At 39.8% G+C, this 288358-nt stretch overlaps 1 protein-coding gene across 4 annotated transcripts; it reads right to left on the bottom strand.

The window, feature by feature from the left end:
* Positions 1 to 50983: 50983 nt before the first annotated feature.
* On the bottom strand, positions 50984 to 56124 carry LOC111882894 (TGACG-sequence-specific DNA-binding protein TGA-1A). 4 transcript variants are annotated; one of them, XM_023879267.3, is made up of 10 exons: positions 55946 to 56124; positions 55620 to 55822; positions 55104 to 55344; positions 54940 to 55014; positions 54765 to 54824; positions 54506 to 54583; positions 54335 to 54398; positions 53100 to 53371; positions 51644 to 51865; positions 50984 to 51450 (listed from the first exon to the last, which is right to left on the bottom strand). In XM_023879267.3, exons 3-10 carry the CDS (start codon positions 55257 to 55259, stop codon positions 51298 to 51300), a joined length of 1080 nt encoding a protein of 359 aa, XP_023735035.1. In that variant the 5' UTR covers positions 55260 to 55344; positions 55620 to 55822; positions 55946 to 56124; the 3' UTR covers positions 50984 to 51297. The 4 variants fall into 4 exon arrangements, with proteins under 4 accessions (XP_023735035.1, XP_023735038.1, XP_023735036.1 ...); XM_023879270.2 differs by having other exon boundaries at positions 55104 to 55238; XM_023879268.3 differs by lacking the exon at positions 55620 to 55822.
* Between the last annotated feature and the right edge of the window lie 232234 nt (positions 56125 to 288358).

Genomic DNA, 288358 nt, shown 5'->3' with positions numbered 1-288358 from the left:
GCCGAGTTCAGTTGAGGAGGTTTCGGTGGTGCGTGAGTTCTCGGATGTGTTTCCCGAGGAGTTGTCGGGTGTGCCTCCTGTGAGGCAAGTGGAGTTCAGCATCGATTTGGTTCCGGGGGCCGCGCCTATCGCCAAGGTGCCTTATCGCCTTGCATCTCCAGAGATGCAAGAGTTATCCTCGCAGCTTCAGGAGCTGCTGGGGAAGGGGTTTATTCGGCCGAGCAGCTCGCCGTGGGGAGCACCTATCCTATTCGTCAAAAAGAAGGATGGTTCACACCGGATGTGTATTGATTTACGGGAGTTGAACAAGCTGATGGTCAAGAACCGTTACCCGTTGCCGAGGATCGACGATCTGTTCGATCAGTTGCAAGGAGCATCCTGGTTCTCCAAGATCGATTTGAGGTCTGGATATCATCAGGTGAGGGTGCGGGATGAGGACGTCCAGAAGACAACGTTCAGGACGCGTTATGGGCATTACGAGTTTGTGGTGATGCCTTTCGGGCTCACCAATGCCCCGGCAGTGTTCATGGATCTCATGAACCGAGTATGTAGGCCAATGCTGGATCGGTCGGTGATTGTATTTATCGACGATATTCTGGTATATTCAAGATCTAGAGAGCAGCATGAGGAGCATTTGTGAGAGGTTCTCGGAGTTCTGAGATCGGAGAGGCTTTATGCCAAATTCTCCAAGTGTGATTTCTGGTTGCGGGAGGTCCAGTTCTTAGGACATCTCGTTAATCAGAAAGGGATATTAGTCGATCCGGCCAAGGTTGAGGCAGTGATGAGTTGGGAGGTGCCGAAGTCACCCTCCGAGATCAGGAGTTTTCTAGGGTTGGCAGGGTATTATCGGAGGTTTATTAGGGATTTCTCTAAGATCGCAGTGCCACTCACCAGATTGACCCGGAAGGGTGTTGCTTTTTCATGGGGCCCCGAGCAGCAGGCCTCCTTTGAGACACTTCGCCAGAGGTTGTGCGAAGCCTCGGTGTTAGCTCTCCCGGAAGGGATGGAGGACTTTGTGGTATACTGTGATGCATCGATTTTGGGATTGGGAACGGTGCTGATGCAGAGGGGGCATGTGATAGCGTATGCATCGAGGCAGCTGAAGCCTCATGAGACGAGATATCCCACCCATGATCTAAAGTTGGGGGGCAGTGGTGTTCGCCCTCAAGATTTGGCGTCACTACTTCTATGGGGTTCGGTGTACGATATACACGGACCATAAGAGTTTGAAGTATTTGATGGATCAGCCCAACCTAAATATGCGACAGAGGAGGTGGTTGGATGTGGTCAAGGATTATGATTGTGAGATCCTATACCACCCAGGCAAGGCTAATGTGGTATCCGATGCGTTGAGCCGCAGGGCGGAGAGCACTCCACTGCGGGATGTATGTTTGAGATTGACCGTGATAGCTCCGGTATTGGACGCCATTCGCGGGGCACAGGCCGAGGCTGTGCAACCTGAGATGCAGAAGAGGGAACGGGTTGTTGGTTTGGTTTCAGAGTTCGTTACCGATGGTCGGGGGCTTATGACTTTTCAGGGGCATATCTGGGTGCCGTTTGTGGGAGGAACGCGTACCATTTTGATGGAGGAGGCTCATCGGTCGAAATTTTCGATCCATCCGGGGGCCACGAAGATGTATTTAGATTTGAGAAAGGAGTATTGGTGGCCCTGTATGAAGAGGGATGTTGCATGGTTTGTTGAGAGGTGCTTGGCCTGTCGTAGGGTTAAGGCCGAGCACCAGAGGCCGCATGGCAAGTTGCAGCCATTGGAGGTTCCCGAGTGGAAGTGGGAACAGATCACTATGGATTTCATCACCAAATTGTCGAGGACTGCCAGAGGAATTGACGCAATTTGGGTGATTGTGGACAGGTTGACAAAGAGCGCTCACTTCCTTGCCATCAGTGAGAGTTCTTCAGCAGAGAAATTGGCAGAGGTGTATGTGAGGGAAGTGGTATCTCGGCATGGGGTGCCGATCTCGATTGTTTCAGACCGTGATGTGCGCTTCACTTCCAGATTCTGGAAGAAATTTCATGAGGAGTTGGGTACTAGACTGCATTTTAGTACCGCATATCATCCCCAGACAGACGGTCAGAGTGAGCGTACGATTCAGACGCTTGAGGTCTTGCTCCGGGCATGTGTGTTGGATTTCGGGGGTAGCTGGGATGCGTATTTACCCTTGGCATAGTTTTCCTACCACAACAGCCATCATTCGAGCATTGGTATGCCACCCTTTGAGCTGTTGTATGGGAGGAGGCGTCGGACCCCTATTTGTTAGGGAAAGGTCGGTCAGCGGGTGATGGGCAGTACAAAGATCGTGCTTCAGACGACAGAGCAGATTCAGCAGGTCAGACAGAGGTTGTTGACCGCTCAGAGCCGACATAAGAGTTATGCAGATAGGCGCCGGTCCGAGCTTGAGTTTCAGGTCGGCGACTTTGTTCTCCTGAAAGTCTCTCCTTGGAAAGGAGTGATTCGATTCTGGAAGAGGGGTAAGTTGGGCCCCGGTATATTGGTCCATTCTGTGTGATCGCGAGGGTAGGCCGGGTAGCCTATCGTTTGGATTTGCCAGCAGAGTTGGGACAGATTCACGACACTTTTCATGTGTCGCAGCTGAGGAAGTGTATAGTCGATGAGTCGGCAGTGGTTCCATTAGAGGATATTCAGGTGGATGCGAGCCTGAATTATGCCGAGAGACCAGTGGCCATCAGAGATCGGAAAATCAAGGTTTTGAGGAACAAGGAAGTACCCCTGGTGTTGGTTCAGTGGCAGCATCGGAGGGGATCGGAGATGACCTGGGAGCCGGAGCGTGAGATGCGTGAGCAGCATCCGGACCTATTTGCAGAGTGAGACTTCGAGGGCGATGTCTAGTTCTAGTGGGGGAGAATTGTAACAGCCCGGATTTCCAGTTATCTTTTATGCTTATATTTTTGGAGTTTTGTGAGGGGACTCGGCGAGTTGGAGCTCAAACTCGCCGAGTAGGATCGCGGATCAGGACGCGGGTTCGCGCCCGGACTCGACGACTCCAAGGAATGGACTCGGCGAGTCCTCACTGTTTACTGAAACCCTAATTTCCCGGCCCTAAGCCCTATTTAAAGGACCTTATGGCCCTTCATTGCGGCTACCTGGATCTTGAGAGCACCAAAGCAGCTGAGGGATTCGTGTGAGTGAGATAAGAGGCTATTGTTCACCAAATTTGTGTGTTTTTGCAAGAAAGGAAGAGGAAAGTCAAGCTAGAGGAGTTGGGGAGCTTGGATCTTCTTTCATTTCATCATAGGAGGCTTCTTGAGGTATCATTCAGAGCTTATTTCCGTATTTTTCTTGATTTGGTCAAATCTAGGGTTTCTTCATGCCTTATTTGCTTTGTATTGGAAGTGTGAGAGGTCCCATGGAGATATGGTGCTTAGATCTGGACCTTAGTAGGTCAAGAGAGTCCCTTATGTCATGCTTTATGCCCTCCCTTTTGGGTTGGAGGCTAGGGTTGCCATTTTAGAGGTCATTTCTCCAAAAAGAGCCTTGTAGGTGTTGTATGGTAACCAAGATATGAACTTTACGTGATGAATAAGCTTAAGAGGGCCAGATCTATGAGTGAATGGTGCGGATCTGACCTCAGAAGCTAGTTTAAGTTGATGCATGGCATGGACTCGCCGAGTCTGAAGAACAGACTCGGCGAGTAGCATGAAGATTGTCCTTGACCACTCAGTGAGTGGTCCAGCCGAGTTATGAGTTGACTCAGTGAGTCAGGGAGAGTTAGCAAGGGTTAACAGGTGGACTGAGTCGAGCTGGGACTCGCCGAGTTGTTCTTGAGACTCGGTGACTTGAGTCATGGTGGCCCCGCGATTCATGCCAGGTGGAACCCATCGAGTCAGGGGAGTACTCGACGTATCAAAAGGGAATCCTAGAGAGTTGGTGAATACATATAGACTCGCCGAGTCGCCCTAGTGCACTCGCCGAGTCCGATCAAAGTTGACCGTTGACCGTTGACCGTTGACCAGAGTTGACCAGTGTTGACTTGATAGGGGTAGTCAACCTTAGTGGTAAAAGTGTTAATGAGAGACATCTGATGTTATAGGAGGATTGTAGCTCGGAGGATCGAGCACGAGTGATTTCGAGGATTCGCGAGTTATCGAGATACACGAGGTGAGTCTTCTCACTATACTTTACCTTGAGTAGGTAATCAGAGTTATGTGTCAGAGAATGTGTATGTTATGTGTATGCTATGTGTTGTACTGCATGATGTCTATGTGATTTATGTTGTGCATGTTTATAGTGTTAGAACCGGAAGGTTCCCAGAGTTAGAACCTGAGGGTTCACAGAGCATGGGTGCACGGACCCATAGAGTTATATCCTCGAGTGGCTAATATATGTTTATGTGGTATTTTGGGGAACTCACTAAGCTTTGTGCTTACAGTGTTAGTATTGTTGTTTTAGGTACTAGCGATGACCGTGGGAAGGCGCCGGCTTGATCTGTACACACGCATGGGATTTTTGATATATATGATCTTGGGATTTTGTATGATGTGAATTGGGATTTAAACTTAATGTTTTTATGAAAATTAAATGAGAAATGTTTTTATAATTTGTGAAAAATTATTTTGAAATTCACGGTGTTACAACTACGGCTCTAAAAGTAGTATTCTTCGGTAGATCTGGGAGATCTTCACACACCGTGCTTCTCTTAGGCAGAACTTCGGCTTGGAAACTATTTTCTTCTCGGATCTTTGGGCTTCGGGCGCTTTGGGTCTTGGGATGATACCGGGGCTTCGTGGGGTTAAAATAGGACTTAGAGAGGGTATTCACCTCGTGAGTTTCTAATGCTCACGTCGTGAGCTAGGATCACCTCGTCAGCTCGATACGTCATTGTGTTTGTCATGTCCACTTGCCCTGGAAGACGTCCATCATCTGTTCACCTCGTGAGCCACATATGCTCACCTCGTGAGCTACATATGCTCACCTCGTGATCTGTGACACAGCATTGGGGTTCATGCCCGAAACTTCAGAAATTCATAACTTTCTCATACAAGCTCCGTTTTCGACATTCTTTATATCTACACATAGGTAAAAACAAGATCTACAACTTTCGTTTAGACTCTGTCGGCTAATTTTGAATTTATTTCTATTATATATTTATTATATTATGTTTAGTAGGCCGAAACAGGAAAACTCCGTTAGAAAATCATAACTCCTTCGTCTGACGTCCGTTTTCGTCTGTCTTTCCGTCGTTGCACTACTATTGATGAGATCCTCAATTCTCATTTAGAAAGTTTAGGCTAAATATCGCTCGATCTCATATTCGAACTTCGTGTTGTCTACTGCGAAGCTGAAACTTCGAAAAATCATAACTTCCTCATACGAAGTCAGATTTGGGCGTTCTTTTTATGCACGCTCTCAGCTTAAGGAACTCTATGACTTTTGTTTAGATTACTATGGCTAGATATCATTCTATCTTAAATTCGTCATTCGGTGTCGTGCCGGTTATGTCGCGAAACTTCGACAGGTCATAACTTCTTCGTTATAACTCAGAATTCGGCATTCTTTATATATTCGGAAACCTCGTCACGACCACTATGTCTTCATGTATCGGTATCAGGTTTATCTAACATTTCATTTTGATGCTTATTTTTATTCTTAATTCATTTAAGTCACACAATTATGCACAAAACACATAATACTCAAATAATACATCTTTATTATTTCAAGATGGGTTACAATGGTTAACCTAGACTATTACATCGCTATTAATGACAATCCCAGAAACACGGTCGTTACAATTCTCTCCACCTTAGAATGATTCTGTCACAGTAATCACACATCAACAAACAAATGTGGATAATGACTCATCATGTCACTCTCCGTTTCCCAAGTGAGATTTGGCGCATTCGTATGTTTCCATTGGACAAGCACTAATTCGACCGTCTTGCGACGCAACTTCTTAGTCTTTTGGTCAACGACTACCTATGGTTCTTCAATTAATCTCTTGTTTTCATCAATTCTTAACTCAGAAATTGGAATTATGTCAGCAACTTCTCCCGTCAACTTCCTCAAATAACACACATGAAAAGTGTTATGAATACCATTAAGTTCTTCGGGTAATTCGAGTTTCTAAGCTTGGTTCCCAATCATCTGAAGAACTTTAAACGGTCCAATAAACCTTGGACTTAACTTTCCCCTTTTTCTAAATCTTATAAGTCCCTTCCACGGCGAGACTTTAAGCAAATCCGAATCTCCAACTTCAAAAGTCATCGGTCTTCGCTTGTTCAACATGGCTCTTTTGACGATCCTGAGCCGCTAACATTCACTTCCTAATTATTTTCAGCTTCTCAGCAGTCTGTTGGACCATCTCAGACCCCATAAATTGCTTTTCCCCAGCCTCAAGCCAACAACACGGCATATGACACTTTTGTCCGTACATAGCTTGATAAGGTGCCATCTTAATGCTCGAGTGGAAACTATTATTGTAGGAAAATTCTATAAAAGGCAAATGTTCATTCCAGTTGCCTTGGAATTCCAGGGTACATGCTCTCAGCATATCTTCAAGCATTTGTATTGTTCGTTCGCTCTGATCATCATTCTATGGATGGTAAGTTGTACTCAAACACAACTTGGTACCCAATTCCTCTTGTAGACTTCTCCAAAACCGCGAGGTGAAACGGCTGTCACGATCTGACACAATCGTTAACGGAACACCGTGAAGGCTCACAATTTCCTTCACATAAGAATTCGCAAGCTTATCCATAGACCATTTCTCATTGGTTGCTATGAAATGCGTACTCTTAGTGAAGCGATCAACGACTACCCAAATCATGTCATGACCATTCTTTGTTCTAGGCAGTTTAGTGACAAAATCCATAGCAATGTCATCCCATTTATCCATAGGCACAGGTAAAGGTTCTAAACTCCCGTATGGTTTCTGATGCTGTGCCTTGACCCGCGCACATGTCACAGACTCCGCAACGTACTTTGCAATATCAAGCTTCATCGTCGGCCACCAGTAATAGGGTTTCAGGTCCCTATACATTTTAGTGCTGCCAGGATGAACCAAGTACATGGTTTTGTGAGCTTCTTCCATAAGAAGATCTCTTATTCCTCCTAACTTAGGTACCCAAATACGATCTTGGAATACCTTCAGTCCATGACCATTTGTACCAAACACCAACGTTTTGCCTAAACGTTCCTCCTTTCGGTCATTCTTCTCAGAAGTTTCTTCTTAAGCTTTCTTTATACTCTCCACAATTGTCGAGACAACTTCTATTCTCAACGCTCTTGGCCTTTTTCTTTGAAGATTGACTTTCCGACTGATATCATCAGCGACAACATTTGCTTTACCAGGGTGATAAAGTACCTCATAGTCGTAGTCCTTAAGTAACTATAGCCAGTTTCGTTGCCTCATATTCAATTCTTTCTGATTAAAGAGATATTGAAGACTCTTATGATCAGTGAAGTTTGCACTTCGAGCCATAGAGGTAATGCCTCCATATCTTTAGAGCAAAAACCACTGTTGCCAACTCCAAATCATGAGTGGGGTAGTTCTTCTCGTGCTCTTTCAGCTGTCGAGACGCATATGCTATCACCTTTTCTCTTTGTTTCAAAACACAACCCAACCAAACACCAGACGCATCCTATAAACAACGAAGTCTTCAACTCCATCGGGTAGAGAAAGAATCGGTGCCTCACATAGCTTCTTCTTTAACAACTTGAACGCTTCTCTATGCTTATCACTCCAAGTGTAAGCAGCTCCTTTGTGGGTAAAAGTTGTTAATGGAGTAGCGATCGAAGAAAAGCCTTGCATAAACCTTTGGTAATATCCGGCTAATCCCAAAAAGCTTCGGATCTCCGTGGGACTTTTCGGTTGTTCCCACTTCATCACAGCTTCGATCTTCACTGGATCAACCATTATCCCTTCTTGGTTGACCACGTGACCTAAAAATTGGACTTCTTGAATCCAAAAATCACATTTGGAGAACTTAGCATGCAGCTTCTCCTTCTTCAATACTTCTAACACTTCTCGCAAGTGTCTGCCATGCTCCTCTTGGCTTTTTGTGTAAATCAGAATGTCATCTCTGAACACCATCATAGATTTATCTAAGAACGCATTACAAACCTGATTCATTAAATCCATGAATGTTGCTGGAGCATTGGTTAGTCCAAACGACATAACCAAAAACTCGTAGTGTACATATCGCGTTCTGAATGTTGTCTTCCCTATATCCTGCTCTTTCACCTTCAGCTGATGATATCCTGACCTTAGGTCGATCTTTGAAAAATAACATGAGCCTTGTAGTTGATCGAACAGGTCATCAATCCTTGGCAACGGATATCTATTCTTTTATGTTGCCTTGTTCGGCTCTCTGTAATCTATGCACATTCTCATACTTCCATCTTTCTTCTTCACGAATAACACCAGAGCTCCCCAGGGTGATGAACTAGGTCTAGTGAAACCTTTGTCCAATAACTCCTGAAGTTGCATCATCAGCTCCTTCATCTCCGTCGGTGCTAATCGGTAAGGTGCTTTTGCTATTGGTGTCGTCCCTGGTAACAAGTCTATTCTAAACTCCACTTGTCTATCAGGTGGTAATCCTAGAAGATCTTCGGGAAATACTTCCAGAAAATCACATACGATAGGAATGCTCCGCATCTCCTTTTTCTCCTTCTTAGCATCGATCACGAATGCTAGATACGATGTACATCCTTTGGCCAAACACTTTCTGGCTTTCATCAATGAAATGATTCCAGAATTTACTCTGCGTTTATCTCTATATACCATAAACGACTCTTTCCCAGGCGGTTTACTTTAACTATCTTCTTCTTGCATAATATCTTGGCGTCATTGGCGCTAAGCTAATCCATTCCCAGCACGATGTTGAAACCGTTTAGTTCGATAGGCAATAATTCCTCGTGGAACTTATTCCCATTCAAGTCAATTAAGATGTTTTTCATACGATGGCTAACAGGTACAAACTTGCCACTAGCAACTTCGACTAATAAAGCATTATCTAGTCTATCAACAGGCAAAACTAGTTTTCTACCAAATTCATGCGAAATAAAGGAGTAGTTGGCTCCAGAATCAAATAAAATTTGAGTAGGCAATTTGTTTACGAGAAAGGTACCTTAAGTGACATCAGCTTCATCTTTAGCAGCTTCCAGTGTCATCAGGAATGCTCTTGCCTTCGGTTTGGCGGAATGTTGGGTCTTGTTGCCTCCTTCTTTTTCGGACAATCCCTCGAGATGTGACCCTCCTCACCGCAACCATAACAAACTTTCTTGGTGAGGGTGCATTCGTTGGCATAGTGCCCTGGCTTTCCACATTTAAAACATGTGGCCACTACCTCACATTTTCCATGATGCTTCTTCTTACATTTGTCGCACCATTTCGCTTCGCCTCCTCCTCCTCTCGAACTAGACTTTGAGAACTTGTTTTTCTTGTTAGACCCCAAAGGTCCATCGAAATGCCTCTTTTCACTAACCTCTATCCTTTCCAAACCCTTTTTCTTCTGTTGGTCCTCCACACTCTTAGCTGCTCGAACAATTGTTTTCAGAGTGGTTGCCATCTTGACTGTTGGGCCATAGTCGGCAGGCAGTCCATTAGCGAACCTCTCAATCTTGGAGAGTTCAGTTCGCACTAGGTACGGAAATAACTTCATTTTCTCAGTGAATGCAGTAGCATAGTCATCTATGCTCATTCTCCCCTTCTTTAAGTTTTGGAACTCATTGTTCAGATCAATCAGATCTATCTCTGAAGAATACTGCACCGTTAGTTGTTCCAAGAACTCCTCCCATGACATTTTCAGGGCTTCTCCTCGTGGCATAGTATCTGCCAACAACTTCCACCAGCTCAAGACTCATGTCTTTAGTTGTCTAACTGCAAAGACAGTCTTCTGTTTGTTGCTCCAGTCGCAACTTTCAAACACCATCTCCATTTCGAAGATTCAATCCATAATCTCAACAAGCTTTGGGCTTCCAGAAAGACTTGGCGGCTTGGCGCCCAAGAAATTCTTGTACATTCGTCCATCCTTGTTGTTTCCCCTTTCCGGGTCATCCCTTCGTTCTTCTTGAGTCCCAACTTGACTCACAGCGCGAATGTTGTTTCCTTCCTCCGATTGCTTGAGAATCGACTCAATGGGTATGATAGGTTCGTTCCTATTTTCATGCAACATCTATCGCATTTCTCCCCTTTGTTCGGCTAACATAGCCTGAATCATGGCTTGCACTCCAACCATAGTGATCTGCTCTGGTGTTCACATTTATCGCATTTCTCCCCTTTGACACAACCTTGGGGTTCACGCCCCAAAATTTAGAAATTCATAACTTTCGCATACGAGCTCCGTTTTCGACGTTCTTTATATCCACGCGTAGGTAAAAACAAGATCTACAACTTTTGCTTAGACTCCGTCGGCTAATTTTGAATTTATTTTTATTATATTATTTTTAGTAGGCCGGAACAGGAAAACTCCGTTAGAAAATCGAAACTCCTTCGTCTGATGTCCGTTTTCATCTGTCTTTCCTTCGTTGCTTTACTATTGATGAGATATTCAGTTCTCATTTAGAAAGCTTTAGCTAAATATCGCTCGATCTCATATTCGAACTTCGGGCTATCTACTGCTAAGCTGAAACTTCGAAAAATCATAACTTCCTCATACGAAGTCAGATTTGGGCGTTCTTTTTATGCACGTTCTCGGATTAATGAAATCTACAACTTTTGTTTAGATTACTAAGGCTATATATCACTCTATCTTAAATTTGTATTTTAGGTCATTCGTTGTCGTGTCGGTTCTGTCGCGAAACTAAAACAGGTCATAACTTCTTCGTTATAACTCAGATTTCGACATTCTTTATATATTCGGAAACCTCGTCACAACCACTACGTCTTTATGTATCGATATCGAGCTTATCTAACATTTCATTTTGACGCTTATTTTTATCCTTAATTCATTTAAGTCACACAATTAAGCACAAAACACGTAATACTCAAATAATACATCCATATTATTTCAAGATGGGTTACATACGTTAACCTAGACTATTACATCGCTATTAATGACAAGCCCAGAAACACGGGCGTTACACCGACCTACTATCTTTGACTATCTTTTAGTGAAAAGATGTCATAGGGACTATATAATCATCTATGATAGATTGAGGACTCTTGATCTAGGATTTCTTGCATGTTCCTTGTTTTTTTGTGGCTCTAGAGTAGGATCACTTGTCTAGGTGTCTATCTCACCTCTGACTATATACGGTTATGCAGTCCTTGGATTGTTGGTATTTAATATGTTATTGTGATGTAGTGATCTGTTAGATTTGTATCCTGGTATATAGGATGTTGACATGTTGTAGTGATTTGTTAGATATGTATCCTGGTATATAGATTGTTGTTATGCGGTAATGATTTGTAGATATGTACATCTACATGTACTTGTTGGTCATCATCTAGTCGAGTGCCCTAGGGGCTCTATGTAGTCATGTAGGATAGCTTGAGAAATCTTGATCTAGGCTTTCTTGCATGTTCCTTGGTAGTAGGATAGTGTGCTCTAAGAGGACTAGTAGGCCTTAGTGAGTTGTATGATTGATGTTTGTCTGTATTATCTGCCTACTTGATCTTTGATTTTTTATATGTTAAGATATGGTGGTAGTGGGTTGAGGTGGTCTTCCTTTGTACTGTAGACCAAGATACCCGGTGCAGGCTGGCAATAAGCCGTAGGCACGGAGGCTCAAGGTGATTGGTTGGGTTGAGACGAAAGTCCAACAAACCCTAGGTATTCCAATTCGATGACTGATTCGACATGTTGCATGTTGGCATTCCATTCTGATGACTGATAGGGCCTTGGTATTCCAATCTGATGATTGTGGGTCGTTATGCATTTGTATAAGTATATCGTATAGGGTATTTTAGGGGAAACTCACTAAGTTTTTTTCTTACCAAGTTGTATATTGTTTCAAGGATCTTTGGTTATCATGGGTAGGCGAAGGTGTGCCCGTAGACACTCATCAACAACAATGAAGATTCCTCGCTTTTAATATGACTCAGATTTCTAATAAATGTATTGTAGAATAAACGGTTATCTTAATAACGGATTTATAATTGGGAAGTTTCACTTTAATAGAATGAAAACTTTGGATGTGAAAATGGGACATTACAAGTTGGTATTAGAGCACTGGTGTGAGCAAATTGGAGGAACATTTGTGTGAATCCAGGCTCAAACTAGGATCCGAGAATTTTCAGAAAATGTTCTTGAAAAAGAATTTATAATAAAAGGGTTAGGTTAGGGACATGGGCTCGGTCTTTTTTCATTTTCTTATTTGACTGTTGGCTTGGGATCAAGAATGTGAACCTTGACTTAACTTTTGTTCTACATGAAGATGCGGTATGTACAGTCAGCGAAAGCCCGAACAGGAATGTGGTCCCTAAAATATCCATACTTGTTATATATGCTAATCTTTTGACTTTTCTGATATGTAAACTATTAGAAAATCATGATGGTGGGTGAGTTAAGGCTCTTTTAGGAAATGTTGGATAGAAGTTCCTGATTCGGTAATGCTTTATGCTATAAGGAATTGCTTGCTATATGTTACTTGATTTTGTGATTGATACAAGTATGTTGATTAGCTATATATAGTCGGGATTAAGTAGTCTTAGAATGATCGACTTAGCCTTACTTCTTATTCCTTGTTTGGTTTTGAACTTAAGCCAAATTCAATTATTCGACAATCTATCTGATCCTGTATTGTGTGACAATAAGCATGCACAATAGCAACCAGTAGTAAGGGGCGAGGATAGTCCTAGAAGGAGTAACTAGGAAGTTAGTTGTAGATTGTAGGAGGAGTAGGTGTTAGCATACCTAGGAGTGCTCTAGTAGAATGGCTTAAAATCTTGGGATGAATTTCAAATCAACTATATATAGGTGTGGAATGTAGTATGGGCCCTTACTACTAAAAGCAGTGTATCCGTATGAGATTTGGGAGGAATCTTGAGGTTACTAAGGAACTTATAGGAAGGTAGCACAGTGTGTTGATCACTATGCTTTGATGTCTGATCTTTCCATCGTGTATTTTTAGTATCGAGGCTATTGAAGGTTTAGGATTAGGAGCTAGTGGCACTGGAAGAGCAAGTCAGGGTAAAGAGGAGATCCGTGAGATTATTGCTGCTAGAGAGGCCGAGGCGTACAGGGAGGTAATTCTGGAATTATTTGTGTCAATCAAGACTACGTTCATGAGGAGTTTGAATAGCGCTATGTTGTTGTCATGCAGATATCTACTGTCTCAACCACAACACCCGTCGCCATTGCAAGATCTCAGGGAGGCAGGGTAATGTAGTACTAAGAGTTTAGTTATATGAAGCCAACCGAGTTTAGAGGTGACAAGGACCCGATGATCGCTTCAAGATAGATTTATAACGTGGAGGGTTGTTTCTTCACATGTTCATGTCCCGAGCGTCAGAAAGTGAAATTTTCGTTGAATCTTCTTCACTGGGATGTGAATGATTGGTCGGATTTTATGACACAGAGCTTTTCGCAAGTCAAGCGAGCCACAATGAATTCAGAGCAGTTTCTGGATATGTTCCGAGTGGAGTATGTTCCTCTTGTGGAATGGGAGTGACTGGCACAGGAGTACCTATCTCTCAAGCAGACGATTGATTCGATGACGAAGATCACCAAGATGTTTACAAAGAGAGATCTATTTATGCCCTGAGTATTACGCTTCAGAGTAGGTGCATATGTCACGATACATGAGTATGCTCAAGACAAAGATTTGAGAGTTTGTATCTACTCATCAGTACCAAACCTTGACCGAGATGCAGTCAAGTGCTAAGAGAAGGAAGATTGAGTTCAAGATTCTGCAAATGAAGGAGGGAACAGGTTCGGGACAGTATCAGCTGGCAACCAAGCAGATTAAGTCCGCTGACTCGGGTTTAGTATCAGCTAAGGGGAGGAGTTTCGAGTGTGGATGGTGCAAGAAGTTTATTGATGGAAGGTTTCAAACTGATGTTTTTCACATATATGGAGGTGAGGGTCATTTGGGTAGGGATTACAGGCGGAGTTTGCAGGTTTGTTTCCATTGCAGCCAGGAAGGCCACATGAGAGCTCATTATCCATTTCTTGTTTTTAGTGAGGTATTAAACCCTACACCCCTAGCTTGGCAATTACCTGACGATCGTCATGGTACAACATGAGTTTCGGGGGTTGATGTTTGAGTTATCGGTTCTTCTATTTAGTCGGTTGTTTTAGTGTTGGTATTCATTTGTATTTTCTGTTTATGTTTTGAAGTTGAGTTATAATCTCGGATGATTAGTTGTATGGAATTATCTTACTTAGCTCTTTTTGTTAAATTGATTTCATATTATGAACGGATTAATCATCATTGTCCTCGGAATGCATGTGTGTTGGAATATTTTAATGTTGTGTGGATTCAAATTTTTCGGTGTATCTAGATATCAGTTGTTGGGATCAGGAGTAGAGTACAAGTTGTTATGGGTATCAAAGGATTGTGAACTTGTTAGATTCTCACATATTTCAAGTGAGGGAGAGTGGAACCTCGCAGTACGAAGACCCTATGCCAAGGCTTAGTTTCTAGTTAGATTTCTCTAAGTCAATACTTTCGTAGAACTGCTAAATCTTCTAATTTCATATCAAGATCTCTGTCGATTGTTGGATTTCCCTACGAATCGTATTAGTTTTAGTTGTGATAGCATCTGTAGGCTGGTCTTCTGCTTTACTCTCTAGGGTATTAGAAGCCCAGGTTGAGGGATATGATGAAGGCTTCCTTGTCTGTTCTTGTTTGATTGAGGCTTGGAGGTCTGAGTCCCGACCCAAATACCTGGTAGGGATAGTTAAGTCTTGTTGAGGCCCGAATGCTTTTATTGGTTAGAGGATCGGGGGTAAGCCCGAGTGCTATTGTTGGTTATTGGATCAGGGGTAAACCTGAGTGTTGTTGCCAGTTGGTGGATTAAGGGTAAGCTCGGGTGCTGTTAGTGAATAGCGGTGTAGGTATCTTAGAGCCAAGTAGGATCCTAGTCTAAATTAGTATGTGATCAATGGGTTTCCTTGTGTTTATGCATTTATATGTAGGGTTAGCTTAGTGGCACTCGGTAAGAGACACGGGATTCACTATTCATAGGGGTGGAATATGGTTGAGGATATCTAGGACCAATCAAATCCGCATAATTCAGTCAGCATAGCGGATAGGAAGGATGGTTTACCCTGGTTTACTGGGTTTTGAAAGGATTTCTCATTGATTCAATAGTATGCAAGGTTGGAAGCTATGGCATAGGATTTAGTTCCTAATTTTGATGTGTCAATGACCGACATAAGGCCTGGAGTCAATTGGGGTGGCTTTGTCTACCTGGCGGTTGGATATGATTTTGGGGCCAGCAAGTCAAGGACTAAGGTGCAAATTTTTCCTCTTGCAGATTAAGGAATTTGTGAGGTACAACATTTTTTTCAGGACGCTTGACACATGTTTAGTCCATAGAGGTGTCTGGAGGTGGCCTAGTGATAAAGGGGTTACTCCAAGAGGGGAAGCAAGAACCGATTTCAAGGACGAGATCTAATTTAAGTGGGGGAGAATTGTAACACCCAGTTTCCAGATCAGATCGATTTTGGGCTTCAAGGAGTCAAAGGCATGGTTTTGGGTAAAACATAGGCTCACGATGTAACCGTAGAGGGATCACGATGTGAAGAGTGATTAAATGAAGTTGTTGAATAATGCTTAGATCACGATGTGAGATGTGTTGCAGCCCAAGCGCATGATCTTTAATGATTTCCTTCGTATTTAAAGCCCATAAACTTCATTTTAGGATTCCAAAACAGCCTCATTCCTCCCTGAGCACATAAAAACCCTAATATGAGCCTCTACTTTTGATTCATGAGATTTTGGTCGATTTTTGGTGGTTTGAAGAAAAGATCACCATTGAAGCATAGATTTATCTTGGAAGTTCTATTTGCAACCTCTAGCAACACCTCTAGACCATTGTGAGTAACCAAGATTCAATATTTTTAATTCCATGTTGCAAGATCTAAGATTTTATGCATGTTTATCCATGGCTACAAGAGTTAGAGTGTTAGGGCTCCATAAGGTTAGCAACTTTATGGGTCCTTAGGGTCCCTTGGTGGTTATATGTTATGGATCTGAAGTTTAGATGATGTTTGAGTTCATGCTTGAGATTTGATCTCCTTTTTCTTCATGAATTCCCTAGTTTGAATTCAAGTTTTGTATTGAACATACAAGACCTTAAAGCATTGATTTTTATGATCATTGGGGTGTTAGGAAGCCTCCTAGAATAGATGAATTAGTGGTTTAATGGATTAAGAAGTTTATGGATCGAAATGGCATTCAAACTGATCTCATGACGTGAGGCTATACCTGTCACGTCGTGAGGATTATGAGACACAATTATTTTGTCTTATAGTGGCTTATGACGTGATCCATAGATGGTTACGTCGTGAGGGTTATTGATTGTTCACCTTCGTTGACTGTTGACTTTTTGACCAGTTTGACAATAGGTCAAACTTGAAGGTTTAGAGTTGTTGATTAAGATTCTTCCATCTTTTGGTGTTAGAGGGCTCATAGGAGTAAGCCATGCAGAAAAAGAGCGTGTCTTAGTGTTTTCGAGTCCTTCAATTATAATGAGTTTTGCCTCATTGTACCCGTGGCTCTAAGGCACCAATGCTGGCCCACTAGTTTTGGTAATCTGTTAGTGGAGTGATGTCATAGCGTCTAAATATAGTCATGTAGGATAGACTGGGGACTCTTGATCTAGACTTTCTTGCCTGTTCCTTATTTGGTTGTGGCTCTAGAGTTGGATCACATGTCTGGGTGTCTATCTCACCCTTGAATATATACGGTTATGTATTCTTTGTATTGTATGTATTTAGTATGTTATTGTGCTCTAATGATCTGTTAAATTTGTATCCTGGTATATAGGATGTTGCTATGATGTAGTGATATGTTAGATCTGTATCCTAGTATATATGATGTTTCTATGTGGTAGTGATCTACATATATGTATGTCTACCTATACTGGTTGGTTATCATCTAGTGGAGTACCCTAGGGGTTGTATATAGTCATGTAAGATAGCCTGTGAACTCTTGATCTAAGTTTTCTTGCTTGTTCCTTGTTTGGTTGTTGCTCTAGAGTAGGATCAGGTTTTGGGTGGCTATCTTACTTCTAGTTACTTATAGTTATGCATCTCATGGAGGATAGATGGTATCGGGATAGTGTATTGTGAGAGGACTAGTAGGTAGTAGTAGGTTGTATGATTCTTGTTTGCCTACTTGATCTTTAATTGTTTATATGTCGACATATGGTGGTAGTGGGCTGAGGCAGTCCTGCTTTGTGTTGTAGGCCAAGATACCCAGTGTGGGCCAGCTGTAGGTCGTAGGCACAAAGGCTCAGGGTTAACGGTTGTGTTGAGGTGGCAAGCCAACAAACCCTGTCCATTCTGATGATCTAATGCCCGAGTCGCCAGGTATAAAGTTTATCTAATACTACTAATCAATGAGTACATTGGGTGTACACTAGGTACACACAGCATACTCCTTTGCATGCGCGCATCAGGGTAATCCCTACGTACCTATGCATACCCATGCGTACGTAGGGTGTACTCAAGCCAGGGAAAACCCTGATTTTTAGGGTTTGCACCGTAGTTTTACTCATTAAGTGTCTCAATACTACCACCTTATCTTCCTCACTTGCCTCTTAAGTCATATCTCAAAACCCTAATCCATTTTCCCTATTATTTGAGCTTGTTTGTGTGTTTTTGGTGTGTGTGGTGCTTAGAGAAGAAGAAGAAGAAGAAGAAGAAGAAGAAGAAGAAGAAGAAGAAGAGTTGTAAAGAAGCATTGGATCAAAAAGAGCTTGTAGATACAAAGTTTTCTCGTCATTTCTAGCTTATTGAAGGTAAAAAGCGTCTACCTTGATGACTCCATGTGATAGCTTGTAGTTTAGGGTTTATTTCTTCATAAAATGGTCCTTTAAGGTGTTCTTGAGAGTATGAACTACTCCAGAAGGTTATAATGTTATATCCTAATGTTTATAACATCCCTTGTGCATAAAAATGGAGTCTTGATGGATTAAGCTCAATCATGCAAGGATTGAAGGTGGTTTCATTAAGATTATGTGGTTTAATCCAATATTTGCGCCACTAAGACAGGCAAAAGCATAATGTTGACAACTTAATGGCTTAATGCACTTTAATAAGCCTAGATCTACGATTATATGTGTGGTCTTAACTGATTAAGACCTTGGATTGAAGTTTTGGCCAGCTGCATCATAAGTTGGACGTACCTTGGGGTACGTTGTGCCTACGCGTTTGGGGTCCTGATGATGCGAGGGTTGCGAGTATGTCAGACATATTAATTGGTACGCTGAGCGTACTCATCAGAGTGGGTATTAGGCTTGTCTTGGGCCATGTGTGGGACTTAAGTACTTTGGTCCCTTGTTAGGCGGTAAGCTTTTGCTATATTAGGCCTTTAGGACTTAGGCCCATTTCATAAATAGATTATCGTTTGGGTTTCGTGGCTAGTAGCATTTAGGCCTTGATGGGATAGGCCCAATAAGGGAAGGAATAGGTAACTTTTTCCCTTAAGGCCAGAATTTAGGGTTTCGAATCTCAGGCTAGATTATTGAACTAATTTCTAATTAGGGTTTCTTTACTTGCAATTTATTGGGGATTTCCGATTCAGTAGCCCGATCATTTGTTTGACTGTCTGCAGAATGAGGTGAGTTTGCTCACTATACTGTAGGACAGTAGGATATGTTATGTGCATGTACTATTTATGACTCATGTTGTATGTGATACATGCATGTGTGCTTGTTTGCTATATGTATGTAGGGTGAAGTAGACCCGGTATGGCCTTGTGCCGGCACATTAGTTGAAATAGACTCGGGGGAAAATAGATCCAATACAACTTGGGCCAACGCATGAGTTGGAATAGACTCAGGGGTAAAATAGACCCGACACAGCCTTGAGCTAGTAGATATGTTTGGTATGTGGTATTTTGGGGAACTCACTAAGCTTCATGCTTACAGTTTTCAATTTATGTTTCAGGTACTTCTGGATCAAAGGGAAAGAGCTCGGGATGATTGTTCTGCATTTTATTTGACCCTAATGTATCTAGATGATTTTGATATACTCTGATTTTGTTATGGTTTTATGAAAACATTTGTGATGATGGTTTTATAATTTTAAAAATTGAAATTTTTAGTCTTGAATTTTGGGATGTTACAAGTTGGTATTAGAGCCTTGGTTTGAGGGATTCAGGCATAATCTCAGGTGTGACCAAACTCAAACTGAGAATTTGGCAGATTTTTTTTCAAAAAGGACGTGTTTTATCAAAATTGTTTTCTAATAAAAGAAAGGGGTGTGGTGCATGCAATCGACCGAGCTCAAGTAAGTTTTCCAAAAATACTTATAAATATTTTATTATTTTATGATATGCCTTGATTTGTGAATCAGTGAATCACATGCCAGATTAGGGATAAGGATTTGCTTAGGATTTACATGATAGAATGCTAGGAGAGATGATGATGTATGTCTAGTGTATGAGCTTGTAGAGTTGCATGCTAGTACTGATCGGTTAGTGATAGGATGACCTGATTAGGCTATGCTTGTTTCCGATTACTCGATGCTCGAATCCTACTTTCTTTGTTCTTTTAGGGGTTCTCAATAACTTCATCTAACTAGTAAGAGAATATGCTAAGTTACATATTAATGAGACTAGATAATTTTAGAAGGTTAGGTTTTAACTCTATTGCACAACTCTAATTTGAGTCCAACCGTCATGGTGTTAGACCTTTCATTCGAAGAATTATATGACGTCTGCATATGTAAATGTATTCATAAGCTAATTAGAGGGTGTAAGAGGGAGTTCCTTCTACATCTAATGGCGGGGAGTAGTGTGGGGTTTACCCTAGGAGGTGATTCAGTACTGAGAGCCTTGTTATATTGAGAATTGTTTGGTTGATAAGGAAGTAACCTAGAGGACTCGGGGAGATCCTTGAGGAAAGTATGGATAGATGTGGAGGGAAGTATGGTCCCCTACTATTGCAAGCAGAGGATCCATACTCGAGTCAAGGAAAATTGTGATGATAACAAGAAGCATGTAGAGTATGGGATTCCTTTATGTATATGTATTTATGTGTTCCTAATGGTTTGAATGGGCAATTTTCCGTAAGGTGGTTATTTGAGGAGGATCTGGTAGTGGTTCTGGTGCTGATGAGGGTTCAGGCTCTAGGGTCGGACATATGGATGATCAAATGTTGGAGTTCATTTCATTAGACATTACCCATAGCATTCTTAAGCAGACTCATGTGATCTTCGGTACGGTCAAGGAGGGTATTCTATAAATTTTGGATGAGCGCTTGGGCGCATTTCATATTGAGATGATGGTGATGGCAGGATCACGCTCTTTGACTTTTTGTGAATTTCAGTCATGTGGGGCTCCGAAGTTCTTTAGGAATAAGGACCCAATTGCGAGTAGGTGTTGGTTGGCAGACGTCAACAATGCCTTCCCATCTAGTCTTTATCCTGAGGAGGCAAAGGTCAGACTTACATCCTATCTTCTGAAAGACATAGCTCGAGGCTGGTAGGAGGAGGTTGGGCGTACCTTAGGAGGCAAGGCCATTGAGTCCATGACTTGGGAGGACTTTGTGATGAGGTTTCGACCTGAGTTTGCACATGTAGTTGAGGTCTAGAAGCTAGCGAGGGAGTTTCAGGACCTTTGTAAGACTACTAAGATGGTAACGGAGATTATTGCTATGTTTCGTGAGAGTACGTTACTGGTTCCACAGTGTGTGGCGGATGAGGAGAGGAAGAAAGTGAGGTACCATGAGATGTTGTGGAGCGATATCCAGCAGTTTGTGAGTCAGTCCAATTGCAAGACACTGGACAATATGATAACACACACCAGGGAGAGGGAGATTGACTTGGAGATGGAAAGGAAGAGGAAGGCAGATTAGGTTCAGGGTTCAGAGGGTTCGGGAAAGAGGCCTAAGCTATTTGATTCGATATCGAGAGGCCAACATGGCTGTATCCACTATGGCAAGTGCGGCAAGACGCATGATGGAGCTTGCAGGGTTGGTGGTGGTTCAGGCTGTTATAAGTGAAGCAAAACTGAACATCTAGTCAAGATTTCATGGCCACTACCAAGGGATTGAGCCTGATTTTCTTCCATTGCAATCAGAGGGGCCATAAAATGGTCAATTGTCTGAGTCTAGCAACGGCAGGACAGGTTGCAGCTCCCAATCCGACGACTTTGAGGATCATAGATGGCCGCTAGGGCATGGTGGATGCGCTTTTTGTGAGGAGCAGCACTTTTCAGTTAACAGTCGAAGAGGCTCGTGCAACACTAGATGTGGTGACGGGTATGTATCTTCTCCATGTCTCTTTATTTATGTTGATTTTTTGCTTATATTTGTGTGTTTTGTTTCCTTGTGAACGATATTTATGCCTTGGTATTGTTGGATTCGGGGGCTACCCAATCTTTTGTATCTCTTACACTCAGCAAGAGGTTTGATGATGCTATGAGGGAGCTGGATTTCCCATTAGAGTTTTAGATTATGGATGATCGACATGTACGAGTATCTAGGGTTCATCGGGGATGTGTGTTGGAGTTGTTTGGTGAGCATTATTTAATTGGTTTGGTTCCTATTCCCCTGCATGAGAGCAAGGTCATTATGGGGATGGATTGGCTGAGCCCAATGGGGTAATGATTGATTGTGAGCAACAGCTGGTGCACATCTGAACCCTAAGTGGGAGAGAGTTGGTGATTCAAGTAGAGGGTGTTCAGCACGGGCCGATTTTATGTTCAGCAGCTAGGGTCATGCGCTATAAGCAACAGGGTTGTTTTTGGATTTGTCACCTATACTATGGATACCTTGTAGAAGGGTAAGGAAATTATGGATGATGTGTCGATTGTTTGAAAATATTCGGATGTGTTCTCGGATGATTTTCCTGGAGTGCCTCCGGAGAGGCAAGTGGAATTTCAGATTGACCTAGTTCTTGGTGTGGCTCTGATAGCCAGGGTCAGTCTTGCTTTATTCGAAATTAAACCCTTGCTTAGGGCCCCCACTTCTAAGGCGTCCCACTTAATCCAAACCTCACTTTAGTGAATTGTGAATTCTCAATTAAGATTCTCCATTCACGCACATTAGTAGCAGAAACCATTCGGCAAAAATGAGAAACATTGTCCATTAAATACCACTCAACGATTTTTATTCATCTCTTCTTCTTTCTCTGTCCTCTGAATCTGATTAACTAGTGTCATTCTTCAATCTTCATGCTCCTCAAAACTACAGAAAGTCAGAAACCATTACCAGTGATTCTCTGATTCTCGATTCTTCTTCCTTGCTCTGAATTCCGATCGATTCTATTGCTTGATTTTTCAAAAATCAAAAAAGAGGTTGGCTCCATTGTTTATTCTTCTTTTGAAAGGTTGTCAAGTGTCAAGAACTCCCTGAATCCTGAAAGGATGAATTCTGAAAAGTATGTTCTTCTTGAATTTGTGATAATCTGATAATCTATTATCTTTGATAAATTTTGTCATTTTGATTAAGTTAAATCTATTATGATGTAGAAAAATAGAAATCTATTTTGTATTTTCTTCACAAAAGAAGGAATAAATATGCTTTTTAAAGGGCCCCAAATTTTTGGATAAGGGTTTTTAACAATAAGTATAGTAAGCAAAGGGCCCTAAAGTTTTGGTTTTCTTAGATCCCCCAAACTAGTTGAGCCGCCCCTGTCGATAGCCAAAGCACCATATCGGTTAGCACCTCCAGAGATGTATGTCTACATAGCTATAGGAGCTGTTAGACAGATGATTCATTCGGCCAAGTAGTTCGCCATGGGGAGCGCCGATCTTTTTTGTGAAGAAGAAGGATGGGTCACACCGGATGTATATCGACTACCGGGAGCTGAATAAGCTAACTGTAAAGAATTTTTATCCCCTCCTGAGTATTAATGATTTGTTTGACCAGCTTCACGTGTATCTTGGTTTTCCAAGATCGATCTATGTTCGGGCTATCATTTGATGAGATTCAGATAGGAGGATGTACAAAAGACATATTTAGAATCAATATGGCCATTATGAGTTCATGGTGATGATCTTCAGGCTCACCAATGCTCTAGCCATATTCATGGATCTCATGAATATTCGTGTATGAAGACCCATGTTGGATCAGTCTGTAATTATGTTTATTGATGATATCCTAGTCTATTCCAATACCGAGGAGCGACATGAGTGGCATCTGAGGGAGGTATTGGAGGCTATGAGGAAAGAGAGGTTGTACGCAAAGTTCTTAAAGTGTGAGCTTTGGTTGCAAGAGGTGCAGTTTCTGGGACACCTTGTAAACCATAAATGGTATTCTGGTCAGTAGCATAGCCAGGATTTTGTTTTAGGGTATACCAAATATTAAATATGAACGAGTGGCAAAACTCTTCAAATGATAATAAGATGTAACTATATATGCATTATGAACTAAATTGTTTATTTAAGTTACACACGATGTTGTCTTATATCATTAAAATAATCTAAAATGGAGAATAATCGACATAGATAACAATGTATTCTTTTCTACTACTTTCAAGTTTTCGAATGGAATATGCCATATCACAACTCTAATTCCTTTTATTTAACAAAACTATATATTATACATACCGTATATATGTAATTTTAATTTCGTGTGGGTGGGCTAAGGTCCACTCTTGCCTTATATTGGCTATGCCCCTGATCTGGTCGATCCGGCCAAGGTTGACACAGTAATGAGGTGGGAAGTTTCGAGATCTCCATATTAGATTTGTAGTTTCCTTGGTTTTGCATGTTACTATAGGATATTCATTTAGGATTATCCAAGATAGCGGTTCCTCTAACTCGGCTAATGAAGAATAGTGTCACTTTTCGTTGGGGGCCTGAGCAGCAGGCAACTTTTTAGAGCCTAAGGTAGAGATTGTGTAAGACGCCGGTTTTAACCCTGCCTAAGGGTGTCGAGGATTTTGTGGTTTATTATAATGCGTTGATCACGGGTTTGGGTGCAATTCTGATGCAGAAGGGACGCATTATTGCTTACGCTTCGAGGCAGATGAAGCCTCATGAGGCAAACTATCCTACGCATGATTTGGAGCTGGGGAGGTAGTGTTTTCCCTAAAGATTTGACGGCATTAAATCTATGGGGTATGTTGTACTATTTACACAAACTACAAGAGCCTGAGGTATTTGATGGATCAGCCGAACCTGAACATACGGAAGCGTAGGTGGTTAGATGTGGTGAAGGATTATGATTATGATATCATTAACCATCTGGGGAATGCCAATGTGGTGACTGATGCTCTCAGTTGCAAGGCATTTACGGCTCCGATCAGGGATATTTGTTTTAGGATGATAGTCATTACTCTACTCTTAGAGCTGATCAGAGAGGCTCGGGTTGAGGCTAAGAAGGAAGAGCATGGTAAAAGTGAATGCATTGTGGGTAAGGGTGGCTTCATTTGGTTATGATAGCCGAGGGTCATTGACTCTCCATCGGAGGGAGTGGGTTCCTTACTGGGGTGGTGCATGACAGGTTTTGATGGAAAAGGCGCCTAAGTCAAGATTTTCTATTCATCCCAGAGCGACAAGGATGTATAGAGATCTCCAACTCGATTATTTGTAGCCATGTATAAAGCGGGATGTCTTGGTATGCGGAGAGTTGTCTGACTTGCAGGAAAGTCAAGGCCGAGCATCAATCACCTCACGACAAGATGGAGCCGTCGGATATTCCCTTCTGGAAATGGGAAGAAATTATGATGGATTTAATCACCAAATTGCCTCGAACGACGCGTGCGGTGGATTCGATGTGGGCCATCGTTTATCAAACAAACAATAGTGTGCATTTCATTCTGATTTAGGAGAGTGTCTCTGAGAAGAATTTCACCAACATCTACATCAGGGAGGTTGTGACATGGTATAGGGTGCCGCTTTCAGTGGTTTCAGACAAGGATGTCCGGTTTACTTCCAGCGGTTTCAGTAGGTACTCGTCTGCACTTCAACACGACCTTTTACAAACTGATGGATGGTCAGAGTAAGCACAACCATCCAGACATTATAGGATATGTTACGGACATGTGTTAGGGATTTCGGCAGCAGTTGGGATAAGTATCTTCCGTTAGCGGAATATTCATTAAACAACAGTTATCATGTTAGCATTGATCGACCTCTTTTTGAGATGCTCTATGGGAGGAAGTGCAGGACCTCAATATATTGGGGTAAGGTCAGTTAGCGGGTCATGGGGAGTACCGAGATGGTACTCAAGATAACCGAGATGATTCCGCAGGATCATTGTAGACTTTAAACAGCTCAGAGTCGAAAGAAGACCTATGCCGACAAGCACCGATCAAGCTTGGAGTTCCAGGGCAGGGATATGGTTCTCCTGAAGATGTCACCTTCGAAATGTGTCATCCAATTCAGGAAGCGGAGCAAGTTGGTCCCCAGGTATATTGGTCCTTTCAAGGTTGTAGCCCGAGTGAGCAGAATAGCATATCATTTGGATCTCTCGAAGGAACTCAGTCAGATTCGCAGTACTTTTCATGTCTCTTAGCCGCTGAATTATTTGGTTGATGATTCCACGGTGATGCCATTGGAGGATATACATGTGGATGACCACCTGAACTATATAAAGAGAACGGTAGCGATCCTCGACAAGAAGACGAACTCCTTAAGGAATAAGGTTGTTGAGTTGGTAATGGTGCAGTGGCAACACTGGAAAGATTCGGAGTGAACTTGGGAGCCTGAGGAAGAGATGAGGGAGCATTACCTAGAGTTATGTCTGACAACGAACTTCGAGGATGAATTCTGATTCAAGTGGGGGAGAATTGTAATGCCCAATCGTCAGGTATAAAGTTTAACCATTACTTCAATTAAAATTAAAGACTACTCCATAAGTACCATGGACATACACTAGGTATGCTCGACATACTCCTTTGCTTACGTGTATCGGGGTGATCCCTACATGCGTTGGGCGTACCTATGTGTACGCAAGGCATACTCAAGCAAGGGGCAAACCCTAATTTTTAAAGTTTTCACCCTATTTAAACTCATTAAGTGCCTCAACACCATCACCTTGTCAGCCTCCTTTTCCTCTTAAGTCATATCTCAAAACCCTAATCCATTTTCCCTAAAGTTTCAGCTTGTGTGTGTGTTTCTGGTGTGTGTGGTGCTTAGAGAAGAAGAAGAAAAAGAAGAAGAGTTGTGAATAAGCATTGGATCAAAAAGAGCTTGTAGATCGATAGGCTTCTCATCATTTCTAGCTAATTGAAGGTAAAAAGATTCTACCTTGATGAATCCATGTGATAGTTTGTAGTTTCGGCCTTACATCTTCATAATGTAACACCCCAATTTCCTGAATGTGGAACTTGAGAATTTTTTGCACATCATAGGGCCTACTCGACGAGTCGGTTGGTCCGAACTCTTCATGTAGGAGTCGGTCAGGATGCATGCGTTATGAAGTCTACCTGTCAAGTTGGAGGGCTGGACTCGACAAGTTGAGGTTGTTTAGTGAGAACCCTAATTTCCAGGTCTTTGCACCCTAGTTAAAGAACTTTTCCTCCATTGTAGCCTCTCTCATCATCATTTCATCCAGAGAAAAAACTAGAACGAGCTTGGTACCCTCTTGTATGTGTTTGGGAGCTTAAAAAGGTGACTTTTGGGGAGTTTTGGAAGGAGACTTGAAGATTTAGAAGCTTGGATCACGAAGGAGGTTGTCGATCCATCGTCTTCTATGTATTGGCGGCAGGTATAAAGGTTATACCTTGACCTCTTTTTAATTAGATCTTCTTTTGGGAGCTTTAATGGCCATTTTGGGGCATAATGGAGTCACTTTCAGGTTTGAGCTTGTCACGAGGACATGGTTTCAAATCTAGAATCCTCTAGGCTCCTAGAGTCATAAAGTCATTAACTTTATCAACATGGGACCTTCTTCGTTCCTTAAATCCCTTCTTGAGCATAGTTTTAGGTGTTCTAGCCTTGTGAGGCCTTACATGCACGTAAAGTGAGCAACTTTATGTGGTAACTTCATCTAGGAGGTTAGATCTAGAGTTTGGAGCACTAGAATCGACTGAAATGAGAAATGGATGATGGACTCGACAAGTTGGAGGACTCAACTCGACGAGTTGAGTTAGTTGTACTCGTCCTAGATTTAGAGTGAATTCGACGTGTTGAGGGGATAACTTGATGAGTAGTTGGGGCCTTCTTTGATGTTCTGGATTCTGCATGGACTCGACGAGTTGATAAGACAACTCAGCGAGTTGACCTAAGATTCCTTGATTTCTAAGAGCATAGGGAAATCGACAAGTCACATAGATGCACTCAACGAGTTGAGTCAATATTAGGTTGTTGACTTGAGTACTGACTTCCGTTGACTTTTAGCGTTTGGTCAACTATGGACCTTGGAGACCATGGAAGGGTAAAATGGTACTTTTACCCTTTCTGAGATTTAGTAGAGGAGTTTGCTCAACATTTATATAATTTTTAAGTAGAGATAATTGTGATATGTGTAGGCAGAGTTTAGACCAGGAGCTTAAGTCTGGGTTACTTTGCTTTATTTTGCGAGGTAAGTTTTCTCACTATACTTACCTGAGTGGTAATACTGTACGACAGGAGGGTCTTATCTAAGTTATAGACCGGAGGGTCTTGTATTCTTATACTGAGTTATGTGATAACATGCATTATATCTTTGTGATTTATGTTGTATATTATTTTGTGCCTCATTGAGTTAGGACCGGAGGGTCCAACCCAAGTATTGAGACCGGAGGGTCCAACCCGAGTATTGAGACCTGAGGGACTTCACTGAGACACATTGATCGGAGGACTTTATCAAGATATAGCCATGAGAGGCTAATGATATGTGTGCGGTATTTTGGAGAACTCACTAAGCTGTGTGCTTACCATGTTGTGTGATATGTTTTTCAGGTACTTCTCAGGATTGTGGGAAGGCACCGGCTTGATTGTACACACCTGTTCGAGATTATGAATGAGGATCTGGGATATTATCAATTATTTTATTGAGTTGTGTTTTGACAATTAATACATTATGGTTTTTGAGAAAATATGATATTGAGTTTTAGGTGATTTAAAAATGAAAATTTTGTTTAAAATTTTACAGTGTTACAAGTTGGTATCAGAGCCTTGGTTTGAGGGATTCAAATGTACTCTCGGGTATATCTGGACTCAAAGTGATGGTTTGAGAAAATTTTTCTAAAAATAAATTATTTTTCTAAAACAAGTAAGATTTTTAAAGAGAGAATGAGACATAGTAGTGCGTACAATCAGTAAGAGCCCGAACGGTGATTTCCCAAATTACCATTACTTGTTTATATTATGAGATACTTATGGGATATTAGAGCTGCATGCTAGAGGATAGGCTAGGTACTTCAGAAATTAGGGCTAGAGTTGCCTGATTCAGGATCCCTTAGCCTAGGGTGTGCTATTGCTCGATATTATCTGTTATTTGCTCTATGTGTAACATCCTGTTTCTGATCGTACGTGATTAGGGTTCGGGGGCTTCAATTTGGGCATAAGAGAGTCTCTGAGATACGAAGAGTTGCTAGGAGCTTAGGGCATCTCGTCACCTATCCGAGGGTATGAAGTTCGTGGGAATTGTGGTTAGGTCGAGGAAGCGATGACAGTTTGATGATTTGGCAAGATAAGTCCTTTAGTTGAAATTGATGGCAGCGGAGTATACTGGGCGTACGTGTGTGTACGCTTAGCGTACTCATGCGCGTGTCATTTAAGATGTTAGTCCCAAAACTATAGATCCAAATCAGTAATCAGTGAAGCAATAACAATCAAAATAGAGTGTAGAAGGAGTAGAAGAAAAATAACATCAAACATGCACACATCTATATCATATAAATGTCAGGTACACCTTGAAAGTACACACACATACGTCATTGTTCCTTCTTGTGCGTACCACCGACACACTGACACAAGCTATTTATAGCACACCCAACAGCACACGAGTGTGCAGCCGCACACACGTGTATGGCCGCACATAGAGTGTGCAGCCGCACACACGTGTATGGCCGCACGCAGAGTGTGCAGCCGCACACACGTGTATGGCCGCACACAGAGTGTGCAGCCGCACATGCGTGTATGGCCGCACACACTCGTTAACATACTACAACCAACATATCAAACTCCAAGACCCTACCAAGACCTATACAAGATGAATGCCTAACTCAAACCACAAAATTGTGACCTAACAATCTCCCTCTTGGTTTGAGCTAGCATGGACTCAGATCTTCTTCGATCAGAAGCACGTCAGACTTATACAGATAGATGCCTAGCCCAAACCAACAAATTTTGACCTAACAGTCTCCCCCTTGGTTTGTGGCTAGCATATACTCAGTCTTTCTAATCAGCATCACCAAGGTGTGTATGTATCGCTTCCTAAACTGCATAAGATCTCTAGCATCAACAGGACGAATAGCGCAATTGATATCTCGAAACTTGATCACTGTAGTAGCACGAGGATCTTCGACTGTGGTCTTGAACTTGTCACCAAATTCTGCAATAAGCTTGTTCTTTAAGTCAAGGTAGCCTGCTGATAGGGCACCAAGATTAAGCTGAAGATCGGAGATCTGTTTAGCCTTCTGAAAAGTTTTCTTTTTCAAGCTCGAAAACTCGAGTATTGAGGTTTTAGATCAGAACGTCTTTCTCGATGATTTTCTGTTAAGAGTAGTGATCTCCTCCTTGAGCTCTGAGATAGATGGCTCTGCTCCCCCTGAACTTCCTTCACCTATTGATATTCATTTTGCATCAGGTAAATGATCTGAATCTTGTTGAGCAAGAAACCTAGAAAGCCTCACAAAGGCAACATCATGAACAGGTTGTGGAGGAGAAAAACCAGAGGAGCAGAAGAACTCCCGCTTACTTGGTCCCTTTAGGGTCGATTGAGTTGGTGTAGCAGCTATGGAGGGTTGTTGGACTAGTGGTGCTTGTTCTTGGATAAGTGCTCCCTGCCTTGGATCAAGTCATCTTCATTTCATAGGAGGCTGGGAGGTTTGTGTCAGTATCTGATCACTCATCGATGGCATAGATGTTGGAATAGCACCAACAAGGGGAGGAATCCGTGAAGTTGTATCCATATCGGTTGAAAGGTATCGGCCATCTGATCAAAAGTTGGAGACGTCACTTTGAGAGTACCACTAACTCCTTCTGTCTAAATTGCACAAGATCATGGATGGTGTCAAAGAAAGCATCGAGGTCTTCATTTCTTAACCTTATATCATTATCCGTAGTCCATAAACTGATATGTGAGACACTCAATCAGCTATACTTTAACTCAGGAGTGTAGATGACGTTCCCAAAACTCTGCACTCCATTTATAACTATTCCGTTTTGAGTGATCTTCCCTCCATCTCCTCCTGCGAAGGAAACATAGCCCCTATTAATAGTCTGAATGACGTGCAGTTAGGAGATGTCTCCTATCATGTGCCTGGAACAACTGCTGTCGACGTACCAAGGTCTGGCGACATTCCTCCGCAGTTGTTCCTGCATAATGAGCGGGATTATTTAGATTTGGGGACCCAGGTCATTACAAGCCTAGGTTCCAACAACTGATAGGGTTTATGGCCGCACATGGGATTATAGTCATACACTTGATTACGGTTGAACACGGGGATTACGACTGTACAAGGATCATAACTATACACGCCAACCGTACACTCTAACCGCACACTCTAACCACACACTCAACCGCACACACCAACCGCACACACTAACCGCACACCTTCAAAGTCTCAACCGTACACCTTCAAAGTTCCAACCGCACACCTCCAAAGTTCCAACCGCACAGCTTCAAAGTTCTAACCGCACACCTTCAAACTCCAACCACACACCTTCAAAGTTCCAACCGCACACCTTCAAACTCCAACCACACACTCTAAATGCTTCAAATTTATACTTAATTGGCTCTAATACCAATTGTTAGTCCCAAAACTATAGATCCAAATCAGTAATTAGTGAAGCCATAAAAATCAAAATAGAGTGTAGAAGGAGTAGAAGAAAAATAACATCAAGCATGCACACATCTATATCATATAAATGTCAAGTACACCTTGAAAGTACACACACATACGTCACCATTCCTTCTTGTGCGTCCCACTGACACACTGACACAACCTATTTATATCACACCCAACAGCACACGAGTGTGCAGCCGCACACACGTGTATGGCCGCACACAGAGTGTGCAGCCGCATAAAGAGTGTTCAGCCGCACATGCATGTATGGCCGCACACACTCGCTAACATACTACAACCAACATAGCAAACCCCAAGACCCTACCAAGACCTATACAAGACGAATGCCTAACTCAAACCACAAAATTGTGACCTAACATAAGCTGAGCCACCTAGTACGCTGGGCATACCAGAGGGTATGCTGGGAGTACTAGGCACAGAAGAAACCCCTAATTAAGAAGAGTGTCCCTATATAAAGAATGATATGGCCTCATTCCTGGCAACCATCCTCATTCAATAAACCCCCTAAACCCTGATCCTCGTTCTGGAGCTTGTGCGTGACCATTGTGAGCTTATAAGTGTTATTGTGGAATTTTTGGAGTGAAGAAGGAGCATGGAAGAGAATAGAGATGGAGTCCAGGCTTTGGATCAGAGCTTTTCTGTGTTTGGAGCATCATTTGGAGGTATAAATCTCAAAGCTTTCCCATCCTTTTTGTTTTGTGCATGAAATGGACCATTTTAGGGCTTTTGGTCCCAAAGCTTGAGGCTTTATGAGTTGTTGCACTCCAGAGCTCAATATATTTCCTTTTAAGTGTTTCTAGTGGTGAGGATCCATAAAAATGAGGTTTTGAATGTGAGAATCAACCCATGAATGAGATTTGAGCATTTTGACTTAAGAGAATAAGAGTTTTATGTGTTTGTGACCTTATCAGCCATGCAAAGGCTTAAAGTCACTAGCTTTATAGAGTAAGAGATGATAGGGAGTCTAGATCTGAGAAATGAGTTAAGGTCTTAACGGGTTAAGACCAAGAGAATGGACTAAAGCAAAACTGGACGTACGCCCAGCGTAAGTTCCAGTACGCCCCGCATACTGGGTTGGATTCCCCGATTAGTTTCATGCATGTGTAAGTACGTTGAGCTTACCAAGCGAGGTACGCCCCGCGTAACTTCACTGTGGGCTTTTGGGCTAGATCTTATCATACGTCGTGAGGGTTAGGCCTGAATCTTTGGGCTTATGAAATAGAGACTATGAGCAGAAAAATATTATAATTTTTCCTTGGGCCCTTGTGTTGGGCTTGCCATTCAGTTTTGAGAGTGGGCCTCGGGTGAGCCCATTTATTATTGGGCCTTCATGGGCCCAATGGGTTTTAGGATTTTAATGGGCGGGTTAGTGGTCTTCCTTTAGAGCTAATGAGTGAGAGCCTGGACATAGTTTCTAAATGGGTTAATTGTGGTTTTGGCTCAGAGTTAGAGGCCGGTGCGTAGCAGCAGCGTTATAGGGGTTGTTCATTATCCGATGTGAGTCTTCTCACTATACTTTACCTAGAGTGGTACTTTTGTGTGATCGGAGGGTCTTATGTGTTTACATTGAGTATTACCTTATCCTACTTTATGTTGTATGCTATGCATTATGTCTTTGTGATTTATGCTATGTGGAGCTTCGTAGACTGGACTAGAGGGTCCAACAAACCGTGGGACTGGAGGGTCCCACTGAGACACATTAACCGGGGGGTCTTACAGTGATATAGCCTCGAGTGGTTGTTGAGTTGTGTGTGTGGTATTTTGTGGAACTCACTAAGCTTCGTGCTTACCGTGTTAAGTGTTATGTGTTTTAGGTTTTCTCATAATCGCAGGAAGGCACCGGCTCGATTGTACACACCAGAGAAAGAGTTATGATTTGAGGATCCTGGATTATTATTATTAAAAATATAGAGTTGTGTTTTGTAAATACACTAAATGGAGTTTTCGTGAAACGTGATATCAAAATTATGTGGTTTTTAAAAAGAAAATTTTGTTTAAAAATTTCGGTGTTACAAGTCGGTATGAGAGCCTTGGTTTGAGGGATTTGGATGCACCTTCGGGTACATCTGAACTCAAACTGAGGAATTGAGAATGATTTTCAAAAGAAATGATTTCTAAAATGAACAAGAGTTTCTAAGAGGAAAAACGAGAAAGAGCAGTGTGTACAATCAGCCAGAGCCCGAACGGTGATTTCCCAAGATACCCATACTTGTTTTTGTTGTGAGTTATTATTGAGATGTTAGTGATTCATGCTAGAAGATAGGCTAGGTATTTCATATCTTAGGGCTAGAGTTGCCTAATTTGTGATGCCTTAGCCTAGGAATTTTGCTATCTGTGATGTGCTTTGATTATGTGCGGAGTAAGAGTATTCAGCAGGAATCTTTTAGAGAGAGAGAGGGCTTGGAGGAGAGGAGTAATCTAGGAGAGGTACCTAGATGAATAGTGGAGGAGCCTACTGAGAGAGTAATTAGATACCCATGTAGCGTAGGGTTACTAGATTTCGGTGACACCTCTTGAGCATGAGTAGAGAAAATAGAGTTGTAACCTAGAGTGGTTTTATGTGCTGGTAGAGGTTATTCGATGCCCGAGTGCAGCTTGCTTCGTGCTTTGTAGAATTTTTTATGATGGGAGTCAGCTACTAAGTGAATATGACGATATTCAGGAGGTAGGTGGCTAGCATCATGCGAAATTCTTTAGCAAATGATGGTGGAGAAGTGTGAGAACCTAGGAAGAACCTAGGAAAGTGATTGTGTCAAATGAGTATGCTAATAGAGGAGGGTATTCGCTGTAGGGCGAACGTTTGTAGTGGGATTGGTGTTCAGGAAAGTTGAGCAACTACTTAGGAAATCTGGGATGATCTGTGTGGAAAATATGTGTAGATGTGGAAGGTAGTATGGGCCCGTACTACTAAAAACAAAGGACCCATACTCGAAATAGGGAGAATTTCAGAGGATTTTGAGTATCAGATTGAGAAGAGAGATAACATGGTTCGAGTACCATGATTTACGGCTGAGTGAAAGGAGATTATATGGTTTGGGTACCATGATTCGTAGCAAGCCAAGAGGTGATCACATGGTTCGAGTACCATGAGTCGTGGCAGATAGTGCTTCTGGTTTTACCAGTTGTCCCATGGTGGTTGACTAGTCTGAGATCAGGAGATAGAGTGTGGGGCCAGAGGGCCATGTCAAGCTAGTTTTAATGGAGTATACCTGAAAAAGGGAAATCGAGTTCGTTCTCGAGGGATTTTATTTGAGAGATGTTAGTGTTCCAGGCTCAGCGATGAGTAGAGATGATGCTTATTGGAGGATCGAGGTCTGATTCGATCCACCAGCTGATGGATGAGATGTCACCTTCTGTGGCAAGAGTTGCGTTGTTCCTGTTTTCCGGGAGAAGCGAAGGAGAATCCATGTAGGGTAGCATTGGTGGTGACCTTTTCATCAGAATATGTGGGCAATTTGTCTGTTGTAAGGTATTTCTGATACCAAAGATTCATTAGTGGAGGCTGAGATGGAAGAGACCTGGGAACGTGCCTATATGAGGGTAGCATGCTTTTAGCAGCAGTTTCAGGTGGTTAAAAGGAATATATCAGGGCGGTGGCCCTCGTTGTTATGTCGTGTATCGATTATGAGAATGGCGTTCTATGCTTTGATGATGATTCCCGTGTTGGGAGTCGGGTCAAGGAGTCAGAGACGTGGTGCGCAATAGGGATTTCTTTTCGGACTGAGGGTCAGGATTTTCGAAACAGTTAAGGTGACCGGCGGAATATCAGTCTAAGATTTCGAGATGTCTAGAGGCAGTCACGCTGGGAGGATTTTGAGGTTTTTGTCTGAGTTTCAGGATATTTGGAGTTGCTTGGTTTCCATCGGGAAGATCATTGAGTGTTTACGTGGTATGTTCCATGAGTTAAGTGTGATGTACCTGGTGGAACAACCTATGGAGTAAATTGTTGGTATGCCCATTGGTGATGATTCGAACCCTGAGTGGGGGAGAACTGGGTAGTCAATTGGGAAGATCAGCGATTCGTTCAAGTGTGGTTAGGCAACTGGTTATAGAGATTTTCAGTGCGGACACTTGAGACCTGTGTTATTGGTGGATGAGGTAGGGTGCAATAGCTGAGATTTGCAGGCATAGGTATAGATTCTAATCTATACCCCAAAAGAGGGCAACATTTGGTTTGTTGACCAATTTTAGAGTCGGTATGAGTAGCTCCTTTGGGCAATGTTCAATAGAGGGTGGAGCTTCGGATTTTGTCAACGTGTTTTCAGTCGTTGACAATTCCCCGTGTTTCAAGTTATGAGTTGAAGTATTTTGAGGTTCAGAACTGTGCGAGTGGAAGATCAGTGTACGCGGCAAGACATCATGAGGTTTTGTGATGGTGTACCGGGGTATCTGAGTATGACGCCCTAAAATTTTGAATTATTATGAGATTTGAGCTGTAAGTGGAGTATCGAGTGACTATTATTCTAGTGGGAACCCGTTAGTTAATTGTCCCCAGAGCGAGACTGTATAAGGGTGTACTTGTGTTGAGATAAGTGTCTGGCTTGCGAGAATTTGCATTAAGAGTGGTAGTGCATAAGTTGGGTGAGTGTAAGCACCTATCTATGTTGAACTGCAGAGCATGAGTTGGTGAACTCAGGGTGGTGATGTGTGATGATGAGGTTATGGGATGATAAGAAAGCAAGTGGATCCGGGTGGAAGTATTAGCTTGGGATTATCAGGAGAACTCGTGGAGTGAACCCATGGTGAGTCAGTGAGCGAGAGTGTTGTAAGACTACGTAGAATCGTAGCATCCATGAGTCAGCAAAAGAGAGTGTCGTGATACTGCAGGGAGCCGTGGTACTCACTGATTAGAGAGAGTGTGTTATGATACTACGGGGAGCCATAGCATTCACTGGATAGTGGGAGTAGGTTGTGATACTGCGGGGAGCCATGGTATTCACTAGTCAGTGAGAGAGTATCGCAAGACTATAGGAGATACCATAGCACTCGGTAATCAATAAGAGTGAACGTTGTTATGTCAGGGGGGGGGGGGGGGGGGGGCTATATTATTCACTAGTCGGAGTATGGCGCAGAGGAGTTCTTAGGCTTGGGTAGCCCTACTGTTTGAGTCTTTCGGAGACTGGTTGTCGAACCAAGGGCAAGACGGGGGTCTCCGTGTCAGTTGGGAATTGATATATCCTAGGTTGAGTGGGTATTGTCGTAATCGGAAGGAATTGGGGAGAAGATGTGTGCTTAAATTCGCGAATCTTGGGTCATGAGTTGAGTACCAGATTGGAATTGAGTGGTTCCAAGTCTGCTGTTGAATCAGACTCTCGAGATTGAATCTGGATTCGTTCGTGTGTTGAGTAGGCGAGATGAGGTTTCGGTTTTGTAGATGGGCTTCATTTTGAGGGATATTGATCTTCATCTGATGTCTTAGACTGGAGTGGGTCATTTTCGTTGGTATGAGAATACTCGCGAGACGCATGGAACCAGTGCGTGGTAGATGACAAAGGTCGGAAGCGAGACAATTTCAGATGATTTGTAGCATTCGCTTGGAGTAAAACGAACTTCGTGACTTGTGTATCGCGATAAGCAGAGATGGTTAACGTGAGAAGGAAGTCGGTGAGACGTTTTGGTTTGCAATGAGTAACCTTTGGAGGTTCATCTATTGGGTCGGGAGCTGACCTGGTGCTCAGTATTAAAGGGGAAATCTGAGAGGAAGTTGGGGCTTAGGTCTATGGGTCTCAGAGGATACTTCCAAGTGAGTATAGTCTTTTCTTGTGTTTGAGGTCAAATCGAGTACCGCGGCAGTAGACGGGTCTGTCCTTCTTCGGGGTCGGGAGTTCCTGTTGGGATCAGGTTTCTTTGGAAGAGATTGTTGTATGACAATAGGTCCTTTCGGTGGCGCTTTTCGGGTTATCGGTTCGATTTATGTGTTGATAAGGAGCGATTTCAAGGGCGAAATCTAATTCAAGTGGGGGAGAATTATAACATCCTGTTTCTGATTGTCTGTGATTAGGGTTCGGGGGCTACAATCTGGGCATAAGGGAGTATCTGGGTTGTGACGAGTTTCTAGGAGCTTAGGGCATCTCGTCACCTATCCGAGGGTATGAGGTTCGTGGGAATTGGGATTATGTCGAGGAAGCGATGACAGTTTGATGATTTGGCAAGATAAGTCATTTAGTTGAAATTGATGGCGGCAGAGTACGTTGGGCGTACGTGTGTGTACGCTTAGTGTACTCATGCGCATGACATTTAAGTTGAACCATCTAGTACGTTGGGCGTACTAGGCACAGAAGAAAACCCTAATTAAGAAGAGTGTCCCTATATAAAGAATGAGATGGCCTCATTCTTGGCCATCATCCTCATTCAATAAACCCCCTAAAGCCTGATCCTCGTTCTGGAGCTTGTGTGTGAGCATTGTAAGGTTATAAGTGTTATTGTGGAATTTTTGGAGTGAAGAAGAAGCATGGAAGAGAATAAAGATGGAGTCCAGGCTTTGGATCAGAGCTTTTCTTTGGTTGGAGTATCATTTGGAGGTATAAAGCTCAAAGCTTTCCCATCCTTTTGTTTTGTGCATGATATGGTCCATTTTAGGGCTTTTGGTCCCAAAGCTTGAGGCTTTATGAGTTGTTGCACTCTAGAGCTCAATATATGTCCTTTTAAGTGATTCTAGTGGTGAGGATCCATAAAAATGAGGTCTTAAATGTGAGAATCAACCCATGCATGACATTTGAGCATTTTGAGTTAAGAGAATAAGAGTTGCATGTGTTTGTGACCTTATTGATGGGTTTCTAGCGATACATCAATCCTATAGTGTACATGCAAACCCTAATAGCTTTGGATCTAGTTTGTCTAGTGAACATGCAATTGATTATCCAAAGCCATAAACCCTAGATCTAATAAACTATAACTGAAATTAGGGTTTAGATCTTACCTTTGATTGTTATATAGCATTAACAATCTATCCTTGGCTTCAAAAAGCTTAGTGCCTCAAGTGTTGCACCTCTAATGGAGTCACAAACACCACTAAGCCACTTGGATGAAGAGGGAAGAGAGAGGAGGCACCAAAAACGGCTGGAAACCCTAAAGGAAGTGTTAGCCACGTTTTTGGTGCCTAAGGGCTCCTTTTATACTTAGGCTATTAGGGTTATCAAGCTAGGAAACCCTAATTTGATTGCTTAAGCCCTAAGCAACCCATTGACTCCATCTTTAGAAGCCTTGGACGATTTCTAATGGGTTTCCCCATAGAATTCGTCCACTCCACTTCTATAGAGTCCATAAGCCCATCTATGTAATTATCTTATAATTACACAATAAGTCCCTTAAGTTTAATTAATCTCTTTTAGCCACAAATTTAATTCTTAATTAATTCTTGACTCATATTAATTAAAAATTACGATTTCTCCTTTAATATATTATTCTCATAATATATTAATAAATCATAATTAAACCTTTCTCTCTTTAATTCATCCAACATATTGCTATGGTGAAGGCAACCCAAAAGGACCATGCTCATAATCGGGTCAAGTACATACCAAAATAGTTATGGACTTAGACACTAATCTAACACTTAGCAGCCATGCAAAGGCTTAAAGTCACTAACTTTATGGAGTAAGAGATGATAGGGAGTCGATATCTGAGAAATGAGTTAAGGTCTTAACGGGTTAAGACTAGGAGAATGGACTAAAGCAAAACTAGACGTACGCCCAGCATAAGTTCCAGTACGTCCCACGTATTGGGTTGGAGTCCCCAATCAGTTTCATGCATTCGTAAGTACGTTGAGCGTACCAAGCAAGGTACGCCCCGTGTAACTTCACTGTGGGCTTTTGGGCTGGATCTTATCATAGGTCGTGAGGGTTAGGCCTGAATCTTTGGGCTTGTGAATTAGAGATTATGAGCAGAGAAATATTATAATTTTTCCTTGGGCCCTTGTGTTGGGCTTGCCATTCAGTTTTGAGAGTGGGCCTCAGGTGAGCCCATTTATTATTGGGCCTTTGTGGGCCCAATGGGTTTTAGGATTTTAATGGGCTGGTTAGTGGTCTTCCTTTAGAGCTAATGAGTGAGAGCCTGGACTTAGTTTCTAAATGGGTTAATTGTGGTTTTGGCTCAGAGTTAGAGGTCGGTGCGTAGCAGCAGTGTTATAGGGTTTGTTCATTATCCGAGGTGAGTCTTCTCACTATACTTTACCTAGAGTGGTACTTTTGTGTGATCAGAGGGTCTTATGTGTTTACATTGAGTAGTACCTTATCCTACTTTATGTTGTATGCTATGTATTATGTCTTTGTGATTTATGTTATGCGGAGGTTCACAGCCCGGACAAGAGGTTCCAACGAACCGTGAGACTGGAGGGTCCCACTGAGACACATTGACCGGGGGGTCTTACAATGATATAGCCTCCAGTGGCTGATGAGTTGTGTGTGTGGTATTTTGAGGAACTCACTAAGCTTCGTGCTTACCGTGTTATGTGTTATGTGTTTCAGGTTTTCTCATAATCACAGGAAGGCACCGGCTCGATTATACACACCAGAGAAGGAGTTATGATTTGAGAATCCTGGATTATTATTATTATTATTATTAAAAATATAGAGTTGTGTTTTGTAAATAAACTAAATGGAGTTTTCATGAAACGTGATATGAGAATTATGTGGTTTTTAAAAAGAAAATTTTGTTTGAAAAGTTCGGTGTTACACTGTGTATGTGCTAAGTAGGAGTACCTAGCAGGAATCTTTTAGAGAAAGCTTTGAGTAGAGGAGTAATCTAGGAGAGATACCTAGATGAGCATTTGAAGAATCTACTTAGACAGTAGTTAGATGCCCACGAGAGAGGTTCAATAATGCCTTTTGAGTTGTGGATAGAGGGAGTGGAGTTGTATGCTAGAGTGGTTTTATGTGTTGTTGGAGGTTATTTGATGCTTGAATGTTACTTGCTTTGTGCTTTGTGGAACTCTTGATGATGGGAGACAGCTACTAAGTGAATATGACAATATCGAAGAGGTAGATGGCTAGCATCATGATGAGTTCTTCAGCAGCTGATGGCAAAGAAGTGTGAGAACCTAGGAAGAGCCTAGGGAGTGACTTTAGTCAGATGAGTAAGTTGATAGAGGAGAGTATTCGTTAGAGAGCGAACATGTGTAACAAGATTAGTGATCGCTAAGGTTCTAAATAACAAATTGAGAGGAGATAACATGGTTCAAGTACCAAGATTCATAGAAAAGAGTGCTTCTGTCTTTACCAGTTGTCCTGTTGTGGTTGTTCAGACTTAGAATTGATATGGTAGATTGTAGGGCCAGAGGTCTATGTTGGTCGAGCTTCAATGCAGCATACCTTGTGAGGAAAATTGAGTTAGATCCCGAGGGTTTTACTAGTGAGGTGCCAATTGTAGTCGCATGACTCAAGGAAAAGTGGAGATGATGCTTTGTAGAAGATTGCAGTCTGGGTTGAGTGATCAGCCGATAGTTGAGATGACACTTTTTGTGACGAGAATTGCACTATTTCCGTTTCCTTTGTGGAGCGAAAGAGATAACGAGCTTCCCATTTCATAGTTTGGAGGTAAACCATGTGGGGTAGCATATGGTTGCGATATTTTCACCAGAGTATTTATGGTATGTCTAATGCAAGGTATTCCTCAAACCGCAAGAGAGTCATCATAAAGGGTGACTGAGATGGATGAGGACAAGGATATGCCTTAGTCGAGTATAGTAAGGTATAATTTAGCAGCAGTTCCAGGTGATCAAGAGGAGTATTTCGGGGTGGCGGCCCTTTTTGTTTGTGTTGTATATATCAACTGTGAGAGTGAGGTCCCTTGCTTGTATGATAACTCATGCGATGGAATGTTGATTGAGGAGTTAGTAGATGTAGTGTGTGACAGTTCACTGTTTTCAGGAAGAGAGTCGTAAGAAATTTGGGACAGTCACATTGAGAGAATTCTGAGGTCTTCATCCGAGATTCGGGATACTTGGATTTAATTGGTCATTATCATGGAGGTCATAGAGTGTTGTGTGGTACGTCCTAGGAGGCAGAGATGGTGTAATTGGTGAGCCAATTTGTAGTGAGGTATGTGCGACATGCCAAGTGGCGATGGTTCGAACCCTAAGTGGGGGAGAACTGGGTATTTACGTTGAGAGGATTATTAATCTGTTACAGTGGCAGTTCCGAGGATTGAGTTATAAGGGTTTGCAGTCTAGGTATATGGGACTTAGGATTTTAGGTAATCAAGGCAAGGTGCAGAGTGAGATGGTGCATGTTGTATGCGCTAAGGGATTAATGAGTATTTTCACGGCAGGCAGCCATTGGTCGGGAATCTTCTGCGATCAGTGTTCCTTCCAGGTTCGCTGATAATAGAGTTTCGAGACGATTAGATCGTTGAGGCCGACTTTCGATTGTTAAGAGATTTTATAGTTCGAGGTATAGATTGATATCTACACACTAGGAGGGGCAGCAGTTGAATTGTCAATCAACTTTAGAGTCGGTATGATTAGTTTTCGCATGGACTTGATCAGTAGAGGATGGGGCTTTGGATTGTCATCAACAAGTTCTCATTCATTGATGATTCCTCCATATTTCAAATCGTGAGTTGGAGTACTTCAAGGTTTCAAGTTGTGCGAGTGGAAGATCAATGATCGTGGCGAGATGTCATGAGATTATGTGATGGTGTATCGAGGTATTCGAGTATGATGCCCTAAATTGTTGGATTACTGTGAGATATGGGTTTGTCAGATAGAAAGTAGGACGTCAAGTGACTATATTTTCGAATATGAGATCAGTAGTAATTATCGCCAGACGGGGATTGCTCAAGGGTGTAACTCTGCTGAGGAAAGTGCCTTGTGAGAATTTTCATCCAGAGTAGTGGTGCATAATCTAGGTAGGTGTGTGCACCTGTCTATATTGGGTCGCAGAGCATGATTTAGTGAACTCAGCATGGTGATGACTTGAGGATGAGATTGTAGGATGATAATAAAATTAATGGATCCGGGTTGGAGTAATCACTTAAGACAGTCAGGGTAAACCGTGGGCTGAGCCCATTATGAGTGGGAGAAAGTATTGTAAGATTACGGGGATCCGTAGCATCCATGAGTCAGTGAGAGAAGGTATTGTAATACTACGGGAAGCCGTAGTATTCACTAATTTGCGAGGAGTATCGTGATACTACAGGGAGCTATAGTATTCACTAGTCAGCGAGAGAGTGTCGTAGGACTACGGGGAGCCGTAGTATTCACTAGTCAACGAGAATGTGTCGTGGGACTGAGGGGAGCCGTAGTATTCACTAGTCAGCGAGAGAGTGTCATGGGACTACGGGGAGCCATAGTATTCACTAGTCAGCGAGAGAGTGTCGTGGGACTGTGGGGAGCCGTAGTATACACTAGTTAGTGAGTGAGTGTTGTGGGATTGTGGGGAGCCATAGCATTCACTGGTAGCGTGTGACACTGAGGCGTTCTTAGGCTTGGGTAGCCTTGTCATTTCAGACTTTGAGAATTTGGTGGGTAGATCAGGTGTGAGACTGGGGTCTCAGTGATGGTCGGGAACTGTTATATCCCGATTTAGGGAAGGGGTTGTCGCAAGTCGGAAGGATTGAAGTGTAATGCACGAAGTAGATCCTCAGATCCCGGGGCATGAGTTGAGTATCATATGGAATTTAAGCGAGTTCAATTCTGCTATAGAACTAAACTCTTGCATTGAGTTTGGCTCTATCCGTGAGGAAAATAGGCAGGGTGGGAATTTCGAATTTTCAGATGGATTTCATTTGAGTGGTTATGGTTTCCACCTGATGCTTTAGACATGGGTGGGTCGGCTCATTGGCGTGGGGAGGACCACAGTGCACATGGAGAGTACAGTAAGCGGTAAATGGAAGAGGTTGGAAGTAATGAGTGGCTATAGATCGGTTGTAACATTCGCTTAGGGTAAAGTGAATTTGGTGATTGTACGTACAATGTGATTGAGTGAGATAGTTCTGTTGGATGGAATGGTTGTGGAGACGTATTGCCGAAGGTGCTAAGAGTAGTCTGTGGCTATTCCATTTCTAGGTCGGGAGTCGATGTTGTTTTCAAAATTGGTGTTATGCATTGGAGATAGTTGGAGCTTATCTTCTAGATATCAGTGGATAGTTTCGGCCAGGCACGGTCAGTCAGTTCGAGGTCGGAGATGAATCGACCTAGGTTGGCGGTAGAGTGGTTTTGTCCGATGGGAGGTCATACCTAGTTTAGAGTTCGGTTCCGTGTGGATCAGCAGGTCATTCTTTTAGTGCATAAGGGCTGAGTATTGCGGTTTGTTCTTCAGACGGGTTTTGATAATAGTATAGTGATTGGTTTTCGGTGCGAGGACCCCTCAGTTTCTTTTGGGTTATGGGTCAGTATCGGCTGGTATGTCATACATGAGTGCTCAACAACTGATTATGGCCAGCGACTCGTTTTCATCAGTCGCTTTAAGATAGTTTGGGTAGGAAGTATGATCAGACAAAGAGAGATAAGAGCACTGAGATAGTGCTCAAGAGGACAGAGCTACCTGAGAATTCGAACCAGATTTATAACACCTTCCAAGTACCCCAGTTGAGGAAGTGTGAAGCCGAAGAGACGGCATTAGTTCCTTATTGGGACAATCAGGCTAATTATTACCTGAACTTTATTGAGAGGCCAGTCGCAATTTTAGATAGGAAAGTAAGGACCTTGAGAAACAAGAGGACCACCTGATTAAGGTGTCGTGGCAGAGCGTAGATATTCAGAGTGGAATCGCGAGCCGGAGTACGTGGTGCGTGAGTTGTACCCAAAGCTACTTCTAGAGAATGACTTCGAGGGCAAAGACTGATATTAGTGGGTGAGAATTGTAACACCCCGATTTCCTGAATGTGGAACTTGAGAATTTTATGCACATCATACGGCCTACTCGACGAGTTGGTTGGTCCCAACTCGTTGTGTAGGAATTGGTCAGGATGTGTGGGTTATGAAGTCTACTCGTCGAGTTGGAGGGTTGGACTCGACGACTTGAGGTTGTTTAGTGAAAACCCTAATTTTCGGGTCTTTGCACCTTATTTAAAGAACGTATCCTCCATAGTAGCCTCTCTCATCATCATTTCGTCCAGAGAAAACCCTAGAACGAGCTTGGTACCCTCTTGTATGTGTTTGGGAGCTTAAAAAGGTGACTTTTGGGCAATTTGCAAGGAGACTTGAAGATTTAGAAGCTTAGATCACGAAGGAGGCTGTAGATCCATTGTCTTCTGTGTATTGGCGACCAAACTGAGGTATAAAGCTAATACCTTGACCTCTTTTTACTTAAATCTTCTTTTGGGAGTGTTATTGGACATTTTGGGGCATAATGGAGTCACTTTCGGGTTTGAGCTTTTCACAAGGACATGGTTTCAAATCTAGACTCCTCTTGGCCCCTAGAGTCATAAATCTATCAACTTTATCAACTTGGGCCCTTCTCTATGCCTTAAATCCCTTATTGATCATAGTATTTGGTGTTCTAGCCTTATGAGGCCTTGCATGCACGTAAAGTGAGCAACTTTATGTGGTAACTTCATCTAGGAGGTTATATCTGGAGTTTGGAGCACTAGAATCGATTGAAATGAGAAATGGATGATGGACTCGACAAGTTGATTCGATTGTACCCATCCTGAGATTCAGAGTGAACTCGACGAGTTGAGGGGAAAACTCGACGAATAGCTGGGGCCTTCTTCGTTGTTCTGGACTCTGCATGGACTCGACGAGTTTGTAAGACAACTCGGCGAGTTGACCCGACATTTCTTGATTTTTGAGAGCAGAAGGAACTCAACGAGTCGCATAGATGCACTCAACTAGTTGAGTCAAGATTGGGTTGTTGACTTGAGTGTTGACTTCCGTTGACTTTTAGGGGTTGGTCAACTATGGACCTTGGAGACCATGGAAGGGTAAAATGGTCTTTTCACCCTTTCTGAGATTTAGTAGAGGAGTTAGCTCAACATTTATATAATTTTTAAGTAGAGATAATTGTGATATGTGTAGGCAGAGTTTAGACCAGGAGCTCGAGTCTGGGTTACACTACGTTATTCTACGAGGTGAGTGTTCTCACTATACTTACTTGAGTGGTAATACGTTACGACCAGAGGATCTTATCTGAGTTATTGTCCGGAGGGTCTTGTATGCTTATATTGAGTTATGTGATAACATGCATTATGCCTTTGTGATTTATGTTGTATATTATTCTGTGCTTCATTGAGTTAGGACCGGAGGGTCCAACCCAAGTTGTGAGACCGAAGGGTCTTTATCGAGATATAGCCATGAGAGGCTAATGATATGAGTGCGGTATTTTGGGGAACTCACTAAGCTTCGTGCTTACCGTGTTGTATGATATGTGTTTTAGGTACTTCTTAGGATCGCGGGAAGGCACCGGCTTGATTGTACACACCTGTTCGAGATTATGAATAAGGATTCTGGGATATTATCAGTTATTTTATTGAGTTGTGTTTTGACAATTGATACATTGTGGTTTTTGAGAAAATGTGATATTGAGTTTTAGGTGATTTAAAACTGAATTTTTTTTTTGAAAATTTATAGTGTTACACATAAAATGGTCCTTTCAGGTGTTCTTGAGAGTATGAGCTACTCCAGAAGGTTATAATGTTAGATCCTAGTGTTTCTAACGTCCCTTGAGCATAAAAATGGAGTCTTGATGGATTAAGTTCAATCATGCAAGGATTGAAGGTGGTTTCATGAAGATAATATGGTTTAATCCAAGACTTGCCCCATTAAGACATGCAAAAGCATAAAGTTGGCAACTTTATGGCTTAATGCACTTTAACAATCCTAGATCTAAGATTGGACATTGGGTCTTAACTGATTAAGACCTTGGATTGAAGTTTTGGCCAGTTGCAGCGTACGTCGGGCGTACTTGGCATACGCTACGCGTACACGTCTAAGGTCCCGATGATGCAAGGGTTGCAAGCACATCGGGCGTACTAGTTGGTATGTTGAGCATACTCATCAGAGTGGATATTGGGCTTGTTTCAGGCCATGTGTGGGACTTAGAGACTTTGGGCCCTAATTGTGTCGTAAGCTTTTGCTGTATTGGGACATTGGGGCTTGGGCCCATTTTAGACATAGATTCTCTTTTGGGTTTCATGGCGAGTAGCACTTGGGCCTTGATGGGCTAGGCCCAATAAGGTAAGGAATAGGTAACTTTTTCCCATAAGGCTAGGATTTTGGGGGGACTCTCGGGCTCGATTATTAACCTAATTTCTAATTAGGATTTCTTTACTTGTGATTTAGTGGTGATTTCAAGTTCAGCAACATGATCAATTATTTTACTGTTAGCAGACTGAGGTGAATTTGCTCACTATATTGTAGGACACTAGGATATGTTATGTGCTTGTAGTCTTTGTGACTCCTATTGTACTTGTTATATACTTGTGTGCATGTTTGCTATATGTATGTGGGGTGAAATAGACCTAGTATAGCCTTGTGCTGACACATGAGTTGAAATAGATTCGGGGGTTAAATAGACCCGATATGGCTTGGGCCGACGCATGAGTTGAAATAGACTTGGGGGTGAAATAGGCTCGGGGGTGAAATAGACCCGGCACAGCCTTGAGCTGATAGATATGTATGGTATGTGGTATTCTGGGGAACTCACTAAGCTTTTTTGCTTACGATTTTCAGTTTATGTTTCAGGTACTTCCGGATTGAAGGGGGAGAACTCTGGATGATTGCATCGCAACACCATGTTGTTTCGCATTCTTTTTTTTTTTACTTTGATGTATCTCAATGATTTTTACATACATTGATTTCATTATGGTTTTATGAAAAAGTTTTGGATGATGGTTTCATTATAAAAAAATAAAATTTTTAGTCTTAAATTTTGAGACGTTACAAATGACTGATTGGACCCGTTGCATGTTGGCATTCCAGTCTGAGGGAAACTCACTAAGCTTTATGCTTACCCGGTTGTTTATTGTTTCAAGTATCTTTAGTTATCATGGGAAGATGAAGGTGTGCTTGTACACACTCATCAACAACAATGAAGATTTCGCGCTTTAATATTACTCTGGTTTTCAATAAATGTATTTTCGAATGAAAGGATTTCTTAATAATGGATTTATAATTGGGATGTTTTACTTTAATACAATGAAAATTTTTGGTTTTGAAAATGGGAGGTAAGATAAAATTGTGGACAAACCCATTTATGGGGTATCTTATGATGAGAATGGAAGGATGTGATTTCGAAGGAATGTTGATGTGCATATGCTCCAACACAACATCTTATCTATCTTATTAGCTAATTAAGGATAAAGAGGTCGCTAAACATTATCACATCATGTTAGTAGTTGAACTAAGCAACATAAGAAAAGAGCTTCTAAGGGACTTTGAATTTATCAAGCACGAGATAATGACTGATGTTGCTAAGTATGAGAACATAGCTGATGAAGTCAATTTATAATTTTTTTATTTTTTTCATTCCTTATATGTATTTTTTAGTACTTTTTAGAGAATTAGTATAGTTAGTATAGTTTGTGCTGACATTATCAAATATGGGAGATTGTTAGGACCCTTGTGATTTGATCAGGTAAAAGTTTTGTATCAATGATTATTGTCAGTACTACTGATTGTCATCAAAGGTTGCATCCCCTAATGAAATTAGGAAGCTTCATTAAGATGCTTAGCATATCAGTACCTGAAGATTGAAGATACCATCCTCATGTGTCAAGGATGGCTTTAAAAATCAAATTTCCTTAATAGAAGACCCCCACTTTATATGTGATTGTGTTTCCATGTTTATCTATCTTGTATGTTAAGATATAACTATAGGTCTTATATTATATATATATATATATATATATATATATATATATATATATATATATATATATATATATATATATATATATATATATATATATCAATACTCTATTGTGTAAGGGGTTATCGATCATGAGTGTGTTCATAATCAAAGTTTGTTCTCTGATTATCTCTTTGTTATTGAAACCTTCGAATCAATATAACTTTGGTTTCAGTATTCCTGCTTGCAATTCTTCTTTCTACTTGTTTATTTACTTGTTGAATCTGTTGGTTTGGGACCAATAAAAGAACTTTAGGAGAGAAGAGGCTTTAATCGAAAATCACAATAACCCTAAGAGGGTTATTATTTTTGTATATAAGGAGAGATAGGAGAGTTGGACAAAAATCAGAAAGGAAAAGAGTGTCAGGGTTGACCCTTAGCATCATATTTATAACTTATAGTTAAATTCTAATCCGCAATGATACTCCTTATCCTTCTTTGAATCAGTCCATATCCTTCTTTGAATCAGTCCATATCCTTCTATACTTAGATAAAATCGACCCCTTTAATATTCTTGAAGGTTCTGGAATATTCCTATTAATTACTAATGATTTAATTAATATTTAACATATTTAATTAATTAAAACTATTAATTAATTCCAAAATAAGTTTCAGTTAATTTATTATTTCATAATAATTAATAATATGATTTCCTCTGAATTCCTTATTGCTAAAATGGGTCATGAGGGCAACCCAAAATGACCCTATTATTATTAGAATTATTACAAATTGGTTAATAACCTTTGCACTCAATCTAACACTTTAATACTTCACACCAAAAAAATATTAACAAACAATGAAGAATATATAGTTCAATTCTATTAGGATTATTTCAAACCCTATCATGACAAAAATATTCATAGTGTTCCACGATTGATCTCACACATGAGTCTTTGATCAGATGGTGTGGCATACCATTTTTTCCTAGTATTTCAATGGTCCTTTTGTGTGTGTGTGTGTGTGTATATATATATATATATATATATATATATATATATATATATATATATATAAAGGTTAAGTGACAATGCTTGTTCTCGTGAAATGAATTGAGGATAAAATTCTTGTGAATGGAAGAAATATCTCAAGTTTTCGTTTCGAAGACCCTTATTATATATGACCAAAACGATAGAAATAATGTTTGTTAATAGACTGATAACAACAAACCATGGATGATTATTACAAAATGACCGCAATTTAGGGATGATTTTTTATCCCAAAAAACGAACCAAAACAAGAAACAAACCATAACCGGAATCGGAACCGTTTCGAACCGATTAATGGTATTCAGTCTGGTTCCGAGTTCCCCCAATTCAACATTTCTGGCTTTCAGTTCTTTTGGTTAATGTACAGTTGCAGTTGGTTCAGTTTGAAAACCTTCTAAGATAGCCCATTTCCTAGTGGAACCAAACCGAACCAGAACTAGTTAGTGATGTTGGGTCCGGTTCTCGGTTCCTGTTTTACTCCTTAATCATGTTTCAGTTCTTTCGGTTCTGGTTCAGTTCCACCATTTTCACAACCATCATAAACATAATTATATTTGAAAAGTGATTTTGATTTGAGAATCCATATATATATATATATATATATATATATATATATATATATATATATATATATATATATATATATATATATATATATATATATATATATATATATATATATATATATATATATATATGTCAAGTGTCACTCTAATACAACTCATCATTAATATTATGTCATTTATCATGTAGATATATTAGGCAACTCATTTCAAAATTTAAATTTACATTTTCTAGTTATATGTTTAATTTAAAGTTATAATAACCTTAAAAAGTTGATATATCTCTTAATTAATAATTTAGTTAAAATGGTTTATTTAAAATAATTGATTAATAATTATAAAATTTTATTATGAAAGTTTAATTAATTTTATAACCCATGATTCCCATGGGTTATAAACTAGTACTCTAATAAATGAATGTTTTTTACTACATGTCACATTCTCATTCAATTGGCCAAATGTCATTTTATGGTTATTTTGAATTAATTTGTTTTCCACATGTCATTTTATGGGTTTTTCTATTTTGATAAATTACACATAATATTTTAATATAATAATTACAATAAATATAATAATAAATAAATATCAATTTCATTAATGGATTTATCTTCTTATTTTAAAATTCTCAAATTAAAGTTCATTAGTTTATTTTGTTTATTTATTTAAATTTAAAAGATTAAAAAAATCAATTTTAATAATTCATTATTTTTCTTATTTTTTTATAAATCTAAAGTTCTTAAAATTTAGAACTTTTATATTCAATTTTTTTTAATTAACTCATGTAATACATGGGTGTTATATATATATATATATATATATATATATATATATATATATATATATATATATATATATATATATATATATATATATATTACAAATTAATTTATAAAATTATTATGCAAAATATGAAAAACAATAATAATAATAATAATAATAATAATAATAATAATAATAATAATAATAAAAATAAAAGACAACTTTCTTTTGAATATAAGTGTTTTTCTTTTTAATACCCTTGTCATTTCACCGTTAACATCCAAGTACAAAATAAAATATAAGAAAATACAAACAAAGAGTTTGTCGTTTTCATATATGAAAGCTACAATTGAAAAATCTACAAAAGGACAAATAAGGCGACCTTTAAATGATGTAAAGTCAACCCAACTTGGAACATTGTGTATAGTGATTTTATCACAATAATTATCGTAATATCATAATACAAAGCAATACAAATCTTACTTAACTGCTATATATTTTTCAAAGTACAATGAACATAACGTATAAGAAAAAATTGCTAACGTACACAAATAGTTCTTTCGTATCGAATTTCAACATTTTTTAATAATTTCAAATGACTTCCCATTTTCAAAGATAACAATCATAATAGCAAACATATTTTCAACTATTTCTTTATTATACCAACTTACTTTCATTTGATCCTATTACTCCATTGTACTTTAAAAATTCTACCCATTTGCGATCTCATCCAAATACAAAGCCACTTTCACTACTATAATTAGATATATTTTTCAACATAAAATGTCGAAAATAAGACAAAGGTGAAGATACAATCCTATTAATTAGAAAACAATAGAAAGAAATAAAAGTATGATGCTATAACATATAATAAAAAAAAAAAAAAACATTTTAGTAACTTCAACCAACTTCTATACGATCCTACTTTGTACAACGTATAAAAACCATACCACAACCAATCGTCTCAAATTCTAACAAAAAAAAATTATCTTCAATATATGACTATATACAACCAAACAAAAAAAAAAGACTAAAAAAACTAGTTACACACAACTACTTTTTCAACACGACGAAGAATAAAATATAAAACTTCTCAATTGTGGAAGGCTGTTTTTTTTTTAAAAAAAAAAAAAGAAAAACTTCCAACATACTGCTATTTCTTTATACACAGACAAACAGACACCAGGGTTTAGGGTTCAGGGTTCAGGCTGGTTCACATAACCGCATGGCCCACGCTGAACTCAAGTCGCGAAGGCGTTGAAAATACTCACCTAATGAGATTAAGCCTTGAGCCGCTTGTCGGGTGGTTAGGTAGCGAAGCGTCTGTTGTAGGGTTTCATGACGAACGAAGTCCGCCTGCAAGAAATAGCAACCTACTTTTATTTATTTGTTTATTATAATATTATAATTTATCACATCCTACTTTTCATTATGTTCCTCTTCCTATCAACACATTTTAGTTTTGGTTAATTTTTCTTATTAGAACATTGTACTTTGAAAAATGAAAAATCTAACCAATTATAGCAATGAAAAAAAAAAGATATATTACCTGAATAACAAGGCGTACTAATTCTTCTAATTTCTCCATTGGATTAGACATTTCATAACAATCTCCTCCTAAATCACGGGCACACGCAACAGCTTCAGCTAAAGTTTGCTGAAGTTTTTCCATTCCTTGTGACAGAGAATCTTCAGCTTGCTGGCATGCTTGAATCAGGTTAGACAGATCATGAGACTGTTGGTCTAACAGCTCAAGCTGTGGTACAAGTACCTACAGACAATCAGGGTATTTTTGTCTTTTAATATTAAGCAGATTCAATTCCAGGAATTGTGAATTACAAATAGAAACAAAGATATTATTTTATATCTAATAGAGAAGCACTCAGATGATGATAGGTACTGGTAAGTTGATAACTGTGGTGCAACAGTTGGTTAACACAATGAAAGTGGAAAAGAACTTTATTGCTTTGATGGAATAAGCACTAATTAAAACCGCCCCACTCATAATAAAATTGAAATCATTTAGGGCTCACGAATATCTAATACAATCCTCTACTTTACTACCAAAAAGATTAAATTCTCAATTCTCAACCATAAAAAGTTATTCCACTCAACTCAACATTCTTGTACTGTGTTTGACATGTCCTGGACTCTCACAATGACATCACTGATATCGATGGGACAAAAACTGCAACTTTTTGTCCTTACCCAAAATGGTAGGACAAGGAAACACTGTCATCTCTTGTTTTGTGAAAAAGACGTAAATACCCTTCTCATCCCCATTAAAAAAAAATATTGTGTTTGGCATGCATTGGACATTACTGATATTGATGGGACAAAAAATTGCAACTTTTTGTCCCACACAAAAAGGTGGGACAAGGAAACACTGTCATCTCTTGTCTGTAAAAAAGACATAAATACCCTTCTCATCCTCAGTAAAAAAAATATCTCAAGAAAGATTATCCAGTCCTTTCTCGTCTAGTCCAATCCAGTAATGTTCAGTCCCATGTAACAAATTGTTACACAGGACATGACATAAAGGGACATGACAGGATTGGACAAGACAAGTTTTATAGAGTTATTTTTTTATAAGGATAAGAAGGGTATTCACGTCTTTTTCACAGACAAGAGATGACAGTGCTTTCATGTCCCACCTTTTTGGGTCATACAAAAGATGCAGTTTTTTGTCCCATCAATATCAGTCAAATCCAATTCATGCCAAACACAGTAAATTTTTTTAACGGGGATGAGAAGGGTATTTACGTCTTTTTCACAAAACAAGAGATGACAGTGCTTCCTTCTCCCACCATTTTGGGCAAGGACAAAAAGTTGCAGTTTTTGTCCCATCGACATCAGTCAGAGTCACAGTCACAGTCCAATGCATGCCAAACACAGTAAGTACAACATGTCTGTGTGACAAACGGGGCCTAATAAAAGGGAAATCTTGATTCTTGAAGTCAATTTGTTAGTGAAATATGAATCTGAAGGAAAAAGGCATTAATTACCTTGAGAAGCTCTGAAGGGCGAAAGCCACCAATCCACAAGAAAAGGCGTTCAGTTGATGTTTTCCACATGCCAGATATGAGATAGCAGACATCAGTTTTTGCTGCAGCTGCTTTAATGTTAAATAAATTGGCATAATGGTTCAAAGTGTCTTTAACAAGTATATCAAGCTCTGTTTCAGGCAAAGGTGCATTTAATCCAGTCTTTAAAGCATTAGTTTTTTTATTTTGTTCTTCAACCCACTGCTCATACTCCATCTCAAATGCAGCAATTCCTACACGTGTCACAAAAGATGCTTTTAGTTCACAAGAATTTGATAGCAGAAGTATTATATAGTAATTGAAGCTAAAACTAATTCAGAAATCAAAAAGGATAAAAATAGGACCCAATTGATGTATGTTAAAAAAGCACATATCTTTACAAAAAGTGGGAATGTTCTATTCTAGAAGGGTAATTAATAATTATCCAATCTATGAAAAGTTATCCCTTGATTCAACTTTCTTTTAAATAGAAGTATTAGGCTTCTATTTTCTAGATATCAATTAACTAGTTTTCTAAAACTACATAAAAAACACTAAAAGACACATTTTCAAGGGCGATATGCATGAAATTGCAATGTACTTTTTGTATATTTTCTTATCGTAGTATCCTACTTTCATTTTTTTTTATTGTTTTATATTTTTGTCATATTAAAGCATTGTACTATCAAAAATATACCCAATTATAGTTTTGTACTTTCAAATCATTTTCTTAAAAGGAAACTGTACTTTGAAAAAGCTATTCAACTATAGCAATGACAATTACTTTGTGTTTGTACAACAATGCTATTAATGGAAAAAAAAATTCAAAGTACAGAAGTGTAATAGGACATGAATAAAAGCAGGATGCTATAATAAAAAACAAATAAAAGTACTTTGATATTTCTTGCATTTAACCCTTTTCTTAATAGTGACATATACTATTGAAGTGATAAATTCTAGCAACACATAATTAAATCAGTGATTATGTATCCCAGAAGGATATCAATATCATCAAGCCATCATTACAATTACCAAAACTCGTGTTTTACAGTTTTAAAATATATAAAACTTCTGTTTGTTACATAAGTGATTTATAACCTTTCTCTAAACAAGTTAGGATTGTAAATATGGGACACACAAGAAGATAAAAAGGTCAAAATGCTACAAATTTTTTTTTTTATCAAAAGTGTTGAATAATGATTTTTAAGAAAATAGACCTGAGTTTGTAGTTCCAGGGATCCCAAGACGATTAGCATTGACTCCACCACTCAATAAAGCAGCCTGCAGAAATTATTCTTTGATAACTAAACATCATTGATTAAAAGAATTTAAGGAAAGATAAGTATATTAAAATAAAGCAGAGATGAAAAAAGTCAATGTTGACTTACCTGTGCCTTAGTTTGCTCAAGTTCTTGTTCAAGATGAAGCAGTTTCAAACGACTAGCTTCCAACTGCTGAACATAGGCCTAATAACAAAATCCAAAGTTCATAGTAAGTTGTTAAAATGAAAGCATGCTCAAAAATGATAATGTTATGCATAATTTTGTATAACTAGATCAAAGTTTAAACATCGTAACCTAAAACAAAAGGTAGTTTTGAGAATTGTAAATTCAAAAGGAAAGTGATTTCTCTTTTATATTCCCCTACCTTTTTCCTCAATCGACTTTTACGAGCTGCTTCACGATTTTGTGCAAGTCGTCTTTGAACCTATAGATTAAACTTTAGTTATTAACTGTAACTAAAAAATATATAAAATGGTAACTAAAAGTAGAATAACATGACTTCAAATATTGGTTAACAAAGAATATGTAATATCTTGTACCTTATCACCTGGTTTACTTGCTTCTTGATCAAAGTGATGTGAAGCTCCAATTGTTGTGTGTGAAGCATCCTCTGACTAAAAACAGAAATTAGACATAGTTTTTTTTTTCTTCAGAAAAGTCATGAGGATAACAAGAAAGAGGAACATTTTAAATGGTTAATTACCTGGTTGTCTAGCTTTGCATCCATCTCTATAATCATGGCTGCAGATGCATCCTGATAGATGTTGCCTTTGAAATCTCCCCACATGCTAAACTGATGCATAGGCTCATATACATCCATCCTCTTTGAGTTGAGAAACTGAGTGGATGAGGAATTCATGGTGTTTTGTTAGTCCAGTGAATATGCAACTCAATAAGTTTAAACTTCAGCATAACATCTTCACCATTAAAGGAAAACTATGAGCCTGAAAGTAAAAACAATCATACATGTTCGTTATTACTTTGCACTTATGGAAAGTTCAGAGTTCGCAACCTTGACGCTTTTGGATGGCTTTTATAAAGGCAAACTAAGTTGGAACATAGAGAGAATCGCCAATACACAAGCTTAAGAAAAAGAAGCATTGAAGGCGAGAAAACCAAAAAGGAGATGTGTACATAAACAGAATTTCAGATATTTATCATCTTTTCCTGATTTATTCAAACTTCGTGTAAATCAGATAACTCGAATCCAGTGACTTACCTTAAATTGCAACACATAATAGATCCAAATTTCCTAATCTACTCATAACGAACATCATCGTATGCTAATCTCCGAATTCAACTTCCGGAATTAAAACTCCAACTTTTGATAAAGTCAATCGATATTCCAACAACTCCTCATTGAAATTTTATACGAAGCAGAGAATATACTGACAGCAAGAAGAAATCCTTACACGAATATCACTATAAGTAGTAAAACAAAATCAATCCATATTTGAACAACACGAATCGATGCAAAATGTACTGAAACCTCAAATTGGAAAACATTTAAATACTAAAAACAGACTTTGATGAAACTGAACCAACCTGTATCGAGTAAATGAAGAACTGTCAACTCAAACCAATCCAAAGAAGTAGCAAACTGAGATGAATTAAATGAACAAAACCCTAACTTCCGTTTCTTGATTGAAGAGAAGAATCGAATTCGAAGACCACAGCTCCTTTTGAAAATAGTAGTTTTATATACACTATGATACATGAAGAAGATAAATATTCTATTATATGTATATGTATATATAATATAAAAACACAAACAGTATATAAAATTTGTGTGGGTGACTGTAACAGATATTATTACTAATCTGTCCCTTCGAATGAAAACGTTGCCACATGATGTCACTAATAATATTATACCATTTGTCTTGAAGGAAAACATAACTTTGGCCCTTCGATGTATTCTTATTATATTTATGCTATTTTGTTTGTAATGAAAATGAAATATATAAATAACAGTTCCATTTTATGTACTACATTAACTTTTGTATCAAAATCCTGTTTTAAATTATTATTAATGTGGTATAATTAAATACAATCTATATAATATTTGATATGATAAGAGGATAAATAAAAATAAAATATAAAAGAATATTTAATTTCTCAATATAATATTTAAATATATTCTTTTTATCTTTGTTATACGTTCCTCTATACTTTTGGGATATTCACTTATTTTCCAAATTTGTTTTATGTTCATTCTGAATTGAAAACCTGCTAATTAAATATCACGAGCTATATAAAATAATGTCTTTATTTATAGTCATTAATTTATAACCCGTAGGAACCACGGTTATACAATTAATTAAACTTTTAAAATAAAACTAAAAATTATTAATCAATTATTTTAAATAAATTATTAATTAAGAGATTTTTTTAGTTATATAAATTTTAATCATTGATTTAAATAAATATGTGAAATTATATCACTTTATAATGTGTATTAAGTTTATTTTAATTTTTATTTTAATGTTATTAATTTAATATAATTAGAGTGAGAAATTTAAAATTTGAAATTTGAAATGGAGAATTAATAGGTTTACAAATGTCATGTATTAATTAGGAGATATAATATGATGACAAATGGCAAAATGAGAATAAAATATGCATTAATTAGGAGATTTAATAAGATGACACATGTCAAAAGGAGAATAAAACTATTTTTTTATTAGATAGGGAGATTAGAACAAGTTTTAGATAATATATAGGTTCATAAACAATATGCCTTAAGAAAAATCATGATGAAGATAAAAAAAATGGGGGGAAATGGCTTATATGGGTATTTATGTTTTAAAATCATTTAAAAAATATCATTCAAGTTTGGTGTGTCCAAAAAACAATATTCAAGTAAAGCATTTGCACAAAAAACACCAACAAAATACATTTTTTGTTCAAATTTGACATTGTGGTAATCGACAATTACCAGTAAAAAATAAGTAAAGGAAAAAAAACAAGAGGAAATGACTCAGAGGGGTAACTATGTTTCAAAATCGTTTAAAAAACACCATCCAAGTTTGGTATGTTCAAAAAACACCATCCAAGTAAACTTTTTGTACAAAAACACCAACAAACTATATGTTTTGTTCAAATATTACTCACCGGTAACTGGCTCTTACAGGTTAAATGATGACTTGACTTAACTATTATGACATGGCATAATAGTTATTGACAAAACAATAAATGATATATTCCTCCTTTAAAAATCGATTTAGGGTTTCTTCATGAACGAATGACTTCTTCTTCTCCTATGATTGCTCTTCTTCTTCTAAAGTGATGATCTCGAACTCAAGTCCAAAACCATAATTCTTGATTTAAGGCAAAAAGGGCTCCTTTACCCCTATCTCAATGGGCCTCCCTCCCCTTAAGGCCCAAATCCATAAAAGCCCAAAAAGGAATCCAAGCCCAACTACAAGGCCTTTAAGACCCAATATGGTCCAAGAACCCCCAATATAGCCTTAAGCCCAAAAAATGATCTGCTACAATCAGGTGGGCACAAGGTCTAACTTAAACAAGTCCATGTATACACTCAACATATGCTGAAGCGTTTGCAATCCGAATGTCGAGCCAGTATGCCCGGTGTACTCCTAGCGTACGCTTGACGTACTCCTAACGTATGCCCGGCGTACTCCTAGCGTACACCCGACATACTCGGCTAGGGTCAAGAACCGCCAATCTTTCGAAGGCCATAATTTCTTCATTCTAAGTCCAATTTCATCATTCTTTATATCCACGGGAGTTAATTTAGGCATCAGACAACCATATAGCCTTCAGATTGCGATTCTTAGTGTTACCTTAATGCTAAATTAGATTTCGTCATTCCGGGTCCAACCGAGGGTTATGGCCTTCAAAAACGAAATCACAATCTAATTTGTACCCCGACATAGCTTTGTGATGCCTAAACTAGATTGCAATTCTTAGTGTTACCTTAATGTTATGTGTGCTATCTCTTTTTTTCCTTACCTTACTCTGCCTCGGATATCATGTATTTGGGGTATTTATAGGCTGCTCGTTGTTAGAAGAGTTTATAGTCTTGACCGGTCCTTCATTTATTATCCGGTCTATAGATAGGCATGTCTCTTGTCCTTTCCTTGTTGTTTTATTGTTCCGTACCATTTCTTTGCATGTTTCCTGCGATATGGTTCTAATACTTGTGTACGATGTATTCGAATTTATATTTGTTCATAACAAGTCGTGGTGTCTGTAATGCCCATTTGGTGATGGATAATACAGGTTGTGGGGACCGAGTGTTTGGTTTCTATTGGAGCCCAAAGGCATATCAGTAAGTATCAGTTTGAGCCTTTAGGAAGTTTGATTTTATGTTAGAAAAGTTTTAAGGCAAGGTAGAGTTGATAGAAGTGTATAGATTCTCGTTTCCTTCTTGTAGATATAAAGAATGACGAAATCGAACTTAGATTGAAGAAGTTATGACCTTCGAAATATTAGCGATTCTTGACCCTAGTCGAGTACGTTGGGCGTACGCTAGGAGTACGTCGGGCGTACTGGCTCGAAATCTGTATCGCAAAGGCTTCAGCATATGTTGGGTGTATGCATGGATTTGTTTAAGTTAGGCTGCGGGCTCACCTGATTGTAGCAGGTTATTTTTCGGGCTTAAGGCCATGTTGGGGGGTTCTTGGGCCATATTGGGCCTTAGAGGTCTTGTAGTTGGGCTTGGATGACTTTTTGGGTTTTTTATGGATTTAAGCCATAGGGGGGAGGCCTACTGAGACAGGGGTGAAGGAGCCTTTTTTTACCTTAAGTCAAGAATTATGGTTTATGGTTTTAGACTTGAGTTGGAGATCATCACTTTAGAAGAAGAAGAGCAATCATAGGAGAAGAAGAAGTCATTCGTTCATGAAGAAACCCTAAATCAATTTTTAAAGGAGGAATATATCATTTATTGTTTTGTCAATAATTATTATGCAATGTCATAATAGTTAAGTCAAGTCATCGTTTAACCTGTAATAGCCACTTACCGGTGGGTAATATTTGAACAAAACATATAGTTTGTTGATTTTTTTTGTACAAAAAGTTTACTTGGATGGTGTTTTTTGAACATACCAAACTTGGATGGTGTTTTTTAAATGATTTTGAAACATAGTTACCCCTTTGAGTCATTTCCTTTTGTTTTTTTTTTCTTTTACTTATTTTTTACTGGTAATTGCTGATTACCACAATGTCAAATTTGAATAAAGAATGTACTCCGTTTGTGTTTTTTGTACAAATACTTTACTTGGATGGTGTTTTTTGAACACACCATACTTGAATGATATTTTTTGAACGATTTTGTATCATACATCGTTGATTGTACCTTAAGTAACTTCAAAATATTAGCTGCTTTACGACATACATGAATGTAATGTTTACACCAACCGGATATAATTGAATATTTCTAAGACAAAATTTGTCACAACTGGAAATTTTGTGTCATGTAATCTATACACTCAAGTTAATGTGAATCAAAAACTTAAGAGCATGTGTGATACCTATTATTATAACATCAAAAACTTCAATCAAATACATCATACAAGTGCTACAAATAGTCATCAAACAATTGGAAACTCTAGAAGTTCTTATTTAGGTCCACCTTGGACTAGAACTTCCTCATTGGGTCCAAATGGACCAATAAGCTTTCAATTTGACTATCATGGGCTTAGAACCCTAATTGGGCTCTAATTGGACCCACACTAATTTATTTCAACATTTTGGGCCATGTTGGGCCTAGAATGAAGTGAATTAAAAGCTTTGATTCATGAATAACCTAAACTAGTCCAACAAAAATGTAAAAATCCTACCACATTCTTTTAAGTATAAAACACACCCTAACTAACTCTAATTTTGGGCTTAAGGGAAAAAGCCCAAATTTTTCCTTTCCCCTTCCAAACTCTCGGCCCAAGGCCCAAACCCAAGGAAAGATGAAGAGTTGACTTGCCATTGCCACCTCATTATTGTCTTTTGGATATCCATGCAACATATCACATACCTCCATGCAAGTATCACTTCAAAGATCACTTCTTCTCCCTCTCTCTCTCACTCTCGGCCATTGCAAACACACACATCTCACAAACTCTCTCAAGAACACTCAAGAAAATTTCCTCCCTCTCCACTCAAAGATCTCGAAATTTAGGAGGCATTCAAGAGGAAATTTCCACAAATTCTTCATCCAAGGTAAGATTATGTGTGGATCTATGACTTAGATTCTTTTTGTCATCAAAATCTTTTCCTAATCCATGCCAAAATCGTGATCTTACCTCTTAGAAGCATACCAAACTCGAGATCTTCAAGGAAAGGGTGCTAAGGCTAAAAATCACCAAGTTTTCTTCCATCTTTTCTTCAAAAACCGAAATCACACACTAAGGTGAACTTCATACCCCCTATTTTCTGTTTTTATGAGTTTTTTTTTTTGGGGGGAGGGGGGGAATACAAGTGAAAGTGTAGATCTATATGGGTTTTGTATGCTTTGTATGATTTCCATGCTTATATGTGTGTTTTTGTGTGTTATAATGTTGGATCTAGCCATAAAACCCCTCAAAACCGAGATATGCCTTGTGTTAAATGATACTAGCATCAAGTATATTTCCACATACAAAGTGTTCCTAGAAAAATAGCTAAATGGCTTAGTAACATTTTCTTTGGGCTAAAAACACAATTTTTGGACCTAAAATGTGAAAAATACAAAATTAAGGGCCCAAATTGACATATCACGAATTCTGATGGATGAGGTGTGTCAAAACAGTTTCAATAAAACAATTTCTAGAAATATACTCATTTGGAGGATTAAAAACATAAATTTCAAGCTTAATGGGCTAAAAATGACATTTTCGGCCCAATGAGGCCCATTATGCGAGATTTTCTGTTTTGGAGGGCCAAAACTGTGTTTTTCTGTAAAACAGTGGACTATTAGTGTTCCAAGTCCTTTTCAAAGGTTTAAAATGCTTTTTAAATTTAAAAAGGACCAAAGTTGCAAAAATTTTACCATTTGGGCCAAAATTGTCAAAATTGCGAAAAAGAGGGGTTATAACCGAGAAAACTGCATTTTCAGGGACTTAAACTGTTTTGTATGAAAAATATGCTGAAAAATATTAATTTCAATAATTTTTGGTGTTAAAATGTCAAGAAAATTGATTTAAGGACCAAACCGGAAAGTATTTAATTAAAAGGGTTGAAAAGGTGAATTTTACAAACAATGAGGGGTTGAAAACAGAAAACTCTCAAGGCTAATTCAATACATGCAAATTGATCAAATAATGGCACCGCGACTATCGATGAAATACAATACACAACAATACCAAAAGTCGTTGTTAAACGAATTGGTTCGGTCTCGAACCAATAAAAATCCGAAACTACTAACACGACGATACTACGATTCATACAAGTAACATTTGGGAATTCTATATATATGCGAGTGTGCACAGACGTCTACGCACCATCTTTGGGCCCCAAAAGTGTAAAATCTTGTTTGTTGGGCCTAGCTAGCCCAATGACCTGATCTTAAGGCCCGAAGACCTCTACCTTACGAAGTGTTGGGTTTTACCGATCTAACGCAACGTAAAAGGACTTTCAATGGCTTGTATACTACTGGTCCCCAAGGGTCCTTTGGTATTGCTAGTAAAGTCGACATTTCATGCGAGGTGGGTCAGGGACCCCTCGTACATTTTTTTTATCCCCAACCGGTTAATGGAGTCACCGGGGTCTTCGTGTCCTCTTTCTCCTCGGATGTGGGACTACACGTAGTCAGGGCGGTTGGATAACGTGATTAGTACGGATGACGCCTACGGGATCGTTAGTATAACTATCAACTAGTCGTCTGTGTAACGCGTGTTTGTAGCAATTAATCATGCTCAAAAATAATCCAACGTCACCTGGGATTGATACTACGCGCGTTGCAATGGTTTCAATGTAAATTCATGGAATTCAAGGAATTAGGAAAACATCGGGTTTTCCTAGGGTTTTCAATACATACGGATTCGAAATGCATACAATTTTAAATGAACAATTTTTACAAGTATAGAAACAAACAAGCATACCTATGGATCTTCACAAATGTTTTCAAAGCATTTCTTTTCAGAAAATATCGGATTTTCTGGTGGTTTTCAAACGATACGAAACATGGTTTTTCAAATACCGCTTATGAACTCACCAACATTTCACATGTTGACGTTTTTCAAAATACTTGTATTCTCAGGTAACCAGTGAATTCAAGGAAAGTGTACTCAGTGATGGCTTGCAGTTTACTTATTAACGAATCGAACAATTTATTTTGGGAATGTAATGTTTAAACAATGTACTTCATGTAAACTTTATTGGTTGTATTATATTAATGCATGGTGACGGATGTTGTTACGTTTCATATATATTCAATGTTATGGTATTCAATTGAGTCACGACAGCTCCCGAACGTTTCCGCCGCCTGGTTCGGGGGTGTGACAGGTTGGTATCAGAGCTTTGTTTATAGTGAACTATCATGTCGAGCCACACATTGATATGCAACTATAAACCAAAAAGAGGGACTAACATAACTCTGAACAAAACAAGTAAATAAAACACGCTTGCTTGCATTAGGAATAAGAACCTAACGCCGAATCAAACACAATAATGTTGGTATCTCGGTTAATTTGGGACTGTTCTTAGTAGTACCAAGGAGTGAATGTAGCCTGATCAACTACATTCTCTCCAAAGTAAAACTAACGCACGTCTTGATGAGATCGGGATAGCTAGAGAATCTAAAACTATACCCTTTATCACTAAAAAAGAGAACGCTTGCTTAGTCCGTACAATAGTCATAGCATCCTAGGAATAATGTTAGCATATTTACCTACCCGCGCAGACAGCATGGCTGGTTTTCATCACCCTAGAGACCCCTATTTCCCTAATCAGGGAAACAACGGGTGGATAGAGGAGGAGGAGCCTGAGGAAGAGCAGCAGGGTATCCAGTTTCATCAGGTCCCAGTAGCTCACGGGATGCTTGAGGATGAACCGGGAGAGAATCCAGGGGAAGCACACCACGTCGAACCCGACGAATACGTAGACACTGACTACGAATTTGGAGAGATCGACGACGACGACGAGGAAGGTCAAATCGGGGACCAGGACCCCGTCCCGCCATGCGAGAACGAGGCACAACCAGAGCACCCCGCTCCACCAGTGAACCCCCCACGAGAGAACCATTCCCTCGAAGCTGAGGTCGCCACACTGCGACAACAGCTGTATGCTATGGAAGCTCGAGCAGTGCGAGCAGAGCATGAGAGGGATGAGGTTATTGGAGACATGGCAGAGATGGCGCAGTTACTGGCGCAACATTTCGGCATATGACTTCGGCACCACCTCCAGACGCAGCTCATCACGGTTAGGGATAGACTTATCATAATAGGTCATTAGGAACTATGCTATGTACTCCGGCTCTATGTTTAAGTGACTACACTACTCATGGAGCCATTATGCTGTCGGATTAGTGTCACTTATGTATGCTCTTACGAGCAAATTTTCTTGTATTAAATGCGGATAATATTAATGAACTTTTGTGTGTTTTGCTATGATATTACAAGTTGTTATGTGTTGAGACGTTATGGTTGTATGTCCGATGGTAGTAATGTCTAAGTTCGTACCATACACCTAGTTAGTAGGATCACAACCCCACAGAAACCACATACACTCAACATCTTTCCGTTTCATGACAGAAAGATGCCTCGCCGAGCTACTCGCAGAAATCCCGAACCAACCCCGCCTGAAGTTGACACCACTGCTTTCCAGGAAGCCGTGTCTGCTGCGGTCACAGCAGCTATGGCACAACTTCACCGAGGGAACAACGGAGGAGGCAACGGGCAAGGATCCGAAAGTTCGAACAACGGGACAAATCAAGGACCCACTAAAACGTGCACCTACAAGGACTTCACAAACGCTAAACCACGAACTTTCAACGACACTGGAGGGGTGATCACTCTGAAGCGATGGATCGAGAAGGTAGAGTCGGTATTCGAGATATGCGATTGCCCCGAGTAGATGAAGGTGAAGTTCGCGGCCTGCACTCTTGTCGACCAAGCACTCACTTGGTGGAACGGACACGTAGAAGCTATGACGCTCCCTGTCGCCAACTCTATCCCATGGGCAGAAATGAAAGAAATGTTAATGGCTGAGTACTGCCCCCGAGGCGAAATACAGAAGATGGAGCAAGAGTATGGAATCTCACTGTGCAGAATGCGAACATCGATGCCTACATATCGAGATTTAGCGAACTATCTCTGCTGTGCCCGGGTATGATCACATCAGAAGGAAAGAAGATTGAACGATTCATCTGGGGACTGACATCCCCCATTCAAGGGAATGTGATAGCTGCGAACCCTGAAACGTTTGACAGTGCGAAGAGATTGTACGATCATAACAACAAAAAGGGAGAGAAGCCAGTGGAGGCTGAGAAGAAAAAGGAGGGTGATGGCAAGAAGGGGAGGAACAACAAGAGAAAGGGGCGTCAGGGCCCCGAGGCCTCTAAAAAGCAGCAGACAGTGGCAGTTAACGCTGTCACCGCACCGGTTCCAGCCACACCACATGCTCCAGCCTCAGCTGCTCCAAATGCTTCGAGATCCTATTCTGGTAATCTTCCCAAATGCAATAAGTGCGGTTTCCACCATCACGGCGAATGCAGGGAATTCCATTGCACCAGTTGCAACCGAAGGGGACACACTGCAAGGTTCTGCAGGGCTTACCCTCCCCAGAATCAAAATCAGGGAAACAACAACAACAACAACCACCGCAATAACAATAACACCAATGCCGGCGGCAACAATGCAGGACCTAGCCACACCTGCTTCGGGTGTGGAAGGACGGGACATTTCCGCCGAGATTGCCCTAACAACAACTCAGGAAACAGAGGAGCAGGAAGGATGCTGACTATGGGTCAGGGTGAGGCAGTTCAGGACCCCGCAGTCGTGACCGGTACGTTTCTCCTAAACCACACTTATGCATGCATCTTATTTGACACCGGAGCGGAACGAAGTTTCGTAAGCGAGAAGTTTAAACATTTATTAAAACAACAACCCCAGAAGCTAAATGAAACCTATACGGTGGAAATGGCCAATGGGAAAACCGAATCCACTAGGGAGATCTACATCGGATGTACCCTAACCCTTAACCAACACGTCTTTCGAATAGACCTAATGCCAGTGTCAATTAGGAGTTTCGATGTGATAATCGGCATGGATTGGTTAAGCCCCCACCATGCTGAGATTATGTGCCATGAGAAGGCCGTTCGCCTTCGTCTCCCAAATCACGAAGCCCTAGTAATTTACAGAGACAAACCCAGCACGAATCTTCGTCTCGTCTCGTGCATCAAGGCACAAAAACATCTGCGAAAGAACAACTTGGCGTTCTTGGCTCACATAGTGGACAAGACCAAAGAAGAAACTAACATCCAAGATATTCCGGTAGCGAGAGAATTTCCAGACGTGTTCCCTGAAGATCTTCCAGGAGTACCCCCAGAGAGACAGGTTGAGTTCCGAATCGACCTCGTTCCAGGAGCAACTCCTCTCGCTAAATCACCATATCGGTTGGCTCCTGCTGAAATGCAGGAATTGTCCAGCCAACTCAGTGAGCTTCTGGACAAGAGATTTATCCGACCTAGCTACTCACCATGGGGAGCTCCGATGCTCTTTGTCAAAAAGAAGGACGGATCTTTCATAATGTGCATCGATTACAGAGAGTTAAATAAACTCACTGTTAAAAACCGCTACCCACTCCCACGAATCGACGATCTATTCGACCAGCTCCAAGGAGCTAGTTATTTTTCTAAAATAGATCTACGGTCCGGATACCACCAACTCAAAGTCCGAGAAGAGGATATTCCTAAAACCGCTTTCCGAACCCGCTACAGACATTATGAATTCATCGTAATGCCCTTCGGTCTAACAAATGCACCTGCCGCATTTATGGACCTAATGAATCGAATCTGTCGACCGTTCCTTGACAACTTCGTCATTGTGTTTATCGATGACATCCTCGTTTATTCTCGAAGCAAAGAGGAACATGGCCAACATCTCCGACAAGTCTTAGACACTCTACGATCAGAAAAACTGTACGCCAAACTCTCCAAGTGTGAGCTCTGGCTCCGGAGTGTGAATTTCCTAGGCCACGTAGTTAGCCAAGACGAAATTCATGTGGATCCCTCTAAGGTCAAAGCTGTGGAAGGATGGGCAACTCCGACCACGCCCACAAAAATTCGTCAGTCCTTAGGCCTAGCAGGCTACTATAGGAGATTCATCCAAAACTTCTCTAAGATTGCCAAGCCGCTTACCTCGCTTACGCAAAAGGGTGTGCCATTCAAATGGATGGACCGACAAGAGATTGCGTTTCGAACTTTGAAGCAAGCTCTCTGTAGCGCTCCTGTACTATCTCTACCTGAAGGAACGGAAGATTTTGTGGTCTACTATGACGCGTCGAATCAGGGCTTAGGTTGCGTTCTCATGCAACATGGAAGAGTGATAGCATATGCGTCCCGCCAACTAAAGACGCACGAAGTAAATTACACGACCCATGACCTAGAACTGGGAGCCGTGGTTTTCGCTCTGAAAATTTGGAGGCACTACCTGTACGGTACAAAGTGCACTATCTTCACGGACCACAAGAGTCTCCAGCACATCTTGAATCAGAAGGAGCTGAACATGAGACAACGAAGATGGGTGGAATTACTAAATGACTACGAATATGAGATCAAGTACCACCCAGGCAAGGCCAACGTGGTAGCTGATGCATTAAGTCGGAAGGAGTACTCTAATCGCCGTACGAAAACTCTCTCGATAACCATTAAATCTCACCTGGCCACCCAAATTGCATCAGTCCAGTCGGAGGCTATGAAAACGGAAAATAGAGCTAGTGAGGCATTGCGCGATATGGAAAAGAACCTAGAAGCAAGGGAGAATGGGGTATACTACTTCATGAACCGTATCTGGGTCCCAAAAATCGGAGGATTTAGGGAGGCCGTTATGAAGGAAGCCCACAAGACATGATACTCCATTCACCCCGGTTCGGACAAGATGTATTTGGACATTAAACAACACTATTGGTGGCCTAACATGAAGGCGGAAATCGCGACCTATGTTAGTAAGTGCCTTACGTGCGCCAAAGTAAAGGTGGAATACCAGAAACCTTCAGGATTGTTATAGCAACCGGCAATCCCTGAGTGGAAATGGGAGGGGATTTCTATGGATTTTGTGACCAAGCTACCCAAGACGTCGGACGGTCTGGACACCATATGGGTAATAATCGCCGACTGACGAAATCTGCCCATTTCCTGCCAATCAAAGAATCCTATAGGATGGAGAGACTGACGCGGTTTTACATACGAGAAATCGTAAGACTCCACGGAGTGCCAAAATCTATTATCTCGGATAGGGACAGTAGGTTCACATCGCGCTTTTGGCAATCACTCCACAAGGCAATGGGAACTCATCTCGACATGAGCACCGCGTATCACCCACAAACGGACGGCCAAAGTGAGCGAACCATTCAAACGCTTGAAGACATGCTTCGTGCATGTGTGCTAGACTTTGGGAAGTCTTGGGATACCCACCTACATTTGATCGAGTTCTCGTATAACAACAATTATCATTCGAGCATCAAGGTGGCTCCTTTCGAAGCACTGTACGGGCGTAAATGTAGATCACCGTTATGTTGGGCTGAAGTAGGTGATACCCAGCTAGCAAGAACACATACGTCGGACAGGGCACTAACGGGACCGGAGATTATTCGCGAAACCACAGAAAAGATCGTCCAGATCAGAGCTCGATTACAAGCATCGCGTGACCGACAAAAGAGCTACACCGACAAACGGCGAAAGCCCTTAGAATTCCAGGTCGGTGATCGAGTACTGTTGAAAGTCTCACCCTGGAAAGGGGTCATACGTTTCGGAAAACAGGGAAAGCTGAACCCGCGATACATTGGACCTTTCAAAATCGTCGCCCGAATAGGTCCGGTAGCCTACAGACTACAACTACCCGCGGAGCTAAACGGTGTACACCCCGTGTTTCATGTCTCTAACCTGAAGAAGTGCCTATCAGATGAAACCCTTGTCATTCCTCTTGACGAAATCGAAATCAATGAGAATCTCCTGTTCGTAGAAGAACCAATCGAAATCATGGACAGGGAGGTGAAGCGTACTAAGCAAAGTCGCATCCCGATCGTGAAGGTACGGTGGCACGCAAAGCGTGGGCCAGAATTCACGTGGGAACGTGAAGATCAAATGAAGCAAAAGTACCCTCACCTATTCTAGCATTCTCAAATCTAGCTTTCAAACAGAATTTCGGGACGAAATTCCCTCTAACGGGGGGATGATGTCACAACTGGAAATTTTGTGTCATGTAATCTATACACTCAAGTTAATGTGAATCAAAAACTTAAGAGCATGTGTGATACCTATTATTATAACATCAAAAACTTCAATCAAATACATCATACAAGTGCTACAAATAGTCATCAAACAATTGGAAACTCTAGAAGTTCTTATTTAGGTCCACCTTGGACTAGAACTTCCTCATTGGGTCCAAATGGACCAATAAGCTTTCAATTTGACTATCATGGGCTTAGAACCCTAATTAGGCTCTAATTGGACCCACACTAATTTATTTCAACATTTTGGGCCATGTTGGGCCTAGAATGAAGTGAATTAAAAGCTTTGATTTATGAATAACCTAAACTAGTCCAACAAAAATGTAAAAATCCTACCACATTCTTTTAAGTATAAAACACACGCTAACTAACTCTAATTTTGGGCTTAAGGGAAAAAGCCCAAATTTTTCCTTTCCCCTTCCAAACTCTCGGCCCAAGGCCCAAACCCAAGGAAAGATGAAGAGTTGACTTGCCATTGCCACCTCATTATTGTCTTTTGGATATCCATGCAGCATATCACATACCTCCATGCAAGTATCACTTCAAAGATCACTTCTTCTCCCTCTCTCTCTCACTCTCGGCCATTGCAAACACACACATCTCACAAACTCTCTCAAGAACACTCAAGAAAATTTCCTCCCTCTCCACTCAAAGATCTCGAAATTTAGGAGGCATTCAAGAGGAAATTTCCACAAATTCTTCATCCAAGGTAAGATTATGTGTGGATCTATGACTTAGATTCTTTTTGTCATCAAAATCTTTTCCTAATCCATGCCAAAATCATGATCTTACCTCTTAGAAGCATACCAAACTCGAGATCTTCAAGGAAAGGGTGCTAAGGCTAAAAATCACCAAGTTTTCTTCCATCTTTTCTTCAAAAACCGAAATCACACACTAAGGTGAGCTTCATACCCCCTATTTTTTGCTTTTATGAGTTTTTTTTTTGGGGGGGGGGGGGGGAGGGGGAATACAAGTGAAAGTGTAGATCTATATGGGTTTTGTATGCTTTGTATGATTTCCATGCTTATATGTGTGTTTTTGTGTGTTATAATGTTGGATCTAGCCATAAAACCCCTCAAAACCGAGATATGCCTTGTGTTAAATGATACTAGCATCAAGTATATTTCCACATACAAAGTGTTCCTAGAAAAATAGCTAAATGGCTTAGTAACATTTTCTTTGGGCTAAAAACACAATTTTTGGACCTAAAATGTGAAAAATACAAAGTTAAGGGCCCAAATTGACATATCACGAATTCTGATGGATGAGGTGTGTCAAAACAGTTTCAATAAAGCAATTTTTGGAAATATACTCATTTGGAGGATTAAAAACATAAATTTCAAGCTTAATGGGCTAAAAATGACATTTTCGGCCCAATGAGGCCCATTATGCGAGATTTTCTGTTTTGGAGGGCCAAAACTGTGTTTTTCTGTAAAACAGTGGACTATTAGTGTTCCAAGTCCTTTTCAAAGGTTTAAAATGCTTTTTAAATTTAAAAAGGACCAAAGTTGCAAAAATTTTACCATTTGGGCCAAAATTGTCAAAATTGCGAAAAAGAGGGGTTATAACCGAGAAAACTGCATTTTCAGGGACTTAAACTGTTTTGTATGAAAAATATGCTGAAAAATATTAATTTCAATAATTTTTGGTGTTAAAATGTCAAGAAAATTGATTTAAGGACCAAACCGGAAAGTATTTAATTAAAAGGGTTGAAAAGGTGAATTTTACAAACAATGAGGGGTTGAAAACAAAAAACTCTCAAGGCTAATTCAATACACGCAAATTGATCAAATAATGGCACCGCGACTATCGATGAAATACAATACACAACAATACCAAAAGTCGTTGTTAAATGAATTGGTTCGGTCTCGAACCAATAAAAATCCGAAACTACTAACACGACGATACTACGATTCATACAAGTAACGTTGGGAATTCTATATACATGCGAGTGTGCACAGACGTCTACGCACCATCTTTGGGCCCCAAAAGTGTAAAATCTTGTTTGTTGGGCCTAGCTAGCCCAATGACCTGATCTTAAGGCCCGAAGACCTCTACCTTACGAAGTGTTGGGTTTTACCGATCTAACGCAACGTACAAGGACTTTCAATGGCTTGTATACTACTGGTCCCCAAGGGTCCTTTGGTATTGCTAGTAAAGTCGACATTTCATGCGAGGTGGGTCAGGGACCCCTCGTACATTTTTTTTTATCCCCAACTGGTTAATGGAGTCACCGGGGTCTTCGTGTCCTCTTTCTCCTCGGATGTGGGACTACACGTAGTCAGGGCGGTTGGATAACGTGATTAGTACGGACGACGCCTACGGGATCGTTAGTATAACTATAAACTAGTCGTCTGTGTAACGCGTGTTTGTAGCTATTAATCATGCTCAAAAATAATCCAACGTCGCCTGGGATTGATACTACGCGCGTTGCAATGGTTTCAATGTAAATTCATGGAATTCAAGGAATTAGGAAAACATCGGGTTTTCCTAGGGTTTTTAATACATACGGATTCGAAATGCATACAATTTTAAATGAACAACTTTTACAAGTATAGAAACAAACAAGCATACCTATGGATCTTCACAAATGTTTTCAAAGCATTTCTTTTCAGAAAATATCGGATTTTCTGGTGGTTTTCAAACGATACGAAACATGGTTTTTTAAATACCGCTTATGAGCTCACCAACATTTCACATGTTGACGTTTTTCAAAATACTTGTATTCTCAGGTAACCAGTGAATTCAAGGAAAGTGTACTCAATGATGGCTTGCAGTTTACTTATTAACGAATCGAACAATTTATTTTGGGAATGTAATGTTTAAACAATGTACTTTATGTAAACTTTATTGGTTGTATTATATTAATGCATGGTGACGGATGTTGTTACGTTTCATATATATTCAATGTTATGGTATTCAAGTGAGTCACGACAGCTCCCGAACGTTTCCGCCGCCTGGTTTGGGGGTGTGACAAAATTTCACAAAATGATCATTTAGGTTTAACGTTTTTCTCTAAAATTGTTTATATGAAACTTTTTTTTCTTAAAATGGTCCCTAAGAAGCAAATCTTACACACAAATGGTGCTTACTTTAGATGTCCATTATATGGATCCGTTAAGTTGAAATATTTTTTTGGATAACAACTATTTCTATCATTTGTGAAACTTGCTAAAGAATCATTTATGAAATTTTACACAAATACCATTTGAAATATTACAATATTAATTACTCATCGTTTTCTTTTTATATTTTCGGTCCTATTGTTTACTTCTTTTAATTCAAATTTCCTTGAAAAATTTTCCTTAATTTTTTCATAACTTTTTTATTTTTTAAATATTATAAATATTTTTTGCTTTCTAGACTTTATCTAAAGTATTCAACCTACAATAAGTAATTAAATATTTTCGTTTTTTATTTTTTATCTAAACAAATTTAAAGTATAAAGACATCATTTTATTACTTTTTAATTTGTACATGATGTAATTTTTAACATTTATCCTCATTTATCTTATATGTTTTGGTTTTGATTTTATAATATAAGTACAATAAATTTTATATTAGTTCGATATAAAACTTTGATATTTAGTTTTAAAAAAATATTTAGTTTTATCAAATTTCGAATATATTTCTTAACAAGACATAAATTTTTCAATGCAAAATTTTTTAAAAAAAAAATGTTAGCTAATAATTAACTACGCTGCTACACATGCTAAATAATTAATCATATGAATAATATGATATTAATTTTATCTAACTCATTTTATTTAATAGAAAATAAAAATATTTTATTTATTTCTATAAATGAATTAAACAAAATTAATGTTATATGAACCCGAATTAAACAAAATTAATGTTATATGAACCCAAATTAAAAGGAAATTAAGGACATTAATTTTATTTAAAATTTATTTTCCATTAAATAAAATGAATTAGATGGAATTTAATGTCATATTATTTTAACATGTTTAGCATCATAGTTAACTATTAGCTAACATACTTTTTTTTTAAATTTGCTTTGAAAGGTTTATGTCTTTATTAAGGAATATATTTAAAATATGATAAAACTAAATAAAATTTTAAAATTGAATATCAAAAGTCTATATTGAACCAATATAAAATTTACCATACTTATATTATGAAACTAAAATTCGAAATATATTTTTATCTTTAACTCAAAATCATATATTTATATTTTTTTAAATAAAATAGAACCACACCATTATTTCTATAATAACGTATTTTTTTATGATAACACATTGTATTTTTTTTACAAAAATAAATATATTAGTATAAGAAAAATATAGATAAATCTTAAAAATTACATCATGTAAAAGTTAAAAAGTAATAAAATGATGATTTTGTACTTTAAACATTTTTAAATAAAAATAAAAAATGAAAATATTTAATTATGTATTGTAGTTTGAATATTTTAAGTAAAGTTTAGACAATAAAAATTATTTATGTATTAAATAGAATATATTTGTATGATGATTAAAATTTATAAGCTTTAATTTTTTATTTATATAAATATTACATTTCATGTAAAAATAAATATATTTCATAAAACGATTTCATATATACCAATGTTGTAAAAACTAATTTCTAAAACCACATTTTAAATATATATATATATATATATATATATATATATATATATATATATATATATATATATATATATATATATGAAAAAACATCATAAATGGTCCCTGTGGTTACCCAAAATGTGAAGTTTAGTCCCCGTAGTTTAAAAACCTCATAGATGGTCCCTGTGTTTTCAAAACTTTTGCTGTTTGGTCCTTTTTGCTAACTCCGTTAAGTTTGTCCGTTAACTGAAGGGTATTTTCGTCATTTCACCACCACAGGGACCATTTATGATGTTTTCTCTTATTTAAAAAAAAAGAAAAAAAATTAAACATAATTAAATATATAAATGGTCTCTCTCTCTCTCAACACCATGGTTTTGTCTTTCATCTTTCTCTCCTCAACTACTTTTTCCGCCCTTCTAAATTCAACCTGTCAATCAAGAAAAGAAAAAGGGAAAACTTAAAATGGATTGTTTTTCAATATCAACATTGATATCGATTTGAAGTTGTTTAAGAACCAAGATTTGCCCCTTTCTCCCCTTTCACGCATGTCCAATAACAAAGATGATCCTCCAAGAAAAGTGAAGAATATATGATTTGGGTCTTCTCCACCTCTGACGGAAACCACTAGACCTTAACTAACCAATCTACCATAGTCAGACCTGCAATTTGTGTTCATGGTGAAGGTGGGTGAAGATTTGTAATGTTCGTCGAAATCCACCTTGCACTACTACCAGCAGATCAAGCAATAGAAATGGAAGAAACTCGATCCAAGCAAGTGAAATATATCAAACCTGGTCAAACTGAAGGCGATAGATCTGAAGAAAAATGTATTCAGATGTTAGGAGGCATCGGAGACGGTGTGCATCTCTTTCATTGTCGACAAAACCCTAGCCTAGGGCGCCGCCAACTGGCATCGGCTCTACAAACCTTAGTAGAGACATCGACTTGTGGTTTCTAGCACCAAAATCACCAAACACCACCATTTTAAGTCTGGAATTAGAAGGAACAAGAACGGGACACACACGACACTCATATTTATTAGTAATTAGAGCAAAGAGGAACAAATCGTCATGGTTTCAGATATCTCTGGTACTTTATGGTGAAAATTCCATCAAAATCCTCCAGAAATTACCCCTCCAAGATAAGAAAATTCTCATCATTGCTAACAGACAACAAGAAATTCTTCATCATCGTTTCTGATTTAGGATTTGGGTGTTTAGGGTTGGATGTAGTTTCTTGCTTTTGATTGTTAGAAGAGAAGATTAAAGGGAAACTGATTTCAGCTTTCTGATGCCTTATTTCTTTATCGATTTTAAGGTTTTTAGGAGGGATGAGTGGAGAAGATGAATATGTTGATTTTGCTGTAGTGTTTCTACTATTTGTGTCCGTGAGAGAGAGAGAGAGAGAGAGAGAGAGAGAGACCTTTTATATATTTAATTATGTTTAATTTTTTTCTTTTTAAAAAATACGAGAAAACATCATAAATGGTCCCTGTGGTTGTGAAATAACGAAAATACCCTTCAGTTAACGGACAAACTTAACGGAGTTAGCAAAAATGACCAAACATCAAAAGTTTTGAAAACACAGGGACCATCTATGAGGTTTTTCAACCACGGGGACTAAACTTCGGATTTTAGGTAACCACAGGGACCATTTATGATGTTTTTTCAATATATAATAATAAAGTTGTGAAAAAATTAAGAAAATTTTTTAAAAGAAATTTGAATTAAAAAAAAGAAGTAAAAAATGGCCGAAAATGTAAAAAGAAAAAGTGAAACATTAACATTGTAATATTTCAAATGGTCATTTTATTTTTAGTAACTCTAATTTTATAGATTCAAGAGAATATATAATGATTAATTTCTCTATACTCAAAAAACTTTTTAACACTTGTAATACAGTGTTCATGTGGTAACGACTAAAAAGTATGCATCAGATCATCTATAGAATTAACATTGTAACATTGGGACAAAATGTTACATACTTTGGGTTGTCACAATGTTTTAGATAAGATGCTTAGGTACTTACTATATCAGTGTCTTAGATTTATTAAATTTTATTTATCAATTTATTTTCTATAATATTTACAGTTTAAATTTATTAAGCTTGTCGAAACTATCAATTTTGTGGTTGAGGCATTTTGAGGTAATGTCAGTTAAATATTACAAGGTTGGGGCAAGCATTGTCTAAGTGTTAACTTGTTTTCATCTCTTTTGGTTAAAAGAATAAAATTGTATCCTAAATCTTGGCAAAATTGTCTTTATTTCAGTTTTAGAGGGCATGGGTCTAGTTCTTGATACAAGGATGGTTTTAGAGCTTCCTATAGGATTTTTATTTCATAATATATTGGTATTTTTCATTGTTGATGAAGCCTTTGAATGATTAACATTTAGGAACATAAAAATAAGTAAAAAATCAAAATTTTTCTCACTGCATACAGAAAAAGTAGGTGTTGTCGGTACCATACCGAGACACCTAGTAAAACTGCCCCTAATGACATTTTGCATTGAAATCACAAGTATACCTGAATTCATAGAGATCTCTATGGAAAATCGGATGATGGTATACACTAAAAGAAGGGCATAGTGGATAAGACTTCAAGAATTTCACAAATTGTTCATACCTTTCCCTTTAAATCATTTAGGAGTTTTAAAATTAGCCATAAAATTCGTATGTTGGATTACAACAGGAGTAGTTGGAGCATTATGGGACTTATCATCGTACTGGTGGGAATAAGAAAGAAGCGAGTCATGATAAGTTCAAGAAGAGGTGGACCACATGTCTGCAGTCTGAAATAAGAAGACATTTTATTTGTTTGTTTTTCTTTTTTCTGTTTTTGTTTTTTAGCATCTGTAGAATGCTAAAATAAACTAAAATCTAAATAAATAGATTTTCTTAAAACTTCAAAGCATTTTTTAGTATTTTTATGACTTTATTATAGATAATTAATAAATCTATATCCACTTTTATGTATTTTTGTATAAAAAGTGAGAATAAAGTGGTACCAATTACCATATGTATTTGAGAAAAACCAACAATTTTGGTCGCGAAGTTATACCTAAATATTGTAATTAGGGATCAAATAATTTAATACATAAAATGAATTAAAATAAAATTCAATTTTAAAATGAAAATTTTCACAATTTTCATTTTACCTTTTTCAATTAAATCAATTAAACTAACCATAAATATTTTTCCAAGAAATTGAAGTTACTGCATCAAACAATGTTTTATAAAATTTGACACAAAAAAGATAAGACAATATTATGATTTTTTTTCATATTTATATAAACAGCTCTAACGACCATTATTATAATAAATCTTTATTTATAAATTAACAGACTGGTGGGTGTGTGTTGTGACATGCTCTTCAAGGGGGTTTGGATGCTTGATGATGTAACTGCTTTGGGAGCTTTCTTGAGAACACAATCACAGAAGAACCGTTAGAGGACGACCGGGTGTTCTCCCGGGACGTCACTCTGATGATCTAGTTAGTTTTCTGAGAGAGAAAGAGAGAGAGAGAGAGAGAGAGAGAGAGAGAGAGAATTAGGGTAAATTCAGTGAGAGAGAAGATGGATCCCTTCCTTGAGGCGGAAGAGATCCTTTTATGCCTGCTTCTAACGAATCGTGGGGACCTAGTCCGATTAGTGTGAGACGCGCCCTCTTCTTACTATGAGATTTGCCCATGCTAACTAACTGCTAAGTGACGTCAGTTCTGGGTGTCAACTAAGCTATTAATCGCCTTCTGATTGGTTGTAGGTGAACGAGGAGATCACGTCGAATGTTCTTTCCTTGTGATGGGAAGTGAGTTATCAACTCTTCGATGGATCGTGTGGGCCAAGACCGGGTCTCGGCCAAGGTACTAGCATGTTAACGCTCCGTCAAGAGTTTTCATTAAGTTTAACGTGACCGTACAGCGTAACGTTAACAAGTACCTTAGACCAATAGGCGTCTGCGTTCGTGATGTAGCAACATTGTTCTAGTCTATTCCCAGGCACGTGGTGAACTGCTATTGATGGCTTATGTGGTTGTCAGGGCGAAATCGCCGCTCTTCATCAGCCTCATCATGGGAAAGGTTCGCTTTCCCTTTTTTGGTATTTAAACCTTTATTTATCCTGGTTGATCCTCTTCACTTGCTACCTTTCTTTCTTTAAGTTCTTATTCGAAAGAAACCTTTTCTTCTTTTCCTTCGAACTCTTTCATGGCTTCCTCTCACTCTCTAGGGAGAAATCTCACTGCTGGAGAGTGGAAATTTATTCAATTCCGATTTAGGTTTGTTCCCGAACACAGCGTACAAATTCCTCTTTCTAACGCGTCACTTTACAGCCCGCATGTGGGCAAAGTTGGGATTGTGATCGCCTTATTCGAGGCAGGTCTTCATTTTCCTACCACCGACTTCTTTAATTTGATCATCCATGAATATGGGTTTTTAGTGAGGGAGTTGAGTCCCATTCCTATAAACAAGATAGTAGGTTTCGAGCTCCTCTGTCGCGCTCTAGGTCGTCAACTAAATGTTTAGGCATTCAAGCACTTCTTCAACACTTCCACTCAATCTTGGACCCGAACCCTTTCTCGCTGGCGGGGAGTCTCTACCCTTATTCACGAACAAAAGTCCAAGAAGAACTGGCAACAAAAGTTCTTGTGGGTGAATAATGATCTTGTGGTGCTTGGCTACCTAAGGGTTAAGGCGTTTGTGCACCGTGCTCCCATGCTTCTTGGTGCTGACACGGATCTGGTTGATAACTTGGAGAAGATCAGCATCAACGGCGAGGATTAGCTCGATTGCTTTTTGGCCGCCGCTGGGATGAGCGCCGCCTGGAGTGCTCGTGGGAAGATACCTGAGCTCTTTGTTGAGAAGGAAGGTATAACACTCTTTTCCCTTGTTCTTTGTATTGACACCCTCAAAGAGTTTATCTTTAAAAGGTTTAACTTTTGGGTTTCGAATCCCTAAATGAGTCGTTATAACCATGCATGATAATGACTAGGTCGCCCGTCTCGGTACTTTTCCAAATACCGGTCTTGATTAGGATGTTGTCGCCCTAGACTGACCTAGTCTAGCTGTAGCGAGCAGCTAAGGCGTGGGGGGTTACCCCATATAGATCTATACACAAACTCCCGCTTTCCATCCAGGAAACTTTGATTATAACTACAGGCTACGATTGTACACTCAGAGTTGCCAACCGACAAGTTTCACTAGATTCTCAACATCTTTTCGTACTATGTTTAATGTTTACGCATATGTTGTATGTCTTCGAATTCAAAAGGTACATATTTATATAAGTATACAACGTGAAAATGATTACGCAACTGTATAGTTATGATCACAAGCACATGGATTCCAATCCAAGCCCACTTAGCATGTAAATTGACGAATAACATGTAAGAAGGTAACTTGGGCCCAATGGACATGTATATGGGCCACAAAATCCTAATAAACATATAATCCATAAGTTAGGCTCAAATTAACATGTAAATGGGTCGCAAGGCCCATTAAACACGTCATGGAACACATTGTGTTCAATATACACTTAGTTGGGCCCTTTGGGCCCAACGGCCAGGTATCATGAATATTAAGCCCAATAATTGATTATCGTCGTATTTCGTTCGTTCGTTTTGTTTCGTTGTGTGTTTTAGTTCAAGGTTTACCAGATTGATGTTATGAAGCTTTCTGTTTGCAAGAATGACATTTTTGTCCAATGATTCTCATTTTTTTTTTGGTTAAGGCCCAAAGTTTTGTAAAAATGATATTTTAATCCATAAGTTATAAAAAGTTGCAGTTTTGTCCCAAATGTCTAATAACTTACGGTTTTAGCCCAAAAAGTTATATTTTTACATTTAGGAACCTGTTTTGCAGAAAAGTGCATTTTCAGCCCTTTGTTTGTAAAAGTTCACATTTTCGGCCCAATTTTGGAAAGTTTTACATTTTTGGTCCATTTTGAAAATAAATGTTATTTTCACCTCCAATTTTGGTTTATTTACATTTATGACTCCAACTTTGGCCAAATAACATTTTTAAACCTTAAAACTTCATGTATTTCGCAAATTGGGCCCTAAGGCCGCGAGGCCCAAAAGTTTGGCCCAATAAGCTTAAATTTGCATTTTTGACCCTTGTAAAAGTATGCTTAGCATAAAAATAACTTTTTATACATATAGGGCCTGTTTGGCCCCTATAAAAATATAAATATCACTTTTTACCTATATCTTTTGTTTTCTTGAAAATTTTGACCCTTAACCAAGTTTTTGCTGAAACGTTTTGTATCTCAAACATGTAATCATTTTTGGTTTGGTAATGTGATGTTTATAATGTAATAGTTCATAGATCTTTGCTAGATAATACTTAAATTTTGAGATTTGCTAAGATCTAACCCATTATTACCAAATAAATAAAGTATTCACACAATACATGCATCTAACACATAGATCTACACATTTTACTTGTATTCTTCCCAAAAACAAGTAAAAACCAAAAATAGGGGGGGTATGAACTCACCTTTTCTTGACGTTTCGGTTCCTGGAAGAAGAAGTGGAAAGATGAAGTGATTTTCGGCCCTAACAACTCCCTTGAGTGGATCTCGAACTTAGTAAGGTTTCTAGGAGTATGATCACCAAAGAATTTGTTTAAAAAAGTGATAGAAGATGGAGTTATAAAACTTATATGTATAAAGGCTTACCAAAAATGATGATTATCTTGTGAAAATCCTCTTGAAACCTATGAAAAATCTTGAGAACTTTGGAGGAAGAAGATGGATGATCCTTGAGAGAATGGAGAGAATTTGGTGAAATGTATGTGTGTGTGAGGGCTCTCGGCCGAGTAGAAGAAGAGAGGGGAGAGAGAGAGGTGAGGTGACTAGTATGGAGATATGGGAGATTTTAACATTGATACATGTTGGACAATATAGACGTGGCATCTTCAAGTCAACCCTCTCCCTTTAATTCTCTTCTTTCTTCCATTTTTTTATACATAGGCCGAGATTTTGGGCCAAGGAGAAATGGTGGAGTAGTTTGGGCCCATTAACTTTAGTTTGGATATTTGGGTCCTAAACATAAAATTTTTTGGCCCATTGGGCTCTTGGAAGCATTCATGGCCCAATTAGGATCCATTTAGAGCTTCTAAGTCCAATAAAGTTGAATTAGGTGCTTATTGGTCCATTAGGCCCAATAAGGAACTCCTAGTCCATTATGGACTTAAACTGGGATTCTTAGGGTTTTTAGATTCTTTGATGAATATAATTGATGAATCTAAAAGAGCCTTGAGTGAGATTTACTTAAGGTGCATTATTTACAATAGTTAAATGGTTACATAAGAATAGAATTTCATAGCTAAAATGCTAGTTGTGACATCATCCCCCGTTAGAGGGAATTTCGTCCCGAAATTCTTTTTAAAACTAGGATTGTAAAGGAAGGAATAAGTGAGGATACTTCTGCTTCATCTAGTCTTTGTGTTGTCACATGAATTCCGGTCCACGTTTTGCGCTCCATCGAACCTTCACGATCGGGATGCGACTTTGCTTTGTACGCTTCACCTCCCTATCCATAATCTCGACTGGTTCTTCGACGAACAAGAGGTTCTCGTTTATCTCAATCTCTTCTAAAGGGACGACAAGGGTTTCATCTAATAGACACTTTTTCAGATTCGAGACGTGGAACACTGGATGTGCGTTGCTGAGCTCGGTGGGTAGTTGTAGTGGCTATAAGGTGATTTGGCGATTGGAGTGGCTCCAGGCACTGGAATTCGATTTTTCATTTTGGGGGTATTCAAGGAAGTTCCTCTGGAAACACATCCGGGAAGTCATATGCCACTGGAATATTTTTAATGCTCGCTTCCTCTTTGGTCTTATCCACCACGTGAGCAAGGAATGCGTCGTTCTTCTTTTGTAAGCACTTTTGTGCCTTGATACTCGAGATAAGGCGAAGGTTTGTGCCAGGTTTATCTCCGTAGATTATTAGGGTTTTGTGGTTCGGAAGATGAAGGTGAATGGCCTTCTCGTGACAAAAAATATCGGCATGATGGGAGCTCAACCAATCCATGCCGATGATCACATAAAAACTCCTAGTATTTATAGGCATTAAGTTTATTTGGAAGGGGTGATTGCTTAGAGTTAGTGCACACCTACATAGATATCCTTAGTTGATCCAGTCTTCCCATTAGCCATTTCCACCGTGAAGGCTTCATTGAGCTTCTGGGGTTGTTGGTTAGTAAATGTTTGAACTTATTACTCACAAAACTTCACTCTGCTCCGCTATCAAATAAAATTCATGCATATGAGTTGTTAAGCAGAAACGTACCGGTGTTAACGACTGGGTCCTACATTGTTTCAGCCTGATCCATTGTTAGTACTCTTCCTACTACTCCTTTCCCTTGATTGTTCGCGTTGGGACATTTTCTCCTGATATCCCCAGTTTTCCCACATCCATAATAGGTATAACTAGCTCCTGTATTGTGGTTGTTGTTGTTTTTGGTTGTCATCTGGTTCTATTGGAGTTGAGTCCTACAATACTTCGCTGTGTGGCCCTTCCGGTTGAACCTTGTGCAACTCATCTCTCTACAATCCCCATCATGGTGGATATTGCATTTGTTACACTTAGGGAGAGTTCCCGCATACTGCTTGGAAGTATTGGGTGTAGATGAGGCCGGAGCATGTGGTGTGGTAGCGCCTTGTGTTGCAGCATGGACATACACCGTTTGTTGTTTCTTAGATGATTTCGAGTTCCGTTTTCCCTTTCTCTTGTTGTTTCTTCCCTTCTTACTCTCTTCCTCATTCTTACCCTTCGCCTCCACCGTCTTGGCACCCTTCTTATTGCCTTGATCGTACAGTTTCTTGGTCAATATCTTGGCGTTATCAAACGTCTTAGGGTTTTCCGCAATGACATTCCCTTGGATAGCTTCAGTTAGTCCCCAGATAAACCTTTCAATCTTTTTCTCTTATGAGGTGATCATACCGGGACACAGAAGGGATAGCTCACTAAACCGAGATATGTATTCGTCGATATTGGAGTTTTGAACCGTGAGGTTCCACAACTCTTGCTCCATCTTCTGTATCTCACCTCTAGGACATTATTCTGCTAACATCATCCCCTTCAGCTCTTCCCAGGGCATCGCGTTCTCCACTGGGAGTGTCATGGCCTCTATATGGCCATTCCACCAAGAGACAGATTGGTCAATGAATGTGCATGCTGCGAACTTGACTTTACACTCATCCGTACATCCACAGGTTTCAAAGACAGACTCTACCTTCTCAATCCATCTCTTCAGGGCTATGACGCCTCTTGTCCTATTAAAGGTCTGAGGTTTGGCGTTGGTGAAGTCCTTTTAGGTGCAGGTTCGTGCGGCTCCATGATTTGTTCCCTTATTTGTACTTCCACTTCCATGTCTATTGCCTTCTCAGTTGTTTGCAATGCAAACCTGTGCAAGTGTGGTGGTAACCGCAGCGGACACTGCTGGCTGGAATGCAACCTAGTTAATTTCTGGAGGCGACGACTCGGGGTTTCCACGGGTGGGTCGTTGAGGCATCCTTCTGTCATGGAATGGAAAAATGTTGAGTGCCTATGGTTTTTATGACTTTGTGATCCTAGAGTCTAGGTGTATAGCATGTACTTAAGTAATTTCACACATTGACATAAAACATGGAAGTATAGCACATAGCAGATAACAACGTCATGATAAAACATAAAGCATTTTTATCAATACTAATAGGTTTGATACATGAAAAGTTGCCAAAAAGGCATACGATACATATAAAATCTGGCAGAATGACGACCCTATGAGTAGTGTAATCACTTAAACATAGAGTCGATAGTATGTACGGTGGTACGCGTTAGAAGGAACACACTGTTAGTAGGAGATATGGCTGGTTTCACATATTTCTATATAGCAAGTAGTAGAGTAAGTCCCATCGGTAGTGCTAACGATGGCACTCAATCGTCGAGCTGACGTATCAGAAGTTCAGCCAGTTCATTTTCCTTTTGGGTGATTACCTCTACCCTTTGCTCGGCGCGTACAGCCCTTGCTTCGGTCACAAAGAGTTGACACTTGAGATTTTTTATTTCTTCCTCAAGAGAGCGTAAATGGTATGCATCACCCCTCTGAACCGTGCGTGGATCTGATGGGGCTTTCGATAGGTGGGGTTCATTGCGCGCCTACTCAACATCCTTTCCTTCATCTTACTCCCGGTCGGACTCATCGTATTCGAAATTAGTTACCACATACCCTTTCGGTTCCACTTCGGGTCCCACCTGTTGACCCATGGTAGGGCCTCCTTCGGGGTTTTCTTCAGGATCCTACTCAAGCACTCCTGGAGCCACTAGCGCTTGGTAGAAGTGTACCCCTTGCTGATCATCATCCATGGTGGCTGTATGGGGCGCAGTAACAAGTCATGTTTTGATTACTCCCATAGTATATATTTTTAATTATTTGTGTTTGGGATCTCTAGAGTTATTAGAGAGTGGGGTAGGCTTTTGGATTCATTTCCCGTTGTGGTTACTCCCGAACACCTGTTGGTTATATTATGAATAAATATAGTTCATCAGACTATATTTATCCCTAATATAACTACATAACTGCCCAGGTTTAATCATAGTGTTCAATTTCCTCCAGAAGCTTTTATTACATAATGTTAAGTTATTATCCTAGTATGCGCACATAAGTGTGAAATTTTTTTGTTTTATTTAGAGTTATTTAGTCCCATTGTGTTTATAGTTGCATATCATGTATGGTTAGATATGCTAGTTCACTATAAACATTGCTCTGATACCAACCTGCCACACCCCCAAACCAGACAGCGGAAACGTCCGGGAGCTTGTGTGACTAACAATTGAATAATCATCACAATGAATATACATGAAACATAACACAATCATCATCAACATTACATAATACAACCAACATTGTTCACATCAAGTACATTGTTAAAATACATAAATTCTAATTGTTCAAAGTACGATAAGTGACATTACATAAACAAAACCAAACACACTCGCATATCTTCCAGCTTAACGATTACCTGAAAATACAAGTTATTTTGAAAACTGATGAGTTATAAAATAGCTCTTTGATCGATTAGATCTTTGTAACAGGTAAGTAATGAACGTAAAGATAGTAAAAACGAAACACAAGTATGAATCAGAATGTGTCGAATGATTAGATTACTCAATCCTCAGCAGAGCTCGACTAAGAACTTCCACTGTAGAGGATTTTAGGGTTACAAAAATAAGAACGATGAATATATTGAACAATACTTTTCTTAATTGTTTCTAATCCTTTTGTTCTAGGATGCATGCAAGCATCAATTTATACTAAACCCTACAAAACTCACGGATGGACAAGCCCATACCAGAGATAAACATGGACTAGCTAACGAGCCCAATAGAAGCATGATATGAGCATATTTAGTCATATAATTCATGCATTATCTTAATACTTTATGTTGTTGTTGTCTCATTTAATGAACAAAAGGTGCTTAATTAGTTTATATATTTCATTTTCAGCAACAATTACATGCTCGGGTGGAAAATGAAGCGGAACTAGCAATTGGAGGCTTGGATCTTGGATTTTGAAGAAAGAAGGATGTTGCTGGACAGCTTGACCCCTCGTCAGTGTTTTGGCCATATCTCATGAACCGTAACTCCGATTGACGAGATTCAAAATGTTCTGAAAAGTACACACAATTTCGGACGACTTTAGTGTTTTGAGAAAATGCTGATTTGGAACGTACTCGGCGAGTAGACGGCGTTACTCGGCGAGTACACGCGATTGTTCCAGAAGATAGCTACGATTCCTGATCCAAGACGGATAACTATACACCTACTCGGCGAGTAGGACATATGTACTCGCCGAGTACACTCTGTTTTGAGATATCTATAAAAATCAAATCTTTATCCAAGGGGAAGGAACTCCTGGCGATTTTTGAAGGATTAGCTGCGACTAAAAGGTTCAGAAGGCGCTAAGGAACCCTAGGCTTCAAGAGTTGGAAGAATTCAAGCAATTAGGTTAATTCTACCACTTAGACGTAGGAATTAAACATGTTTGCTTTCATAAACTTTGTTTTTATGCTTGTTTCTACTGCAACTATGAGCTAAACTCGTTTTTGTTTCTGTTTGGGGAATACCAAAGAACTCCTATGGTTTAATTATTGATTCTTGTTTAATTGTCTATTGGTGATTTATTAAATTAAGTTTGTTAAAGAACCTTATGTATTAATCACTACTATTTTCTGTTAATTGGAAGGCAATTAGGTTGCATGAACATCACTTAATTGTTAACCTCATATGTCTATGTGAATGCTAAAATATATGCTTAGAAGTAATGATTATGAAACTAAGATTAATAAGAAAATAGGAAGATTAATGTGTGAGCTTGTTTGAGAAACCATCAACAAGAGGTTAATTGAATTAATAACTTAATTAACCATTACAAATCTTATTTAATCCAAATAATTAATCTAGGGAATTAATTAGTTTAAACACTTGATCAACGCTTAAATTAGTTAATTGTCTAAGGGTTAGGAGTAATGAATATGAACCTAACTATTATAATTGGTAACCAATAGCAATTAATCCACCTTAACTTGAATAACCATAGGAGTGAATTGGTTGAACCTAAATAGAAACATTTTATCCAAATTTGGTGAAGTAGTTGTTGCTTTAGTTATTTAGTTGAATTAGTTTGTTTAAGTTTCTAGTCTTGCAAAACTAGAGAAAACCCCTTTTCTATTAATTGTTTTATTTAGATAATATTAGCATTTATTTTAATTGTTTACCGTTCCCTGTGTTCGATACCCTACTTACCTGAACTAAACTGCTAATCGATAGGTACACTGCCTTTCGTGTGTTTGACTTTGTGTTTAAGTTAGTAGGATTAAAACTAGTTGGTTTTACACACATCAATGCAACACTATACTGAACCTAACAATCTCCCCCTTTGCGTCAATTTGGAGCGAGACTATCGTTTCTTCTTGCTTGGACCAGCAGCGGGAGCCTTCTTTATTGTATCGAACAGACGTGTGATAAATGCAAGGATTGTCTGTCTGAAGCGAATGTACCATTGAATCATATCATCAAAGTACTTGATATCATCCGCTGTGTTCTGCTTGCATCGATGGATGATCCCTAAAACATGTTCCAAACAGGCAGTGGTGTAGAGATGTTTGTCTGCCAAGGCAAAAAGACATTTCTGTCCTTCGTTCCTGGTAAACATGACAGAGTTTCTCTTTGGGTCAATCTTCCCCATCTGCATCATGTTGAGATCATTGGCAGAGCCAACAGGAGATATGTTAGCCTTTTTCTTGAATACGCTCGCTATCTCCTGATCCATCAGAGCAACTTCCATGACATAGCATACAAGCATCCTCTTAAACTGGTCGATGATTGGACCATATTCTGCTTCATTTGTAAGAAGGATGTTGTGCAAGATAATCCAGTCATGGGGATTAAGGTTGGGAAGATCTGCAAGTGAGATGGCATGTTCGGTCTTGGCAGATCCCCGTAGTACCTTGAACCGAACGTTGGTGAAGTTGCCTTCCCTGAACGACTTTAGGACCCGAACACTGATGATTTTCTAAGCGCTCCAAGTTTGGTATTGTGGTTGAGCTGCCATTAGATAAAATTCGACTAAGTCCCGATCAACCTGTGGATGAGGTTGGGGGAACTCAACAATGTTGGCAAAGGCATGAAAAACAAACGCCTTTCGTGTCAGTGGCATATCGAACTGAGAGTCGACAGAGTTAGAACAATCTAAAGAGATCACAGGTTCTAGCTACAAGATACTTGGTGTTTCGATGGCTTCTTTAATCAGCTTCTCAAGAGTCCAAGGAGGAAAAAGAGTTTTCCTGCTCTCGAGAAGGTCTTGGGCTTCTTTCTGTCTTCTTTCGGCTTCTTCAGCCTCTCTAGCCACACGAGCACTGATGTCAGCCTCTTTATCTCGACCTTGTCGTTTCAGAAGGTCGGCAATTGTCTCCTTATCATCTTCATCGCTCTCCTCAGCAATCTTCTTGCCCTTGTCTTTTACACCGGAACCAGAGGCTTGGCCTACTGGAGGAGGTTCGGTTGTGTGTGTTGTTGTTGAAGTAGGAGGCCGTTGAGACATATTCACTTTTTCTCCCCCTTGTTTCGGAATGGACACGAAATCAAGGAGCCCTTCAATTTTGCTCAGTAGAGAGAGGGCGGGAGCAAGCTTCTCTGCAAGGTCACGCCTCACAGAATAATTGAGGATCGGGTCATGAGCTTCAAGGATGTTTGAGATAGCTGAGTGGACATCCGAAACACACGATTTAACCACCTCTCTTTCAGATCGAAGAGAGTCAATCTCCTGTTGAGAGTTGGAGAGTTGAGTACTCTTGACCTTCAGAGCGGTAGTCTTCCTTGCGAGAGCATCCATGATAGAGTTCTTAGCAGCTAAGTCTTCTTGAAGCTTGGAGAGACGCTCCTCACTGGTTGTTCTGAAAGCTGAGTTGTTGTCAGAAATTGTTTGACGAAGTGAAGCGAACGACTTCAGCTCTGATGCGACTGAGTTAGCCAGCTGGCTGACAATGGGTTCCGGCTTTGTCGTGGTGGCTTCAGCATTTTCCTGTAAAGATTTCAACAAGGAAGAAGCATCAGTGAATAGTTTATCGACTTTTTCGGTCGCAGCCTCACAAGCTTTGGTTGAGGCGTCAATGGCTGCAGTGGCGGAATCAAGAGAAACTTGATGAGCTTTGAAAAAAGCATCAACAATTTTCTGAATGGCAGCTTCAGAGATTAAGGACTGTGATGTGGAAGAAGAGGCGATGAGAGAATCGATTTTGTCATGTAGCTCCTTGAGATGCCTCTTAGTGATAGGAGCATCGTCATCATCGTCACTTTGAACTTGAAACGGACTGTAATAGACCGAATCAAAGGTTATGTCCTCCCCGCCAAGGAGTGGTTCTTCACCCTCTGATGCATGAGCAGGAGAAGATGGTGGTGGTGAAGCTGGAGGCTCGGTAGTAGTAGTAGTAGGTTCGGGTTGGGTGGTGTGTTCGGTTGTTGATGTGGGTTCGGGTGCTGAGGTGGATTTGGGTGCGTCAGTATGAACCCCCGTATCAGATACGTTGGTTCTTACGTCTGCAGTGGTGGTGGTTGTTGCTTCGGTAAATATAGGTGGTGATACTAGGATGGAGGTGGATGGTATTTGAGAGGTGGAGGTTATGGGGGGAATGGAAAAAGGAATTGTAACTGGTGGAGAGGAAATAAGAGAAGTGGAAATATGAATCTCTGGTGTAGGAGATCGTGGTGGAGTGTTACCACGTTGAGATCCATCAGAATCAGAACCCTCTTCCTCAGATTCGCTTGAGGACGAAGCGATGATTAGCTTTCGCCTTGGTTGGGTTTTTCGCTTCTTCATAGGAGGGGATTGGGCGGCTTTGGTGGGTTTCCTCTTCTTGGGAGATGGGCCTTTTGCTCCCTTTGCAACCTGCTTGCCCTTATCAGCCTTTTTTCCTTTGGGGGCAGGCTTGTCAGCATCATGAATCGACTTCAGCATTTCCGGAGTAAGGTCTCTCGGACCAGAACGTCGAAACTCCTTGTACGTTTTAATAATCCGGCTTTCGGCAGGAACATCACCATACATTGTTTCAGGGATAGAACCATTGAAGGGAAATTTTGATGCGTCAGAAACAATGATCTTCGTGGTATGGAAAGGCAATGTATGCGAAATCTCAAAAAAAAAAATTAAAACTGGATCCCAAGGGAAGAAATGTTATTGGATTTAACAATTTCATAGGAATCGCTCAACAGAAAAATAGAGATTTCATGTTGTACCCCCATGGATAAGTCCGTCAATTCATTAGTGAAAGCTAGAGCAAGTTAATTTTTCACCGTCAATGCATAGTAGGTATTGAATTGTGGGTTTCACTTAGCACGTAGTGACACGAAGCTAAGATCATGAACACAGAAATTGTGCAACCATAAACCTCAGTGGTAATGTCTGAGAGTCTCAAGGGTTACGTTTGTGAAGCGAATGAGATGGAGAAAAAGTAACGTAGATGGTGTAAAGAGACCAAAGTACCTCTGCTGTGAAAAATAAGGACTAAGCAGAAAACTCTTATCTCATGTGAGAAGAGAGTTAGGTAGCTCATGATTAGAATAAATATGAGAGCCTAATTGGGAAGACAAGGTTTGTTTGTTCCAAGTCAGTAAGGCTTTTATTCAGAATCAGGTGAGGTTTGTTTGTACCAAGTCAGTAAGGCTTTTATTCAGAATCAGGTGAGGCTTTGGACACATACAGCAGCATGCTTCTAGGGACACTTAGCTAGTGAAATGATTTACCCACAAAGAGACATACAAAAAGATACGAGCCAAAAATTAAAATAACATAAAGAAAGAGAAAAAAAATAATAATAAAAAATAATAAAAAAAAATATTTTTGGAATTTTTGATAAAAAGGAAAATAAGACATAAAAAAAATGAATACAAAAAAAATGTTGGAACCGAACCCGAGCGTTCGGTTTATTTCGGTTGAGAAAATTTTGGAACCGAACCCGAGCGTTCGGTCTATTTCGGGTGAGAAAATTTTTGGAACCGAACCCGAACGTTCGGTTGCAAAAAAAAATAAGTTTGAAAAAGAAAAGAACATTGACAATAAGATAAATGAATTTGGAAAAATAATACAAAAGATTTACAACCAAAGAAACTACCTTTGAGTGATAAGCGAAGATCAGATGATACAACCGAACCGAGCGTTCGGTTCATTTCGGTACACCAGAACAAGACCCTAACCCGAGCGTTCGGTTCATTTCGGCATACATGAGACCCGAACCCGAACGTTCGGTCTATTTCACTTCTTACTTTTAATCTTGATAGGTAATTTTTGGTACTGACTCCGATTCCATCATTCCTAGCCCTTGTAGAATTTTGTTGAAAGAAGCTTCAGGAAGAGCTTTGATGAAGATGTCAGCCAGTTGATCAGTGGTTCGAACAAAATGAATTTCGACGTTCCCATCTTCCACATGATCCTTAATAAAGTGATACCTCAGTGCTATGTGCTTAGTCTTGGAGTGTTGCACTGGGTTATGACAGATCCTAATTGCACTCTCGGAGTCGCAATATAGTGGGATCTTTTTCATATTGAGTCCATAATCCCGAAGCTGGCTTTGGATCCAAATCACTTGAGATGTACAGGAGGCAGCTGCGATGTATTCTGCTTCAGCTGTAGACAGAGATACATAAGTCTGTTTCTTTGATTGCCAGCTAACCAACTTCCCGTCAAGGAATTGGCAACCTCCAGTGGTGCTTTTTCTGTCTAGTCCACAACCTCAAAGGTCTGCATCTGAGTATGCTTGAACGAAGAAACTTGAGTTTGATGGATACCATAAGCCGAGAGAGGTAGTTCGTTTTAGATACTGGAGTATGTTCTTCACTGCAAGCATATGAGGTTCACGAGGATTCGCCTGAAATCTAGCACAGTAACAAACAGAAAACATTATATCAGGCCTGCTAGCAGTAAGGTACATTAAAGAACCGATCATCTGGTGATATAGCGTAATATTGACTGTTGGCTTATCCAAGGATGGAGTGAGCTTGGTGCCGAACGCCATTGGAACTTTAACCTTTGAGTCTCCCATCATGCCGAATTTAGCAAGGAGAGTCTTGGTGTAGGCTTCCTGGTTAATAAAGATGCCTTCGGGTCCCTGTCTAATATTTAAACCAAGAAAAAAGTTAATCGGACCCATTGAGCTCATTTCAAATTTAGTCTCCATCAGCTTTCTGAATTCAGCTGTTAAGCTAGGATTCGTTGGGCCAAAGATGATATCATCGACATAGATTTGAACAATCATAAGGTGGTTACCTTCCTTCTTACGAAAGAAGGTTGGGTCAACCGAACCTTGTTTGAATTTGGACATCTTTAAAAACTTGGTTAGCATTTCATACCAGGCCCTAGGTGCTTGTTTCAGCCCATAAACCGCTTTGTCCAGAATATAGCAGTGATTGGGGTACTTTTCATTGACGAATCCCGGAGGTTGCTCCACGTACACCGTTTCTTCAAGTTCTCCATTTAGAAATGCGCACTTTACGTCCATTTGGTAGACCTCAAATTTCTTGTGTGCAGCATAGGCAAGAAATATTCTAACAGATTCCAGCCTAGCTACAGGGGCAAAGGTTTCCTCATAATCAATTCCTTCCTCCTGGCAGTATCCTTTCACCACTAGACGAGATTTGTTTCTTATCACATTGCCTTCCTTTTCCATTTTATTTCTGAAGACCCATTTGAGACCAACAACCGAGGCATCTTTAGGAGTTGGAATGAGGCGCCAAACCTTATTTCTTTCGAACTCATTAAGTTCGTCTTGCATAGCTTGAACCCAATCAGAGTGATCAAGAGTAGTGTTTACTGTTTTTGGTTCAACTTTTGAGACGAAAGAGTTAAACATGCAGAACTCTACTTTTGAGAACAGAGATTTTTGCTTTGCCTTCAGTTGAGATCGGGTCAAGACCCTTTTAGAGACATTACCCATAACCTGTGAAACATGATGATCTCTGGTCCATTTGACAAGAGGAGGGTAATTTGGATCATAGGATGGATCCAATTCAGCATTTACCATTTCTTCTAATTCAGATTGGCTATCATCGTCGTAACACATATCGGCATTCTCCCCCTCGACTGATGAGCTTTCAGGTGTATCTTTACTTTCCGGTGCTACAGGACTTTCGGGTGGTGTTGGGCTTTCATGTGCGGTTGAGCTTTCAGTTGCAGTTGAGCTTTTAGGAGCTACAGTACCTTCGGGTGTAGTAGAGCTTTCGGAAGCTACAGTACCTTCGGGTGTAGTAGAGCTTGCGGGTGCAGCTAGAGAAGAGTTCTCCCCCTCAACTTGTGAACTCGGCTGTTTTGAAGAAGATGGATTCTCCCCCTCAACTGAAGCACCGTGCTGAGGAGGTTCATTTGTAACCGATACTCCTTCATCCATTCGTTTGGCAGCGTCTTCGAAGATTTGCTTCATATGGTCAACTTTGTTGTCTGCTGCATTGGCTTCTGAGAGAGTAGCCTTCTTCGGTTCATCGAATAACTCCACAAACTTCTCAAACAAATTTGCAATCGAGGCCATGACTTGGCCTGTTTGAGAGAAAATTTCTCCAACTGTTTCTTCAGTGGCCTTCAGCTTCTTGACGTAGTTGTCATCGAAAGTCACATAATACATTTCTTCAATCTTCCTCGAACGCTAGTTTAAAACCCGGTATGCTTTTGAAGTAAGAGAATATCCCAGAAAAATTCCTTCATCGGCTTTAACGTCGAACTTGTTACGATGTTCTTTAGAATTGAAGATAAAGCATCGTGAGCCGAATACATGGAAGAATTTAACGTTTGGCTTCCTGTTGTTGATGTTCTCATAAGGAGTAAGAGTGAAACGCTTATTGAGATAGGACCTGTTCTGCATAAAACATGCTACAAAAATAGCTTCAGCCCAGAAATATAGAGGTAGAGAAGCGAAACTTAACATGGTTCGAGCCGCCTCACACAAAGATCGGTTTCGTCTTTCGACAATTCCGTTTTGTTGAGGGGTGTAGGGGGCTGAGAAGTTGTGACTGGTTCCTTTTTCTGCCAAAAAGTCTTTAAATTCTTTATTTTTGAACTCCAACCCATTGTCGCTTCTGATGTTACGAACGTCTTTCCTCAGTTGCACTTCAACCTGCTTAATAAACATCTTTAGCTTGACAGTTGCCTCAGATTTGTGCTTCAGAAAGAACACCCATGTAAAACGTGAAAAGTCATCGAAAATAACAAGAATATACTTGCTACCACTAATGCTTTCGATAGATGATGGACCACACAAGTCAATGTGAATTAACTCAAGTGGTTCAACGACTTTAGTGTTTATAATGGATGGGTGACTTTGACGACTCTGATTCCCCATTTCACACGCAGCACACAAATGTTCTCTATCAAACTTGAGCAATGGAAGACCCCGAACATGACCTCCTGTGACAAGTTTGTTGATATCCTTGAAATTGAGATGGGAGAGCCTTCGGTGCCACAGCCAGCTTTCGTCAGAATGTGCTTTGGATAACAGACAGATAGCTGGATTTCCTTTGATAGGTTTGAGATTAAGAGGAAACATTTCGCCTTTGTGCTCTGATTTGAGAATCACTCTTTTTGTTTTCTTCTCAATTATTTCCGAACCCTCATCGTCAAATGAAACTTTAAGACCGGTACCTCCAACAAGCTGAGATACACTGATGAGGTTATGCTATAGTCCTTCAACGTATGCAACCTTTCTAATCGTGAAGTCTCCATTTGTTATCATCCCATAACCTTTTATCGTGCCATATGAGTTGTTCCCGAACTTGACATTCCCGCCGTTTGGAAGAGATCGAAATTCCCTCAGCTCTTCCTTCCTTCCTGTCATGTGACGTGAGCAACCACTGTCAATATACCATTCTTCGTCGAACTACTCGTCACTGATAACCTGCAAAAATCAAGCAGATTTAGGAGCCCAAAGTTTCTTGGGTCCACGTGAGCCTTTCACAGGAACAAGAATAGTAAGAGAAATGTCAACAAGATATGTTCTTTTTATTAAAGTTGTTTCATCTTTCTTCTTAATAGTGGAAAGTTTAATTTTGTTAGGATTTGTTACAGTCGGTTTGGATTCAGGTTCAGGTGTTTGGGCCTTGGAATGCTTTTGATCATTCTTGACTGAGGAAACCTTCGATTTTCCTTTCAAATCTGTTGAAGATTTTGGATTTTGAGTTTGAACAGAATTGTATTTAGAATGGGGTTGAGAAGAATTAGAATGAGAGAATTTAGACTGAGATGTTTTCTTGACTTGAGGTTCTAAGTGACCCTTTAGGTTTTGGTCATTAGTGGGACCGAACCTTGAACCTCGATAGCTTTTGCTCTCGGAACCAAACCTATGCTTTCGGTAGCTGGTGTTCTCTGAACCGAACCTTTCCCTTCGGTTGCTATTCCTTTTAGAACCGAACCTGTCCTTTCGGTTGTTATTACTTTCTTGCGGCCTGACATTACTTTTCTCTGACTTTGAATTTTTGTCATGATAAGAGAAATGGGCGTTTTGAGATCGCCAAAACTGTTTTCGCTCTGAGAGATTCTTTTTGTATCTCAGATTCCTTTGATGCTTTTGATCCTTCACTTGCTTTGGCTGTCGGTGGATGTTGGATTTTTTGCTTTTGCTTCCTGTCAGCCGGTTCACTTTTAACAGATGATGTTTCGCTTGTAGGAGTGACTTCTTCTACATGAACTTCTTTTGTACCACTAGTACTTGGCACATCGAAGTTGTCAGGCTTTTTTAGTGGCTCTGGCACATATCTGGCTTTGGTTTTCCAGGACGTTCGCTCTGACAGACCAACGGTTTCGTCAGCATTATCTATAGGAGCAGACCAGAAAAACTCATCACAGCCATCTGCATTATCTTCGTTTACTATGGCGGTGAGTTCGGCTGTCTGATGTTCGGTTACTCCTATGACCGTATACACCTGATTTGGTGTTGTTCTCACCTTTTGGTTAACAACGGCCTTTTTTTCAAGAATCGGGGACTTATTTTGGGACAAACGAGCAAACTCCACGGAATTTTCAAAAATAAGATTTTTGTGGTTTTCGGGTTCGCTCTTGACAAACTCAAAACAGTCAACTTCATCCTCTACAGAAATTACGCTCATATCATCATCCTCATTAAGCTCAGATGCGTTTTCAACATCAATTTTATTTTCTGAGCTCAAGTTGGCATTCAATGAGTCAAATTTTTGTATTGTTTCGGTCCTTAGTTTCAGTTTATCGTTTTCATCCAAAAGGTTTTTCAACATGTCCTTATGGTCCTTGGACTTTATAAAAGATTCGATTTTGTCCAAACCATACATATAAGTCGGATTCACATCATCAGACGAAACTAAACTTTCGCAAGTATATGCTTCAGCATCGATTTCATCCTCCTTAAACTCAAGGAAGGGCAAAATCATGCGATGAATTTTCTGCCCTATTTCACTGTTCAGATGAAGTTGAGTGATGTTAGCATAAAGACATTTAGCAATTAAACAAAAGAACATTTCTTTGTTTCAGAAGTTTTAAATTGTCTCTTTGTAAATAAATGTTTTCGTCCTTAGATTTAATCAGCTCTGACTCCTTCAGCTCTATCCACATCCTTCGTTCCTCACTCTTGGATGACACCCTGCTTATTTGGTCAGTTAGGTTAGAATTGGTGACCCGTGTTTGAGTTAAACTGCTATCTAGATTTGAGATTCTTGAATTTAAGCTTTTTAATTCTTTTTCATATGAATTTTGTGGGACTTTGAATGAAACAAAAATGGATTGTACCTTCTTGATCAATTCATCAAGCTCATTGATCTGCACACTGAGAGGTTTTGCTGTGAAGCATAAGTCCTCTCGCTCCTTGGTGTCCTCTTTCCCACCGTCTGTATTGTATCCCCTCATTTGAGATACATCTGTCACTATCAAACACTTCCCACTGCTTTCATCACCTCTTGCAACATACGCCTTTCCATGAGATGGCTTCCTAACTTCATCATCCTCTGAGTCGGTTGACCAGACCTGCATGCCACCGAACTGATCATCCGCTGCCGAACCCTGCACAATTAAAGCATTCATTGAAGGGTTAGTAGCAGCTTCCTTTCTCTTGATCTCTTATAGCTTTTTCATCAACACAACCTCTTCATCTTTTTCCTCATCCTTCACTGTCATTTTCTTTAGGACACAGTCTTTGGCATAGTGGTTCTTTCCTCCACAGTAGTAGCAGTTCACACCAGAATCTCCTTCAACTTTCACCTCTTTCTTTGGTTCTTCTGTCTTCGGTTCCTCCTTAACCTTTTCAGAACTGTAGCTTCCATGCCAATTTCGGTTCTTATTGGTAGGGAACCTTTTCTTAATGAACCTCTTTGAATTCGACACCTTCATTACATAGTCTTCAGAAGTAAGATTATAGTCTTCTAAGTTGAGATCTTCATCTTCTACCACACTTTTGCTTTTAGATAGGAGTGCTAAGGACCCCAAACTTGAGACCACATTTTTCTCTTACAAGACAATCTTTTCTTGGGATTTCAGAATCCCCACCAGCTTTGCCAATGAATAAGATTTAAATTGCTTATGAGCTTTAACAATGGACACAACCGCTCTCCACTCGGATCTAAGGCCATTCAAAAAGGTTACTTTTTGTTCAATCATCTTCCTTTCTATATCATGTTTGATCATCTTGCTAAGAAGATGATTGAAGCAATCAAACGTTTGAGTAACAGTTTCATCAGAATTCTGTTTAAATTCACCGAACTCAGACAAAAGCAAGGTCTGAATAGAATGCTCCAAATCTTCATCTGTGGAATATAGCTCTCGCAGCCTATCCCTGATTTCTTTAGCGGTGCTGCATGAACTCACCAGCCTGAATGTATCTGATTGAAGAGCGAATCGAATCAGTCTCAATGCTTTAATGTTGCACTGAAACTTTTCCTTTTCGTCTTGAGCAACATCCTTTACGTCCTTTAACAAATCATTATACTCTTTCTGAGTTTTAATGATTTTTGATGTTCCTGAGTGAGCAAATGGTCCAGATACGATTGCTTCCCAAATAAGGTATCCATTGTCTTTAGATCCGATGACATAATCTTCAAAATGATGCGCCCAGACTTCATAATCCTGGGTGTAAAGAATAGGAATCTTCGTCGTTGATCCAATGTTGTTTGAGATGTTGATGGGATTAGATTGTGACTCGTCCATGCTTGACCGTTTAACCTGTTTGAAAGATCAGACTTGTAATATGTAATATTAGGGCAAAACAAATAAATGCTGAGTTACGTCAATTATGGAATGACGGCTGAATAAATATTTGTTAATGCGGAATAACCCTAATCGCAAACTTTTTCACAGAAAAGATGTGTATGAATTACACAGCCTCCTGCTCTGATACCAATTGATGAGTTATAAAATAACTCTTTGATTGATTAGATATTTGTAACAGGTAAGTAATGAACGTAAAGATAGTAAAAACGAAACACAAGTATGAATCAGAATGTGTCGAATGATTAGATTACTCAATCCTCAGCAGAGCTCGACTAAGAACTTCCATTGTAGAGGATTCTAGGGTTACAAAAATAAGAACGATGAATATATTGAACAATACTTTTCTTAATCGTTTCTAATCGTTTTGTTCTAGGATGCATGCAAGCATCTATTTATACTAAACCCTACAAAACTCACGGATGGACAGGCCCATACCGGAGATAAACATGGACTAGCTAACGAGCCCAATAGACGCAACACTATACTGAACCTAACAAAAACGGTCAACATATATAATGTTGGTGAGTTCATAAGTATGTTTGAGTAATGTTTTCGTAAAAACCCAGAAAATCCGATATTTTCTGTTAAATTTTCTGAAAATGATGTGAAAATCCAGTATAAATGCATGTGTGAATTTCATAGCTATAACTTGTATAAAAGTAGTTTAGATTCATTGTATTTCGAATGAATGATAAATATGCACGAATAATTTCCCTAGAAAATCCGCTATTTTCCGTTTTATAGCAATGTTTAGATTTTGTATCCTTAAATAAGAGTTATGTATTGACACCCTCAAAGAGTTTATCTTTAAAAGGTTTAACTTTTGGGTATTGAATCCCTAAATGAGTCGCTATAACCATTCATGATAATGACTAGGTCGCCCGTCTTGGTACTTTTCCAAATACCGGTCTTGATTAGGATGTTGTCGCCCTAGACTGGCCTAGTCTAGCTGTAGCGAGCAGCTAAGGCGTGGGGGGGTCACCCCGTATAGATCTATACACAAACTCCCGCTTTCCATCCAGGAAACTCTGATTATAACTACAGGCTACGATTGTACACTCAGAGGTGCTAACCGACAAGTCTCATGAGATTCTCAACCTCTTTTTGTACTATGTTTAATGTTTACACATATGTTGTATGTCTTCGAATTCAAAAGGTACATATTTATATAAGTATACGACGTGAAAATAATTACGAAATGGTATAGTTATGATCACAAGCACATGGATTCCATTCCAGGCCCACTTAGCATGTAAATGGGCCACGAAGGCCCAATAACATGTAAGAAGGTAACCTGGGCCAAATGGACATGTATATGGGCCACAAAAGCCCAAAAAACATATAGTCCATAAGTTAGGCTCAAATTAACATGTAAATGGGTCGCAAGGCCCACTAAACACGTCATGGAACACATTGTGTTCAATATACACTTAGTTGGGCCCTTTGGGCCCAACGGCCAGGTATCATGAATATTAAGCCCAATAATTGATTATCGTCGTATTTCGTTCGTTCGTTTTGTTTCGTTGTGTGTTTTAGTTCAAGGTTTACCAGATTGATGTTATGAAGCTTTCTGTTTGCAAGAATGACATTTTTGTCCAATGATTCTCAATTTTTTTTTTGGTTAAGGCCCAAAGTTTTGTAAAAATGATATTTTAATCCATAAGTTATAAAAAGTTGCAGTTTTGTCCCAAATGTCTAATAACTTACGGTTTTAGCCCAAAAAGTTATATTTTTACATTTAGGAACCTGTTTTGCAGAAAAGTGCATTTTCAGCCCTTTGTTTGTAAAAGTTCACATTTTCGGCCCAATTTTGAAAAGTTTTACATTTTTGGTCCATTTTGAAAATAAATGTTATTTTCACCTCCAAATTTGGTTTATTTACATTTATGACTCCAAATAACATTTTTAAACCTTAAAACTTCATGTTTTTCGCAAATTGGGCCCTAAGGCCGTGAGGCCCAAAAGTTTGGCCTTAAATTTGCATTTTTGACCCATGTAAAAGTATGCTTAGCGTAAAAATATCTTTTTATACATATAGGGCCTGTTTGGCCCCTATAAAAATATAAATGTCACTTTTTACCCTTATCTTTTGTTTTCTTTAAAATTTTGACCCTTAACCAAGTTTTTGTTGAAACTTTTTGTATCTCAAACATGTAATCATTTTTGGTTTGGTAATGTGATGTTTATAATGTAATAGTTCATAGATCTTTGCTAGATAATACTTAAATATCGAGATTTGCTAAGATCTAACCCATTATTATCAAATAAACCAAGTATTCACACAATACATGCATCTAACACATAGATCTACACATTTTACTTGTATTCTCCCCCTAAAACAAGTAAAAAACCAAAAATAGGGGGGGGGTATGAACTCACCGTTGCTTGTTGTTTAGGTTTTTGGAAGAAGAAGTGGAAAGATGAAGTGATTTTCGGCCCTAGCAACTCCCTTGAGTAGATCTCGAACTTAAGAAGGTTTCTAGGAGTATGATCACCAAAAACTTTGTTTAAAAGAGTGATCTATCAAGAAGATGGAGTTATAAAACTTATATGTATAAAGGCTTACCAAAAATGGTGATTATCTTGTGAAAATCCTCTTGAAACCTAAGAATAAATTTGAGAACTTTGGAGGAAGAAGATGGATGATCCTTGAGAGAATGGAGAGAATTTGGTGAAATGTATGTGTGTGTGACGGCTCACGGCCGAGTAGAAGAAGAGAGGCGAGAGAGAGAGGTGAGGTGACTAGTATGGATACATGGGAGATTTTAACATTGATACATGTTGGGAAATATAGCGGTGGCATCTCCAAGTCAACCCTCCCCTTTTAATTCTCTTCTTTCTTCCTTTTTTTTTTATACATAGGCCGAGATTTTGGGCCAAGGAGAAATGGTGGAGTAGTTTGGGCCCATTAACTTTAGTTTGGATATTTGGGTCCTAAACATAAAAATTTTCGGCCCATTGGGCTCTTGGAAGCATTCACGACCCAATTAGAATAAAAGAATGGCTTATGGCTCAGTAATGGTTAATTAGATTTTTTATGGCCCAATAAGGCCCATTAGGGTTAGAATGAGTCATTCTAGACCCAAATGGTCCCAAAATGTTTTGGATTTATGAATTAGGTCCAATTAGGATCCATTTAGGGCTTCTAAGTCCAATAATGTCGATTTAGGTGCTTATTGGTCCATTAAGCCCAATAAGGAGCTCCTAGTTCATTATGGACTTAATCCGGGATTCTTAGGGTTTGTAGATTCATTGATGTATATTATTGATGAATCTAAACGAGCCTTGAGTGAGATTTACTTAAGGTGCATTATTTACAATAGTTAAATGGTTACATAAGAATAGAATTTCCTAGCTAAAATTCTAGATGTGACACTACCCCTTCTGGGTCTCGAAGAAGTCTTCGCCATGTCAAGAGGTGCTTCAATGTTCTGGAAGCCTCTCCCGGCGGTCTTGCCAAGACCGCTAGCTTTGAGCCCCCTCTTCGTAAGAAACGCAATCTGAGGTTCTTGCTTGAGGGTTCCAGGAGCTCCACCCGTGCCCCTGATGAGGGTCCTTCGAAACTACCAGAGGGGGTACCCAATCGGGCAACCGAACTGCCCGGTCGTATAGTATATGGAAACACCGACAAGGCCAACCCCATCCCCATCACTGGAGGAGCCGAGGCGAAAACCGGATCTTCGCCTTCTCATGGTCTGGAATTCGCTTCTTTTGATAAGACCACAACCGTCCCCCTTTTTGAAAGTTATTGTTTGGATGCCTACAAGCCTGCTTGGAAGCTAACTGCCCAAGAACTTATATCCCATTATGATGCCGCTCTTGAGTGGCATTGGCATGCGTTCCCTCCAGCTACCACTGAGGCCCTAGCGGTTCTATTGGATGAACATATGGCTGACGGCTTGCGCTACGCTGCCGCCCAGGTGTCAGCGTATTTGGTTGTAGCCGTTGAAAGTTTCTCTAATGTGGAGACTCCCCAGTCTAATTTTGATCAGAAGAGTATTGAATGCAAAGAGTTGAGGGCCCAGTTGGAGAAGATAGAAGCTGACATGTATAGTTGGGAGGCCGAGCGGGAGGTAGTGTTGCGCGAGAATACAAGCTTGACTGATCAGGTAGCAAAGTTGGAGGAAGAGGCGAGGCGTCTTGATGATCATGTAGGAGTTTTGAGTTTGGAGAATTCGGGACCGAGCGAGTGGACAATAGAATTGGAGGTTGATCTGGTTACTGAGGGTACTACAAAAGGGGTGTTGGAGAAGGATGTTTCATGGATCCTTAACGAGGGGATCAAGAAGGTGGTGAACTGATTAATCGAGAGCCATCAATTTCTCCAAGGCTTGGTACATGTGTAGAAGGCTTGTGTTTCCACAGGATTAGAAAAAGGGTAAAAGGATTATCTGGGAGCAGGTAACTGCCGCATAGTCTGACCCAAAGTCCGAAGAAGATGTGGCTACCAAGACTCAAGAGATAGAAGATGCCCTGGTGGGTTTTATTGAGACAGAATTTGCCAACCACCTTCGTCTGGGCATTCTGGACATGGCTGGGCTCCACAGTCTCTATCAAGAAGCTCAGAGCGATGGGTTAATCTCTGGCCCAAACTCCACTTCTAATGATAAATATCCTTATTTGGTAACTTGTTCTTGATGTGATTTCCTTGAACAATATTTTCTTTTCCTTTGTTTTCTTATGTTCTTTTCCGCCCTATGTGGTCATTTGAAAGTCCGGGAGTCCGGCAACTATGATAATATTTTCTTTATATTTGTGGGTATGAATGTTTGATATTACCACACATATTCTGTTTGTTTGGTTGCTTCACGTATGGTTTATGTTGGCCATCACAGGGTATTGATGCAGGGTCTGTTTACACCTGACCTGAGTTCTTTTACCGATGATCTCTTTATGCGTTACTAAATCTGGCCTTTGAGAAATTTGTTCTAATTTTCTGCTTAAAGGCCTTCAGCGTAGCCAAGATCAAGATCTTGTGGCTCACCTAGTTTTGTTTTTTTCTGCTTAGTGGAAGGTTATGACTCTTCTACACTTATTTCATATGTTCTTTCATATGTATACTGTAATGTAATTGGTGAACATGTTTTGGGAGGAAGGTTATGAGCCTTCTATATGAAAACTCTCTGGCTGCCTCCTTGTAATGATTTCGCTCGTGTGACGTTGGATGATCAGTCCTTTTTGTCACACGGTAAATGTACATAACCTCTTTGTTTTGTTTTTTCAAGCTTGAAAATAAGGCGCATCTGAATTTCCCTTTCTATTTACTCTAGTTTTGTTTAGAGTGTAATAAAACTAAAAGTAGTAAAGTAATTTTTTCTGATTACATTTACATGTTAAAATTAATACACAATGCCTTTGCTAGCATTGATTCTACCTTTACCACTCGTTTTAAGAGTAAAAGTGATGCAGGCTCTACGCATTCCACGTTCTTGGAATGGCATGCCCGTCTTGAGCTTCTATGACATAAGCTCAATTATTATGGGATTCCATGATTTTTTATGGTCCTTCCCACGTGACACTGAGTTTCCCCAATGGTTCAACATGGATAGAGTCATTCTTTCTTAGCACCCATTTTCCGACTTTGAAATTCTTGACCTGGACTTGGCGGTTGTAATAGTTCTTAGTTCATGATTTGTACAGTGCTTGGCGCAGCTGTGCCGCCTCATGTTTTTCATCGAGCATGTTTAGGTCCTGGTGTCACCCTTCTTTTTTGGCTGCTTCTTTGAAACTCTCTGTTCGTAGGGAGCCGACCACAACTTCTGTCTCGCAGGTTAGAATAATTGGTGTTTCACCCGTGCATGACCTTGCTACGGTACAATATGACCACAACATTGTCGAGAGTTTATCCTCCTAAGCAGACTTTGATCTGAGTAGCCTTTTCTTCAAATCATTAACTATGGTTTTGTTCAATATTTCAGTTTTCCCATTGGCCTGAGGGCGCACAACTGATGTGAAACGACAATGGATCTTTTTGCCTTCACACGACTCTATAAAGGGACTTCCTTCAAATTGTGTGACGTTATCGCTTATGAGGATTCTGGGTGTTCCACAATGGGCCAAGATGTTCTTAGTCATGAATTTCATCAATTGTTTGCCAGTGACGGTGGCCAGTGGTTCCAGCCTTGTTGTGATATGTCGGAGAATGGATGGGTCGAGATTTTCTGTGAATATTGTAGAAGCAGCTTCCCCTATCTCAAAGGCGTGTATCTCAACTGAATTGGCTGAGGATTCTCTCGTGAGGTACGACGTGGCGGACCCATATTGGAGGGTCCCCCATCAAGTCTTTTGCCTACTTCTCCCATTGGCTGGAAGGAGATCTTTCAAATGTTCACGAAGATCATGGCTATCATCTGATGAGTGAGTGGGACTCTCTGATTGGTCCTACGTTTGCCAGGGTATGATTTCCCAGAGAAGGGGTTAAGGCACGACTTTACACCTTAACCACCTTATCAATGCCCCTTGTGTTAGCGAAGGCCCGAACTTGGCTTTAGACTGTGTTACAACCAAGCCAAGCCCGGTGTCAGTTTGACTTCTCTTTTGACGTTTCCTAGAGGGATACGTTAACATGCCTCTATCCACTTCGTGAGATAATCTACGGTCACTAGCAAAAATTTCATACCTCCCGGCGCTGGTGGGAAAGGTCCCACTATGTCAATCGCCCATTGGTGGAAGGGCCAGGGGCTAGTTGTGCTGGTCAATGACATTGTTGATTTTTTAATGTAATGAATGCATGACATTCTGTGTATTTATTGGTTAGGGGTGCATCGTCGTTGTACACGGCCGACCAATATACCCCTAGACTGAGTATTTTGCCTGTGAGTGCTCGAGTGCCTTCATGTGTCGCCGCATCCCCCAAATGACTTTCTTCTAGGAATATTTGTCCCTATTCCTTCAAGATGCACTTCAACTATGGAATGAGATACCCTCTTCGGTATAATTAGTTATCCCTGATTACAAAGTGTGACACCATGATCTGGTAGCATGCCATGACAAGTAATCAACACACGGTCCATTCCGATGCAGTCGATACTATATTGAGCTTTTGGTTAATGATTCGTTTTTCCGGGAGCACTTCGACTAGCACTTTCTTTGTTAAATGATCATTGGAAGTCGAGGCTAACTTGCTGACAACGTCCGCACTTGCATTCTTTCCCTGGGAGATTTGTTTTATGGAAAATATTTTGAACGCACTGGTTTGTGATAATCAGTGTATCGCTGAGGGCTGCTAGTTGCTTTACGCCAACTTCCTTGGCGAGCCTCAGGCTTGCTAGGAGTGCTTCGTACTCTGCCTCGCTGTTGGATACTTGAAAGTCAAATCACAACGCGTAAGTGATCTCTTTGCCTTTGGGGCTCTGAAGGATCAGTTGTGCTCCTGATCCTTCCTAACTTGACGCGCCATCGGTGTACAACTTCCAGAGTTCTTTACCAGCTTCAGGTTTGAGTTGGTCGGTGGAGATTGTCATTATTACCCCCTTGATGGTATTTGGGATTTCAACCAGGAAATCTTCAAGATCCTGGGCTTTGATGCTGGTCCTGGGGTGGTATTCGATGTCGTGCTCACCCAACTCTATGGCCCAGGAGCCCGAAATTTTCTGGCCTTAGTAGCACTTGCTTTATTAGGTAACTAGTCAGAACATCCACCTTGTGGGCCTGGCAATATCTTCGTAGTCGCCTGACTACATAAACCAGGTCGAGGACTAGCTTTTCAAAGGTTAGGTGATTAACTTTTTTCCATTGTAGGGCCCTGCTAACAAAATGATTGGGGATCTGTGTAACACCCTATTTATTTAATAAATAAATAAACGAATAGAATAAATAATAATGGTCATAAAACCCCGAGATGTATTTTATATTATTTTAATTTAGCTCTATGTTGATAGTAAGTTGATAGGAGTGGTTGTTCTTAGGACTCAAATGTATTTAAATATGGAGTTGGGGGTTAAAGTGTAAGTTCGAGACTAAATTGATATGGATTTCGGAGGTCAGGGTGCGTTTGGTAATTTATGGACTTAAATTGAGAAGATTTGAAGACTTAAGGGTTTATTGGTAATTTACGGATCTATTATGAAAGAAATTTATAGGATCAGGGCTTAAAAGGTATGTTTTGGATTTAGTTGTAAAGATTTCTGAAGGCAGGTTTAAAAGTGTAAAATGTGGATTGAATTTTTAAAGAAAAGGGAAAGGAGGGGCCGATCTTGGCATTATGGAAACAAGTTTGGGGGATTGGGGTATATAAACCTGCCACCTCGTTAAAGCCCTAACCCTAACGCCTCGCACATCTCAATTCCATCCGTCGCAGTATCGTAGCCACCACTGAAGCCATTCGCTGGAGGCCATCCCTTCTACATCGGAAAGTGAGTACGGTGGTTGGATGGTTTGTTGCTCTTGCGAACAACCGGACCTCAACCGCCGCTTCTGTTGCTGCTGGAGGCGGAGAACGACGATGGAGCATCTTTAAGTCGGAAGTAACGGGTGGCTAGTCGTAGCCACCTACGCCTCGTCTGCCTCATCTGTAAAGCCGGAGAAATGAGACCGTCGGTTGAGCCGTAAGATCAGTCGAAGACGAGGCTGGGAGCCGCCAACCGCCATTGTAACGACCAAAAATTTCAACCAATTTAAAATTTTCGAAAACAACCCGATTCCATTAATGTTATTACAAAATGGTTTTCAATACAATTTATTTTAAGTGTCCCCAGAATCTCATCACCGTATAAACATGAGGAGTGGTACGATCATGCCTTCGCCTTGCCACGGTCTCCTGAAGAACCTGAAAAACATTAAACCACAACTGTAAGCCCGAAAGCTTAGTGAGATACCCCCAAAATACCAACCACATATACCATACACGCATAACATGCCATAACATATCTGATCACAGAACAACCATGCACTTCGGCTCTACTGTGGGACTGGTCCGCCGCACCGGCCAACAGTCCACCTGGTACACCCTCCGAGTCTAGCCATATACCTCGAGTCTACAGTGTGATTGGTCCGCCCGCACTGGGCCTTCAATCCACCTGGTCCACTCTCCAAATCTAACCACATACCTCGAGTCTGCAGTGTGATTGGTCCGCCCGCACCGGGCCATCAATCCACCTGGTCCACTCTCTGAGTCTATAGTATGATTGGTCTGCCCACACCGGGCCTTCAGTCGGCCTGGTCCACTCTCCGAGCCTCGGCACGTCTGGTCCGCCCTCTTGGGGCCTACAGCCTATCCGGACCGCTCGCTGGGCCTTCGGGACAGCCGGTTCGCCCTGGGTATCTTGGCCTACAGCACAAAGCAGGACCCGCCTCAACCCAAATCCAGTCCAAACAACCATGTGCACATAAACATACAATCATATAGCAATTCACAGTCAACAAGCCGATCAAACAGATCACATAACATATCATCATCCTAACCAGGATACCGACCTAACCGGTCACTAGCATAGCATCACCCTACATCTCAGGATACCTATCTCAACCAGGTCTCTAACATATACCATCCTAGCTACCAGGATGCAAACATATCAAAGAAATAACATAACAACAAATACCCGGATCTCAATCCGATAAGGGCCAGCCTTGGTGCCTTAGACCCTGTTGATATAGTGAGGATAACTCACCTCGAAACTGCCGACTGAACATATAACCCAAGCTGCTCCGATTACTGATACGACCTCCACTATTGGACAACCACCAAGGCACTGAAATCAAAAAAATATCCAACAATTACCAAAATGCCCCTGGAAATCACTGGTCAACCCTTGGTCAAAGTCAAAGTCAAAGTCAACCCCTGACTGACTCTACTCGCCGAGTCAACCCGATGACTCGCCGAGTCCCCATGCTTAGAATTCCCCCAATCCGCGACTCAACTCGCCGAGTCACCCCGAGACTCGCCGAGTTCAACAACTCTGAGTCCACTCACACACAACTCACCGAGTCATCCCTTGACTCACCGATTCACGGCTCAACCAGAAAAGATTGGGACTCTTCGACAAGACTCGCCAAGTCCAAGAACAGATTCGTCGAGTCTAAGGCTATCTTCAACCTACTTTCCGAGTTGTTCTTCCAACTCGTCGAGTTCCAGACCATCTTCATCCAACTCGCCGAGTTGTTCTTCCAACTCGTCGAGTCCCAGCCTATCTTCAAGCAACTCGCCGAGTCCACCCATGTGACTCGCCGAGTACCACCGGGTCTGAATCCATACAGAGGCTTTCTAAGCCATGCAGATGACCCAAACCATAGATCTACCCTTCCTAAGGCCATCCATCACATAAAGTGGCAAACTTTACGTGAATTCAAGGAGATCTAGGCACTTAATACTCTAGGGCTAGGGTTTGGGACAAGGTAACTCCTTCAATCACTCATAAACTAGGACTTTTATGCATTCTAGCCCTTCTCCATTCCAGATCTGAGGTAGCAACCTCAGATCTAACCTCTAAACTCCAATACACCAAAGATATGATCTCTAACACCCCCAAAATGATGAATCTAAACAATAGCAGTTCAAACAATGAAATAATACCTCAAAAGGAAGCTCCAAGAGAAGATTAATCCGGATCCTTGCAAAGCCCTTTGATCCAAGTCTCTTCTCCTTCAAGATTTCTTCAATCAATCACTTCTCCAAGCTCCAATTCACTCAACAATGGTGTTTCTCACGAAATCAGGGCTTCTGGAACTCAAGGGGTGATAAGGAGGCTGGGGAGGACACATAATATTCTTTATAGAGGGCTCAACCTCCGGATTTAGGGTTTTCTCCACTCAGCACCAACTCGCCGAGTCCACCCATGCTAATTGCCGAGTTGGTAACTTAACATACGACTAGAGTCGCGACCTTACTCGCCGAGTCCACTGTTGGACTCGCCGAGTCGCTCCTTCCCAATTTACTCTTTTAGCCCTTCAACTTTACTCTTGCTATTCCAGGATGTTACAATTCTCCCCCACTTACATTAGGCTTCGTCCTTGAAGCCTGCGGCAATTCAACTCTAGAACCACTCCCGCAATGCACCACCTGGCATTAGCCACACCAGGTTCCTCAAGGCATAACCACCGAAACCCAATACTTGCCTTCTGCTTTCTTGCGGTGTCCTGACCACCATCTCAAGCCGGCCATCGGCTTTACCCTCTGATAGCTCCACTTAACAACTAAGTACTACTCATGATGCAACACTGCTCCAAATCACAACCATCACTCGGCCCATATGAGCTAGAAATAACCATGCACCACCGGATTCCCGATCCGAATCCAACTCTATCCATTCCGCTGACAGAAAGACATATTCCTCCATCTCAGAGCAACTCCCACGAGTTCTCTTCTTGCAATCACACGCACATGCTGAACCAGCCCTCGCACTCTCGGGTTGGGAAAACCCGTCACACTGACGACATCTCCAAACATCCGCAGGATGAACCACCACTACATACGCACTTCAGAATCACACTGAGAGCCCGAGACTCCCACCCTACATCCCTTCCGAGCCTCTTGGCTCTACACCTGCGGAATTCCTTCCGCGACCTCAGCAGACATCCCAAACCGGATGTGATTCCATTCAACTGCCGCAACCATGCTGCTCAATGACCATACTCGGATCACTCTAATCATAACTCTGCTCTGCCACTTTCACTTCCATGAACTTGCACTCCCTCTTGGAGTTACACTCCTCTCTCTTTCCTTTGCCAAGGAAATCCACTTGGCCGCCTTGTCACTCCGACAAGTGCCATGGTGCTCGCCCAATGCTACACCATTCCTTCATAGCGTAACCGCACACATGCTCTGACTCTGATCGCAGGGAATCTCATGCCCATGCACAAACTCCACTAATCAAGATCAAAACCCGGGGCTAGACCCTCTAATGCTAACACATTGCAACATACTCAATCCATTTCTTCGAAACGATCCAACAATACATGCAGAGTCTTCAACATGACTGGACCGCCTCACCAGGCCTTTAGCCAATCTGGACCACTCTCAGAACCTTCAACCAATCTGGACCGCCCTCTAGTGCCTTCAGTCTGGCTGGACCGTTCTCTGAGCCTTCGGCCTGACTGGTACGCCTGCCGACCTTCAGTCTCGCTCAACTAGCATTCCTCATTCCAAGCTATCGCTCCGGGAAATCTTCCCATGCATACCGTTCTAGCCCTCTAGGGGTTCCGAGCGCTATCTCCATCACACAACTCAATGCCGGTCTGATCCCAGACCCTCCGCAAATAAGTACCCTTGGTCTGTATTCTGCCCCGCATGCCTGCCACTTACTCATGCCAACCTACGCTCTTGGCTGACAGAACACTCCTGAATCCCAGACAGCTCAACAATCTCACATACTCATCGATCATCCGAAGAATTTTCCAATTCTCCCCCACTTAAGGCACTGACTATCAACCACCGGTCGCTATCACCGACCTTCCCAAAACAACCCTGCACAACTCCACACTTACACGCGGACTGATTTCCCACTAGCACTAGCAACCTTCACAAAATCACATTTCCACACTGATCATCCCGCTCGAAAGAAACTCAATCTGCAGCTAACCACTCCTCAGAAGGCAGATGCTACCTGTCCTTCAGACCAATGCCAGTTTTCCACTAACAATCCCTCATAAATGATAACCACGGAATTCCCAAAACTAAACCCTTAGCCATACCATAACTCTCAAAAAACAACAAATACCACACCAAGAACCACACAAAGATACTAGCATATAAATAATACTCCATAATAATCATAAGATAACAAGACATCAAGGAAGAAACATACCTGTAGCTGCATCCGGCACTGCTCCGACCTCCTCTGCTGCAAGCTGAAAAGCACGACCCTAGGCCCTTGGGGGCTCCGCTCCACCCTGACCTCCACCCGTGATCCTCAAAGTGGCCGGTGCTGGAGCCTGCACCGGGCCTGCAGCGAGCTGTGGACAGTTGACCCTCAAATGTCCAACCTGATGACAATGGTAACAAATCCTCAAATCTCGAGCTGGCGCTGTCTGCCGACAATCCTTCGCATAGTCACCCTCCTTTCCGCACTTGTAGCATGCACCACCGGACCTATAAACTTCGGTGTGACTCCTTCCACACTTCCCACAAGTGTGGCTACTCAGATCCCCCACTCTAGAATCAACGGTCTTGGACCGTTTTGGCGCCGACTGCAACTGCATTGGAGCCTGCCTCAACTCACGCATCTGCAACTCAATCTCTAACTCGCGCCGCCTGGCGTCCTCCTGTAACTCCAACAAGGTCTCGCACCTCTGCGTAGACACAAAATGTTTGATATCCCTCTTGAGCATGCTCAGATATCGATACATCTGAGCCTACTCTGAAGCAAACTTAGGGCAGAACATCGCCCTCTCAGTGAACATCCTGGTGATCTCAGTCACCGACTCCGAATCCTGCTTCAGCTCAAGGAACTCTTGAGCCAATATCTCCCTCTCAACACGCGGAACATAGCGAGTGCTGAACATCTCCCTGAACTGATCCCATGAAACCGCAACCCTCTGTACATCCGAATATGACCCCGTGGTCAATCTCCACCAATCCTTCGCCCCGAGCCTCAACAGGTTCAGAGCACACCTCACTCTCTGCTCAGCAGGGCATGAACACGTGAATAAACACCCCTCTACGCCCGATAACCACCTCATAGCCACAATCGGGTCCTGAACTCCATCGAAGGTGGGAGGCTTCGTATTATCGAAGTCCCGATACTGAAAGCCCCGACCAGCTCCTCCCCCTGCTGCTGCTACAGCTGCTGTAGCCACGGCGACAGACGTCTCTGTGAGAGCTGCATAGCGCTCATCAAAATACTCAACCATGGCGGTCTTGATCTACCCAAACAGCTCCGAAAACTCAGCCCGGAACAACTCAGCAATCTCATCACGCAGGATCTCACGAATCCTCGCATCCAACTCGCACGTGCTCATCTGACCGATAACCTCGGGCGATACTGACCCGCCCGGGACTCCCTCTCCTACTCCCGATCCTGATCCGGATCCACTCCCAGCATGCCTTGGAATCTCCATGCTGAAAGACACCACACAAAATCTCAGACACTTCCCACTATCCCGGGAACCAACTCTCTCAACCCAACCCTAGAGGTCATGGTTTCCCTGATACGGGTATGGGTCCTGTGCTTTCAGTAGTACGGGCCCATACTACCTTCCACACCTACCCATATTTGTATGAAGTACTACCACAACACCCTAGCGAAAACATGCATAACAACACTCAACCCTCACAACAAGAGGTACACTGGAAATCTCTCACAAGGAAACCCTAGGCTACAGGCATCACAAATCAGGCAACATTATCATGAAATCCTGAAGATCCCTAGCCTAGCACTTGCATGCTGTTCTAACAAAGCTCAAAAACAAATATCATGTATGGTATTTTGGGGTTACTTACTCGCTCGGCTGATCGTACCCCCACGTCCTCCTTTACTCATTTTGAAAACCATTTTAAATACTCTTTTGAAAACTCACCTCGATTTGAGACTGGAGTCACACGAGTGTTCCTCCAATTCACTCAAACCAAGGCTCTGATACCAACTTGTAACACCGAAAATTTCAAAACAATTTTTCATTTAAAATAATCGTTTAATTCTTAAAAACACTTTGTTTAAAGTCTCATTCATAATCGAATTACAAAACATAACTCCATTTCCACTTGCATGATAAACCAGGATCCTCAAAACATGACTCTTTCTCTGGTGTGTAAAATCGAGCCGGTGCCGTCCCGTGATACTGTAATAACCTGAAACACACAACACAAAACACTGTAAGCACGAAGCTTAGTGAGTTCCCCAAACTACCGCATACAACACACACGCCACTCGAGGCTACAGTACGACCCTCCGATCGGTGTGTCTCAGCGGGACCCTCCAGTCCCGTAGCTCGTTGGACCCTCTGGTCCGGTCATAGCTCGTTGGGCCCTCTGGCCCGGTCTGAATCGTTGGACCCTCCGGTCCAGTCTGTATCGTTGGACCCTCCGGTCCGGTCTATAACTCCGCATAGCATAAATCACAAAGACATAATGCATAGCATGTCACATACAATAGGATAACATAATACTCAATTTAAGCACATACGACCTTCCGGTCACACAATACTACCACTCAAGGTAACGTAGAGTGAGAAGACTCACCTCGCGTATCTCGATAACTCGCAAATCCCGGAAATCACTCACGCTCAATTTTCCGAGCCATAATCCTCCTATAACACCATAGATCTCTAATTAACACTTTCTCAACTAAGGTTGACTACCCCTATCAAGTGAACGCTGGTCAACAGCCAACGGTCAACGGTTGACCCGACTCGCCGAGTCTGTCGTGGACTCGCCGAGTCCCTACGGGAACCCAATCCCTCTGAATCTCTTCCGACTCACCGAGTCACTCACCCGACTCGGTTACTCAACCCCTGGTTCGTAATCACTGAACAACCCGCACCAACTCGCCGAGTCTGGGAATGGACTCGGCGAGTGCATTCCATGCACAACCCCAAACGACCTTCTGAGGTCAGATCTGCTTCACTAACTCATAGATCCAGTCTCCTTAAGCTTATTGACCACGTAAAGTTTAAGTCTTGGTGCTCATTAAGCACCGAATGGCTCATGAATGGTGTTTTAGCCTCAAATACATTGATCCCAAGCCAAAACCTCCATGGGTGCATATAAAGCTTTGGTAAAGAGGTGCTCTGGACCTCTATGGGTCCAGATCCAGGACCTTAACTCGCTAAGGGACCATGAGGACACTAGATCTAACCACAAATGGGTTCAAAAGCCCTAAATCTACATGAACATCACAATCACAGGGAATGATTCGGAATGGTACCTCAGTTGTGATGTCCAAGACCTCAGTTCTTCAGGAATCCACCCCTCTCCTGCTTCCTCTTGGCTAGATCTCCTCATTCCTTGCTAGGCAATAGCTCTAAGATCAATAATAGCTCCTCTCCTCACTTGAATCGCTTAAATGCTCTAGGGTTTCACTCTGGGGACTGATGAGCGTAAATGACGGCCATAAGGCCCTTTAAATATGCCTCAAACCCGATAAATTAGGGTTTTATTAAACAGCGCAGACTCGCCGAGTCTACCAAGGCGACTCGCCGAGTCCGGGCATCAATCCGGGTGAGAAATCGCGTCTCAACTCGGCAAGTCTATGCACCAACTCGCCGAGTTCTTCCACAAAACTCAAAATCAAAATAAAAAGAATAATTAATATTCCTGAAATCCCGGATGTTACAGCCATTGTTACGTTGCTGTTGCCGCCGCCGAAGGAGCTGGAGTATGGTTGCCGTCGTCATGGAACGCCCCCCTCAGCTCGGTTTGTTGCCGCTAAGCCGTCATCTCTATCCTATTCTTTCCGATCAGTCCTGCTGGCATGATACCATCACTGCAGCCGCCATTCGCCACCGCCGGCCACCACAGTGTGGCTATGTGTGTGTGATTAGTTTGTTTAGTGTGTTTATTTTGGGATTAGAGTTTTTAAAATGTAATCATAAATTGGAATAATGAAAAAGGAACCCTAACCACCATTGTGAGGTGGTGGCTGCCATCTCCTACCGCCACCGGCTGCCGTGTCGGATGGCGGTGTGCTTTGATGGTGTTTTGACTCGTTTGGATGGTTGGACAATGGGACTAAGAAACCATAATGGGCTCAATGAGGCTTAATGGGCTTAATAAAACCTAATGGGCCCAATGAAGCTTAATGGACCTAAAAGCCCAAACAGATGACTAATGGGCCTAGTGAAACCTTAATAAGTCTAATGAACCTTAATTGATCAAAAGACATATCAATTGGGCCTATTGGGCTAAGATGGGGTTGGAAACCCTAATTAGCGTTGAGAAAACCCTAATATTGGATTTATGGGCTTGAACTTATTGGACCCACTTTTGGGCCATTGGAATGGAATTGTGTGATTAATCCCAATCACACCATATGACTTATTTAGAAGAATGATGGACTTAATGGATTAAGTCCTTAATGAATTAAGTCCTTAATGGGATAAGTGAGAAACACTTAACCCTAATCGTCATTTTATGTGGAAACCCTAATTTCACTTGGGTTTATTGTTGGGCCTTGATGAATGGTTTATTAATGGGCCATCCAAGATCAAGCAAATGGACTAGAATAATTAATGGGCTTTATGGTAAGGCCCATATAAGGAGTTGGGCCTAATTTCGAAAATTAGGCCATGGATGCGCCATAGTTTGGGCCGTTATGATTATGTGATATTGGGCCATTAGAATGTTGAATGTTGGACTGGACTAAATGATTGGGCCTTATGGTAAGACCTTGTAAGGGTTTGGGCCCAATTTGGAAAATTAGGCCATATGATGGGGCTTTGACTCATAGTTGACTTTTGGGCCTATGGATTGGGCCTTGGGCTTGAATAAAGCCAAGCATGGGGTAATGTAGTAATGACCCTAAGTACGTACTTATGGTTATGTAGTGGAACCCAATTATTAATTGGGTGTTATTTTGGTGTTGACAGTTCGTGAATCTGTCATCCAGCAGTTGGGGTCGAGTCTGTAGGACTTCAACATCGTGGGATTGTGTCTACGGGACTTCAGCAGTGTGTGGTGAGTTACCTTCCAGTAGCGGTGGGTCTACAACCACAATGCCGGCCCACTAGTAGGAGTTGTATGTTAGATGATTGTCTTTGTGATGTTCATCTAGGTTTGCTGCCACCTTTTATGTTTTATGTGCTAGCATGTTATGATGTTATGTGATAGTGGTAGTAGGGGGTGAAATAGTCCTCGGTCACCGGTCGATAGGACCGAAGGGGTAGTTTAGTACCTAACAATGCTAGCCAGATTATGATATATGTGATATGATATTATGTGGTAATAGTATGGGTGAAATAGTCCCTGGTTACTGGTTGACATGATCGAAGGGGTAGGCCAACACCCATATATGCTAGGCAGTATGTGATTTATGTTTTTATGCTAGGGTTTTATGTGGTAGTGATAGGGGGTGAAATAGTCCCCGGTTACCGGTTGAAAGATACCGAAGGGGAGGCCAGTTCCTGGTTACCAGTTGAAAGATACCGAAGGGGTAGGCCAACACCCAGATATGATAGGCAGTCACTGGTTGAGAGGACCGAAGGGGTAGGCCAGCACCCATATATGCTAGGCAAGGTCACCAGTCGAGAGGGTCAAAGGGGTAGGTCGGGCACCCATATATGCTTGGCAGTATGTATGTTATATGTGTTTGTATGGTATATGGTATGATGGGGGAACTCATAAAGCTTTGTGCTTATGGTTTACAGTTTTGGTTTCAGGTACTCGTTTTCAAAGGAAAGGAGCCGGCTTGATCGCAGCGCATCACACTATGTTTTTCCGCACACGAGATCTTTGGGATTACACTCTGATATTATTTTATGATAATATGTTTTGATTACTCACACTCTGGTTTGAAACGAGATATTATTATGAATGTTTTTAAACTGATTGTTTTATGTAATAACTTATTTAAAAATGAAAATTTTTGGCCTTAAATTTTGGGATGCTAGAATCTGCTTGCCCTCTCTCTCCACTGTTAGTACAGAAGACATGGCTTCTTTAGACGTTGCTAAGTAGATTTGTAGTGTATCCCCTAGGAGTGGACAAGCGAGAGCCGGGAGTTGTTGTATGGCGTCTTTAAGTTTTTACAACGCTGCCTTTGCTTCTTTAGTCCATTTAAACTGTTTTTTTGTCTAAACATCCTTTGAGTGTCTAGTATAAGAGAAGTGCTTTCTCTACAGATTTGGCAATGAGCCCTCCTAACGCCCTCAACCTACCATTGATCTCCTATACCCCTTTGGGATTGTGGGGTGTTTTCGATTCGAGGAAATCCTGTATTTTAGTGGAATTGGGAAAAATCCCTTATTTGGATACCTGATACCCAAGGAATCGCCCTTCCTCAAATGCAAAAGGTGCACTTAGCTCGGTTTAACTTCTTCTACACTTTAGCTGGCGTTCTGAAGGTTTCTTCCACATCTTGGAGTAATGCTTCCTCATTGCGACTCTTGATTACTATATCGTCAATGTAGACTTCGATATTCCTTCTAATTTGGTTGGCGAATACCTTTTCCATCGACCTTTGATAAATTTAATCATGCCATGGATCGTTGATGGTACGTGGTGTGGTGAGGAGATTGCCAATCGTCTGAGCAGGATGTTATGTTCTGCCACATATCAGATCATAGAGAATTCGATTGTTCTTGTGATTCGATCCCTCTCATCGTGACTGACCATCGTTAAGGGCAGTCGAATTGTGCCCAATGGCCACAAACTGTTTCCAGTGAACCCTATCAACCCCCCTCGGTTAGGGGCTGTAGCCCCTCCTTCCACGCGTCTGGTAGTTGTCTAAAACAGTGCTTGTAGAATATATTAGAGCAACTACTGTTGTCGATATATGTTCGATGGATTTTTGTGTTACAAAGAAATCCAGATATGAGGAGTAGATCTCTCGAATCCCAGTTCAATGGTCTCGGATCGTTGCTCGAAAAACTGATATTGAGTAGATTTGTTGAGAGTACCTCTATTTCGTCCCTTGCTTTATGAGTCGTGTTTTTCTTATGAGCATGAGAGATAGTAAGTACCTCCATGTCATCATGCATATGTTTCTATAGCACATCAGGATGCGATATCGTCGTCTGAGACGATGAACCATTCGATGACAGTTGTCGGAAACTGCTCTGGAGTACTAGCCATAATCAGTGAGATCTACGCCATGAGCACCTGGATTGGATTCTGCGTTCTATACTTCGTAGTGGTGTTCATTAGTTAACACCACCGCTATTGGAAACAGATCTGGTATTGCAAGCGTAGGTGTTGTCGGGCATAGATCGGTGTTTTACGAAGAACCAATGTCGTTAATTGGCCGTATCACCCTGAGGATATGTCCGGATGGTGCCAAATGTTGTGATATGATCTTCAAGGGGTTTGGATGCTTGATGATGTAACTGGTTTGGGAGCTTTCCTGAGAACACAATTATAGAAGAATAGTTAAAGGATGACCGGGTGTTCTCCCGGGACGTCACTCCGACGATCCACTTAGTTTTCCGAGAGAAAGAATTAGGGTAAGTTCAGTGAGAGAGAATATGGATCCCTTCCATTAGGCAGAAGAGATCCTTTTATACCCGCTTCTAACAGATTGTGAGGACCTAGCCTGATTAGCATGAGACATAGCCTCCTCTTACTGGACGATTTTCCCATGCTAACTAGTTGCTAGGTAACGTCAGTTCTGGGAGTCACCTAAGCTATTCATCATCTTCTGATTGGCTGCGGGTGAATGAGGAGATCATGCGGAATGTTCTTTCCTTGTGATGGGAAGTGAGCAATCGACCCAACGATGGATCGCGTGGGCCAAGACCGGGTCTCGGCCAAGGTAATAGCATGTGTAGTTGGGAGGCCGAGCGGGAGGTTGTGTTGGAGGAGGAGGCAAGGCGGCTTGATGATCGTGTAGGAGTTTTGAGTTTGGAGAATTCGGGACCGAGCAAGCGGATAGTAGAATTGGAGGTTGATCTGGTTACTGAGGGTACTGCAAAAGGGGCGTTGGAGAAGGATGTTTCATGGATCCTTAGCGAGGGGTTCGAGAGGGTGGTGAACCGATTGATCGAGAGCCCTCAATTTTTCCAAGGCTTAGTACATGTGTAGAAGGCTTGTGTTTCCACAAGCTTAGAAAGGGGTAAAAGGATTATCTGGGAGTAGATAACTGCCGTGGAGACTGACCCGATGCCCGAAGAAGAAGTGGCTACCAAGAATCAAGAGATATAAGATTCCCTGGTGGCTTTTACTAAGACAAACTTTGCCAACCACCTTCGTATGGGTAGTCTGGACATGGCTGGGCTCCACAGTCTCTATCAAAAAGCTCAGAGCGATGGGTTAATCTCTGGCCCAAACTCCACTTCTAGTGATAAGTAGCCCTATTTTGTGACTTGTTCTTGATGTGATTTCCTTGAACAATATTTTCTTTTCCTTTGTTTGCTTATGGTCTTTTTCCGCCCTCTATGGTTATTTGAAAGTCCGGGAGTCTGAAAACTATGATAATATTTTCTTTATATTTGTGGGTGTGAATGTTTGATATTACCGCACATATTCTGTTTGTTTGGTTGCTTCACGTATGGTTTATGTTGGCCGTCACATGGTATTGATGCAAGGTCTATTTACACCTGACCCGAGTTCTTTTGCTGATGATCGCTTTATGCGTTACTAAATCTGGCCTTTGAGAAATTTGTTCTTATTTGCTGCTTAAAGGCCTTGAGTGTAGCCAAGATCAAGTTCTTGAGGCTCACCTAGTTTTGTTTTTTTTTTTGCTTAGTGGAAGGTTATGACTCTTCTAAACTTATTTCATATGTTCTTTCATATGTATATTGTAATGTAATTGATGAACATGTTTTGGGAGGAAGGTTATGAGCCTTCTATATGAAAACTCTTTGGCTATCTCCTTGTAACGATTTTGCTCGTGTGACGTTGGATGTTCAGTCCTTTTTGTCACATGGTAAATGTACATAACCTCTTTGTTTTGTTTTTTAAGCTTGAAATAAGGCGCATCTGAATTGCACTTTCTGTTTACTTTAGTTTTGTTTAAAGTGTAATAAAATTGAAAGTAGTAAAGTAATTTTTGCTGATTACATTTACATGTTAAAATTAATACACAATGCCTTTCCTAACATTGATTCTACCTTTAACACTCGTTTTAAGAGTAAAAGTCACGCAGGCTCTGAGGATTTCTCGTTCTTGGAATGACACGCCCGTCCTGAGCTTCTAGGACATAAGCGCAATTCTTATAGGATTCCACGATTTTTTATGGTCCTTCCCATGTGACACTGTTCTCCAATGTTTCAACATGGCTAGACTCGTTCTTTCTTAGCACCCATTTTCCGACTTTGAAATTCTTGACCTGGACCTGGCGGTTGTAATAGTTCTCAATTCATGATTTGTACAGTGCTTTGTGTCGCCTCATGTTTTTCATCGAGCATGTTCAGGTCCTGGTGTCACCCTTATTTGTTGGCTGCTTCTTTGAAACTCTCTATTCGTAGGGAGCCGACCACAGCTTCCGTCCCGTAGGTTAGACTAAATGGTGTTTCTCCCGTGCATGACCTTGCTGTTGTACAATATGACCACAACATTGTCGAGAGTTCGTCCACCCAAGCGGACTTTGATTTGAGTAGCCTTTTCTTCAAACCATTAACTATGGTTTTTTCAATATTTTAGTTTGCCCATTGGCCTGAGGGTGCACAACCGACATGAAATGGCGATAGAACTTTTTTCCTTCGCACCACTCTCTGAAGGGACTTCCTTCAAATTGTCTGACGTTATCGCCTATGAGGATTCTGGGTGTGCCACAACGGGCCAAGATGTTCTTGGTCATGAATTTCATCATTTGTTTGCCAGTGACGGTGGCCAGTGGTTCCAGCCTTGTTGTGATATGTCGGGCAATGGATGGGTCAAGATTTTCTATGAATCTTGTAGAAGCAACTTCCCCTATCTCAAAGGTGTGTCTCTCAACTGATTCAGCTGAGCATTCTCTCGTGGGGTACGACATGGGGGACCCATATTGGAGGGTCCCCCGTCAAGTCTTTTGCCTCCTTCTCCCATTGGCTGGAAGGAGATCTTTCAAATGTTCACGAAGAGCATGGCAATCATCTGATGAGTGAGTGGGACTCTCTGATTGGTCCTACGTTTTCCAGGGTATGATTTCCCGCAGAAGGGGTTAAGGCGCGACTATACACCTTAACCATCTTATCAGCGCCCCTCGTGATAGCGAAGGCCCGAAGTTGGCTTTAGACTGGGTTATGACCAAGCCAAGTCCGGTGTCAATTTGACTTCTCTTTTGACGTTTCCTGGAGGGATATGTTAACACGCCTCTATCCACTTCGTGAGATAATCTACATGCACTAGCAAAAATTTATACTTCCTGACGCTGGTGAGAAAGGTCCCACTATGTCAATCCCCCATTGGTGGAAGGGCCAAAGGCTAGTTGTACAGGTCAATGACATTGTTGATTTTTGAAAGTAGTGAATGCATGACATTCCTTGCATTTCTTGGATAGGGCTGCATTGTCGTTGTACACGTCTGGCCAATATACCCCTAGGCTGAGTATTTTTCTTGTGAGTGCTTGAGCGCCTTCATGTGTCGCCGCATCCCCCAAATGACTTTCTTCTAGGAATATTTGTCCCTCTTCCTTCGAGATGCACTTAGGGATGTACTGAGATACCCTCATCGGTATAATTATTTATCCCTGATTACAAAGTGTGACACCATGATCTGGTAGCATGCCATGACAAGTAATAAACAAACGGTCCATTCCGGTGCAGTCGATACTGTATTGACCTTTTAGTTAATGATTCTTTTCTCCGGGAGCACTTCGACTAGCACTTTCTTTGTTAAATGATCATTGGAAGTTGAGTCTAACTTGCTGAGAGCGTTCGCCCTTGCATTCTTTCCTTGGGAGATTTGTTTTATGGAAAAGCTATTGAACGCACTGGTTTGTGATAACCAGTGTATCGCTGAGGGCTGCTAGTTTCTTTGCGCCGACTTACTTGGCAAGCCTCAGGCTTGCTAGGAGTGGTTCGTACTCTACCTCGTTGTTGGATACTTGAAAGTCAAAGCGCAACGCGTAAGTGATCTTTTTGCCTTTGGGGCTCTAAAGGATCAGTTCTGCTCCTGAGCCTTACTAACTTGATGTGCCATCGGTGTACAACTTCTAGAGTTCCTTACCGGCTTCAGGTTTGAGTTGGTCGGTGGAGATTGTCGTTGTTACCCCCTTGATGGTATCTAGAATTTCAACCAGGAAATCTTCAAGAGCCTGGGCTTTGATGCTGGTCCTGGGGTGGTATTGGATTTCGTGTTCACCCAGCTCTATGGCCCAGGAGCCCGAAATTTTCTGGCCTGAGTAGCACTTGCTTTATTGGGTAACTAGTTAGAACATCCATGTTGTGGGATTTAGAATGTTTTCGTAGTCACCCGACTACATAAACCAGGTCTGCTAACAAAATGAATGGGGATCTGCTTGCCTTCTCTCTCCACTATTAGTACATAGGAGATGGACTCTTCAAACGTTGCTATGGAGATCTATAGTGTCTCCCATGGGAGTGGACAGGCGAGAGCTGAGAGTTGTTGTAGAGCGTCTTTCAGTTTTTGCAATGCCGCCGCTGCTTCTTCAGTCCATTTAAACTGTTTTTTTGTCTAAACATCCTTTGAGTGTGTGGTATAGGAGAAGTGCTTTCTCTATAGATTTGGCAATGACCCCTCCCAACGCCCTTAACCTATCATTGATCTCCTATACCCCTTTGGGATTGTGGGGTGTTTTCGATTCGTGGAAATCCTGTATTTTAGTGGAATTGGGGACAATCCCTTATTTGGATACCTGAAACCCTAGGAATTTCCCTTCCTCGAATCCAAAGGTGCACTTTGCTGGGTTTAAATTCTTCTACACTTTAGCTGGCGTTCTGAAGGTTTCTTCCACATCTTGGAGTAATACTTCCTCATCGTGACTCTTGATTACTATATCGTCAATGTAGACTTCGATATTCCTTCTAATTTGGTTGGCGAATACCTTTTCCATCGACCTTTGATAAATTTAATGATGCCATGGATCGTTGATGGTATGTGGTGTGGTGAGGAGATTGCCAATCGTCCGAGTAGGATGTTATGTTCTGCCAGATATCAGATCACATAGAATTCGATTGTTCTTGTGATTCACTCCCTCTCATCGTGACTGACCATCTTTAAGGGCAGTCGTATTGTGGCTAATGGCCACAAACTGTTTCCAGTGAACCCTATCAACCCCCCCTCGGTTAGGGGCTGTAGCCCCTCCTTCCACGCGTCTGGTAGTTCTCTAAAACAGTGTTTGTAGAATATATCAGAGCAACCACTGTTGTCGATATATGTTCGATGGATTTTTGTGTTACAAAGAAATCCAGATATGAGGAGCAGATCTCTCGAATCCCAGTTCAATGGTCTCGGATCGTTGCTCGAAAAACTGATATTGAGTAGATTTCTTGAGAGTACCTCTATTTCGTCCCTTGCTTTATGAGTCGTATTTCTCTTATGAGGATGAGAGATAGTAAGTACCTCCATGTCATCATGCATACGTTTCTGCAGCACATCAGGATGCGATATCGTCGTCTGAGACGATGAACCATTCGATGACAATTGTCAGAAACTGCTCTGGAGTACTAGCTATAATCAGTGAGATCTACGCCATGAGCGCCTGGAATGGATTCTGCGTTCTATACTTCGTAGTGGTGTTCATTAGTTAACACCACCGCTATTGGAAACAGATCTTGTATTGCAAGCGTAGGTGTTGTCGGGCATAGATCGGTGTTTTATGAAGAACCAATGTCGTTAATTGGCTGTATCACCCTGAGGATATGTCCGGATGGTGCCAAATGTTGTGATATGATCTTCAAGGGGTTTGGATGCTTGATGATGTAACTGCTTTGGGAGATTTCCTGAGAACACAATTATAGAAGAACAGTTAAAGGATGACTGGGTGTTCTCCCGGGACGTCACTTCGACGATCCACTTAGTTTTTTGAGAGAGAGAATTAGGGTAAGTTCAGTGAGAGAGAATATGGATCCCTTCCATTAGGCGGAAGAGATCCTTTTATACCCACTTCTAACAGATTGTGAGGACCTAGCCTGATTAGCATGAGACGCAACCTCCACTTACTGGAAGATTTTCCCATGCTAACTAGTTGCTAGGTAACGTCAGTTCTGGGAGTCACCTGAGCTATTCGTTGTCTTCTGATTGGCTATGGATGAATGAGGAGATCACGTGGAATGTTCTGTCCTTGTGATGGGAAGTGAGTTATCAATTCGACGATAGATCGCGTGGGCCAAGACCGAGTCTCGGGAAAGGTACTAGCATGCTAAAACTTTGTCTAGGCCTTTCGTTAAGTTTAACGTGACTGTACACGGTAACGTTAACAATGTGGGCTCGGCAAGCTCGACGCACACCGAGACGACCCCTCGGCTTGCCGAGCTCGACTCGACATCAAGGTTCATATACGCCAAGTATTGATGTCCAATAGGAAGACGGGGGTAGCTAGCAACTACTATTTCCATTCTTTTAAATTCCTATAAATACTACAACTTCAACTCATTTTAAAAAATAACATCCACTTTACAACTACAATATACTCACTCAAAATGTCTTCTTCATATTCTTCATCAACCATGGCGGAGCAGATGATCGAACGACTACAAGAAGAAAATTCTTAGAATGCACGCCGGAGGAAGAAAAGATACATACAAAGATTTCGTGAGGTGGCAAATGATCGAGTCATGCAAGATTAATTTGTGGATGACGCCACCTTTATAGGATATTATTTTCGTCGTCGGTTCCGTATGCATAAATCGCTGTTTTTATGTATAGTGAATGACGTCAGGACAGCTTGTCCATTTTTTGAACAACGTCGAGATGCTATAGGTACAATTGGTTTTACTCCTATACAAAAATGCACCACTGCACTTTGTCGATTAGTGTATGCAACTTGCCCCGATGCACAAGAGGGGAACCTTAGGATGTCCGGACGTGTTGCATGAACTATCCTTCACAAAACTTGCAAGTATTTAATTAGATTATATGGTCCATGATATCTGCGAAAACCTACTTGTAGTGACATCCAACAATTGTATGGTTATCGCTCACACATGCATTGCTTTCCTAGAATGTTAGGAAGCCTAGAATGCGTCCACTGTAAATGGGGTTTGTTACACTCCATTTGAAATTAAGTAAATAAATAATAAACCTAGAACCCCAAGATGTAAATTTATATTTTATATTATTTTAATGTAGACAAAATCAATAATAGTAATTTAGCAAGGTGTTGGCTTTGAGGAGTTAAATGTCATAATTTTTTACATTGGGGGTTAAAAGTATAATTTCTAGAGTTGCTTTGTAGATATTTCAGAAGGCAAGGGCTGTTTGGTAAATTTGAGAGTTGATATGAAAAAAGATTTTATGGGGAGGGACCAAAATTGGAATAATGAGTAAAAGTTTGAAATGAATACGGGACTTGAACCTGGTGGCCTGTTCCTTCCCATTTAAAGCTCATCACCACCAAAACCCTAAACCTAGCTTATGTTCATCAACCTCCACCCTTATACCTCCATGCTCCAACCATCGCCCTGAACAACCGAACAGCCTACTGCGACGCTGCTGTCGACGAAGCTGGAAGCCACGGAGTCAATCTTGCACGCAACCAGTGTCGGATTTCACGACTGCCATGGTTGCTTTTCCGACTTATTCTCCTTCTTTGCCTTCTTCCTCTGTTGTGTCGCCACTGCCGTCCCAACGGCTGTTCCTTTTCATTGTCGCCCTCTGACCACTGCACGCCAACATGTGGGTGGTTTTGCTCGAATTTAGTGTTTTGATGCCGTTGCTGGTTATGTATGTCGTATGTTTGTTATTGTTTAGCCGGAGAACAAGGGAAAAACCAACCATGGTGGTTGCTTCCTTGAAACCGTTTTCTGCCACTACAAGCCACCGTGAGGTGGTGGCTATCGAATCCGACCACCGCCTGCCGCCACAAGGGTGGCTATGTGTGTGCATGTGTTTATTTTAGATAACATGTTGTATAATCATATTTTGTGGCTGGAATAATCAAGTAAAATCCACCAGCACCATCATGAGGTGGTGGCTGCCGCCACCAGCCGCCGTGTTGGGTGGCGGTGTGCATTGTGTGATTGGATTGCTAGTTTAGGTGATTGCACATGTTTTGGTTTAGAATCATAACCACCACCACAAGGTGGTGGCTACCGCCTTGAGTCATCGTTAACCATCCCTACCCGAGGTGGTAGTGGGTGGTGTCCGACTTAATTAACATTAATAAACCTAAAAACTTAACCAATGGACTAATTGGCATGCGATTGGGTTGGAAACCCTAATTAGGGTTTAAAAAACCCTAATTTTGGATATGTTAGTTTTGGGTTGTCGGGACCTACATTTTGGACCATTGGAATTGAATTATGAATTACGCCTGACCACACCATATGATTGACCTAGTAGAATTATGGACTTAATGGATTAATTCCTTAATGGGTTAAGTGTTTTGAATTAACCCTAATCGTCATTTTATGTGAAAACCCTAATTGTGTTGGGTTTTGAGTTGGGCTTCCTAATGGGCTTACATGTTTGGATTCTTGATGGGCTATCTAATAACAAGTATATGGACTAGGAAATTTAGATGGGCTTTAGGGTAAGGCCCATATGAAGGGTTTGGGCCCAATTTTTAAAATTGGGCCATATGTTGGGCCAGGGATCATTATTTGACCTTTGGGCCTTTGGAGTATGAGTTACGCCTTGGTCTTGGACTAAGCTAGGTTAAGAGTTAAATAGTCCTTTTACCCTAAGTGTGGATTTATGGTTATGCACTGAAACCCAAATGGTTAATTGGGTTTTGTTTTGATGATTGACAGTTTGAGGATCTGTCAGCCAGCTGCCAGAGATTTATGCGAGACTTCAGTAGTGTGAGTTGAGTTTCCTCCTGTATAAACGGTTCAAAGGCACCAATGTTGGCCCGTATATGTATGCTAGTATGTTCTGGACCAAGGTTCGATGTCGGACAGTGCCCGATGTAGGTTTATATGTTTCTTGATTCCGATCTGATGCCGGGCAGTGCTTGAGGAATGTTTGTATGCTTGATGTCTTCGTGATTCTTGCATGAGTCTATTATGTATGTTTCCGAATTACGGTTCGACGTCAGGCAATGCCCGAGGAATGTTTGTATGTTTCCGGATTACGGTTCGACGTCAGGCAATGCCCGAGGAATGTTTGTATGTTTCCGGATTACAGTCTGATGCTAGGCAATGCCCGAGGAATGTTTGTATGTTTTTGGATTTCGCTTCGATGTAGGGGTGGGACCGAGGAATGTTTAAATGTTTATGTTATGTGATTATTTATGTGTATTTGTTGATATTTTTATAAGTATACTGAGCTTTGCTCGATTCCGGACAGGGCCCGATGCCAGTCATTGTCCGATGCCGGGCGGGACTCGATGAAGCGGGCAATGCCCATGATATGTTATTATGTTATTATGTGTATGGTATGTGGTAGTATGGGGAATTCACTAGGCTTCTTGCTTATGGTTTACAGTTTTGGTTTCAGGTTCTTCTGGTAGCAAAGGGAAAAGCTCGAGATGACTGCATTGCACTCACTATGATATTTCAGCCTGAGATGTTTACTTTGATGTTTTGATATGATGTTCTGTTTTATAAACATGATCGTGATCTCTTTAGATACTTTGACTTATGTTTTGACGAGAGGTTTTGATAACTATGGTTTTATTTAAATAATAGAAATGAAATTTTTGGTCATGAATTTTGGGATGTTACAAGTTGGTATCAGATTGGTTTGAGGGATTCGGGCACACTCTCGGGTGTGTCCGAACTCAAATTGAGGACTTGGTATGAAAGTTTTCAAAAAGGAAATCATTTTTATAAAAAGGATTTTTAAAAGAGAAAAGAGTATGGTGCATGCAATCAGCCGGACTCAAGTAAGTTCTCCTAAATTACCCATACACGTTTATAATATGATATGAATTTTGAATATGTGAAATTCATGCTAGATTAGGGATAAGGATCTAGGAAGGATGCCTTGTATGCCTACTGTATGAGCTTATTTGAACTGCATGCTAGTACTGATTAGTCAATAACATGTTGGCCTGATTAGGATATGCTTGATTATGGTTACTCAATGCTTGAATGCTACTTGCATTGTGCTTTTAGGAGTACTAGCTATCTTTAACTAACTAGTAAACGAATATGTTAAGTTACATATTACAAGGAATAAATAATTTCAGAAGATTAGGTTTAACCCTATGTTATAGCTCTCGTTTGAGTCTAATCGTTGTAGGAAGAGACCTCTCATTTGAAGAATTATCTGATCTTAGTAATATGTAATGGTATTCGCGTGCTAGTTAGGGGAGATAGCAGGGACTTCTTATGCAACTTATGGCAGAGAGTGGGTCGGAGATTACCCTAGGGCAAGCCTCGGATGAGATTAGCATGAAGAGCAATTGTAGTGAAAATGGACTTCGTGAAATCAAGACAATCCATGACGAAAGTACAGATAGATGTGGAAGGTAGTATAGGCCTGTACTAATGAAAGCAGGGAATCCGTACTCGAGTCAAGGAGGACTGAGATAAAACCAGGGAAGTTGTAGTGTGTGTGATACCTCGATTTATGATGAGTATTCTGATTATTACTGTCACACCCCCGAACCGTCAGAACAAACGGCGGAAACATCAGGGGGTGGGTGACGTCATGCGTAGTATCACAAAAATTGCATCATAATGATAAAGTAAACACAACCATTACATTGCATATGAATACTTACATCTGTTTGAAAAACATAGTTTGTATACATCAAAATGAGACAAAAGTAGAAGACGTGACTCCATAATGCTCCGTCTTCTCCAAAAGCTGGCAAGGGTACCTATCTATTGGTTTCCTGAGAATACAAGCGGTTTTGAAAACGTATTAGCATAAAGCTGGTGAGTTCATAAGCATGTTTTTGAATTGAAAACTAGTCACTGAATTTGTACAAATGATTTATTTTCATTATAAGTAAAATATCATTTGTATCGAAACCTTGGTTACCCCCAGTATGTAAAATGTATTCCGTTTGAAAACCCTGGTTACCACCATCAAGTAAGATGTATTCCATTTGAAAACGTTGGCTACCACCAGTAAGTAAAGTATGTTCTGTTAGAAAAACTTAGGTGCCACCAGTAAGTAAGAATTATTTCGTTTGAAAACCCTGGCTACCACCAATAAGTAAAGTATGTTCAGTTAGAAAACCCTAGCTACCACCAGTAAGTAAGATGTAGTCCGTTTGAAAACCCTGACTACCACCAGTACGTAAAGTATGTTCTGTTAGAAAACCCTGGCCACCATAAGTAAGTAAGATATATTCTGTTTCAAAACCCTAGCTACCACCAGTAAGTAAAGTATGTCCTGTTAGAAAACCCTGGCTACCACCAGTAAGTAATGTATGTTCTGTTAGAAAACCCTAGCTACCACCAGTAAGCAAGATGTATTCCATTTGAAAACCATGGCTACCACCAGTAAGTAAAGTATGTTCTGTTAGAAAACCATGGTTACCACCAGTAAGTAAAGTAGTATTATTACTTAAAATAAAACCAAATGTTGTATCCCTGGAATACCCTCCAGTGTAGTATGTAGGTAGCCTTGTTAATTAAAATAAAACTATTGAAGAATGAAAATCTAGTAAACAAAGGTTTTTTTTATACTATTGTAAGTTCGTATAACCATGCTAATATGACTGGTGACCTCCATGACGTTTCTTCAGGTGTCGTACGTTACAAAATTTGTCACCCTAGGCATGTCTGTCTAACTGTAGTTAATAATTCAGGTGTGGGATTGTCGATCCCAAATAGATCTATTCACAAATTTGACGCTCTCCCTCCAGGAGACTCTGGTTATACTAAAGGTTGAGGATTTACCAGTACCCCGAAGGGTACAATGAAGAGAGGTCTCACAATCCTATATTAACTAGGTTACGTGTTGTTATGTTGTTATCACGTTTGAAGTCATTTGTATATTGTGTAGAGTATAAATAATTGTATGCAAAATAATTATTTAGCATGATACTCTTGTTATCTGTATGTAATAATGGATAAACTAAATCTGTCATAGTTTATGTGTTCAACTTTTTACATGGTTTGAATCTATAAAACTGATAATGAATTCCCCAAACTGTACCTATTATAGCTTGACTGGTATGTTATGTTCATGTACTATTCTGAAACGTATGCAATTACGTTTAGAAAAAATCCCTTATGCTCCGCATAATACAAAAGGGATTAAGTATCTAAATACATTAAGAAAAACCGTTAATTTGTATAATTGCATAAGTTTGACTTGTTGAAAACCTTTGTGTTTGTCTTGTATTCTCCCCTGAAAACGTTTAAAAATCGTAAAAGCGTAGGGGGTATGAACTCACAGTTTGTTGGGTGCAAAGGATTGAACTGGAAGATCCTCGAGTCGATGCACTTGACACTTAACGAAATCCTAATATCAATAAATACATATACGTATCTAAATTCGCGATTTCGTTAGATAAAGTGTTAGATAAACACTTGTTTTTGGTTAAGGAATGTTACTGGGACTTGGTTGAATCGAGGGAACAGGCTTTTTCACCACTTAAGAGTTGTTTACAGCTGTAAATGGGAGTTTACCGCCATGAACTGGGTTTGCGGCCGTGAACAGGGTTTACGGCTGTGAATAGGGTTTACGGCCGAGAACTGGGTTTACGGCCGAGAACTGGGTTTATGACTGTGAACTGTCCTTTGAGTGGTTTATGGCCTTTGAACATTTGAAGGGTTTACGGCCGTAAACTCAAGAACAAGGGTGCTTGATTTCGACGAAAACGTGTTCCAGATGCTCCTAAACGGTCCCAAATGACGATTTCTGATGTTTTTCGGAAGAAATGAGGAGTTTTATGTGTTTACCGTCGAGAGAGTTAGAGAGAGAAAGAGGGTGTTTCTGGCCAAGAAGGTTCAAATGAGGGTGGGGGTCTTTTATTTATATGCTGGGGGGGGTATGGTCGGTGGTGGGGTCCACCTGGCACCGACCGTAAACAGTTTTACGGCCGTACACGAGTTTACGGTTGTAAACTCGTCCTGGCCGTGAACATGGTGTTTTTCGAGAAAATTTCGAGTTTTCACGTGATTTTTGGTTTCCCGACTCGTATAGAATTATAACTATATCCTTAGTTGATTTTCTAACCCAAGAAGTTTAACAGAAAAATCAATAAAATTCAAATTTTATTAACGGAGATGGGTTAAAATAACGGAATAAATTTCGGGGTGTCACACCATCCCCCCATTAGAGGGAATTTTTTCCTGAAATTCAAAGATATAATACAAATCATGGATTTGGAAAGAGATGCGGATACTTCTGTTTCATCTGATCTTCGTGCTCCCAAGTGAATTCAGGTCCCCGCTTGGCATTCCAGCGAACCTTCACTATCGAGATGCTACTTTGTTTCGTTCGTTCGATCTCTCTGTCCATGATTTCGACCGGTTCTTCCATGAAGTTTAGGTTATCATTGATTTCAATCTCATCGAGAGGGATCATAAGGGTTTCGTCAGATAAACACTTTTTAAGATTCGAGATATGGAAGAATGGATGGATGTTGCTAAGCTCTTATAGTAAATGAAGCTTTTATGCTACGGGACCGATCCTAGACAGGATCTTGAATGGCCCTATGTATCTTTGATTTAGCTTTCCACGCTTTCCAAAGCGTATCATGCCCTTCCAGGGTGAGACCTTCAGCAGGACACGGTCTCCAACCTGGAACTCCAAGGGTTTTCGTCTTTTATCGGCGTAGCTCTTTTGTCAGTCTTGTGAAGCTTTTAGTCGTTCCTGGATTTGTATGATCTTTTCTGTGGTTTCACGGATGATTTTTGGGCCGGTGAGAGTGCTATCAGAGACTTGTCCCTTAGCTAGCTGCGTGTCGCCCACCTTAGCCCAACATAGAGGGGATCTGCACTTGCGGCCATAGAGGGATTCAAACGGCGCAGCTTGGATGCTGGTATGATAACTGTTGTTGTAGGAGAACTCAACCAAGGGAAAATGGGCGTCGCACAAATTACCGAAGTCAATGAAACATGCTCTCAACATGTCTTCCAAGGTCTGGATGGTTCTCTCACTCTGCCCATCTGTCTGAGGATGATAATCTGTACTCATATCCAGCTTAGTTCCAAGAGCTTTCTACAATGACTGCCAAAATCTTGAGGTAAACCTACTATCTCGATCTGAGTTAATGGATACCGGCACACCATGCAGTCAGACTATCTCTTGGATGTAGATTCGTGTGAGTCTCTCCATTTTGAATGTTTCCATGATTGGTAGGAAGTGAGCGGATTTTGTCAATCGGTCGACTATTACCCTGATGGTATCGTACCCACTCGGAGATTTGGGTAATTTTGTGATGAAATCCATGGTAATCCTCTCCCATTTCCATTTTGGTATCTCTGGCTGCTGAAGCAAACCTGAGGACTTCTGATATTCCACCTTCAGCTTGGCACAAGTCAGACACTTGCCCACGAAGGTAGCGATTTCCGCTTTCATGTTTGGCCACCAATATAGTTTCTTGAGATCAAAGTACATCTTGTACGAACCTGGGTGAATGGAGTATCTAGTCTTGTGAGCTTCGTTCATGACAACCTCTCTATAACCACCAAACTTTGGGGTCCAGATCCGGTTCATGAAATAATAGACTTCGTCTCCCTTGATCTCTAAGTTTTTCTCCATTCCCCTCAAGACTTCGTCCGACACGTTTTCTGGCTTTAAGGATTCCCGCTGAGCCTCTCTGATTCGTGCGGATAAGTGGGAATGGATAGTCATTGTCAGTGCCTTCACTCTACGACTTGAGAATTCTTTTCGGCTAAGGGCATCCGCCACCACAATGGCCTTTGCAGGATGGTAGCATATTTTGTACTTGTAATCATTGAGTAGTTCTACCCATCGCCGTTATCTCATGTTGAGCTCCTTCTGGTCGAAAATATGTTGCAGGCTTTTATGGTCAGTAAAGATAGTCTGAGTCAGAACGGTTAAGGGCTTGGCAATCTTGGAGAAATTCTGGATAAACCTACGATTATTGCTAGCGAGACCCAAAAATTGTTCGATTTCCGTGGGTGGCTTTGGTGCTGACTAGTTCTCTATCGCTTTGATTTTGGAAGGGTCCACGTGTATGTCTTCCTTACTTACCACGTGACTTAGGAAGGTTACTTTTTGAATCCAGAATTCGCACTTGGAGAAATTCGCGTATAGCCTCTCCGTCCAGAGTGTTTCCAACACTAATCTCAAGTGCTGTCTATGATCTTCCTCGCGTCTGTAAAAGAAAAGTATATCATCAATGAAAACGATTACAAACTTTTCTAGGAAAGAATGGCACACCCGATTCATCAGGTCCATAAAGACCATCGTTGCATTGGTTAGACCGAAGGGCATTACTACGAACTCGTAGTGACCATATCGAGTCTGAAATGTTGTCTTAGGAACTTCACTCTCGTGGACTCGCAGCTGATGGTACCCTGATCTTAGGTCTATTTTGGAGAAGTAGCTGGCTCCTTGAGGTTGGTCGAAAAGGCCGTCGATTCGAGGAAGAGGATAACGGTTTTTGACAGTGAGTTTGTTCAGTTCGCGGTAGTCAATGCACATCCTGAAAGATCCATCTTTCTTTTTCGCAAATAAAACCGGGGCTCCTCAAGGTGAGGAACTCAGTCTGATGAATCCTTTGTTGAGAAACACATTGAGTTGGCTGGATAATTCTTGCATTTCTGCTGTCACTAGGCGGTATGGGGATTTAGCTACGGGAGTAGCTCCGAGGATTAGGTCGATGTGAAACTCGACTTGGCGCTCAGGAGGGATTCCCGGAATCTCTTCGGGAAAGACATCAGGAAAGTTGCAGACTTCGGGGATGCTCTCGAGGTCCTTTACTTCCTGTTTCTCATTAACCAAATGGGCTAGAAATGCATGACACTCCTTTCGCAGAAATTTTTGGGCTTTGATGCACGAAATGATACGGAGGTTTGAGCTGACTTTATCACCATATATCATGAGGATTTCACCAGAGGGAAAATTGAGACTGATAGCTTTTTCGTAATAAAGGATATCAACATGATTGGGGATCAACCAATCCATGCCGATGATGACATCGAAGCTCTTTATGGAAACTGACATAAGATCGATTGGAATGGAATGATCATTTAGGGTAAGGGTACAGCCTACGAATATGTCGTTAGTGCTCTCTTTCTCACCGTTAGCCATCTCAACGATAAATGTTTTGGTTAGAGATTGGGGTTTATGTTTCAGAAGATGATTGAATGCATGACTAACAAAACTTCTCTCCACACCAGAATCGAAAAGAATGCATGCATAAGAGTTATTGAGGAGGAACGTACCCGTAACAATGGTAGGGTCAGCAACTCCCTCCTCTTTCCCCATAGATAGTACTCTCCCTGTGTTGCCATTTGTTGTTGCCTTGGAGCAATTTCTCTTATAATGCATGACTTCCCCACAGCCATAACAGGCTTGACCGATACCTGCTCTAGAGGCTTGATTTGCTGGTTGGAGTTGTGTCCTACAGCCTTGAGCCGTGTGACCCTTCTTGCCATAGTTGCTGCAAAGCATTTCACGGCATGGGCTGGGATTTTGATGATGATAGTTGCACTTGTCGCACCGGGGAAGGGTACCGACATATCTACTAGTAGGAGCTTGAGTGGCAGGAACAACGGCAGCAGTAGTAGCAGTGTGAATTTCCACCTTTTGTTATTTCTTTAAGGGCTCTCGTGAAGGCTAGCCCTTTTGTTGCTTCCAGAACTTTTTTTCTCACCACTCACTTTTGCTGGTTTGGGAGCGGCTCTCACTTTATCAATGTCAACTCCACGATCAATGAGATTCTGCGTCAGGCACTTGGCACTGTCAAAAGTGGTTGGCCTAGCAACCAAAATATTTCCTTGCGTTGGGGGCGTTAATCCCCAAACATACCTCTCTATTTTCTTGCTTTCCGGGGTGACCATTCTTGGATAGAGAAGTGTTAGATCTTCAAACCTAGTAGTGTAGGCAGCAATATTGGAACCCTTCATCTTCAAGTTCCATAGCTCGTGCTCCAGTTTCTGCATCTCGCCCCGTGGGCAGTACTCAGCAAGCATGAGCTCCTTCAAGGTCTCCCAACCCATAGCATTCGCTACTGGCAGGGTTAGTGATTTGAACCGACTATTCCACCAGGTCAATGCTCTGTCTGTGAAGGTGCAAGCAGCGAACTTCACCTTGCTCGCTTCCGAGCATGCACATATCTCGAAGACCGATTCGATCTTCTCGATCCATTGGGTTAGGGAAATGATGCCTCCATTTCCGTCAAAGGATTTGGGCTTTGCATTCATAAAGTCCATGTAGGAACACTCCTTATGATGTCCCTGACCACCTTCTAGATTGAGGGGTGGGGCACCACTTCTTGACCCGATAGACCCACCAGAATTTATATGTGACATTGCGGCAGCCACAATGGCAGTAACAGCTGCCTGAAACTGTTGGATAAGGTGTCTAAGTCCATAACTATTTCTGGTATGTACTTGACCCGACCCGACATTGTCCATTTGGGTTGCATGGCACCATGCATTTGGATAGACTAAATGAGAGAAATAACACTTGTGGTTTATTAATATATTATAAGTTCTAATATATTAATAGTATTATTTGATTAGTATTGATCAAGAATTAATTTGGAATTAATTAAGTGATCAAAAGATAACAAATTAAATATATGAGTTGATTATGTAAATCATCCATAACTTGTATAGTGGGCTAAAAGGCTCCATGGATTATCAAGTTGGGTTAAACCCATAGGATGCTCCATGGGAGTTACAAACCCATGGGTCACGGAAATGAAGTGCCATGACACATTAGGGTTTACATGGTGTAACCCTAGATGTGTCAACACTATATAAGGAACATACTATCCACCAAGATCGGCTACACAAGAAGAAGTGAGGGCTAGGCCGATTTTTAGAGTGTGTGGATTCTCTCTAAAGTCATTCCAAAGGCATTTGGTGTTGTGTGAAGCATCTGAGGCATCATACTCGGGGTGCTAGGCTGACAAGGTTTCAAGGAATCAAAATCAACTACAAGGTATGTAATTCTAGTCATACTTTTAGGATTAAATTTCCCCATGTATGCTAGATAGGATTATGAACCTTGGAAACCAAATTTTGCATGTATTTAGACAAATATAGATCCAAGGTTACTAGGATTGCATGTACACTTAGGAAGTATTAGAATGCTAAAAACCCATCAGTGGTATCAGAGCCTAGGCTTGTTTGTGAATACTTGATGCAAAATAGTGTTAAAAATCGATTTTTTTTCTCTCTGTTCAGGGGACTTGACGAGTCCATGGGGAGGACTCGACGAGTCCAAGTGTAAATGCAACCAACTCGACGAGTCTGTTCGTGTACTCGACGAGTTGGTCCTGCAGAATGCAAAAATTCGATTTGTGCTGTTGGAAATGGACTAGAAACATTACCCTAAACTGTTTTTGTATTAGAAAACTTGTTTTAGTTGGTGTAATGGTTGTTCTAATCCATTTACAATAGCTAATATAATTTTTTCGTGATTATATGTGTTCATATGTTCTTGAAATGTTGATATGGATATTCATGTTCTTATGAGTTTTTGATAGATCATAGGAATTACTTGCTTATTTGATTAATTCATGATCTTTATGTGTTTTAACGGAGTCCATAACTTGTCCTCAAGTTATGGATAACCAAAAGTCTCTTTGTGTTAAAATCCATTAAAAGAACACACAAGTTATAAAACGAAGAGTCTTCATTTTTAATAACTCATAAATTATGAATATGAAAGGTTTTGTAAAGTTACAAAACTTGCCCTCAAGTTTTGGAACAAGCAAAGTCACTTAATAAACTTTAGTTCCAACCCTTAGATTTTTAAAAGTTAAAAATCAACCCTTATACTTTATAATATTATAAGTTAATAATATATACATGTATAAGATTAAGTCGTCTTACTGCTAGTACGCCTCATTCACGAAGCCGATCTATAAGGGGGGTATAAGGTTGTTGCCTATAAAATAGCAACGTAATGGGTGTCCACTCTCACCCACCGCTTCCTTGATCGGTGGAGGGTCATTAGCCGAATGGGTAGGACAAGGACTTATAAATTATCATTAAAAGTATGATGAATATTATAAAGTAACTAAATGTTTTTATTAAATTCCCAATCATAGTTACTTTAGGAAAAATGTGAATAAGGTGCTAATCCATGAAATTACACTTTACACTTTGTTTAAGTTGTTGATGGAGCGTGGGTGGTTAACCGGCATACTAACTTGGACTTAACAAGGTAGGTAAAGGGTGACTTAAGGTTTATCATAGTATCGGTGGAGCGTGTGTGGTTTACCGCCACAACGATCGAGTGATAAAATTTAAGGGTACTAAGTGATTTGCATGGTTACTTCACACCTCGTTTTGTGATCCTCGGTATCCCAGTCACAAAACTTGGAGGGCACACTCGAGATTGAAACATGCCTTTGAAAAGTTCATTAAATCTCAAAAGAATCTAGGAATTTCTAAGAACCAATTAAAAACCTAATATTTAATATTTCGTTTTTCATGGTGGAAATTGGTGAATCGTCATTCACCTACCTTTGAAATATTTTATAGATTGGATTACGGCATACCTCTTCTAAGTTATAATATATTGTGATTACATCCTAGCCTTAATATTACATTTCGGTGTTTTATTAAGGACTCTCTTAATATCTAAACTAATCTTGTTCTATTCTTTCAGATGTCTTCAAACAATTCTGCTTCTGGCTCTAATCCTAATGGCTCCTTTACCCTTATGAACTTGTGTGGGAAAGTAACTTTTGATGGATCCAACTTCAATGAATGGATCAGAAACATCAGGATGATTACCATATACGAGGACAAAGAATATGCCCTCGATAAGGAGCTCAAGGAGATTGATGAGACCACTGCAACTCCCCACGAGATCGCTGACTTCCAGGCACATGAAAGGGATGCTACCACAGTGGCATGCATCATGTTGGCCATGATGACAACAGAACTCCAAAAGTCCTATGAGGATTTCTCCCCTTTTGAAATGCACCAAGATCTGTTGGAAATATACCATCAAAGTGCATGACAAGAGAGGTCTGAAATCATCTGCTCCATGATAACAACCATGATGAAGGACGGAGACTCCGTTACGAGCCACATGTAGAAAATACAAAGGTATGTGGATCGTTTGCTGAAGCTTAATGTGAACTTCCCTGAGGAGCTTGCAATAGATATCATTTTGCACTCCTTACCCTCGTGCTATGATCAATTCCGCATGACATACCACATGAATAAGGAAGAGGTCACACTCAGCAAACTTCAGGGACTCCTCAAGACTTCAAAAACAGGTCTTAAAGGAAAGTCAGTTGTTAACACTCCTACTCTATCACACCCCAAAACTGGAACGGCGGAAACGTTCTGGGGTGGATGACGTCATGTCAAGTATCACAACATATGCAGTATAGTAATCAAAGTACAATAACCATTGCATTAATAGTAATAGTTTTACATAGTTTACATTGTATAGAATCTTCAAATTAATACAAGTAATAATGTAGGTGCAGCTCGGTACTAAACGATCTTCACCAAAAGCCCCTGAGATGTCCCTGTCTATTGCTGACCTGAGAATACAAGTTATTTTGAAAGCGAGTATCAACATTTTTATAAATGCTGGTGGGTTCATAAGTCTCTAGTGTCATTTGTGTAAGTTCAAAATAACTTTATAAAAGTGGTAGTTTAGAGTCTACAGTGGATTAGAGTCCCTTCCAGAAAATCCTATATTTTCTTAATTAAAAGCAGTCTTCTACCAAGACTGGACAGAGTTATGTTTGTAAAAGTAGTTTTCCCTTAAACACTATCATTATCAAAATACGATGTTTGATTTTAAAGAAAGTAGGAGAATATCAGGGAAAATAACACATGCCTCAGCAGTGAAGATTGCTGACTAAGGCGAAAGAGATCATAGACTCCAGGAGAGTATCGAATGAACGACACGCTTGACTTAGTCTAACAAAAGGAGGTTCAGACCCCAGACGACATCAAATGAATGATACATTTAGCAAGGTCTAAAATAGAGAGAAACAGAACCCAAACAGTATCAATTGAATGATATGTCTTAGCAAGATCTAAAAACAGAGAGACACAGACCCCAGACAGTATCAACTGAATGCTACGTCTTAGCAAGGTCTAAAAACAGAGAGACACAAACCCCAGACGGTATCAATTGGATGATACGTCTAGCAAGGTCTAAAAACAGTGAGACACAGACCCCAAACAGTATCAAATGAAAGATACAACTAACAAGGTCCAAAATAGTGAAGACAGACCCCAGACAGCATCAAACGAATGATACGTCTAGCAAGGTCTAAAAACAGTGAGACACAGACCCCAGACAGTATCAATTTGAATGATACGTCTAGCAAGGTCTAAAATAGTGAAGACAGACCCCAGACAGTATGAAATGAATGATACGTCTAGCAAGGTCTAAAAACAGTGTAATTCTAGGTGTGTATACTCGAGGTGTGTATTTTCTAGGTGTGTATATTCGAGGTGTGTATTTTCTAGGTGTGTATTCCCAACAAACAGTGTTAAACGTCGTTACCTTATGGCCATGAATTATAAGGTAACATGGAGATACTCATAACCATACTAATCGACACTAGAGTACTTGACGCCCTGCAAGCGTCAAAATGTTGACATCTGTCACCCCTTGGCTTGGTAGGCCGTGGACTGTAGCTAGCAGTCAGGGTGCAGGGGTTTCAATCTTGTATAGATCTATACACACAATGTCCACTCTCCCTACAAGAGACTCTGGTTACCAACTAGACAACGGAGAAGGCCTTGTCCTGAAGATGTATCTTAAACTGTGAATTCTGATGTAAGTGCTGGACTAGTAGTAGAGACTCATAACTGAACCGATCGATGTAAACCCATATGTCTATACATGTATACATGATATATAATTAATGATCAAACGACCTTCGGATGGATATCCGATCCCACCAGACCACATCTCAACAAAGAAAAGGAAATAGGGCGAACTAGCCTTCCTAAGTCCTTTAATCATTATTTATATAACTATACATGTACAGGCATATGTTTAACTAAGTGGAAGTGTATCGTGAAGTAGAAGCGTATAGTGAAGTAGAAGCGTATCGTGAAGTAGGAGCGTATCGTGAAGTAGAAGCGTATCGTGAAGTAGGAGCATATTGTGAAGTAGAAGCGTATTGTGAAGTAGAAGCGTATCGTGAAGTAGGAGCGTTAACAAGTATAAGCGTATCACGAGGTGGAAGCGTTAATAAGCATAAGTGAAGTAGAAGCGTTAACAAGTATAATTGAAGTAGTAGTATCTTAACCAAGTAGGAGTATAAAAACATGGAAGAAAACTTTGATGAAAACTTTGGAAAACCTTTATACTTCAGAAAATCACGACTTGGTATTCTTTTGTAAAATAAGTTTGAAGACCTTTTGAAAACCTTTCATAAACGAGTTTTAAATGAAACTTTGATAATACATTCAGCGCGAGAGTCAATTTGAGAAAACTTTGAACAAGTGAAGACGTTTTAGAAAACCATTTACTCTATCATACTTGGTAAAACAGTTGACAGTGTAATAAATCCTTGTGCATGCGGGTTATCAATCACATGTGATTGCTATGATAAATGGCATGTTTAACTTGTATTCCCCCCATAGAACATGTAAAAACAGTTGAAAAGGTTCATTAAGGGGTATGAACTCACCTGTTGTAAGTGGATCGGGTGAAGGTGCCGGTATAGGATGCTAAGTGTCAAGTGAGGACTTGACCACACACGTGAATTCTATTTAACATGTAATGATACATTTAAGTACTAATTAGTCATTTAACAACTAATTATTAAGCAAGTAAGGATGTCTTACGACATAAAAACACTTTTCTACAAGTGCTATAAGTGCCCCGGGTTGCATAGAAGGTGTGTATGGACTCACTTTGGAGTTTACTCCTCAAATGAAGGCCATTATGGGTTTTTACGGTTTCAAGACCCTTTCCCCCATGAGTTTACGGCCATAAACTCATGGTAGTAGTGTCATGGGATGCTTAAAGATCCTAACACACTCATGGAGTCATGCTAGAGTTGAATCAAGGGCTAAGGAAGTGATTGGGGCTCGAAATGGGCACAAAATGGAGTTTACGGTCCATAGTTTACTCCTTAAGGAGTTTACGGTCGTAAAATCATGTTAGGCCATTCCTTTGGTTGTTTGGTGGTTCTAACTCATGTATGTAAGGTTCTAGTGTTTTTTAGAGGCATAAGAAGGTGTTTAGGGAACTTAAACACCTTGAAAAGGTGTTTACGGTCTAAGGAGATACACTTGGGGAGTTTACTACCTTAAACACATGAGTTTACGGCAGTAAACACATGTTAGCCCATGAATCATGCGTTTTTGTGGTTGTAGGTTAAGCATACGAAGTTCTAGGTCCAATTCCAAGCCATACAAAGTGTTAAGGGCACTTTAGCACCATTTGGGGGTGTTTATGGTCTAAGAATGGTTGTTTACGGTCCAAGAACCTTCTTGGGCCGTAAACTCAAGTGTGACATCATTTAGTATGCTTTGGTGCATACAATGAAGATAAACAAGGTTCTATACACTCTAGGAAGTTCATGGAAGCCCTTGGAGGTGTTTATGGGGTAGTTTAACACTTAAACAAGTGTTTATGGTCCATACACATGGGTTTACAGTCTAAGAACATCCTTAGACCGTAAAATCATGTTTACTCCCAATTTGGTCCGATTTTGGTGTTCTAAGTCCTTTCGGATAAGCCTCTAAGCCATTGCTAAGCATGAGAAGTGTTTTGGAAGGGTTTTTGAGCCTTAAAACCCCTTTATGAGTGTTTACGGTCCATGAAGGTGTTCATGGGCCGTAAAGTCATGTTCTTGGGGTTTCTGGATGATTAAGTCACGAATTTGCAAGATAGAAGTGTTAAACAACAAGCTAGGGAGGTTTACTTACCGATTTGAAGCTCGGAGGGGAGATTTTTGACCAAAACCCGTTTGTAGAGAGAGAAAGTAGAGAGAGAGAGAGTCTAAGGTGGTTAAAAAGGTGGGAGTGAATCCCACTTCTCCCTTATATAGGGTGGAGCTTATGGCCTGGCTGGGGTTCTCCTGACACCAACCGCGAATGGGTTTTTCACCACTTCCTTAATCACGACAAATTTTAAAATTATATCGCCTTAATTTTTGTTCGCTTGATGAATATTATTTAAAATATTCCAACGGGTTTTATTTCCGGTCAAAAATATTTTCGGGATAAATTTGGCAAATTTTTCGATGTAACTAATTTCGACGTTAACTTCGATGTTAACTTTAACGGAAATTTTTGGGTTGTCACATACTCCAAACTCCGCCCCTGTCTTGGCAATCAGGAAAGGTAGAGGGAAGAAGCAAAAGAGCTCTTCGAAGGGCACCAAGGCATGGGCCCTTGATGGCTCTTCTTCAAGTGGAACCAAGAAAGGTTTCGTCACTCCTTCTTCTGACCCAAAAGAGGCTGAATGCTTCTATTGTCATGAAAAGTCACATTGGAAGCGGAACTGCCCAAAGTACCAACAAGATGTGAAGGATGGGAAAGTTAAACCCAACCATGCAGGTATTTACACTATCTTATCAAATAACTCACCCCATTCTAACTCTTGGGTCCTTGATACCGGTTGTGGTATTCATATATGTTCTGATTTGCAGGGACTAAGAAGAAGTGAGAATGTGGAGCATGGAAGAATAAAGTTAATCATGGGGAATAGGAAAGCTTTACCTGTCACCAAGATTGGAGTTTATACTTTATCGCTAAGTAGTGGGTTTAGTTTAGATATGAATAAATGTTGTTATTCACCAGAAATGGCAAGAAATATTATTTCCTTTCATGCATTGTATAAACAAGGTTTCACCTTTTCATTTGATAATGAAGTTGGTTTGATTAATGCTTTCTTTAATAATGTTCTTTATTTTAAAGCATTACCTTGTGATGGTGTGTATGAAACTGTATCTGTGGTTGATAACTTTGGAAATAATGTATTTTTTATTGATTCTGTTAATGATATTAACTTGGATAAAGCATCTTTATTGCATTATCGTCTTGGACATATAAGCAAGAAATGCATAGGCCAATTCCAAAAGGATGGAGTCTTGGAGTCATTTTACCTAAGTTCAGATGATAGTTGTGAATCATGCTTACTTGGAAAAATGACAAAGTCACCCTTCACAGGTTCTTGTGAAAGGGGTGATGGTTTGTTGGACCTCGTACACACGGATGTGTGTGGACCCTTCAAACATGCCACAAGGGATGCTAATCGTTATTATTTGACTTTTACTGATGGTTAGAGTAGATATGGATATGTCTACTTAATCAAGCATAAGTTCGAGACTTTCGAGAGGTTTAAAGAGTTTAAACAGGAAGTCGAGAATCAATTGGGCAGGAACATTAAGGTGCTTCGATCCGATCGAGGTTGTGAGTATCTTAGTTCGGAGTTCCTCGACTATCTTAGGGAATGTGGGATTGCCTCACAATTGACACCTCCTAGGACACCACAGTTGAATGGTGTAGCTGAGAGGCGTAATCGAACCTTTTTGGATATGGTTCGTTCCATGATGAGTCGAGCTTCGCTACCAATCTCATTTTGGGGGTATGCCTTAGAGACTGCCGCCCATATCCTTAATCTGGTCCCTACAAAGAAAGTTGCCAAAACTCCTCATGAGATGTGGACTGGTAAAGTACCCAAACTAGACCACATCAAGATTGGGGTTGCGAGGCTTTCGTGAGACGCGAGACTCATGATAAGCTCGAACCTCAAAGCAAGAGGTGTATTTTCATCGGCTACCCACAACAATCCTTTGGTTACCTCTTCTACAGACCTAGTGAAAATGTGGTCCTTATAGCTAGAAGGGCTGTCTTTTGAGAGAGAGAGATAGAGAGTTCATAAGCCAAGGAAATAGTGGGAGGCAAGTTGACCTTGAAGAAATTCAAGAGTCAAGTGGTGAAGGAACTTCAAATGCTAGCACTCAACTTGAGGAGGAAACTCCTGTTGAGCCAATTGACAAGTCTGTACCTCTAAGGCGTTCCACAAGGGTTAGGAATACACCTGAGTATTATTATGGATTCCATATTACTACGGAAGGTGATACACTTATCAGTGATGAAACATTGATAGGTCTGGATGAACATAACAGTTACGCGGAAGCCATGGCAGGCCCTGAGTCAGCCAAGTGGAAAGAGGCAATGGACATCAAGATACAATGCATGTATGAAAATTGAGTTTCGAACTTGGTTGACAATGTACCAGGTCGTAAGACAGTTAGGTGCAAGTGGATCTTCAAGAAGAAGACCGACATGGATGGTAATGTACACACTTATAAGGCACGACTGGTGGCAAAGGGTTTCTCACAAACTCTGGGAGTTGATTATGATGAGACCTTTTCTCCAGTAGCCAAGATTAAGTCTATTAGGGTGCTGTTAGCCATAGCTGTATTTCATGACTATGAAATATGGCAAATGGATGTCAAAACCGTTTTCTTTAATGGAAAGTTGGCTGAGGATGTTTACATGAGTCAGCCAGAGGGTTTTCTCAATACAGAGTACCCTAATAGAGTGTGTAAGCTTGAGAAATCCATTTATGGATTAAAGCAAGCACCTCGCAGATGGAATCTTTGCTTTGATGAGAAAGTCAAAGAGTTTGGCTTTTCTAGGAGTGGAGATGAATCTTGTGTATATGTCAAGGATAGTGGGAGTATAGTTAGCATTTTGGTATTGTATGTGGATGACATACTACTCATAGGAAATGACATCCCAAATCTGCAAGAAGTTAAGTCCTGGCTTGGGAAGTGTTTCTCTATGAAGGACCTAGGAGAAGCTTCCTATATTCTAGGGATAAGGATCTTGAGAGACCGGAGTAAAAGACTAATTGGACTTAGTCAGAGTACCTACTTGGATAACGTGTTGAAAAGGTTCAGCATGCAGGACTCCAAGAAAGGAGAGTTACCCATCCAGAGTAACGCCAGATTGAGTAAGACACAAAGCCCTAGTCCTGAGGCTGAGATAGCAGAAATGAGTCGAATACCTTATACTTCGGCTGTAGGATCGATCATGTATGCTATGACGTGTACTCGATCTGATGTAGCCTTTGCCTTAAGCTTGGTTAGAAGGTATCAGGGGAACCCTGGCAAGGCGCACTAGACTGCGGTAAAGAATATCCTCAAGTAACTACGGAGGACTAAGGACTGGGTCCTTACCCTTGGTGGGAGTGATGACTTGAGAGTTGTAGGGTATAGTGATGCTAGCTTTCAGACTGATAGGGATAATTTCCGCTCTCAGTCAGGCTGGGTCTTTACCTTAAACGGGGGAGCAATTTCTTGGAAGAGTTCCAAGCAAGAGACAGTAGCTGATTCAACTTGCGAATCAGAGTATATAGCAGCTAGCGAGGAAGCAAAGGAGGCGATATGGATGAAGAACTTCAATGGAGACCTTGGACTTGTACCAGCTATTAAGGAGCCAATGGAAATTTTCTGTGATAGTGAAAGTGCACTTTCCTTAGCCAAGGAACCTAGGGATCACGGGAGATCCAGACACATCGACAGAAAATACCATTTCATTAGACATCGAATAGAAGAAGGACTGCTCGTGGCAAAGAGGGTATCATCGAATGAGAATCCAGCAGATCCCCTCACGAAGGGACTGACTCGGGTTAAGCATCTCCAGCATGCTCGGAGCATAGGGCTGAAGGATGATATTAGATTTAGTAGTTAGATAACCTCGAAATTTGTAAAGTGTAGTTGACATTAGATGATGAATAAAAGGTGTTTTATTTATGAGTAAAGTGTTGCTATCTCTTGTCGATCGTTTACTTTATTTCTTTTGCATGTTTCGACTTCCAGAATAATTATGTTTGGTATATCATATTATTCGAACCTCCACAGTCGGTCATATGTCGGAAGTAGGTATGAATCAAGACTGTCATGATTGGTTGTAGAGGTCTAAGTTGTTGGACATGGCTACAACACTCATGAGTGCTCATAAGTTCTGAGCATTGGACTGAACCCATGCTCACTGGAATCACTACATGGAATTTATCTCGAGTGATCGTGAGACGGTAATATCATATAAGTCTTCAAACCTAGAGATATGATTTGTTACTTATGAGTTGGTTATGCATTGATTGTATGAAAACGCATTGGTAACTCGATGTAATAAAACGTGCTCTTGTGTATAATTTAATGAGTGGTAGAAAAAACATATGAGTCGAAGTTTATCTGTTCCTTCTTGGATTAGAAGCTGATATCTGGGCCCCTTGATGATTCTATTTTGACCTATTTATTGGGCCCAGTTAGAACTAATTCGATGTGTTCAATTGAGTTCTTTGTCAAGCAAATCGGAAATCAGGAAACAAACAGTTGGACAATAAGCAAGACATTGTTCCATATATTTTTTCGGCTCATATCTACAATAGAGGATTATATGATCACTTATCTTAAATGGCGTATCATCATCTTCTCAGTTCCGAGAGACCTTGAAAGAGCTACGATTGTTGATCGGTTCCTGAGGTCATACTTGTAGTTATAGTTATTAGACTTATCCAAATAGGAGACTGTTGGATAAGGTGTCTAAGTCCATAACTATTTCCGTTATCTACTTGACCCGACCCAACGTGGTCCATTTAAGTTGCATGGCACCATGCATTTGGACAGACTAAATGAGGGAAATAACACTTGTGGTTTATTAATATATTATAAGTTCTAATATGTTAATAGTATTATTTAATTAGTATTGATCAAGAATTTATTTCGAACTAATTAAGTGATCAAAAGATAACTAATTAAATATATGGGTTGATTATGTAAATCATCCGTAACTTGTATAGTGGGCTAAAAGGCTCCATGGATTATCAAGTTGGGATAAACCCATAGGATGCTTCATGGGAGTTATAAACCCATGGGTCATGGAAATGAAGAGCCATGACACATTAGGGTTTACATGGTGTAACCCTAGATGTGTCAACACTATATAAGGAACATACTATCCACCAAAATCAGCTACACAAGAAGAAGTGAGGGCTAGGCCGATTTTTAGAGTGTGTGCATTCTCTCTAAAGTCATTCCAAAGGCATTTGGTGTTGTGTGAAGCATTTGAGGCATCACACTTGGGGTGCTAGGCTTACAAGGTTTCAAGGAATCAAAATCAACTACAAGGTATGTAATTCTAGCCATCCTTTTAGGATTAAAGTTCCCCATGTATGCTAGATAGGATTATGAACCTTGGAAACTAAATTTTGCATGTATTTTGACAAACATAGATCCAAGTTTATTAGGGTTGCATGTACACTTAGGAAGTATTAGAATGCTCAAAACCCATCAGAAACATGGCGAGATCGAACTGAGGAGGTGGTGGAGATGGATTTATTAGAGGATTGTTGTTCTTTTTGCTGGGTCTTTTCTTTGGAGGAATCTTGTTCTATATCAGGAAGAAGGAGATGGTAAGTCCATTATACTTTCGAATCAAGAGATATGTAACAAGGTATATCTCTGTTTGTTAGATAAAGTGTTCTAGTAGGCGATAATTAAGGAAAATATATTAATATAAGTAAACTATCGCTAAGAAAGAATGAATAGCAACACTTGGGATGAAACTCTACAATGTATTTGGCTCTGGCTAAAATACTCCTATAGTACTTTAAGTTGTCTGTTTTGTTCTTTCGATATCTTATGGTAGGAATACTTGGTAAGTTTTAGGCCTACTGCAACACTGCAATCACTCCTAGGCACATGTTGGTCATGTCTCGAATAAATATAGTTGATCAGAAAATATTGACCCTAGACATGATTACATAGCTGTCCAGGTTGAACTGCAGTTTCGAACATCCAAATACTTTTGTTTTGTTCTACATATGATACTGTTTCTGGTATGTAGGTATACTTGTATACTTTTTGTAAAAATACTTATATTTTAAAAGTATACTTTTAGTTCAGAGCACTTCAGCCCCTTAGTGTTTATAGTTGTATACCATGTAAGGTTCGGTGTACTTGGTTCACTATAAACAATAGCTCAGACCGAACGGCGGAAACGTCCGGGGGTGGGTGACATCATGCATAGTATCACAACAATTGCATCATAGTAATCAAGTAAAAACAACCATTACATTGCATATGAATATCTACATCTGTTTGAAAAACATAGTTTGTATACATGAAAATGAGACAAAGGTAGAAGAAGTGACTCCATAATGCTCCGTCTTCTCCAAAAGCTGGCACGGGTACCTGTCTATTGTTGTCTTGAGAATACAAACGGTTTTGAAAACATATAAGCATCAAGCTGGTGAGTTCATAAGCATGTTTTTGAATTGAAAACTAGTCACTGAATTTGTACAAATGATTTATTTTCATTATAAGTAAAATATCGTTTGTATCGAAACCCTGGTTACCCCCAGTATGTAAAATGTATTCCGTTTGAAAACCCTGGCTACCACCAGTAAGTAAGATGTATTCCGTTTAAAAACCCTACCTACCACCGGTATGTAAAGTATGTTCTGTTAGAAAACCCTGGCTACCACCAATAAGTAAGATGGATTCCGTTTGAAAACCATGGCTACCACCAGTAAGTAAAGTATGTTCTGTTAGAAAACCCTGGCTACAACCAGTAAGAAAGATCTATTCCATTTGAAAATCTTGGCTACCAACAGTAACTAAAGTATGTTCTATTAGAAAAACTAGGCTACCACCAGTAAGTAAAGTAGTCTTATTACTTAAAATAAAACCAAATGTTGTATCCCTGGAATACCCTCCAGTGTAGTATGTAGGTAGCCTTATTAATTAAAATAAAACAATTGAAGAATGAAAATCCCGTAAACAAAGGTTAGTTTATACTATTGTGAGTGCGTATAACCATGCTAATATGACTGGTGACCTCCATGACGTTTCTTAAGGCATTGTACGTTACAAAATTTGTCACACCAGGCATGCCTGCCTAATTGTAGCTAACAATTCAGGTGTGGGATTGTCGGTCCCGAATAGATCTATTCACAAATTTCACGTTCTCCCTCCAGGAGATTCTGGTTATACTAAAGTTTGAGGATTTACTAGTAACCCCAAGGGTACAATGAAGAGAGGTCTCACAATCCTGTGTTAACTAGTTTACGTGTTGTTCTGTTGTTTTCACGTTTGAAATCATTTGTATACTATGTAGAGTATAAATAATTGTACGCAAAATAATTATTTAGTATGATACTCTTGTTATCTGTATGTAATAATGGATAAACTAAATCTGTCATAGTTTATGTGTTCAACCTTGTACGTAGTTTGAATCTATAAAACTGATAATGAATTCCCCAAACTATACCTATTATAGTTTGACTGGTATGTTATGTTCATGTACTGTTCTGAAAAGTATGCAATTAGGTTTAGAAAACGTCCCTTATGCTCCGTGTAATACAAAAGGGATTAAGTATCTAAATACATTATGAAAAATCGTTAATTTGTATAATTGCATAAGTTTGACTTGTTGAAAACCTTTGTGTTTGTCTTGTATTCCCCCTGAAAACGTTTAAAAATCGTAAAAGCGTGGGGGTATGAACTCACAGTTTTTTGGGTGCAAAGGATTGTACTGGAAGATCCTCGAGTCGATGCACTTGACACTTAACGGAATCCTAATATCAATAAATACATATAAGTATCCAAATTAGCGATTTTGTTAGATAAAGTGTTAGGTAAACACTTGGTTTCGGTGAAGGAATGTTACCAGGACTTGGTTGAATTGAAGGAACAGGCTTTTTCACCACTTAAGAGTTGTTTATAGCCGTAAATGGGAGTTTACCACTGTGAACTGGGTTTGCGGCCGTGAACAGGGTTTACGACCACGAATAGGGTTTTCGGCCGAGAACTGGGTTTACGGCCATGAAGTGTCCTTTGACGGGTTTACGGCCTTTGAAGATTTGAAGGGTTTACGACCGTAAACTCAAGAACAGGGGTGCTTGATTTCGACAAAAACGTGCTCCAGATGCTCCTAAACGGCCCCAAATGACGATTTCTAGTGTTTTTCGGAAGAAATGAGGAGTTTTATGTGTTTACAATCGAGAGAGTTAGAGAGAGAAAGAGGGTGTTTCCGTCCAAGAAGGTTCAAATGAAGGTAGAGGTCTTGTATTTATAGGATGGAGGGTATGGTCGATGATGGGGTCCACCTGGCACCAGCCGTAAACGGGTTTATGGCTGTACATGAGTTTACGGCTGTAAACTCGTCCTTGCCGTGAACATGGTGTTTTTCGAGAAAATTTCGAGTTTTCATGCGATTTTTGGTTTCCCGACTCGTATAGAATTATAACTATATCCTTAGTTGATTTTCTAACCCAAGAATTTTAATGGAAAATTCAATAAAATTCAAAATTTATTAACAGCGATGGGTTAAGATAACAAAATAAATTTCGGGTTATCACAACTACTATGATATATCTTCGAGTATGGTGACGCTATGTGGTAGACCAATTGGTAGTTCTAGTGCGGATAAGGGATCAAGCTCGGACTCTGGAGCCTAGTAGTTCAATGATCAGATGGGGGAGTTTATTTCATCTGAGATTACGTGCAGTATTATTTACCAGAGTCTTGTGATCTTCGGTGCGGTCAAGGAGAGCATTTTGGAGATTCTTGATGAGAGGCCGAGCGCATTCTGCACTGTAATAACAATCATGATGGGGATGCGTACGTTGACATTTTGGGAGTTCAGAGCTTGTGGAGCTCCAGATTATCTTGGGGCTAGGGACCCCATTGCTTGCAGCTGGTGATTGGTAGGTGCGGCTAACACTTTTCGTACCAGATGTTGTCCCGAGAGGGACAAGGTCGGACTTGCTTCCTATCTCCTGAAAGATAGGGCTCGTGATTGATGGAAAGAGGTTGGTAGTGAGTTGGGTGATGATGCGGTCGATGCTATGTCATGTCATGACTTTTCGACCAAATTCTGGTCGGAGTTTGCCTAAGAGATTGAGGCGTAGTAGGTGGCGCGATAGTTTCTAGATCTCCACTAGACTACTAGACTATGATAGAGATCACAACTAAGTTTCGGGACAGGGCTTAGTTGGTACCGTAGTATGCAGCAGACGAGGAAATGAAGAAGGTAAGGTATCATGATATACTATGGAATGATATCAGGAGTTGGTGAGTATCTCCGGATATGAGCCCCTGAATGATATGATTTCTAAAATCTGAGAGCGGTAGATTGATTTGGAGCTTCTTGGAAGAGGGGATCAGATCGTAGATATTTTGGAGGGTCTCGAGAAGAGACCTATTATTTTGGATTAGCTTTTGAGAGGCCAGTAGGGATGGATTCAGTGTAGCACTTGCGGGAAACTACACAATGGAGTTTTTTCATTCCAAGTGTTTGGGTAAGTGTATAGTTGGGTTTGATTCCCTACTTGTGGTTCAGTTATATCTTCAAGTGATGTCATATGCCATTTGCATGCCGTGAATTATTAGTGGTTAGCAAAAAGTCATTTCCCTATTTGTGGGATGGGAGTGCTTAGTATTATCTTGGTTTATGGTCGAGATCGGTTTAGGGGTATTATATGGAAGGTCTGTGATCAGGGTTCTGCAGGATCGTTATTCAACATCGTTTGGATTCGGTGGTTTTAGTAACAGTTATTGATTGGATGATGGAAGCGCTAAGAAGTAGCTCGTTGCTGAGGTATTGGTGGGAGCATCTTTCTTTTGGTCTTTAAGATTCGAGTGTGGTATCATTTCCAACATCTGGAGTTCTGAATATGGCTGATATTCAGAAAGTGCTCATGTAGTCTTCAGGGGTTGTATGGTCTTTTAAGTTTGGCTAGTAATGGATCGCTAGCATTAGTAAGCGCCGGTTGTCAGTAGATCGATGATAGGATGGTAGGAAGGATCAGAATTCCTTCCATTTCTCGTATGCCGTGGAGACTTAGTCGAATCAAAGTAGGGGAGAACCGTTCAGGTACTCATGACAGAAAAAACATGAAATAAGGATAAGCTCATATCCCCATCAGGAATGGTAAAGGTGGCCCGAGCAGCTGCTTGTATGGAGGATAATGTGAATTTGAAGTTCGGGAAACTTCCCGAATTTAGGAACACATCTGATTGATGTGTAACAGACTATGGGAAACTAGGTTGAGGATCCCAGTGAGTACATGAGTTTTGTGTGGGATGTTAGATCATGTGTATGCTCAACTTTGGGTGTGTTCGGATTGGTATTCAACGGTAAGACCATGATTAGCGATTGAGATAACATGGAAAGTGTTGTAAGACTGCAGGATAGCTGTAGCATTCACCAACAGCGAGACTGCATGTAATGTGCTGTAAGAATGTAGGATAACTGTAGCATTCACCAATGGCCAGACAGTGTGGAAAGTGTTGTAAGTGATAGGAACCCATTTTTATAACGAACGGTGAATGCGGAAGAAAGATATCTTGAGATTAGTTGTGTTTTTGGAAGTATGAACACGAAGAACATAATATGAGTTCATAAAAAAGAAGTAAGAACAAGAGAGAATAATCATATATTTCATGAAGAACATGGTGGGAGACAATCTCTCCCTAGGTGGGGAGAACCCACCACTTTCTCTCTCTAGAGATTACATTTTGAGAATTGTAACTCTTACAAAAAGTTGAGAAATGAGCTAGCTTTCTTTTAAAAATGACCAACTCTCCCTTTATATAGGAGGGAGAGTATTTACACCATAAATAAAATAAAGGGAAAATATAACCTAACTATCACTCATTATTTGTGGAGCATTTACATGCACCAACATTCTCTCCCTAAATGCTCACAAATGATGAGAGATACAATAAGTGATACAAGGCTATAATACAAGTTTCCGACTAGCAAGTGTGGTAATAAAATGAACTCAAGTGCTAAAATGTCTCTAAAACTATGAAGTGTCTGTGAAGTCTGAAATTGGCCATGAATCTCTAAAATGAAGGTCTTCGGCTTCAAAGCACAACCAATGAAGCAGAAAAAATAAGATCAAAATCTTCAAACCAATCATAATCACCCGAAGAAGGAGGTCACCATGAGCAAGTAGAAGATCCAATAAAAGAAACACTTCGTCTTTAAAAGTCTGGAAAAACATCTCGAGGTCTCGAATCATAATACACCGAAATTCTTCAAAGAATAACCTGCTAAACATGTGAAGCATCCATAAAATGTAGTCCGGATAAAAATAATGTGAGTCCAAAAACATGGTCCAGTGATACCAAAAATTTGGTCCAAGGATCAAAAATAAGTGCCACGTCACATTGCCAAAATAATCTTCGTCTTCAACATATCACAAATCCAAACTCGTGAAACCATAAAATCTGAACTAGATGCGAACACAAAATCATCCTGTGGTAGAGTCCGAATAATAAATAATCTGAATCGGAAAACATCGAGTAATGCCAGAAATTTGATCCGTGAAAACCAAAAATAAGTGCCACATCGCATCACTAAATAAATAATCGTCTTCAGAAGTCTTCAAAATCCAAACTCAAACAATAATAACCAAATCCGGATGATATTCTCTCCCTATTTTTGATAACCAATGACCGGATATCAAAAATCAACAAATCATCAGATGGAGAGTGTCGGATACCAAGAGCTAAGAGAAGCTCTCCCTAGATGTATGAAGGGTCTCGACAAGAAACAAGAAAGAGTAAGATAAATACTCTTGTGGTCATGAGAAAGCGGGTGACATAGTTGCTGAAACTGTGCTGAGAAAATCTGTTGTGCCAAAAGTATATCCAAATATCCAAACTACGGTGCCCGAACACTTGAAGTGGTCTTCAATAGAGAATAAAGTCCACATGCTCAAGATACATGATTCGTCAACCAAAAATCATAAGCAACAAGTCATAAAATCCCATAACATGAAGAATGTGAAACAACTTTGGTGATCAATCGCTATTGCGGTGCAAGCGTCACAAAGATAATATGAAGTCCGACTGCGGTAGGAATATTCTTCCAATAATAATAACCAGCATGAAATAATCAATGTGACAATCCATGGGTAGGTTGTGGAAAAAATTGGTGTTAAATAAAAAAATTGGTTATAATAAAAAAATGGCTAAAAAAATTGGTGTAAAAAAATTAACTGAATAAAAAATAATTGGTGTTAAAAAAAAATTAACTAAGAAAAAAAATGAATTAATTAAAAAAAATAATGTTGAGAAAAAAAATCTGAATTAAAAAAAATAAAGTCTAAGAAAAAAAGGTTTTTTTAAAAAAAAAGGAGGGGAAAAAAAGTGAAAGGAGGAAGGTGGAAGGGGAGGAGGAGAAGAGAGGGGAGGAAGGGGAAGGGGCTGAAGGAGAAGAAGGAGGAAGAAGGAGCTGGGCGGAGGCTGAGGAGGGAGGAACTGATCGGAGGCTGCTGATGAGAGGAGAGTGGCGGGTCTAGGAGATGATTGCAGATGGAGAAGGGATGGGTGCGGATGGGGTAACTGGGTGCGGATCAGGTGGGCGGGTGGAGCTGGTCTCGGATGGAGCTGGACGCAAGGAATTGGCTGTGGTAGGCAAGATACTTCGGATGCGAGCTGCGGTGCAGAAAGAGCCAAGCGACTGCGGAAGGCGAATATCAGGTGACCGTGGTGCGAGGGCTTCGGTCCGAGGCTGCAGACCAAGCCAGCAGGGATCCGAACCGAGAACAAGTGAGGCTTTTTGACTGCGGTTCTATGGCTGTTGACCAAGGCTGCGGATGAGACCTGAGAGGACCTCGGATCAAAGCATAATAGGGGCTGCTGAGAGGCTTTTTAGGGGACTCCGGTAGGCAGTTTTTGGCTGCGGTTCGGGGGCCCGGAAGGGGCTGAACAGGTGACAAAAATTGTTATTTTTTCATGAAAAATGGTACCGCAAAGGCCATTTATTCATATTTTAATAATGGAATCTTTTTATAAAGCATTTAAGTCAACAAGTGGGTCTTGGGAAGGCAAAACGAGGAGTATGCAGGGGGTTTTAGGGACAAAAGGTGATGGGATTTGTCATAGTCACATGGTTTTTGCTTGGGAAGGAAAAAGTGAGTGGAGTACTCTTTAGCCAAAAGAGTAACAAGGACAAAGTGCTTTATGCAAACACATATTACGTCCAACAATTCTTCAATTGAAAGATTCACATCAATTAAATGATGAAGAACAAGAACTCCATACCTTTAAGAATAAAAGTTGCTGGGTAAGAAAAAATCTTCAATAAAGAGATGCTTTTCTCCACTTCTTCAAGAAAATAAGCCCATAATTTTTGTGTCTTCACTTCCAAGAAAAATAACTTCCTGGAGAATATCTTCAACACTTTTAAGAGATCACAAAATTAATTTCTCTTCCCATTTTTCTTCATTTCTTCAACAGAAAAACAATAAGATCATGAAGAACATCATTTTTTCCAGCAATAATAGAACGATCAGCATCAACAACATTTTTATTTAGCTAAGGTAGAATCACCCAAGAGATAGAAATAAGAAAGAACATCATAAAAAAAAATTCCGGTTTGCAACCCGAAATTTTTTTCTTGCAGAAACACGGAAAAATCACAAGATAATCACCAAACGGTAGTCGTTCCCTTAAACTAATCGTGAGATCTTCAAGGTACGGCTCTGATACCAATTGATAGGAACCCATTTTTATAACGAACAGTGAATGCGGAAGAAAGATATCTTGAGATTAGTCGTGGTTTTGGAAATATGAACACGAAGAACATAATATGAGTTCATAAAAAAGAAGTAAGAATAAGAGAGAATAATCATATATTTCATGAAGAACATGGTGGGAAAGAATCTCTCCCTAGGTGGGGAGAACCCACCACTTTCTCTCTCTAGAGATTACATTTTGAGAATTGTAACTCTTACAAGAAGTTGAGAAATGAGCTAGCTTTCTTTTAAAAATGACCAACTCTCCCTTTATATAGGAGGGAGAGTATTTACACCATAAATACAATAAAGGGAAAATATAACGTAACTATCACTCGTTATTTGTGGAGCATTTACATGTACCAACAGTAAGACTGTCGGATAGCCGTAGCATTCACTAGCAGCCATATAGTGTGAGAAGTTCTGTAAGACTGCGGGATAGTCATAGCATTCTTCATGTGGTATGATAGAGTGATAAAGTGTTGTTAGACTATGAATTAAGCCGTAAGCATTCACATTCTCATTCAAATAAGTTAGGCCCGGGTGGGTCAGTTCGTAGGATCATGAAAAAGGCCATAAGACGTTGTTCCAGACAGTTCCAGTGTTCCTGGAAGTATGCGGTTGAAATAGACCGAAGGGGAGGCCAACACCCAAATATGCTCGGCAATATCCGGTTGAAATAGAACGAAGGGGATGCCAGCATCGAGATATGCTCGGCAATATCCGGTTAAAATAGTCCGAATGGGAGGTCAACACCTAGATATGCTCTATAGTATCCCGTTAAAATAGATCGAAGGGGAGGCCAACACTCAGATATGCTCGAAAGTATCCAGTTGAAATAGACCGAATGGGAGGCCAGCACCCAGATATGCTTGGTAGTATTAGTCTTTTAGGATTTCAGGTGTGGATGGGTAACTAATTGCTTGGGTAATGATAAGTCACTCACAACAGGATTGAATAATCTCAGAGTAATTCATTTGATTGTGTTGCACAACTCTCGTCTGAGTCTAACCATTATAGGGATGAATCTTCTACTTGAAGGATTATTTAAGCCTTTTGTCATAAGCGTTCTGCAGGGAAGTTTGGTCTGTGAATCTATTTTTCTAGTGGGAACCTCAAGTTATTAGAAGTTGAGTAGCCAGTTCGGAGATAAGTGTAATGAATTCGACAATGACTAAATGTGGGCGGTTTGTCGGGGAGACAGACTATCTCGAGACTTTAGATTTCAAAATGAGTGGATGTGATTATTTTTCAAGGAATTCGTTCATCATCGGGATTTAGAACCCTACGAGGGATGATTTTGGTTGCCTAGGAAAGGCTGGGGTATGCCTGTTGTTGTGGTCGTGTTAGTCAAGTTGCTTGGCTTGTCAGGAGTGGTAAGTAATGATTTCGAGGACGAAATCTAATTTAAGTGGGGGAGATTTGTAACATTCTGTTTGAAATTAAGTAATTAAATAATGAACCCTGCACCCCAAGATGTAAATTTATATTTTATATTATTTTATTGTAGCCAAAATCAATAAAAATTTAGCAAGGTGTTGGCTTCGAGGAGTTAAATGTCATAATTTCGGACATTAGGTGTTAAAAGTGTAATTTCTAAAGTTTCTTTGTAAAGACTTTAGAAGGCAAGGGCTGTTTGGTAAGTCTGAGAGTTGATACGAAAAAGATTTTATGGGGAGGGTACGAAATTGGAAAAATGAGTACAAGTTTGAAATGAATACGGGTAATGAACCCGGTGACCTTTTCCTTCCCATTTAAATCTCATCACCCCTAGTCGACGCCCAAAACAGCCGAGCACCCTACTGCAACACCGCTACCGAGCAAGCCGGAAGCCCCATAGTCAATCTCGCACGCAACCATCGCCAGATGTCACGACTGCCATGGTTGCTTTTCTGGCTTATTCTCCTTCTCCACCTTCTTTCTCTATTGCATCGGCACTGCCGCCCCAATGACTATTCCTTTCCATTGCCGCCCTCCAACCACTGTACGCCACCAGGTGGGTGGTTTTGTTCGAAATTAGTGTGTGCTTCTGTTGCTAGTTATATATGTCGTATGTGTGTGATTTCTTGGTCGGAGAACGAGGGAAAAACCCACCATGGCAGTTGACCATGGTGGTTGTTGCCTTGAAACCATTTTCTGCAACCACAAGCCAACATGAGGTGGTGGCTATCGACTCTGACTGCCGCTTGTTGCCACGAGGGTAGCTGTGTGTATGCGTGTGTTTTATTGTTTGTGTGTGTTACTTTTGGATATTATGTTGTATAATCATATTTTTTGGCGGAATAATCAAGGAAAATCCACCACTACCACCATGAGGTGGTGGCTGCTGCCTTCTGCCGCCACCAGCCGTCATGTTGGGTGGCGGTGTGCATTGTGTGGTTGGATGGCTAGTTTAGATGCTTGAACGTGTTTTGGTTTAGAGTTATAACCATCACCACGAGGTGGTAGATGCCGCCGTGAGCCGCCGTTGACCACCACTACCTGAGGTGGTAGTGGGTGGTGTCCGAATTAATTAACATTAATAAAACTAAAAACTTAACCAATGGACTAATTGGCATGCGATTGGGTTAGAAACCCTAATTAGGGTTTAGAAAACCCTAATTTTGGATATGTTAGTTTTGGGTTATCGGGACCCTCATTTTGGACCACTGGAATTGAATTATGAATTACACCCGACCACGCTGTATGATTGACCTAGTAGAATGTTGGACTTAATGGACTAAGTCCTTAATGGGTTAAGTGTTTTTAATTAACCCTAATCGTCATTTTATGTGAAAACCCTAATTGTGTTGGGTTTTGAGTTGGGTTTCTTGCTGGACTTACATGTTTGGATTCTTGAGGGGCCATCGAACAACAAGTATATGGACTAGGAAATTTGGATGGGCTTTAGGGTAAGGCCCATATGAAGGGTTTGGGCCCAATTTGGAAAATTGGGCCATATGTTGGGCCTTGGATCATTATTTGACTTTTGGGCTTTCAGAGTATGACTTAGGCCTTGGTCTTGGACTAAGCTAAGCTAAGAGTTAAATAGTCCTTTTACCCTAAGTGTGATTTCAGGTTATGCATTGAAACCCAAATGGTTAATTGGATTTTGTTTTGATGATTAACAATTCGAGGATCTGTCAACCAACAACCAAAGATTTATTCGTGAGACGAGTTTTCTCCTTTATGAATGGGTCGAAGGCACAAATGTTGGCCTGTATATGTATGGTAGTATGTTCAGGACCAAGGTCCGATGCCGAACAGTCCCCGATGTAGGTTTATATGTTTCTGGATTCCGATCTGATGTCGGGCGGTGCCCGAGGAATGTTTGTGTGCTTGATGTCTTCGTGATTCTTGCATGTGTCTGTTTTGTATGTTTCTGGATTACGGTCCGATGTCGCGCAATGCCCGAGAAATGTTTGTATGTTTCCGGACTATGGTCCGATGCCATACAATGCTCGAGGAATGTTTGTGTGTTTACGGATTTCAGTCCGATATCGGGCAGGGCCCGAGGAATGTTTACATGTTTATGTTATGTGATCATTTATGTGTATATGTTGATATGTTTATAAGTATACTGAGCTTTTCTCGATGTTGGGCAGGGCCCGATGCCTAGCGGGACCCAATGTCGGATTTCGGTCTGATTCCGAGCAGGGCCCGATGTCGGACATTGTCCGATGTCGGGCGGGGCCCAATGAAGTGAGCAAAGCCCATGATATGTTATTATGTGATTATGTGTATGGTATGTGGTAGTATGTGGAACTCACTAAGCTCCGTGCTTACAGTTTACAATTTTGGTTTCAGGTACTTCTGGTAGCAATGGGAAGAGCTTGGGATGACTGCATTGCGCACACCATGATATTTCAGCCTTGGACGTTTACTATGATGTTTTGATATGTTGTTCTGTTTTATAAACATGATTGTGATGTGTTTATATACTTTGACTTATGTTTGGATGAGAGGTTTTTGATAACTATGGTTTTATTTAATAATTAAAAATGAAATTTGGTCATGATTTTTTGGATGTTACAGAGTTGTTGTCCGAATCCCCATAAAGGGCAATACACCGGAGGCGATCATGGTTATCCAATTATTATACTTGGATCGGTGGCGTCACAAAATATGTGGATATGACATGCATTCTTTTGCTCAACCGACTCCCTTAATGACATCAATGCTCTTAACATGTCTCCGTTACTTGACAACATGTAGAATGGGACTGCACCAGACTCCTCTTTTCAATTAGCTGGAACATCGTATAGGAACGATGTAATCTGGTGGATGGGATATATTCAGAATGTGTTTGTTTTGTGAAGTTATTGTCTTGCCCAAATGATCAGAAAAGATTGAAGTTTAAGAGAGCTAAAGAGTAGACGAGAAAGGATGTTGAACTAGCATTTGGAGCTTTGAAAAAATGTTGGCGTATTCTTATATATCCGACGCCGTATATGGAGGAGAAGAAGATGAGCGAGGTGAGGTATACTTGTATCATATTGCATAATAGGATTCTGGAAGACGAAAGAAATGAAATATGTGAGTATAACGAAAACGAGATTGTTCCACCGACAAAAGCTTTTGAGGTTTGAAGCGCGAAGTCCATGTCAAGAAGGGAACTAGTTATTGATGTTGCGACACATCATGTTCTTCGTACGAACTTAAGGGAACATATTTGGAACTTCAACCACATCGATTATAACACGGAACCAGTCGACGATTTGGAAGGTCAATTTTCTGATGAAGAAGTTCTTTAGGTCTATATAGGTTTGGTAATTCTAGTTTGTATGTTGCTAACCTTAAATTCTACTTTTTGTGTGTTTATTTTTATTTTGAATTTCTTTGTTTTTATTTTAAGTTTAATGAATTTTTAGTTTTTAAAAATTGTTATGTTTGAAAGATTTTTTTTTGTATATTTAAAAACAAAATATAGGTATCATGGCAAGTATGGCAACCCGTGCCTACCAAATGACAACATTTGTTATGAATGTGCAAAGTGTGATGTGGCGCCTACTTGGACTGTGGCAAGTGTGGCACCGTACCCAAAAACATCAAAAAGTTCGTGTTTGTGTCGTCGAACATTTTTTCTTAAATTATTGTACTTTTTTTTTCCAAATTGTTATCATTAATAAAGTTCGAAGAAATATATGTTTTCTAATAAATAAATAAACAAAGATATATATATATATATATATATATATATATATATATATATATATATATATATATATATTGTCTAGAAGTTGTCTGGAGAGATTACAAGACTCTTGTCCACATCTATATATATATATATATATATATATATATATATATATATATATATATATATATATATATTGTCTAGAAGTTGTCTGGAGAGATTACAAGACTCTTGTCCACATCTACGCCAAGAAGAGGTCACACACACCTTTTTACATCTACAGTCTCAAAAAAATAGTTTGCGAAGGCTAGTATCTACGCGTGGTCTGCGAGATGTAGACAGAATAGGCCAAAAAGATTTGTAGATAAGAAAACATCACCTAATTCAGGGAAAGGTATAATGGATTTGGAGAAAAGGTTGTATAGATTATAGTTGAATTGACTAAATATGGATAAGGGTGCAATTATTGTTTACCCATAAAGATCATAATTTAATGGGATCCAAACTGTAAGATCCTTTTCTTATAAGGAAAATAGTCACCTTAACCTCAAATAACTTTACCATAAATAGAAATTACCAGCCATGGTAAAGGACATAATGTGTGTAAAAACGTAAGAAATGATAGCATTGATGATCAACATTGATATATCAATGTTAGTTTCAACAAACATAATCAACACTAATGTGGCCCCATGAGGGCTACCATCATTGCATCATCAGTTTGAATGCTCAACAAGAGAGATTTAGCATGCATGGTGATATACAATGAGTATTAAGAAAATATGTATTAGATGATATGAAAGCCTCAATGTGTGAATATTGTACTCCAAAATGGGTGAGTTTTTAAGAGAAAAAGAAGAAAAATACATACCTTAACAAGTTTTGATTGAGATAACATGCTAGGCTCACCAATGAGAAATTTTATACATCAGTGGCTTGGTGAAGATTTCAACTACATGTTTGGCGGTTGGAACAAATGTCAACTCAATTTTACCTTTCATGTTATTTTTTCTTATGAAGTGATGTGTGATCTTCGTGTGTTTTGTCTTTGAATGTTGGACTGGATTATGAGTAATTTATATAACACTTGTATTTGTTGTGGGTAGGATTTTTAACTTACTATTTCTATATCTAGAACATGTACTAACATCTTGGGCAGACTCAAGATCTTGAATTTAATCAATAACTTTGACTACCATCACATTTCTTGTGAAACCTTATGCAAGAACTTAAAACTTGACAAATAAGGAACAGACCATGTCAAACCACACGTGGTCAATGCCTCATGAATGGTGAAGAACCTCGTAAAAGTCAGGTCATGCAAATCAAGGAGAATGCCAATAATGTCGGAATCATAGTTAAAATTGTTATGTATATAAAGACTAATTTATACACAAAACACACTTCCACTAATGCTTATTATTTGATTCTATCCACACTTGAGCACATTCATTTCATTTCTAAGATCAGCTAGCACTTACAACTTCATTTCAATTTCATATAAGCTCTAGGACAGGTGATGTTTTGGTTAAAAATATAATCAAATGAATATCAACCAAAGAGAATGAGAGCCTATAGTGTTATAGTTGAAGTCATTATCGAATTGAGAACAAAATTGCGCTAATGGTTTACAAGGAAAGCCCTTGATCCTTTCTAGGATCTTTGGCAACAAAACCTTGGGTGGTGATAACGATCACTTACCTTATTTAATTATATAGATTGAAATGTGAATTACTGAATTGGAAGTATGAGAATGAGTACAAATGTTGTAGTAAGTCTAGGTGTGTGTAGTGTGCGTTGTACATGTGTATTTATACTCTTGTATAAGAAATCATAAGTCTAATATTTCCGGGATCGAATAAATATGAACATGTTGGTTTGACTTGGTATTCTCGGGTCTTTCTCCTGATTAAAACGTTTCATCGTTAAGAATGCGTCTTATGTTGACTATTTCTGCACATGTGAAGAATAAACAAGACATAAAGCCATTAAGTTTTGTTAGGAAACAATCATCGTAATAATCATGATCCTATCATATGCTTCGGGATCCTTAGATATCTTTGAGATCTGGGTTCCTGGATAGGATTGATGATCGTGGCCCTGATAATTGTCCCCAAATTATACCTACAAAATATTTGTGTTACTTTAGATTATTTAAAGGTATATTTTGTTTTATCGGAGATAAGAACTTTTGAAATTCAAACCCTAACAGATATAATTTTATCTGATTGATGCTCTTGATGACATGTCAAATCAATATTTTCTCTCTTGTTACCAAGATAAATAAGGGTAACTAGTGAAAGATTTCTCTTTACTTGCTCTTGTTTTCTTTTGATCATCACTGACTATCTCCAGGGGTATCCTTCTTCTTCTTTCTCTTTTTGTTTTTGCAATCTTTCGAACATGGGTAAAAAGATTTCTCGCTCTCATGCCAGTATCACTTCCCCTTCTTATAACGACTTCATTTATCAAAAGATCCTCACCTATCACTTCCCCTTTTGATAATGAGGATATCAGGTCCTTGTAAGCTAATAGGACTTTTCCCACAGATACAATCTTTAGACCCTATGATTCTTTGATTAATCCAGACTTTGTTCCATCGTCTTAGGTATGCTTCCTTGAATACCCATTTTCTTTGGGTTTGAAATACCCCTTTTCTAGTACCATCTCTGAGTTTTTTTGAAACCCTAAGATTTCATGCATCCAAGCCATGCCTGTCATTTAGCGGATCTTGCTTAGGATCAATCACTTAAACCAATTCAATGATCTAGGCATAAGCTCAGTTAAGCTGACTCATGTTTACGATCATGCTACCTTTAGGAACTCCTGCTTTTTTTTGTAGGTTAAACCTAATAAATCTACCCTTGAAATGAAAACATAATGACAGAACCTGGAATGAGAAATATTTTTTGTAAGGTGTGACTCTATTCACGTCGAGGATCTCCTTCTAAAGACTTTGGTAAAAAAAGGTAGGATTTACTTGTTACTTTTAAGGATCCTGAGATTCACTTTCTTATTTTGTTTATTGTGATGCATCGTTCAAGTTTGAAGAATTTGCTCCTACTGCTGAAGAAACTGAAGACAAAATTACAAACTTTCTTACTCTATCTATGGCTAATAGATCTTTCAAGTTTGAGCACTCTAGTCTCTAAGAAGGTTCTTCCGCCAGTGCTTTAATGACCATTGGTAAGGATCTTTCTCTTACTTACTATTTCCTTTATTTTTGGAATTCTGAACTAATAGGGATCCCCCATTATATAAAAGATACAAAGCTACCCGCTTCAGTGCTCTATTCGCCCTATCAAATGTGGAAGATTACATGTCTAATGGTTTGATCGTGGTCAAGAAGGAAAAAGATGCCTCCTCTCTTGCTCCGAAGAAAGCTCATATTGATCTCATTGTTAAGATCCCAAGTTTTCAAAAGAGGAAAACTGTTGAGGTCACAGATTGGAGACTATAAAACCTTAGTGTCGAGGAAGCACTCAGGAAGCTGGTCTCTTTTTCTTAAGCAATAAGTATTTCTAAAATATTAGTGTTTGCCTTTCTAGTTTCTTTTTTACTGATGTTGTTCTTGTTTCATGTCTCCGATCACATTTCTCAGTCAACTACCGACTTGAAGGTTAGGGCTTAGAAGGCTGAGCTAGCCTTAAATAAGAAGGAGGGGTATGGAATGATACCAAGGAGGATCTCGTAATGAGGGTGGAGTTATTAAGCAAAGAGAGAGCTGATAGAGAGAGAGAGAGGAGCATGCTATATATATTTTGGATCTGATTGTTGAGGTGAAGGGTAGCACTATCGTGGTTATTTGGGAAGCAAAGATCAAACTTGCAGAGGACATGGATAACATGGGATCCTAGAATGTTGCTGGTTGGAATTAAGCCTTAACCAAATTAATTGGTGAGCCTGTTAATACCAGTCGGGATCCTATAGAGTAGCTAAAGGTGAGTAGGGAGAAATAGAGAAGGTTCCAGGTGACGGCAATCAGCTCGTAGTTTAGATTTGGTTTGAGAAAAAATTTAAATAATTCTTTGGGTTGTAAGACAATTTTTACTTTTTTTGTGGGCCTGGCGGGCAACCCCTTTTATGTGATTCCATGATTGTTTACATCTTCTTTCTGTTGGATTAGTGTCTAAGTCCGTAACTATATTTGGTATGTACTTGACCCGGTTGTGCATGGTCCTTTTGGGTTGCCTTCACTGAAGCAACTTGACAAGGTAATTTGAGGAGAGAGAGAGAGAGAGAGAGAGAGAGAGAGAGGATATTATGGTTTATTAGTATATTATAAGAATGATATATTAAAGGAGAAATCATATTTATTTAATTAGTATTTTTCATAAATTAATTAGGAATTAATTTGGTGACTAAGAGAGATTAATTAAATAAAGGGGCATAAACTGTTAAATGTGTGATAGTTGAGTTTTGGGCTGGGAAACCTAATGGACTAAGGGGGAACGGAATTATAATGAAGGATCATGATATTTTTGTCCAAGGGCCTTATTCCAGAAGGTTCCTTGGGCTCCTTGGTGGCTAAGTTATCTATTAGGGTTTAGACTGAAACCCTAGCAGCTAGCACTATAAATATGACCCGAAGGCTCCAATTTTCGGCCACTTGATTTAAAAGGAAACCCTAGGGCCGAAAATTAGCATCCTTCCTCCTTTCTCAAAGTTTCCTTCTTGCTTGAGGTGTTTTTGATCCATTAGAGGAGTTACAATTGTGACTCTAAGCTCAAGAGAAGAAGAGAAGAAGATCTAAACCACTTTTTGAAGAGGTAAACATCTAGATCTAATGTATTAGTTGATTTTCAAATTATATATGGTAGATTAGGGTTTGCAACTCTTGGATTCAATGCATGTACAATAGAGAAACCTAGATCCAAGAATTAGGGTTTGTATGAGCATATAGGATTGTTCTTATGCATAAAACCCATCAGTGGTATCAAAGCCTTGATTCATTTCTGTTGTATGTGATGCTTTAACTGTTTAATTGCTGAAAAATCATTTTTTCTTGCCTCTGCCCGACTCAACTCGGCGAGTTGGCCTGACTCGGTGAGTCTACGCATCAGGCAGAGGATATTTCGGGATTTTGTTGCTGTTTTATTATGGGATTAATGCCTAACTCGTTTTTTGAAGATAAAATCTGAATTTTATTGTATTTGAATGATTATCCCTACCAAAACAATAGATAATTTCAAATCTTTTGAATAATAGTTTGTTTATATGATAAATATGGAATATTTATATTATTTGGTAATTATCATGTAACTAAAATTGAATTAAGTCAAATATAGATAAATATGAAATTAATTTTTTAATTTAAATTATTTGTTATTTGATACCTTTTTTTTAAAAAAAGTTCAAAACTTGTCCTCAAGTTTTGAAATTTAAATTTTATGATTAAATGTTTAATTTTGAGTAATTTAAATTTCAAATCCTTAGAGTTTTACAAGTTTAAAATTCAACCCTATATTATTATATTCTTACAAGATTAATATATATATATATATATATATATATATATATATATATATATATATATATATATGTATATATATGTATAAGAATAAGCTAGTCTTATCGCTAGTAGGTCTCATTCACGAAGCCGATCTATAAGGTGGGTATAAGGTTGTTACCTATAAAAGGATGCTTAATGGGTGTACAATCACACCCACCGCTTGTTTGATTGGTGGAGGATCGTTAGCCGAACGGATAGGATAGGGCACTTAATACCTCATTATAAGTATAATGAATACTGCAAAGTAACTAACATGTTTTTACAAATTCCTAATCTAAGGTACTTTAGGGTAAAATGTGAAAATGATGCTATTCCATGGAATTACACTTTGTACCCTTGTGAAACGTTAGTGGAGCGTGGGTGGTTAACTGACACACTAATTTGGGATTGACATTGGTGGCAAAGGGTGGCTCGATGCTTGTCATAGATCAATGGAGCGTGCGTGGCTAACCGGCACATTGATTAGGTGATAAAGACATTGAATGAACCAAGTTGATTCGCATGGTTATGCACAACTTGTTTGCGATCCTCGGCATCCTAGTCGCAAATTTGAAGTGCATATCAAGATTTAAACATGCCATTGAAAAGTTCAATGAATCTCAAAGATCTAGGAGTTTTCAAGTACATTTAGAACTTAATCTTTTTTTGTTTTTCATCGTGAGAATTAGTGAATCGTCATTCACTTACCTTCAAATTATTTACTTTTAGAGTACGACATCCCTTTCTAGGTTGTAAATAATGTTGTTGGGTCCTAGCCCTAATTTCTCATTTGGATGTTTAATTAGGGACTCATTTCTAATCAAACTTTGTTCCTAATTTCTCATTTGCTGGACAGGTACCACCAAAGCGCGAGGCAATAGTGCTATGAGATCATTACTAACATGATCACCGCTAAGATGGGGAGCGGAGAATCCCTAACCTCTCATTTACAAAAAATGCAGAGGTATGTTGATCGTCTTCTCAAACTTAATGTTAAGTTTGATGAGGATTTGGATATCGACATAATCCTCCACTCCTTGACTTCATGCTACAACCAGTTCAGAATGACCTACCACATGAATAAGGAAGAGGTCTCCTTGAGTAAGCTCCAAGGACTGCTGAGGACTATTGAGAGCAACCTCAAAGACAAATCTGTTGCACCATCCCCTGCTGTGGCTGCTTCTATGTTGGCAATTGGCCAAGGAAAGGGTAAGAAGAGGAAGGCTTAATGTAAGAGCCACCAAAAGAGTAAGCCCCAAGATGGTTCCTCTTCTAGTGGAACCAAAGCTGGTTCGGTCAAACCCTCTTCCGACCCCAAATTAGCAGAGTGCTATTACTGACACCAGAATGGCCACTGGAAACGAAGCTGCCCTAAGTATCTGCAAGACATAATGGATGGGATGATAAAGCCCACCTTCCCGGGTATGTATTCTATTAAATCTAACAACTCATCATTTGCTACTTCATGGGTTCTTGATACAGGGTGTGGTTACCATATTTGTTCTGATTTGCAGGGCCTAAGAAGAAGTAGGGAGATGGAACATGGGAATATAAACTTGATAATGGGAAACAAAAGATCGTCACTTGTGACCAGAGTCGGAGTTTATTCTTTAGTGTTAAGTAATGGGTTAGGATTAGATTTAGATAATTGCTGTTATTCGCCAAATATGGCTAGAAACATTATTTCATTTCATGGATTGTTTAGAAAAGGTTTCAGATATTCTTTTGATAATAGTAATGGCTCTATTAATGTTTATTTGAATGTTGTCTTTTATTTCAATGCATTACCTTGTAATGGGATTTATGAATCTGTGATGGTTGTTGATAATTTAGGAAATGATGTATTGAATATTGATTCGTCTACTAGTGTAGACAAAGCATGCTTGTGGCATTGTCGCCTTGGCCATGTCAACAAGAAACACATAGCCCAACTCCAAAAGGATGGAGCGTTGGAGTCATTCGACCTTGGGGACGATGATGTGTGCGAATCTTGTTTACTTGGGAAGATGACCAAGTCACCCTTTACTGGCACTTGGGAAAGAGGTGAGGGTCTATTGGATCTCATACACAACGATGTGTGTGGGCCCTTTAGATCCACCACAAGGGATGCTTGCCGCTTCTACGTGACTTTTATGGATGATTATAGCAGATATGGATATATCTACTTAATCAAGAAAAAGTCAGAAACCTTTGAAAAGTTCAAAGAGTTTAAGAATGAAGTTGAGAATCAGATGGGCAGGAATATCAAGATGCTTCGGTTAAACCGAGGAGGAGAGTACCTAAGTCTTGAGTTTCACGACTATCTAAAAGAATGCAGAATTGTTTCGCAATTGACGCCTCCGAGAACACCACAATTGAATGGTGTGGCTGAGAGACGTAATTGGACCTTGTTGGACATGCTTCGTTCTATGATGAGTCAGGCTTCGTTACCAATAGATTTATGGGGGTATGCCTTATAGATTGCCGCCCATATCCTTAACTTAGTTCCCACCAAGAAGGTTGCCAAAACACCTCATGATATGTGGACAGGGAAAGCTCCCTCGTTGGCACATATTAAGGTTTTGGGTTGCGAGGTTTTCGTAAGACGAGAGACTCACGACAAGCTCGAACCTCGTTGTGAGAAGTGTTATTTAATCGGCTATCCACATAAGTTTTTTGGCTATCTTTTCTATAGACCCAGTGACAATGTTGTCTTCGTTGCTAGAAGAGGAGTTTACAGAGAAAGGGAATTGATAAGCCAAGAAGATAGTGGGATAGAAATTGATCTTGAAGAGATTCAAGATCAAAGCGATGAAGGAACCTCTAACACTGGCACTCAACCCGAGGAGGAAACTCCTATTGAGCCCGTTGACGAGTCCTTACCTCTTAGACGTTCTAGTAGGGTTAGTGTTCAACCCCAGTTTTATGGTTTTCATGTTACTACTGAAGGGGATACGTTTATTAGTAACGAAACACTGATATATTTGGACGAACCTAGCAGCTACAAGGAAGCCATGGCAGGCCCGGAGTCTGCTAAATGGAAAGAGGCGATGGACAACGAGATTCAGTCCATGTACGACAATGAAGTTTGGAATTTGGTTGATAATGTACCCGGTCATAAGACAGTCGGGTGCAAGTGGATCTTCAAAAAGAAGACGAACATGGATGGGAAAGTGCATACTTATAAAGCATGATTGGTTGCGAAGGGCTTTACTCAAACTCTTGAAGTTGACTATGATGAGACCTTCTCACCAGCTGCTAAAATAAAGTCTATTAGGGTAATGCTTGCAATAGCTGTGTTTCATGATTATGAAATCTAGCAGATGAACGTGAAAAACGCTTTCCTTAATAGGAAGTTGGCTGAGGATGTGTACACGAATCAGCCAAAGGGTTTTGTCGATGTGATGCATCCAAATAGAGTGTGCAAGCTTGAAAAATCCATTTATGGATTAAAACAAGTGTCTCACAGGTGGAATCTTTGTTTTGATGAGAAGGTTAAAGAGTTTTGTTTTCAACAAAACGAAGATGAGTCATGTGTGTATGTCAAAGCCAGTGGGAGTATAGTAAGCTTCCTCGTATTGTATGTCGATGCCATACTTCTCATAGGAAACGGTGTCCCAACCTTGCAGGAGGTCAAGTCCTGGCTAGGGAAGTGTTTGATGGGTTTTGAGCATTCTGACACTTCCCAAGTGTACATGCAACCCTAATAACCTTGGATCTATGTTTGTCTAATTATCATGCAAAGTTGAATTCCCAAGGTTATATTCCTATCTAGCATACATGGGGAACAATTTTAACTTGAATAATAGATAGAATAACTTACCTTGTTGTTGCTTGTGTTCCTTGAAACCTTGTGAGCCTAGCACCCCAAGTGTGATGCCTCAAATGCTTCACACAACACCAAATGCTCTTGGAAAGACTCTTGAGATAATACTCACTTCTAAAAATCGGCCAAGCCCTCTAGTTTCTTAGTCTAACCCATTTTGGTGGAGAATATGCTTCTTATATAGTGTTGACACATCTAGGGTTACACCATGTAAACCCTAATGTGTCATGACTCTTCATTTCCATGACCCATGGGTTTGTAACTCCCATGGAGCATCCATGGAGCATCCTATGGGTAGAACCCAACTTGATAATCCATGGAGCCTCTTAGCCCACTATACAAGATATGGATGATTTACATAATCAACCCATATATTTAATTAGTTATCCTTTGATCACTTAATTAATTCCAAATTAATTCTTTGATCAAACTAATCAAATAATATTATTAATATATTAGAACTTATAATATATTAATAATCTCCAAGTGTTATTTCTCTCATTTAGTCTATCCAATTGCATGGTGCCATGCAACCCAAATGGACCATGCCGGGTCGGGTCAAGTACACACCCGAAATAGTTATGGACTTAGACACCTTATCCAACAGTCTCCCACTTGGATAAGTCTAATAACTATATCTCTAGTACTTCAGGAACCGACCGGCAATCGTAGCTCTTTCAAGGTTTCTCGGAACTAAGAAGATGAAGATACGCCATTTAAGATAAGTGATCATATAATCCTCCGTTCTAGATATCAGCCGGACAAACACATGGAACATTGTCTTACTTCTTGTCCAGCATTTGTTTCTCGATCTCCGATTTGTTTGACAAAGAACTTAATTGAACACATCAACTTAGTTCTGACCGGGCCCGGTACATAGGTCAAAACAAAATCATCGAGGGGCCCAGATATCAGCTTCTAATCCAAGAAGGAACAGATAAACTTCGACTCATATGTTTGTTCTACCACTCATTGAATTACACAGAAAAGCACGTTTTATAACATCGAGTTACCAATGTGTTTTCGTACAGTCAATGCATAACCAACTCGTAAGTAACAAATCATATCTCTAGGTTTGAAGACTTATATGATATTACCGTCTCACGATCACTCGAGATAGAATTCCATGAAGTGATTCCAGTGAGCGTGGGTTGAGTCCAATACTCAGAACTTATAAGCACTCATGATTGTTGTAGCCTTGTCAAACACCTTAGACCTCTACAACCCATCATGACAGTCTTGATTCATACCTACTTCCGACATATGACCGACTGTGGAGGTTTGAATAATATGTTATACCAAACAAAGTTATTCTGGAAGTCAAAATATGCAAAAGAAATATAGTAAACGATTGACAAGAGATAGCAACACTTTACTCATAAATAAAACACCTTTTATTCATCATCAAATTTCAATTACACTTTACAAATTTCCGGGTTATCTAACTACTAAAACTTATATCATCCTTCAGCCCTATGCTCCGAGCATGCTGGAGATGCTTAACCCTACTCAGTCCCTTCGTGAGGGGATCTGCTGGGTTCTCATCCGATGATATCCTCTTTGCCACGAGGAGACCTTCTTCAATTCGATGTCTGATAAAATGATATTTTCTGTCGATGTGTCTGGATCTGCCGTGATCCCTTGGTTCCTTGGCTAAGGCAACAACACTTTCACTATCACAGAAAATTTCCATTGGCTCTTTAATAGCTGGTACAACTCTAAGGTCTCCAATGAAGTTCTTCAGCCACATTGCCTCCTTTGCCGCCTCGCTAGCTGCAATATACTCTGATTCACAAGTTGAATCAGCCACTGTCTCTTGCTTGGAACTCTTCCAAGAAATTGCTCCTCCGTTTAGGGTAAAAACCCAGCCCGACTGAGAGCGGAAATTATCCGTATCAGTTTGGAAGCTAGCATCACTATACCCTACTCTCAAGTCATCACTCCTACCGAGGGTAAGGACCCAGTCCTTAGTCCTTCGCAGGTACTTGAGGATATTCTTTACCGCAGTTCAGTGTGCCTTGCCAGGGTTCGCCTGATACCTGCTAACCATGCTCAAGGCAAAAGCTACATCGGGTCGAGTACACGTCATAGCATACATGATCGATCCTACAGCCGAAGCATAAGGTGTTCGACTCATTTCTGCTATCTCAGCCTCAGTGCTAGGGCTTTGTGTCTTACTCAATCTGGTGTTACTCTGGATGGGTAACTCTCCTTTCTTGGAATCCTGCATGCTGAATCTCTTCAGCACCTTATCCAAGTAGGTACTCTGACTAAGTCCAATTAGTCTTTTACTCCGATCTCTCAGGATCCTTATCCCTAAAATATAGGCAGCTTCACCAAGGTCCTTCATAGCGAAACACTTCCCAAGCCAGGATTTTACTTCCTGCAGGGTTGGAATGTCGTTTCCTATGAGTAGTATGTCATCCACATACAGCACCAAAAAGCTAACTATACTCCCACTAGCCTTGACATACACGCAAGACTCATCTTCACTCCTAGAAAAGCCAAATTCCTTGACTTTCTCATCAAAGCAAAGATTCCATCTGCGAGGTGCCTGTTTCAATCCATAAATGGATTTCTCGAGCTTACACACTCTATTCGGGTATTTGTTGCTGACAAAACCCTCTGGCTGACTCATGTAAACATCTTCAGCCAACTTTCCATTAAGGAAAGCGATTTTGACATCCATCTGCCATATTTCATAGTCATGAAATGCAGCTATGGCTAACAGAACCCGAATAGACTTAATCTTGGCTACCGGAGAAAAGGTCTCATCATAATCCACTCCAGGAATTTGAGAGAAGCCCTTTGCAACCAGTCTTGCCTTATAAGTGTGTACTTTACCATCCATGTCGGTCTTCTTCTTGAAGACCCATTTGCACCCTACTGTCTTACGACCTGGTACATTTTCAACCAAGTTCCAAACTTGATTGTCATACATGGATTGTATCTCGCTATCCATGGCCTCTTTCCATTTAGCAGACTCAGGGCCTGCCATGGCTTCCGCGTAACTGTTAGGTTCATCCAGACCTATCAGTGTCTCATCACTGATAAGTGTATCTCCTTCTGCAGTAATATGAAAACCATAGTAATGCTCAGGAGCATTCCTAACCCTTGTGGAACGCCTCAGAGGTACAGACTTGTCAATTGGCTCAACAGGAGTTTCCTCCTCAAGTTGAGTGCTAGAGTTTGAAGTTCCTTCACCGCTTGACTCTTGAATTTCTTCAAGATCAACTTTCCTCCCACTGTTTCCTTGGCTTATGAACTCTCTTTCTCTAAAGAAAGCCCTCCTAGCTACAAAGACCACATTTTCACTAGGTCTGTAGAAGAGGTAACCAAAGGATTGCTGTGGGTAGCCGATGAAAATACACCTCTCGCTTCGAGGTTCGAGCTTATCATGAGTCTCGCGTCTCACGAAAGCCTCACAACCCCAAATATTGATGTGGTCTAGCTTAGGTACTTTGCCAGTCCACATCTCGTGAGGAGTTTTGGCAACTTTCTTTGTAGGGACTAGATTAAGAATATGGGCGGCAGTCTCTAAGGCATACCCCCAGAATGAGATTGGTAGCGTAGCTCGACTCATCATGGAACGAACCATATCTAACAAGGTTCGATTACGCCTCTTAGCCACACCATTCAACTGTGGTGTCCTGGGAGGTGTCAATTGTGAGACTATCCCACATTCCCTAAGATAGTCGAGGAACTCTGAACTAAGATACTCACCTCCTCAATCGGATCGAAGCATCTTAATGTTCCTGCCCAATTGATTCTCGACTTCCTGTTTAAATTCCTTAAACCTCTTGAAAGTCTCTGACTTATGCTTGATCAAGTAGACATATCCATATCTACTGTAATCATCAGTAAAAGTCAAATAATAACGATTAGCATCCCTTGTGGCATGTTTGAATGGTCCACACACATCCGTGTGTATAAGGTCCAACAAACCTTCACCCCTCTCACACGAACCTGTGAAGGGTGACTTTGTCATTTTTCCAATTAAGCATGATTCGCAACTATTATCTGACTTTAGGTCAAACGACTCCAAGACTCCATCCTTTTGGAGTTGGCCTATGCGTTTCTTGCTTATATGTCCAAGGCGACAATGCCATAATGATGCTTTATCCAAGTTATTATTATTAGTAGAATCAATACACAGAACATTATTTCCCAAGTTATCTACAACAGATACAGCTTCATACACACCATCACAAGGTAATGCTTTAAAATAAAAGACATTATTAAAGAAAGCATCAATCGAACCAACTTCATTATTAAATGAAAAGGTAAACTCTTGTTTGTACAAAGCATGAAAGGAAATAATATTTCTTGCCATTCCTGGCGAATAACAACACTTATTCAAATCTAAATTAAACCCACTACTTAGCGATAAAGTATAAACTCCAATCTTGGTAACAGGTAAAGCTTTCCTATTCCCCATGATCAAGTTTATTCTTCCTTGCTCCACATCCTCACTTCTTCTTAGTCCCTGCAATTCACAACAAATATGAATACCACAACCGGTATCAAGGACCCAAGAATTAGAATGGGGTGAGTTATTAGAAATGATAGTGTAAGTACCTGCTGAAGGGTTTTGAGCATTCTAACACTTCCTAAGTGTACATGCAACCCTAAATACCTTGGATCTATGTTTTCTCTATTATACATGCAAATAAGAACTTCCAAGGTATTATCCTAATCTAGCATACAAAACAATAATGTAACAAGATAGAATACATACCTCTTGATGTAGAAAGTCTTCATGAAGCTTGAGTGCTTAGTGCCCCAAGTGTGACACCTCAAATGGAATCACAATCATCAAAACACTTAGAATGACTTGAGAGAATTCTACACTCACCAAAATCGGCTAGCCCTTTCTTCACACACACTAGTGGCCGATTTTTCCTCAATAATAAGATGCTTATATAGTTACACAATTAGGGTAAACTCTTAATTGTCATGGCTTTCCATTTCCTTGGATCCATGGGTACAAATACACCATGGAGCATCCATGGACCATCCTATGGGTTTTAGCCCAACTTGATTATCCATGGAGCATTAGCCCACTATACAAGTATGGATGATTTACACAATCAACCCATATATTTAATTAGTCTTCTTTTGATCACTTAATTAATCCTAGATTAATTCTTGATCAATACTAATTAAATAATCTTATTATTCTTATTATTAATATACTAGAACTTATAATATATTAATAACCATAAGTGTCTTATTTCTCTCATTCAAGTGCATGATGGTATGCAACCCAAATGGACCATGCCGGGTCGGGTCAAGTCTTACCAATTATAGTTATGGACTAGACATTAATCCAACAGTCTCCCACTTGGATAAGTCTAAAACTATTATTGCGTATGACTTCAGGAACCAACTGGCAATCGTAGCTCTCAAAAGCTTCTGTCGAACTCTGACCTTGTAGATGAACTCTAATCTTTGTCAATGACTTGTCCATTAGATAAGGGATCATATATTCCTCCATTCTAGATATCATATGGACTGAGACATGGATTATAATCATTCTCTCTGTCCATTTGTTGTTTCCCGATTTCCGATTTATGACAACTGACTAATTGAACAAATCAAATCAGTCCTGGCCCGGCCGAGCACTTCCATTTGTCATCATCAAATCATCGAGGGGCCCACAGATATCGCTTTTATCCCGAAGGTAAAAGGAACGGATAAACTTCGACTCATATGGCTTGTTCTACTACTTGTTGAATCATACACAAAGGCACGTTTTATAGCACCGAGTTACCAAATGCGTTTTCGTGCTATCAATGTACTATCAACTCATAGTAACAACTCATATCTCTAGGTTTGAAGAATATAAGATATTATCGTCTCATGATCACTCGTGATAAAATCCATGAAGTGATTCCAATGAGCGCGGGTTGAATCCAATACTCAGAACTTATGAGCACTCATGATTGTTGTAGCCTTGTCCAACACCTTAGACCTCTACAACCCATCATGACAGTCTTAATTCATATCTACTTCCAAAATATGACCGACTGTGGATGGTTTGAATAACTTAGTCATTCCAAAAGAATAACCCAGTTTATTCGGGAAGTCAAAACATGCAAAGTGAAACACAATAATAATTGAATCCAATATGGTATCAACTCTTTGAACATAAATAAACACCTTTTATTTATCACCATATGATTACACATTATTCATTGTATACTGTTTCAGCTATCAACTTTAATCTTGAATTTAAAACAATAGTTGTCCCATGCTCCAAGCATGTACACTATGTTTTTTTCAAAACACTAGTCATGCCACACACTAAGTATGCATACTATGTTTGTCTATGATCTTTACTTTGTGAACTAGATCCATTGAACATAACTTCAATGATTCTCTTTTCACACTCCCAAATCCTTACTGCAAATGCAAGAATTCCAAATTCATGCCATTTACTGGAATCTATCAGATTCTAAACTTATATGCATTGATCCTCTTGTAATGATTATGCACAAAGTCATAAAGACTTGACAACAAACATTACAGAGCATTCCAAAGGAGATCAACTTCTTGGAAACATCCTTCTTGCATTAAGTTTCCTTAATCTTACACAGATTTGAAAATCCTAACTTTGAAACATTTCCAGATTCCATTTTGACTATCACTTCTGAACAAGAGTTGCCTCCTTACAGACTATGTCAATATGGTCCTTCCAGAATTATCACTATACTTCCAATTGTCCTTGAGCAACCAATCTTTGGTAAACCTTAGATTGTCCTCGACAATTGTTTAATCCTTTTAGTCATATCCAGTTCTAAACCTTTTCCCTTCTTAATGCCCCAGGCATTTGGAAAATTTTAGAACGGATGAATATAGCACATGTAATCGAACCTATATCCGAAGCATATGGGACACGATTCATGATGTCTTACATAAAGACTAAACCAGTCTTTTGCTATAATATTTCCATTTCAATTTGCCAAGTTCTCATAATTCAGATCATGAAAAGGGATGCCGTAATCATAATCGAATTTTAGAGCGCAAATAATGGACTCATATACAGAATTTCCTTATGTTGAGCCATTCCAACATGAAATTCATATATATATCCTTGACTAAATGATTAAAACCTTAGATCTAAACCTTATAGATTTGATATGAAGTATAATTTCCTCTCCCTTAATTATAGCAAAACAACTTTTTCCCAATTGAAATTTTTTGTTTTCTATAATTAACATTGCTAACTTGCAATACTTATCATAATTATCATGCTCCCACTAACATGATGATTATTAGCATAACACTTATGCTCCCACTAGCTTTGACATGTACTCAGAAATCAGCTGACTTTCTTACCAAAGTTCAGATTTCTGATACTAGATTGTTTTGATAAGTCTTTATCAAAATCATACACCTTCCCTTAGATAGCACACTTGTGTATCTAAACAATTATGAAGAGGGATGCCGTAATCATAATGTTTAGACCTTTTTGCCACTTCTCACAAGTCCAGGTTAGTGTGCCGGTTAACCACACGCGCTCCACTAACGACTTTGAGAATGCAAATATCACAATTGCTATCTAGATAAAATCTACTTAGTGAAAGTGTTTCCTCACCATCATTTTTCATGAATCGGAGAGAAACCTTATGACACTTAGATTTATATGGTGTATGAGTTCCTACCCATATGAATTTGTCAAACCATAATCACAAGACAAAGATAATGACAAATCCAAAACCATATGGATTGAACTCAATCTTAACTTCTTGCCACCTGGCAGCTCAAGGGCCTGCCATTGCTTCCAAGTTGTTATGCAACAAACTGAGAACTCTAAGAACTCATATGCAAAGCCAACTTTAACTGGAATGGGCACTGATATGTCAACACAATAGATTATAAACCTCAAATTGTGTGCTAGAGAAGAACTTTAGGTTTTATTCTTGATTATTTCTTGAGACTTTCAAGACCTTTAAGACTCCCACTGTCCTCTTGACATATAAGACTCCCTTGTCAAACATCCAAGAGATAGTGCGGATTCTAATCAAGAAAAACACTTTATCCAATTGGCCTAAGTTGGTCTTTGTTTTATCCAAAACATCACAACTTACCAATTTCAAATGTACAAGAGTAGAAAACTTTTACTCTTACATTTGACAAGTGTTTTAAACCTTCTTTAAGACATGTCATTCAAATGACAATCTTGGAGTATGACTCTAAGACTTGTATTGGAACGAAGTATGACTCATCATTAAGATGATCACAAAACTGATACTAAGTACTCTCCCATCTTTTCAGATTTGAGAAACTTTTATCCTTCTGCCTTATTTGATTCTTCTTATCGATCTTTAGTGGTGGACTTAATCAGTGCACAAGAATGTGTACTCGATCCCTAAGTCCTTTACTTGACTCACACATCCATGTGAACAAGTAATTAGTCTTAATTTTCCAAAACTTGAAAGTTCTCATTCATCATGCTATACAACTTGCATGATTCCAAGTTCCGGTCCAATTGAAACTTGGGTGATGAGAATCTTTCCTTATTTGGTAAATTTAGACATTACCACAAATGAAAGAATCAATTTCATATTTCCACTCTTGCTCTTAACGGAATTATATAAGCAACAATTTTTCCTCAAATGCCATTGTAAGGATATTTTAAAATAAATAAAATCAAAAAAATTCTCTTTTATTTTAAAACTTTGCGGAAAAAACTTATCCTTACAATCCATATGAGAACTTGTTGTTATCTATTCCTAGGCAATATCTCATAACTCCTAAGAAGTAGCTCAAGAATCCGATTTTTCAAACTATGCGATAGAAATCCATCTACGCGATCAGATTCAGCATATTCTTTCTTTAAGTTTCTTCACTTTTTTTCCTTTGATTCATAAAACATCGCCATGTGACCCAGTCACATCATGTATCAAGAATCTCAGAATAGAAACTTAACAGAGTTAGATAGTGGAATTTACCTGAAGTAGAGTCAAACTTATTGACTTTAACATCCTTAGGTAAATTTGGCAGCTTCGCAACCAATGCCCTTTCTTTGGCAATACAAACATATGGACCCTTTGATAATGGTACACAGGACTATCACAGACTTAGCTTTTCTCTTTACCATTTGGTCAACCGAGTTGACTATAGCCGATCCCTTTCCATTGGGAAGAGAATGCTTTACTGGATATCCAATGTCATCATTGTCAATGTCCATAAAGTTTTAGGAAGTTGATCTTAACAAATAGATAAGATCATTAAGGGTCTTGTCATAGTCTTTTTCATAGGTGTTCCAAAAGAACACACTATGTGACTTAGAAAGTAGTTGAACCACCAACTTTCTCAAGACTTTGACACCCAACTCTCCCGGCTTGTCAATATGTGACTACATCTCCAAGATGTGACCACACCTAGACCTTGCCTTGCCTAATAGGGCCTGAGTGACCTTAAACTTTTCAAGAACTTGTGGGTTAGGGAGAATAATTTGAAGAGGTGAAGAAGTATGATATCCATGGGACATCATCTTCATTAGGAAACCTTGTTTCAAGAGATTTGGGAAGATCATAGGTGTCTAAACCAGACATCTTTTGGGAGATATTCAAGATAGTTGATTTAAAGTCCTTAATATGACACCCAATATGAAATATTAAGGCTAGGACCCAACAAACTATTTTATAACTTAGTAGAGGTATGCCGTAATCCAAGCTATAAAATATTTGAAGGTAGGTGAATGACGATTCACCAATTTCCACCAAGATAAACGAAATGTATTATTAGGTTTTAATTGGTTTTGAAACTCCTAGATCTTTGAGATTCATTGAACTTTTCAAAGGCATGTTTCAATCTCGAGTGTGCCCTTCAGGTTTTGTGACTGGGATGCCGAGGATCACAAAACAAGGTGTGAAGTAACCATGCAAATCACTTGGTACCCTTAATAAATTACCCCTCAATCGATGTGCTGGTTAACCACACATGCTCCATCGATACTATGATAAATATTAAGTCACCCTTTACCTACCTTGTTAAGTCCAAGTTAGTGTGCCGGTTAACCACACACGCTCCACTAACGACTTAGACAAAGTGTAAAGTGCAATTTCATGGATTAGCACCTTATTCACATTTTTCCTAAGTAACTAAGATTGGGTATTATTAAGAGTTTAGTTACTTAGTATTTTTCATTAATACTTTTAATGAAGGGAGAATTCTAGTCCTGTCAAACCCGTTCGGCTAACGACCCTCCACCAGTCAAGCAAGCGGTGGGTGAGAGTGGACACCCATTAAGTTGCCATTTTATAGGCAACAACCTTATACCCACCTTATAGACCGGCTTCGTGAATGAGGCGTACTAGCGGTAAGACTGACTTTACTCTTATACATATATATATTATTAACTTATAATATTATAAAGTATAAGGGTTGAATTTTAACTTTTAAAATTCTAAGGGCTAACTTGGAATTAAAGTATTCATTAGAGAAAACTTTACAAATTCCAAAAGTTGAGGGCAAGTTTTGAAACTATTCAAAACTAATTAATTCCATAACTTATGTGTTTAAAGTAGTTTTAATCCAAAAACTCTTCAAGTTCCATAACTTGAGGACAAGTTATGGAAGACTTTAAACTAATAAAAGAATTAACTTTTCTTTATTTTATAACTTATGGAATTAATTAAGGTTACACCTTTTTTTTATTTTATTTTATTAAATGAAGAGACTCTTGGTCCTCCATAACTTGAGGACAAGTTATGGAGTCATAAAACCATTTAATTAGAACTAGACTCTTCATTTTTGTAACCTTTGCCAATTTTTATGAGTTTTATGATTCATAAATGTGACTTATAAGTTACATAAACACATTTTATGAACTTCTTTTAGATTAATTTGGATTAAAACCAACTATCACATAATTTTATTCATTAATCTAAATTCACTCATAAAATAAGGTAACACAAAAAAACTTTTGGTGATCCATAACTTATTCTTAAGTTATGGAATCCTTTAAAACATTAACACCAAATTTTTTGTAACTCCATAAAACTTTGAATCAATTTTTTTTTAAAACCTTTTCATATCCATAACTTATGGAGGTTTCAAAAAATAAAACTCTTTAGATCAAACTTTTAAAACTAATAAAATAATCATATTATTTTATCTTTTATTAAATTTGACCTAATTCAACTCATAAAGCAAATTATTCAAATTTTACAAATAATTAGTTTTTTCACAAGAACAAGTAATTATCTTAAAATTTGACGAACTTCATGTTTTTTTTTCTTTTTTTTTTCCAACTTTGAAAATAAAATATTTGCATCAATATAACAGAAAACAACCCGTGGCTCTGATACCACTGTTGGGTTTTGAGCATTCTAACACTTCCTAAGTGTACATGCAACCCTAAATACCTTGGATCTATGTTTTCTCTATTATACATGCAAATAAGAACTTCCAAGGTATTATCCTAATCTAGCATACAAAACAATAATGTAACAAGATAGAATACATACCTCTTGATGTAGAAAGTCTTCATGAAGCTTGAGTGCTTAGTGCCCCAAGTGTGACACCTCAAATGGAATCACAATCATCAAAACACTTAGAATGACTTGAGAGAATTCTACACTCACCAAAATCGGCTAGCCCTTTCTTCACACACACTAGTGGCCGATTTTTCCTCAATAATAAGATGCTTATATAGTTACACAATTAGGGTAAACTCTTAATTGTCATGGCTTTCCATTTCCTTGGATCCATGGGTACAAATACACCATGGAGCATCCATGGACCATCCTATGGGTTTTAGCCCAACTTGATTATCCATGGAGCATTAGCCCACTATACAAGTATGGATGATTTACACAATCAACCCATATATTTAATTAGTCTTCTTTTGATCACTTAATTAATCCTAGATTAATTCTTGATCAATACTAATTAAATAATCTTACTATTCTTATTATTAATATACTAGAACTTATAATATATTAATAACCATAAGTGTCTTATTTCTCTCATTCAAGTGCATGATGGTATGCAACCCAAATGGACCATGCCGGGTCGGGTCAAGTCTTACCAATTATAGTTATGGACTTAGACATTAATCCAACACCTGCATGGTTGGGTTTAACTTTCCCATCCTTCACATCCTGCTGGTACTTTGGGCAGTTCCGCTTCCAATGAGACTTTTCATGGCAATAGAAGCATTCAGCCTCTTTTGGGTCAGAAGAAGGAGTGATGAAACCTTTCTTGGTTCCACTTGAAGAAGAGCCATCAAGGGTCCGAGCCTTGGTACCCTTCGAGGATCTCTTTCTCTTCCTCCATCGATTCTTCCAAATTGCCAAAACCGGAGTTGAGTTTGGAGTTGGAGTGATAGCAACCAACTTCCCCTTAAGACCTGTTTCTACGGTCTTGAGAAGTCCCTGAAGTTCGCTGAGTGTGACCTCTTGCTTATTTATGTGATATGTCATGCGGAATTGATCATAGCACGATGGTAAGGAGTGCAAAATGATATCTATTGCAAGATCCTCCGGGAAGTTCACATTAAGCTTCAGCAAATGATCCACATACCTTTGCATTTTCTGCATGTGGCTCGTGACGGATTCCCCGTCCTTCATCATGGTTGTTATCATGGAGCAGATGATTTCATACCTCTCTTGTCTTGCACTTTGATGGTATCTTTCCATCAAATCTTGGTGCATTTCATAAGGGTAGAAATCTTCATAAGACTTTTGGAGTTCCGCTGTCATCGTGGCCATCATGATGCAAGCCACTTTCGTAGCATCCCTTTCATGTGCCCGAAATTCAGCGATCTCCTGAGGAGTTGCAGTGGTCTCATCAATCTCCTTAAGCTCCTTGTCAAGGGCATATTCTTTGTCCTCGTAGCGGGTAATCATCCTGATGTTTCTGATCCACTCATTGAAGTTGGATCCATCAAAGGTGACTTTCCCACACAAGTTCATAAGGGTAAAGGAGCCATTAGGATTAGAGCCAGAAGCATTGTTGGAAGACATCTGAAGAGAAGAGAACAAGATTAGTTTAGATATAAGAGAGTCCTTAATAAACACCCAAATGTAATATTAAGGCTAGGATCCAATCACAATATAATATAACTTAGAAGAGGTATGCCGTAATCTAAGCTATACCATATTTGAAAGGTAGGTGAATGACGATTCACCAATTTCCACCACGAAAACCGAAATATTTAGGTTTTTGATTGGTTCTTAGAAATTCCTAGATACTTTGAGATTCAATGAACTTTTCAAAGGCATGTTTCAATCTCGAGTGTGCCCTCCAAGTTTTGTAACTGGGATACCGAGGATCACGAAACGAGGTGTGAAGTAACCATGCAAATCACTTGGTACCCTTAAAGTTTATCACTCAATCGATGTGCCGGTAAACCACACACGCTCCATCGATACTATTATAAACCCTAAGTCACCATTTACCTACCTTGTTAAGTCCAAGTTAGTGTGCCGGTTAACCACACACGCTCCACCAACGATTTAATCAAAGTGTAAAGTGTAATTTCATGGAATAGCACCTTATTCACATTTTTCCTAAAGTAACTAAGATTGGGAATTTAATAAAACATTTAGTTACTTTATAATATTCATCATACTTTGAATGAGAATTAATAAGTCCTTGTCTTACCCATTCGGCTAACGACCCTCCACCGATCAAGCAAGCGGTGGGTGAGAGTCGACACCCATTAAGTCACCATTTTATAGGCAACAACCTTATACCCACCTTATAGACCGGCTACGTGAATGAGGCGTACTAGCGGTAAGACGACTTTGTTCTTATACATATATATATATATATATATATAATTATTAAATCATAATAATATAAGTATAAGGGTTGAATTTTAACTTTTAAAATTCTATGGATTGGAACTAAAGTTTTAATCTTGACTTTACTTGTTCCAAAACTTGAGGGGAAGTTTTGTAAACTTTCAAAACTTTTCGTATCGTGTAACTTATGAGTTTAATAGAGTAATAAAATGAGGACTTTTCATTTTTTTTCTAACTCTTGTGTTCTTTTAATGGTTTTTAATCCAAGAGACTTTTGGTTTTCCATAACTTGAGGACAAGTTATGGACTCCATTAAAACACATTATGATCATGAATTAATCTACCACATAGGTTACAAATAATTCCTATGATCATCTAAACATCATAACAACAAGAATATGAATATGAACACCTTCAAGAATCAAAATCACATTTAATCTTTGTAATTTTGATAACTAGTTGTTGTAAATGAGTTAGAAAAGACATTACACCTTCTAAAACAAGTTTTCAAGTACCAAAACTGTCACACCCCCAAACCTGAACGGCGGAAACGTTCGGGGGCGGATGACTTCATGTGGTAACGTAACAAATGAATACATAGTAAAGAAAGCAATACAACCATCATATATATAATTGAAAGTTTACATTTGTCCAAAAGTTACATGTTCAAAACCAATTACAATATGATGTCAAAATATGAGATTAAACTGGCGCCGCAGCATCTCTTCTTCAAAAGCATATTAGTACCTGAAATTACTGAATCCCTGGGACATACAAGTAATTTTGAAAGAGTAGATCAGCATTTAAGCTGGTGAATTTCATAAGTATTTAAGTGACAATGTTTGAATGAAATGAAATGTTTTATCTTTGTTTGTTTGTGTTTAGAAAATCCTATATTTTCTACTAGTATGAAAGTAGCCTTCATTCAAGACCAATGTTTGTTTCCAAAAGGTATGTAAATGTAGAATAACCAATGAGTTTGAAAAACCTTGTAAATCAATGCATTTTTAATACCCCTTGTGAGTTTTATAACCATACTATTGACTCTGAATGCCTATACACAACGTTCTTCAGTCGTTGGAATGTTATGACGTTTGTCACCCCAAATAGTGGACTGCAGCTAACAGCCAGGGCGCGGGTTGTCAAGCCCGTATAGATCTATACACAAACACCATGCTCCCCCTCCAAGGGATTCTGGTATATAATACAGGACTTGAAATGTGTACTCGAACGTACATGAAGTTAGTGTGTCACAAATCCGTGGTATAAAAACAGATCTACTTGTTAAAATGTTACGTTTGTTCTTGTATACGAAAGTAAACTTCTTGAAGTATATGTTTCTAGTACATAAGAGTTAGAAATCTGTTCGTAAAACTATACCTATTATAGTTTCCAAAAAGCGTGTCTTGTTTGTTTAGAAATATTGAGAAAAGGAATCACTTGTTTATGAAAGTATAGATTTTTGGTGTAGAGTCTAGGATAGACAAGAAAAATCTAAGAACAGTTTAGTTTATACATGCATTACAACAACATTATATTTTAAAAGGTAAAATGCTATTGTGACATATGTTATATATATATATATATATATATATATATATATATATATATATATATATATATATATATATATATATAAGTTCCTTTAAATGTTTATAAATCGCATGTGATTTGAATATATAACAGTATATAAAAGAGTTTCTTTATGTAACACACGATAATACTCGTGTGTTTTACTGGTAATTCCCCCCTTGAAAGCATATAAAAGTATTTACAATGATTAAAACGGTTGATTAAGGGGTATGAAACTCACTTGAAAGTTTGAAGATAGCGAGATGGAAAACCGGGCAGAGTTTCGTCTCGGGAAACGGATTTTCCTCGGGATTCTCGAGAATCTCGGGAGTAAAATCGACCTTCGGGACTTGAGCCAAAAAGACCAGAGCTTCGGGTTTGAACGGACACGGCAAACGAGGCAAAGTTGAGAGAGAGAGAAGAGAAATGGACCCTTTCTTTGGAAACCCTCGCATCCTATTTATACTAAGGCTGGTCTGCCTTGGTACGCGGGGCGTACGCTCGTACGCAGCGCGTACGCGTACGTCATGCATGACCGAAGCCTCGACTGCCTCGGTTCGGATGGGACGGGTTGCTGGGTACGCGGGTCGGATGGGACGGCGGGTCGGATGGGACGTCGGGTCGGACGGTTCGAGGCTTCGGACGGGTCAGACGGGTCGTTTTCCTTCGGATAGCGCGACGTGGACGATCAGAGGCCAATCCTCTCGGTTACTCGGGGCGTACAGGAGTACGCAGCGCGTACCTCGGATGAGGACGCTGACTCCCCTTCGGATAATATCCGAATTTTGAATAAAATAAATAATTAATTTATTTAATAAACTTCAAAAATTCATATCTTCTTCATACGAACTCCGTTTTCGATGGTCTTTATATCCTTGCGTAGGTGAGACTACGCTCTACAACTTTCGTTTAGACTCCGTCGGCAAATTCCAAAATTATTTTTTTATTATTTATTAAAAATCCATCGTGTTTAAGAAATTTCTTAGAAAATTCATAACTTCTTTATCTGATGTCGGTTTTTGCCAGACTTTTTACCGCTGGAATACCATTGTCGAGACCTTCGATTCTCGTTTAGGTCATTCCGGCCAAAAGTCGCTCGATCTCCGATTCGAGTTTTTAGCTGTCTGTTGCTAAGCCGAACTTGGAAAATCATAACTTCGCTATATGAAGTCGGATTTGGGCGTTCTTTTTGAAGGGTTTTGAGCATTCTAACACTTCCTAACTGTACATGCAACCCTAATAACCTTGGATCTATGTTTGTCTAAATATCATGCAAAGTTGAATTCCAAGGTTATATTCCTATCTAGCATACATGGGGAACAATTTTAACTTGAATCATAGATAGAATAACTTACCTTGTTGTTGCTTGTGTTCCTTGAAACCTTGTGAGCCTAGCACCCCAAGTGTGATGCCTCAAATGCTTCACACAACACCAAATGCTCTTGGAAAGACTCTTGAGATAACACACACTTCTCAAAATCGGCCAAGCCCTCTAGTTTCTTAGTGTAGCCGATTTTGGTGGAGAATATGCTTCTTATATAGTGTTGACACATCTAGGGTTACACCATGTAAACCCTAATGTGTCATGACTCTTAATTTCCATGACCCATGGGTTTGTAACTCCCATGGAGCATCCATGGAGCATCCTATGGGTAGAACCCAACTTGATAATCCATGGAGCCTCTTAGCCCACTATACAAGATATGGATGATTTACATAATCAACCCATATATTTAATTAGTTATCCTTTGATCACTTAATTAATTCCAAATTAATTCTTTGATCAACTAATCAAATAATATCATTAATATATTAGAACTTATAATATATTAATAATCTCCAAGTGTTATTTCTCTCATTTAGTCTATCCAATTGCATGGTGCCATGCAACCCAAATGGACCATGCCGGGTCGGGTCAAGTACAAGCCCGAAATAGTTATGGACTTAGACACCTTATCCAATAGTCTCCCACTTGGATAAGTCTAATAACTATATCTCTAGTACTTCAGGAACCGACCGGCAATCGTAGCTCTTTCAAGGTATCTCGGAACTGAGAAGATGATGGTACGCCATTTAAGATAAGTGATCATATAATCCTCCGTTCTAGATATCAGACGGACAAATACATGGAACATTGTCTTGCTTATTGTCCAGCATTTGTTTCCCGATTTCCGATTTGTTTGACATAGAACTTAATTGAACACATCAACTTAGTTCTGACCGGGCCCGGTACATGGGTCAAAACAAAATCATCGAGGGGCCCAGATATCAGCTTCTAATCCAAGAAGGAACAGATAAACTTTGACTCATATGTTTGTTCTACCACTCATTGAATTACACACAAAAGTACGTTTTATAACATCGAGTTACCAATGCGGTTTCGTACAGTCAATGCATAACCAACTTGTAAGTAACAAATCATATCTCTAGGTTTGAAGACTTATATGATATTACCGTCTCACGATCACTCGAGATAGAATTCCATGAAGTGATTCCAGTGAGCGTGGGTTGAGTCCAATGCTCAGAACTTATGAGCACTCATGATTGTTGTAGCCTTGTCCAAGACCTCTACAACCAAACATGACAGTCTTGATTCATATCTACTTCCAACATATGACCGACTGTGGAGGTTTGAATAATATGTTATACCAAAAAAAATTATTCTGGAAGTCAAAACATGCAAAAGAAATATAGTAAACGATCGACAAGAGATAGCAACACTTTACTCATAAATAAAACTCCTTTTATTCATCATCTAATGTCAATTACACTTTACAAATTTCTGGGTTATCTAACTACTAAATCTAATATCATCCTTCAGCCCTATGCTCCGAGCATGCTGGAGATGCTTAACCCGAGTCAGTCCCTTCGCGAGGGGATCTGCTGGGTTCTCATCCGATGATACCCTCTTTGCCACGAGGTGTCCTTCTTCGATCCGATGTCTAATGAAATGGTATTTTCTGTCGATGTGTCTGGATCTCCCATGATCCCTTGGTTCCTTGGCTAAGGCAACAGCACTTTCACTATCACAAAAAATTTCCATTGGCTCTTTAATAGCTGGTACAACTCCAAGGTCTCCAATGAAGTTCTTCAGCCATATCGCCTCCTTTGCTGCTTCGCTAGCTGCAATATACTCTGATTCACAAGTAGAATCTGCCACTGTCTCTTGCTTGGAACTCTTCCAAGAAATTGCTCCTCCGTTTAGGGTAAAGACCCAGCCCGACTGAGATCGGAAATTATCCCTATCAGTCTGGAAGCTAGCATCACTATACCCTACAACTCTCAAGTCATCACTCCCACCGAGGGTAAGAACCCAGTCCTTAGTCCTTCGTAGGTACTTGAGGATATTCTTTACCGCAGTCCAGTGTGCCTTGCCAGGGTTCGCCTGATACCTGCTAACCATGCTCAAGGCAAAAGCTACATCGGGTCGAGTACACGTCATAGCATACATGATCGATCCTACAGCCGAAGCATAAGGTGTTCGACTCATTTCTGCTATCTCAGCCTCAGTGCTAGGGCTTTGTGTCTTACTCAATCTGGTGTTACTCTGGATGGGTAACTCTCCTTTCTTGGAATCCTGCATGCTGAATCTCTTCAGCACCTTATCCAAGTAGGTACTCTGACTAAGTCCAATTAGTCTTTTACTCCGATCTCTCAGGATCCTTATCCCTAAAATATTGGCAGCTTCAGCAAGGTCCTTCATAGCGAAACACTTCCCAAGCCAGGATTTTACTTCCTGCAGGGTTGGAATGTCGTTTCCTATGAGTAGTATGTCATCCACAGACAATACCAAAAAGCTAACTATACTCCCACTAGCCTTGACATACAAACAAGATTCATCTTCACTCCTAGAAAAGCCAAATTCCTTGACCTTTTCATCAAAGCAAAGATTCCATCTGCGAGGTGCTTGCTTCAAACCATAAATGGATTTCTCAAGCTTACACACTCTATTAGGGTACTCGTTGCTGACAAAACCCTCTGGCTGACTCATGTAAACATCTTCAGCCAATTTTCCATTAAGGAAAGCGGTTTTGACATCCATCTGCCATATTTCATAATCATGAAATGCAGCTATGGCTAACAGAACCCGAATAGACTTAATCTTGGCTACTGGAGAAAATGTCTCATCATAATCCACTCCAGGAATTTGAGAGAAGCCCTTTGCAACCAGTCTAGCCTTATAAGTGTGTACTTTACCATCCATGTCGGTCTTCTTCTTGTAGACCCATTTGCACCCTACTGTCTTACGACCTGGTACATTTTCAACCAAGTTCCAAACTTGATTGTCATACATGGATTGTATCTCGCTATCCATAGCCTCTTTCCATTTAGCAGACTCGGGGCCTGCCATGGCTTCCTCGTAGCTGTTAGGGTCATCTTGACTTACTAGTGTCCCATCACTAATAAGTGTCTCACCTTCTGCATTAATATGGAATCTATAGTAATGCTCAGGTGCACTCCTAACTCTTGTGGAACGTCTCAGAGGTACAGATTTGTCAATTGGCTCAACAGGAGTTTCCTCCTCAAGTTGAGGGCTAGAGTTTGAAGTTCCTTCACCGCTTGATTCTTGAATTTCTTCAAGATCAATTTGCCTCCCACTGTCTCCTTGGCTTATAAACTCTCTTTCTCGAAAGACTCCTCTTCTTGCTACAAAGACCACATTGTCACTGGGTCTGTAGAAGAGGTAACCAAAGGATCGTTGTGGGTAACCGATGAAAATACACCTCTCGCTTCGAGGTTCGAGCTTATCATGAGTCTCGCGTCTCACGAAAGCCTTGCAACCCCAAATCTTGATGTGGTCTAGTTTAGGTACTTTACCAGTCCACATATCGTGAGGAGTTTTGGCAACTTTCTTTGTAGGGACTAGATTAAGAATATGGGCGGCAGTCTCTAAGGCATACCCCCAGAATGAGATTGGTAGCGTAGCTCGACTCATCATGGAACGAACCATATCCAACAAGTTTCGATTACGCCTCTCAGCCACACTATTCAACTGTGGTGTCCTGGGCGTTGTCAATTGTGAGACTATCCCACATTCCCTTAGATAGTCGAGGAACTCTGAACTAAGATACTCACCACCACGATTGGATCGAAGCATCTTAATGTTCCTGCCCAATTGATTCTCGACTTCCTGTTTAAATTCCTTAAACCTCTCGGAAGTCTCTGACTTATGCTTGATCAAGTAGACATATCCATATCTACTATAATCAGCAGTAAAAGTCAAATAATAACGATTAGCATCCCTTGTGGCATGTTTGAATGGTCCACACACATCCGTGTGTATATGGTCCAACAAACCTTCACCCCTCTCACACGAACCTGTGAAGGGTGACTTTGTCATTTTACCAAGTAAGCATGATTCGCAACTATCATCTGACTTTAGGTCAAACGACTCCAAGACTCCATCCTTTTGGAGTTGGCCTATGCGTTTCTTGCTTATATGTCCAAGACGACAATGCCATAGAGATGCTTTATCCAAGTTATTATTAGTAGAATCAATACACAAAACATTATTTCCTAAGTTATCTACAACAGATATAGCTTCATACACACCATCACAAGGTAATGCTTTAAAATAAAGAACATTATTAAAGAAAGCATCAATAGAACCAACTTCATTATTAAATGAAAAGGTAAACCCTTGTTTGTACAAAGCATGAAAGGAAATAATATTTCTTGCCATTCCTGGCGAGTAACAACATTTATTTAAATCTAAACTAAACCCACTACTTAGCGATAAAGTATAAACTCCAATCTTGGTAACAGGTAAAGCTTTCCTATTCCCCATGATCAAGTTTATTCTTCCTTGCTCCACATCCTCACTTCTTCTTAGTCCCTGCAAGTCACAACAAATATGAATACCACACCCGGTATCAAGGACCCAAGAATTAGAATGGGGTGAGTTATTAGAAATGATAGTGTAAATACCTGCATGGTTGGGTTTAACTTTCCCATCCTTCACATCTTGCTGGTATTTTGGGCAGTTCCGCTTCCAATGAGATTTTTCATGGCAATAGAAGCATTCAGCCTCTTTTGGGTCAGAAGAAGGAGTAATGAAACCTTTCTTGGTTGCACTTGAAGAAGAGCCATCAAGGGTCCGAGCCTTGGTACCCTTAGAAGAGCTCTTCCTCTTCCTCCCTCGACTTTTCCCGATTGCCAAAACCGGAGTAGAGTTTTGAGTAGGAGTGATAGCAACCGACTTCCCCTTAAGACCTGATTTTGCGGTCTTGAGAAGTCCCTGAAGTTTGCTGAGGGTGACTTCTTCCTTGTTCATGTGATATGTCATGCGGAATTGATCATAGCACGATGGTAAGGAATGCAAAATAATATCTATTGCAAGATCCTCCGGGAAGTTCACATTAAGCTTCAGCAAACGATCCACAAAGGTGACTTTTGGTGCATTTCATAAGGGTAGAAATCCTCATAAGACTTTTGGAGTTCCGCTGTCATCGTGGCCATCATGATGCAAGCCACTTTCGTAGCATCCCTTTCATGTGCCCGAAATTCAGCGATCTCCTGAGGAGTTGCAGTGGACTCATCAATCTCCTTAAGCTCCTTGTCAAGGACATATTCTTTGTCCTCGTAGCGGGTAATCATCCTGATGTTTCTGATCCACTCATTGAAGTTGGATCCATCAAAGGTGACTTTCCCACACAAGTTCATAAGGGTAAAGGAGCCATTATGATTAGAGCCAGAAGCATTGTTGAAAGACATCTGAAGAAAAGAGAACAAGATTAGCTTAGATATAAGAGAGTCCTTAATAAAACACCCAAATGTAATATTAAGGCTAGGATCCAATCACAATATAATATAACTTAGAAGAGGTATGCCGTAATCTAAGCTATATCATATTTGAAAGGTAGGTGAATGACGATTCACCAATTTCCACCACGAAAACCGCAATATTTTAGTATTAGGTTTTTGAATGGTTCTTAGAAATTCCTAGATTCTTTGAGATTCAATGAACTTTTCAAAGGCATGTTTCAATCTCGAGTGTGCCCTCCAAGTTTTGTGACTGGGATACCGAGGATCACAAAACAAGGTGTGAAGTAACCATGCAAATCACTTGGTACCCTTAAAGTTTATCACTCAATCGATGTGCCGGTTAACCACACACGCTCCATCGATACTATAATAAACCCTAAGTCACCCTTTACCTACCTTGTTAAGTCCAAGTTAGTGTGTCGGTTAACCACACACGCTCCACCAACGACTTAATCAAAGTCTAAAGTGTAATTTCATGGAATAGCACCTTATTCACATTTTCCCTAAAGTAACTAAGATTGGGAATTTAATAAAACATTTAGTTACTTTATAATATTCATCATACTTTGAATGAGAATTAATAAGTCCTTGTCTTACCCGTTCGGCTAACGACCCTCCACCGATCAAGCAAGCGGTGGGTGAGAGTGGATACCCATTAAGTCACCATTTTATAGGCAACAACCTTATACCCACCTTATAGACCGGCTTCGAGAATGAGGCGTACTAGCGGTAAGACGACTTTGTTCTTATACATATATATATATATATATATATATATATATATATATATATATATATATAATTATTAAATCATAATAATATAAGTATAAGGGTTGAATTTTAACTTATAAAATTCTAGGGGTTGGAACTAAAGTTTTAACTTAACTTTACTTGTTCCAAAACTTGAGGGCAAATTTTGTAAACTTTCAAAACTTTTCATTTCTTGTAACTTATGAGTTTAATAGAGTAATAAAATGAGGACTTTTCATTTTTCTAACTCTTGTGTTCTTTTAATGGTTTTTTTAATCCAAGAGACTTTTGGTTTTCCATAACTTGAGGACAAGTTATGGACTCCATTAAAACACATTATGATCATGAATTAATCTACCACATAGGTTACAAATAATTCCTATGATCATCTAAACATCATAAGAACAAGAATATGAATATGAACACTTTCAAGAATCAAAATCACATTTAATCTTTGTAATTTTGATAACTAGTTGTTGTAAATGAGTTAGAAAAGACATTACACCTTCTAAAATAAGTTTTCAAGTACCAAAACATTTTAGGGTAATGATTCTAATCCATTTCCAGCAACTCAAGTCGAAATTCTGCACTCTGTCGACCCTACTCGCCGAGTGCATAAACCTACTCGCCGAGTAGGTTGAAGATACACGTGAACTCGTCGAGTCCTCCCCATGGACTCGCCGAGTCCATCAGTCAGACAGCAAGACTTTCGACTTTCTTCAACTTTTAAGCACAAATAACAAACAAACAAGCCTAGGCTCTGATACCACTGAAGGGTTTTGAGCATTCTAACACTTCCTAAGTGTACATGCAACCCTAATAACCTTGGATCTATGTTTGTCTAATTATCATGCAAAGTTGAATTCCAAGGTTATATTCCTATCTAGCATACATGGGGAACAATTTTAACTTGAATCATAGATAGAATAACTTACCTTGTTGTTGCTTGTGTTCCTTGAAACCTTGTGAGCCTAGCACCCCAAGTGTGATGCCTCAAATGCTTCACACAACACCAAATGCTCTTGGAAAGACTCTTGAGATAACACACACTTCTCAAAATCGGCCAAGCCCTCTAGTTTCTTAGTGTAGCCGATTTTGGTGGAGAATATGCTTCTTATATAGTGTTGACACATCTAGGGTTACACCATGTAAACCCTAATGTGTCATGACTCTTCATTTTCATGACCCATGGGTTTGTAACTCCCATGGAGCATCCATGGAGCATCCTATGGGTAGAACCCAGCTTGATAATCCATGGAGCCTCTTAGCCCACTATACAAGATATGGATGATTTACATAATCAACCCATATATTTAATTAGTTATCCTTTGATCACTTAATTAATTCCAAATTAATTCTTTGATCAACTAATCAAATAATATCATTAATATATTAGAACTTATAATATATTAATAATCTCCAAGTGTTATTTCTCTCATTTAGTCTATCCAATTGCATGGTGCCATGCAACCCAAATGGACCATGCCGGGTCGGGTCAAGTACAAGCCCGAAATAGTTATGGACTTAGACACCTTATCCAACACTTTTCACGTACGATCATGATTCAAATACATTTAATCATAGAAGGAAATTAAGTGTAACTTACTTATACATTTTATTATGAAAGTAACTTTTTATTATTCAGAAGTGGTTACAATACTTGACCCATTTTGGTCGTTACAAAGAGTTGAAATATCGGGTTGTCACATCATCCCCCCGTTAGAGAGAATTTCATCCCGAAATTTAAAGTAGTAAAGATACTAGTGAACATGAAAGAGATGAGGGTACTTTTGTTTCATCTGATCTTCGCGTTCCCATGTGAATTCGGGTCCCCGTTTGGCGTTCCAGCGAACCTTCACGATGGGTATGCGACTTTGTTTTGTTTGCTTGACCTCTCGGTCCATGATTTCTACTGGTTCTTCCACAAAGTTGAGGCTCTCGTTGATCTCGATCTCGTCGAGTGGAATAACAAGAGTCTCGTCGGACAGACACTTTTTCAAGTTTGAGACGTGGAAGGTTGGATGGATGTTACTAAGTTCGCGCGGTAGTTTAAGCTTGTAAGCCACAGGGCCGATTCTGGCAAGAATCTCGAAAGGCCCTATGTATCTTGGATTTAGTTTCCCACGCTTTCCAAATCGTATTAAACCCTTCCATGGTGAGACCTTTAACAAGACGTGGTCTCCTACCTAGAATTCCAAAGGTTTTCTCCTTTGGTCAGCGTAGCATTTCTGTCGGTCTCTTGAGGCTTTCAATCGTTCACGAATTTGAACGATCTTCTATGTTGTTTCACGTATGATCTCCGGACCTGTGATAGTGCTTTCCGGAACTCTTCCTCTAGCTAACTGGGTATCGCCAACTTCAGTCCAGCACAGAGGGGATCTGCACTTTCGACCATAGAGGGCTTCAAATGGAGCAGCCTTTATGCTTGTATGATAACTATTGTTGTATGAAAATTCGACAAGGGGTAAATGAATATCCCATGCCTTTCCAAAGTCAATCACGCAGGCTCTCAGCATGTCTTCTAAAGTTTGTATTGTTCTCTCACTTTGTCCGTCTGTCTGTGGGTGGTAGGCTGTACTCATGTCTAGCCTAGTTCCCAGGGAACTTTGTAGGGACTGCCAGAATCTTGAAGTGAATCTACTATCTCGATCGGAGATAATGGATATCGGAACACCATGCAGTCGCACTACTTCCCTTAAGTAAGTTCTTGTAAGCTTCTCCATTTTGTCAGTCTCCTTGATGGGTAGGAAATGTGCGGATTTGGTCAATCTGTCGACAATGACCCATATGGTATCGAGTCCACCTGTCGTCTTGGGTAACTTGGTTATGAAGTCCATAGTAATCCGCTCCCATTTCCATTCCGGTATCTCTGGTTGTTGTAGTAGTCCTAACGGTTTCTGATACTCGACCTTAACCTTAGCGCAAGTAAGACATTTACTCACGAAGGTAGCAATTTCTGCTTTCATGTTAGGCCACCAGTATAGTTTCTTAAGATCCAGATACATTTTATCTGAACCCGGGTGAATGGAATATCTTGAATTGTGAGCCTCGGTCATGACTACGTTTCTGAAACCACCATGATTTTGTTGGATTAATGTCTAAGTCCATAACTATAATTGGTAAGACTCGACCCGACCCGGCATGGTCCATTTGGGTTGCATACTATCATGCACTTGGATGAGAGAAATAAGACACTTATGGTTATTAATATATTATAAGTTCTAGTATATTAATAATAAGAATGATAAGATTATTTAATTAATATTGATCAAGAATTAATCTAGGATTAATTAAGTGATCAAAAGAAGACTAATTAAATATATGGGTTGATTGTGTAAATCATCCATACTTGTATAGTGGGCTAATGCTCCATGGATAATCAAGTTGGGCTAAAACCCATAGGATGGTCCATGGATTCTCCATGGTGTATTTGTACCCATGGATCATGGAAATGAAAGGCCATGTCAATTAGGGTTTACATGGTGTAACCCTAACTATATAAGTATCTTATTCTTGGCCAAATTGGTGACTAGTATGATTCTAGAGAGAGCTAGCCGATTTCATGAGTTGTAAGAATTCTCTCAAGTTATTCTAAGTGTTTGATGATTGTGATTCCATTTGAGGTGTCACACTTGGGGCACTAGGCACTCAAGCTTCATGAAGACTTTCTACATCAAAGAGGTATGTATTCTATCTTGCTATAGTTATTGTTTTGTATGCTAGATTAGGATAATACCTTGGAAGTTCTTATTTGCATGTATAATAGAGAAAACATAGATCCAAGGTATTTAGGGTTGCATGTACACTTAGGAGTGTTAGAATGCTCAAAACCCAACAGTGGTATCAGAGCCTAGGCTTGTTTTCTTGTTATACCTGCAATAGAAGCTGAAAAAACGAATCTGGTGCTGTCTGGCCATCAGACTCGGCGAGTCCATCAGGAGACTCGGCGAGTCCATGCCTAAAAAGTGATGAATTCGATCCAACTCGCCGAGTTGGTTCATGCACTCGACGAGTTGGACCCCCAGACAGCATATTTTCGAGTTTTTTGGCTAGAAATGGACTAGGAGCATTACCCTAAGTTGTTTTTGATCTTATAAACTTGTTTTTGATGTGGTAATGTTCATGCTAATCCATTTTCAAAGATAATTGTCAATAGATTCATGTTTTGTATTAGTTTAAAGTTTAGACTAATTACATGAAAAAGTTTGATTTGAATTATCTTGTTCTTATGAGTTGCTTAGATTAATAGAAATGTTGAGTGAAATAGTTGTTTTCAATCCATTTTAATCTAAGAGTTGAGTATAAAATGTGTTTGTGTAACTTGTCCTCAAGTTACATGAAGAGTCACATTAAAGACTCATAAAACTCATAATAGTTGGCAATGGTTACAAAATGAAGAGTCTTGTGTCATTGAATAACTTTTTATGACTCCATAACTTGTCCTCAAGTTATGGAAGTTCAAGAGTCACTTCATTAAAGAAAAATATGTAACCATAATTAAATCCATAAGTTATAAAATAAAGAAAAAGTTAGTTCTTTTATTAGTTTAAAGTCTTCCATAACTTGTCCTCAAGTTATGGAACTTGAAGAGTTTTTGGATTAAAACTACTTTAAACACATAAGTTATGGAATTAATTAGTTTTGAATAGTTTCAAAACTTGCCCTCAAGTTTTGGAATTTGAAAAGTTTTCAAGTATGAATACTTTAATTCGAAGTTAGCCCTTAGAATTTTAAAAGTTAAAATTCAACCCTTATACTTTATAATATTATAAGTTAATAATATATATATGTATAAGAGTAAAGTCAGTCTTACCGCTAGTACGCCTCATTCACGAAGCCGGTCTATAAGGTGGGTATAAGGTTGTTGCCTATACAATGGCAACTTAATGGGTGTCCACTCTCACCCACCGCTTGCTTGACTGGTGGAGGGTCGTTAGCCGAACGGGTTTGACAGGACTAGAATTCTCCCTTCATTAAAAGTATTAATGATAATACTAAGTAACTAAACTCTTAATAATACTCAATCTTAGTTACTTAGGAAAAAATTTGAATAAGGTGCTAATCCATGAAATTACACTTTGCACTTTGTTTAAGTCGGTTAGTGGAGCGTGTGTGGTTAACCGGCACACTGACGCGTATTTAACAAGGTAGGCAAATGGTAACTTAATGTTTATCATAGTATCGATGGAGCGTGTGTGGTTAACTGGCACATCGATTGAGGGGTAAACACTTAAGGGTACCAAGTAATTTGCATGGTTACTTCACACCTTGTTTTGTGATCCTCGACATCCTAGTCACAAAACCTGAAGGGCACACTCGAGATTGAAACATGCCTTTGAAAAGTTCAATGAATCTCAAAGATCTAGGAGTTTCAAAACCAATTAAAACCTAATAATACATTTCGTTTATCTTGGTGGAAATTGGTGAATCGTCATTCACCTACCTTCAAATATTTTATAGCTTGGATTACGACATACCTCTTCTAACTTATAAAATAGTTTGTTGGGTCCTAGCCTTAATATTTCATATTGGGTGTCATATTAAGGACTTTAAATCAACTATCTTGAATATCTCCCAAAAGATGTCTGTAATAGACACCTATGATCTTCCAAAATCTCTTGAAACAAGGTTTCCTAATGAAGATGATGTCCCATGGATATCATACTTCTTTCTCCTCCTCCAATTATTCTCCCTAACCCACAAGTTCTTGAAAAGTTTAAGGTCACTCAAGCCCTAATGGCAAGGCAAGGTCTAGGTGTGATCACATCTTGGAGATGTAGTCACATATTGATAAGCCGGGAGAGTTGGGTGTCAAAGTCTTGAGAAAGTTGGTGGTTCAACTACTTTCTAAGTCACATAGTGAGTTCTTTTGGAACACCTATGAAACAGACTATGACAAGACCCTTAATGATCTTATCTATGTGCTAAGATCAACTTCCTGAAACTTTATGGACATTGACAATAGTGACACAGGAAATCCAGAAAAGCATTCTATTCCCAATGGAAAGGGATCTGCCATAGTCAACTCGGTTGACCAAATGGTAAAGAGAAAAGCTAAGTTTGTGATAGTCCCGTGTACCATTATCAAAGGGTCCATATGTTTTTGTTGCCAAAGGAAGGGGCATTGGTTGCGAAGCTGCCAAATTTACCTAAGGATGTTAAAGTCAATAAGTTTGACTCTAGTTTAGGTAAAGTCCACTATCTAACTCTGTTAAGTTTCTATTCTGATATTCTTGATACATGATGTGACTGGGTCACATGGTGATGCTTTAAGAATCAAAGAAAAGTGAAGAAACTTAAAGAAAGAATATGCTGAATCTGATGGCGTAGATGGATTTCTATCGCATAGTTTGAAGATCGGATTCTTGAGCTACTTCTCAGGAGTTATGAGATATTGCTTAGGAATAGATAACAACAAGTTTTCATATGGATTGTAAGGATAAGTTTTTCCGCAAAGTTTTAAAATAAAAAGAAAACTTTTTTTTTTGATTTTATTTATTTTAAAATATCCTTACAATGGCATTTGGAAAGAAAATTGTTGCTTATAAGATTCCATTAACAGCAAGAGTGGAAATATGAAATTGATTCTTTCATTTGTGGTAATGTCTAAATTTACCAAATAAGATTCTCATCACCCAAGTTTCAATTGGACCGGAACTTGGAATCATGCAAGTTGTATAGCATGATGAATGAGAACTTTCAAGTTTTGGAAAATTAAGACTAATTACTTGTTCACATGGATGTGTGAGTCAAGTAAAGGACTAAGGGATCGAGTACACATTCTTGTGCACTGGTCAAGTCCACCACAAAAAGATTGATAAGACTATTCGTCATGATTTACTTAAGTTCAGTAAATATGATTATACTTACAAGCTTAAGTGTAACTCTGAGACATTGGAAAAAAGGTTCCAATGTAAGGCAGAGCGAATAAGAAGAATCAAATTAGGTAGAAGGATAAAAGTTTCTCAAATCTGAAAAGATGGGAGAGTACTTAAGTATCAGTTTTGTGGTCATCTTAATGATTAAGAAACCATATCAAAATTAGTTCTCTAAGGAAAATCTTAGTGCATTCTTATGACTAAGAAGAGGAACTTGAATTGTTGAAGTGGTTAAATCAAGAAGATGAGTCATACTTCAAGATTGTAACTTGAGTGACATGTCTTAAAGAAGGTTTAAAACACTTGTCAAATGTAAGAGTAAAAGTTTTCTACTCTTGTACATTTGAAATTGGTAAGTTGTGATGTTTTGGATAAAACAAAGACCAACTAAGACCAATTTTGTGAAGTGTTTGTCTTGATTAGAATCCACACTATCTCTTGGATGTTTGACAAGGGAGTCTTATAGGTCAAGAGGATAGTGGGAGTCTTAAAGGTCTTGAAAGTCTCAAGAACTATTCAAGAATAAAACCTGAAGTTCTTCACTAGCACACGACTTGCGGTTTATAACCTATCGTGTTGACATATTCTGTGCCTATTCCAGTTAAAGTTGGCTTTGCATATGAGTTCTTAGAGTTCTCAATTGGTTGCACAACTACTTGGAAGCAATGGCAGGCCCTTGAGCTGCCAGGTGGCAAGAAATTAAGATTGTGTTCAATCCATATGGTTTTGGATTTGTCATTATCCTTGTCTTGTGACTATGGTTTTGATAATTCACATGGATAAGAACACATACACCATTAAATCTAAGTGTCATAAGGTGTCTCTCCGATTCATGAAAATGATGGTGAGGAAACACTTTCACTAAGTAGATTTTAGCTAGATAGCAATTGTGATATTTTCATTCTCAAAGTCGTTAGTGGAGCGCGTGTGGTTAACCGGCACACTAATATGGACTTGTGAGAAGTGGCAAAAAGGTCTAACCATTATGATTACGGCATACCTCTTCATAACTGTTTAGACACACAAGTGTGCTATCTAAGGGAAGGTGTATGATTTTTGATAAAGTTTTATCAAAACAATCTAGTATCAGAAATCTGAACTTTGGTAAGAAAGTCAATGAAGTATTGATTTCTAGAAGTCCAGCTGATTTCTGAGTACATGTCAAAGCTAGTGGGAGCATAAGTGTTATGCTAATGATCATCATGTTAGTGGGAGCATGATAATTATGATAAGTATTGCAAGTTAGCAATGTTAATTATAGAAAACAAAAGTTTCAATTGGGAAAAAGTTGTTTTGCTATAATTAAGGGAGAGGAAATTATGCTTCATCTCAAATCTATAAGCTTAGATCGTGAGGTTTTAATCATTTAATCAAGGATATATATATGAATTTCATGTTGGAATGGCTCAACATAAGGAAATTCTGTATATGGGTCCATTATTTGTGTTCTAAAATTCGATTATGATTACGGCATCCCTTTTCATAATCTGAATTATGAGAACTTGGCAAATTGAAATGGAAATATTATAGCAAAAGACTGGTTTAGTCTTTATGTGAGACATCATGAATCATGTCCCATATGCTTCAGATGACTAAGATTATTAAGCAATTGTCGAGGACAATCTAAGGTTTACCAAAGATTGGTTGCTCAAGGACAGTTGGAAGTATAGTGATAATTCTGGAAGGACCATATTGACATAATCTGTAAGGAGGCAACTCTTGTTCAGAAGTGATAGTCAAAATGGAATCTGGAAATGTTTCAAAGTCAGAATTTTAAATCTGTGTAAGATTATGGAAACTTGATGCAAGAAGGATGTTTCCAAGGAGTTGATCTCATTTGGAATACTCTGTAATGATTGTTGCCAAGTCTTTATGACTTTGTACATGATCATTACAAGAGGATCAATGCATATAAGTTTAGAATCTAATAGATATCAGTAAATGGCATGAATTTGGAATTCTTGCATTTGCAGAAAGGATTTGGGAGTGTGAAAAGAGAATCATTAAAGTTATGTTCAATGGATCTAGTTCACAAAGTAAAGATCATAGACAAACATAGTATGCATACTTGGTGTGTGGCATGACTAGTGTTTAGAAAAAACATAGTGTACATGCTTGGAGCATGGGACAACTATTGTTTTAAATTCAAGAATAAAGTTGATAGCTGAAACGGTATACAATGAATAATGTGTAATCATATGGTGATAAATAAAAGGTATTTTATTTACATTCATAAGTTCTGAGACCATATTGGATTCAATTATTATTGTGTTTCACTTTGCATGTTTTGACTTCCCGAATAAACTGGGTTATTCTTTCGGAATGACTAAGTTATTCAAACCATCCACAGTCGGTCATATGTTGGAAGTAGATATGAATTAAGACTGTCATGATGGGTTGTAGAGGTCTAAGGTGTTGGACAAGGCTACAACAATCATGAGTGCTCATAAGTTCTGAGTATTGGATTCAACCCGCGCTCATTGGAATCACTTCATGGATTTTATCACGAGTGATCATGAGACGATAATATCTTATATTCTTCAAACCTAGAGATATGAGTTGTTACTATGAGTTGATAGTACATTGATAGCACGAAAACGCATTTGGTAACTCGGTGCTATAAAACGTGCCTTTGTGTATGATTCAACAAGTAGTAGAACAAGCCATATGAGTCAAAGTTTATCCGTTCATTTTACCTTCGGGATAAAAGCGATATCTGTGGGCCCCTCGATGATTTGATGATGACAAATGGAAGTGCTCGGTCGGGCCAGGACTGATTTGATTTGTTCAATTAGTCAGTCGTCATAAATCGGAAAATCGGGAAACAACAAATGGATAGAGAGAATGATTATAATCCATGTCTCAGTCCATATGATATCTAGAATGGAGGAATATATGATCCCTTATCTAATGGACAAGTTACTGACAAAGGTCAGAGTTCATCTACAAGGTCAGAGTTCGACAGAAGCTTTGGAGAGCTACGATTGCCGGTTGGTTCCTGAAGTCATACGCAATAATAGTTTTAGACTTATCCAAGTGGGAGACTGTTGGATTAATGTCTAAGTCCATAACTATAATTGGTAAGACTTGACCCGACCCGGCATGGTCCATTTGGGTTGCATACCATCATGCACTTGGATGAGAGAAATAAGACACTTATGGTTATTAATATATTATAAGTTCTAGTATATTAATAATAAGAATGATAAGATTATTTAATTAGTATTGATCAAGAATTAATCTAGGATTAATTAAGTGATCAAAAGAAGACTAATTAAATATATGGGTTGATTGTGTAAATCATCCATACTTGTATAGTGGGCTAATGCTCCATGGATAATCAAGTTGGGCTAAAACCCTTAGGATGGTCCATGGATGCTCCATGGTGTATTTGTACCCATGGATCATGGAAATGAAAGGCCATGTCAATTAGGGTTTACATGGTGTAACCCTAACTATATAAGTATCTTATTCTTGACCAAATCGGTGACTAGTATGATTCTAGAGAGGGCTAGCCGATTTCATGAGTTGTAAGAATTCTCTCAAGTTATTCTAAGTGTTTGATGATTGTGATTCCATTTGAGGTGTCACACTTGGGGCACTAGGCACTCAAGCTTCATGAAGACTTTCTACATCAAAGAGGTATGTATTCTATCTTGCTATAGTTATTGTTTTGTATGCTAGATTAGGATAATACCTTGGAAGTTCTTATTTGCATGTATAATAGAGAAAACATAGATCCAAGGTATTTAGGGTTGCATGTACACTTAGGAGTGTTAGAATGCTCAAAACCCAACATATTTAGGGTCCAGATTCGGTCCATGAGATAGTAGGCTCCGCCACCCTTGACTTCTAAATTCTTCTCCATTCCTCGCAGGGATTCACCCGCCACATTTTCAGGTTGCAAAGCTTCCATTTGTGCTTCCTTAATTCGTGTGGATAGGTGGGAATGGGTAGGTATGGTCAGAGATTTGACCCTCCGACCAGTGTATTCCTTTCGACTGAGGGCGTCGGCTACTACGTTGGCCTTGCCAGGATGATAACGAATTTCGCATTCGTAGTCATTCAGTAACTCAACCCATCGTCGTTGTCGCATGTTGAGTTCCTTCTGATCGAAAATGTGTTGAAGGCTCTTGTGATCGGTGAAAATAGTACTCTTTGTTCCGTATAAGTAGTGCCTCCAGATCTTCAGAGCAAATACCACTGCTCCTAACTCGAGGTCGTGTGTCGTATAGTTCACTTTGTGTGTCTTAAGTTGTCGGGAGGCATAAGCGATAACCTTCCCTCTCTGCATAAGAACACAACCAAGTCCTTGATTTGAAGCATTGCAATACACTACGAAGTCTTCTATCCCTTCGGGGAGGGATAGTATCGGTGCGGTGCACAAGGCCTGTTTTAGTGTCTGGAATGCCTTCTCTTGTTTCGCTTCCCAGTCAAAGGCCACTCCTTTCTGGGTTAATGAAGTAAGAGGTTTCGCAATGCTCGAAAAGTTCTTTATGAATCTGCGATAGTAGCCAGCTAGACCTAGAAATTGACGAATTTTTGTAGGTGTCTTTGGTGCCGACCAGTTCTCAATAGCCTTAATTTTGGAGGAGTCCACGTGTATACCTTTCTCGCTAACAACATGACCTAAAAATTCGACTCTTCGAATCCAAAATTCGCATTTAGAGAACTTCGCATAGAGTTTCTCCGTTCGCAGTGTTTCTAGGACTTTTCGTAGGTGTTGACTATGCTCTTCCTCACTTCGAGAGTAGATAAGTATATCATCGATAAAGACGATGACGAACTGATCCAAGTAAGGGCGGCATACCCTATTCATTAGGTCCATAAATACTGCTGGTGCATTGGTTAATCCGAACGGCATCACCACGAATTCGTAGTGTCCATAACGAGTTCGGAAGGCTGTCTATGGAATGTCCCCCTCTAGAACTCGTAATTGGTGATATCCGGATCGCAGGTCTATTTTGGAGAAGTAGTTCGCCCCTTGAAGTTGATCGAATAGGTCGTCAATACGGGGTAGAGGATAGCGGTTCTTGACAGTAAGTTTATTCAGCTCTCTGTAGTCGATGCACATACGGAACGATCCGTCTTTCTTCTTTACAAACAAGACCGGTGCTCCCCAAGGTGAGAAACTTGGTCTTATGAATCCTTTGTGAAGGAGTTAATTAAGTTCACTGGAAAGTTCCTGCATCTCTGCTGGTGCAAGACGATAAGGCGACTTCGCTACTGGGGTAGCTCCTGGAATTAAGTCGATTCTGAACTCGACTTGGCGTTGCGGTGGTAATCCTGGTAGCACGTCTGGAAAGATATCGGGAAAGTCGCGTACTACCGAGATGCTCTTGATGTCCTTCAGTTCTTGACTTGTATCGACGATGTGCGCTAGGAATGCTCGACAATCCTTCCGCAAGCACTTTCGACCTTGGATGCACGAAATGATGCGAAGGTTTGTACTAGATTTGTCGCCGTAGACAACTAATGTTTCGTTGTTAGGGAGGTTAAGACGGACTGCTTTCTCAAAGCACATGATGTCGGTGCGAAGAAGACTCAACCAATCCATGCCGACTATGACGTCGAAACTTTTAATTTGAACCGGCATGAGGTTGATTGGGAAAGAATGGTCGTCTAATGTTAACGTACAGCCCATGTATATGCAATTTGTGTTTTCGGTTTTTCCATTGGCCATCTCTACAGTGAATGATTTTTCTAACTTGCTAGGTTTAGGTTTAAGTAAATGAATAAAGTTTTGACTCACGAAGCTTCTCTCCGCTCCACTATCGAATAATATGCATGCGTATGAATTATCGAGAAGGAACGTACCAGCAACTATAGTTGGGTCAGCTACAACTTCGTCGTGGCCTATTGCCAAAACTCATCCCACACCTCCGGTGCCTGCTGCCTTAGGACAGTTTCTCTTGTAGTGGCCCACCTCGCCACAACCATAGCAAGCCTGCCCTACACCCGCACCGGGAACTTGAGTGATCGGCTTTGCGGGTTCCTTGCAGAAACGGGCTGTGTGTCCTTTCCTGCTGCAGTTGGCGCACTGCATATCTCGACAAGGTCCATGGTGGTGGTAATTGCATTTGGTGCATTTTGGGAGGTTACCTATATAAGGCTTTGTTGGGTAGGTATTTGTAGGGGCTGTAGCAGGTACAGTGGCAGCATTTACTGACACCAGTTGTTTCTTTGCGGATTCTTGGGAAGACCCACCCTTCCCTTTAATCCACGCTCTCTTCCTGCCATTGTTGTTGTTGTTGCTATTGTTGTTGTAGTTGTTGTTGTTGTTTCCTTTCTGTGGTGCTGGTGCAGAAGTGGTTGAGTTCTGATGACCTCCATAGTCGATCAGAGATTGTGCCAGTTCCTTAGCACTTTCAAAGGTGTTAGGCTTAGAAGCTAACACGCTTGATCGCATTTGGGGCGTCAGTCCCCAGATGTACCTTTCTATCTTCTTGCTCTCGGGAGCAATCATATCTGGACAAAGGATTGCCAATTCGCAGAATCTGTTGGTATAAGTAGCGATGTCGGTACCCACCATTCCGAGAGTCCATAGCTCATGTTCAAGCTTTTGAATCTCTCCCCGTGGGCAGTATTCTCTCATCATCATGGCCTTCAAGCTCTCCCAGCTTACGGAGTTTGCCACGATTAGGGTAAGTACTTTAACGTGGCCATTCCACCAAGTTAAAGCTTTATCGAGAAGGGTGAAAGTTGCAAATTTGACCTTGCTGTGCTCGGGGCAGGAGCAGATTTCAAAGACTGCCTCCGTCCTTTCAATCCACTGCCTCAGGGCCATCACACCACCAGTACCATAAAACATTCGGGGCTTGGCATTAGTGAAGTCCTTATAGGTGCATTCTCGAGGTGGTCCATGACTCTCGCCATGGTTGGATAGGTGTGTGCCGGATCCCGAGCCATTAGTACTCGAGTTATTGATTTGCGACATGGCAGCTGCTACCGCTGCGGTGACTGCTGCTTGAAACATAACAACATCAAATTGGGGTGGTGGAGGTGGTGGTGGTATAGGTGCTTCCTCACCGTTGTTTCGCCTCGGATTCCTACGGGGAGGCATCCTTCAACTATAGATTGAAAAGACAAGGATAAGAATTTCATAGAATGGAAAAATGTATGTGTCTCATGAACTAAATCGCTATAGATCAACAACAGATGATAGTATGAGTCTTAAAATAGAAGAATGAAAGTTATTTGTAAGACTGAAGGTATGAAACAAGTATTTGGGTTCACAAAAACCATTCAAGGTTCGAACGAAATACTTAACATAGTAGTAATAGTGCCACTTATATTAATATAAAAGTTGTTACAACGATCACGAAAAATTGACCCCTATAAGGGTCTCCGATTACAAAGTTCGAGAAATTTAAAGACTTTTAGCCGAGGTCCTAAGCTATAACAAAATTTGAGTCCTAGACAAGCACTACTTGCGTCGAAGGTTGCGCTTGGAGCTTGACTCCGCATCTGATTGCTTTGACTCCATTAGACGCCTATCGAAAGCGGCTTGCTGTTCCCTTAGTTCGGCGAGGGCTGCAATCATTTGCGCTTGAAACGCTTCAGCTTGGAATTGGGCGTTGTCTTGCATCTTGTCCAGCCTACGGATGTCAGAAGTGTGAACCTGCACTTCCACGTTGATATCCCGGAGTCGACTAGCTTGTACTCCAGACTGATAGGACTGATTGGCTAACTTACCCACCATTACCGGGAGTGCTCGATCAGCCGAACCTCCGCCGCGGACATCATAGAAGTCCTGCCACATGTCGTAGGGAGGGCGTAGGTTTTGTTGTTGGCTCCAATGGTGGAGGTGACTTCCCCAGACGGGAGTCGGTCCTTGAAAGTTCCTTACGAAGACGGGAGGCTGAATGGGTGGTGGATCGATAACTTCCGGCTCTGAGTCGGTACCGGAGTCATCACCCACTTCTATGGGTTCCTCGTCCTCTTCGGGATCATCTTCGATCCATCCTCCGTTGCCTTGGTTGGGAAAGTAGGGGTCGCCAGGGTGGTGAAATCCAGCCATTTGACTGTACGAGAAATAGGGTTATAAGAATTGGGTAAAGTCGGAACATGTAAAATATGTAAGTTAAACTAGTTTAGATAGCAAATACTCCTATAGTATTTAAATTCTCGTGTTTGATTCTTGTAATGGTTTGGTAAGTTTTGACTTGTTGCTTACTACGATCATTCCTCGATATACGTTGGTCCAATCTTGGGCAAATATAGTAGATCACGCTATATTTGTCCAAAATCTGATTACATATATCGAGTCTCAATCGTAGTGTCAACTTGTCTAAATACTTGTATAGTTGTATAACATGAAAATAGTTTGTGGTATGCATGTAATTGTACTTAGATGAACTATCAATTTAAGTTGAACGAAATGCTGCTTAAGTGTAAAAAGAAAATTTGTTTTGTCAGAGAGTATTAGTCCCTTATGCATTTATAGTTTGTATATCTTATGTGGTTCTATATACTTAGTTTACTATAAACATTGCTCTGATACCAATCTGTCACACCCCCAAACCTGAACAGTGGAAACGTTCGGGGGCGGATGACTTCATGTGGTAATGTAACAAATGAATACATAGTAAAGAAAGCAATACAACCATCATATATATAATTGAAAGTTTACATTTGTCCAAAAGTTACATGTTCAAAACCAATTACAATATGATGTCAAAATATGAGATTAAACTGGCGCCGCAACATCTCTTCTTCAAAAGCATATTAGTACCTGAAATTACTGAATCCCTGGGACATACAAGTAATTTTGAAAGAGTAGATCAGCATTTAAGCTGGTGAATTTCATAAGTATTTAAGTGACAATGTTTGAATGAAATGAAATGTTTTATCTTTGTTTGTTTGTGTTTAGAAAATCCTATATTTTCTACTAGTATAAAAGTAGCCTTCATTCAAGACCAATGTTTGTTTCCAAAAGGTATGTAAATGTAGAATAACCAATGAGTTTGAAAAACCTTGTAAATCAATGCATTTTTAATACCCATTGTGAGTTTTATAACCATACTATTGAATCTGAATGCCTATACACAACGTTCTTCAGGCGTTGGAATGTTATGACGTTTGTCACCCCAAACGGTGGACTGCAGCTAGTAGCCAGGGCGCGGGTTGTCAAGCCCGTATAGATCTATACACAAACACCATGCTCCCCCTCCAAGGGATTCTGGTATATAATACAGGACTTGAAATGTGTACTCGAACGTACATGAAGTTAGTGTCTCACAAATCCGTGGTATAAAAACAGATCTACTTGTTAAAATGTTACGTTTGTTCTTGTATACGAAAGTAAACTTCTTGAAGTATATGTTTCTAGTACATAAGAGTTAGAAATCTGTTCGTAAAACTATACCTATTATAGTTTCCAAAAAGCGTGTCTTGTTTGTTTAGAAATATTGAGAAAAGGAATCACTTGTTTATGAAAGTATAGATTTTTGGTGTAGAGTCTAGGATAGACAAGAAAAATCTAAGAACAGTTTAGTTTATACATGCATTACAACAACATTATATTTTAAAAGGTAAAATGCTATTGTGACATATGTTATATATATATAAAAGTTCCTTTAAATGTTTATAAATCGCATGTGATTTGAATATATAACAGTATATAAAAGAGTTTCTTTATGTAACACACGATAATACTCATGTGTTTTACTGGTAATTCCCCCCTTGAAAGCATATAAAAGTATTTAGAATGATTAAAACGGTTGATTAAGGGGTATGAAACTCACTTGAAAGTTTGAAGATAGCGAGATGGAAAACCGGGCAGAGTTTCGTCTCGGGAAACGGATTTTCCTCGGGATTCTCGAGAATCTTGGGAGTAAAATCGACCTTCGGGACTTGAGCCAAAAAGACCAGAGCTTCGGGTTTGAACGGACACAGAAAACGAGGCAAAGTTGAGAGAGAGAGAGAAGAGAAATGGACCCTTTCTTTGGAAACCCTCGCATCCTATTTATAGTAAGGCTAGTCTGCCTTGGTACGCGGGGCGTATGCTCGTACGCAGCGCGTACGCGTACGTCATGCATGACCGAAGCCTCGACTGCCTCAGTTCGGATGGGACGGGTTGCTGGGTACGCGGGTCGGATGGGACGTCGGGTCGGACGGGTCGGGGCTTCGGACGGGTCGGACGGGTCGTTTTCCTTCGGATAGCGCGACGTGGACGATCAGAGGCCAATCCTCTCGGTTACGCGGGGCGTACAGGAGTACGCAGCGCGTACCTCGGATGAGGACGCTGACTCCCCTTCGGATAATATCCGAATTTTGAATAAAATAAATAATTAATTTATTTAATAAACTTCAAAAATTCATATCTTCTTCATACGAACTCCGGTTTCGATGGTCTTTATATCCTCGCGTAGGTGAGACTACGCTCTACAACTTTCGTTTAGACTCCGTCGGCAAATTCCAAATTATTTTTTTATTATTTATTAAAAATTCATCGTGTTTAAGAAATTTCTTAGAAAATTCATAACTTCTTTATCTGATGTCGGTTTTTGCCAGACTTTTTACCGCTGGAATACCATTGTCGAGACCTTCGATTCTCGTTTAGGTCATTCCGGCCAAAAGTCGCTCGATCTCCGATTCGAGTTTTTAGCTGTCTGTTGCTAAGCCGAACTTGGAAAAATCAGAACTTCGCTATATGAAGTCGGATTTGGGCATTCTTTTCACGTACGATCATGGTTCAAAGACATTTAATCATAGAAGGAAATTAAGTGGAACTTACTTATACATTTTATTATGAAAGTAACTTTTTATTATTCAGAAGTGGTTACAATACTTGACCCATTTTGGTCGTTACAAAGAGTTGAAATATCGGGTTGTCACAAAAACAATTTAGGGTAATGTTTCTAATCCATTTCCAGCAACTGAAGTCGAAATTCTGCACTCTGTCGACCCTACTCGCCGAGTGCATAAACCTACTCGCCGAGTAGGTTGAAGATACACGTGAACTCGACGAGTCCTCCCCATGGACTCGCCGAGTCCATCAGTCAGACAGAAAGATTTTCGACTTTCTTCAACTTTTAAGCACAAATAACAAACAAACAAACCTAGGCTCTGATACCACTGATGGGTTTTGAGCATTCTAACACTTCCTAAGTATACATGCAACCCTAATAACCTTGGATCTATGTTTGTCTAATTATCATGCAAAGTTGAATTCCCAAGGTTATATTCCTATCTAGCATACATGGGGAACAATTTTAACTTGAATAATAGATAGAATAACTTACCTTGTTGTTGCTTGTGTTCCTTGAAACCTTGTGAGCCTAGCACCCCAAGTGTGATGCCTCAAATGCTTCACACAACACCAAATGCTCTTGGAAAGACTCTTGAGATAATACTCACTTCTAAAAATCGGCCAAGCCCTCTAGTTTCTTAGTCTAACCCATTTTGGTGGAGAATATGCTTCTTATATAGTGTTGACACATATAGGGTTACACCATGTAAACCCTAATGTGTCATGACTCTTTATTTCCATGACCCATGGGTTTGTAACTCCCAAGGAGCATCCATGGAGCATCCTATGGGTAGAACCCAACTTGATAATCCATGGAGCCTCTTAGCCCACTATACAAGATATGGATGATTTACATAATCAACCCATATATTTAATTAGTTATCCTTTGATCACTTAATTAATTCCAAATTAATTCTTTGATCAAACTAATCAAATAATATTATTAATATATTAGAACTTATAATATATTAATAATCTCCAAGTGTTATTTCTCGCATTTAGTCTATCCAATTGCATGGTGCCATGCAACCCAAATGGACCATGCCGGGTCGGGTCAAGTACACACCCGAAATAGTTATGGACTTAGACACCTTATCCAACAGTGTTTTGCTGTGAAAGACCTCGGAGAGGTTGCTTATATTCTGGGGATAAGGATAGTGAGAAACAGGGAAAAGAGACTGATAGGGGATACATACTTGCATAAGGTACTAAAGTGTTTTAGTATGGAAAATTCCAAGAAAGGGGAGTTTCCAATCCAAAGCAATACCAAGTTGAGTAAGGCTCAGAGCCCAAGTACAGAGGCAGAGCTAGATGATATGAGCCGAGTACCTTACGCTTCGGCAGTAGGCTCTATCATGTATGCTATGACTTGTAATCGCCCTGATGTGGCCTTCACTTTGAGCATGGTCAGTAGATATCAAGGAAATCCTGGTAGAGCTCATTGGATTGTAGTTAAGAATATTCTTAAGTACCTACGAAGGACCAAGGAATAGTTTCTAGTCCTCGGTGGGAGTGATGACTTACGGGTACGAGGGTATAGTGATGCTAGTTTTCAAACGGATCGGGATAATTACCGATCGCAGTCGGGCTGGGTCTTTACCCTAAATGGGGGAGCGGTGACTTGGAAAAGTTCCAAGCAGGAGACTATAGCTGATTCTACGTGCAAATCAGAGTACATTGCTGTGAGTGAAGCGTCAAAGGAGTCTATATAGTTGAAGAACTTCATTGGAGATCTTGGAGTTATGCCATCCATAAAGGAGCCAATGGAAATTTTCTATGATAATGAAGGAGCAGTTGCCTTAACCAAGGAACCAAGAGATCATGGTAAATCTCGACATATTGACAGAAAATACCACTTTATTAGACATCGGGTAGAAGAGGGACTCCTTGTTGTGAAGACGGTATCATCAGAGGAAAAACCAGTAGATCCCCTTATGAAGGGAGTGAGTAGGGTCAAACACTTGCAACACGCTAGGAGCATTGGGTTGAAGGATGATATAAGTTTGGATTATATAGATAAGAAACGTGTAGTAGATAATTTGTACTTGATGTTTGATGAATAAATAAAGTTGTGTTATTTATGAGTAAAGCTACTATCTTGTGTTGGTTATTTATCTATTGTTTCAATTTTGCATGTTTTGACTTCCTGAATAATAATAAGATTATTCGAACAGTCCACAGTTGTTCATATTTTGGAAGTAGATGTGAATGACGACTGTCTTGAATTGCTTGTAGATTGTCTAAAAGGTTTTGGTCATAGCAAAGGTTTGCTACAAAGTTCATGAGTGCTTATGAATATGATTTGAGCATTGGTGTAATCCCGCGCTTACTGGCATCACTATATTTGATGAGTGATCGCAAGATGATAATATTATACGATCTTTGAACCTAGAGATATGGTTGTTGGTTGCTAGTTGATCGTACATTGATAATGTGAAAACACATCAGTAACTTGATGTTATAAAACACATTATTGTGTGTGAATTAGCTAGTGAATGATAAAAGCTTATAAGTCGAAGTTTTTCTGTTCCTTTTATCCTAAGGGGATAAGAGCGATATCTGGCCACTCGATGTTTTGGTTGGACTTATGTGCATGGCCCGATCAGAATTAGGTTGATGTATTCAACTAAATTTTATGTCAAACGAATTAGAGATCGAGAAACAAATGCGAGACAACAAGTATTGACAACATGATATCTAGAACAGAGGATTGTACGATCCCTTATCTGAAGGTCTATTTTTTATCAGAGTTGATAGAAGCGTATAAGAGCTACGATTGCTAATCAGATCCTGAAGTCATATATGCGATATAGTTACTAGACTTATCCAAGTGGGAGACTGTTGGATTAGTGTCTAAGTCCGTAACTATCTTTGGTATGTACTTGACCTGGTTGTGCATAGTCCTTTTGGGTTGCCTTCACAGTAGCAACTTGACAAGGTAATTTGAGGAGAGAGAGATAGGATATTATGGTCTATTAATATATTATAAGAATAGTATATTAAAGGAGAAATCATATTTATTTAAATAGTATTGGTCATAAATTAATTAGGAATTAATTTGGTGACTAGAAGAGATTAATTAAATAAAGGGGCATAAACTGTCAAATGTGTGATAGTTGAGTTTTGGGCTGGGAAACCTAATGGACTAAGAGGGAACGGAATTATGATGAATGATCATCATATTTTCGTCCAAGGGCCTTATTCCTGAAGGTTCCGTGGGCTGCTTGGTGGCTAAGTTATCCATTAGGGCTTAGACTAAAACCCTAGCAGCTGGCACTATAAATATGACCTGAAGGCTCCAATTTTTGGCCACTTGATTAAAAAGGATACCCTAGGGCCAAAAATTAGCATCCTTCCTCCTCTCTCAAAGTTGCCTTCTTACTTGAGGTGTTTGTGATCCATTAGAGGAGTTACAATTATGACTCTAAGCTCAAGAAAAGAAGAGAAGAAGATCTAAACCACTTTTTGAAGAGGTAAACATCTAGATCTGATGTATTAAGTTAGTTTTCGAATTATGTATGCAAGATTAGGGTTTGCAAGTCTTGGATTCAATGCATGTACAAAAGAGAAACCTAGATCCAAGCATTAGGGTTTGTATGAGCACATAGGATTGTTCTTATGCATAAAACCCATCACTTTCATAGTCGATATAAATAATGTGGCTGTAGTAGTAGGCGATTGAACATGAAAAGTGATCCTTATGCAATCCGAAGTGGTTGGAAAGTCTGATTAATGAGTTCCGTAATGCGGGCTTTTTCGAAGTAGAAGATGAGTCCGAAATGTATCTTAGTGATAGAATGTTTCCATGTATGTAGTGCGCATTTATTGTTCCATGTACTATTTTGTTTTGTTCTTATTGTTTGATAGTATAGTAAATGAGACAAGATCAACATGATCGGCTATGTCAGTTTGTTGATCTTTAGATGTCTGATAGTCCACACTTACTTTTTCAAATTTTCTTTTATTTAGTCCTTGCCTATTTAAGGAGTAGTCACCTTTGTATCAAATAAGTGGAACATACACATTTTTCACATCAATCAAGAATTATTTAGTCAATCATTCTCTCTAACATTCTCATTGTTCTTGAATAGCTTTGCATTGTTCATACTTAATATTTTTATACTTTTAAGCACTTTGTTGATTCTCTTAATACCAAGACAAGACTGGTTTACCAGACTTGACTGGATCCTCATTATTACCAGACTTTGACCATAAGTTAGTTCAAGGTTTGAGCTTTTAACCCTTGTTCGCGCATTCCATTTAGCATCTATAATTCGTATCAGAACCTAAGTCGTCGTGCTTTTGAATCCATAAGAACATATTATAGTTGCTTGAAGGTTACTTTGGTATCTCAATCATTTATGTATTCAGGATAAAAGTTCTTCTATATACCACTTCAGCTCTAATATCTTAAATCTAGTGGTTGCTTATTGTAACAGCCCAAAATCTCAGGTATTATTAAATTATGTTTTTGGGTTATTTAAAAGGGGACTCGGCGAGTCGGAGCCTAGACTCGCCGAGTAGGATCGCAGACTTGGTCGCGGGATCGCGACTGGACTCGACGAGTCCAGGTATGGACTCGGCGAGTCGACGCTGTTCAGCAGAAACCCTAACCGTTCAGTTTGAATCGTATATAACGCCTCTTAGGCCGTCATTTTCAGTCCTTTGGTCGATTGAGAAGAACCCTAATCGCTGTGGACGTCTAGAGCAGGAGAGAAAGCTTTTGGGAACTTGGAAGAATTAGTTAGGCAAGAAGAAGAGGGATTTGGCTAAAGGAATATCAAGGAGGATCGAGTCCTGAGATTTGGGGGACACAGAGAGGTCATATTCCAGGTAATAATTCGGATTCCTTTCTGTGGTTTGATGTGTTTATAGATTTAGGGTTTATGGAACCCATTTGGAGTTTAGATGGGTTATTATGTTGTTACCCAAACGTTTATACCCCAGTAATGAGATGTTTAGAAGTCCAGAAAGTCCTATGGTTGTATATCTCGGGACCACACGTAATTCAGGAAGCAGTTGCTCGTCTGCATGGCATGGACTCGCCGAGTTGTTCTTCAGACTCGGCGAGTAGCTTGAAGATTTACTGGGACTCGCCGAGTTGTTCTTCAGACTCGGCGAGTGGAGTCGGGGTGGCCCCGCGATTCTTCCAGGAGTAACTCGTCGGGTCGAGGAGGGTACTCGACGAGTAGATAAGGAATCTCAGAAAGTTGGAAGACGTCCAGACTCGCCGAGTCGCCATGGTACTCGCCGAGTCCGGTCGAGCTGACAGTTGACCGTTGACCAGAGTTGGCCTAAGTCTGACTTCTTAGGGATAGTCACACTTAGAAGAGATAAGTATTAATGAGTTATGTAATGTAATAGGGAGGTTGTAGCTCGTCGGTTGTGCACGAGTCATTTCGGAGTTGCTAGCGTTCAGCTTCTACGAGGTGAGTCTTCTCACTATACTGTACCCGGAAAGGTTGACTGTGTGACCGGAAGGTTGGATATGTTATGTGATATGTATGCTATATGTGGTGAGTTAATTGTTATATGTGCTATGTATGATATGTGGGCCGGAAGGCAATATGTTATGGGCCGGAAGGCGATTATGTTATGGGCCGGAAGGCGTTGTAATGAGGACCGGAAGGTCAGGGCCTGGAAAGGCGTATGGGCGTAAGTGTATGTTGGGGAACTCACTAAGCATTTATGCTTACAGTTGTTGTGCATGTATTTCAGGTACTAGCGAGGACCGTGGGAAGGCGCCGGCATGATCGATACACGCTGAAGATTGTCTTTATGGTCTTGGGATTTTGAATAATTGTATTTAACAGAATAATTAAACTATTTATGCCTTGTTTAAAATGGAAACACTTATGTTTTAAAAATGAAAAATTTGTTTGGAAAATTTGAGTTGTTACAATTGGTATCAGAGCCTTGGTTTGAGGGATTCGGGTGCACCTTTGGGGGTAACTGAACTCAAACCGAGGATTTGAGGAAACTTTTCAAATAAAGGCATAAACTTTTGTAAATGGTTTTGTGGTAAGAAAGAAAGAAGCAGTGTGTACGATCAGTCAGCGCCCGAACGGTAAAGATCCCCAAAATACCTTACAATATTATATGATATGAATTGTTATGCATGCTAGGAGACTAGGTATTCATGATAGGACTAGAGTGGCCTGATTTGTGATGCCTTAGTCTAGGGAAGTTTGCTTATAAGAGATGCTTTGCTAGTATGCGGGTAGATAGTGCACATCAGAAGTAGAGTACTCACTATTCGGAGTTTGGGGAGGAGGACTTGGGATGAACATTGATGCGGTGTGGTCGGTAGTATTGGGCCCGTACTACCGAGGACACCGGGTCAGTGGGAGGCCCAAGTAAGAATCCCTGGATATCTGGGACTGAGTAGGGTTGCGTATCGAGTACGATTATACTCGGTAGAATCTCTGATAGTTTTATGTTGTATTTCAGAGATATCATGGTTAGACCGCGTCACGGAGCAAGTACGAGCGGTGTGAGTGACGAGGATATTCGTCAGATGATCCACGAGGAGGTGGCGGCGGCGATCCGGGCTGAGATCCCGGAGATGTTTGGGTCTATCAAGACCACCCTGATGGAGACGTTCGACGAGCAGTACGCCGCATTGACTGAGGCTGCAACCGCTGCAGCTACCGCAGCTGTGGCCGCTGCTAGGCCACAGGGGGTGATTCATTACTGTTCCGAGAGTTCAGCAACACGAAGCCGCCAGAGTTCGACGGGACGCAGGATCCGATTGCTGCGATGAGGTGGATCGCAGATATAGAGGGGTGCTTCTACACTTGTTCATGCCCGGAGCACCTGAGGGTACGGTTCGCTTTGAACCAGCTCCGTCTGGGAGCAAAGGACTGGTGGAAGTTCGTGACGGCGAACTTCACTTTGGCAGAGACTGCGGCAGTGACATGGGAGGGGTTCACTACCATGTTCAGGGAGGAGTACGTTCCCCCGGTGGAGCGGGAACGATTGGTTCAGGAGTTCTTAACCCTCAAGCAGGGTACTGATTCGGTGGCGGCGATCACGCGGAAGTTCCATGAGAGGGCGATGTTTTGCCCCGAGCTGGTGGCCACAGAGCAGGCTCGGATGAGCCGGTACTTGGGTGTTCTGAGGAGGGAGATTCGGGAGTTTGTGTCAAACTCCACTTACCATACTTTTACTGAGCTTCAGGCGAATGCCAGGAAGCGTGAGATCGAGTTAGAGACTCAGGCCAGGGAGGAGGCCGAGTCTCAGCAGGCAGACCGGCGGCCGGCTCTGTCTTAGCCGGCAGCCAAGCGGATCAAGTCCGCCGATTCGAGGACGGGAGGTTCGAAGAACCGCACTTGCGTAAAGTGCGGCAAGGGTCACGATGGGGCGTGTCGAGCCGGTGCCTGCTACAAGTGCGGCAAGGAGGGGCACATTGCTAGGGAGTGCCCCAAGGGGTTTATGGTTTGCTTCCATTGCAACCAGACCAGCCATCGAAAGGCCGAGTGTCCGCAGCTTCGTCAGGGATCTGCACCTGTTGCCCGGACTACTGAGACTCGACCGGTGAAGGTCGAGGCCCCGAGGGCTCGTGGGAGAGCCTTTCAGCTGACTGCGGAGGAGGTCCGCGCTGCGCCCGACGTTGTGGCAGGTATGTTGTAATTTGTGTAATTATTTTAATGTTGATATGTTATGCTTATGTTATTATGCGCGTAGGTACTTTCCTTGTGAACTCTGTGCCTGCCTTAGTGTTATTTGACTCGGGTGCGAGTAGGTCCTTTGTGTCCTTAGCCTTTAGTCAGCAGATCGGCGTTAGTCGTGAGTCGTTGAGTCGACCTTTGAGAGTTTCTATAGCTGATGAGAAAGTGATTCGTGCTACGGAGGTTCTTCGGGGATGTGTACTAGAGATTTTCGGGATTGAATTCCCGATTGACCTAATTCCTATTGCGATGGGGGATGTCTGTGTCATCGTGGGCATGGACTGGTTGAGCCGATTCGGCGCTGTCATCGACTGTGAGCGCCAGTTGGTGACCATACGAGACCATAGTGGGGGAGTTCTTTCGGTGTACGGCGAGGGTACCCGTTCAGGATCAGCTTTTTGCTCGTCCGCTAGAGCGAGGCAGTGTCTACAGCAGGGCTGTAAGGGTTTTGTGGCGTATGTGATGGATACACGGGAGGTTTCCGAAAAACCGAAGTCAGTTAAGGAGGTCCCTGTGGTGCGTGAGTTTTCAGATGTCTTTCCCGAGGAGTTGCCGGGAGTACCGCCTGTGAGGCAAGTAGAGTTTAATATCGATCTGGTTCCGGGGGCAGCGCCTATTGCTAAAGTGCCCTATCGTCTTGCACCTCCAGAGATGCAAGAGTTGTCCTCGCAACTCCAGGAATTGCTGGGGAAGGGATTCATTCGGCCAAGCAGCTCGCCATGGGGAGCACCTATTCTGTTCGTCAAGAAGAAGGATGGTTCACACCGGATGTGCATTGATTACCGGGAGTTGAACAAGCTAACGGTCAAGAACCGTTACCCGTTGCCGAGGATCGATGATTTATTCGATCAGTTGCAGGGAGCATCTTGGTTTTCCAAGATCGATCTGAGGTCGGGTTACCACCAGGTGAGAGTACGGGATGAAGACGTTCAGAAGACAGCGTTTAGGACGCGATATGGGCATTATGAGTTTGTGGTGATGCCTTTTGGACTCACCAATGCCCCGGCTGTGTTCATGGATCTCATGAACAGGGTATGCAGGCCGATGTTGGATCGGTCAGTGATCGTATTTATCGACGACATTCTGGTGTATTCAAGATCGAGAGAGCAGCATGAGGAGCATTTGAGGGAGGTCCTTGAGGTATTGAGGTCGGAGAAGCTTTATGCAAAGTTCTCCAAATGTGACTTCTGGTTGCGGGAGGTTCAGTTTCTAGGACATGTGGTTAATCAGAAAGGGATATTAGTCGATCCGGCCAAGGTCGAGGCGGTGATGAGTTGGGAGGTGCCGAAGTCACCCTCTGAGATTAGGAGTTTCCTTGGGTTGGCAGAGTATTATCGGAGATTTATCAAGGATTTCTCCAAGATCGCAGTACCACTCACCAGATTGACCCGGAAGGGTGTTACATTCTCATGGGGGCCCGAGCAGCAGACCTCCTTTGAGACACTTCGCCAGAGATTGTGCGAAGCCCCGGTATTAGCTCTTCCAGAAGGGATGGAAGATTTCGTGGTATATTGCGACGCATCAATTTCGGGATTGGGTGCAGTGTTGATGCAGAGGGGTCATGTGATAGCTTATGCGTCGAGGCAGCTGAAGCCTCATGAGGCGAGATATCCCACGCATGATTTAGAGTTGGGGGCAGTAGTGTTCGCTCTCAAGATTTGGCGTCACTACTTGTATGGGGTTCGATGTACGATATACACGGACCATAAGAGTTTGAAGTATTTGATGGATCAACCCAACCTAAATATGCGTCAGAGGAGATGGTTGGATGTGGTCAAGGATTATGATTGTGAGATCCTGTACCACCCAGGCAAGGCTAATGTGGTAGCCGATGCATTGAGCCGCAGGGCGGAGAGCACTCCATTGCGAGATGTATGCTTGAGACTGACCGTGATGACTCCTGTATTGGATGATATTCGTAGGACCCAGGCAGAGGCTGTGCGACCCGAAATGCGAAGGAAAGAGCGGGTTGTGGGGTTAATCTCAGAGTTTGTCAAGGATAGTCGAGGCCTTATGACGTTTCAGGGTCGGATTTGGGTACCGTTCGTGGGCGGTATGCGTATTACGTTGATGGAAGAGGCCCATAGATCGAAATTCTCGATCCATCCCGGTGCTACAAAGATGTATTTGGATTTAAGGAAGGAATATTGGTGGCCCTGTATGAAGAGGGACGTGGCATGGTTCGTTGAGAGGTGCTTGACCTGCCGTAGGGTTAAGGCTGAGCACCAGAGACCGCATGGCAAGTTACAGCCATTAGAGATCCCCGAGTGGAAGTGGGAACAGATCACTATGGATTTTATCACCAAATTGCCAAGGACTGCTAGGGGGGTTGACGCGATTTGGGTGATTGTGGATAGGTTGACGAAGAGTGCACACTTCCTTGCCATCAGTGAGAGTTCTTCAGCGGAAAAGTTAGCGGAGATATACGTGAAAGAGGTGGTATCTCGGCACGGGGTGCCGATCTCGATTGTGTCAGACCGCGATGTGCGCTTCACTTCCAGGTTCTGGAAGAAATTCCATGAGGAGCTGGGTACTAAATTGCATTTTAGTACCGCATACCATCCCCAGACAGACGGTCAGAGCGAACGGACGATTCAGACACTGGAGGACATGCTCCGAGCGTGTGTGTTAGACTTCGGGGGTAGTTGGGATGCGTATTTACCGTTGGCAGAGTTCTCCTACAACAACAGCCATCATTCGAGCATTGGTATGCCACCTTTCGAGCTGTTGTATGGTAGGAGGTGTCGGACCCCCATTTGCTGGGGAGAGGTGGGACAGAGAGTGATGGGCAGCACGGAGATCATACTCCAGACGACAGAGCAGATTCAGCAAGTGAGACAAAGGTTATTGACTGCCCAGAGCCGACAGAAGAGTTATGCAGACAAGCGCCGATCCGAGCTTGAATTTCAAGTCGGCGACTTCGTTCTCCTGAAGGTCTCTCCTTGGAAAGGAGTGATTCGGTTCAGGAAGAGAGGCAAGTTGGGGCCCCGGTATATTGGGCCATTTCGTGTGATTGCAAGGATAGGTCGGGTAGCCTATCGGTTGGAGTTACCAGCGGAGTTGGGTCAGATCCATGACACTTTTCATGTGTCGCAGTTGAGAAAGTGCATAGCCGATGAGTCGGCAGTGGTTCCATTGGAGGATATTCAGGTAGATGCGAGCCTGAATTACGCGGAGAGACCAGTGGCTATCAGGGATCGGAAGATCAAGGTTCTGAGGAACAAGGAGGTACCTCTGGTGTTGGTTCAATGGCAACACCGTAAGGGATCGGAAATGACTTGGGAACCGGAACGTGAGATGCGGGAGCATCATCCGGAACTATTTTCAGAATGAGACTTCGAGGGCGAAGTCTAATCCTAGTGGGGGAGAGTTGTAACAGCCCGAAATCTCAGGTATTATTAAATTATGTTTTTGGGTTATTTAAAAGGGGACTCGGCGAGTCGGAGCCTAGACTCGCCGAGTAGGATCGCAGACTTGGTCGCGGGATCGCGACTGGACTCGACGAGTCCAGGTATGGACTTGGCGAGTCGACGCTGTTCAGCAGAAACCCTAACCGTTCAGTTTGAATCGTATATAACGCCTCTTAGGCCGTCATTTTCAGTCCTTTGGTCGATTGAGAAGAACCCTAATCGCTGTGGACGTCTAGAGCAGGAGAGAAAGCTTTTGGGAACTTGGAAGAATTAGTTAGGCAAGAAGAAGAGGGATTTGGCTAAAGGAATATCAAGGAGGATCGAGTCCTGAGATTTGGGGGACACAGAGAGGTCATATTCCAGGTAATAATTCGGATTCCTTTCTGTGGTTTGATGTGTTTATAGATTTAGGGTTTATGGAACCCATTTGGAGTTTAGATGGGTTATTATGTTGTTACCCAAACGTTTATACCCCAGTAATGAGATGTTTAGAAGTCCAGAAAGTCCCATGGTTGTATATCTCGGGACCACACGTAATTCAGGAAGCAGTTGCTCGTCTGCATGGCATGGACTCGCCGAGTTGTTCTTCAGACTCGGCGAGTAGCTTGAAGATTTACTGGGACTCGCCGAGTTGTTCTTCAGACTCGGCGAGTGGAGTCGGGGTGGCCCCGCGATTCTTCCAGGAGTAACTCGTCGGGTCGAGGAGGGTACTCGACGAGTAGATAAGGAATCTCAGAAAGTTGGAAGACGTCCAGACTCGCCGAGTCGCCATGGTACTCGCCGAGTCCGGTCGAGCTGACAGTTGACTGTTGACCAGAGTTGGCCTAAGTCTGACTTCTTAGGGATAGTCACACTTAGAAGAGATAAGTATTAATGAGTTATGTAATGTAATAGGGAGGTTGTAGCTCGTCGGTTGTGCACGAGTCATTTCGGAGTTGCTAGCGTTCAGCTTCTACGAGGTGAGTCTTCTCACTATACTGTACCCGGAAGGGTTGACTGTGTGACCGGAAGGTCGGATATGTTATGTGATATGTATGCTATATGTGGTGAGTTAATTGTTATATGTGCTATGTATGATATGTGGGCCGGAAGGCAATATGTTATGGGCCGGAAGGCGATTATGTTATGGGCCGGAAGGCGTTGTAATGAGGACCGGAAGGTCAGGGCCTGGAAAGGCATATGGGCGTAAGTGTATGTTGGGGAACTCACTAAGCATTTATGCTTACAGTTGTTGTGCATGTATTTCAGGTACTAGCGAGGACCGTAGGAAGGCGCCGGCATGATCGATACACGCTGAAGATTGTCTTTATGGTCTTGGGATTTTGAATAATTGTATTTAACAGAATAATTAAACTATTTATGCCTTGTTTAAAATGGAAACACTTATGTTTTAAAAATGAAAAATTTGTTTGGAAAATTTGAGTTGTTACACTTATAATCAATCTCAACAAATGTACCCAATGCAAATAGCAAATAGCATGGGTTGCCCAATCCGTGCCCCATTGCTAGTTGCTGAAGAGTATGATCAGTGGAAAGTTAGAATGAATAGATTTTTACTTGGTAAAGAAAATGATGAAGAAATATGGAGATTAGTAAAAGAAGGTCCTCACGTTCTAGTAAGACAAGTGGTTAGAGATTCCATTTCCAATCTCATGGGCGAAGAGGAGACTCGACAACCACAACTGACTACATTAGTCATTGAAAACCTTCATGTAGATCAAATCGCCTTCTATGAAATGCTTTTTTGGTGTACCCCAATCTCTCTTTGAGCACATTAAGTTGTACAAATCTCCTAAGGAAATTTTGGATATACTATAAGATTTGTTTGAAGGTTTAGAGAACTCGAAGGATAAGCGTTTGACATTCGTTGTAAACGACTTTGAAACTTTCACTACCACTTCTGGTGAATCTGTAGCCTCTACATCAAATAGTTATAGGATCGTGGTGAACAACATGATGGCACATGGAGTAGTCCAAACTCCACTCAAGTAAAACCTCAAGTTCATTAACAGCCTCAGAAAATGATGGGGAAATGTCAAGTCATGTCTTTAGATTAATGGATCTCTGATGAAATAGAATCTTTATTAGTTATTTTACGAACTTCAAGGTCATGAATCCAATGTTGCTCTAACGCTGAGAGAACTTTCAGGAAGTCCTCTCGCTTTAGTCAGTTCAATCAATTTATTGGTTCCGAACCCATCTGTTTTGGATCCTTTTAGAATCACCTCACCTATTCCACCTGTTAAACCTACACCACTTGTTGTACCAACCTCTCTGGTTCCGAACTATCCACTTGAAGAAAACATTGATCTAGATTCTACTAATTCCGAACTTTGTTCCAACATGAGTTTGTAATTCTATCTATGAAGTACAGATGTCCATGGAATCCCAATCAAAAATCTTTTCAAAACTGATTTCAAGCTCATCATCAAAGCAATCCTCAAACCTAAACTAAACACACCAAAATTCCACTTGCATACCGACCCAACATTCTAAATCGCTCTTCGGAACCTCAGGAAGTTCCGAACTTAGTCAAACCTAGGGTTACATGTCACAAATATGGTCTCAGAAACCACTACGCTAAGAACTGTTTGGTTGAAATTCCTCATAAACCAAATGTGAAAGATTCTTCCTATTATTCTCATCGAGCACAAAAACTTGCAGAAAGTGAAAAGGCATTTGTTACTATGTTTTCAAGAAATATTGATGGGTATTGGTCGTCTGGGGATGAAGGTGATGATAATGCTACATGGAACTTGCGTCTTATGGCTAGACAAGTAATTGAGTGTGACGGGGGTTACTATTCTTCTGGTTCGGAAGTTGATGATAACGATGCCGAGCCAAAATTTTGCTACATGGCTACAAATGATCCACTTGGCCAAAGAATCTTCCAGCAGGTAAAATCTATGATTACTGATAATAATTTTGATTTATCTGTTTGTGAACCTTATCTAACTCAAATTCAATCAGATATGAAAGTTATCTATAAAGCTTATGAATCTACCATATAAGTTAGTGAGAAGTTGGATAGTGAATTAACTAGACTTACACTAGATTTTGAAGACCACAAGCTTAAGATTGAATCATTAGAGAGAGAAATTGTAATTCCTAAGGATGAATGTACTATTTTGAATGGCAAAAGTGAAATTACTCTTAGTGAAAGAAGCATCTTGTTTACTAATAATAAACGTCTTAATGTGAAAATTAAGGATTTATATAATTCGATTGATGTTCTTGAACCTAATGAAATAATGACTCACAATTCTCATCATCCATGGTCCAAAGCACCTGGTCTCAGAAGCTAGTTTCCGAAGCTAGTTTCTCGTCCCATGAAGGAGCTTCAAAACCAAACATTCATGTTAAATATTCCGAAACACACTTATTCGGATAACCATGTCTCACAATTGTTGTCCCTTCATGAGATCTCGAACAAATATCAATCTCTTATTCCCAAGTTCAAACCAATCACTATTAAATGTCATGATTCCACACAACTTCCACCTTTGATATCCCTGGACTTGAACCCGTATTCGGATTCCTTACATAACACAAGTAGTACTGGAGTTTGTGCTCTGAGCTCCTGTCCTCTAAAAGATTGTGTAATCGAGAAAATAACTCCTGGGACAAATGGACATGACTCTGACCCATTCAACTCCTTTTGAGCATCCATTGATAGTGATGTATAAATTAAGACTGATAAAGACTCCTTGTCTGATTCTTGTATCTCCAACTCTAAGGTAGTCTCAAAATTGACTCCAGTTCCAACTAAGCTTCGTTTTAACAATCCATCAGTCGGAAAAACTTCCATGTCATCATCTGACTCTTGGAAGAAACCTTGGTTAAACAACAAGGATATTGTTCATTTAAAAACCAAAGCTAGGAACACTCTAGAAAAGGAAACCAGGTGTAGGAAATGCTCTAGGTTCCTTGAAAAATCTAAAAAGAAAACATCTCGAATAATCATTCCAAAAACTAGAAATCACAATACCTTCATGGCTGTTAAGATTCTTAAAAGACCATTAGTTAATAGTAGCTCGGACATTCGCAATACATCTGTCACAAATGTGACAAATGATAGTGTTGAGACCTTATACAAGAAATTGACTTTCCTCAGAAAGTTGTGCCTAAACAACCAATGGAAAGTGAAAAAGTTTGAAAACTCAACTGAAGCAACTCTGAAACACATCTCAACACAGTTCTTGCAACCATATCTCTGAAAAACGTTCTTCCAAAGAAAGTTGAGCCTAAACAACCAATGGTTGATTATGACTTTTAGATAAATGAAAGGAGTCTGACATTTTACATCTTTCCAAAAGAATCTCGTTAACAACATTTCAAGATACCAGCTATTCAGGAATCTCAAACCAAGTCCAAAGCCTTGCTAAAGTCCCACAATTTAACTCGGAGCCTAAAAACTCCAAAACTCACTGATTGTGCAAGATTTTTGTGCTTCAAAACAAGATTAAATATGGTATATTGATAGTCATTTTCCATGCACATGAGTGGGCAGAAAGATTTTCTATGTGAAATCAAACTTTCTCCAAATATTGGTAACGTTACTTATGGAAATAATTCAAACTCTAAAATTAAAGGTTATGGAATCCTGACCAACGATAATTTTTCTGTCTCTCATGTGCCTATGTATTGAATCTCAAGCATAATCCGATCATCGTGGCTCAACTTACTGATGCAAACTAGACAGTTAAATTCTTCAAGAAGCATAACTATGTTATGACAGCAGACCATAAAGAATGTCTTATCATGTCTGATCTCAATAAAAACATGTATCTTTTTGACATCAACATGATCATATAAAAGACTCAACTATTTCTTCTATCAAAAGTTGTTCCTGACGTCAGTTGGCTATACATCGAAGGTGTGCATATTTTAAGTTCCGATACATGAATAACCTGGTGGCTGGTGAAATAGTCCGAGGTTTGTCTCTCCTCAAATTTAAAAACAATCATCTTTTTGCTGTGTGTGAATGTGGGAAGCAATCAAAGAAAGGTAATCATGTGATAATTGAAAAATCTATTTCGGAACCACTTGAACTTCTTTATATATATATATATATATATATATATATATATATATATATATATATATATATATATATATATATATATATATATATATGGACCATCTACCGTAGAAATTTTGTATCACAAAAAGTACATTCTTGTGATTGTTGATGACTACACAAGGTTTACATGGGGCTTATTTCTTAGGCTAAAGTCAAAAACTGCCTTCGAACTCAGAAATTTCATCAAAGGAATTGATTTTCTAGTTAAACTTCATGTTCGGAGAATCCAAAGTACCAATGGCTCCAAATTCACAAATGCCACAATTGAGAAGTTCCTTACCCACAAAGGCATTGAAGACGATTTCTCTAATTCATACACTCCTCAGCAAAATGGTGTTGTTGAAAAAAGAAATCAAACTCTTGTTGAAGTCGCTCGATTAATGTTGAACTTTCCAAATATTCCTCTATATCTTTAGGCCGAAGCCGTCTCTACAACTTGCTTCACTCAAAATAGAAGCATCATCAATTTGTCTTCTCAACATAAAACCATATGATGCAATGAATGATCGTAATTTTGTTTTGGACCAATAGAAACTGCTCTGGATTTCGAATCTCTATCAAGACCATCCTCCTCTAACACTCCGACTTCTCAAAATGTTTCTAATCCGACCCCAACATTTCCTACATTTGATTATGATATGTTTCAAACTTCTAAAGTTGAGGGGGGAGAATAGCAACCTAACCCTTGAATCAAACGTAGATGGATTTCAAGATGCAACAAATTAATTCATCGATCCATCGTCATCAAATGCAAGTTATTCAGGAGGATCAACACAACCCCATTGTTGACATTATATCATTTGCTGCTTATGAACTTCCGAGATTGCATATCTAGACAAAGGAGCATCCTCTGAGTGAAGTCATTGGAAATCTCAAAGCTGGAGTTCAAACATGCTCTACTACTAACATTCAAAATGATTTTCACTTCTCGACATTCATATCAATGGTTAAACCCAAATTCATCAAAGAAGCTTTAGAACATTCCAATTAGATTAGAGCTATGCAAGAAGAGTTAGCAAAATTTGAGAAAAATCAAGTGTGGACTCTTTTCCCTTCTCCACAGAATCACCTTATTGTAGGTCCAAGATGGGTATTCCTAAACAAACTTGATGATGCTAGACTTATAATCCAAAAAAGAGCATAATTGGTGAATAAAGGAGTTACTCAGAATGAAAGACTTGACTACGACGTGACTTTACTCATGTTTCACACCATGAAGCTATCCAAATCTTTCTTGCTTATGTTGCTGACAAAGGCTTTAAAGTTTACGAAATGGATGTCAAGAGTATTTTTCTCAACGGTGAACTCGATAGTGAAGTATATATTCAACATCCTCCTAGGTTTGTAAATCATTCATATCCGAACTACTGCTACAAACTTCAAAAAGATGTATATGGCCTCAAGAAAGCTCCTCGGGCTAGTACGAGAGTCTCATTAATTTTCTGAAGCGTTCCGATATTCAAAGAGGAGTTCTCGATCTCACATTTTTCCGAAGAACAAAAGGTAATATTTAGCTTATTTTTGTTCCATCTGGCGATGAAATTGTTAATGTATTTACTAAGGCATTATACGAAACAAAATTCAATGGGTTTCTAAACAAAATAGAAATGATGATGTCCGATCCTCAATTCTTCCAAGAAATTTGTACATTCTAATGGAAACATTAAAAACTCAAATAATTTTAAATTAAAACTTTTCTTCCTCATAATTTTTTCTTCTCGGAAAATAAAGGATCATTATATGTATTTTTTTCTAAACTTTTCTCCTAGTCTTAAGTTTCATAGCATACTGCCTTACTTGAACTTTCATCTGATATAGTCACATCGGATAACTCGAATGAATTTTCTCAAAATGTTTTTCTCTGAAGTGCACATTGGAATTCAAATCTGACATTGTAATGTGATTTTGTCACTTGTTGCTTTCCGATTTCTGCTCCTTTGGTTCTCAGAGTTTCAAAAGTTTTTCCCCAAAACTTGTCCTCTAAGATCTTCGTGGATTGTTACCTATGATATTCATTTAGAGATTGTACCATCTCTAAATATATATCATGTCCTAATGATGAGTTTCATTTCTTTTTCGAAGCATCTCATAACATTCCATCTCAGAATCTGACTGTTCCGAAATTCTTAGCAATAAATAAGTTTGAAGGTTATCATTAAAGTTTTAATTAAGAAATGTTTTCTCATGATTATCCTAAAGGTAATTTCTTTTGTGATCATCATCTTAATTTTCAATAACCACGTTTTTGGAACATGTTCCAATAAAGCACTGAGTATGCTAAACTGAATCAATAGTTTTCCCAAATTGATCAAACAAAACTCTAATCCTTTGGATGATAACTATCACATAGGAAGCCCTTTTGGGCTATGCGTTAAATGAAACCCATTTTAGTTTTTGAGTGTCATCATTCCACTCTTCTAACCGACTCGAAACTTCCAACATATATAAGGATTTTGAATCCTAACTGTTCCCACTTTTCACTTGGGTTATCGTCTTCTTAGAACATTTATCTTCCATTCTATGTTCTTCAAGCTTTCTCTCATTTCTTACAATGGCTTCCAAATCATCTTATGTGGGCGCCAAATCTTCAAAACCTGCAACCAAGAAGAAAATCTCTAAAGGGTAAGATTTATCTTCCACTATTGAGATCATTCTCGGAGAAACAACCTAGTTGTTCTCTCTTGACTCGATAGATTATGATGAGTATGTAAGAATCATGATTAAGTTCATCTCCCGCCATCCCATTGTTGGTCATCTCGCCAAAATTCCTAACACTAATTTTCCTATCAGAATTTTTTACAAAGCCTTCAAAAGAGTGAATATCAGATATGGTGTTCTTGAAGTGATGATTACTGATAATAGGATTGTGCTGGTCCACAAGCCTACCTTTCTCAAAGTGATTGGAATTACAGAAAACTCCAAAGGTTTTCAAGTGTAGAAATCAACATCTATAGAGCTCTAGTCGTTCTTGACCCAAATTGGCTATAATGGCTAGTTTAAGGCTAAGAAGTTTAAGAAGTCAGCCATTCTTGGTTTATGGACTATATTAATGCATTTCATTCTTAGGGGTTTGTCAGGAATATATGGTGGTACAGACACGATGAGCAAATACTGGCTTTATTTGGTGTACGACATTTTCACTGGAAAAACCAATGATGTTGATCTACCAGAGGTGTTGTGCCAAGTTTTCATAAAGTTTTATTTCAAGAGGAAACCGAATGAGATCCAAATATGAGATTTTCGGCTCTGACTATACAACAACTTTACTCCGAGATACATGAAGCAATTCCACTAAACTCCGAAATCCGAGAGGTACATTGTTCTTTCAAGTCAATCAAAACTTATAGGTCGCCTAGTTAAAATGCTTTCGGACCTATAAGACGCTTACCTGACCACATGTTATGCACCATTCCTTCTGAATCACCTCATCTGAAAAACCATCTTTAGACCTTGGTTGTGTTCGATCCAACACAACCTACCCTAGTCTTGGATGATACGACCTAAAGAGAATAGACCTGCTGCCTCGGAAGGTAGAGTGAATAGATTGCCAAGCGAAAATCATCCCCCTCCAAAGTCAAAGCTAGAAAGAGAACCAAAGTTAGTGAATCCTCTCATAAGGATTCGACCAGACTCTGGGTCTTAGCCTACCCCACCTGACCACTCTTCCGAAGTACCCTTCGGAGTTTCAAAATCACTTGCACATATACTCGGAGGGTCTCCATATTATTAACCCCCATTTTCTCTAAAACGTGGTGGTTGTATTGAACAAAGTCCATTGGAGCCCCCTGGGATACAGTCACGAGTCAATTTGAGCATCCCTTTCTCTTCAACACAAGCACAATCAATGGCCCCTGTAACTAACTACAAGCTTTCCGAAGCAGGAGCAGTCCCACCTATTTTGAAATCCAAAACTGGTCTGATGCTTGGTTTAGGTATAGGATGATCAGGCATTTTTGATAAGGATTTGGCATATTTTATTGAAAGGGCTCATACAATGCATTCAAAGCTCTCAAGAAAACAAGTTGAATACATGCTCATTTTGATCCGCTAACAAGAAATCAGCAGGCGTATCCCTTTCTTGTATCCATCAATTAAAGAAATTCATCAATAACTTCCACATTCTATTGATGCAGTCAAGGTGATCCATAGTTCTAAAGTTTATGTTCCTGTTGTTTCTCCATAAGCCAATGATGATGTCATAGGAGATGTTCCCAAGCAAGCCAATGTTTGAGATGATCCTCCTCCAAAGGTTGTGAGTGTCTAAGATGTTTCTACTCTTGATAATGATGATGAAGTCTCGGAAGAAATTCTTTTTGAAGATGACAGTACATTTGTTGGTGCTATTCATGTTCACACTTCGCTCAACATATTTTTTTTTCAGAAAACCTTCTTCCTCCAAAGCTTATTTCCACTTCAGACTCACTTCGTCCTCTGAGGCTTTTGATGAAAATGTTGCACCTAATCACAATGATGTTGTTCCACCTTCTCCAGAAATCACACTTGAATGTCATCAAGATTCTCCTACTAAAAAAGCTCTACACAATTATGATAAGAGAAAAGACGATGTTTATCGTAAGTCAGGAAGTTCCACCATGGATATTGGTTCCTTTGACTAAAACATTTCAGATCAATTTGCATTGATATAAATTCGAGATAATGTTGCTACAACAAACTCCAAGGTCAACAAGGTCACTCAACAAGTTGCAGGCCTTGAGTCAAAAGTTGACCTGGTGCTTAAGTCACCTTCTGAGATTAAAGTTGATGCTCTTTCCGAACTTGATCGTGTAAATTAGTTGGATCATCTTATCTCACTTTGTCTAAGTGGCACTCTTGAAGATGTTGAATCATATTACAAGCAAAACATATATTATGATACCTCCACAACCACCACTATGCTTAAAGTTCACGATTACATGCTTCCTACACCAACACTCTAATTAAGCAAACTCATGTCTGACAGGAAAAAAAATTCAGAGGTTGGAGAAAGATATTTTTCACAAAGACTCCATAAACATGGTTATTCAATAAGTTCTTATCAAAGTCATTCGTGTAGCTCAACATCACCTTGATGTTCCAAACTACAAGTTCGATGAAATTCTTTATATCATTGATGAAACCTTCAATCACCTCAAAGATCAAGATCCCACTGCCGAAGCATATGATTCAATTTCTTAGAAAATCAACATAAGATTTCAATGAGATTTTGAACGCCTAAGTGACCTCAAATTCGCTGCAGTGCTTGCATCAGACTTAGGAGCATCACATGCACGAGGGGGAGAACAATGAGAATAATGAGTGGAAGAACAAAGAACAATACAAATGATGATCTATCTTGGAATTTGCTCTCTGAGATGAAAACTCTGACAAAGAAGTTATGGAAGTAAACACTTTTGAAGTTGTTGTTGCTGCTGATGATGATGATATAGATAATCCTGTTGATGATGTAGTTCTTGGATTACAAGCCATCAGAGAACCTCCAAAGAAAGTCCTTTCCAAAGTAGAGAAGATGAAATGGTCCCCAATATCTTACCCATCATCTTTGTATAAAACATTTAATAGGAGCCAAGACATGGAGAAGGTCAAGACAAAGCTAACAATTGATGCTTTTCGACCCACTCAAATGATGCCTCCTTCGATTCCTTCTCTGAAGATTGTCCAGATTGACCAAGGTTCTCCAATCAGAAAACCGGATGAGATTCTTGATGAGTCATTGCTTCCTTCTCCATTCGAGTTGTTCGTTACTGAATTTGGACAACAAATCATCTCCTCCATATCATATCAAGTTGATCTTTCAGACAAATGCAAAGGAATGCTCACTGATTTTGACAACTTAATAAAGTCGTTAAAAAAATCCAAATGGTGGTCAAAGGAACAATTACAAGAAGCAATGGAAGAAACCATTCAAATTCAAACTCTTTAGGATAATCCAAATCTGATGATGGACATTTCTCATCTCTTTCGGGAAGGGATTCTTCATGATATACATTTTATTTCCTTTTATGTATTTGTATCACCCAGCTCAATATGCTAATCAACTAGACCTACCAATATCTCCACATGGACGCTATTATATCAAGGTAGCACCCCTACATCCAACTGATGATCCTCAAATCATCATACGAACTGATGTTCAGAAATTAATAACCTTTTAGTCTACCAACACACATACACAAAAGAAAGTGAGGTCACAGGACAAAGAAAGTGTTGGTCACGGTAAAAAGGTCCAAATCAAATATTATATTGACTATCTTCTATACAGATACTACATATCTTGGAACAAAGAATCCAAAATCACCATCACTGATGCAGAATCCCCTTCAATGAATCAAAATGACATTCTTGTCCTAGCTTCTCACCTCCAAGATCGTAAACAAACAAATCAAGCATCAGAGCTTACAACTTTGCTATCTTCTGTTTGAAGGACTATATCAATGAATTCAATCGATGTTATGTGGAGGTCTCTCATCTCTTTGAAATGGAAATTATGTAACACCGAAAATTTTAGAACAATTTTTCATTTAAAAATAATCGTTTAATTCTTAAAACACTTTGCTTAAAATCTAATTCATAATCGAATTACAAAACATAACTCCATTTTCACTTGCATAATAAACCAGGATCCTCAAAACATGACTTTTTATCTGGTGTGTACAATCGAGCCGGTGCCGTCCCGTGATCTTGAGAGAAACTTGAAACACATAACACAAAACACTATAGCAAGAAGCTTAGTGTGTTCCCCAAAATACCACACATAACACATATTAGCCACTCGAGGATATAACTCTGTGGGTTCGTGGACCCTACTCTGTGAACCTTCCGGTTCTAACTCTGTGAACCTTCCGGTTCTGACTCTGGGAACCTTCCGGTGCTAACTCTGTAAACATGCACATCATAAATCACATAGAAATAATGCAGCACAACACATAACATACACAACATACAAATACTCTGTCACATAACTCTGGTTACCTACTCAAGGTAAAGTATAGTGAGAAGACTCACCTGGAAATCAGAAAGCAATTATCTGCACATACGAACGTCGGACTCGCCACCGCCTAACACATAAGGCAAATATCTCTAATTAATACTCGAAGTACCAACTCTAATTAACCAGCGATTACTCTTTCCCTCTCTAGTCAGGTAATGGGAAAAAGACCATTTTACCCCTCCCTGACCTCTATTACCTCTGTTGACCAAAACTCCTAAAGTCAACATAAGACAACTTAAGTCAATGGTCAACACTGACCAGACTCGGCGAGCACACAAGAGTGACTCGACGAGTCCATGTGGGTTCTCTAAATCCTTTTCAAACCTTTTAGACACAACGAGTTCCCTCTCCACTCGTCGAGTTACTCGGCAACGAAACACGGGGTAACCCCGACTCGACTCATCGAGTCTGCCTATGGACTCGGCGAGTTGCTCCCATGACAACCCACATCTGACCTTCTGAGGTCAGATCTGCTTCACCAAACCATAGATCTAACTCCCTAAAAGCCAATAACCACGAAAAGGTCGAACCTTGGGCACTCATTCAAGGTTCTACAAGCTCATTTGGGTGAAACCCTTCATTACATAACAACCCTAGCTAAAAACTCGAAATAGAATGCATAAAGAAGGATAAAAGGGACTCTCTGGACCTCTTTGGGTCCAGATCTATGGCTTCACACTCAATGGGACAATATAATCCACAAATCAAGCCATAAAAGAAGCTAAAAAACGCTAAAATCACCAATCATACCCAAAACAGACAAAGGAGAACGATTTGATACCTCTATGGTGAATATGCAAGCTCAAAAGCTCTGAATCGAAACCCCCTGGACCCCCCTTTGCTGGAAATGACTACTCCATTGCACAACCACCACAAGAATGCTCCAAATGGCTCTTCTTCACTCTCTCAGCTATCTGGTTCGATAGGAGTCTCTCAAAGGTGTAGGTCGTCGCCACTGAAGGCCATAAGGGCATTTAAATAGGTCCCAAACCTGGACAATTAGGGTTTTCCTTGAGAGCGCCGACTCGGCGAGTCCAAATACCCCACTCGTCCAGTCCCTCCATTAAACTGGTCCCCAAAATGCGATCCTACTCGACGAGTTAAGGCGTCAACTCGCCGAGTCTCCTTATTCCCCAATATAAAATACTCAAATTACCATACCTGGATATCCGGATGTTACAATTCTACCCCACTAGAATCAGACTTCGCCCTCGAAGTCTCACTCTGGAAACAACTCCGGGTGCTGCTCACGCGTCTCGCGCTCCGGCTCCCAAGTAAGCTCTAACCCCTTCCGGTGTTGCCACTGGACCTGTACCAGAGGCACCTCTTTGTTCCTCAGAGCCTTGATCTTTCGATCCGAATAGCCATCGGTCTCTCAACGTAGTTCAAGGCCACATGCACCTGAATATCCTTTAATGGCACTGCTGTCGACTCCTCGGTTACACACTTTCGCAACTGCGACACATGGAAAGTGTCATGGATATGACCTAGCTCTGCAGGTAGCTCCAACTGGTAGGCTACCCTGCCTACCCTCACGATCACCCAAAAAGGACCGATATATCCCCTCTTCCTGAATCGGATCACTCCTTTCCAAGGAGAGACCTTCAGGAGAATAAATTCACCGACCAAAAATTCGAGCTCGGACCGGCGCCAGTCCGCATAACTCTTCTGGCGATTCTGAGCAGTCAACAACCTCTGCCTGACCTGATGTATCTGTTGTGACGTCTGAATCACGATCTCTGTACTTCCCATCACACGTTGCTCTACCTCTCCCCAGCAAATGGGGTCCGATACCCCCTTTCCTACAACAACTCAAATGGTGGCATACTAATGCACTAATGATGGCTGTTGTTGTAGGAAAACTCTGCCAAGGGCAAATACGGGCCACAATTTCCCCCCAAAATATAATACATATGCCTGAAACATATCCTCGAGCGACTGAATCGTTCGCTCGCTCTGAAGTGTCCACAGACATCACCATGGTAAACCGTAGCTCATTTCTCATATTCATCTTCGATACCCAGCACCAGGTTAGCTTTTGGCCCCACAGCTAAACTCCAAAGGTCACACATAACATGATCCAAAATATCTCACTAACTTCCTCCCCGTGACCACTATCATGGCCCAGTGACATGCAAGTCACGAAATTCCCTTTTCCTCATAAAAAAATACAATCCAATCGAAGATCGACTCAGCTCTAACCTTTGGCGTCTGTTGCGCATATTCTCCCACGCGCCTCGCTGACCCTCCCGACAGAGACGGAGACCCCAGTCTCGCCCCAGTTTAACCACTAGGCTTCAAAAACTCAATGATAGGGCTTCTCAAGCCTAAAACTCTTCTGCATCATGCACTTATCAGTGAACACTCATCATCACACTCTCTTGCTATCTAGTGTGTACTATGGCTTCCCGCAACATTACGACAACCTCTGACTAGTGAGTACTATGGCTCCCCATAGTATCACAACGCCAACTAACTAGTGAGTACTATGGCTCCTCGTAGTACCACGACTCCCTCCCTCTGACTTGTGAGTACTACGGCTCCCCGTAGCATCACAACACCCTCTGACTGGCAAATACTACGGCTCCCCGTAGCATCACGACTCTCTCTCTCTCTGACTTGTCAGTACTACGGCTCCCCATAGCATCACAACACCCTCTAACCGTCGAATACTACGGCTCTCCATAGCATCACGACTCCCTCTCTCTCTCTCTCTCTCTCTCTGACTTGTGAGTACTACGGCTCCCCGTAGCATCACAACACCCTCTAACTGGTGAATACTACGGCTCCCCGTAGCTTCACCCTATACTCTCATTCTCATTACAACGCCACACTATGTTCACTAACTCATGCACCGAAGACTATCATAGATAGTTACACACACACTTGCCCCGATATGCATTACAGACTCTGGCGGCAACCGCCATAACAGAGAACCTACCTCTATGGAGGTCCACTTCCTTAGATAATCCTTCTTGATGACAATACACGAAGGGCTCCCACTGGAACCCTGGATACATGATACATCACTAGTCATCCTAAACCCAAGACTCTAAATAACTCCGAAATCGGGACGCTATACGCGGAAACCACGGAACACCCTAACAGAGCATCACAATGTCCTGCCTCTACCCCTGATTCCCTTACTCCCAGCACCATACACATACAATAGTACATTTCCTCTGAATCCCATAATAATTTCCTATTTCAGTCAATGCGCAACTTCAGTGCATCCAAACACTCAATTGGAATACAAGGAAGGCGCTAACTCTTAAGAACACAATGATGATCCTCCGAAACCCTTTCCACTACTGCTCAAAATCCAAGCAAGAATACACATCCCATCCCGGGAGTCGGCTACTCGACAATCTTCTACCCATATTTCAGCCCAAAAGTTCTCAACTGCCCATACCATCATTACGAGTCTTCCACTTGAAACGAATCTGACCACCACCAGATTCCTGACCATTGACCACCCGCCGTGGAGACACCCATCCTTCTCCCAGACATATACCACATACATTATCTCGCCCTGCACCTTTCCTTGATCACCAATGACCGTGATCTCATGAATTTAAGCCACAGGTTTCTGTATCCAACCCTAACCGCTCTTGCACAAATATCTGGTTCTCTCATTAAACCACCCGGTTCTCCCCCACTTATGGTTCAAACCATCACTATCTGAAACATCAACAACCTCACAAACTATTTTCACCAGCAATAACGCACCTGCCCCTGGAAAGTGCTACGCAACGCCCGATAATCCCCTTTAAGGAAATCAATCGATCTCATAACTCTGAACCTCAGATGAAATCCTCAAGAACTTATCATCACGACTACCTCTAGTCGTTCCAAGTCTCGTACCAATCCAATACCAAACAACTCAACTGTCCAATAACATCACTAACTCATAGACTGGACCACGAAATCATCATACTCCCCCACCTCGACTCATCAACCGACGTTCCGACACATGGATCATCTGAAGAACAAGGACCCACTCCCATATTCAATACCCAACATAGATAGAAAAACCACTGCACTGATTAACTCAACTGGACTCCCCACTGATACCTCTACAATTTGCCCTACTATACTCAAATAGGTGTAACGTGGTCCTCGACTATCTCAGTCCCAACTGACTATCTACTCATGGTAAATCACTGCCTCGCGGCACACATGCTACCTGATACTCTAATGGAAAATCATCATCAATGACAACCTGCAGGCTTAACCCCCAAACCCAAAACTTAAACATCATGCCTCTTCATGTTCCGCACACGAACATAAATAGCACCACCCAGTTCATAGAAGGTGACATCTCCTTTATCGACTGATTGCTCAACTCAGACCAAAATTCTCCCTTCCCTCTAACTCCTTACCAAAATACTCTGAAAGGCTCTCGACCTCCCTCGCAAGGGATGCCTCTTCGAACTCAATCATGGCCCACATGCCTAAAACCCATAGCGTCCAATCTCTACCTCATCAATCGTGATCGGATAACCGGAGAACCACAAGCATCATTCACTACGAACCATGGTACTCATCCCATGACATCTCTTCTCAATATGCTCTGGTGTATGGTACCCGAACCATAGCATCACTCCTCCATCTGCTCCGATGTATGGTACTCAAACCATAACTTCACTCCTCGATCCGCTCCGATGTATGGTACTCGAACCATAACATCACTCCTCAATCCGCTCTGATGTATGGTACTCGAACCATAACATCACTCCTCAATCTGCTCCGATGTATGGTACTCGAACCATAACATCACTCTTCAATCTGCTCCGATGTATAGTACTCGAACCATAACATCACTCCTCAATCCGCTCTGATGTATGGTACTCGAACCATAACATCACTCCTCAATCTGCTCTGATTTATGGTACTCGAACCATATGATCACTCCTTAATCTGCTCCGATGTATGGTACTCGAACCATAACATCACTCCTCAATCCACTCCGATGTATGGTACTCGAACCATAACATCACTCCTCCATCCGCTCATTAGAACCTTCAAAATACTCCCTGTATCAGGTATGGGTCCTCTGCTTTCAGTAGTACGGGCCCATACTACCTGCCACATCTACCCATACTTTCCACACGGACTATCCCGGAGCTCCTAAGTAGCTGCTCGACCTTCTCGTTCAGCAATTCCGTCGAGCGCTCGCTCCCCAGCGAAATTCTCTACTCTGCCAGCGCACTCATCTGACTAAGGTTACTCCCTAGGCTCTTCCTAGATTCCCACACTTCTCTTCCATCAACTGCTGAAGAGCTCCTAATGATGCCAGCCATCTACCTCCTAAATATCATCATATTCGCTTGGTAGCGAACTCCCATCATCGATAGTTCCACAAAGCACAAAGCTACCAGCATTCAAGCATAGAAGAATATATATGACTTACTCTGGGTGATAACTCCGCTTGCTCTGCTCATCCTCGAAAGTACCACCGAACTCTGCAACTCTTCCCCTCGTGGTTTCTAACTATTCTTTCGCTAAGTACCACAGTACTTATCTAGTTATCTACCCTAGATTACTCCTCTACTCAAATCCCCTAAAGGATTCCAACTAAATATTCTCACTCATCACATACTGAAAAGCACATCGCATATAACAGCAATCCCTAGGCTAAGGCATCACAAATTAGGCCACTCTAGTCCTAAGATATGGGATATCTAGCCTGTCTCTAGCATGCAAAAATATCTTATAAAGTGCATCATAAATATCTCATAACACAAAAGTAAAGGTATTTTGGGAAATCACCATTCGGGCTCTGGCTGATTATACACACTACTCTCTCTCGCTTTCTCTTTGAACTCTTATTCGCTTTAGAAAATTATTTCTTTAAAAAATTTTCTTACTTCCTCAGTTTGAGTCCTGATTTACCCGAAGGCGCATCCAAATCCCTCAAACCAACGCTCTGATACCAACTTGTAACACCGAAAATTTCAAAACAATTTTTCATTTAAAAATAATCGTTTAATTCTTAAAACACTTTGCTTAAAATCTCATTCATAATCGAATTACAAAACATAACTCCATTTTCACTTGTATAATAAACCAGGATCCTCAAAACATGACTTTTTATCTGGTGTGTACAATCGAGCCGGTGCCGTCCCGTGATCTTGAGAGAAACTTGAAACACATAACACAAAACACTATAGCACGAAGCTTAGTGAGTTCCCCAAAATACCACACATAACACATATTAGCCACTCGAGGATATAACTCTGTGGGTCCGTGGACCCTACTCTGTGAACCTTCCGGTTCTAACTCTGTGAACGTTCCGGTTCTGACTCTGGGAACCTTCCGGTTCTAACTCTATAAACATGCACAACATAAATCACATAGAAATAATGCAGTAAAACACATAACATACACAACATAAAAATACTCTGTCTCATAACTCTGGTTACCTACTCAAGGTAAAGTATAGTGAGAAGACTCACTTGGAAATCAGAAAGCAATTATCTGCACATGCGAACCTCGGACTCGCCACCGCCTAACACATAAGGCAAATATCTCTAATTAATACTTGAAGTCCCAAATCTAATTAACCGGTGATTACTCTTTCCCTCTCTGGTCAGGTAATGGGTAAAAGACCATTTTACCCATCCCTGACCTCTATTAACTCTATTGACCAAAACTCTCAAAGTCAACATAAGACAACTCAAGTCAACGGTCAACATTGACCAGACTCGGCGAGTAAACAAGAGTGACTCGGCGAGTCCATGCGGGTTCTCTAAATCCTTTTTAAATCTCTTAGACACGGCGAGTTCCCTCTCCACTCGTCGAGTTACTTGGCAACGAAACGTGGGGCAACCCCGACTCGACTCGTCGAGTCTGCCTATGGACTCGGCGAGTTGCTCCCATGACAACCCTCATTCGACCTTCTGAGGTCATATCTGCTTCACCAAACCATAGATCTAATTCCCTCAAAGCCAATAACCACGAAAATGTCGAACCTTGGGCACTCATGCAAGGTTCTACAAGCTCATTTGGGTGTAACCCTTCATTACATAACAACCCTAGCTCAAAACTCCAAATAGAATGCATAAAGCAGGATGGAAGGGACTCTCTGGACCTCTTTGGGTCCAGATCTATGGCTTCACACTCAATGGGACACTATACTCCACAAATCAAGCCCTAAAAGAAGCTAGAAATCCCTAAAATCACCAATCTTACCCAAAACAGAAAAGGGAGAACGATTTGATACCTCTATGGTGAAGATGCAAGCTCAGATGCTCTGAATCGACACCCCCTGGACCTCCCTTTGCTGGAAATGACTACTCCATTGCACAACCACCTCAAGAATGCTCCAAAATGGCTCTTATTCACTCTCTCAGCTCTTTGGTTTGATAGGAGTCTCTCAAAGGTATAGGTGGCCGCCACTAAAAGCCATAAGGGCCTTTAAATAGGTCCCAAACCCGGACAATTAGGGTTTTCCTTGACAGCGCCGACTCGGCGAGTCCAAATACCCGACTCGTCGAGTCCCTCCATTAAACTGGTCCCCAAAACGCGATCCTACTCAACGAGTTGAGGCGTCAACTCGCCGAGTCTCCTCATTCCCCAATATAAAATACTCAAATTCCCATACTTGGATATCCGATGTTACAAATTATTTTGGCCAAGATCTCTACCAAACTCCCTGAAGCCCTGATCTTTGTAGAAGGACCAAATGAACAACCAAAACCTGGTTATGTCTACTTCAAGAAGAAGACCAATCAAATGGAATTTTTTAGAGTCCTTGAAAAACATCTCATTCCTACAATGTTTCTTCAAAAGTTCATTTCAAATTCTGCCAAGAGTGATTCTTACGAGCACATCAAGAAGAAATTTATTAAGCATATCAAATGGTTCATCAAAGTCCGAAGCTGGCTTTAGAGTGCCTACTTATTTGTGTTTGACAAAACGAAGTCATAAGTTGGATGGTGTAACATACATGTTCAATTATCATGTTTTGTTAGTTTAAATAAATAATATTACGAAATATTTTATGAATTTGAGTGTTGAGTTCTAACAGATAGTTTTTACTAGAAATAAAGTAAAACTATGTTTAGAATCACTCGGAAAATCTTGGAAGTCTTATGAGATTCCAATCAAAAGTCAAATATTGAAATTTAACGAAAATATAAAATTTGAAATAACTAAAATTTTATTACTGAAAACTGTAAAGAAACTCGTAAGAAAATTTTAGGCGAAAACCTCATCGAAATCCGAGTTATAACGAAGAAGTTATGACCAATCAAAGTTTCACGACAGAACCGACACGACACCATATAGTGTACATAGTGAGTTTTTGATAAACTAATTTTTAGCCTTAGTAATCTAAATGAAAGTCGTAGAATACGTTAAACCGAGAACGTCCATAAAAAAACGCCCAATTCTGACTTCGTATGAGGAAGTTATAATTTTTCGAAGTTTTCACTTAGCAGTATGCAACCCAAAAACTAGAAATAAAGATCAACGAATATTTAGCCAACACAACCTAAATAAGAATCAAAGGTCTCGTCAATAGTAGTAAAACGTTAAAACGACAGACGAAAACGGAGGTCGGATGAAGAAATTATGAAATTTTAACGGACTTGTCCTGTCCCGGCCCATTAAAATTTATTATATAATAAAAATATTAAAAATAAATTCAAAATTAGCTGATGGAGTATAAATGAAAGTTGTAGAGCATAATCTCACATACGCGTGGATAAAAAGAACGTCAAAAACGGAGCTCGTATGCGAAACATATGGATTTTTGAAGTTTGGAGGACACACTTCAAGAATTTGATTGCATTCATGACTTGAACACAGTGTTCACGATGTGAACTCAGTGAAAGACGTGTTTCAAGCCTAGAAGACACACGACAAGCCTAGGGGATGACCGGGATCAAACCTCACGACATGAACAAGCATGGTTCAAATCGTGAATCTCGAAAATCAGCCTATAAATAAGAATCGAAGCCCTCCGATTTTAGGTTACAGTTTCTCACTCTCTCTAGCTTTTTACTCTCTTCCAAGCTACTTTTAACCCCCCCTAAAGTCCCGGTATCATCACCAACACCCGAAGAAAGTCCCGATGCCATGAATTTCCCGAGAAAATCATATTTCCAATCGAAACTCTGCCCGAGAAAAACCTGGTTTTTCAGCTAAAATCCCTGGTTTCATCACCGAAAGTCATATTTAGAGCCGAAGTACTACCCAAATTAATATTCTAACCCCCGATTATTTCAATTGGATTTCAATATATAGGAACAATTTTATGTTATGTATGTTATGTGTTTTCCTGTGTTATTATGATTTTGATATCATTGATCATGTAGAGCATGTCTCGTATCACTTCTGGTATTGGCCTTGAGCCTTTGGCCACGTGGAGCATGTCTCGAATTATTCTGGTATTGAATTTATGCCATTGGCCATGTAGATTGTGTCTCAGATTATTCTGGTATTGGCTTTGTGCCTTTGTCCATGTAGAGCATGACTCGTATAACTTCTGGTATTGGCATAGGGCTATGTATCGCTAAAAGCATGTATATTCTGGCAAAGTGATAATCTGAAATTGTATGACTTCTGTGCCATTTGGACCAAAGCGTTATTGATGTATATCAAGTATGGAAATTGTTATGTCTCATTGATTGTATATCTTTGTATTAAATCATGAGTCGATATTGAAAGTTTGTCACATGATTCATATATGCCTTTGTTGTTCCTTGTCCCTCTTTGCTTCTACCATATTGAAGTATATGTATGGCATAACGTTATATTGTATCTATTATTGAACTCACTAAGCGTCCGAAGTGGAAAATGAGCCCAAAATGCATCTTAGTGATAGAATGTTTCGAAGTATGTTATGAGGCTTTATTGTTCCAAGTACTATTTTGTTTTGTTCTTATTAATTGATAGTAGAGTGCATGAGACAAGATCAATAAAAGCGACTTTGTCAGTCTATTGATCTTTAGATGTCTAATAGTCCATGCTTTCTTTTTCAGTTTGTCTTTTAGTTACTCTTTGGCTATTTAAGGAGTAGTCACCTTTGTATTAAGTAAGTGGAATATACACCTTTTTGACATCAATCAAGAATTATTCAGTCAATCATTCTATCTAACATGCTTATTGTTCTCGAATAGCTTTACATTATTCATACTTAATCTTTTTATACTTTTGAGCACTTTGTTGATTCTTTTATATTCTAAGACGAGACTGGTTTACCAGACTTGTTTAGATCCTCATTAATAGTAGACAATGATCTTAAGTTAATTCAAGTTTTGAGTTTCAAATCTTGTTCGCACACTCCTTTTAGCAACTAAATTAGGTCTTCTAAGGATCCCTAGATGATTAGGATCCTAAAGAGTTGAGGTTTTAAAAGAACTCTTAGGATCTTAATAATATGAGATGGTTAATCATCTGATAATCCTTAGGTTTAGTTTTGACCTTTTGAATCCTTTTAACTTAGGAGAGATTTCGTTTTTTAAGTCCTTCAGTTCCATGTGATCTTGGAGTTTGTATAAGGAAGGATCCCTCTTAAGATAATTCCACCTAGGAATTTTCTAGGAAAATCCCTATTTAGTTTCTGCTGGGAAAAAATCCAATATTTAAGAAATATGAGGGAGAATCCCAACTTAGACAAGTAACTGGGAAATATCCCTACTTAAGGAATTAACTAGGGAACATCCCAACTTAGAAAATAACTGGGTAAGATCCCAACTTAAGATAACATCACAATGTTATAAACTATAGATCAAAAATTTAGGATCTAAACACATGTTCAGATATATGAGGGTAGCTAAGTTAGTAAAGCATGAAATTATCCCCTTACTCATATCCCATAGTAAAACATTATACATCCAAGTGAGGTGTAGAAACCTGAACTCATGAGAAAGAGGTCATTAAATCTTAAAGCTTTAGAGGGGATTAAGTACCCTTAATCGGAGGGGAGATGCTCTGTCTCAATTCATAGTGACTAGAATCCTTGAATTTTTTCAAATTGCAAAGGTTAGCATAGGGTGGGCATTAGCCTAGTTAATGCCCCTCCGATACTTAAGTCAGTAATGGTCTTCTTTAGAAAAAATAAAATAATTTAGACAAAAATAAAGGGTAAACAATGTGTACCTTGAATCTTGATGGAAAATGAAAGATTTAGCTTACGTGAAATACACTTTTAGGTGTATGGCATTCCAAGATTTTAGCAAGATATCTCCTTCTAGAGTTCCCAATCAATATGATCCCTTTCATGCTTTTGAATTGATAATATTTGGCCCTTACTATTTGGGTGCCAACTTGCTTCAATTAGGATCCTTGGTATTTTGGAATTCTTCCTAAGGACCAAGTCACCTCCTAGAATCTTTTGACTTTGATGTTTTTCTTGTATGCTTTGCTGATCCTTTTTTTGACGAGCAGCAAGGTGGATCCTGGAAAGATCCATGAGTTCATCGATAGTTTCGAGATCCTGGGCTAAGAACTCAACGTCCTACTTCTAATTTTGGAATTTTCATATTGTCGTTGGGATCACTAGGTTAGTAGGGATCACGAACTCTGTTCCAAACACCAAGGATTATGGGGTTGGCATGTGGCTATTTTTTATGTAGTCCTATCCGCCCAAAGGAAGAAAGGAAGTTCTTCAGCCCATCTTCCTTTCTTTTCATCTAGCCTTTTCTTGAAATTATTGACTATGATATTGTTTCTAGATTCTTCTTGACCATTACCTTGACGGTGAACAATAGTAGACATTATCATTTTAAATCCCCAACTACTGAAAAAGTCTATAGTTCTTATGGTTTTAAATTGGGATTCGTTATCACGTATGTTTTCGGTTGGATCCTGAATCTGGTCAGGATATTGCGTTTGAAAAATAGTATGTCTTTACTAACATGAAGACGTTTCTACCAGGAACCTTTGGTAACATGCCAACCATATCCATTCCTCATTTCATGAAGAAACAAAAGGAAAGGATAGGGTGTAGAGGTTTTTCTGATTGATGAAGGATGTTTCCATGTCTTTGACAAGCGTCACATTTTTGTGCATGTAAGAAGGCATCATTTTTCATTGTTGGCCAATAATACCCTATAGTTTGTATTTTGGAGCATAAGGATCTCCCACAGTGTTGTTGCCATAGTCTCCTCTGTGTATGTCTTTTAGAAATTTTACAGCCTTTTGGTCTTCCAAACATCTTAGGTATGGACCTGCAATGGACTTCTTAAATTACTTTCATTGGATCATAACAAAGCGTGAGACCTTCATCTTGAATACTTTGTCACTTCTTTCTTCTTTGGGGATCATGCTATTTCAGAGGTATTCTATATGGGTTTGATCCAGGATCTTGGAGGATCCCTGCTATTTGGATCAGGATCATGGGGAAGGGGTTGAGGACTATGATCCTCAATTGCTGCAATGCTGGCCATTTAATTACGACAGTCGAGGTATTTTGGTCATTTAGTGGAATCCTCAATCGTCGGGATCATCACTTGGCTTATTGGGATCATAGTCTCTGGTGGGATCCTTAGGGTAGATCCTAGATTGGCTAATGCATCTACTTTGGCATTATCTTCCTTAGGAATTTGGTTTAGGCTAAAGTTTCAAATTCCTCTAATAATTTTTTTAAGAATATGAAGGTATGATGCTAGCCTTTTGCCTTTAACTACATAGGATCTGTTAAAGTGGTTAGTTATTAATAATTAATTAATGCATACCTAAGGATCCTTGATATGAAGTTCCATGGTTAGTTTCAGTCCCGTGATTAGATATGTATTCCGCTCCATTGTTTATTGTGTCGAATTCATAGATAATGGCCTAGGGTAGTATGCCCCCTATGGTGAGTTTATTATGATCCCAAGGCTATTTCCTATTTAGTTGGATGCTCCATCTGTGAAGAGTGTCCATCTTCCTATGTTTTCTAATTCTAGAAGTTGTCTAGTTTCCATATCCACGTTGTCTTGTAGTTCATCACTAAAGTCAATCACAAAGTCTGCTAGTGCTCGTGACTTTATTGTGGATCTTGGATCATACTTTATTTCATATGTACTGAGCTTCACCAACCATTTAGCCATATTTTCCTGACATCAATGGTTTTCACATAACATTCTTAATTGGATAATTAGTTTTTACATGTATGGTATGAGTCTCAAAATAATGTATGAACTTAGTAGAAGCTATAATTAGTTAAAGTATTATATTTTTGAGATGAGAATACACGGTCTCAACATCTAGGAGACTTTTACTTAAATAGGAAATGGGATGTTGGTCCCCGTCAATATCCTTGTCCAAAACTACACGTATGATATTCGAGGATACTGAGAGATATAGGAGGAGTGGCTCTCTATCTAATGATTTGTCACAACCCGGAATTTTGATGCCTTGTAAACATTGAACAATGATAACAAATGTGAACCAACAATGTGAAAGCATGTATGATGCTTATTCTATAACAACAAAACTTCCATCAAACACTTCATACAAGCACATCAAATAGTCAACAAAGAATTGGAAGCCCTAGAAATCTCGGTTTAAGTCCATTTTGGACTAGGATTTCCTTATTGGGCCTAATGAACCAATAAGCTTCCAATTTAACTATCTTGGACATAGAACTCTCAAATGGGCCCTAATTGGACCCATATACTTGAAACTTAATATTTTGGGCCTTACAAGCCTAAAATGAACTAGGTTAACTTTAATGGGCCTTATTGGGCCACAACAAATTTATATAGCACTAATGGGTCATAAAAATCATTCCTTGAATTATTTGGGCCGAAAATTTACTTAATTGAATCATAATATGGGCTTAAACAAAAAAATCCTAATACTCTTTCTTTCCCCTCTCCTTTTCTCGGCCCAACTACACAAACACAGAAAGGGTTGACTTTCCATTGCCACCTCACCATTATTTTTTTGGGTCTCCATGCATGCAACTCATGTTTCTAAGCAACCATCTCATCACCACTATCTCTTCACCTCTCTCTTTTTCTCTCGGCCGAAACCAACAGAAGCACACACACACATTTCACTCAAACACTCTCAAAGAAACTCTCTTCACCCTTCATCAAATATTCGAGATTTAGGAAGCTCTTCAAGGAGATTATTCCACAAATTCATCATCTAAGGTAAGTTCATGCTTGGATCTATGATCTAGATTCTTTGTTTTATCAAAAATCTCCTCCTAATCTATTCAAACTCATGATCACCCTCTTAGAAACATCTAAGTTCAAGATTCTCCAAGAAGACTTGCTAGGATCGAATCTTCTTCATTTCTCTCTTTAAAAACCGAACCCACAACACAATATGAGCTTCATACCCCTCTCATTTCGATTTTTATAAGTTTTATGGGGGAGAATACAAGCAAAATGTGTATATATATGTGTATGTGTGTGCTATGTATGATTTTATGCATGTATGTGTGACTTTATGTGTTTTTGTGTTGAATATGTAAACAAAAAGGCAAGAAATCTCGAGATGTATGACTTAAGAAAGAAATCAAACATGATCTAAGTTATCTTACACTAAACTAGTCAAGAATAATAACTTATAAGATTGTGATCAACACATTTCACCACAAAACCCATTTTTGGACTTAAATTGTCAAATATACAAAAGTTGGGCTAAAAGTTGCTAATTCACATTTTCTTAAAGGTCTAAAAGGTCAAAACAGTTATAATAATTGCTTTTCTGAACATTATGATCTTCACATGACTTAAAATGTAAATATTAGCTTAATGGGCTAAATTTTTGGGCTTTCGGCCCAATAAGCCCAAAATTGCGAAAATATGACATTTAAAAGGGCTGAAGTAGTAAACTCTTCAAAATAGGGGATAAAAAGTGTACATTTTTTTTGATTTTGGGCTAAAAGTGTGAAAATTGCAAAAAGCTGGCCTTTAACCGGAAAAAATCATTTTGGAATGGCTGAAACTGCTAACAAAATAAGTTTTGAGTTAAAAATATCATTTCAACAAATATATGATGCAAAAGTGTCAAGAAAATGTTTTAAGGACCTAAAATGACTTTTCTTTTATATTAAGGACTACATTTGTTATTTTACAAAAGAAAGGGGCTGAAAAGGGTCAAACAACTATTTTTAAACCAATTATTTTATTTATAGAATATTGAGTCAAAAATACTAATCTACGGTTTAGAAAAATCGAAAGACAAACACACGTATAACTCCAAATATCATTATAAACAAATCGATCGGTCTCGAGTCGATACAAAACAACAATCGTTAAATCGAACTCTCCAGTAGATACGCGATACCTAAGACAAGTAAACATTCAACACTTGGGCTTGAAAGCTTCAAATCATGCTTGTTGGACCTTGCAAGTCCATTAACATGATCTTTGGGCCCAAGGGATAATGATTATATGTTATTGGGCCTTCTATGACCCAGATTCCATATAAAGGGACCTTCAATGGCTCACAAGTGCTATTGGGCCCTAGTGATACAGTAGTATTGCTAGTAAGGTCAAAGTAATCAAATGCGAAATGGGCCAACGTGTCTTTCGCATCCCTGACAACCTAAAGCAAACTAATGGAAGTAGCAGGATTTTGTACCCCTCTTTTCCTCGTTTGCTAGGCTTACGAGTAATCAATGTAAACAAATTCAAGTTGTTAATCGATAGTAATCAAGGTGGTTTGGATTTAAGTGAGTGATAATGGACGACACCTCTAAGGATCGTTCGTAGTCTGGAGTTATAACCAGTCATTTTCATGAGTGGTTATAACGATTCACAACCAGTAATTAATCAAAAACCATCCGAGTAATCAAGGAAGAGTAATCAAAAATCATTCATTGTGGCGGTATAACAATTTGAGTAATCACTGTATTTTAGGTATTTGGAAAACATCGGGTTTTCCAGGGAAGTACAACGTTTTCACTTGCATGTTAATACTAAGTTCTTCAATTATACATGTTTTTGTAATCATCATGCATATATGTACGGATCTTCACACCTTTTTACAAACAATGGTCTTTTAAAAAAAATATCAGATTTTATGGGTTGTTCTTGTTCAAACTACACAAAACATTTTTCACATAAAACATACTTATGAACTCACCAACATTCCATATGTTGACCGTTTTTCAAAATAACTTGTATTCTCAGTTAACAGGTAAGCCGAGGAATAAGTACCAAGTATGTTAGTGTGTTTTGCTTATGAAAACTATCAGACAATTTATGTATGGATCTATAATATTAAAACAATGTACTTGATGTGAACAATGATGGTTGTAATATATTGATGCATGGTGATGTTTATGCTACGATTCATTTATATTCATTGTGATGATATTCAATTTAGGTCACATGAGCCCTCGGACGTTTCCGTCGTCTGGTTTGGTGGTGTGACATGATTTTACTAATAGGGTGCTGAACTTAAGTATTTTTTAATTTCTTGGAAGGCATTTTTGTACTCATTAGTCCATTAGAACTTCTTGTTTTTCTTTAGTATGTCATATAAAGATTTCACCTCTTCACGGATCTTGAAATGCACTTGTTTAGAGTTGTTACTCATTCGGGCAGCCTTTGGATATCTTTGGTCATAGTTGGGGATCTCATATCAATTATTGCTTTGACCAATTCATGGCTTGCTTCTATCCCCCTCTTGGTGACCATATATCTAATAAAATTTCCTACCTTCATTCCAAAGTAACATTTGGATGTATTTAGCTTCGTGTTGTAATCATCTAAAATGTTGAAGGCTTGTTGAAGACCCATGTGGTGATCTTTAACTCTTTTAGACTTGACCACCATGTCATCATTATAGATTCCCATGGTGTCTCCTAGTTTGTCCTTAAACATTTCATTCACTAGTCTTTGGTATATCTCCTCTACATTTTTAAGACCAAAAGGCATGGCATATAGCAATATATACCAATAGGGTTCAAGAAGGCAATATCCTCTATATTAGACAGTTCGATTTGTATTTGTTGGAACTTGGCTGAACCATCCATTAATGTTAGTAGGTTATGTGCTGCTGAGACACCTATCATCGAGTCTATGTGTGGTAACGGGAAAGGATCCTCTGGGCAAGCCTTATTGAGATCCATGTAATGCACACAAAGTCTTCATTTTCCATTCTTCTTTTGGACCACCACTATGCTGGCTAGCCATCTTGGGAACTTTACCTCTTTAATCATCCCCATCTTAAGAAGTTTGTCAACTTCATCTTGAATGATTCGGTTCCTCTTGGGTGCGAATTTACTTCTTTATTAATGTATAATACTGAAAGAGGGATCTATGATAAGTTTATGTGTTATAATATCTCTATTTATATCTATCATATCCTCATGTTTCCATGCAAAGTTTTTATTTCTAACCTTTAGATACTTTATTAGTTGTTGCTTGATTTGTTATATTATTGAGAATCCTATGAGGAATTTGGCTTCAGGATCCTTAACGGTTAAGGGCACTTCTTTTATGTCTTGTTCTCTTGCTTCTGCTGCGTCTCGTGCCCTCTACTTTAATTGTTATGTTTTTTGCGGTGTCGTTAGAGGCTTCATCGAGGTTTTGTAGCATTTTTAGATTCTTGCTGATCCCCGACGATCTTCATTGTCCCCTGTGGGGTAGGCATGTTGATGCATTGGTGGTATGTTAACAAAAATGCTTTCATGTCATGGATCCATGGTCTACCTAATGTGACATTACAGGAGGACAAAGCATCAATAACACAAAAACATTGCATGGAATTTACCCCTTCAATGTAGATGGGTAGCTTGATTTCTCCAATGTTGGTTCTTTGTTTCAACATTGAATCCTATTAGGACTGAGGATCTTTTTATTCCTTTAGATTTTGGGATGTTCATCCTTGTTAGAGCATTTAAAAGTATGATGTTCACTGATGATCCTCCATCTACTAGGTCCTTCTAACGAATTGATTAGCGATATATAGAGTGATCACCAACCCATCATGATGAGGATCCTGGATGTTTTCTCTATCTTGTTCATCAAAGATGATATCCTTGCTATTTGTTATCGACATGTTCTTTTGGGTCTTTCTTCTCTTTCTGTCTTGGATACTTTGGTGTGTCTTGTAGCTGCAGAATAAGAAGTTCCACAAAATTCAGATCCTCTGGAAATTACATTGACTACCTTGGCATGAGATAGAGGGGATCCTGGATTTTCTAGGATCCTTGTAAGACCCCTTCTTGTCACACCCCGAAAACCGAAGGCGGAAACATTTCCGGGGTTGACTCCACGTTGGGTATCAAATCCAACGTACATAGTAAGTAAAGTAAAACAAACATTACATTACATATAAAAAGTTTTACAATTTGTTTCAAAAGACACAGTTTATACAGTTATGATACATAATTTTAGATATAAACGAAACGAACGAGCCTTGCACGCACACGATCCTGAATTAAGTAAGTCTTCGGGTACCTGTACTATCGTTGACCTGAGAACACAAGCAGTTTGAAAATCAGCATGGCGCTGGTGAGTTCATGAGTAGTTTTGTTTTATGAAAAAGTTTATGTTTCCTTTCTGTTTCTGAAAATGTAACACACATCAAGAAAATCCCATATTTTCTTAAAAGTTGGTTGTTGTTTCACAAAAGTAATGTATAGTTTGATTATCCACTTCATTGTTCTATTCCTTTTATATACCAGTGTATTCCCAGGAAAGTCCTATACTTTCCTTAATTGTTAGTTATTGTAAAAGATGTAATGATATACCGTTGGTTACACTTTTCTGGTTATGTATATGTTACCCAGGAATGCCCCATGCTTTCCTGTATGTTGGTTTTCAATGTGAAAGACGTATTCTGTTAAACCTGGTTATATACAAAGTTTCCCCAGGAAGGTCCCATACCTTCCTGAATGTTAGTTACCTTATGTAAAGATGTAAAAGATGTAAACTGAATCCTGGTTATCTGGAAAATGTAGTATGTGGTTCATTATTACTATAAGTAAATATCTGTTATCCTAGTTGCGAGTTCCATAACCATACTAAAGACTGCACCTGTGGCAATAAGTAGTCCACAATCCTTATGACTTTCGTCACCCTTGAACCATTTCGGTTCGGCTGTAGCTAGCAGCCAGGTGTGGGGTAGTCCGCCCCGTATAGATCTATACACTCAAGTCACGCTCTCTAAATTCCATAGATTCTGGTTACGGGTGTAGTCCTCCACTCGCGTATCTCTGTGGAGTGTTCGCCGAGGACGTGTCTCCAATCATACGGAATAACAAATTTACTAGTAATAATAGGACAATCCTCCATTCGCGTATATCTGTGGAGTGTTACCGAGGACAAGACAGTGTACGAATTATATTGTTCATGTGTTATAATGTCATGCTTTTAACTGATAAAGTGTGGAAACCATTTGTGAAATATATAAAACATAACAGTTTATAAAACCCATTTCACAAGTAAATGTTTAAGTGATCTGTATATTCTACTAGTTATCAGTTGTGTAATCAATATTAAAAGCATATGAAATATGAAACACACACACATGAAAATAAGTTTTGAGTACAAGAAAACCCTTGTACTTTGCTTGTGTTCCCCCCCTGAAAACAGTGAAAAACAGTGAAAAGGCTAGGGGTATGAACTCACCGGACTCGGAAATACGTCGGTTTTGGATACTAGACGTTGGTTCGGGGATTGTTTACTCGCGATGTCCCTATGTAAAATGAAATAATGTCCATATATATACATTTAGGGATACATTCACTAATTATATGGAACATTACATTCTAACGAGGTTAAACACCTCAAAACGAGCGTTTGTAGTGACCCGGGTGACATCTTCGGACTTGTAATGGCACTAGGGACTTGGGACTTGAGTTTACTCCCCAAGAGTAAACATTTTAAATGGTTTGCAACCACAAAACACACCCACACATGAGTTTACGGCCGTAAACTCATGTTGGTGTGATTTTGAAGGTTTAAGGGCTTCAATGGACATGGGGATTGCTAGAATGGATATCTAAAAATGCCTTGGAACACTTGGAATGAATTAACACCATTAAAAAGGGAGTTTACGGCCATACCCTTAGAGTTTACGGCCGTAAACTCACGCATAGCCAAGAATGATTAATTTAAGCTACAAAGGACAATCACATGTGATTCTAGTTAATTTTCCAAGCCTTGAAATGAATTTAGAACACCATTAAACCTATTTTTGGGAGTTTACGGCCTAGAGGCATGTTCTATGGCCGTAAACTCTCTTATACTCATGAAAAGTTAGTTTTTGATGCTTAAAAACAATCACATGTGATTCTAGAATTTTATACAAGCCATATAAGTGAATTTGATGCATCCTTAAGCAAGTTTTATGAGTTTACGGCCAAGGGTATGTTCCTAGGCCGTAAAATCTTATAAATGACATTTTTGATGTGATACAAACCCTTAAACTATTTTTAGATGCATCTAGATTTTACTACAAAGCCATTGGTTGAGTTTTAAAGCATTTTGACATGTTTTAAGGCACTAAATCACCATTTAAGAGGAGTTTACGGCCCAAGAGTATGTCTTGGCCATAAACTCACTTTTATCACCCAAAAATCATGTTTAAAGTGTTCCAAGTCTAGATTAGCAAGCCTTAATGTCTTATCTAAATCCCGACTATGATTTGGAAGGGTTTAAGTTCATGAAAACCTCATTTACATGAGTTTACGGCCCAAGCTTATGCCTTGGCCGTAAAATCCTTCAAATGGCTAAAAATCCATGTTTCAAATGATAAAAGTCTTGTCCATGAAGCCATTAAGCCAATACTAAAGTCCAAAATTGCATAGGAAGGGATTTGGGGCTTAAAAACCCATGCTATATGAGTTTACGGCCCATGAAGGCTCCATGTCCGTAAACTCATGAATATGGTCTTAATCCATGCTTTGAACTCGAATTTGAAGGCTAAGAAGGTTACATTACAAGCTAGGGAAAGTACCTTAGAGATTTGAAGCCTTAGATTTGAGATTTGGACCTTAATTCTAGCTTGAGGAGAGAGGTTGTGAGAGTTTAATGAGAAATTGGCCAAAGGCTTCAAATGAAGTCTTAAAACACTTTATATAGTGTTCGGGAATTGGACACGACAAAATTTTACCCGATACCGACGTTATGTGAGGCTTTTGGTCATACCCGACCAAATTGTCGTGACTCGATACGGTTGATTCTATACTTATTCCGATTACTAAAGTGGGGAGTTAAAATGATTTCTAAATGTATTAAGACACCCATTAAGTCATTTTAGGTCGATATAAACTAATGACTTAATAAAATGGCGAAATCGGAAACGAATTTGAAAATGACGTTTGGTTGATCGGATTGGATTACAAGTTGGGATACAAGAAGTGATATGAAATTTCAGATTGCTACATTATCCCCCCGTTAGAGGGAATTTCATCCCGAAATTCAAGACAAGAAATAAGAGAAAATACAAATCATGGATCTAGAAAGAGTTGTGGATACTTCTGTTTCATTGAGTCTTCTCGCTCCCAAGTGAACTCCGGTCCCCGCTTGGCATTCCAGCGAACCTTCACCAACGGGATGCGACTCTGTTTCGTACGTTTGACTTCTCGATCCATAATTTCGATCGGTTCCTCCACAAAGTTGAGGTTTTCATCGATGTCAATCTCGTCTAATGGAATCACTAGGGTTTCATCGGATAGGCACTTCTTGAGGTTTGAAACATGAAAGACGGAATGGATGTTACTAAGTTCGTGAGGTAGATGAAGCTTATAGGCTACCGGACCAACTTTGGCGATGATTTCAAAAGGTCCAATGTACCTCGGATTAAGTTTCCCACGTTTATCGAAGCGTACAGTGCCTTTCCAGGGCGAGACCTTCAACAGAACACGGTCTCCAACTTGGAATTCTAGTGGTTTCCGACGATTATCAGCGTAACTCTTCTGGCGATCGTGCGAGGCCTTTAGTCGTTCACGGATTTGGATAATCTTCTCAGTGGTTTCACGGATGATTTCAGGACCGGTAAGTGCACTGTTGGGGACTCGACTCTTGGCTAACTGCGTATCTCCCACTTTGGCCCAGCACAGAGGGGATCTGCACTTTCGACCGTATAGGGCTTCGAACAGGGCAGCCCTAGTGCTGCTGTGGTAACTGTTGTTGTACGAGAATTCGATCAAAGGTAGATGTGCGTCCCACGACTTTCCAAAGTCAATGACACATGCCCTAAGCATGTCCTCCATGGTTTGGATTGCTCTCTCGCTTTGTCCGTCGGTCTGAGGATGGTATGTCGTGCTCATGTCTAGTTGGGTTCCAAGGGCTTTCTGGAGAGACTGCCAAAATCGGGAAGTAAACCTTCTATCTCGATCAGAGATAATGGATGCAGGTACGCCGTGCAGTTGGACTACCTCTTGAATATATATACGTGCAAGTCTTTCCATCTTGTATGATTCTTTGATTGGAACGAAGTAAGCTGATTTTGTCAAACGATCGACAATCACCCAAATGGTATTATACCCACTCGAGCAATTGGGTAGTTTGGTGATGAAATCCATGGTGATCATCTTCCATTTCCATTCAGGTATCTCAGGTTGCTGGAGCAGACCCGAGGGTTTCTGATGTTCAACTTTTACGTTGGTGCAAGTCAGTCACTTGCCCACAAATGAAGCTATCCCAGCCTTCATATTTGGCCACCAATATTGTTTCTTGAGATCTAAGTACATCTTGTCACAACCGGGGTGAACAGAGTATCTGGTTCTGTGTGCTTCCTCCATGACTAACTCTCTAAATCCTCCGGACTTGGGAATCTAGATCCGATCCATAAAACAATGGACTCCGTCACTTCTGATCTCAAGTTTCTTTTCCATTCCTCTCAAAGCTTCAGTTGTCATGTTCTCGGGTTTCAGGGCTTCTAACTGAGCTTTTCGTATTTGCATGGGTAGGTTGGAATGGATGGTTATTGACTGGCTCTTCACCTTGTTGCTGGTACTCTCCTTTCGGTTGAGGGCATCTGCTACTTCATTGGCCTTGCCGGGATGGTAACGGATTTCACACTCATAATCACTGAGTAGTTCTACCCATCGCCTTTGTCTCATGTTCAAGTCTTTTTGGTCGAAGATATGTTGCAGGCTCTTATGGTCGGTGATGATCGTGCACTTGGTTCTGTAAAGGTAATGCCTCTAAATCTTCAATGCAAAAACTACGGCTCCTAGCTCCAAATCGTGTGTGGTATAGTTGACCTCGTGTGCTTTCAACTGTCTAGAGGCATAAGCAATTACTTTTCCTCTCTGCATAAGCACACAGCCTAAACCTTGAGTAGACGTATCGCAGTAGACAACAAAGTCCTCTGTCCCTTCAGGTAGGGACAGGACAGGCGCGCTGCACAAAGCTTTCTTCAGCGTCTGAAATGCGATTTCTTGTTTATCACCCCAACAAAGGGGTACACCTTTCTGTGTTAGAGTGGTTAGGGGTTTGGCGATTCTGGAAAAGTTTTGGATGAACCTTCGATAATAGCCAGCGAGACCCAAGAATTGTCGGATTTCTGTGGGTGTCTTCGGTGCTGACCAATTCTCTATTGCCTTAATCTTGGAAGGATCGACATGAATACCCTCCTCACTTACCACGTGACCAAGGAAAGTTACCTTCCGTATCCAGAACTCACATTTTGAAAACTTCGCGTATAACTTCTCGGATCGCAGGGTCTCCAACACTAGCCTTAAGTGTTGTTTGTGATCTTCTTCACTTAGGGAATAGACGAGTATGTCATCGATGAATACTATGACAAACTTATCCAAATAAGGACGACACACCCGGTTCATCAGATCCATGAACACTACCGGCGCGTTGGTTAAACCAAAGGGCATCACTACGAACTCGTAGTGTCCATATCGAGTCCTGAAAGCTGTTTTGGGCACATCAGTTTCATGAACTCGCAACTGATGGTACGCTGACCGAAGGTCTATCTTAGAGAAGTAACTGGCTCCCTGAAGTTGATCGAAAAGGTCATCTATTCGTGGAAGAGGATATCAGTTTTTGACAGTCAACTTGTTTAGCTCACGATAATTAATACACATATGAAAGGATCCATCCTTCTTCTTGACAAACAAAACCGGGGCTCCCCAGGGTGAGGAACTCGGTCTAATGAATCCTTTGCTAAGCAACCCGTTAAGTTGACTGGATAACTCATGCATCTCTGCTGGAGCTAAGCGATATGGAGACTTCGCTACAGGAGTAGCCCCAGGAATTGGGTCAATACGGAACTCGACCTGTCGCTCGAAAGGGATTCCTTGAAGCTCTTCAGGAAACACATCAGGAAAATTACAGACCTCAGGGATGCTTGCGAGGTCTTTAACTTTTTGATTCTCGTTGATTACATGGGCCAAGAATGCAACACACTCCTTTCGCAGGAGTTTCTGAGCTTTGATGCAGGAAATGATACGAAGGTTGGAACCGAGTTTATCGCCATAGATCACTAGAGTTTGACCTGAAGGAAGGTTAAGACGGATGGCTTTTTCGAATCAAAGGATATCTGCTTGATTGGGACTCAACCAATCCATGCCAATGATGACATCAAAGCTCTTTATGGATACGGGCATAAGATCGATAGGAAATGAATGGTCGTTTAAGGTAAGAGTGCAATCTACGAATACCTCACTCGCACTTTCTTTCTCTCCGTTTGCCATCTCGACGGTAAATATTTCAGTTAGAGGTTGGGAATCGTGTTTTAGGTTATGTTTGAATGCATGACTAATAAAACTTCTTTCAGCGCTCGAATCGAAAAGAATATTAGCATACGACTTGTCGAGAAGAAATGTACCCGAGACAACATTGGGATCGGCGACTGCTTCTTCTCGTCCCATAGCAAGGACCCTTCCGGTGTTGCCAGCAGTAGTCTTCTTGAGGCAGTTCCTTTTAAAGTGCCCGGCTTCACCACAGTTATAACAGGCTTGACCAACGCCTGTTCCAGAGGATTGGTTTGCTGATTGAATAGGAGTTTTGCAGTATCGAACAGTGTGACCCTTCTTACCACAATTGGTACAGGATAGTTCTCGACAGGGACCAGGGTTGTGGTGATACTTGAATTTTTCACAAAGAGGGAGGTTATCAACATATCGGATGGTAGGAGTTGGAGCTGTGGATCCCACAACGGAGGCAGCAGCTACGGGGGTAGTAGCAGCATGAACCGCTACTGTTTGTTGTCTTTTAGAAGAGCCTTGGGAAGATTGACCCTTCTTCTTCTTCCAAAATTTCCTTTTCTCACCACTGCTTTTGGTAGACTCAGGGGTAGCAGTGGCGGTTTCCTCAACATCATCACTGTGGTGAATTATGGCTTATGCTAAAGTCTTAGCACTATCATAAGTATCTGGGCGAGCAGCTAAGACATGACCTTTTTTCGGATTGGTTAATCCCCAAATAAACCTCTCGATCTTTTTAATTTCAGGGATGACTAGACCAGGGAAAAGAAGGGCAAGATCATCAAATCGGGAAGTGTAGGCAGCAATGTCGGAACCTTTCATCTTCAGGTTCCAGAGCTCGTGCTCTAGCTTTTGCATTTCACCTCGGGGACAATATTCAACAAGGAGGAGTTCTTTCATAGCCTCCCAGCCCATGGCATTGGCTACAGGGAGAGTTAAGGATTTGACTCGGCCATTCCACCAAGTCAATGCTTTATCAAGGAAGGTACAAGCTGCGAACTTGACCTTATCGGACTCATCACTGGAACAGATTTCGAAGATGGATTCGATTCTCTTGAACGATCGGGATAAGGAAATGACACCACCAATGCCATTGAAGAAAGAAGGTTTCGCATTCATGAAGTACTTATAGGAACCCTCCTTACGGCCTTCCTGATTACCATCTTGATTTTGATTACTACCTACTGAACCACCGGTATTTAGCTGGGACATGGCAGCTGCCACCGCGGCGGTAACAGCTGTTTGAAATAACACAGGATCGATTTCAGGAGGAGGTGGCGGAGGGTTGTTGGAACTGGGTCTCTTCCTGGGAGGCATCTTGATCTAATAAGATCAATAAAGAGAGAGGATGATAAGTCCTCTGAATCGAGAGATATGACAGATATTAATTCCAATTAAGCGGTAAAGTAGGAAAGAGTTATTGAAGCAAGTAAACTATCGCTAACGGAATGATCGGGGGGTCTTTACATGTACGATGATTCGAGAAATACTCCCATAGTATTTCATGGTTTGCTACGACACTGGCTCGATGTTTGTGGTATTAGGGTAAGTTTTAGGCATGCCGCATACCACAGTCACTCCCAAGCACATGTTGGCCATGTCTCAAATGAATATAGTTGGCCAGGCTATATTGACCCTAGACACGACTACATAACTGCCCAGGTTTAACTGCAATACACAACACCCATTTACTTATGTTTTGTTCTACTTATAGATACGAATCTCGACGGTTCGGTATACTTGTATATTTTTGAAAATACTTGTAGTCTGAAGATACTTTTATTTCAGAGCACTTAGGCCCTTTAGTGTTTATAGTTTTATACCATGTAAGGTTTGGTATACTTTATTCACTATAAACAAGGGCTCTGATACCAATCTGTCACACCCCGAAAACCGAAGGCGGAAACATTTCCGGGGTTGACTCCACGTTGGGTATCAAATCCAGTGTACATAGTAAGTAAAGTGAAACAAACATTACATTACATATAAAAAGTTTTACAATTTGTTTCAAAAGACACAGTTTATACAGTTATGATACATAATTTTAGATATAAACAAAACGAACGAGCCTTGCACGCACACGATCCTGAATTAAGTAAGTCTTCGGGTACCTGTACTATTGTTGACCTGAGAACACAAGCAGTTTGAAAATCAGCATCACGCTGGTGAGTTCATGAGTAGTTTTGTTTTATGAAAAAGTTTATGTTTCCTTTCTGTTTCTGAAAATGTAACACACATCAAGAAAATCCCATATTTTCTTAAAAGTTGGTTGTTGTTTCACAAAAGTAATGTATAGTTTGATTATCCACTTCATTGTTCTATTGCTTTTATATACCAGTGTATTCCGAGGAAAGTCCTACACTTTCCTAAATTGATAGTTATTGTAAAAGATGTAATGATATACCGTTGGTTACTTTTTTCTGGTTATGTATATGTTACCCAGGAATGCCCCATGCTTTCCTGTATGTTGGTTTTCAATGTGAAAGACGTATTCTGTTAAACCTGGTTATATACAAAGTTTCCCCAGGAAGGTCCCATACCTTCCTAAATGTTAGTTACCTTATGTAAAGATGTAAAAGATGTAAACTGAATCTTGGTTATCTGGAAAATGTAGTATGTGGTTCATTATTACTATAAGTAAATCTCTGTTATCCTAGTTGCAAGTTCCATAACCATACTAAAGACTGAACCTGTGGCAATAAGTAGTCCACAATCCTTATGACTTTCGTCACCCTTGAACCATTTCGGTTCGGCTGTAGCTAGCAGCCAGGTGTGGGGTAGTCAGCCCCATATAGATCTATACACTCAAGTCATGCTCTCTAAATTCCAAAGATTCTGGTTACGGGTGTAGTCCTCCACTCGTGTATCTCTGTGGAGTGTTCGCCGAGGACGTGTCTCCAATCATACGGAATAACAAATTTACTAGTAATAATAGGACAATCCTCCATTCGTGTATCTCTGTGGAATGTTACCGAGGACAAGACAGTGTATGAATTATATAGTTCATGTGTTATAATGTCATGCTTTTAACTGATAAAGTGTGGAAACCATTTGTGAAATATATAAAACATAACAGTTTATAAAACCCATTTAACAAGTAAATGTTTAAGTGATCTGTATATTCTACTAGTTATCAGTTGTGTAATCAATATTAAAAGCATATGAAATATGAAACACACACACATGAAAATAAGTTTTGAGTACAAGAAAACCCTTGTACTTTGCTTGTGTTCCCCCCCTGAAAACAGTGAAAAACAGTGAAAAGGGTAGGGGTATGAGCTCACCGGACTCGGAAATACGTCGGTTTTGGATACTAGACGTTGGTTCGGGGATTGTTTACTCGCGATGTCCCTATGTAAAATGAAATAATGTCCATATATATACATTTAGGGATACATTCACTAATTATATGGAACATTACATTCCAACGAGGTTAAACACCTCAAAACGAGCGTTTGGAGTGACCCGGGTGACATCTTCGGACTTGTAATGGAACTAGGGACTTGGGACTTGAGTTTACTCCCCCAGAGTAAACATTTTAAAGGGTTTGCAACCACAAAACACACCCACACATGAGTTTACGGCCGTAAACTCATGTTGGTGTGATTTTGAAGGTTTAAGGGCTTAAATGGATATGGGGATTGCTAGAATGGATATCTAAAAATGCCTTGGATCACTTGGAATGAATTAACACCATTTAAAAGGGATTTTACGGCCATACCCTTAGATTTTATGACCGTAAACTCACCCATGGCCAAGAATGATTAATTTAAGCTACAAAGGACAATCACATATGATTCTAGTTAATTTTCCAAGCCTTAAAATGAATTTAGAACACCATTAAACCTATTTTTGGGAGTTTACAGCCTAGAGGCATGTTCTATGGCCGTAAACTCTCTTATACTCATGAAAAGTTAGTTTTTGATGCTTAAAAACAATCACATGTGATTCTAGAATTTTATACAAGCCATATAAGTGAATTTGATGCATCCTTAAGCAAGTTTTATGAGTTTACGGCCAAGGGTATGTTCCTAGGCCGTAAACTCCTATAAATGACATTTTTGATGTGATACAAACCCTTAAACTATTTTTAGATGCATCTAGATTTTACTACAAAGCCATTGGTTGAGTTTGAAAGCATTTTGACATGTTTTAAGGCACTAAATCACCATTTAAGAGGAGTTTACGGCCCAAGAGTATGTCTTGGACGTAAACTCACTTTTATCACCCAAAAATCATGTTTAAAGTGTTCCAAGTCTAGATTAGCAAGCCTTAATGTCTTATCTAAGTCCCAACTATGATTTGGAAGGGTTTAAGTTCATGAACCTCATTTACATGAGTTTACGGCCCAAGCTTATGCCTTGGCCGTAAACTCCTTCAAATGGCTAAAAATCCATGTTTCAAATGATAAAAGTCTTGTCCATGAAGCCATTAAGCCAATACTAAAGTCCAAAATTGCATAGGAAGGGATTTGGGGCTTAAAAACCCATGCTATATGAGTTTATGCCCCTTGAAGGCTCCATGGCCGTAAACTCATGAATATGGTCTTAATCCATGCTTTGAACTCGAATTTGAAGGCTAAGAAGGTTACAATACAAGCTAGGGAAAGTACCTTAGAGATTTGAAGCCTTAGATTTGAGATTTGGACCTTAATTCTAGCATGAGGAGAGAGGTTGTGAGAGTTTAATGAGAAATTTGCCAAAGGCTTCAAATGAAGTCTTAAAACACTTTATATAGTGTTCGGGAATCGGACACGACGGAATTTTACCCGATACCGACGTTACGTGAGGCTTTTGGTCATACCCGACCAAATTGTCGTGACTCGATACGGTCGATTCTATACTTATTCCGATTACTAAAGTGGGGAGTTAAAATGATTTCTAAATGTATTAAGACACCCATTAATTCATTTTAGGTCGATATAAACTAATGACTTAATAAAATGGCGAAATCGGAAACGAATTTGAAAATGACGTTTGGTTGATCGGATTGGATTACAAGTTGGGATACAAGAAGTGATATGAAATTTCGGGTTGTTACACTTCTATTTTTCCTTGGACCTTTTTTTTCTTCCTAAGATCTCTTTGAGATATCCGTTACTTAGGAGATAAGTAATCTCCATCCCGAGGGCTATGTAGTCCTTCATATTATGACCGAAATCCTCATGATATGCACACCACATGGATTTGTCTTTAAAGTGTTTTGACTTCTCTCTTTTTCTTAGCCATCATTCTTTGTCACCAAGATCCTGTATGTAAAATATTTGAACTAAAATAGCCACAAAAAAGCAATAATCAATAATCTTGGGGAATTCATCTTCTTCCCCTTCATCATTAAGTGTATTGACTCTATGGTGACTATGTTTAGAATATGGTTTGGTCTTGTAGGATCTTTAGGTCGAGGATTCGACCTTCCTGTTTGGGTTGTCATAAGAACTAGGTGTGTTGGCTCTCTTTTTTATTTCTTAGTTTTCTTCTAATTTGATGATTCTTATTGCTTTGGTCCTTGCTTCATCCATTCTCTTGAATGGAGTCATTATAAGGTGTTTGTAGAATGGGGAATCCTTCTTTAGGCACATCTTAAAGGCCTCCATGACAGTGGCCATGTCTATGTTCGATATCTTTAGCACTTCCCTTCCAAACCTGCTTACAACGTCACTTAAGGATTTTTTGGGATCCTGAACTACCTAATAGAGATCACTAGTGAACCATTAAAATATTTTGTTATAAGAAAACTGATTATTGAAGAGGTTAACTAGGTGAGAAAAAGAGGTGATAGAGTAGGGAGGAACATTAAACTTGCTTCTTTTAAATGTGGCAAAACGGGAATGGTCAACATTCTATCTCAATATTGTGCGATATGCTCTTTAGGATCCATCGTTCCATCGTAAGGCTTCATGCTAGGAGTTTGGGAGCGTTATGGAACTTTAGTGTCGACTATCAAGGGGTTAAATCTCGAGATCCTGTGACTGGTGGGGATGCTTACGGTATAGGTTGGACCACGCCAGGTACTCTTGAGATCATATGTCTTAGTTTTTGGAGTTCTTTGAGCATGACTGGACTAATTCCTACATCAAGATCTAGAGAGTTAGTATTGATAGTGTCACTATTAGAGAAGTTACCAATATTTCTATTATTAGGGATATTGAAGGTCTCATTAGGATCCTGGGTCATAAGAGTTTGCATGTTTGGGATCGCTACCCTGGTTGGGACACCAATAGACACTGGAGCTGTTGATTCCAGAGGTTTTCCTAAGAATCCTCTATTGGAAGTTTAAGACCCTTGGTTGCAATATTGATGGTTTCCCCTCCTAGGGTTTATAGATATCTTCCCTTATCCTTTCCGCTTCCTTAAGAAGAGATTTATGGTCTTCTTGTTACTGTGCCAGCTTCTACGTCAACATCTTCATCATGCAGAAGATTTTGTTATTCGAGACCAAGGTATGAGGATGTTAGGGTCCTAGGGATCCTGGAATGACTAGAGGGGTGTTCTTGAAGAAATTCAGATGTTTTCCTTTGACCAGGGAGCCCGCTTGAAGGAGGTGGACGATTTTTTGGAGGAATAAAAGGAATAAAGGATGAAGAAAGGGTCGGTTGTGTAGACATTATTTTTGATGATTATGAACACCATGGCCCCATGGAAGGCTGCAAATAGTTTTGGTCAAAAATAATCAAATGAATATCAACCAAAGTGAATGAGAGGTTGTGGTGTTATAGTTGATGTTATTATCAAATTGAGAATAAAATTGCAAAGATGGTTTACAAGGAAAGCCCTTGATCCTTACTAGGATCTCTGACACAAAAACTTAGGAGGTGATAATTATCACCTTCCTTGTTAAGTATGAGAACGAGTACACATGTTGCAATAAGTCTAGGTATGTGTAGTGTACACAGTACATGTTTATTTATAGTCTAGTCTGAGAAGCCAGAAGTTTGATATTTTTGGGATCCTCTCAAATAAATATGAACATGTTGGTTTGACTTGATATTTTTGGGACTTTTGCCTGATTAAAATGTTTCGTTGACCCCTAAGAATGAGTCTTATGTTGACTATTTCTACACATGTGAGGAATTAACAAGACATATAGATGTTAAATTTTGTTAGGAAACAATCATAATAATAATTAGGATCCTGGCATATGCTTTGGGATCATCAGATATCTCTGAGATCCGAGATCCTAGATATGATTGAGGATCTTGGCCCTAACAGATGATTTCGTCACCTATCAAGACTTTATATTGCAGATCCAAAATAATTAAGTGTTTTCCTTGTAACCTACAGTGTTCTTGCATTTACTTCAAGGTAGAGCTAGGATCCTAAAACTGCGATAGTATCCTCAAGTCCAAGGATCATCAAAGGCTTAGGATCCTCAAACCTCAGTATCCCGAATATATTCCAGCATCCTAACTAATATTTTATTATTATTAATAACAGACACATATTCTCTTGTCTTTCTCACATGTCCAGAAATAACTAGTCAAAGTCATACACACAATGGATAGACATCAAAACTATGCAAAACACCCGGAGGACCAAGTCATCCAAACGACTATAAGTAATCTCGGAGGATCCTAAAATTCTCATAGTTGTAGTTGTTAGGGCTTGATTATATAAAAGACTTGTACTCGTAACACTACACACGATTATCTGATAGAATACTATCACTTGTACTCACACTCATTCCATTTGCTCTATAATTTTCATTTCAATTAATAAGAACATCAAGACAGGTGATCATTATTACCTACCAAGGTTTTATGTCGGAGATTCTAACAATGATCAAGGGATTTCGTTGTAAATGATTCTTGTTGCTTAGATTCATTTTACTTATTTACATTACATTGAACATCATAGCCTCTCATACACTTTGGTCCATTTTAGTTCAATTATTTTTTGACCAAAACAATTTGGTGCCCATCGTGGGGCAGTGGTGTTCATAATCCCTCAGAAAATCATGTCTAATCAATAGAATCTCTGATCCTCCTAGATTCCTCCCATTTCCTCTAAAAACCTTCCAGCACCACCCATAATTGGAACTCCCAAGAAAGTATCGAAAACTCCATAGAAAAACACCTGTCCGGTCACTCCAGGACTCCAGGATCCTCTTATGATGATGTTCTACAGCAGAATCTTTGCAATAATGATAAGATTGGAGCGACAAGTCACCTAACAGTAGGAGGATAATAGGACAATCAGTGATCCTGAACTCCGGTCTTACAAACCAAGATCCTAAACTTCGACCACCCAGGATCCTCGAGATCTGTCGTTTGATTTAGGATCCCAACGAAACCTTTTTTACTCCCAATAATAGGAATCCTGGTAACTCTAACACTAATAATAAATTTACAACTAAATCGATGGATCTTGACATAGGTTTGAGCCCGGTCATGGCTAAGGAGCTACTACTGCTCAGACAGATGATCTCAATCATGCCCATAATAGTTTAGCTGGTGCCAAAAGCATCTCCCACAAGTCACATGATCTCTAGATTCATCCCAGAGATAGCTGACAATGAAGTTACAAAACGCTTCCATACCCCCATCGTGAAGCTATAAGATGGAACCATGGATCCTAAGGACCACATGGCGCAATATAGGGAGAGGATGGAAATAATTCCCATCGCCAAACATTTGAAAAAAAAGCCTGCTTATGCAAGGGCTTTGGTTCTATCCTCACATGATCAACTTTAAAATGGTTCCTTAATGTTCCTCCTTATTCAATCACGACATTTGCTCATTTGATTAATTTATTTAATAACCAGTTCTCTTGCAGCAGGACATTCGAAAAGATCACTAGTGATCTCTATCGAGTGGTTCAGGATCCTCAGGAATCCCTCAAGACTTTTGTGAATAGCATTGGCAGAGAAGCCTTGACTAACCCCAATATCGACATGGATATTGTATTCGCAGCCTTCAAAATGGGCTTAAAGAAGGATTCTCTCTTCTACGAGGATCTCATAATGACCCCATGCAGGAGATTGGACGAAGTCAGAAGCAGGGCATTGAGATTCATCAGACTGGAAGAAGACAAGGAGATCGAGAAAAGAAGCAACCCACCATGTTCATATGATTATCCCAATAGGAAAGTTGAATCCTTATCCCAAAGATCCTATAAGTAAAAGCTTTACTCCGAATCCGACCATCATATGGTTAATGCCCTTGAAAATTAGGGGAGGATGAAGATTTCCCTAAAATTACTGATTATTCTTTATATGTGGATATTTCAGGTGTAATCTTTGCCATTTAGGATCTTAGAGACAAAGCCAGTTTGCTAAGGAAAGGAGAAATACCCACTGCTTGGAAGAATAAGTCCAAATGGTGTGCATATAATGAGGACTTTGGTCACATCATAGAGTATTTCATAGCTCTCAGAAAGGAAATTGGCTACCTTCTAGGCAAAGGATATCTTAAAGAGATCCTTGGGAGAAGAAGAGAAAATCCAAAGAAAAAGACCAGGCTCCTCAGAAGATCCTCGAAAGATCAGGATCCCCCCGGATGATGCTAAGGTGATCAACATGATCTTTGGATGGTCTGGCACCGCCTACTCTGCAAAAAGAAAAAAGGCATGCCAAGGTTTCCATAATGGGAAAAGAAAAATTACCACGAAAAAACACAACGATCACCAAACAAAAGGAGATGATCTTTAACGAAACGGACATGCTAGACATCTAAGATCCTCACCACGACGGAATAGTGATTAATCGTTGAAGCAGGATCCTCATTTAACATCATACTCCTAGATGCACTAAAAAGAATGAGCATCCCAGAGTCTGAGATGCCTACCTCATGTGGGACAATGAAATGAAGGTCATCCCTTCAACATACCGTTAATGCGTGAAGATGCCTACCTCATGTGGGACAATGAAAATTGTAGGAGACCAAAAAGAATCCAAGGAATACTACAAGATATTAATGAAATCCTCAACAGTACGATGAAAAGAATTGCAATTATAGTAGAGGGAAAAAGACATGCTAAAAGTAAGAGAGCATGAAATAAAAGAAGTGCCCTTGAACCTTGAGGATTCTGAAGCCAAATTTCTCATAGGATCCTTTATGCCTGAACAAGTCGAATAAGATCTTGTAAAATTCCTCAAAGCCAGAAGCAAAATGTTTGCATGGAATCATGCGGACATGATAGGTATCGGCAAAAGCATAATAACTCATAAGCTTAACATTGACCCATATTTCAGGCCAATACAACAAAAGAGAAGAAAATTTGAAACCCAAGAGAAACGAAGTTATACAAGAAGTATAAAAAAACTTCTCAAAACAGGCATGATGAAGGATGTGAAGTTCTCAAGATGGCTAGCTAATGTATTCATGGTACAAAAGAAGAAAGGTAAATAGAGAGTGTGTGCGTACTATATGAATATTAACAAGGATTGTCCTAAGGATCCTTTCCCTTTGCCACACATTGATTCCATGATAGACACAACAACGGGCCACAAGTTACTTACATTAATGGACACATCAACAAGATTCCTGCAAATCCAAATGGAACCCTTTAACCAAGAGGATACAACATTCATAGTCCCAACATGTATTTATTGTTACACTGCTATGCCATTTGGTCTAAAAGAGTGTAGGAGCAACATACCATAGATTAGTGAATTAGATGTTCAAGGAAAATATGGAGGTACAATGGAAGTCTACATTGATGACATGGTGGTTAAGTCCAAAAAGTTGAAGATCACCTCAAGGATATTGAAAAATCCTTCTAAATCCTAGACCAATACAACATGAAGTTGAATCTCTCCAAATGCCACTTTGGGATGAGATTCGGTAAGTTGCTAGGATACAAGGTAACTAAAAGAGGAATCGAAGGTAGCCCAGAACAAATCAAGGCCATCCTTGACCGAAAGTCACCAGCCTGGATGAAGGATATCCAGAGATTAACAGGAAGAATGGTAGCATTAAATAGGTTCATCTCAAGATCCTCAGAAAGATGCAAGCCTTTCTACGACATCTTGAAGAAGGACAAGCAAAAAATACTTAAGTTCATCACCCCTATTGATAAAACCATTAGATGGGGAGCCACTCCTTCTTTACCTCTTAGTATTATCAAAAGCGGTGAGCGTTGTACTAGCCAAGGATATCGATGGGAACCAACATCCCATATACTATGTAAGTAAGAGTCTCCTAGATCTTGAGACTAGGTACTCTCACCTCGAAAAACTTATACTTGAATTAGTAACAACTTCTACTAAATTAAGTCATTATTTTGAAACACACACTACAATTGTGAACTAACTATCCAATTAAAAATGTTATGAGAAACCCAGAAATGTCAGGAAGAATGGTGAAATGGTTTGTGAAGCTAAGGATGTATAACATAATGTACGAACAAAGATCCGCCATAAAGTACCAATCATCGACATATTTTGTGGCAGACTTTAGTGATGATGTAAGAGTTAAAGTCGAAATAGATGCCAAGCAACTTCTAGAAGAGGAAAACATGGGAAGATGTACATTGTTAATAGATGGAGCATCTAAACACAAAGGAATTGGCTTAGGGATCATACTAAAATTGAAAAAGGGGGACATCCTACCCCAGACAACTAGTTGTGAATTAATTGCAACCAATAGCAAAGCAGAGTATGAGGCACTAATCATGGGACTACAATTAGCCAAAAATCTTTTAATCAAGGATCTTCATGTATTCGTCGATTCTTTACTACTTACTAACAATTTTAATGGATCATATGTAGTAAAAGGAGAAAAGCTAGATCTATATCTCCAAATCCTGGCCTTAGAATTTGAAACATTCAGCCTAAACTAGGCTCCTAGAGAAGACAATGTTGAGGAAGATGCTCTAGGCAATCTAGGATCCTCCTTGAGGGTCCCGATGGAAACCAAGATCCCGGTAATATACATATTAGTCCCGGCAATCAAGGATCCCACCAAGAAACTTAAAGACTCTCATGACCATGGAGGATCTACTAACGTTTCCACGATCAAAGATCCTAACTCAATGGTTCCATGTTAGGATCCCAACATCCATGTTCCTTCCCCAAATTTAGGATTCTAGATCCAACCCATCATGGAGTATCTCCAGAATGGAAAAATCCCTAAGGAAGAAACAAGAAAAAAGCATTAAAAACAAGGATCTCAAGGTTTGTTCTAATCCAAGGTAAGTTTCATAAAAAATTTGTGGTAGGACCATACCTCAGGTGTTTATAAGATCACGAAGTTGTTAGGGTCCTGAAGGACATCCACGAAGGGGACTACAGAAACCACAGTGGTGGTAGATCCTTATGTTCCAAAGCATTAAGAATAGGATACTACTGGCCAATAATGAAGAAAGATTGATTCCTCTATGCACAAAAATGTGATGCTTGTCAAAGAAATAGCAACATCATGCACCAACCTGGGGAACCCCTACATCCTATCATATCCCCTTGGCCATCCATGAAGTACAAAATGTATATAGTAGTAAAGCTACTAGTATCCCCTGGAGGAAAAGTCTTCATGCTAGTGATGAATGACTATTTCTCAAAGTGGATAGAAGCTGAAGCCTGTACGCAAATAAAGGACAAAGAACTAATCTTCTTTATCAAACGTAACATCTTGACCGGTTTCAGGATCCCTGCTGAAATTATATGCGACTATGGATCCCAATTAATAAGAAAATGAACGAGGGATTTTTGCACAAGTTGGGAAATCAAGATGGTGATTTTTACTCCTATCCAACCTCAAGCCAATGGCCAAGCAGGGTCCAGTAGCAAAGTTATATTAAACAACTATAAGAAAAGGTTGAATGGGAAGAAGAGCTTCCTTTTGTATTAGGGCTGGATAGAACCACTTCCAAGATACCTATTGACCAAACTCCTTACTCATTAGTGTTTTGAACAGAAGCAATAATCCCCACTGAAGTAGTGATCCCCTCAAAAAGATGTCTACTCGAAAACCAAGAGAACGAAAAACAGGATCTTGGCCTAGGATCTCGACACCATAGATGAATTTAGGAATCTCCCCAAGATCCGTATTGTTGCTCATCAACAAAGGATCACCAGAGCATACAACAAAAACATAAGGATCAGGAGATTATGAGTAGAAGACTTGGTACTAAGAAAAACTTTCCAAAATCCCAAGTATCCTAGTGTAGGAAAACTGGCTCCCAAATGGGAGGGACGATACCTCATAGATGTTGAAGCAGGTAAAGGAACACATTGGTTGGCCACCGTAGATGGAGATGTGTTACCAAGATCCTAGAACATGATACATCTCAAAGCTAATTTTTTTTAGGTAAGGTTAGTCATTTCTTGATACACTTAATGTAGGCATGCAACTTACCCTTTATCCTTTGCTTTTCATTATTTGTTTTCTTCAAATATTGTTACTGACCTAAGAATCAGAGGGCAGTTAGCCAGGATAATGCCCACCCCTAGCTAATGTTTGTTGAATGTAAAGAATCAAGAACTTGCCACTCAAGGATGTTGATCTATGAGGATCCTGACATTTAAGGATCTTGATTTCAAAGGATTCTAACTTCCTAGAATGTTGAACATGCAAACTTTCTAGGCTCCTGATGCCCAAGGGACCATTAAGAACCCCTTAAATAAAAGACATCTGGTAATTCACAATACGAATCTCCTAAGAACATATATTGATCATCTCTCCTACGAATAAGGGTAATTAATCTAATCCACGAGTTAAAGTTTATACAGATCGCTTGGACACATGATGTCTAACTATGAGATGTGAATAAGGGGATCATTTCATGCTTCAGTAATGTGGCAACTTTATTTCTGAACATAACTTAAGATCCTAAAGTTTGAACCTAAGGTTTATAACATTTACATATTATCCAAAGTTGGATCTTCCCCAACATATTCCTAAGGTTTATAACATTTACATTTTATCTCAAGTTGGGATCTTCCCTAGAATATTCGTAAGGTTTATAACATTAAAATGTTATCTCAAGTTGGGATCTTCCCATGAATATTCCTAAGGTTTATAACATTTACATGTTATCCTAAGTTGGGATCGTCCCCAGAAAACTCCTATGGTTTATAACATTCACACATTGGGATTCCCCCAAAAATATATAAAGCTTATAACATTTTCATGTTATTATATGGTTTGAAATTGTTCCCAAGTGATTCATTAAGCAAACAAGATTCATAGCAAAGACTTTCCTCAATCTAAAGCTATGGATCCTTCATGAAACACACTTCTAAAATGAAGATCCCTTCAAGCATTAAGGTCATACTTTGAAAAGGAGTTCATATCGGAAAACTCTTCATAAGATCACCAGGTTTCATCTATCCTTATTCTAAAAAAACTCTAAGTAAAGTTTTAGGATCCAAAACTCTTAGGATCCTGAACGAACACTAATTGACTACCAGAACTTCATTATTTTAGTTCAGAAGGATTACTTATAATCTACTAAGAGATTTGTTAAGAATTCTTTGAAGTAACTACATTCTTCTTGATCTTAGTGATCTAAGGATCCCAATATCACAAAAATAATTATGCAGGATGATCAAAGAAAATATATATAAAGAGAACATAACCATTGCATTCACAAGGGGTTCTACTACAACCCACGTAAAGATTGATTGTTCTACATCCCAAATACACAAAAAGTAATTTAAAATAATCTAGGCAAGCCTAGACCTTAGCCTGGTCCACAATGGCTGTGTCTTTCTTCTCCCTTCATTTGGTCAGGTGTAGTACAGGATCCTGATTGGCACTAGCAGGCTTGCTAGTGCCTCGCACCAACCATCCACTTCCTAGGAATCTGGATTCCCCAGGTTCTTCGTAAGATGGATCTTGGCCTCCCAAACGACCACCGCAACACTAACCTTAGCATCAAAGATCACTTCCTTTATCTCGAGCAAGTGCTCCTCCTCCTTCACATCCTTCTCCTTACTAAGCATCTCCATTCTTCTCAATAGACCCTTATTGGTCGCTTTCCACATCCTCTCCTATCCCTGAAGGGCTTGTTCAGCCCTCTCCGCTCGGATCCTTAGATCAGCAGAAACATGACCAGAGAGCTGAAACATATACATAATGGGTCAGCAAAAGGCAGAATAAAAGATAAGACGAAGAATAAAACCAACACTTACAACTTAGGAGAAAGAGACCATATTCTAGAGCGCTTCCTCAACCCCAAGCTCTTTAAAGATAGACTTGTAGACTTAACAGTTTTGCTTTTCTGGAATCCTAAAGTCTTCCATGTTAAGTCAATCGTCGACCTTTTGGAAAGAAGAGAAGATGAGCTCTTCTCCTTTTTCACCACCACCTGATTCTTCGACATGATAGTATCAAGACCAACAAGTGAATTTAGATCCTATATATAATAGAATATTATTAAAATCCATTATCACAAGAGAAATAAATCGGGGATCCTTACCTGTCGAACTTTCTTGCAGAGTGGCTAGATCAAATTGAAAGGATCTATGAGATTCAGACAAGGCCAATAACTTCTCGATCTTCTCTTCAGATTCCTCAGTAATAGGGACAACCTCTTCGAATTTGAAAGTTGTAAAAAAGCAAACAAAATAAGAAAATGTGAATTCCAGGATCTTTGTATCAATATAAAAGAATCCACCCTTCTTCACTTTGGTATCCGACAGGAGATCCCCACTAGGCACAAAGTCACATCTCACAAAAATGTATTTTTCTTTCCATGCACCGTCATTACGTTTTGTTTTCAAGACAAAAAGGAGATTTGTGGATTTTGACTTTGAGGAGAAACTGAGAATTCCTAAAGGTTTTGAGATCATACATGTGGGCCAACTTAGAGAGACCTATATCATGGCCTTTTGATTGATTTACTTGGTCAATCCAATATAGGATTCTACAAACAATCGACATGGTGAAAATATGTAAGACCCTAATCACCCTGAATAATTTAGAGATGACTCCAGGGAAAGGTTATTTCAAACCTAGGGAGAAGGGGTATTCGGGGAAGCACACCTAGGTAAGAGAAGCAAAGTCAGGTTGGATGAGAGGATCAAAGGGCCTCAAAATGACTTCATGGGGGGAAGGCTCCATTGAGTCTCAAAGACTGAATATCATGTTCACCGAAGGAACACGTCTCCTCATAGGAGAGAATCCCTTGGTTGATGAAGTCGTCTTCAGGGAGAACTAAGATATTTTTGCGAGAAACGACCATCTTTCTAACCATGATAGACGAAGTGAAAATGTAGAAGAAAAAGAGAAAATTACCTTCCATTAAATCGTCCGTAATCGAAAGATGAAGAGGGAGGGCAAAGAAAATCGATAGACAAACCACCTCTATTTATACTGAACCAACAACTGATTTGATCTCTTGATAACAACAAGTAATTCATCCGTTATAATTTGAATTATTCTAGCCGTTAAGGGTTAAAATTTAAAATTTACTATTATCTCTTTCCATTTATTTACTTTAAGTTATTCCTTTAATGTTATCAAAACTAACTCATTTATTTTCAAGAATAACTTGGGGGCAATTTTTAGGACTAGGATCCTAAAACTTTTATAGGATCCTCAAGTCCAAGGATCCTCAAAGGCTTAGGATACCTGGAGCTTAGGATCCCAATATACTCTAGGATCTTGACTAATATTTTTTATTATTAATAACAGACACATATTCTCTTGTGTTTCTCATATGTGCGATAACTAGTCAAACTCATACACACCACAAATAGTCATCATAACTATGCAAAAGACATGGAGGACCAAGTCAAGCAAATGGCTATAAGTAATCTCGGAGGATTCCGAATTCTCAGAGTTCTAGTTGTTAGGGTTAACTATATAAAACAATTGTAATCGTCACACTACACATGATTCTCTAGCAGGATACTATCATTTGTACTCACACTCATTCCTTTTTCTCTTTAATTTTCATTTTAATTAATAAAAACATCAAGGCAGGTGATCTTTATCACATCCCAAGGTATTATGTCGGAGATTCTAACAAGGATCAAAGGCTTTCCTTGTAAACAATTGATGTTTCTTTGATTCATTTAACTTATTTGACGAAAACACTTTACTTTTTAACCAAAAAACTTTATTTACTCGTTGTGGTTAAAAAAAAATCTATTCCTTTATTTATTGGTTTAAATATCCATTTATGTTTCTAAAATCGCTAAGGTATCTTCTAGTATCTTAGAACATTTTTGAGTATCTTAAACTTTATTATAAAAATTTATTCATTAATTCTCTTTAACACTATTTCGTCCAAGCATACACTTATTTATATTACTAGATATTACTTTTAAATTAAACTCAAGTCTAAGCATTATAATTTTCAACCAAGATCTTGGGCTCGACCAGGATCTTCGACACATCTCAAGATCTTAATCACTTTACTTTTACTTACCTTATTTCCAACATCACACCACACTTCCTAATTTGGTTAGTATTAGGGATAAGTTATTAGAAGATATATTAAGATCCTCTAGCCTAAGGATCCTAAAAACATAGGATCCTTGAAGTTTAGGATCCCGAATATACTCCAGGATATTGACTGATATTTTTATAACGGCTGTATATATATATATATATATATATATATATATATATATATATATATATATATATATATATATTATTGTCTTTCTCACATGTGCAAAAATAATCAGTAAAAGTCACACCCTCAACGAATAGTCATCACAACCATGGAAAAGATCCGGGGGACCAAGTCAATCAACGATTATAAGTTGATCTTTGAGGATCACAAATTTTTTGGAGTTCTTGTTATTATCTTTTGATTATACTAGCACTTGTATATCATACTCAATCAATAAAATCATAAAGGAAGGTGATCATTATCACCTCCCAAGGTTTTATTCCAGAGATCTTAACCAGGATCAAGGGCTTTCCTTGTAAATCTCTTGTGTAATCTTGTTCTAATTTCGTTAGTTACTTCACTAACAACACCATAGCCTCTCATACACATTGGTTAATATCCCTTTAATTGATTTTTGACCTAAATAATTTGGACCCCACCGTGGGGCCGTGGTGCTCAAAATAGCTGAAAAAAATCATATCTACTAAATTGAATCTGTCCTCCTCCTCGATTCCTCCCATTTCGTTTAAAAACCTTCCATCGCCACCGACTGGAGCTCCTAAGATAGTCTCTGAAGTGCTAAATAAAAAGACCTCTCAAGTTACCATAGGACTCCCGGATCCTAGTGTATTGATTTCCAACAACGAGATCTTTTATATAATAAAGATACTAGATCAAAAAGTCACCCAACAAAAGGAATATAACAGGACGATCCTCAAAGGAGTGGAAAGAAAGAGGATTGAGCTCCACAAGCCTCAAGAGGCAGCACCGTTGATCTTGCAGCCCAAGATCCTAAACATTAACAACACAAGATCCTTAGCAATCCGGCGTGAGATAGGATCCTTAGTGCCGCCCTCTGTTCTCGCTTGGGGCGCGACTGTGAGAGAACCAACCTATACGACTCAACATGCTAATGAAACCTTTGTTACTCCCAATAACAAGGATCCTGGTAACTCAATTAATGATAATAATTTTACAACTAACTCTATGGATCTTGATATAGGTTTAAGCACAATCATGGCTAAGGAGCCGCAAAAACTAAGGCATAAGATCTCAAGTGTACCTGGAGTAGCTCAACCGGTACCAGAACTATGCCCTACAGGTCACAAGATCTTTAGATTCGTTGTAGTGATAGTTGGTACTGAAGTTCCAAAATGCTTCCAGACCCCCAACATGAAGCCCTACAACGAAACAACAGATCCTGAGGAGCACATAGCAAAATATAAGGAGAGGATAGTAATTATTCCCATCCCCACTCACTTTAAAGAAGCCTTCCTATACAAGGGTTTTTGTTTTACCCTTACAGGATCCGCTCTAAAGTGGCTCCTTAACGTTTCTCCTTATTCGATCACATCATTTTCTCACTTAATTAATTTATTTAATAATCAATTTTCTTGTAGAAAAACATTCGAAAAGATCACCAGTGATCTTTATCGGGTAGTTCAGAATCCTAAGGAATCCCTTAGGACTTTTGTGAACTGGTTTGGCAGGGAAGCTCTAAGTATCCCCAACATCAACATGACAACTTCAGTTCAAGCTTTCAGAATAGGCTTAAAGAAGGATTATCCCTTCTATGTAGATCTCATAATGACCCCATGCAAATCGATGGATGAAGTGAGGAGCATGGAATTGAGATTCATCAGGCTCATAGAAAACAAGGAGATCTAAAAGAGGAGGAACCCACCAAGCTCTTATGATCACTCTAATAGGAAGGATGATTCCTCGGAATAAAGATCCTTTAAATTAAAACCTTATTCCAAACCCAACCATCATAGGGTTAACACCCTTAAAGACGAGGGAGAGGAAGAAGATTTCCCTAAGATAACCGACTATTGTTTTTCTATGCATATTTCAGGTGTAATCTTTGCCATGCAAGATCTTGGGGACAAAGCAAGATGGCCAAGAAAAGGAGCAAAATCTACCGCTTGGAAAGACAAGTCTAAATGGTGTTCCTATCATGAAGACTTTGGTCACGTCATAGAAGATTACATAACTCATGTCACAGAAGATTGTGTGACAACCCGAAGTTCGTTCCGCTGTCGTAACCCGTTCCGTCGTTAAACAAAATCGTTATCTTAAATTTTTCCGTTTCGTTTCTAAATTAAGTCATTTTGAGTTTGTTTATGACTTAATAATTGTCCAAACGCATTAGAATCTCGTGGAAATGCCCCGAATTTTTATTTAGAAAAATTTTAGTTTTATTCCGTCAACTTATAAAAATAATTAAATCAGGTACGACCAAAAGCCCGCTTATCAGCAGTATCGGGTAGAATTCCACCGTGTCCTAAACCTTGAGCATATATAAAGTTGAGAGAGCCTCATTTGAAGCCTTTCCACTCTCTCTCCACTCTCTCCACTCTCTCTCTCTCTGCTTTCTCTCTCTAAAAATCGAAATCAAGCCAAAATCATCCAAAACGAGCTCCAAATCGTCAAGGTAACTATCCTAGCTTCTAGTATAACACCTTTGGCCTTCAAATTCGTGAAAAATATGAGGAATAGGACCATAAACATGTGTTTACAGTCCTAGAACCTCCTTAGGTCGTGAACACATGTAATGAGGGGTTTTGAGTCTTTAAACCCTTCCAAAACTCATTTGGAGCCTAGATATGACCTAAGGACTTGTTTGCATGGACTTAGAACACCTTTAACTCTTCAATTGGGGCATAAGCATGAGTTTACGGCCCAAGCACATGCTTCAACCGTAAACACCTATTCTTGGGTGGTAAACTCAATTTAAGGTGTTAGTTTGCCCCTAAACGCCTCCAACAAGCTTCCATGAGAGTTTAGAACCTTATTATCCTTCAAGAAATGCACCAAATCTAACACAAATGGGACAAGCGTGAGTTTATGGTCCAAGAACATTCTTAGACCGTAAACTCATCTCCTTAGACCTTAAACTCATCTAATGGGTGTTAAAGTGCCCTTCACACCTTATATGACTTAGAAATGGGTCAAGAACTTAGAATGCTTATCTTTCAACCACCAAAACTCATGAATCATGGACAAACATGAGTTTAAGGTAGTAAACTCGTGTTTAAGGTAGTAAACTCGAGTTTAAGGTAGTAAACTCGTGTTTAAGGTAGTAAACTCGATTTTAAGGCAGTAAACTCGTGTTTAAGGTAGTAAACTCGTGTTTAAAGTAGTAAACTTCAGAAGAACATCCTCATAGACCGTAAACTCTTATCCAAGGTCATTTAGAGTCCCAATCACTTCCTAATCCATGGAATCAACCCTAGAACCTTCCCGTGTGCCTTGTATGACCATTTGGCATCCAAGAACCCACCACCCATGAGTTTACGGCCGTAAACTCATGAGATATGGTCAATGGACCATGAAATCCACAAGGAGTTTACTTCTGAAGAGTAAACTCTATATCTAGGTCCTACACATCTATAGATGCCACCTGGGTCACTCCAAACACTTGTAATGGAGTGTTTTCGCGTATTGGAGTGTATAATCATATCTAAATTTTACTTCAAATCCTAATTAAATACAAATGTGTATCTTTTCATAATACATAGGAACCTCACGCCCGTTCAAGCCCCGAACTAACGTTTAACATCCAGTCAGACACATTCTTCAATCGGTGAGTTCATACCCCTACCCTTTTTCAATGTTTTTCAATGTTTTCAGGGGGGAGGGGGCGAATACAAGCACAAGTACAAGACAATCTTGGACTTAAACTTATGATTTTATTTGATCTATTTCATGTGTCTTATGCTTTTAACTCGAGAAACTATATTAACAAATCGTTCAACTTGCAGAGTAAACCGTTATGTTATTTGTGAAACTCGTTTTATAATGTTATATTTTATATTTCACAAATGAACTCCCATATGATTGTTGTTAAAAGAATTAACCAAAAAGCATTAAAATGTTCTTGATATAACTCCCCATAGATACGACAGTGCAGGACTAATAACATTAAGTTAGAACTTTACCACTCTGCGTAGATACGAGAGTGAAGGGATAATAATACACAGTTAGAAATAGGTATACGAATACGAATACGAATGCGAATATGAATGAGAATACGAATACGAATAGGAATAGAAATAGAAATACGAATACGAATATGAATGCAAATACGAATACGAATACGATTAGGAATAGGATTAGGTATACGAATATGAATACGAAAACACGCCTTTGGATGACGCCAAGACTTCGAATATACAGTTAGTGTACGCCTTGGGTATCGCCAGAGTTACGAATATGAATACGAATAGGAAAGTACGCCTCTAGACATCGACAGAGTTTCGAAAATATACGCCTTTGGATACCGACATCGTTTCGAAGATACATCTAATGTACTCTTTTGGAAATCACCAGAACTTCGAATATACAGTTAATGTATGTTTCTGAGCCTTTGGATGCCGACAGCGTTTCGAAGATACATCTAATGTACTCTTTTGGAAATCACCAGAACTTCGAATATACAGTTAATGTATGTTTCTGAGTGTATCCAAATATTCGAAAATAAAACTAAGTATAGTAGATAATCGACATGCAAATGTAGGATAACAAAGATATCAGAAATCCTAACTAATACTATAAGTCTGGTAGATACTAGTGTATCGAAATCAAAACTAAGAACCAACCACAACGTTTAGGAAATTATGGGATTTTCTTGGGATAACAGGACAACTCGTAAACGAATGGTATAACGAATGGAGAACTAAACGAATAGGAAAATATGGGATTTTCCTGGGATAACATAACAACTCGTAAATGAATGGTATAACGAATGGAAAACTAAACTAATAGGAAAATATGGGATTTTCCTAGGATAACATAACTACTTATAATTGAATTGGTAACAAATGATAACTAAACTGTTTTTATAAGAAAATATGGGATTTTCTTGGATATCAACTTTTCAGAAAACAAAAGGGAACTCATTCTTTTCAAAACTAAACCGCTTATGAACTCACCAGCTTTATGTTGATTTTCAAACTGCTTGTATTCTCAGGTCAACATTAGACAGGTACACCGCCACCTTTTGGAGAAGAGGGAGCGTTTGGAAGATTCGTCTTTGTTTATGTTCATATGATATGTATATGTATAACTTTTGTAACTCTTTGTTTTCAAACAATGTAAATATTACTATGTAATGTAATATTTTTTGTTTACTATGCTTACTATGTGCATTGGATTTGATACTCAACGTGGAGTCCACCTCGAAAATGATCCTGCCTTAGGTTTTCGGGGTGTGACAGATTGGTATCAGAGCCCTTGTTTATAGTGAACTAGTATACCAAACCTTACATGGTATAAGACTATAAACACTAAGGGGCCTAAGTGCTCTGAACTAAAAGTATACCTTAAAGTATAAGTATTTTCGAAAGTATACAAGTATACCTGATCGTCAAAATCCGTAACTACAAGTAGAACGAAACATAAGTAAATGGGTGTTGTACGTTGCGGTTAAACCTGGGCAGTTATGTAGTCGTGTCTAGGATCAATATAGCCTGGCCAACTATATTCATTCGATATACGGCCAACATGTGCTTGGGAGTGACTGTGGTATGCAACATGCCTAAAACTTACCCAATATCCCAAACAACGAGTCATCGCTGCAGCGAATCATGAAATACTATGGGAGTATTTCTCAAGCCAATCCATTGTAGAAATCCTCATTCAAAGAATTGTTCCTTGATCATTCCATTAGCGATAGTTTATCTGCTTTGATAACTCTTTCCTGCTTTATCGCTTAATGAAAATTCTATATCTCTCGTAATGAGATATCCCTTGTATCATATCTCTTGGTTCAATTAAGAGGAGTGTTCCTATAAAGAGTGTTCCTATAAAGACTTTATGAACGCAAAACCCACATTCTTCGATGGCACATGGGGTGTCATTGCTCTAACTAGGTGGTTAGAGAAAATCGAATCTATCTTCGAGATTTGTGCATGTTCGGAATCTGACAAGGTGAAATTTGCCGCCTGCACGTTCATTGATAAAGCTATGACTTGGTGGAATGGCCGAGTCAAATCCTTAATTTTACATGTAGCAAATGCTATGGGTTAAGAAGTCATGAAGGAACTTCTGTTTGCGGAATATTGCCCTCGGGGAGAAATACAGAAGCTGGAGCATGAACTCTAGAACCTGAAGATGAAGGGTTCCGGTATCGCCGCCTACACATCTAGATTCGATGACCTGGCATTACTCTGTCCGGGAATGGTTACCCCGAAGAGTAAGAAGGTTGAGAGGTTCATCTGGGGATTGACCTAGCCAACCAAAGGGAACGTTTTAGCTGCGAAGCCGGATACCTATGACAACGCCAAGTGCCTAGCGCAAACCTTAATCGACCATAGTGATGACCCAGAGGAAGTGGCCACCACTCCTGAGCTGACAAAGAAGAGTGGTGAGAAAAGAAAGTCTTGGAAGATGAAGAAGAAGATCCAGTCTTCCCCGGAGTCCTCGAAGAAACAACAGATAGTGGCAATCCATGCTGCCACTACCCCTGCTGCTGTTTCTGTTGTCGGTTCCTCAGCCCAAGGACCTATCAGCGGATATGTCGGTATCCTTCCATGGTGCGATAGGTGCAGTTACCACCATCGTATCCCTGGTCCGTGTTGTGCAAAGTTTTATAAGAACTGTGGCCAAGAGGGTCACTTTGCGCAAAGCTGCAGAGCACCAACCCAATCAACAAGTCAAGTTTTCGGAGCTGGTATCTGTCAGACCTGTTATAGTTGTGGAAAAGTCGGACATTACAAGCGAAACCGCCCTAAGGCAGCAACATCTGGCAACACTGGAAGAGTCCTAGCTATAGGACAAATTGAGGCAGCCGCCGACCCCATTTTTGCCACAGGTATATTCCTTTTCGACAACCTTTATGCTTGCAATCCTTTTCGATTCTAGTACTGAAAGATAATCTTTTAGCTATTCATTTGAACTTCTTCGTAAACTTAGCCCTCAACTAGTAACCGAAACGTCTACCGTCAAGATAGCTAACGATGAGAGAGAAAGTATATTACATTCTGAAACACGTATCCCGAAGTACATAGAACTTTTCGAAATCCTCATTAGAATCGATCCCGTAGCCTACAAACTCCGACTACCCTCAGAACTTAGTAACATCCATCCGGTATTACACGTCTATATTTTTAAGAAGTGTCTACCCGACGAAACCTTAGCAAATCCTTTGATGAGACCGAAATCAACGAAAGACTGAACCCCCATGGAAGAACAAATTGAGATCATGGATCGAGAAATTAAACGTATAAAACAAAACCACATCCCAATAGTGAGGGTTCGCTGGAATGTTAAGCGGAGACCCGATTCCACTTGGGAGCGTGAAGACCCGAAGCAATAGATTCATCCATATTTCTTTTCAATTCATGAACTGTATCCTAATCTTTGAATTTCGGGACGAAATTCCCTCTAACGGGGGGATAATGTGACAACCCGAAGTTCATTCCGCTGTCGTAACCCGTTCCGTCATAAAAAAAAATCGTTACTCAAATTATTTCCGTTTCGTTTCTAAATTAAGTCATTTTGAGTTTTTTTATGACTTAATAATTGTCCAAACGCATTAGAATCTCGTGGAAACGCCCCAAATTTTTATTTAGAAAAATTTTAGTTTTATTCCGTCAAGTTATAAAAATAATTAAATCGGGTACGACCAAAAGCCCCGCTTATCAGCAGTATCGGGTAGAATTCCACCGTGTCCTAAAGCTTGAGCATATATAAAGTTGAGAGAACCTCATTTGAATCCTTTCCACTCTCTCTCTACTCTCTCTCTACTTTCTCTCTCTAAAAATCGAAATCAAGCCAAAATCATCCAAAACGAGCTCCAAGTCGTCAAGGTAACTATCCTAGCTTCTAGTATAACACCTTTGGCCTACAAATTCATTAAAAATATGAGAAATAGGACCATAAAAATGTGTTTACAGTCCTAGAACCTCCTTATGTGACAAGCCAAAATTTCCATTCTGAAGAAACTATATCAAGACAATAGAGCATAGAACAGTTTCGGTGTAATTCCAGACTTCGGGTATAAGTTTGGTAGTTTTTCAGGATTTACACTTAAGGAGATATCAGGAGAGTGGTTGCACTAGGGTTTTGTGCAACACTGTTATTCCAACACTCGGTTATATTAGAAATCATTTCAGGAATAAAAATATTTTCTGCCAAAAATATCTCAGGACTATAAATAGAATTCTGAACCAAATCCATTCATTATTCGCATTTCCAACTAAAGAAAAGTCATTTTCTCTCTCACGGATCTTCAGGTTTTTATCCCAAATCGTGAGTACCTCTTTCTAGTAGTGCTAGAAAGCTTAATATGTGTTTATAACATGATTTAGAAGGCTAAATCACTAGATTTAGGAGTTTACTACCCCAAGGTATTCTTGGGCGGTAAACTCCCGAAACAAAGCCTAGACCGACCCTTGTGTTGTGCTACTGCCTTGGACTTGTATAGCAGTGTATTAGGGACATGAAATCAAGCAAAGATCACCCAAGTTTGGGATTTTACGGCCCAAGAATATCTTAGGCCGTGAACTCCAAATTCAAGCTCAAATGGTGCTTTTAAGGCACCTAAAGCTTTGGACTTTTACCTAGACTTGTTCCCAATAAATCAAGGGCCTTAAACACATAAGAATCACCTTGCAAAGTGAGTTTATGGCCATGACATGGTTCATGGGCCGTAAACTAATTAAAGGGGCACCAAAGTGTGCCTAAGGCCTTCATATGCTTGGAATAAAAGTCTAGAACCTATACCACATGTGCAAGAGACTTGAAAGAATCAAAAACACCCATACTTAAGAGTTTACAGCCGCAAAATCTAATGGAAATGGCCTTAGGGCCGTAAACTCCTAAATGGAGTGTTTCTACATCTTAAACCCTTCCAAAAATTTAACCACCAAGTTGGAATAATTCCAGGAATCTTTTGGGACTTCAAAACACACAATACACCCATGGTTGGGAGTTTATGGCCATAAACTCAAGTGTTTACAACCGTAAACTCCATGTGTGATGGTATATGAGGAGTAAACTCATATATGGGGTCCTTTGGAACCCTAAACACAAGTGCCTCGTCCCATAATAGCTTAGATGAAATCCTTAGGGCTTAAAACACTTATATAAAGTGTTTATTATGTCTAGGATGTCTTAACATTATCAATTAGTGATTTGAGACTAATTGAGTGCATATATGTGTGATTATATGTTCATTAGGATCGTAGTGTGTGTACAAGCCCTCACTTGACGCCTAACAATCCTACACCGTCTAGTTCATCTAAACTACCAACAATAGATTAGTTCATACCCTTTAATCAATGTTTTAAATGATTTTAAATGCTTTAATGGGGGGTGGGGAATACAAGTAGAAAACAATATGTTATTAAATCAATCTTATGTATTTTATAACTGTGTTTTCCCTCAGTAGATTTCACATATTTCAAAAGGTGACACATGAAATGGTTTTCTATCTTAAAATACCTTGATAACAAAAGTATTAGTTTTGAAATGTTTATTAAAATGACATCAATTCACTCTTAATTATTGTTCAAAACTCTTAGATATCTTACAAAACCATTAATTTTACCTTCTTGAACCAAACTATACTTATACGCATATGTTCATATATATGTTAGAGATTATAGTTTACATCTTTCATTTAGTTTCCCACACCCTTGAGTAGTAAGAGTGTATAAACCTAGTTGAACAACTAATTACCTTTCAGTTAATTATCATAGGGATAATTTGAAGATATCAGACATTATTCCTATTACAAGGAATCACACAAGAGTTAGTTCATTCATGAGTCTTTACTAGTACATTACCTGATACAGGAGTACGTTTACATATGCTTGCATGATACATAAATAGCTTACATGAGTACCTTTACGTAGATACATTTACCTGTGTATTACTTACATGAATACTTGTATCACGAATTGCGAGGATGATTATTAGTACCTTCTGTGTAACTTATCCTCCCTATCCCCCAGTACGTCGGGATATTTAGACGGGACCCTATCCCCCAGTACCTCGGGATATTTGGATGGGACTAACCATTCTGAATCCCAACTGATTAGCACCAGTGGTCGATGAACATCTACGGATGCGTACGGTTATTACTTATACTAGGAGTACCTTTACGGGACTAACCCTTCCTCCGACCTGCTGCAGCTACAGAGGACAACTGGACCGTCTTCGGAGGTTCATTAGGTTATACATATCGCTTACTGCGATGTCGTGTTTGTCCTGGTAACCCAAGATAATAACACTTACATGATTATATTTTTCCCATCTTACTTTATTTGGTGATATATTCACATAAACGATGAGTTAGACTAAGCACATTTAGTACCAGTCAATAGAAATGACAATCTATCATTTTACTTACAAAACATTTGGGTCTTGGTAGAAGACTACATTGCCATAACAAAACATTCGGGTCTTGGTAGAAGACTACATCTCAAACTAATATAAAATAAGGGATTTTCTAGGGTTTTTCATACTTACATCAACATTTTCATTTAAAGGTTTACATGGCCTTCATAATAGATTTTCATAAGCAAGACAACGACGCTTAATTACTTATGAATTCACCAGCTTGAAAGCTGATACTCTCTTTCAAAATAAAGTGTATTCTCAGGTCATCAGTTAGACATGTGCAATGGCCAGGTTTTTGAGAAGACGGAGCATAGACAAGACTCGCCTTATTTTGATTATTCATTTTATTGTTGTATATTATGAAAGAACACACATGTATTAAAACTCTACTTATAATGCAATGGATAATGTTGTTGCTTGTTTATTATATTACATTGTTGTGATATTGTACATGACGTCCTCCACCCCCGAACGTTTCTGTCGTTCGTGGTTTTGGGGTGTGACAGATTGGTATCAGAGAATTGTTTATAGTGAATTAAGTATATCAACCCATAAAAGATAGACTAACTATAAATACATAGCGATTAAAACACTCTGTCTAAAAGAATATACTTTTAAATAATAAAATATTTAACAAAGTATACGTGCCTGCATTCATACTAAAATCAGTGTCACAATGACAAGAACAAAAGTATTGCGATTGTTGAATATCACACGTAAGCTCGGGGATGTATGGTCAGTCTTGGGAGTGGCACAGCCTGATCAACTATGCTATTCCAAAGAGTGATTAGCACATGCCCAAGAATGGTTATGATAGGGCAAAAAATCTAAAAACTTACCAACATTACCACAATGAGAACATTATAACAGAACCTAAGTCTAAAATACCATAGGGGTGTTTTGTGTTACTATAAGTACTTTATACTTGAGAACTAAAATGGAATCTTCATTCCTAAGTTGATAATTGCTAAGTGGATACGCTAATGTTATATGTAACTAGGATGTTATAGACTAAGAATCGGTGAAATTTTGCTTTACCCTTATTCCTTGTGAATTTGGAGTTGAGGTCACTTATTCGAAGGCATATCCTGTGCTGATTACATATAACTGGTATGCACTTTACAAATAGCAATGGAACTAATGAAGATTTCCTAAATAATTATCTAGATAGTTCGTCTAATAATTATTTTCTTACCCCAAATTCTCGCGTAGATAACATGGCTTGATTCCATCCCCACGACAACCTGTTCCTTCTGAACGCGGTTATTGCTGGATGGTTTGGAGAAGAACCAGTTAATGATCATCCAATCCCTCTGACTGATCACCATGCTGAAGACCTTTCAGACGATGCCATCTCCGAACCCGAGGTTGAGAACCTACCCCAGGCAGCTCCCGTTCCAATTCCTAACCCTCGTCCGACTCTTCATGGCCCGACGCCTGAGTGGGTGGAATGTTTGGAAACATGGAGCCAAGGACAAGATCAGCTCATGCCATTTAATGGTGACCGAAGATTCTATGACCTGAGCAATGGGGGCTCAGCAGACAGAATCATGCCAATTCTGATCCGAAGAGTTGCCCGAAACAAAATTCAGGGCAAGACAGCTCTACAACGTATCGCAGAAACCGATACAAATGGGGGAATGCATATGCTTCACACCAGTCGCCTTGAGCATGCTCATGAGAGGTCTGAGGGAGACTATGAAACCCAACTGCAAGCACTGGCTGAATCACGAGCCGAAGTCATGGAACTTCGAGTATGCCAGAGAGTATACAAAAGACACCTACTTGATGTGGAACGCCAACTGGCTGAACTGAGAGTTCACCAAAGTGATGACCGTCGCCAGTAGTAGATGCGTTACGTTATATTCCTTGTTAGAAAGGAATCGTGTTCCTGTCTATGCCTGATGTGGCATTTTCTATGAAACTATCTTGTACTGTAAGTACTTTAGTTAGGTCTTTTTACTGTCAGGAACCATCTTCTCTGGATATGATGTAAGACCTTTTACAAGGTCATTTTCCCGAACTTGTACGTCATGAATATCAAAGATATTGACAGTCGGCTAACTTCTATGTCGTTCTTTATTCGAATACTCTTATCATACTTTCATTAGAGTCTATTCGAAACAAGCTCTAGTCAAGTCATTGGACTATAACAATTTGACCCCAGAGACATCTCCGAGTCTCTTTTAATGGTGGGATCACATTATTCGCCAACCATTGATACCTCGGCTAGAACGAAAAACATCTTGAGACCATTGCATGAACTTACTTCTGATATTTGCTAGGACCGCATCATAGGGATGTAGGTCAAACCTTCGTGAACATACTTCCATTCCATACTAGGACTGCATCATAGGGATGTAGGTCGAACCTTAGAGAGCATACTTTTATTCTTTACATGAGCGATCGAACTACGTTTAGATTCAACCATTTCCGCTCACAAATTCGTTTCCTTCCGTGTAACAGAATCATGTCATCCAAGAAAGACGATCAGCCCATCAACCACACGCCAAATCTTCAGATTGATGCAGCTACCTTTCAAGCTGCAGTCTCGGCTGCCGTGTCAGCTATTCTGACCAACCTGAACGCTAACGACGCAGGTGTTAGCGGGATTGTTAACAATCATTCCAATCCAATTAACAAGCGAAAGTCTTGGACTAACTCTAAGGACAAGCCGCTTCGAAGGGCGAACAGGAAACAACCACCAGTAACAACCTTCACAGCTACGACATCAGTACCTCCTACTACCATCCCTTCGGGCGTCCCAATGGTCCCCAAACCAGCCAGACAATATGCCGGAAACCTACCAAAATTCTATGAGTGTAGCTTTCATCATCTGGGTAGTTGCCGACCGTTACACTGTTATAAGTGCAATAGGAATGGACATACTGCCAGTTACTATAGGATCCAGATCCAACACATTTCATCAACCACCAATGTCCAAACCTCACAGATATGCCATCTATGTGGCTTCATGGGACACTTAAAAACGGACTGTCCATCGGAGAAGGACAACGACAAATCCAGAGGAGTTTGACCTCAGAATGCAAGGAGGCAGTTAAGGACCCTAATATAGTATTGGTTCCCTCCAATTCGTTAGTATTTAGTATGTTCAAAAACATGTTTAAAACTAGTGCAACCAGAGTCTTATCTTTTGCGGGATCCCGTCCGTTTAGGGATGCTCGTGCTGCGTATACTTGTCTTTTGTAGTATACCTTCTTCGCAGCAATAGTCTTGTAGTAAATCCTAAGTGCAATAACTCTGTTAATGGTTGCACTGTTGTGTTTTGTCTGTAACGCCTTATGTTCAAATCTGGTGTCTTTAGTTTCCATATGTTTCCGACTTTATCATACGCCTCAAGTAAATTTGATCCTCGAAATACCAGCTTCATAAGTACATCTCTTTCTCAGAAATTGTCTTTTAGCAAAGCCGTTATATCAGAACACCGAAGTCCTCATACAAGGAGTACCTTATAGTTCTTTTCCTTTCCGAAGGAATCCCCACAGTATTGCTCGTGCAGTACGTCAAGTTCAATTCTAGGATTCAGACAGTTGATCTATCACTGAAGAATGTATACATGAGAGTGATATATAATCAATG

Source organism: Lactuca sativa, chromosome 4 (genome assembly GCF_002870075.4).
Source record: "Lactuca sativa cultivar Salinas chromosome 4, Lsat_Salinas_v11, whole genome shotgun sequence".
Classification (NCBI taxonomy): Eukaryota; Viridiplantae; Streptophyta; class Magnoliopsida; order Asterales; family Asteraceae; genus Lactuca; species Lactuca sativa.
This window is presented reverse-complemented; position numbering and strand designations above follow the sequence as displayed.

Excerpts from the sequence above, each read along its gene's own strand:
- LOC111882894 (XM_023879267.3), bottom strand. The coding sequence starts at position 55,259 with ATGAATTCCTCATCCACTCAGTTTCTCAACTCAAAGAGGATGGATGTA. Across the intron at positions 55,015-55,103 it reads ATGCAAAGCTAGACAACCAG|TCAGAGGATGCTTCACACAC; the intron begins GTAATTAACCAT and ends TTCTGTTTTTAG. Across the intron at positions 51,451-51,643 it reads TAGTACGCCTTGTTATTCAG|GCGGACTTCGTTCGTCATGA; the intron begins GTAATATATCTT and ends TATTTCTTGCAG.